Source organism: Aythya ferina (assembly GCF_964211825.1).
Source record: "Aythya ferina genome assembly, chromosome: 4".
In the NCBI taxonomy this organism is placed as follows: domain Eukaryota; kingdom Metazoa; phylum Chordata; class Aves; order Anseriformes; family Anatidae; genus Aythya; species Aythya ferina.
This window is the reverse complement of record NC_140300.1, coordinates 23,767,969-23,976,509: the sequence shown is the minus strand read 5'-3', so window position 1 is coordinate 23,976,509 and position 208,541 is coordinate 23,767,969. Positions and strand designations below refer to the sequence as shown.

The following is a 208,541-nucleotide window of genomic DNA, read 5'->3' as shown; positions in this document are numbered from 1 at the left end:
AGTGGCCATTAGGGGGTGATGTTCCTAAAACAAAATTGCCCCAAATGAATAAAATACTTTTTGTGCATTTTTCTCACATTTTCATCCTGGTACATTAGTTTTATCTTCATTTTATTCATTTGAATGCCAATGTAAGAACAGAAGTTACCTCTCTTCAACTTAACGTAGCATGAAGTGAAAAGAAAAGTCGTATGAGAAAAAGGAAATGGGTAGATGTTATTTTGCATAAAGCCTGCACTAAGTTGAAAGCTAAACCAGGAAGTTACCACCACTATGCTAGATGGGCGCACTTCAGTGGCATGTGCTTGATTTTGAGAAAATCAGAACTCTTCAGATTAGTACTGGGAGTACTTACCATGTTTATTTTATGCTTACCTGAATTTTTCAAAATCCATGAAGGTGAGTGATCAGCTTTTAAAAGAGCCTTTATTTATTCTAAACTCTATAGTTGAAAAGTTGACATGTGCTTTCCTGAAAGTGGTGGTTATGATATGGACTCATATGGACTTATATGGACTTTGTAAAACATAGAGATTGTTTTCTTTAGATTTTTAACCAGAGAGTTAATTATATGTGTTAATTTGGAAGGAGTTTGCCATTCATTTATGTACATAGCAAAAACGTTGTAACTATTTCCATGCAACTGTACTTTTACTATCTTCAGCATGAAGGTAGTATTTAAAATGCTTATGTTCTTCCATAGCAGCTACTCATGTCTTAAAAAATAACTTTTTTGAAATCCCTGTACTTAAATGCCTATAAATCTTTGTACAGTTACTTTCTGGTGTGAGATAGTGTTTATGCAAGAGATATGCAGTTGTAGCATGATAAAAATATTGGAGCCGAATAGGTGAATTTAGTGAAGCAAATCTTTTAACCCAAATCCCAGATACATATTGGTGGCCCTAAAGGTCAATGCTGTATTTAGGATGAATGCAAAATCTACATGTATAAGTAATGCATTCAGTGCTTTCTTAAAAATTCATAAATAAATTAATATTAAAACAGTTTTGTCACAGCTGTTCCTAAGTAAGCTTTTGTATAAGATAAATCTAATAAAAAAAAATAATCTCCTTGCCAAATGGTGTGTTCCTAGACATCACTGAATTATTTATGAAGCATAATTTTCTGCAAACAAATTAGTATCAAAGCATGCCCAGGTTACTTCCATCTACATTTTTATTTTCATTCACCAAAAAATGTAATTGTGACACTAACTAGATAATTTATAGATATTTATAGATTATAAACCAACACACTTGATAAGATGTCATAAGTTTCAAATGTTATAGAAACAATCATACAGTTTAAGATGTTGGAATAACTAATGTTTTACCTCCACTCAGAAGCAACCAAAGTACTTGCTATCACAGACCACACAAATAAGCAATGGCATGAATATTACCAGAAGAAAACATTGATATTACTGTCAAACATGAAAGAGTAATTGCATTTTTCCATTATATTTGCCCCAGATTATCCTTGGAGTTGCTTTATGCTGCAATAACATGATCCTTGCAAGTCTGATGTTGATGTATGGTCTTAATCACATTATGTCTAAAGTAAATTGTATACGAGCAGAACAGAGCACAGAATTATATTTGGAAAATCATGATCATTGTCGTATTTTGGATGTTCTAAAAACTATAGGACTGTATTACAATGTCTGAATTATGTGAGGAAGTAAACATGCTGAGCAATTTAATTTGAAATTCCAAGGAATTGGATTTTCTGGTTCACTGAAAATCTTCTGTTGGGAACTGGTTTTAATTCATATGTTGTAGCAAGCCTAAAATGTACAAAATTCCATTGCTGTAGCTGTTTCAGATTTCTGTCTACCACATGAGGCTGTGGACATTACTTCCCCACACAAATTTGCTGTCAGAAATCATCTCTGAGATGTGAAACATAGCCACTGCACCTTCTGATACAGGTGTTTCCTAAATGAGTGGTTGAGACCTAATCCTATTTTCTAAAATCACATTAAATCTGTGGGTGCTTCAGGTTTTTAATATAACATAAGTGAATCTTAGATTTTTTTATTATTATTATTATTATTATTTTTACAGCAATTTTGGGGAAATTGAATTTGCAGAAAAATAAGACAAAAAAATTATCATAAAGAACACAGTTCAGCATTGCCAAAAGTGAAAAGTTTCTTTTAAATCTGTAAAGCAACCAGCCAGTTTTGGTCTCTGAAACTTTAAACTATGGTGCTTTAGAACAGGAACTTGTTGTCTTGGAGCCTGAGGCTCTCAGTCCCAGTCCTGTACAGTTTGGTAGGCTGTATCTTCTATAATCTCAGTTACGCATTCCCAAAGTTGTATAGAAGGCTTTGTATCTGCCACATTATGGGATTGCTACCATTTCTGTAAGAAAGTGATAAAAAATGTAATTTTAGACACTGCTGAATTGACTCAAAACAGGGCATCACAGATCAAATACAAAAAAAAAAAAAAAAAAAAAAAGTTAAGCTAATCCAAAAGTGAAATACTTATGATTTTCTGAATGGAAACAAGTTATTTGTTTTTCTTTTAAATTCGATTTTTTTTTTTTTTCTGTGAATAATTTCATTTTAATTGAATTGGGTTTTCTATAGAAAACAAACAAACAAACCCAACTTGTAAATAGAGGTTTTGTAAAGGAATTTCATAGTCATAGCACTTAACATTAAGCATGTGAGTTACAGATTTTTGAATATAAAGCAGTTTCCTAGAGATGCTTTGCATGGTTTTGTCTCAGTGATCCTCATAATTCATAAGGTTTTCATTTTTCTCAAAACCCTTTCCACATTTCCAGTGGTGCTTACATTTGGGAAGGGATGTTTCCTAATCCTGTACTGAACAGCAAAACTCTGGTACAGCTGTCTGTCTGCCACGTAATCCACTGGGAAAATCCCACCTATTTACAGCCAGGCTTACTGTTCAGCAATGCATATTCTTCCCTGGAAAGCCCACAGTCCTGTGAGATGAGAGAATGCGAGGTTTAATGGTACTGAATGGCTTTCTCAGTAAAGATCTTTTGAGAGGAGAGTAATACCCTCCCTTACAGGACAGCATTAAAGGTTTTCCATTTGTTTAACATGCCTTTTACATACCTACAACCAACGCTAGGCAGCTCTTGAGCCTGTTTGCTCATGTGGAGCATGTAATGCAAAATGGAGTGACCATTGATAGACCACTGTCACAGCACAATCACTGGATTCACAAGTGCCAGTACAAATTCCTTGGTGAAAGGGGCACAGCAGGGAATTGCCATAAGCTGACCTTGAAAGCTGCAGCAGTGGTTTTAGACTAGTTGCCCAGATGCACCATGCCTTGCCAGGAGGGTAGAGTAAGCAGTTTTCTTCTGATGCTGGCTCATCTCCACAAAGGATCGCTGCCCAAAACACCCCCTTCAGCTGGAAGAATTGGGTCTCAAGAGCCTGCTCTGCTCCAGGTTGTGATGGTCAGATCAAAAACACTTGCGGGAAAATCTTGTGACTTTCTTAAGGGGAAGATCACAGCCTAGCTTTTCTCTTACCTACACATGCTATATTTTACATTTCAATGTATTACGTTTTATGAGTTTATGATATTCTAACGTGGTGTTAATAAAGCAAAAGTAACTGACTGTGGTGCTGGATTTCAGATTTTATTTCCGTATTCTGCCCAAAATCCCCCACTGAACTGTTTCTGAGGCAAGTCCGCTACGATGTGAGCACAGATGGCTGTTGAAACTGTCAGATTGCGGCTGAGTACTGGAGCAATCAAAGGCTGCGTTCCTGCCTCTACATAAGGATTTATGAACATATTATCCCAATTACTCATAATGAGTGGTAGATGCAAAATTTCCTTTTCAGAGATGCAAAGGTAACACCAGAATTGGAAGCTCAGCCAGAAAAATATGGGATAGCGCCACGTCGACACATGAGCCTGATTATTTGTGCTCATAAATACAGATTTCATGTTGGAGCCCCAGAAGTTTTTTACTCTTAAATTACTTTCATGCTGAAAAAATAGTTCAAGGTTAAGTCAAGTAAAAATACATGATTCATACAATAAAGCCTTACTCTAATGTGGAGGACAGCTAAAATAGCACTCGTTAATAATGAATACTATTTGGTTTTTGTCATTTGCTAGAATTGCATTAATGTGCTCCAGCTGCAGTATTTTGATACTGAAACTCAACTAACAGTAAAATTGGTTATAATTAAGTTTCATGATTGAGTATCAGAGAGCAGGAAGGGTGTGGTTGGACAGACCAGCAGCATTTCTCTGTAGTTTCACTGTAAGGTTTCAATGTCACTGACAAGAAAGTTTTCATCCTCATTATAGCTTTTTTTTGCAGCATGATCACCCTGGTGTATGGCAACTGCACAATTCCAGGGCTGTGTTACCCTTTTCAAACATGAGCAGTTTCATCTTCTCTTTAAGTACAATGAAATCTGAACAACTCTGAAACAGGAATGAGACTAGAGATGACCACAAACGCAAGTTGATACTGGAAGATATTCCATGTAGTTCAGCAATAAAATCCAGCATGTAGGCTAGAGGAATATTCTCTGCTTTCTTTCTCTCAGTTCATGATGCATTCACTATGCTGCTGTAATTCTCAAGAAAGAAAGTGCATTTCATTGTATGATGGTTAAAGGATATGTTACATGATACATAAACACTCATACTTGTCTATGTCCTTTGAGATGGTTTTGCTGATATGATACTCTTTGTTTTTCAGCTAACACTATCGTTGTATCGTGCATGGATACCTGTTCATTAAGTAACACCACTTTTCCACTTTGCACTTTTAACAATTCTTGCAAAAGATCACTGAAACAAAGAAGAGAAAACCAGACTATCTTGCTGAAGACCATTGTAAATCATTCCAGTTTCCAAAATAATCCATGTATTTGCCAATCATCTAGTAGGGAACAACAATCACATACTAAATACTTGGAATGTGAATCCAACAGAGATGTGGATGTTGATCATCAAGGATCAGGAGTGATAACTAAAAAAAGTAAGTAGGAAAAGCAAAATACTTCATTTGGAAGTAGTTAATTACAACATGCATGGTGGTTTTTTTTGGTGTTTTTTTTTTTTTTTTTTGGTATTCGAAAGACAATGATAACACGGTGCTGGTTCTCTATGGGCTTTTTAAGTTCTATGAACATTTTTTTTTGTCCTTAATAGCTTTTTTTTTTTTTTTTTTTTTTTTTTTTTTTTTTTTTGCATTGCTACAAAATGCAGAGTTTATGCCAGATTCTCAGCAGAAAAACATAGGTAGCAAAATGCCAATTTGTTCTCTTTGAGGATCTTATGTAAAACCATGTGTGTGAGGGAGGGTTCATTATCTTCAGGGGGATCTGTATTGATCTGCAAGCAGGGTGCTGTGCTGTGAGAAAAGAGTGCCTTATCCAGCAGCCACCTGGAATGTTTCTGTTGCAAATCTGACCTCTGTCATCTGTTTTTTATGAGCACTCTTATATCTCTCTTTGTTCTTTAACTCTTGCTGGGTTTTCCAAAATATTTCATTTATTTATAAAGAGTTGTATTTTTTGATGAGTTTTCTTGAAGAATTTGCTTTTAAAAGTCATTGTGGAACTCTGCTTGTTGATGGCTGATATGATGAAAGCAAGTATCTGAAGAACTAAATCAAAGATGCTAACAGTCTAGGTGGCAGCTACACAAGAAATAAAAGAAATAAGATAACATTTTTTCTGCTTATTGCCTGTGGTATCCGCAACTGTTTAGCATCAAAATGACTTTACCTGTTCTATGGAAGGCAGTACTGAGTAAGGACTGGCCCAGCAATATGAAAAAGAGTTCAGCAACCACCACAGCTTTTCAGAGCAGTAGCAGCATATTCCTTCTGTGCCTTATGCACTTGTCTCTGGAAATCTGGGGGAGAGGATGCTTCTGAATTTTGCTTTCCTAACATTGTCAGCAACAGGGGCAAGAGGCCAAGCCCTGAGCATAAGAAATGCAATTCTTTCCAAACTGCATCACTTTAGTAAAAAGTAGCTGTGTTTCCAAGCGTGGAAAATGCCAAAGCAAAAAGTATGTGGACAATCTCTGTTCTCATTTATACCTATATGACTAACACAACTGACACAGTCTCACCCACATGTATTTGTTAACATTCTGTGAGTCTCACAGCTTGTGGTTTGAAATGGAACAAAACCCTTCTGCAAGTGATAGCACAGAGGCTAGATGTGCACTTCAGATGTCTAGCATCATACAGCTTTTCCTGTTGTTGTTTTTCTTCATAGCACAATTTTTTTCTTTGTTAGCTTTGACAACAGCTGACAATGCAACAAAAATCTTAAAAGCTTTGAAGCTGGTAGTAAAGCAAAAAAAAAAAAAAAAAAAAGGCTATAATTTGCTAAGGAAAAATATTTTGTGTAGATAATCAATACTCCTCAGATCTGTTCAGAATGATTTTACATTTTATCCTTTTGTCCATTTTTATCATAGTCAGTAATGTAAAAAATTACTATTTGTTTTCACAAATGAGACAGAAAAAATATTTATCACTCCTTCTAAGAGTTGTCTTTTTTTGTCTGTCATTATATAACAGTTTTTGTTTTAATTTGTAGTTCCAAAAGAAAAAGGCTCATTGGAAGAACTGTCAAAAGATATTATTTATTTTTACAAATATTTTAATTTCACTATGCTTCATGCAAATGAAGAAGTAGAGGATAGTATCTTCTATATGCTGGAAATCCGCATCACCAACTCTACAGTCAGAGGAAGAAATGCAGCTGAGGAATACCTAAATCACTCCTGTCTAGTGGCCATGATTGACGACCAAAATGACTGCATAAATATTTCACTGCAGCTGGAGTCTTACGTGGAATGTAAGTTACAAAGGAGAGTCAGAAGGGAAATCAAACTCGGAAACAATTTGAATGTTTGAGAAAATCTCCAGTAGGCAGTTCTCTGCTCTCAGAAACCACTTGAAAGTATTTCACAGCAAAACAATGCAATTTTAATCATCCCATCGAAAAAGACCATCTTTAATAGTCATCTGACAGTTATAGTCAACTGTTTTGCTTTGCTTTTATTTTCCCTAGAAGCTAGAAAGCAAAACAAGTGTCTGTACATTTGGTTTTCTTTTTTTTTTTCTTTTTTTTTTTTTTTCCTCCACTTAATAATGACAGACTTACCAAATGCATGTTTGAAAAAATCTAGAATTACTTTTTTTTTTTTTTTCCTCTTCCCTCCCCCCTAATGGCATACCCTGCTATCTTGGAGGTAAATTAAACGATTTCAGTTAACTTCGCAGCTAGAAGGACCAGAAGACAGGTTTGACTTTTCCTAATGTCCAGCTGCAATATCCTATGTTCAGCCTGACTTAAAAGAGAAATATTCAACTGAGCTAGGCTTAGTTTTCCCAGAGGACAAACCGTCAGCTTTTCAAGTTTCACTTTGTGCTGCAGGAGATTGCCTGATCACAATCAGGGCTTCCAGTACGTATATGCAACACTTCCCATCAGGGAATTGGTGAATTACATGTATATTACATTCATTTAGTTTTATATGGCAAATACATTTTATGCTGTAACTTTGATGGAAAAGAATAAGTGGTTTTGAGTTGGCTAAGGCAGTGTAAAATAATTCCAGGGAAAATCCTCTTTAAGAGAGGGCAGATTATGTCTTGGTTTTTGTTTGTTTGTTTATTTGTTTGTTTTTAATAAGTAGGCCTTTCTATGATACTAGTATAGTTTTTAACTTTTTCAGACATGGAGAGACAGATACAAATGAAAATGAAACTAAATTCTGGTTGGAAAACTCAGTTGCAAACAACAAAGAAGGCTGAAAGAGAAAGGCACAACCTTATGTTTTGTTTAAATTTTCATCTGTGGGGATAGGCATAGTTAAAGAAAATATCAAGACAAATTATTCTGATTTTTTTTTTTTTTCTTTTCTGTCAGTGTTTTCCTGCTTTATTTAATCTCTCCTACTTTTTCTGGACAGATCCAATGTGCATGGTGAAGATCATTTGGCTCAGTATGATTCTAGTCATTATTGTGTTTACTATTTCAATTGTCATCTACAAAATTGTTTATGAAAATGGACAAAACTGTAAGTAACAAAAAGTTAATCTACATGAATTTAAATTTCTACACAATGAAATATCTACTATAAGGAAGCTGTTGATTGTTAATGTGGTTCAGACAACAGTATTTTAATTGTAATATGATAGGAGTTTCTTAGAGAGGAACTGGAATACTCAGATGATTGATGCTATCCCCTTTCACCTTGGAATTGTGGATGCAAATCCAGCTTGTTGGTGGTAAATGAAGTATGTTTTTTTTTTTTTGACAGATGCTTGGTGGCCTATGATCTTTAGTCCAATGAACTTCTGGTTTCAGAGTCATTTCAGTAGATAAAGTGATTACAGTTGAGCCTTGATGAAGATCTTAAGCAGAAATGCCAATGACAATAGAAATAGATAGAAATACCCTTTCCTTCCTGAAGATGATTCATCTAGGTCATGGTCAAGCAAAGTCAGGGGTTAGATATGAGAGAGACACTCAGCTGTCTGTCCCAAAAACTGGTCATCTGAATTCACAGTGGGGGTGCAATACCACACAGGTCAACCAAGCAGTGCTTTCTTAGTCCTAGAGCTGAATTAAGCTCAGATAACATTTCTTTTCTGTGCTGTTATTTTAGCAAATAAAATATTGTTGTGATTTCTGAAACAGCACTGTTTGACTACTCCAAGTGATAAAAAAGTAACTTTGCTATGGAAGAACTTGTCCTTACTTCAGAGACTGAAACAATTGTTTGTGCATAATGCATTCACCACCCAAAACAGGCTCTTCCTATGCAATTCACTTGGAATAGAGGCTGAAATCAGGGTTTGCAGTATTTCTTCTAGCAATATTCAATGGGGAAAGCAACAATAAACGTGTAGGAGTACCATAAGCATGAGACTGTTGAGCAACCGAGATAAAGTCCTCCGTGCAAAAACAGTGTAGAAAATTGACCTTGTCAGCTGCTGGTCTTCATTTTTCATCAGAAGTCAGAGGTAGGTGGTACAGGGAGCAAACTCCCTTTCGTCAATGTGAAACGAGTGTTACTTAACCTGCTACCTGGGGTAATAGCTTTCAGATGCTTTTCGCAGCAATTTCCTGAGACTTTCTGCCCGTTTCAGCCCTGAGTGGGTAGAAAGCCTCTGGAGAACCAGCATTTAGTTGCTATTACCAGACAGCTGTCCATTCCCCTTGTAGTCCAGAGCTGCAGAACAAAGACCTTCATCACAGGGGTAATGAAAAAATGATAAGCTACATCCATTCCCGTGATCATCCTAATTGTATCCACAAGTAGTTTAGTAATGAAAGAGCAATAAAAGTTTAGATTTAGTCATGACTGAACAGAAGGCAGAAGGATGCCTACATTCAAGATGTTTCTGTGATTTTTAAAAATGTAAATATTTTATGCATTTATTTTTAATCAATTAAGTGAAACAGTTGCTTAAAATGACATGTCTGTTGCACCCCCTCCAAATAAGAAAAGAAAATCCTTATCAGAGTATCTTGATTGAATAGCATGATCTTTTACTTATTGATAGAACAAAAGTCTGTGTCCTATTTTATGTACATAAGAATCACACAAACTGTAAAATAGGTCTTTATAAGTGGGCCATTAACTACTCTAGTTTGAAGGACTTTCACTTGCAATTTGAAAGCTTCCATAAATGTCACGAGTGAGATTTTCTATGCTTTGAGTCATAACATCTCATTTTAATGCAGAACCATTAGTAGTGATGAGTAATGATTTTACTGCCTTTATCCTTAAACATAGTTTTTCTATTAAATGCAAGCTTTTCAGAATTGTTGTGGACACAAGCAGGGAGGAAAAGATGCCCTTTTTGGGCTTCTGATTTCTGATTTACTTCTAGAATATGTTTACTGTTCATAGAGGAATAGTATTTTCATTACTTAAATTTACTATATATAACATCATATACAACAGCAGTATCTTAGTGGCAAAAAGATAAGCACATTAAAATTAGATTTAAGGGTTTTATTTCTTGTATGTATATATTAATAAAAAGTCTACATTCTGCTTTTTTTTTTTTTTTTTTCCTATGGTGCCTAAAGAATCTGACAGAATATAACGTGCCTAAACTATGTGCCTAAAACAGCTGCTTAGAATTTTTACAGTCATAATTCAGTTAGTAGTTTTCCTCTCTATTTCTGAGCACTAGTGAAAGCTGGTAAGAAATATGGAATTATTCATTTCCTCTTGAGACCTTCCAAGACTTTCTGCTAGGCAGACTCTGAGACTCTCTGAAACATTAATGAAGTTATTTCCAAGAGTGCATAAAATAAAATATCCAAATAAACTTTGAGGAGGTTACAACTGATCCATGTCAAGGGAGCTAAATTAGAAATTAGTCCTTTTGCCTTTACTCTCCCACTCTTGTCTTACAGCCAGTTCTAGAGCTTCTTTTGACATTAACTGTTAGAGCACATACTTAAGGCTTCAGCATATTAGCTCTCACCTGGGTATTCATAAAAACATCATGACCTAAATAATGCTAATTTAATGAATTTTTTAGAGATGATTTTTTTTTCCTGGCATTCTCAAAAGAAAAAAAACTCAGTTCTGTTGTGTAAAAGTGGGGCAAGTCTGCTGTCAGAAGCTGAGTCTTGAGCTGCTGTCACTGTAGCAGAGTGCCATGGAGAGAGCAGCAGGATGATGGAAAGCACTGGGTGCTGAGGGCAGTCAGAGGTGTTCAACCCAGCTCTATCTTCTCTCGGTGGTGTAGAGCTTGTTCTGGTACTGTGCTCCCAAAGATAAACACTACACACTTGCAAAGAAGCTGTCGGCTTCCTAGGGAGCCAGTACACTTCATCTTTGCTATTCCACAGTCAGAAGCATGACTCCAAACATGTACCAGAGCATGCATGTTTGCTTTTTTTATAATCTTCCAAAGTCTGCTTGAGTTACATGCTATAGAGAAGGAAAGAATAATTTGAAAAGGGCAAAAATGGAGCCATAAAATGTCATTTGGGAAAATATAAAACATCTGACCCCAGGTTTTCCTCCTGACCTTACTTCAAAACCTTCCTGTTTCTTCAGGGAAAGTGTTAAACGATTTAGGCATAAGGGCTGTACCAGCTTTCCTTCTAATGAGTGCTGTATGTATTTCTATAGCTGAGGATATCTCATTTTGTTTAAAACAGATTGTAAACACAGAGGAGCAGCAGCAGTTTATACTATTCAAAGCAAAAAAGATTCCAGACATGCAACAACAACCATTTCTCCTACTAAAATTCATCTTTTTCCTGGTAAGTAATATACAAGTGAAATAAAAACCTAACAAATTTGTGAAGCCTGGGGAGTTCAAGAAAGTCCTTTTAAGACTTTCCTGTCAAAGGATGCTTCAGTTTTGTTTCAGCGTTACCTTGATCCTACACAAATTTGATCTGGCTTATGTTATGGATACATATTTCTATCGGAAATAAATATTTCTCACAGTGAAACTCCACAAAGACTTATATAAGTGGGAATGCTTCTCTCAGTCTTCCAAATGTTTTCCATTAAGGACTTTGCTGTTGTTTTCTTTTACCTCCTTTTACTTTTTGGTGACCTTGTGTTCCACATTTGAATTCTGGCAGGTGAGTGCTTTGTGTGTGTAAGAGAAGTGTACAAAGCTGTACATACATTTATGTATGCTCTATGTGTTTTTGACTTGACAAAATCTGCTAGCAAAGAATGGAATGGACAGTTGTAGGAGGACTCAGGGAATGGCTCAGCTGGCATTTAGTAGGATATTGCTAGAAAAAAGTCCCAACAAAGTACAATTTAATAGTTTCAGGTAGATATTAAAATGTGATCTTTTGAGAGTATAATGTGGCTAGCCCAGATAAATTAAGAGGCATGACTAAACTCCAAGTTTTGGTTGCAGAAATTAGAATTTGATCATAAATGTTTGTGTGAGGGGAAATCATCAGATACAGCTCTGAATGTTACTGATATTGCCGGAAAAGTCATTTGCTTCAATAAATGCCATGGGTTCTGGTTTCACAAAGGGAGCTCTGGCTTTTTAAATATTAACATGAACATGAAGAATAATAGCTTTGAATGGAAAAAACAAAAGAAACAAACAAACAAAAACCCACAAAACACCACCAACAAAAATCTCCCTCCAAAACAAGAATATCTACAAAGCCAGCAAATGAAATAAATGGTTTTAAATTTGTCTAGGTTTGGTTACCTTGCTTTTTGTCTTGTCAATTTCTTGAGAATTAGAGGAGGCTTGATAATTTCCATCTACTATTCAATAACTCACAGCATTTCAATTTTACCTAGAAAAGAGTGAGTAGCTAGCTCCCCGTCTGTCTGAACTCTCCTGGGAGTACAATTTATGCTACTCAGTTTTAGAGTGCTGGCTACCTCTAAGATTTTATTTAAGGTCTAAGATATTTATGAGCTCATTATTTTCATCCCCCAGGAAAGGAATTATCTCTCTGCCACCTTTTGTCTTTAGTAGCTTCACTAATACCATAACTATTTTATCAGCATGTTCACAATGACATCTTTAATGTTGTATATCCAAAGGCATTTTTGATGATGAAGTTTTATGGAAATTCAAATCTAGTTTTACTATGCTGAAGAGAACAGGAATCACATATTGGTCTGTTGTTCTTACTTCTGTGTTCCTCCTGCTTCAACCTATCAGTTTAACCCAGAAAGATGCTTAGTTGTAACTGCAATAATGGACCTTATTCTAATCTGATATTCATTGATTTCACACATCATTGGTCCAATCAATCCAGTCAATTTCCTGATTTATACTAATAGAATTAAAAGTAGAATCAAGACCATATGAAAAATGTTTACTTTTTTTTTTTTTTTTTTTTTTTTTCCAGTTCCTAAGTTTAAGATTTGCTACTGTGATAGTAGATTATAAATAGCAACTACTTATTCAACAACCATTGGTAGTATTGTAATTATCATTAGTGTACAGCTTGGAATCTCTGAACACGACATTGAGGTGCACTGAAGACAATACAGCCATTCTGGAAACACTGCAATGAGGATAAATAACTGTATATGTAAGTCAGTGTGACAGTATCTCATATAGATGAAAAGATATACAAGGTATTTCCCAAAGGTTAGTCAAAGTTCAGAAAGTTTGAGGAGAGAAACAGAAGGAAGCCTGCATTTTGAGAATAAGAATGTTTTCCTACATAGGCTCAGTAAATTAGTGGCGCAATATCACTGTGGTCCCACAAATAGATAATTTACAGCATGTATGCTGCTCTTGTGAAACTGTGAGTGTCTCTGCATCCACAAATTACCATCATCCAGTCCAGTGGCCTTTCTTCCAAGGAGGAGAGGAGGAGAAATCTACAGTAAATTCTCTAGGGTAGGATTAAAATTACAACCTTCCAACTTTAGAAATTCACGGTACTATGAATGATTAGGCACATACAGTGGAAATAGAGAAGCTTTAAAGCATTCTGGTCATAAACGTTGACTGTATCATGTCTGTGCAGTTACGCTAAAAAAAAAAAAAGTGTGTGAGAGCATGTACAGAGCTGTACAGTGCATGTTTTCTAGACTTTAGATCTGTTTCTGCCATTACATTTATGTAAAATAGCCCTTTGAGTGGTTTGGATTGACAAAACACAGTTGCCCTTTAGTGCAGCCACAAGAGAAGGGAAAGAGAACAAGATGCTTTTTCATCAGTGCAAGAAATATGTCTTCTTTAAGCAGCTGACCTGTATTTCCAGACACAGAGGATTTTCATATCAAATAGGACTTGCTAGTGTAGTTTGTGGAAAATAAACCAAAGGTGAAAAATCTACTCCTTGCTTTGTGTTCATCACAGAGAATGTCAGGGAGATTTCCACATCAGAGGCTTTTATTGCAAGACTTTCTTTTCTCAAACTGAAGAGCCAGTTGAAGAGATTTTGGAACAACTTAATAAATTAATAATAGCAATTATAAGGACTAGATAGTATTCCCCAAAGTGATTTAAAAGAGCTCTGATAGAAATTGCTAAACTGTCACATAGCTCACTGCTTAAATCGCCTTGGTTCCAGTGAAATGGAAGGTAGCTCTATTTACATTGCTCTTTTCCTTAACCCACTTTCCCTAAACCACTTAAATACCCTTTCCACTACTAGGAACTGATTAAGTATAGCTATTCTTATATGACTGTATCCTAAAAAAAATAACTCCTGGGAACATGGCACATGCTGGGAGCAGGCCAGCGTCTATGAACTATACATTACACTGTTCAAAAAAAAAAGAAAAATGTTGCACAAGAAAAATAAAGTGCATAAATGAGTGCTTTTGGTAGCTATGAGTGAATCTGCCTAGCAGACCTTTTCATACTGGAAGTTTCATTAATGTAAGTATGTGGGTTATAAGATGCAGTGTGAATTTATATCGCTACAAGTTTACCACTATAAATTCCCATCTAGACCTTATTTCTGTAGCATAAAAATGACTTTCCTTATTTATTTTTGTCCTGTTTTGAAAGCAGCATAAGGTCTGTTGGAAAGAAAAACCCTGTTCCCACTCCTATTCTAGAATGGGACTGTGCAGACATGCAATCGTATTGTTAATATCATCATATTACTACTCTATAGTCTATGTGAGCAACCTTAGTTCTGACATAATGCCTTCTATATTGCTGAAATTGTGTATTACTTCTCTTGTTTTCAGTAATACTCCATTGGCTCAAAGTAATCATTTGGTTCATTACATTTTGGGATACAAATACAAGATTCCCTGACTCGTCTGGCTCACAGTAATGCAAAGTTAATTCTGATGTATTTGAGTATGTTTTCTTCTGATTATCTTATGATGCTCTTGGCTTTCAACCGTATCAAATTAATATTCAGATTGCATTTGCTGGAACAGATTTTGAACATATCCTATTCATGGTATCGAGTATTCTGTAGACTGTATTTGTTGAAGCACTAACATATTTAATTAAGATTTCAGTAGACTGTGAATTACAAGATGAATTTTGTATGTTCATATCTATGCTACTTACCTGGAATCTTAGACTTACTTATACCTTTTTTCTAATGAAAATGAATGTAGCCCAGAGTCAGCAAATATGCAGAGCACCTGGCTACTCTGTGGCCTGCTGAGTTCTCTGTTAGCAAAGACCTGAATTGGGGTTTTGGCCTTGACCCCCAGCAGCAATGGTTGTCTTCCCACAGACCAGCAGCCATTCCTGATACAGCAGCAGACACCCATCCCCATGGGTCGGGCTGGGACACATGGTCAGCAGTTGATATGGCTTTTGCTACTGCGAAGGTGTTTTGTGTTTCTCCTAGAGGAAAGGTTAAATTTGAGTATCTGGTTTGACTCAATTGGTTCAGGCTAAGAGAAATGCAGAAGTAGAAAAATAGCTTAGATGCTGGAAGCAAAGGGAAATAGCTACAGTTCTCAGATACAGAAATTTTGGACTTTCCAGTAACATGAAAAGTGGGGTAGCTTGGTTAAAACACATGCTTTAAATTGCTAAAAGACCTGCAGCCACTAAGCAATTGGGTGGTAACTTCATGACTCATCCTGAAAGAAGAATGTTATGGGATCACGGTGACAACCAAGACTCAGAGAATAAAACCTCAGGGTTTCTGGCCTGCTGTTGTTTTCTGGACTGTTTAGACTTTGTGACATCCATAGCATCTGATATAAGTGCGCTTGACAACTATAATTTGCACATAAGAAACAATAAGACAAATTTCCCCTCAGTCATTTGAGTTCCTATATTGTTTTCTATGCTACCCTATTAAAATAATAGTTCCTGACCTAGAAGATTAGAAGTGGGCCAAACTCTGCCATATCTTGATGTACTGCTACAGCTTCAGGTTAGTTGACAGGTTGGAAATAGGCCCAGTCCCTGTCTCAGCAGTGTCAGGGCTGGCATCTCAATGAATGCAGACTCAGTCCTCCTTGTGTTCTGTGGCACCTGCTCTTTTTAGCAAAGAGGACAGGCAGGACGCATCCTCTACAGCACCAAATATGTGCAGAGCCAAGAAAGGAGAAATTTGTTTAATCTTGGCTAAATGAACCATCACATATTTTATTCTGATCCTTCCTAGTTAGTTCTTGACATAGCTGTATAGTTGTCTCTGCCTCTGCAACGTAGATGAATAATGCTGAGAACAGCAAAGCTTGTCACGGTGTTCAGTATTCAACACAGACGTACGTGTTTCTAAGATGCAATGTTTCCAGAGAAAAATGTGAAGCCTAATTACCACTTTGGGTCTTTTGCTGTTTCAGAAGGGAGAATAAAATCTATGGGAGACAGGTAATTTTAAGGAGCTTTTTATAGCCCCTGTATGCTTTCAGTAGAGCACTGATACATGAGGGGCAATTTCTCTGCTCCGTTTGCATGCATGCAGAGCAGCCTTACACATGGGCTCCAAAGGGAATATCAGCCTTCGTTCCCATTCTCTTCAGGTTCAGCCTGAGGGTGGAATATGACCCACTGCTATTTTTAAACCTACCCCAGTTTTGTTTTAACTTTGTCTTTCATACTCAGCTGCTTAATCACCAAGATCCAAACCCCATTTGTTAACTGCATTTGTAAAGGAGAGAAGCCAAGTTGATATCGAAAGTGGGGAAAGGATACGGCTAAATATAAATGGCACGGTTCTTCCTCTTGTTATGAACTCAGGAGAAATCTATCTGTAGGTTAACAGAAGTTATGGATGGTCAGGGACAGGGTGGATCTGGAGTTGAAATGCTGTGTGTTCTACTGTAGTTCTTTGAAAAATGCATTGCATCAAAATGTCATTAGCCTGGCATCTCTACTTCTATGTTTCCTTACGTGTATCTCAGCAGGACACCATGTCTGCGTGTCAGTGTGCTAACGGCATCGCCATATCTCTGCCTGTTTCTGAAGTGCATGCTCTCATCTCTGTTAAGTGCTGTACAACCCCCAGTTACTCTCCCTGTGTGTATGGCAAGTTATCTGAGGCACACCGTCTGGGCCATCCTTATGTGAGAATGAATTGGGAAGTTCACACTCTGAATTTTACTTGGTTCTGCTTAACTGGCCACCTGTAGCTTTTCGTGTTCTGGAGACCCTTAGTTATCCCCATATTTGCATGCTTTTGCATTTTCACTGCTAGTGGACTTTTTGAGAGCAATTTAGTGGCCTACCCTCAAGCTGTTTTCCATGAAGTCTTAGGATCAATGTATTGTAGTCTGGCTAGTGCCAAGAGGAAGTAAAAGACCAGAACGTGGTTAGTACTTGCAGGACTCCCCGATGTGTATCTGCATCTATAGGCACTGAAATCCCATTGAAAACTGGCTGTGCACCTCTGTCTCGCATTCAGATATCTCTCAGTGATCTTCAAACCTGCATATTCAAAGCGTAACCCTCTGCAGATGTATTTGTTTTTTAGCAGTGTGGATAAAAATATTTTACCTTTTCCTAGTGAAGACCAACAAACAACACGTTCCACTTACCACACACGCCAGGAAGATACTGCCCATAATTCCTGAACAAGAACATGGTCATCTGAGTGCATCAGCTGTAGAAGGTAGGTAAATACCTTGCAACTGTCAGATTTTTGTTTGTTTGTTTGTTTGTTTAGCCTCATATTTTCAGAATTAGGGACAAGCAATATCTGCTCAAAATAAATTACGACTTCTTCTAGCCAAACATATGAGATGACAAACTGGAGAATGTGTTTTGTGAGAGCTAGATGGCAAGAAAACAAAATCAATTTTCCTTCTGGTACCAAGAGTGACCTATAAACTAATCTGTTAGCCTTTTACACCCTGTGTGCCCCTGAAGGCAGTCCTGCTAATTCTGACACTATTTTTCTGGTGCAGAACAGCAAGTCCTAGACTTCAGCATTGTGCTGACATTTGTTTCTGACAAGAGCAGAAGAAAGAAGCAATTTTCAGATGATCTCTGAAGAGAATCATGTGTTTGAAATAAATAGTTGACTGGTAAAATTCACAAAATAAAAGAAAATAATTGCTCTGTTATTACACCAGCCAGAATAAGTGACAAGAAGTTGGCTTCAGCTTGGAACTAAAACTAGTACACCACTTCTAGCTTTCTTCAGCCATACTGTACTCCAGTCATTGTTTCAGGAAGTCCAGATGTAATGAAACAAGTTGGAAGAGAAATGTACAGTAAGAGATACCTCTTCCTGGCAATACTTGTAATGCCTTGAAGCAGATTACTCAAATAAGTGAAAAAAACACAATAATTTTTCAGTTGCATACTTGGGGTTATGGCTATTTGCATAGATTCATATTATTGCACATGGTGAGTTTTTTAGGCTGAAAACACAAGAAGTCCTTCTCTACATATATTTAAACTGGATGGAGTTTTATTGAAAATGCAATATCATATCATATTATCCTTTTAATTTGTTAAAAAGTTGATGTATGGTTTGGTTTTTGTGCCTCACATGGACCCATAAACAGTGAGGCTGTGTGTTGACAGCGGAGCTAAAGAAGCAATTTGGAACAGTGTTGTTGGCAAAAGGTGAGGTACTTTCACAATAAATTAATAATTGAGCTAGGCTATTGTTTGGCTTCTGAGAGAGACGAGCTGTGTTACGGGACAGCATATTGTCATAATTAAAAATGCTGACAGCTTTTTAATGGCACCCATTCATAGATCTTACGAGGACTTGCAAAGATGGAAAGTTGGCATTGTTACCATCCTAAAACGAGGCTATCAGGAGGCAGAGAAAGATAACTTGACTTGGGAAGTCAGTGACATAGGCAACAGCAGTTCTCAGATCATCTGTGTTCATCTGTTTGCCGTTTGGGTGTCATGAGCTTTCTCAGAGCCCCATCAACCTTTCTGTAGGACACCTTCCTTTCTTCAGGGGCTTCTCCCATCCACTTCAGTACAAGCCCTCTTCTTTTTCTGATAGGTGTGAAATATCTTGCAGGTAGTATCTTCCTGGCCCCCCCGTCTGCCATGTACCTGCCCACCTTAATTGTTCCCTGTGAAGACAGGCAGCGTTTACTCTTGGGTTAGAAATAGGCATTTCTGAGGTTGCAATGGCATGTATTACTGAGGGGTTGGATACTCAGTAGTGTTCACTGCCTCATTTATCCTGTATAATGGTTGACCAGTAGCAAACTGTGTCTGTCCAGGATATTGGCTTCACCAAAACTCATCTTTTAGAAGCAGGAAGCAAAATGCTGTGGTCCACTCCCATGCAAATTTAACTTCAGTGTTCCTGGAAATGGGAGTAACCATTCAGACTGACCTGCTAGTACTCCTTTGGCTGTTATTGTATTGCATGTTATGTATTAAAGGGTAAAAAGGAGAGATGGAGCAGCTTTGCGGATTTTTTGATTGCTTTGTGAGGTAATATCTGAGATTCAGGACACTTTGGGATGAAGTAATCCATTTGCTTAAACTCTGGGCCTGTCACTGAAAGATGAGGTGTCCTGAGAAACCCCAAATATCTTGTGCCAGTGCTGTGCTGCACTGAAGCAGGCTTGTTTTTCTGGGCATAACACAATCTTCTGTCAGAACCGCTGCTGGCAGTGAGGTGAAATGGATGTGATGCTTGGGATTAATGCTTGATAGTATTTTAATGTTACGTAACATTGTGTGGAAAGATTATTAAAGGGTGGGGCTGGAAAAGGACTAACTTGTGCCTGGAGAGACAAGAACTTAGATCTAGATCTTGCCTTTCGTTGCAACTGGGTTTTGAATAATATTTCTCACAGGAATACTGTCTCAAAGCTAAATACTTTGCAGAACCAACAGAGGCACTTTCTGTTTAGTCTTGCTTCATTTCCTGCAAAGAAACACTTCCCCCTTCCTCCAAAAGGGTCAGATTCAGCTCCTTGCTACCCATGCTTGTGGGTGGCTAAGCAGATGACAGCGCTGCAGGGACAGCCTACAGGACAGCTTGCTGGCTGGAGGACCTTTGGGTTACTTCATCTGTGGAAGGAGGCTGCGATCTACTTGAGCCATGAGTGCTAGGGTCATCTGTATTAAGTCAGCCCAGGCTGTCAGCTGAGTTCTCTTGGCTTGACCAGGACATCTCTTCCTCTTCTTTGTAGAGGAGCACATTTGAAAATGCTTTGGCTGTTGAGGTGGGCTTCAGGCAAGCCACTTGTCTTTGAGTCGTGCTTTTCCTGATTTCCAGGTAGCCACATTTGTGCTCGTTGAAAACATTAACCACAGCCCAGCACAGAATGTTTATCTGATTCTTCTGAGGTTAGCTATGCAGCGGTGCAGTAGGTGTAACAGCAGCTACGAGAGGGAGGAAGAGGAAGGCTCGCTCTTCTCACCGTGAGCTGGAGAACCTGCTGGTGGCCTCAGCAACGTCCCTTAGCCTGGGGCTCATAGGCAACACGTTGCCTGAACGACTCCAAAGCATTGTTTGTAGCCACAGAAAATTAGCAAGTTAAAATCCAGACTAGACAGGAGAGCAAAGCATAAGGCACATTACTCTCTCATTGGCCATTGTGCTATAAAGTATTTGTCTTGCAAATAGATGGAGGCAGATAAAGAGTTGATGACACATTGCTGCTTTCTGCTGAGTTTTTTGTTTTATGTCAGGAAATAGTCTTCATTTTGTTTGTTAAGGATTCAGAAATAAACAATCCTTATTTTTAACAAACAACATTGCATTCTGTAAGTTTTTAAGGTGAGAAATACGAGGGGACTTTTTGTAGTTTCCTGTACCTCAGTATCTCTGAGAGTTCTGAAATGAACTTTTAATATGATTGATTTTTCAATCAGAAGTAGCCTATAGTTAGCCACAAACTAGACTTTACTGCTTTTAAACCTAGTAGGAAAAGACCTAATCCAAAATGTAGTGAAGGCAGGAGTGGGTCTCTCTGTTAGCATCATTAAACTTCGTTCATGACAAGCATATATTAAATAAAGTAACTAAAAATAAGGGTGATCTCCTGAATGCCTAAAAAACAAAATGAAGACTGGCAGTATGATAGTAACCAACGAACAGCAAGTAATGATGCGTGCATTTCTGTGCACACATACACCAACAGGCACACAAATAAAAATTCACCATCTTCTGTACCCATACAGCTTTGGCAAAGGAGAATCTTTTCAGTAGAGGTCACTTGAATATCTCTGTGTATTTTCAGGGAAAATATGATTATTACATGTGAGTGCTAAACTTCAGAATCCCTCTCTGTTTCTGCCATCTTTCATTAAACAGCCACATTAGCAACTGTCCTGGAAAAAATGAATGAGCCAAATCTCTCAGCTGCTTTAAGACAGTTCTCTGTTTATGCACGACAGCTGTAGATGTTTTTCCTTAGTGCTGTCAAGCGGTGACATAAGAATTACTGCAGATTTCAGGGCTGCTTTTATTTGGTTAGAAAGCATGAACATTTTATTCAGGGCAAATATTTGCGTGAGGAGGTAGTGCTGTTCAGGGGACAGCCTGCTAGAATAAAGCTCTGGAGACCCAACTTTTTTTTGTCTCTGCCCATGACTCCTCATTACTAATTGCACCATGGTAATCACAGTTTATCCCAGCTAAAACAAAGAGACTGTGTCGTGCTTTTAACTTATGAAGCACTACTTGCATCAAACGGTACTTTTAACTTATAGAGCTCTACTTACATCAACTATTATTTTTAGCAGCTCTAAAATGCTGTGAGATGTTTATCTGGGTCTGCTGCTTTATTTATTTATTTATATTTCTGAAGCGTCAGCAGTGAATATCCTCCTTGTGATAAATGGAAAGACAGAAACTTGAAGCTGCACTGCTAGCAAGAAATCTGGAAGAGCAGATCAGAAGAATAAATACTGAATTTATGTATGAAAGCTAGGCGACCAGCTCCCTTTCCCTGAAGAAAATAGCATGGCAAACCATAGGAAGGCTAACATTTCTGAATGCACTGGGTTCAATGGCACTTCCCTCAAACAGTGGAGGCAAAGAATTATTGCAGTAAGGAATAAAAGTGGGCAAGTGTCAAATCACTATTCCCATTAAAACAACCCTATGTCTTTATGCCTTTAATGTTGTTTTAAAACAGACTATCCAAAGGGCATTCAGCAAGATGATTTTGCTGATGGTTAGCCCTGAAATCACTGTTAAGTAGGAAAGGTTTTGCTTAAACTTATCCTTTGAGGCTGAAGCAAGCACGTCCCAAGGAGCAACTTCTCTCCAGTTCTGCCCTTGGTGGTGGTCTGTCCTTCCCCTGTGGTGGGGCCGTGTGGAGTCCAGGCAGACTGGTGCAGGACTTGCTGGGCTTTTCTGTACCACAGATGCACTTCAGCCTTACAGTGATCAGGGCAGAGTAATAACCACATGTGTTATGGCATGAAGAGTACCTGTGAGCCCTCCCCTACAGTATTTCTGTCCTCTGTCCTTCCAGGCAGCATTGTGTTCTCCAAATCAAAAGCAGCATTAAGAGATTTCATGGGTGACTAAGGACAGAACAGAGTTCTGCCTTATTGGGGGACCTTAGAGACAGACACAGAACTGACAGCTTTGGGATGAAGTGCTGCCATGTTATAAGGAAATAAAGGAAAGAAAAGAAGGAAGAATAAATAAGAGCAAGAGAGAAAGAAAAAGAAGGAAGAGAAAGAAAAAGGAAAATAAAGAAAGAACAGAGGAATAGGAAGGAAGGAAGGAAGGAAGGAAGGAGGGAAGGAAGGAAGAGAAAGAAAAGAAAGAAAGACAGGAGAAGCAAAAAAAAAAAAAAAAAAAGGAAAAGGGAAAGAAAAAAGAGAAAAGAAAAAAAAAGAAAAAGAAAGGAAGAAAAGGAAAGAAAGAAGGGAGAGGGAAAACTCCATGTCTTACAGCCTACAGTGGTGGACTTGTTGTTGTTGTTGTTGTGGTAGTAAAAACTGTCCAGTGTCACGCTCTGAGCTGCTGTTGGATCAAATTCCCACAAATTGGTCACTGTTACCTCAAACACTTTATTTACTACATCAGTCTTTTTGACAGTCAGTTCCCCAAGGACAAGATGAAATAACCTTAATGTCCTCCCTCCCATTAATTCTCTTAATAAAAGTGGTTGAGGTGTCAAAGGCTGCATAAAAGCTAATGAAAGTTCCACATCAGCAATTGCCAACAATTTTTAGTGCGCTTCCCTTTGCCATCGGCATCTCCATCTCTCTTTGTGAAGAGCTTTCAGATCCTCGAATACATAAGGTGCTTCACGGCTCTGTACTTCTTCCTGAGTGGCAGTGTAGCTGTACAGTTAAACAAGACAAGTTGGCCTCTCAGTGAATGCATAATTTAAGGCACAATCTTATCTTCAGGTGAAATGGATTATAAAATTGGAGCATAAGGTAGATGACAGGTAACTGACAGGGACGATGCACTGGGGAAGAACGTGTATGGCTGAAAGGATGAGAACCTCTTTCGCAGAAAATAGAAGAATTGATGCCTCCCTTTCCTCTCTTGCAGTCTAAAAGCACACGGACACACCACCTCCCGTGTGGGCTGGTCGGCACAAGAGCTCAGTAAGTAACTGTGTGTATGAGCCTGATTCCTATCCAGCTATGTTCAAAGTCTCCTTACTGCTGTCATTTTCTAAGGATGCCCTCCACTTGCAATGTAGAAAGTTAGTAGTACAACGTCTGCTCTAATACCATGCTAATAGCCAATTCAGTGCTGGTCCACCTAGGGAATTACCTGGGTTTGGGCTCAGACTGTCCTGAAGAGGCCTCAAATACCATCAGTACAGGATCTAGTAGCATAAACAGAAAGGGCAACTAAAAATATTTTTGCTTTTCCTTACGTGATTATGGCATTACAAAAATGTTTTCCTATTTCAAAGAACGCCTCTGTGGTGTGTCTTCAAGCGAGACACCCACACAAACAGCAGAAGATAGTAATTATGCAGGGGAAACAGTGGCACCGACAGTTCAAAGCATTCTAGCAAAGGCACACAGCAAGTGTGCGCAGGAGCGAGAGCAAGATTAGTTAGGGTGTTTTTGTAAATCATATGTCTGTAAAGAACAGTAGCTGCAATTTCAGATTTATGGGATCCTCCCAATTATCCTGTTGATGCTTTTTTCTGGAAAACATCACGTTGGTTCTCTGAAGTGATAGATAGATGCGCTGTGGTCAATGTCACAATAACATTGGGTGTGAAGGTGCTGAAGGCAGAAGTTCCAGCCAGCCACATCTGGATTTGCCAGTTGGCCATTTTTATAAGCTGTCATTTTTTATGCTTTCATGAATTTCTGTAGATAACTGTGAATAAAGGGGTTTTGCATGCAGCTTTAAATTCTTTTGAGGACTGCATGCAGTCTCTCAATTATATATTTATTTTTAAAATATCACAAAGGATAATTCCTCCACTGTTCCTGCTTCCATAATAGATTCAAGTCTTAATCACACATTGAATCTAAAACTCCCCTTAGTTGGGAAACAGCTCACAGAATCAGATGGCTGAGTACGTTCCAGGGTACTTGGCACGATTATTGGTCTCTGCTTAAAATGCATACCAGGATTCGTTTCATTCCAAACCAGACACTCAGAGGGTTTTGAAGGGAAGCACTCCCGCCTGCTTGCAGAACTGGACCGTAATGGGTGCTGCACAGGCTGTTTAAAACCTCTGTTCCATTAGCTGGCATCAATTTTTGATGCATTGTATCCTGCCTACACTTGTCATTTTCTAGCTCACTTTAGCAGCTGCTGCCTCCAGTATGATTTCACAGCCAAAGAAACACTTCTTATCCCAGTTCTTATGATGTAAAGGAGAAGGGAAACAGATGTTGTTATTCGGCCCTCAGCTACACGAACTACCAGAATGGGTGAAAGCTGCATTTGCTTTTTCACTCAGTGGGAGAATAAGGACTAAAGAAATGCTGTACTTTTTTCCCCCCAGCATTGTATAGTTCATTATTTCCAAATTTATCCTGCTGTAAATGAGTGTACTACATGAAATGAATGAAATTGGGCACAGGTTTGCAAATTCTTCCTTACAGCTGGTGGTTTGGATTGTTCTATTTTATTTTTTATTTTTAACTTTCATTAAGATAATTTAGCTTATCTTGGTTGAGCTGCAGTAAGACCTTTTAATACCCCAAATTTACTTCTGAACTCTCTGCTGCAGATAGATCAGTTCACAAAGAGACATCCAGGAGCTGACACAGTGTAAGAGTGTGGAAAGGAGGCAGGTGTCACACAAAACTCCTCTCCCCTCATCCAGCTGCTGGGAGGGAAGAAAAGAGACTGAAGCCTGCTCAGTTATTTCAAAGAAAGAGATTGGTCACAGCCTACCTTTACAGGAGAGTTCCTGAGAACTCTGTGGAGATGGAGACACTGCAGAAACCAGCTGGAGACACTTCAGGGACATCCTTCCTGGCTCACTTTAGCTGGGTGCACATGGCCAGTGCTTTAGAGGGGTGCGTGCTGCCAAGCTTCCCCGAAAGCAAGGTGCAATGTTTCTTGCTCAGGTTCCTTTACCACAGTCTTGTGGGGCAGGTACCTACAGCACCACCCTATTGGCAGGTATCATTTGCAGGCCTTTAGCTCCAATCTGGGGTACATCCTGTTTTTTCTACTATTTAATTATTTTTTATTTTTTTTCCTTCCATGGGAGAAGAAAATTAGTTATTGTAAAAGTTAAAAGAAGCATAGACTTGTGAATTACATTGCAATGACATTTAAAGTAAAGTAGAAAATACTGCTGCCTAACCTTCTCTTATTTCTGATAGCCATGTTTTCTCTTGTTTCAGGTGGCACCACACGACGTACAGTTCCAACTGCATGAAAGGAGAAACATAATACACCACAGGAGAAAGCATATCCATTTCCAGTCTGGGGAGCTCTGTTATCCCGTCTTCTCATAAGAATGCCAACTGTGCAGTTTAGTTGAGAAGCTTCATTTTATCTATCAGGACTACCTGGTATTAAGAAAATATGAATAATGGACAAACACATTTTGCTGTAGAATCAACTTCAGTAGGAAATTATAGATTTCCCATCTATTTTCTGTTCATTCAGGATTTAATGCTTAATCATAAGGCTGTGAGATAATCCTCGCAATAATTTATTTTTCCAGCTGGGAAGAAATTTATCTTCTCCATAGGATAAAATCCTGACTGAAGGTAGAAATGAACCTATATTTTCATGAAACGAACACAGTTTTCAGCCTTTTTAATGCTCTAGATGACTAAGATGCTTAAGAGAGAATTTCTGGCTGGTGAGGAAAGTGGCCAAAGGAATAGAGAAGGAGGGAATTCTGCAGTATGTTTTAATTTCTGCAGTAAACCAGAATGACACTCATAAATTCTGCAACATCTTGGTGGATAAAGAAGAAAAATGTGGAAAAAAAATATACATTTGGCTTCAATCCACTAAATCGTTATTGTTATTATTTTTTTTATAACTCATTAAGGCACCAAATGGGTTTTATACTCTTTGATAAACTGAGTTTCCATCTTTTGTATTAGCTTAGGTCATTAGTATTCAGACTCATTATCTCCTGGAACTTTTCCTTACTTTCCATTTATCGCTGCTCCTCTGAGTGTAGTGGAGCTGTTTGGGCTGAGCAGGGTCCCAGACTCATTCGGTGCTAACCCATTATTTGTGGGTACAATCTGACCATAAATTACTAGGCAGAGACAGAAATTGCAGAGCTAGGACTTCAGACTCCCTTGTGCTAAATCCATCAGGATGAACAGATTGTAAACTGCCCATTGCATATATGATATGCAGCAATTTAGCATCATGTTAATACTTCATAACCTCCATCCCTTACATTTATATAGCTTTTCCCTCCTGAAGCTTTCTGAAATTGCTTATCCAGTCATTACACTGCACCAAGCAGTTCAGATGTAATAGGAATAGTTGTGAACATTAGCTTCTGAGTGATTTGAAACCATATGGAATGTTTAAAATTTAGTTGGATAAATTGAAAGCATTTGTTTCTATTGTTTGCTACCATCTTTTATAAAAAAACAAACAAACAGACAAGGAAAATGCTGTCTTTCTTGATTTGGGGGCTTTTGAGGCTTTATTACTTGCCTATGGTAATAACGTAAGGCTTTTCAGAAATGGCTTTTTAATGCATCCTATAAAATAAACCTCTCACACTATTTATTATTATTTTTTTTCATACCTTACTGTAAAACCACACCTTACAGATGGAAGCAAAATACCTATCTCAAACCACTGTAGAATTGCTAAGGCCATCTCAGCCAGTGTGTAAATGCTTCAGATGATGGCACTATCTATCACTCGTTCCCTTCAGTAATCCAGGGATCTCGGTAGCAGGGACAGCCCTGCTCCTTGTGACCCCGATTTAATTTCCTTCCTCCCGTAATTTAATTCTATTTCTCTTGTTGCTTGTAACTCCCCCTTTTATTTTCCTTGGATGGCTGAACTGTAACTATAACCCCCAGTCATCCCCCAGCTTCCCAGGTATTTGGTCTCACTACCTTGGAAATTTGCATCTTCTGAGTTACCTCTGCAAAACACCAACAACAAGTAGAACCAAGAGGCTCTTACAAGCCTTTAATCTCTGTTGAGTAGAGCTTACCATGTCCTGCAAGCAAGATCCAAGCCACAGGGAAGCACGGCCTCTCAGCCTCTCACGGGGCAGCTCCTCCAGCACCAGCCTGGTGCCCCTCTGCTGAGCTCACCCCAGTTCACTGACATGTTTCTTGTACTGGGGAGTCCCAAGACAGATGCAGTGCTGGAGTCGTGGTCTCCTGCATGCCCAGGTGGATAATCGACTCTCTCATCCACCTGGCAGTGCTCCTTTTACTGCAGCTGAGGAGGCTGTCGGCCTGCTTTCTGCCTGGGCATGCTGCTGGCTCATGCCTGAATTGCTCCTCACCATGGCCCTGAGGTCCTTTGTAGCAGAGCTCTCCCTGGTCAGTCAGTCTCATAGTGATAAGACGGTTCCTTCACACCACTGATGAAGAAGCATGATGCTGGGATGTATGTATACAAGTCCCCTTCATTTCCCCTCCCTGTCAGCAAGGTCCTGCTGTTAAGTCTCCTTTTTACAAGGGTTTGTCTTCTCATTACTTTTTAACTCCTGCATTATTGTACTGTCGTGTAAGAAATATTCTTTCACTCCCTGGGTAAAATATCTGAAATGCAGAACAAATGGCAGGTGCTTGCTCCTGAGTCTGCTAGAGCAGACTCAAGAGTCTGTAAGAGAAGCCGTGAAAACGAGATTTAAGTGGGGAGACTTGTAAGTTCTTAGCAGGCCTGTGCTCAGAGACTGTTGGGTACAGGTAATAAAGGGAGAATGAGCTCTGCAGACCTAGTGTGATCAATTTTGCTGTCTCCTTTCCTCTCAGTTTTATCTCTTTGAATGTTCTTATCTTTGCCTCACTTTCTTCAACTTCATGCAGATTTGTCTTTTACTTCAGAAGTGCTGTTATTCCAGTTCTGCTGGAACTAATCAGATGTCATCTCTTGTTTATTTTGAACAATGCTGAAAATTTCTTTGAAAAAGTCTTTTCTTTAATCCAACCTTGAAAATTGTTCCTATTTCCAGAGAGTATGTTGTTGCTGTTTTTTTTTATTCCTTTGAAAAATCATCTTGCCTCTCCTATCTGTTTAAGACAGCTCAACTCTTGACATTTTATTTTCTGTTTTCTTAATTCCAAAGCTGCACGCCATCACCAATGCACTTCTAGAAATACTGTCTGCTGTGAATGCTGGGGCAGGTATCCAAGCCTGGAAAATGCACAGGTTGCACAATAAAAGCAGCTGTTTGTGTCCTCATAGTCTCAGCAACAAAGGTTGACCCAAGCCAGAAAAAAAGGCCAGAGGGCTTTCCAGTCAGACTGCAGGAATCTCAAAGTAGGTCAGGCTGGCTAATGGTGTCACGTTAAGCCTTGCTCTGAGATGGTTTTTAAAAGAACTTGGGAAAGTCATTTTCCACTCTTTACACTCTTTTGAGTCGAACTGAAAGGACAGGGCTGTCATTCGAGATAGAAGTGGAACATCTCAAAGATAATCCTATGAGCAGGGTGACTGCTTGTATGCTAAAAACCACTACTGCGATTCAGAAAAAAAGGTGAAAATCTCTATTTGTCACTCAAAATGCTGTGGGGTTTCAGACTCATTGAAGTTGTTATGCATCCTAACTGGTAGGAGACACTGGAAACATCCTTAAAAAACACCTCATCTTGTGATGGCTGTAATTTTGTATTGTCTGCTTAGGGCACATCTTAGAGAAAGATCTTCATGGCTTCAATGGATGATCCAAGCAACATGAAAGAAACGGGAGAGACAGTTCTTTTGTGTAGCTGTCTGAGGCAGTGGATGCAGGAGTGTAGGAGCAAATCATAGGGAAGAGATGTTTACACATGAATAGACTACACCCTGAAACGCAGCAAACAAATTACAGCTTGCTTTGTTTGGAAAAAAAATAGCAAGTATCTTTAATATATAAATACAGTAAGTGACCTGTCTTATAGTTTACTTCGCTGGTGACGTATGATGGCAGATTATCTGTGAGTCTGTAGGTGTGCAGACACTGCTTTACATTTCACCTTGACACATTTCTCAACTTTCCATCCTCAAAAGCCTGCCTCAGCCAAAGCTCTCTTCTCTGCACACAAAGAGGTACTCAAAAGTGAGAAAAACGTTATGAAAAAGAGATCTGCTCGAGATTACAGGGAATTTCACAATTGAAGTTATTTTTTTAAGATAAGTACCTAAAACCTAGTAGTTTGACAAATGCCAGAGCACACTCAGTGTACTGACCTGGAAAAAGGTGTTGATGAAAGAAGGAACAGTCAGTCTCCCTTAAAAGTTTAAGGCTTGCATCTGTCTTTGCCAGACTCTCAATAAAATCACTCATTCCAAATGTAAATCACAAAATCAGAAAGACTTCACTGAGTGCATCCTCCCATCACATTATTCATAACATTATTTTTTAGCACACAGCCCCAGTTCAATATCTCAAATGATTTATTTGATTGATGGAAAAATACAAACCAGTGTAAACAAAATATTCTGGTTACATCTACACAGTACTTTTCTACTGAAATATTGTTTGCCTAAAACTGATTTAGATTTCGCATTCAGTTTTCCTGGGATAAATCTGAGATCAGATGGAGTATCCCTGTGCTCCCGTTTGTCCCTGTTTCTCTTCCTACACCGTATGGGTGTGAATACTCAATTCTACATGTTATTTTTTTATAACTTCTTTTACTTTAAGGAAGGTACCTTACTCAATACATACATAATTTAAGCAAGACAGACCTCTCCTAAGGAATATGTCAGACAAGCAATCTTTGTCTTAAGAATGTGCCTCAATGATTTCAAACACAATCCCCTGAAGCTTCTAATACTGTATTGTTCAGCCTCTGCTAAAAAGCACCACTGTTAGTTATCACATTTTTTCTGACAGGTTTAACACTATATATTCTGCACCACATTTCAGAGAAAAAAAAATCCATAAGAAAAAAGTTGCTAAAATCATATACGTCAGAAAACATGAACTTGGCATAGAAGCAATACAAAAGAGCTATTGCTATGTTCTTTGGATGATTCCCTGGGCAGTAATACCACACGTACAGGTACCTGATGGATGTAAAGCTCTGTTCCAATGTGGGCAGAAAGGCTTCTTGACAACAAGTTATGATCAAATTAAAGCAAAAATAACTCCAACGTGTAATGATTGATAGTTGAAAGCACTAGACTTTCTTATCAGTCTTTGTTTGAAAAACAAACAAGGTTTTAACCACATATATTATTCTGCTTGCCAGTGTAGAACGACAGAAAGAAAGCTTTAAACAAACAGGACTTTTTACAAGCCACTGAATGTTTAAACTGCTGTCCAGATCCACAGCTGAAAACTGCTCATGGCCAAGTGCATGGAGAAAGCACATACTCTTCTGAAATCCACACTAAGGAGTTCTTCTGGGCCAAGCGTATATAGAGGAATGACTCCTGGTCAAGTAGTACTCATGCATGTGCGCATCTCTTCCAGTAGCCAAAAAGGACTACTACAGAGAAGCACATTTATTTTCCAAGTGTAGAAGCACTGGGTAAGAAAAAAAAATGTTTCATTTGAAAATATGCTTTCAGAAATAAAGCCATTTCAGATGGAAGTGACAAAGATATAATGGCTAGTGGGCTACCTTTCAGCTAGCGAGTCTGCTTGCCAGTTACAATTTTTAGTGTTTTTTTTTTTTTTACCACGTTGTAGTACTGTTAGCTGTTCAATATGACATAAATACCAGTGAATGCCAAGCTTTCTTTGCCTTTTCAGCTGCCAAGGGGCTTGCTTATTTTGGTTCCCAGTACTTTTATTAAACATTCTGTGCAAGTGGATTTGAAGACTGTACCCTTTCTATTTGCCCAGAAAGAATCTCTGATTTCTAAAATTACAGGGTGGAAGAAAATACATTTTGAATAACAAACTGTATTGCAGTGATAGTGAAAATTTCATCTTTAAATACCAAAAGATTGGAAAGTCACAGTGCATGTGACTGCAGAACAGGGATCACAACAGCATGTGATATAGACAGACCTTTCTGTCACTGCTTATGGACCCCCAGAAGTTACCATATGCAAAGCAGATACATGTTTTTTCATTTCTAGCAGACAGGAAAGTATTTCCTCATGTTCTATTCCATTATTTTTACAATGTATGAACTATGCTTCTATGATTAAACATATTCAGATGTCAGCTACAATTAAAAACATTTAAATGCAATTTGTGAGTGTATCAAGAGGAAAAAAAATACAAAAATAGCTGTGAGAAATGTATTAAACAATGAAAATCGAAAACAGGCTACATAAAATACTGGGAGGTTCTTCCTGTCTTCAAGATAAACTAGGCTAAACAGACTCTGAGATTCACAGCTCAGGATTTTAAGATAAGGGTATGGACAAATTATCACGGTTGTTAGTGTTATTCTGAAATGTCATTCCTGCTGCTCTGTTATATTTTGTCTAGCCACTGCCTCAGAGAAAAGGTGATTGTTCTGACATATGACCTCCCCACCCAAAGCAATTGTCTCTTCACGACTTCATTTTTTATGCCCAAAACTGTATTTCTGACTTGCTGGTGTTATTAACTCAATTTTATAAAAAGGTTCAAAATGTTTCAACACCAAGTTAAAACCCAAAGGGGAATTCTAGTTACACATCTGAGATGAGATTATTTTGGGGGTGTTTCATGAACAAACAAAAGAAGAGAAGTTTTCTGTTCCTTGCATATTTGAAAAATTGCTTTGCCTGCAATGTTGTTCAGCCAGTTGGAATTAAGAGATAGACATAAATGAATATGAAATTATGGGTCAGCAAATATAGAGCTTTACCCGTACTCTAACTGGCTCAGACAATTTGTTTTCAGGATAACTCTGTATGCATAGCCTCCAGAATTTTAATTCAGCAAAGTTAATGCCTGTTACCGTACAACTCCTTTAACACAAAGTGTTATGTAAGTGATACTGATTTTTACAAGGTTATTATTTACTGTTGTAAATAATATTTAATGACTGCAACACCGTGATAATTTGTTCTTATTGGCTAAAATTAAATACTGAAACCAACTTTTGAAATATACATTTTTAACTGGCAGTTAGGGAGCAAAGAATAAAAATGGTCATTTGGGCTGAAATGTTTAAAAAAGCTCTACATTCTAATTTGCTTCACCCTGTCTACAACTGAAAGGGTAAACATTTAGAAACTGTTTTTATGTCAATACTAACATCAACTAACTATTGATTCTGTTTAAATTAATGCAAAGGATATACTCTAATGGAAAAGAAATTACTTTTCTAAATACTTCTAAAGTCAAAAAGTCTGAAAGAGTATTAAAAAGTTGCTCAATATTGTATGTGCAAAACCGCGTTTAGTGTCTTCAGAGGACTCTAAGTAGCCAGAAGTCTTTCATACCATCTCTCCTATCTGCATACATTAAAGGGATTAGGTCTGTGGTTTATCTTAAGCCCAGTGGTCACAACTGCTGGGAAACTGTCACTCTTGTGCTTTCAGACAACTGGTCTTGATATGTGAAATTTGCAGAACTGGAAGCAGTAGCTGGAAAGCATCCTGGATATAAGTAGTACTGTTGCAACCCTAACGGGGAGAGAAAACACATGGTTTATCAGTATAGCTATCATGCATTTCAGGAATTGCATTGTACTTTTTTAACAAACACAGCCTTTTTTAGATCTGCATCACGCTATATTAGCATATGTATTCACACAAGATTTTACAATCCATAGATAACAAAATGCATTACAAGAGTTTACAGAGAATAAGCATAGCCTACATAAAAATCTGATTTCCCTTCAGTTTGGCGTCTTGGAGAGTTTTGTTTGTAATGTGAGTAGAATAAAATGCCACTGTGTTCAGAAGTAGGTTTGACTCTTGTAATACAAATCAGCCAGGCTTCCCATCAAGAGAACTAATTTTGAATCTGGTGTAGGAGGAAGTGTCACTGAAATTAACAGTTTGAATTATTCTAAGAGTTTAAAAACATTGTACTATTTATGGAATTTCTAATACTCTGTGAACCTCGGCTGTACATATTTGTTTACAAATCATGAGGTTTAAGAATTACAAAATAGCTTATTCCACAATTATGGACATTCCCAGACATTGCAATTCCATACAAAGATGTGTCAGCTGCAACAGCAAATTTGTGCCGTAACAAAAGGAACTGTACAGAAATCTTTACAGCTCTATTCAACTTTCCATTATTTTCCTTAAAGCTACTGTTAATCCAGTGAAAAAAAATGCTTATTTTAAACCTTTTCTTTATTTTTAAGGGATCATGGCTGCTAAATACATAATTACAATTTGTAGTCACTACTGTATGTATATGTCTATTTAAAGATGTGATCTCATCAGCTAAGTTAAAAGGATTAATGCTGCAGATAGTACACATTTAGTACACGTAGTACTTTATGAACATATTACTTCCTCTTGACCTCTTCTCTCCTCAGTAAAACTGAGGCACGTTTTGCTCATTGTGCTTTTCTGATGAAAAATAGATCGTGATGTTTAATAGAAGAAATCACTCATGAACATTTTGATGTTGATGCATGGTTGTCCATGTGCTGACCAAGCCAGCAGCTAGACTGTGAATCTTTGTTGAAATCTAAATGCCTGTGGACAGGAAACATCGTAGCATTCCCTCAACCCGAACTTTAAAGAAAAACATAGGCAGAAACTATCTGTGAGTAAGAAATACTTGTAGGATTTGAAATAGGTAACAGAATAAGTAAGAATAGACTTAGCCCAGGCAACTTGTGCATAGATTAAAAAAGGTCTAAGCAGCACATTGTTAATTGCCTGTTGTGCTCTGACCAATGCAGCAGCAACACTTAGGAGCTGGCCAGTCTCACTTCAGTCACAGGTGGTAAGAATCCTCTCCAAATGCAGTATCACTGCTACAGTATTTGTGGGAGAGGCTGAACACAAAAAACAAGAGGTTTATGAACTGGCACTGAGCAGCCAGAATGATATCGCCATTACTTTTTATAAAGTTCTTTCTTCAGACATAAATGTGACCATTTCATTTCAAACTCATCTTCCTACAGTATTTCCTAATGTGGAAAAGGTGAAGGCTTACCTCTAACAGCACACTGTTGATGAGGGGATTGAGAACTTCTGCCTTCATACTGCTCTGTAAACCGGAAAATAGAATGAAATGCCAGGAAAAAAGAGACATTTTACAGAAATATATTGGCATCTGAGCAGTGGTTTTATGAATTCTAGACAGGCCTTGTTTCACCTTGGTTCTTATTCAAGCTGTTTATCACAGTATTCCTGATAACTGCGTCCACATTTCATACACACTTCAGTAGACCCCATGTATTTCTATCACCGAGTACAATGAACTAAGGCAGACCCAGGGTTTTACTTTTTCATTAATTCATGTACCACACAGTTTCAAGTGGCTTGGTTTTTTATGGATATGAAATTGATGTGATTACATTGTCTGCCCATTTGTCTGCCTGTGCCCTTTTCAACCCCCTCAAAGTTTTTTAACCCCTGGTTGATTTCCAAGGAAGCAAGGAGAAATACACATTGGAAAGATAATTATGTTCTTAGAAGTTTAAGGAAAAGGCAGATGTAAAAGGCCCAGATTAGTTCCCCTTCAGAAGGAAAAACACGTGAAACAGATCTTCAACTAGAGGCAGTGTATATTGAGCTAGACAACACAGGCTGATCAGTGAAACTATGTGCAACTAGCTCAGCAAGCACAGCATTTTTCTCAACCACCAGACAGGAATAAAAATGGGTACAATGGGTAGTGATGTTACTAGAGGCTACAGAAATCAAAGCCCTGGAAAACAGATTCATCAACTCTTCTGCTTTTTAAAATGGCAAATTTTATTTTTTTTTTCTACTCACTATTCTTTGTATTGTGTTTTTCAGAACAATATTAACCTCAAGCGAGTTGTTTTCTTCTAATACTCAATGGTGGACTTCTTCAGAACAAAGGGAATACAATACCCGTTAATTTAACTGAAGGATGTTCCCTTAGAGCATTGTAGCTTTCACATTACAGATTTAAAGAAACACGATACATCCGGATCTTAGCTCAGAGATGGCAGAACAAAGTGAAGATGGTTAGAAAAAAAAAGTGCAGTTTTCCTGTTAGTTACTAGAAAACTCATTACAGAATGTTTTGTTCATTGTCAATAAAGTCCAGAAACAGACAGAGAGCAGTATCAAATACTATGGACTGTATACATAGTAAGTTTAAGTTTGAAAGAACTCTTGCATAGCTAGCAAAACTGCTATTTCTTACTTCTGCATTACTGCTCACTCTTAGAAACACTGACAATGTTATAGACTATGGGCAGAGCCAGCATTCTAACTAACACCTGAATTACACGGATATAGCTAATAGCTGCAGCAATGTGTTTTAAAAAACACTATTTTCTGTTCTACACTATTTCTGTTTTACACGAGTCAATGCACTTTGCAAGATACTGGAATATGTTTGTGAAACCAAGTGCTGCTGGCAGCTTAAGGTGGAAACTGAACCAGTGGGACATGCAGGAAGAAGCAGCTTTGTGAAAACTTGTGTGTGATTAGTGCTCCTTGCTAACCTGCCTGATCACGATGAGCAGAAGTCCCACATCTTCTTCCAGAAGCTAACAGGGATAGGACAGCACATAAAAGACCACCAGGCAGCCCAACTCAAACTTTCTTCTAGAGAATATATTTGCACTGAGAACAGTATTTATGCTCAGTTTCTACACACAAATGTTCACAAGAGCAGTCTGGTCCTAAAATCTGAGTACAGAGTTTATAAGACCAAAACCTAGTGCGATGCTTATGAAAGCTTTAGTTTTCATTTTCCTGAGTTGTGCCAGCTTAACATTTCATGTGCAATTTACTTTTATGTGTCTGTCCATGTATTTATTGCAAGTGTCACATAAAAATATGCTAAAACACAATCACAAATTGCAAAATAAGCAGATTCTTTCAGAGTAATGGGAAAAAATGTAAATTATTCAGAATAAAAGCAATCCAATAAGGCATCTTCTCTACAAATAACTCTGAAAAAAACTTCTTCAGAGATGTGTTGGAAGAGCTCATGGGAGAACTGAAGAAATTTCCTTTGATGTATATTCACCCTCTACTGGAGTAATCAGGAGAGCCAGAACTCTTTTCTGACATTATGAATAATTTCAGCAACAGCACAATTTTTGCCTCTGGATCCTGCCAGAATATTCAGATGTCAGTCATTTTTGAAACTCCTTCTGCACTACAGGCCCTGAAAAGGCCTTCACTGCTCACCTACATAGTATCTCCCCATTTGTCTTCAGATTAATGTCCTCAGGCTAGTAAAAGGAAAGGGAATAGGAATGGGAAATAAATCACATTTCTGGCAAAGATGTTCACAGATAAGTGGATGTTCCCAAATGGCCCATCTTGGGATATAAATCAGTGTGTTTTTTTTTTTTTTTTAAGAAAGAAGACCGAAGAGATTTTCTAATCTCTTAAACCTTTTGCAAAAACAATGGCCCTGGGCCAGGAAATTTAGCAAAGGCTAAGAAGACAGCTCATGAAACCATCTTAAGGTGCTGGAAGTATTATCCGTTAGTGACTTTTTCATAAATGCATTCAAAAGGGATAGGCTAAGTAGAATAAAATGTCATCAATTGGTGGGACTTCAAATGTGGGGCCCTTTCAATAAGAGTAAATGAATGCTGAGAGGTGATGAGGAAAAATGGGAGAACGGTGTCTAGAAAGACAAATTTCAGAAGGCTGGGGACACACTGCAGTCTATCTATGCAGACTTTCTCTACAGCACGGAATCTGCTGTGAGAATGCTCTGTGTTCATGATCTGAAGGAAGAAATGCCCTTTTTGCTGGTATCTCATATAAAGCCACAGGATTTGGATAATAATTTCTGTTTTAAGAAGTGAACTATGTTAATAAAAGCCCAAATGGTACAGAAAATGCTGTTATCTTACCCCAGCTGCTGTTAAAGAATCAGAAAACTTCTTCGATAAAGATGAAACTTCATTGCACATGGCACTTGTAACACTGGTTTAAAAAAAGAGAGACAAATATAAAATTACATCCTTGTCCTGGCAGTGGATAAAAAGTCAGGCACCAACTTCACCTCAGAAGCCAACAATGTTCTTAAGGCAATTTTGATTCTAGTAATATTAAAAATATCTCGGCGTAAATTTTACTCATGGTAAAAGTTTTATATTCCCCCATGGAAAAATGTCCTGACTACACTACAGGACGATGTCATGTTGACCCAAACACTAGTGGTTTGTTGTTGTTGTTGTTGTTTTTCATGACTTTTTTTTTATTCTAAACCTTTACTTTAATTATTACTTTGCTGATAATTGCAACACAGTTCCTAGAAATGCTGTTGGAAAAAAATCAAACTTTAATGAGAATAGCGAGAAGTTTCTTATCTGAGCACAGAAAACATCTATTCTGTACCAAAAGAGGAAGTATCCTTGTGGTTACAGCACAAGAGAACAAGGAGATCTAGTTCTATTTCTAGGTCTTTCACTGTTTTGCTAGATATTCACAAGTGAATCGTATTGAACCTCATCCTGCAAGGTGCATCAGACTTTTGATCTAATTCTGCAAAACACTCATTCAAGTACTTTGCTTCGGACTGAAGTGTTTCCATGGACTTTGCTAGGGTTACTGCCATTCTTAAAGATAAACATTTGCTTACATGCTTTACTTACTTAGGACTCAATTTCTTACAACATCTTATGGTGAAATCTTTATGAGGTAAGCAAAACCCACTGAAACCAGTAAAATTGCTTACTACAGAGAGCTTTAGATCTGAATTCTGAGTCTCACTGGGTAAACTGGCTTCTTAAATTTATGTATGTTATGTTGTGTATTACTACAAAGTTACTGACAAGAGTGGTCTTACTGTTTAGAACCACAGATTGATTTTTGTTTATTTTTGGCAGATAAGCACCAGATAATGAAACTCTACTGGCAGATAATAAGGCTGCATTATGCACTCTAAAGGCAAATTCTGTATATGCTAGTACAATATATTTTCCAGAGGTGACAGGAAACACATCCCAAATGAGCATATACATTCACTTGCTAGGAAAGCAACAACTTTTAGCATTTGAACAGGTCAAAACAGGTTTTTGTAAACATGCTAGCCACGTTGAAAAGTTATAGGTAGCCTACCTGACTTGATTATATGAGAAAATACAGCACCAGGACCCCTAAAGACAATGTTGTTTGCTAACTCATGAACTTACTGTGACTTCACATGCCAAAAACACAACAGAACTTCCTGAGTTTCAAGCAAATGTCAAATGTTCATATATGAAATATATAACACTCACTTTGTCAGTACTTTTGCTTGATCTTGAGCTGTTTTTTCTACTTCCTGTCCATGTAGAATTAATTCTGCTACTTTATGAAGCTGTTCAATACAACGAGCCGTTACCTCAGCCAGACTTTCAATGGACAGCATGTAGATTTCCTTAAATTAAATTAATAACAGGGAACAATATCATCAATATTAACAACATGCATAAATGTACATATATATATATATAAATATAAACTAATTTGTAAAACAGAATTCTCCCCGCACCGCCCTCAAACAGAAATATGGACCACATGCACCATAAAGTTATCCTCACAAATGATACTGGAAAATGAAATACCCACTGGTAATAAAATACAGATGTTACGCTGAGCCTGGAAAATTAATAAGAAAAAATCTACTATTTATTTGTATGGGAGCTTTGTCAGACCCTCAGATTTTTGAAAATAGAGCTTTTAAGTCTATTCCTAACAAAGATCCCTTAACTGTAGAGTAAGTCATAATTGCTTCCATATGGAGCCAAAAGCACTGAGTCATTCCTCAGATGAATTTCCAGATTAGAAGTGGATAAATCTCCCAATAAAAAAAAAGTGTTTTTTATCAGATATGATAAAAAATTCTACCTAGTACTTTGGCAACACAACTTTCACAAGCTGGTGCCAGTTGGAAATTTACTATCACGTAAAAATCTTTAATATATAAAATGTAACTCCATTTCCTTATTTGGACTTTTTTTGTGCGTAAGGAAACGTGGCAGGTAATTAAAATTAATTCAGAAAAACTTGACAAAGATCCAAACCACATTTAATATTGCTGTAATTTCACATAAAATATTCAATGACAATTAACCGTATCAATAGGAGGGGTTGTCTAAATGGACAAAATACATTTAGCCTTCAGTGCTATCTTCCATCAAGAGAATTAATACTTGTGAATTGCCAAAGTAATATTTGTTTTGTCTGTTTGTGAGTTGAACTATTCAAGAGTTTAAATAAAGTTGCAGAAATTTTCCCATGTATTGTCATCGGGAGAAAGAGATGCTAAGGAATGTTGACATATGACCTTCGAAGTCCTAAAGATACTACACCACAGAATCCATCAGTTCACTGTATGTTGTGTATAAACATGTGTACACACAAAAATGTAGATGGGGAAAAAAAAGGGATAAGCAGAGTTCCTGATGTTTTGATATTTACTCACAGGAAAAGACTAACTAAAAATATTTATGGAAGTTAATTTCCTATTGGGTTTACACTGAGTAGTTTTATATTAATTTTTCTCAATAACTCCATGAGTTTAACAAATAAGCACAACATATAATACCAACACATGAAGATAAAGAAGTAATATTATCTAACAATGTATGAAAATTTGCTTAATTAAACTTATCCTCCAAAAGGTATTTTACCTCCACAGTTTTGTTCTTATGTACTTCTGCTTTATCATTGTCAATTTTATCTTCTCCTTTTTCAGTCTTTTCTTCATCAGGTTCTCCAGGTTTTTCGTTTATCTTCTCTTCTATTTCTACTGAGGTGGAAAAACTGGCTTCATCCAGCCACTCGTGAGCTTTTTTCCTAGCCTGCCAAACAAAGAACCCAACCCCGAAGTACAGTTGAAATGGGGAATATAAAATGATATTCCAAAATGTTAATTAATAGTACATTTAATTACTTGCGCTTTTTTCATTCAGAAGCTTTAAATATATCATGCCTTTGGGTGGCATTTAGTTAAGTGTATATTAAAGAAACTGTAGGGAGAGGTATTTCTGACTGCATAAAGAGGGATCAACCAGGTATAAGTCCGTCCAGGTATGACGTTCTTCAACTAATATACCAAGTTGTTAATACCAAAGTTACAAGGATTTCAGCTGTATGAGGTAGCACTCAAAGGAATGTACATGGAAATAACTTTCCCAAATTAAAAATTAAAAGGGTGGTATACTGGAAAGCAAAAAATATTGGAGAGGTAAGAAAGTTGTCTTAAATGTTTAAAGGAAAACTAATTAGAAAATCACTGTATTTTCACCTGCCTTCCCAGGCAAGAAAGTAGATTAAAGTGGAAAAACCTTTAAATTGTGTACAGCTTCAGAGACATGGTTATGGTTAGTAGGAAATTTATTGTTTCTCTTTTTTAATGTAAAGTTGAATTAAAACATGCTAAAACCTAAGCCTAATCTGGTTATCTGTAGTCTATCTATGCTAGGGAGATAAATATTCATCTGAGCCAAAGATCAACAGGTTAATTACCTTTAAGAGTGCCTGATAATAAAATAAAAATGTGACTAGCAATGTTTTTGCCATCTAACTTTTAAATGATTAAAGCTAGATGAGATAAATTCAAGTCCTCCCTTCTGGCTGAAAAGATCTGGAGAAGTCCCTTGGAAATACGATGCACAAGAAAAAGTAATTCTGAACATGAATGCTGTCACTATTCTTAACACGTAAGACCAGATCTGCTGAGCTCTGTTCTGCTGAGACACCCCGGTTCAAGACTTTCTAATATGGCCAAGTGTAGTAGCTAGACACTGCAACTGGATTGCCTTCCTAATTTCAGCTCTCCTATGACAACTTCTCTATATTTATCCTTTTAGTCCCACCCTCCTGTACTGTGTTTTCTGAACCGTCTGATCTGAGCTAGCTTCTGCTCTGTGTCAGACCAGAACAGGCACTAACCTTGTTGAGTTTGTCAGGAGTAGCAGCCACGTGTAATTCAAATAGCAGCTCAGTAAGCATGCTCACAAACTCTTCTCCCATGTCTGCTGCAAGAGAAAACACAACATTTTTGTTAGGGTGCTAGCGCTACAGAACTCTACACAATCAAATACATCTAGTCACATAGCTTCCAAACCACTCCAGCACTTGAAAACCAGTGATGGTGAAGTAAAAGAGGGGGAGATGTATGCTCAGAGAAGAGAAGAGTAAAGGCAGTATAGATAACTATACAACTAAATGTCCTAGCTTGACACTTTGACCATTCTTTCCACTTCATTCTGAACTCCACTAAGTTTCACTGAGACAAAAAGGTGAGAAGTTGCATGATCCCTAGTTATCTGACAAAAATACATGACCCACTAAATAACCAAAGAAGAGATACTAACCTCTTCTTTCATGACAAAGAATAAAAACTGCAGCAGAGCCAGATCCTCATATAATTTCAGAGGAAACACGTTCTCTATTGTTCTGTCTGCAAACCACATCTAAGAAGCATGTATTCTTTTGATTTGAAGATTGAACTTTGCTTAAATAAAGAATGTTTTCTGTTCTGTTTGGAGTAATAAGCCTTAAATCCGCGCTTTTATTACACAAGGTCAAGGTAAATACCACTAGTATTTGATCTTCACCTTCATTATATACATTCCTTTGAATATCTGCAGATGCCATATTCTAACATGCTCTAAGCTCCTAAAAGTTTCTAATCTGGTTGTTCTGTTCATCTGCATTGAATTAGTTTGGAATCTTCATTAACATTTCCTGATGGAATATGCAAAATCCATTTTTTTTTTAGCTTGCTGATGCTAAAAAGTGAAAGTCCCCATACTGAGCCGAATAAAAGTTTCAAAAATGAATTTCATGTCTTGCTATGTTCTCACTTTGTGCCTTGGATACACTGAACTCACTTGTTCTTAAGACAATGCCAAACTGTTTTTTTAAACTACAGCACACTGAAAACTGTTAGGCAGTTCACTGGATCACTGCAGTGTTAGCAAAATTGTTGATAAATGGCATATTCAATTCAATGCTCAGTTTGGTTACTTTCTCCCTTAACCTCATGTGCTTGCACACAAAATCTTTGATGTTAATGGCTTTCAAAATGTAGGAAAAGCTATTTTTTTTCTGGTATCCTCCTCTCAGTATTTCATAATCAACTGAAAGGAAAAGAAGCTGCACTGAAAATTACATGAAAGAATTGCACAATCAAAGCAAGAGAAAAACACCAGAGAGAAGGCTATGCATTTGGCTTTCTCCTACTTGCATCAGAAAATAGCCTTTCCCTTTCTTTTCATACTGATTTTCCACATATAGGACTGAGCCTAGCAAAGAGACACAAAAACCTCCAACCCCAGTTTCAAAGTTGTCAAAAACAAAGCCTAGCCCCAAACCTTTCCCAAAGCAGTCCTCCAAAGACAACTGCAGTAATATCACCTTGCATAGGACTGAAAGTGTTTACTGTAGAAATGGAAAGCAGCACTAACACCTCTGAACGACATCCTGGGAGCCTAAGGTAAGAATGGAATCTGAGAGTTTACATAAAACAAGCAGCCACCCTTTTCAAATATTTGAATGTAAAGTATTGGTTTTCCTGTCAGCTAGTCTCTTGTTCTGCTCAGTATATACAGCATTGACAAATGTCACCACATAAATAACATGACCTTGATCAAAAGAAACTGGCACCAAATTAGACAACAGGTGGTGATTAACTTCTTTGTTAAATTTTATCTATCCAGTGAACAGTATTTACATCTTCAAACACCATTAATCTCTGGCTTCTGTAAGGGGATGGCTTCATCATACAAAGAAAAAAAAACCATGCACGTTTTATCAACATAAGAAGCACAAATTAAAATCCTATGGAAGGTGAGTTCATTATAGCTCTAAACTAGTTAGCAAGCAGGTCTAAAACTCAAAATTCTTCCATAGGCTTTAACATAGCCTGCTACCTCTTGCTAGATGAGCCAGCTGAAGTGAAATTATACACTCCTATAATAAAAATATGCCATTAAAAGAACATATGGCTTGCTGGCTTGACTTTGTAAGTATAAAACTTATGAATGTACTTAACAGGACCTTAGTTAGCCTGGGCTAAGAACATAACCTAGAATGAAGCCTTCTCTTTAGAACAAGACATGAGCTGCACTTAACCCTGATCAGCCAACCTGTTGTTAAACTGTACTGTCTTTCATCGGTGCTGGATGCCAAATTATATTTAAAATTTCCCCTAACATTAAACACATTTTCTTAGTGTAAATTAAAAGATTGAGTGTGCTCCCTGAAGGATACATATTGACGCACTCCAAAAAGCTAAACTGAATTGTAAAATATGACCAGAACATGAAGTGCAGTCAATAGAGCGTCACTGGAACATAACCTGAATTATGTAAAGGCTGGAAAAGTCCGAACGAAATACGAAACAGTTTACTAAAACTGTGCTCCATCAGAGGAAACAGACATGCAAATTCCATGCAGCATTATATGTAAAGGTGCTGGGTATTGTTTTTATCGGAAAATGGCATACAACTGTCACGTATGGGACTATTACTGGAATTCTGTAAGTTTTATGAGGTTTTATTCATCTGCTCTTCTTACTAAAAACACTGAAGTTCCTGTGCATTAACAATTCAGGAAAAGGTCTGTTTTCCATGACTCAGGAGGTTTTATGAAGCTCCTAAGAAGCCTTCACTCACTCTGACAGATCTTAATGAAGACAACATATTTTTGTGACTAGGACACTGCCTAGAGGAGACGTGTAAAAGCACTACATGGTGTTGAGAGCACTCTCTCTACAGTACAGGCAGTGTTGCATGTACTACGGTCTATGGGAGAGGCTGAAGAAAGGCCACAAGTCCCCACTTAGTAGTCTGACCACATTCTGTCAGCTCCATCCTAACAGAAAGCTACTTTGAAAGGTGATTAACTTTTCTATTATTTTTGTGTCCTCTAGTGGAACTAAAACTTATCCAACTTAGTACTAATATATGAAATTTATCTGTAGTTCAAGTACCAATAAATCTTGAGTTTGACTGCACTAAAGGATGTGAGTCATTTTGAATCGCAGCCTGAAGTAACACCCATTTAACTGTAATGTGGAGAGATCTTGTGCGTGGTTATTATTTCTGTTGTCACACAGAGGAGGATATGTTTCACTGTTGACTGACTTACTTTTGCAGGGGAACACCTGCAGCAAACTCTCACTTTGTCCTTTTTTTTTTTTTTTTAAGGTGCTCATTGTCTTGGTTCCAGCACATTTAGAAGGCCGGTTAATGTTTCAAGAAGTGTTCAGCAGCTGTGCTTCACTGAAAAAAACTGAATTTCTAACTACCAGAGGAAACATCACTTTGTGCAAGAAGCAGAGATTTTTCTGGAGGCTGGTTTCAAAGAAAAGCTATTTTCCATATAAATTAAGGTACAACACACATCTCATGAATCCTCAATCTTTAGCAGGTAAAACACTTTCTCCACTTCTATTTGTCACAAACCCATAGAAAGAAGTGGAGTTTTCAAGAGTAACAAGGGAAAACACAGCACAAAACTCTACCATACTAAGACTTTACACTGAACACTTGCTATTCATTCCCCTGAGAAGCAATAAGCTACCTGTGAGAGACATCAGGCATACTGAGCAAGCACTGCTTGAAAGAACGCAGTCTGATGAGGAAATACTTTCCAGTTGGAATACATGGATGTTAACACAATTTCTCTAACTTTTCCGAAGGTTAGAAAAATCAAACCTCAGCATCTTGCAGAATATAGGCAAAGCACTCCTGAGAAGATCAAAAGGATGTGAAGAAAGATCTTTCAAAGTAAGGTTCTGAATACTATGTTTAATGGCTTGAGACAGTGTTCAGTCGAGTGTTCAGTGTTCAGTCTTCTTTTTATTTGCTAGAAGAGGTTTGGCATGGATCTCACAGGCCCAGATGTATAAATTATGGTAACTTTTCCTGACCCGAGCCCACTCAGGGGAATGCCAAGAGTCGTAATTGCTTTAAGACACCCATTTTCCTGCTAACCAGAGGATCCATGTATTTTGTGAGCTATTTTATGGACTACCACACTGGTCCCACCCTCTTTAATGCTGCGCACTGTGATAGTTAAGGCATGTTCTGCTATATTGACTTCTTTCTAACACTCCATATGCAACACCTTGCCAAGCAATACCTAGAAGGCAGCACTGCCACTATGTTTCAAAGTGCCTTTTGTTCAAAGACTAAAGATTTTTCAAGTCCCTTAGTAACACTCCAATCTTTTCCCTATCTATCAAGAGAAGGTGCAAGTTAGGATGAAATTACTAAACAGAAAAGCATTGTTAAATATTCCTAAATTTTCCAATTATACAACTTTAGAAACAGACCGTAGCAAAACCTCAATCATCCAGAAAGTAATTTTCCCTTTTCATTTTTGTTTTGTTTTCACTGATGACATAGCAAAATAGTGTAACACGTCTTGTATTTTCTCTATCTCATACTTCAATTACAATATAAATCTAAAGTTAAGCATTCTTTCAAGTTACAGAACTTCAAGTGTAAGCATTTTAGTGAGTTTCTTACAAGGAATATTAAGATAACAGAAATTACAGTTTGGATTTTAATTTTTTAAATTGCTATATACAGAAGTAACATAAGTTAAGTCTCTGTATTTCTGATTACCTTTCTGTGCCTGCACAACTTCATCATCTGATTCCTTTGGAACGAAAATCTCTTTTATAGCAATTAAATCATTTTTCACAGTCTCCAACTGCTCTCCATCAAGTGTTTCCAAATATGACTGAATCTGTAAAAGAAGGGACATAAAGCAGTCCAAAATGAAACAGACTTTGTTAAATGGCTAATTTTGAGCCTGATACCAAAACAGGCTAAGAACGGAAACTTCCACTAATTCCATTTCCAAATTACGTAGATTTGTCTTTAGTTCTCATCAACATTTGATTAAGTATCACAAAAATTACACCAGCCTTGTAAGATCACCAGGTCTCTACCTTCTCCAAGAATGTTTATTTTGAATTATAAATCTGCAAACTGTAATAAACAGTTGGGATTGTTTGGATGAAGACAGCATGCAAGAAGAGCAGACACAATTCATGCTTAGCTTAACATTCGTGGGAGCCTGATTTTCCTCCTTCAGAATCCCACCAAAATTTATTGACAGTGTACTGATCTGCCCATTCCAAAGAATGTATCGAGACATCTTTTGAGCTAACTGTGAGTTGCAGATTATCTGCAAGTCCCTGCATATGTAACAGGGTGGCATGCCCAAGAGAGATGGAAACAGCTTATTTGAATCACTGTTTGCACTACAGTTGTTGTGTTAGTCTCATGATCCCACTCTTTACCTATGGAAGCCAAAAGAAATGTCTTCTGTCTCCTTGTTACAAAATTTTACTTAAGGTTTGTTTAAAGGTGTTTATTTATTTTATTTTTTTATCTTGCTTCACAGAAGTGCAGACTGACTCAGTGAGAGACACAAAATGCTTCTCTGGTACTCCACCTTGGCATGTCCAGTTCATATGCTCAGAGTAAATACAAAATAAAGCTGGGAGACCCACCTCAAGATGAGATGGACTACCTAGGGTTTTTGTGTCCCTCTCAATAGCATTGCCCATTTCATATGATAACTGTGATTTTTTAAAATAGAAGTTAATAAATATATATATTTTTAAATCCCTACTGTCAGAAGGACCAAGGACATCAGCAATGCCTTCAGTTTCTGTTGCATTCTTCTTGTGGGCCCATCAGAGTGTGGCTTTTAGGCAGTTATTATGGTCCCAAGCTTATAAGTACTGGGAGCGTGTGGTATGAGTGTGCGTGGTATGGTGTGTACTGTGCAATTTCAATACATTCTCTAAACTTTTTGGAATATATATCAGGTAATTGGACTTGTAGACCCAGACAGTTGCATTCAGTCGTATGTGCTTATATCTTCTAGATAGCTGACAAAGTAGGACTTTCAACAAGTAATCTATGGGTTATCTAAGACATAACATGCAGCACTATCAGAAACCTCAAAGTTACAACTTGCACAAGTCTTACCATGCAGTACTTCACAGTAAAAGAAAAATAGTGTTGACAGACACAGCCTGAACTTGTTCTCTCTGTATTTCTTTTCTGTGTTGTATTTTTTTTTCTTTTTCTTGCAAAAGCAGACTATTGAACCTTATCTGTAGGCTTAGAATGTATAATTTTGCTTTTAGACATAATTACAGAAAACAAAAAAACATAGAGAGTAAGTACCTATCTGCTATTAAAGCGAGCTCCTATTACTATTGAGAGCAAATAAAACCTTAAAAAATTAAGTTGGTTATTTTTTATTAAAAATAACCCAGAGGGCAAGGAGTGTTAATTACCAAAATAAAATGAAAGAAAATGTATTTTAAGAAATTTATTCAGAAAAATGTTTCATTATGAAACCGCTGATGCAAATTTACAAAAGTTCTAGTAATATACTGTTGCTGTTCTACTGTTCTAAAAGCAGTGTCATTAATTCGACAGCTGAAATTAAAAAATGTATGTATCACATAGATATCAGCAGCTTTAGCATGTTCTTTGGAGAGACAGCACTTGTATACTTTCAGTATACTTCCTGGGGTAGTCTTCTGTAAGTTTAGAAACCAGCACAAAAAGAAGACAGGATTTGAATAATTAATCTGGAATTAATTTTAATTCACTAGCTTCCAAGTATAGTAGGTCTGAAATACCTGAGTATAAGTATCAGTGCCTGATACAAACCAAAAGACTTGAACCTCCTTGCAAATTCTGAAAAGACATCTTCACAGTGTTACAAGCTGCAAGATATACACTATACATGATCTTAACAAAAATAACTTTCAGTTGTGAAGTTGTTTCTTTTGACCTAACCTTTGATTTAAATTCTAAATGTACTGAGATGAATTTCCCGAAGCCACAGACTTCCCATGGGACCAATCCAGCTTTCTCTGAAGCTGATGGAACACTATTGTTCATTTTCACATGCAACTTCATAGCAAAATTAATGTAAAGAACAATTTTTTACCAGCCATTGTGACTTATCCAGTCTGCATACTGTACCTGGGTTTCACTTTCATTTGACAAGATTTCCAGAGCTTCAAGATGAGACAAACCCTGGAACTCATCAAAAAGCAGTCCATAATGTGCTGTCCTTTCAACTGTAACTTGCTGGGCCCGTCTCTGTTTCTCTTTTTCTTTAGCTTCTCGTAACAGCTGCAAAAATATACATCATTCCTGTTGTTTTATTGGTGGTGCTGCAGGTATGACATTTTATTCCCTTCTGTTTCTGCTTGTTTAGAAAATAGTAATAAAATTTGGGACAATATAATACCTACAGAGCTGAAATACCTAACTTTTTTTTTTTTTTTTTTTGATAAACTTCTCTACTAAAATATTTAAGTAGTATTCTGAGCATGTTTTTCCCAATGGTAATCACTAACCTTTTTTCTTTCTTTTTTTTTTTTTAAAAACAATAAACAAACAAATAATCTTGCTTATGTTTTCAGAAGTAATATCAGCTATGAATACTATCTCATAAATCTAGCCACCAATTGCAATGGAAGAAAAATAAAAAGGACTGTTTCATACAGAGCATTAAAGCCTCATGCAATCCATTCCACAGGCCACAAAATGGGAAGAATATTATTTTCAGGACCTACCTACCTACCTGCATAAGTAATGCACCTACATAAATATTTCCTACATACATAAAATATTTTTAGTAGATACTGAATTCAGTTTTATGTGACAGCAGGACTGACAAAAGAGATCTGACTAATTAGGTATGTCTTTTCAAAGAGTGAGGCAGAAGTATATGTCATATATTTTGGGATATTTCGGAATAGTTTTCTTATACAGCAGAATTTCCAGGAAGGCCAGGCCGCTTGCATGAATTTGCCACCATAAATTCTGGTAAATTCACCTCAACTGCATCTTAAATCACATACAAACCTTTGAATACAGGCAAACTCACACCACTTACACCATTCCATCATTCAAAAAATTTCTATGATATTGTCTTCAGTTATTCATTTTTTACATATCTCTTATGGTTACAGATTTTTTAAAGTCTCCACCCTCAAAATCACACATAAAGTTTTATGTACAAATCACCTAAAAGGAAGCACTATGTTATGAGACCCCTGAGAACCGATTTATACAACTTTCTGCATCTGATGTTATGGGTGGATTCACACATACTGTTAGGTAGGTATTGTCAGAGGCTCATTTTAACCCTGTGTGCCTGACTATGTGTATAGTTGGAGGAATGGCTCAGACTGCCTACAGGCCAACTCAGAGCCCAAGCCCAGTTTAGTCACCACAGGTAGAGAAAAGCAGCAAATTACAAAGCACTGGGCATGGCTAGGGCACTGGAAGTTGATCATTTTTAATGTTAAATTTTGTTGCTTCTGGAAGATCTATCCTACATCGTATCAGGCTTATTTTAAGCATTCTTTAAGATTGATTTTGAGTAATTTGCGATCCCACTTGTCTCCTTAATTTTGATGTGTATAAAATCATTTTATATGTTGAAACTATAAAAAGAAGTCAAATGCATGCCTCGGTTAAATCAACAACAAAGTTCCATTGTTTTACATGTCTACAGACAGCATTTCATATATGGTATCAAATACGCCTGTATAAACAGCCTTATGTTTAAATACATGAATCCTACAATCTGCACTAATTTTCCCAGATAGATCAAATTTTTCAGTCTCTATAAAAAGCAGGAGCCACTTTCATTACTGCAGATCTAATGCTATTACCCTGTTGAAGTGCTTTGGGATGCCTTCCACGAAACACACTCTACAAGCTTAAGCCTTAGTACAACAGCCAACGTTACTGAATTGGCCACACACTCAGAACCACACTGCGGTGCAGACTTCAGCTACGATGCTGAGACTGCAGTATGCTATGCCTGCATGCATTTCCACTTTATCAACAGCGACTTTTTAAAATAAGAGTGCTGCTGCAACAGACATATGTAATATGTGTAATTCCAATAACATTCTGTACAAGAGTTAGTTGCTTTTGGCCTACCACAACAGCAATAGTCTGCATCAATTTACAAGGACTGATACTAAAGATGAAACATCTCATCAAAGGAGAGATCCTTTACTGCTTTCTACTGGGTGGTAAGTGTAGTAAAATTAAAACTTTTTTTTTTTTTTTTCCCCACGTATATTGATTTCCACAGCTTCCCTCCCCTCAGTGCCTGGAGAACTAAAATAATTTTGTACTGGCAGCACTTATATGTCTGTTCTATTATCACCGTATCTCTGAACGTTTAAAGATACAAGTCCTGACTTGACTCCTCTCCGAGGGTACATTTAGTTTAAAAGGACATAAGATATAACTTTTCTCAGCTTTAACTCCTAATGAAACATATGTCATATTCCTGCATTACCCATTTCCAGGGAAATTAGTATAGGGATGTTTGTGCCGGAGGACATCTATCTACAGCTGTTACAAAACCACTAACAATTTGATTGTTCTCCAGAGTATAATAATTTATTACCACATATATTACCTCATCAAAATCAGCTATTCCTCACATAATTAAGCAGAAAGGATGATTTTACATCATCTTTTGTGGTTCTGTGAAGAAAAAGAAACTGTAGCAAACACAAAGCATAATATTTATTTTTGTAAGCCTAGCCAATATCTACTGCAATAAATAAAGCCTCTCCCTGAGGCACATGAAATTCTGCAAAAAGAATCTGAAACCACACTGACAGAGCCGTATTAAAATAAATCCAACCTGAGAGAGAGAAACTGTTCTTTCCATCAGTGTTTTTGTTCTCTTAAATCCAGGATCACTTTCTGCAAGGACATTCATGGTTGTCTTTCCAATGAATTCCAAAGCATCTAAGCCTCCAGATAATACACTTTTCCCCTGTATAAAATAACGAAACATGGTTATTTCCATTCTAGTTTATGCCAATATGAACCATAAAGAGTATTACTTTTGCTGATACCATCTTTGAACATTCAGCTCCCTAGATTTTCTCTGCTTTAGCTAACATTAAGATTTATATGCTCATAAAATTATGCTACCTTGTTCTGAATACATTTTCAAAATGAAAAAAATTAACCATACAAATATTTGCAGTTAATTGAAAGACTCACGTGAGAAGAAACGTAACACCTGTTGCCAATGAAAATTTTAAGAGCAATACCACTTTTGTTTTATCTTAAGTAGCAGCTAGTCAGTAGAAACATATTTTAGGTAAGAAAAATATGGAGCCAAAGTCTATAATGAAAAGGATGAGGCTGCCTTATCTAACTTGATTTCTAAAATTTTGACATGATAATTCTGTCTATAGAAATGCAGTTGTTTTTCCTGTGTCTTCATACTAGAATTATTCATCACTCAAAATTTTTCAGCTACACTGAAGAATTTTCATTGGCTAATGATTTCACTTTCACTGGAAGAAACCTGAAACAGACTTAAAACAGAACCGTTTGTACAAAGACCTACAACCCAACAAACTCCACTTGTTAAATGTCACCTGCAGTGAATTTACACCTAAAAATGATGAAAAATACCTAGAGGAGAGGCCTGCTAAAATGACTCACTGTGTTCTGTACAGCATTAGTAATAGCTGACAACATCCCACGGGATCCAGATGAAGGAGAAGAAGGAATATTCTCAGAAGAGCTTTGGTCCAGAGAATCCTCTGCTTCTAACAACAACAAAAAAAGAGCAAGCTACAGTTTTCTTTCACCCCTACGAGTCAAAAATTACAGTAAACTGGATCTTGTGATCAAAATATTAAAATTAGTGAATTGTATTAATCTGGCAGTGTCAACTTGAACTTACGTATAATTGATGTTTCAGCTGCAGGATGCTCTGCTGCTTCTGAAGATGCTGAACTTGCATTATGAATTCCCAGGGTAGTTCCTGCTTTTTCCTTTACTGCTGTTATCCCATGACCTGCAGCAAGAACATACTTTAGATTATGTGATTTGAAAACTTATTCCAAACAGTGTGTAGTATCCTTATGTTCCACGAATGATCACCAAAAAACCTGATAATCAGGGTAAGTATTAAACCTACCTCACTTGCTTAACTTATTTTCTAGGTTAATGATTCACTTGTTCTACTACGTCCAGTACATTAGCTGACTTGAAAAAATAAAGTTAAAATATAATACAAATGACACTGGATCAAAAATGTTGTAAAACTTGTTTCAGTGGCACAAATAAGTTTAATTTAGTTCCCTACTTTTCAAAATGCTGAATATTCTATTAGAAAGTTTAAAGAGAACCTGATAATCCTCATAATGCCGTAGGGTTTGGCATTATTTCATTTTCAGAGGTCCAGAACAATTAACCTTATCTGCCTTTTGATGAACTGTGAATGACTGCAGCGTTGAGGTGAGAAATCTGTTCTTCAGTATTCTTCACTAAGTACTTTAGGAATATTGACCCAAGTTCTCAAAGATATTTCATGACTTATGTTTCTCAGTTACTCATTTAAAGTCAAATTTGAAGTTATATCCTCAAAACTGATGTTTAAATACACTTTTTAAAGTCTGTAGGTGTTAGAGGACAAAGAATTATTCTTCCACTGGTGGACAATCTCCTGCAGAGATTGTGCCCTCTGTGCAGATGCACATGTAGTGACTACTTAACTCTGTTCTACTAAAATGGCCTAGTTTTATGTAAAGAACATATGTATGTCATTAGTGTTTTTATCTGAATCATTTTGGCATGCTTTTTTACAAAGAATTTTCTAGAGCAGATTACATGGACTGCTAATATCCCACTATAGGATAGAGTGAGATTGGCTGGTGGTCAGCAAAAGGAGGCAGTAGCTTCCTCATCTGCATCAGCTATAGTTGAAAAATGCTGCCTTAAAAAAAAGACTACCCTGAAATGATCTGCCTATTCTGCTCCTGGATATAACCCTACGCAGTCATGCTCATGATGTGCTTATCTCATCACAAACGATCCAGCTAGCACACCTGCCTTAGCTGGAAGCTTCTGCACATCAGCTGACTGCAGTCAGTAACCAACGAGCCAGGCAAGCCCTCCTGTTTATTCCATAACACAATGAAATGGCTTCAGTGCCCCTATTTTCCCAGGTCTTGCATGGTACACAGCTACTGCATCGCTTGTAAAGTCAATCATTTCCAGCAGTAGGGCAACAGAGTACTTTAGTTACCTGTCCTAACTACTTAGAAGTATTAATGATGATCCAGCACTTCTTTGCCTCTCTACCTTAAACTGAATGGTAACTACATAAATAATTTCAGTAAAGCCGTTAATACAGATGCTTAGGCAGACACTTAGACATCTAAGGAAGGAAGTCAAGTGTAACAATTCATCACATGTTGCCCAAACTTTCTTACAATTGCATGCACTTCCTATTATAAAAGTTCAAAACATCTTTTTGGGCTAATTACAGCAAAACAGCCTATCATTTGCCAGTGGTCAGGCAGCTGGACTGGATCTTTGAATGTCTCTTCCAACTGAACTATTTTATAATCTATATAAATATTCATATATGTATATACACATGTATAGATGTATGTGTATATACAGTCATACAGATATGCTTCTTGAAAATCTGATTAAAAAGATGCATCAAAACTATTTGGAAAGGAGTAGAAAGAAGGAAAGCTTAAATTTATGATTCTGGGATTTCCAGATGGGTTGTGTATCAGGTGCTCTACAGATTCGATAATAAATATACTCCAGAAACCATATGTGAAGCAGCACTACTGAAAGATGACATACAAGAAAATTGGAGTATCTGCAGGAAAACACAAAGTAAAGAACAGATGTTCCCTAAGGAACAGACCAGCAGAAACAAGTGATTTTCCATATGAGAGTATAAATTACATGGAGCCCTGATGTTTTACACTGAAACAGAGAAACAAGGCACATAAATGCTCTTACCTGTCTAAAGAAAATACGGCCTTTGCCTATTTCATCTCATGTCTTACAACCACGTAGAGAATGCTAGGCTATCTGCCACAGCAATATAAATCATTGTTGAATAATGTGCCCCTTGTAAGGTCTGCTTCAGTGCACATACTGGAGAATGGAGTACTACTTTGTCTAATCCCAACCTCCTGCACATTTTAATTGGCTCAGTGAAAATATCTGCATGAATAGATTCTTCAGTCACTTATTTACTCATCAGTTTCCTGAGACTCACTTAAATAATTATTAATTGTGCTTTAAAGATACTTGTAAAGTATCTTTTAAAGATACTTGTAAAGTATCTTTAAATACCAAGTAAAAGATACTTGGTGTCACATTCCTTTCCATTTCCCCTGCTCACATTTTGTTAAATGAGAAAAAGCATTCCATTCTTTCCATTGACATAAACTGCTTAAAGATTTTGACTTGATAACAAAATATTGTCCTTTAATCATATAAAAATTTAGCTATGACTATTAGGCTAAAATTTCCTTTAAAGTGTTTGTGAAAAAGTTAATGATTTTCAGATTAGTTCTTCATTTTTTTTTTCTCTCTATAAATATACATTGGTTTTCTTTTCTTTTTTTTTTTTTTTTTTTTTTTTTTAACATTCTGTGATTTGGCTGTCATGGATTTGCAGATGAGCTTACACCTCCAAGAAGATTTGCATTCACATAGGAGCTGTACTACTATTTACAGTCTTAGGCAGCATTTTCAAGGCTGGGGTTACATGCACAAGAATGACAAGAAAATATTTCAGGTCAGCCGGGAGTGTTTTTGCTGAAGGAAGCTGCATAGCATGTATCTTTCACTGCAACAACAAAACATCAGAATATCGCAAGTGAAACAATGCAGCACTGTTAGACAGACATACTTGCACAAATGCTGCACAGCTACATGCTGCGCTGGAAATGAAAATAATAATTTTTGATTTCCAAAAGCACAGAAATAAAAGTGGTTGTGGGAGATAAGGCCACATTTTAGATAACATCGCACTGTTTTTCTTACACTGGGTGTGGTACCAACTGAACTGATACCGTCAACTTAGGAGCACCTCAGATGCCCCCACTTAGTCATCTGAACAGCAGAGGTGAAAGAGCTATGGGTGCTTGCTTAAGAAGAAAACCACACGCTTCATTAAATTTGTTTTTCTGTGCTGTTGGTTTTGTTTTTCTTGCCTACATGCTGACTGTTTTTTTTTTTTTTTTTTGTTTTGTTTTTTTCTCGTTGTATTGGCTGGTAATTTCAGCAGAATATTGTTGTTTAGCTTCCTGGGTGGAATCTTTCATTTGAAAAGGCAGCTTTTGTGAGCACTGCCTAAAATCATGGCCTACCTTTGAGCTCGCCTGATCTGCCCAAGGCCGAATCGCAGCGATCACAAATGCTTTAGTTAGACACATCCCACCTCACTTCAGACACTCTCATCTTCCGCCTCCCGGCTGAGCAGCTTTGGGTTCCCTGCAGAGCTGCAAGAGGCAGACAAACCTCTCTGGAGGGTGGTTCAGCACATCTGAAACCTCAGCCATTCCTGCAAGAAACTCCATGCCTTGTCAATCTCGCACTCCCAGGCAACTGGACTCCATTCTTCTGTGGTACAGGTAGGGAGGATGAGTTTGCAATTTTGTTTCTGGCTACCTCAGTCTGTAACCTTTATAGTACCACTGGGGGTGTCCCTGATGAACTACTGATAGAAATTTAACCTACTAAAATGAACGAAGCTTCTCCCAGTTCAAGCTGAAGATTAAGGCCTTCAGTTAGCATCTGAAACTGACAGGGAAACTGAGGAACCTGAACACTGTTGGAAGGCATCACCCCACTGTATGCATATAGGTATGTGGAAAAGGCAGCTGGACTCTGCTCATATGCATTAAAGAAGTGGGAGCACACTGTGCTCACTTTCCGGCTTCACAACTGACACTCCATTCACTTCAGGGCTTTAGCAAAATTACTTTCCCTGCAGCTAAAACAAATACACTGCCTAGATTCTTACCATACTTATACCATCCAGTCTGTAAATCAGAAATAATTCCAATTAAGCCCATAAATGAGACTAGTTTCAGATCTCTTTACCTGAATTGATAAAATGCTTTAATAAAGTAGCAATAGGCATAAAGGCTGGTACAACACTTTATTGGTTCTCAACCTCTGGTACATCATAAGCCCACATTAAAAGACAAAGAAAGCAAATGGGACTACAGTCCCCAAAAGCATGTCCACAGTTCCTCCCATTTGTTACTTGCACTCAGGATTCTTAAAAAGGAAGATCTGTAAAAGGGGTTTGCTGCTACTGCAGCTGTAATGTGCCATCTACAAAATAGCTGAGTGACCACCATGTGGTTTCAGGCACAAAAATAGTTTTCCTTGAATCAATTGAAAAATTGAATTATGCAATGAAAAAAAAAAAACGTCTTCGGAAGAGATTAACTGTCCTTTTTTATGACCGCAGAAAAGGAAGGCATAACATTAAGCCTTTGTTTTTTATGTAACTCTTTATTTCATAACAGGGGAATAGAATCTGTAGAGAATGGAAGTGATATTCACATCATTCCAATGCTTCAGTTTGACATTATCTGAAGCGTTTGCATTTCTGTTCAGCACAGACTTAAATTTAAGCTATGCAATGCTGACTAATACACATATCCAAGTTCAGGAACAAAGTGACATTTCCTTCCCTCATACACAAGACAGGAAAACAAAATTTTCAGCATATGGGGAAAACTATGGGTGTCAGGTATTTCTGTGTGTGGTTCTACTTGATGAGCTAGATGAGAAATGTACATAAACACAAAATTACCAAGAAAACAGAATATAATTAAAGCAACGCATGAAAGAGGTGCATTATGCAGCTTTATAATACGAGTTTCAGACCATGTGAATTAACTAGCTGGGCTCTATTTTTATTATTTCTGTTGAATTAGAGGTAATGATACATGACAGCCTAATCAAGGGCACTGGAGTTTCAAAGAACAAAACACGCAAACTTGTGTGGAGTGAAGCGTATGCGTACAACATGACACCGACTCATAGAACAGGCTGATCTACAACAGGCTTTCCTTGGAAATGCAGCCTGTTGAGTGCTCTAACTTCTGCAAATACATGAAAGGCATAATTCATCCACATAAAAGAATCTACCATGTGAAAGACAAGGCTTGTAGGAAGATAACAGCTTTCATTAAACCAGCAGATTCACTTAGTTGGAAAAAACAAACAAACAAACAAACAGGTAAGTTTTCAACGATTCAAGCTGTTCTTAAAAAAAAAAAAAAAAAAGTCACAAGCTTCAAATACAGACTGAGAATACATTTTGCCCCAGTTAAGCCTTGGGGCTCAGGGTTTGATGTCACTGCTAGGCTGACCTAATGGCTTCCTGGTGCTGGTGAGGGAGCTCCTGCTCCTGTCTGTTCTTCTGCTTGCCCCTGGCACTTACCTCATTCCATAGCAAATTGGTTCAAGGAACTAAAGAGGCAGAAAATTGATTTTTCTTTCCTCTGGGGTTATTTGTATGCCGATTTAGCTTCCTGAACCGGATTACCAGGTGCTCAGAAAAGCATGAGTGCTGGCACATGGACAAAGAAGAACGTGCAAGGAGAAGAGAGGTGCAGGACTGCACATTTCAGTGGCTGCCAGCCATCAGATGGGCTTAGCTTGCAGGAGGGACCCCATGGTAGAGTTTTGTCAGCACTGTTACTAAAACACTGGACTGTATAATTGCTGATTTAGGAAACAATTTAATTTAAAAGAAAGAGGGTAAAAAGATGACAATAACTACAAGTTCTATCTCCAGATCACACTGAGCTTACTTCTCCCTTTCTATCATCCCAGCAACTATTTCAGTGGATCTGCTCCACTGTGGTTTCACAAAGGGGAAAGCCAAACTTCTTACATCTTCAAGAAGAAAACAACCCCCTTCACCTCAGTAACAAGGCAGATTCAATAACTTTCTTAGTGTGACACCTAGTGTCAGACACTGAGCATGGTTCAGGCAGTGCTTGCTGCTTCTCCCAAAGGCACTGTGTTATCAGTTGTGTGGAGGAGCATCACATCAGCCTTTCACAGGCAGAAATGCCAGGGAAAGGGGCTTTGATCCAAAAAACGTCAGTCACTTTAAAGACAACAGACATTTTGTCCTGAAGACAAAACTATCACCAAAGCAATCAATAGCGACACATGAAGTTAGTTACCGAGAGATAAGATAAAATTATACAGAAACTATTGCTGGAAACTAAAATCAGCAATGCTAAACATATAGACATGCAATAAAAATGCTAATCTGTTTGGGAGCTCTAAATCAGGGTTTGATGAATAATGCAACTAGGATCCTTGAACAACCGTTTCAGCTTAGACTTAAAGAGAAAGGAAAGTATTTGGTAAAAGCTGAATGTATTTGGTTAGGCCTTTAATATGTTTTCTAGTCCATCACAGATTGTTTCTGCTATTTTTACATTGTATAATTCTGGAAAAAAAAGGAACAGTAAATATTTGTCGTGTTTCACAAGACAAGCAGCTGTGCTATACAGAAACAATGACAGAGACAGAAAAATCACATACTGAAGGTGTTGCTGATAAGTCTAATTCCAGAAAAGCAGCTTTACTTATACCATTATACCATGCACTAAAGCAATAAGCAATATTAAATGGACTGCATCATGGCAAATCCATTTTCTGATGTAGAACAGGAGATGAAGCTGCTCTGATATTAGTTGAATTGCTCAGATATTAAATAGAGTAACTTTGAGGGGAATAATAAATATTTAATAAAAAGAAGGAAGCTTACAGAAATTCCCAATAGCTTTTTTCCTCTGTTTCTTACTGAATCAGATATATGGCATACCCAGCCCAACACCCTGTCTATTACAGTAGCAGGCAGAAAATACTTTACAGGATCAAGCATGAATTTCCATAACATACTACTTGGAAATAAGCCCTCCATATCAGGAATATACACTATTACTTGCTGTATTGATTTCCTAGAGCAAATCTAAGATTATGTATGTAGCGTTTTAAGTTATCTTGGGTTATGTGAACAGTATTAAAATGTTTGATTTAGCAACCCAAGTAATAAATTCAAATGCTATTAATTAAGACTTAGTATCCACATCAGCCTTAGAATATCTTATAAGGAAAACCAGAGAGACCTAGTATATCTGACTATAGGATAGTTGAATGTCAGTTGTTTTCTGCTTCATTCAATGCCTATTTTATTTAATAAATTCATACAGAAAAGCTAGATCCCCAGTTATTAGATCAGAATATGGGAACTCAATCCTACCCTGACTCCAGGGTCAGAAAGTTTCTCTAAGTTGTAAATTCCAGAAAAAACAGCAGAAGTGCTGCTGTACATATAGACATTGGTTTTTACACTCTTTCCCAACTGCAATAATTGACAGCTAAAAATTTTGTTTTTGTTTTGTTTTCTGCTTGTGGATGCTCCTTTGCAACTTGAACTGTTCCAACCGCGCTCATTTTAAAATAACATCAATGCTGCAAATATATACATGGTGATCATACGCCTATTTTAAATAGACGTCACACAGTCTTATCAAGTCAGACTGCCTAGACAGCAAAATTGTTTGCATATTTATACTCACTGAAAATCATTAACAATGCTGATAGAGTCAGGTGGTATTTAATGTCAATGAAGCATGAGATCTAAGTGTATATGAACCAATATTTATACGGCCTATAAAAAAAGACCATATCATAAAATAGCCCATGGAAATTCACAGATACACAATGCTGGCAGCAGCTTTCATAGACAGAAGCAGCAAACAGCTGTAAATAGTATGTCTTGTTTACTTATTAGGCAATAAGAAGGGATGGAAGAGATATAATGCACATTATTGTTTGTCTCCCAACAATACTGTTTTCCAACAGTATTCATCACTTTCAGGCAAGCTTGTGTCAGTTTTGCAAGAAAATATCCATGCTGCTCCACAGAAAAAGTATACGCTTTGTGATATTAACTGATTGCTCTGTGAAGCCGAGACTGCTAAGAAACAGAAGACAGTAAGTGGGATTGCCACTGAAAGCCTGCAAAAACAATGTCTGTTTGGTAGTAAATAGTATTAGAACTTACAAGGAATGTTAGAATTTCCATCTGATATACTACTACTTACTGCAAAACCTGATCAGATTATAAATGGGGCTATCTCATAGGCGAAAGTGAATCACCTAAAAGAGCTGTTTTCCAAGAAACCCGTTACTGCAGCTATAAAAATGAACTGAACTAATCCATCACCATTACAATTTCAACTGATCAACTGCGGAATTACTTTCATGCACATAACTTGACCTCTTTTGTTATTTACACTAGGCCAAATTCTTTTCAGAATGCCGTTGTAGCTATACTGTTATGTTGAGAATGTGTGAGAGGCAAGGCCCATAGAAATCTGTGACAGCAGCATCTTTTATTACACCTACTAATGCTGCTTGGAACAAAATAAGCAAGGTTTTCAACACACAGGCTCTTCTACAAGTCTGAAAGAGAAGCACTGAACTTTATGGTTTAATAGAAACTGCCAACACTTACGCAGTTCCACAGCTAGTTATGCTGTCCTTCTGTCCCATCTGTATGTTCTTGTCATTTCCCTCACACTAGCAGTAGCATTTCGGTGATTAAAATGTGAACCAGATTATGGAATTTACAAATTAATCCAGGTGAAGAACCCACTCTCACTTCATTGGTACTTTCAAAATCAGTCCCAGAATCCAGCTCTATGCACTGCTACACAAAGGCTATCGTTAGCACAGGAGAAGGAAAAATACATTGGTAGTGCAGGGCAGGCCTGCCCCTTTCAGCAGGAGCCTTTATTTACATCAGTTTAAAGACATCTTAGAAACCCATTCTAAGTTTATTAGACATGTTAACTGGCGGACTGTCTGATGGAAAAGATAATTATGAACTCCTGAGTGTGGGTGTTACTGAAAGAAGAGATGATAGGGAAGTTCCCTCCTTCTCTGAGGGATAGACAGAAATAATTTGTTGCCCATTGAACAAAAAAGGATCAGGAGGAGAATTATTTAACCTTATATGGGATCACAAACCCCATAACTCCATTAAATTCATTATTTTTAGTAACTAGCGATCAATTTTAATTCCGAGGTTCATCCTTTGAAGGTATTTTGTGGATCCTTGATGAGAGCTCATTAGCTAACAGCTTAGTAGCTGTTTTGTGAGAAACAATTTCCTGCTGCTAACTATCTATTGCATGCTTCACTTCTTGTCTATGTGAGTTTTTAATGGGTATAATGATTAAGTTTTACCTGAAGTCTTCGTGAGTATATCTTGGGCTGACATACTGTTGGAAATGAGCATATAGGGAGAGGGAATACAGGGTCTATGTTTTGATGTGCTGTTTCACTCCCTGAACTCTGGTGTGATAAGATTACCAGCTTCACTGTGTGTCAGTGAAAGCCAGAGGAATTTATGAGAAATGAATTCATATTGTGCAGTTAGAAGTCATAATGCATATACCACAAACATGCATGTGCGTGATTTGGGGATGGAAGGCTTTGGCTTCAAAACCCACAACTGGTAGTCACTGCATCATACTATGCACCCTTTCTGTGAGGCAGACACAATAATAAGTCACTCACTTTACAAACTAACCTATTACATTGTCCATAATTTGACCTGGAGAAGTATTTACATGACAGTTTAGGAAAGTCCTTCATCCTATTAAAAAAAAAAAAAAAAAAAAAAAATCATGGCACACTATCAGCTTGCCAAGCTTATCACGAGAAAACTGCCTACAAATCTTATTAATCAAGACAAGCAGTTTTGCCTTTAGAAGTTATTTTTAAGATACGACATTAACATGTCTAACAGCATATTAAAATTATTTCCATATCGCTTACTGACTAAGCACTTACCCACTGTGGCAGAAGCTGATGACAGGAGAGACTTGCCCCAGGTACCCCAAGCTCCCCACCTACTTGCTTTAGATGAGGAGTCTGTGGCCTACAAGAACAAATATATTACTTTACTGTTTAAAAGTCATGTTATCACAGTGATACCTTCTGAAGAATGATTCTTTAGATTCAAAATATACAGAGAAATAGCCCTGAATGACTACTGACAAAAACTTTGCTGCTAGCTCCTCTAACAGATGCTCAATTTTTTTTTAGCAAAGTAGTCCATGCATAAAGGTATCATTCTTATTACAGTGCAGGACTGTTTCTATTCCTTCCTCACCTTTTCTTCCCTCCAGGAAGGGACCACAGTCATCAAGCTCACTCCAAATCTGTGACACTGATAATTTGGCTATTTCAATACAAAGTCAGGCTAACTCAGAGTCTTCTGTGGTGGGTTAAACCAACCCCGCAGGCTTTGAGCTGAAAGGTCGTGTAATGGGTTCTGCAGGATCTGCTGTTGTACGGTACCTTCTAGCTAAGGAACTGAAACATTTGACTGGGAATAATTGACTGTGCAGTGAACATGTGTCTACAACTGCAGTAAGAAATAAGAGTGTCTGTACCAAGGATTAGTTAAGAATTTGGTGTCACAGTGAAGTGTCATTCTAGCTTATTTCACATGTACTGTCCCTGGACAGACATGCACTTCTCTAGTTCTATTACAATGACCAATTTATATTGCCTCCATGTTCAGAGTTTGATCACCAGAAGCCAAATTTTAAAGTCTTTTTAATTCCTGAAAGAGCAACAGATTCTTAATGGGATCCTATTCACTTACAGACAGTGCTAGGTTGGGTATTATGCGAAATCTAAATCTCTGTGCACAATAGGAAGCTTAATTCAAAGCACCTATTCCTGAAAGCACACAAAACTCTACAGATGTCTTATGGACGTCCTAATATTTCTTCAGGCACCTAACCTTATAAAGCCATGCAAATGTATTATGGTTATTCTTTGGGACAGGCAGGCATCCATCTCCTTTTTTTTGTTCCATAGGGAGACAGAGCTAGAGGCTTCTCTGCCTTAGTCTCCTCATAGGTGTAAACCAGTAGGTGTGCACAGGGAATTCCTAACAACTGTGTTCAATCAAAACACAGCCAGAAGAGGTACCGCCCACCTTTTTCCATTAATGTATGGAATTGAGCAAGTATCACTACTCCATATTTAAATCATACTAAGAAACTGTTGTCTCAACTGCATGTAACTTATTGCCTCTGCACAGTTAACTCATGAACAAAAGCTGAAGTATCCCAAGCAGCTCTGCACTGTATACATCCCCTGTAACCTCTTGGAGGCAGGGCCCTGTTACTGGTAGAGAGACTAAACAAATGCATTTGAACCTTTTCCAATTTGTGGATACCTGAAAATGTTCCAGCAGGGATATAAATAGAGAAATTCAACTGTTCCTAGTTTCCAAAGGCTTGGTGCTGCAGTCTAACTGATTTTATTCCCATGCAGGTTCTCTGTACGTAACTCCTTAGTTTTTTCTAAAAAGCAGTATACAAATTTTACAAAACTCTGTTCTTACAGAGCAGGGAGGGAAGGAAATTTATGGAAATGAAAATATTACTCACTGGACTGCTTTGTTCAGGTGGTGTTTCTTCAGATTCAGGTTCTGCATCAAGGCTTACAGTCTCAATGCACTCAGTGGGCATATCTTCAGCCAGCTCTCCACTGGAAGGCAGATTTTCAGCTATTTTTTCAGTCAAAGGATTTTCATTAATAAATATGTCTCCTTTCTGTCCATTACTGGCACTCTGAGCAGCCTGTCCATGTTCCTCGTGTGAAGATGTAGGCAAGATCTCAGCCTCCACAAGGTCTGGTACCGACTCGTGAGGCAATACATCATTGCTTGGCATTTCCACTACTTCAGGCTTTTCTTCAGGTGGGATGCCATCACCTAAGTCTTCAGACATTTTCAATTCTGAATACAGAAAACAAGGTAGTCTTTTTAGATGAATAATCATAAAATACGGAGTGTTTCCCAAAAGCTACTGCTGAAAAACAACGTAGCCTTGATGTAAGGTCTCCTGAAGCACGGAGCCCTGTGGTACATACAGCATGTTGACCCTGACACAATTATACCTTGAATACTTGATTCACCTTGCAGGAGTGCACTTTAATACAAAGAGCAGCATTTTTCTTTTGTTTTCCAAAATACTTCTTGTTGAGGGAGAAAGCACGTTCATTTGCCTGGAGAAGTCAACTATAAGAGCTTCCACATGGTTAATTCCTATGTTCCTTATTAGATGTATAGATAGGATACTGGAAAATGTGATAATCTGAGCTGCAATGGCTCTAGAACATAATGGCCAAGCAGCTCTTGCTCTTATTTTCATCACCTCCACTTACACATGTTCCTATCATCTTCTGAATGATAGAGAGGAAGATGCCAAGGAGCTGAAAAAAGCACCAGTAAAAGCTTCAGTAATATTAGTATATTGGAGATGGGTCATAATTTGAAGACACAACAGGCCAGGGTCCCTACAGCAAATTCACAGATAGGAAACATTTGCTGCTCACATAGAGACTGTACTGCTTGTCTCAAAAGCTTACTGTTTGGGGAGCACAACATCTCTCACCTATTCCTATAATGTCAGGCATCAGTTCTGTGTGATTAAACTTCAATTCTGAAGCCAAGGCAAGCTTGCATGACATACAGTTATTGATGGATTTCCAAGCATTTTCCACAACATTGTAGTCATTGCATGAAGGACCCACACAGAGAAAGAAATGGCCATGGAGTAAGCTCTGCAGCTGATTAGGAAGCTTCACTGGCAGAGTCCAAGAGCACTGGACTTTAGTAGCGATTACTACTATTTACTTGTTGACAATAACGGTATGCCTGGCACTGTACTTGAAAGACAAACCTTGACAGAGGGCTGTCATTGTAAGGTCTTGTCTACATGCAAAGCTGAGTGGCAGAAAATAAACTCAAGCAACCTTGTCTGCTGATGCTGTCTTTTCACTGACTCCCATTTGAACTAAAAACAGTCCACAACTTCGTACCCATTGGAATGACTGAGGTTCTAAAAGAGACTGGCAAACAAGAAAGGAGAGTGAAAAGCAGAATATAACTGGGATTAGTAAGACACCTGCCTGTCAAGCATGTACTTATACTAGTACCTTTTATTAAAGTCTATACAACCATGTACATCTGTGGCCTTAGCAGCCTGTTTATCTAATTTGAATTAGAGCAGCTGTTTGAACAGTACCAAGAATAGTGTTTAGGATCAGTGAATGAGAGGCATAAATAAACAAATACTTGATGCCACTTACATTACTTTAGCTTACGCTGTAACTTAATTATCTTTAGCAAACATGCATTTACAAGTCAGAATATTTACATTTGCTGCAAACATTTGAAGTTTCCTATTACAAATACAGCAAATACCATCAAATAACGTAGGCAAATATTGCTAGAACTTTACAGTACTCTGTGTGATGGGTAATATCACCTCAAGAAAATGCTTCTATTTGTGTCAGTTATGAGGATCCTCTACTAAACCCAGTAAAACCTGTAGATACACATATCACGGTTTCGCATTGGGATTGGATCTGGATGATCAAATACCCAACAACACCACAAATTTTAAAGGCTCACATGTGCACACAGATAGTGGGAGGACTGGTTCATCTCTGGGGACTGCCGCGGTCCCTGCAGTCCTCTGCTGAGCCTGCCTTTGGGGACCTCAACACCTAACAGCAAACTCCTAAAATCAGTCAGAAACCAAGAAGTCATCCACTTGTGCTTGACCCTAGGGCATGGCGTCGCTGCGGGCTGTACTGACAGGACATGACCATGACAGCTCTGTCATCTCCCCTTTGGGATCCAGAGGAAGGCATCGAGGCCAGCTCTAGGCGACCACCAGCCTGGCGACCACCAGCACCTCTGAGGTGCGGTGGCCGCCTGTGGAGTTTCATCCCGCCCCAAAAGCGACTGGCACCACCTCACTCAGGAATAACTCGATAACTTCTTTTTTGTCTGTTTTTGCCCCCCAGGGGCAATCCCCACGACGCCACACTCCCCGCCGGGTCGCTTTTCCCCCATGGGCAGGGCGAGGCAGGAGCAGCCGCTCCCTCAAACCCACAGCTTCCCCCTTCTTCTTCCTCTTTTTTTTTTTTTTTTTTTTTTTTCTTCTCCTGGTTTAATCCCCTCCGGGCTTCAGTTGTGAGTGAGGAGCCTGCGGGAAAGTGTCAGGAAACCAAAACAACCCAAGAAATCGCCGTGCTCCTTACCGCTCAGCAGTCCCCTTGCCGGCGCGCCCCCTGCTCCTTCCCCGCCCCGCCACGTCGGCAGCAGCGGGGGGAGGAGGAAGCGATGGCCGGGCGGCCACGGGCCGGCTCTGCTGTGCTGTGCTGTGCCATGCCGGGCCGCTGGGAGGAGGGAGGGCTCTTCCCTCAGTCCTTCTCCCTCATGTCCCTCCAAAGCAGCTGCCTGTTGCGCCCAGGGCTGGAGGCTATGCCGGCAGCACTGCCCCGCCGCAGGCAGAGTCACCCCAGCCACCATTACCAACCCCTTACAGCCCCACTTGTCTCAGGAGGCAGAAAGGGGCTGAAATATGCGGCTGTAGGATTACACTGCTGGGAGTTAGCCTTTCAGGTGACACCCTGAACCTTGGCTGCATATCTAGGAAATGCAGCCGAAAGTAGCTGGGAGGTGCGTACGCAAACTTCCAGTAAGTGCCTGCGGTGCTGCCCGCAGCCCTGTGAGGAGCCGTGGTTCGGCTCTTGGCAAACAGCTTGCGGTTCTGGTCACTGTCGGATCCTTCACGCCTGTTCCTCTTTTTGCTGCTTCGTTTTCAGGCAAAGCATACCCTCTTGCAGTTCCAGGATTTGTTGCCGCATCGTTTCTGTCACCAGACTTCCTTTGTTGAAAAAAAAAAAAAAAAATTGCTGTCGGCACAGGAAGCATAACAAAACTTCTTATGAATCACTGAGGAGAGCTGCTGTAGGAGGTCATGAAGTAAAACCTCAGTTCTCAGAAGTGTGCCTCACAAATGAGGATAAAGCTCCGTGACTTAGCAAAACAATCTGAAGTATCCCATTAAGGTAGGTGATAGCAGAACACATGTTCGTATTTCTAAACAATAAGCTTATTTTTAGGTGTTACAATGAGAATGTAAGTATCAGGGCATGCTGGAAGTTCTGGTGTCTTTTAGGTTGATTAATGTGTAGATGTATTTATTAGGATTCACATGTTCTTTTTAAGGGAGCTTGTGATAGAGTAAAGACATTGTCTTTGTAGGAATCATAATAGATGAAGCTCAATAGTTGGGGGTTTGTTTTTCCTTGTCATGACTGGTAATTTTGACTATAAAATAGATCTTACAGTAATTAATCAGTATTTCAATAGGAAGTTGCTACTCAAGGATGAAAGAACATTGTAAATGTGTGTGTATGTCTGTCTGTGAGGTAGGACATTGTATGAGTTTCACCAGTTCCTAATTGGCTTCACTGAATTTAGCACTTGTGTTTACTAGTTTTCTTTCTCTTTCACTTTTCAGTAATTCATTTTGCTTGTATTTTCTGACTGCAGAAATGTTGCAAATGGTTTTGTAACAGAAAAATTAGTACAGAAAATAAGCAATAAACAGAGATAGAACACTTCTACTCACCTTGGATTTCACTGAAGTCTGTTATCACTCTGAGTGCAATCATCTTCCTAATAGGTGCTTGGTAGGCTTCAGAAGAAAAAAAAATATTGCCTTTTAGTAAATAGTTAAATATATTTTAAAAAATGGAAGGAAACAACTTCATTATATGACTTAATTTGGCTACTTTTATCAAGACATTTGGGGAATATATTCATCTTCAAGTGATTGCACTAGAGTGGTAAGTGAGGACTAGTGGCATGCAATTTATGTTAAAATGCTTCTTCTGCTTTTTAACATATGCTTAATCTTTATAGTATGTACGCAGAACAGGAGGACTCACACTATGCCAGCAGCCAGTATACTGTCATTTAATGAAGGAGATAGAGCCTGTTGTTGGTGACTAATTTATGGCTGTTTTTTACATTAACTAAATGTGCATCTGATTCTGTATTCAACAGAATAATGCCTGTGTTACATTCAGCTGGTTAAATATTCTAAAACAAGAGTGAACATTTGATAGAAGCGAGGGCTTACCACAAGATTTTACCTCTTCAGTCAGGAACAGACAATAGTGTGGCTTGTGTGTAACAATGGTACAAAGTGTCACTTGCAAACTAGATGTGAATTCTCTTGTTTATATTGACAGAAACAAAGTATCGTAGAGTACCACCATAAGGCTTATCAGCACGACAGTAGAGAGTATGAATTGCCCATGTTCTGTTTTGTGCTGTCTCTCCCGTCTTTCCCTTTCTTTTTTGGATAACTTGTTTTCACGTGTAGCTGCGAAATGAAGTATGATGTATAGAATAAGCTTTAAAGTGAAAAAGTAATTTTTAAGATTATTTCCTCTGATTCCAGACTGACTGAAATGTTAATACACGATAGTGTTATAAATGAAGTCTCAACTCAATCTGAATTTAGTAATATTTATAAAAGGCAAGTAAACAGTGCTGGGTGCGTGGGGAGTCTATGCTCTACCAACACACACACACAAACATCGAACTTTCTAAATATACAGAACATTGCTTTTACATACTAAACCTGAGTACGGCTTTACATATGTACAATCAGAAAAGGTAATGTCCATGACTGGGGGAGCATAGTTGGCCTGGCTGAAGTGCTACCATATCTTCCATGACTTATAGCAGTCTTCATTTTCCATTCCTTTTCTTGATTACAAACTCCGGAGAGTTCCATGGCTACTCATGCGAACAATATGTCTTGCTTTAAGTTGTTAAGCAACTCGGCCTTCAGGCCTTATGTATCCTATTCTTCCCAAATCGAAGGGAAACAGATCTGGCTCCATTTCAAGGCCAATATGGCCTGGGTCAAAAGGCACGTCCAGGTCACCAGAGGGCATAGCAGCAAAGGCCTTCAATGGCTGTAGCAGCAGAGAGGCTGATGGCATAGCAGTGGGATCAGTAAAGGAGCCCGCAGCTCCCTCACTGTCTGGCAAACCACACGTTTCTGACTGTGGTCCCACAGGGCTCTTTAAGGCCTCGGAGATTGCTCGCCAGGTGCTGAGCAATCCCACTGCAACCTTGTCGTTTTTAGTAGCAGAGTCCCACACCTTGACCTCAATTTGGTCCCATGTTTCAGGATCATAAACTGTCTGATTGTTAATAAGGAGAATAAGCTGTAAGGTTACCAGGACAGTTTGTTTCTAAGGACATATGGTTCCCCATAATTTGCAGCTGCTTACCAGCGAGGGGCAGCTGTGTGCACAGCTCCGCTTCTCTCAGCTTGAGCTTCTCTCCAGCTCTGGTGTGCCATTTCCAGCGACTTTCTGTGCGAGCTTCTCTGAGCGGTTTGCTGAGTCTGGCCATACCTATCTTCATGAGGCGATCAATGTGCCTGTTCTTGTCCTGGTCCCTGTTCTGCTAGCCTGTTCCTTTTCATTCCTTCTTTCTACTTCCTTATTGATGCCATAACTTCATTATATCGTGCTGCCTTTTCGTCTCGAGGACAGGCTCCCCTCTTCTACCCTTCTCCCCACAGCAGTCCTTTTCAAAAACAACTTTTAATTGGTCAAACAACTTTGCATATAACAACAACAGCAAACACCCAGAAACTTCCATGCCTTAACAGCTGGAGAAGAAGGAACCCGAGACTGCATGGAATCTCCTGAATCACCCTTCTTTGTTCCCTCTAAGCTCTTTTACATTCCTGATGGCCTCATCAATAAGAGTCTGATGTTATCATCAACCACGGGGCTTGCTGACCCCCATGGCCACACTCCCACATCTCCCCCTTCTTTATTAATATCAACCATTTTCTTGACACGAATTATTACTCCATATATCACAATAGTATGCTAATCCAGAAAAATAGATTAGTTCCATTGGAGTTAGTTCCATATTCAGACCTCAGCTAAGATGGACTTTCTGACCAGTGTTGTACAGAAATAAAGAGAGAGTGGTTTATGTCTTTGCCAGGACAATATCCCCAGTGTTTGGCATTCAATACTGAAGGTGCTGTCTGTTTTAATTCAAAAATAAAATAAAAACAAATATCACCTTACCCAGTGTTCTCATTGTGTCTGCTATTTAACCCAATCAAAACACTGCTGTGGAACAGGAGAGAGATATGGTTCCTGTTTTTTTGCCTGCTTATCCTATCATAAAGCATGAAAATACACCATCAAATAATAATTAAATAATGAAGGAATGTCGTAATTAAATAATTATTTAATAAAATTTAATACACTTATTTAAATAATAAAATTAAGTAAACAATTCAGGAACTCCTCTCCTGAATGATAATAGGTTTATAATAATTGCTTTCCGAGTCAAAGGGAGAGGCAGAAAGTATGAACCTTAAAAAAGTTGGTCTTTGATGGCTGTTGGATAGACGCTTAATGATACGATATGTTTTTCTTGTTGTTGTTACAGGATAAGAACGAAGAGGGATGGATAAATATTGAGCATTGGCAAGGAACCATAAACCAATATGACAAAGAAAATGAGATATCTCCAGCACTTTTTTGTTTATGAGTGTCTGTTTGTATTAACTTTTTGGAACAATATCAGCCTGTCTGTGGAAGATGAACTCTTTACACCTGTATCTAATAATTTTCCAGAAGGTGGTTCTGACAAAACCATCATGAGCCTTCCACTGTTGCATGAACATCATCAGCAGTCCAAAGTTGATTACAATTGGGTTGTAATAGAAAACACTACAGAAAGCCTGTCATTGTCACAAATCACAAATGGCAATGTAAAAAAATTAATAACTTTATTGTCTGATTTCAGAAAAGGCTCCAGGCTACAAAATCTGACACTGACGAATGTGTCAGTGGACTGGAATATTTTTCTTGAACTTCTTCAGACTATATGGCAATCATCCATTGAATATTTCAATATCAACAATTTTACGCAATTGTCGGACATTAAAAAATATAACTTCAGGTATTCGGGTACTTCCATGAAAGCACTGGCACTGAAGAACATTTTAGTCACAGACCTGTACTTTTCACAGAATGACCTGTACCAGATATTTGCAGACATGAACATTGAAGCCTTGACAGTAGAAGGATCAGAGATGATACATATGCTATGTCCTTCATTTGACAGTCCCTTTAGATACATAAATTTTATAAACAATGATTTAACCGATCTGCTTTTTCAAAACTGTGATACATTAATTCAACTGGAGACATTTATCTTACAGAAGAATAAATTTGAGAGCCTTTCCAAGGTGAGCTCCATGACCAAGTACATGAAATCACTGAGGTATCTGGACGTGAGCAGCAACTTGCTGCGTAACGATGGAGCCGAGGAGCACTGCCAATGGACCAAGTCTCTGAAGGAGCTGGACCTGTCCTCAAACCAGCTGACAGAGTCCGTGTTCGGGTGCTTGCCGGTCAATGTCAAGAAACTGGACCTACACAACAACCAGATCCCCAGCGTCCCCCAGGGGATTGCTGAACTGAAGTCCTTGAAAGAGCTGAACCTGGCATCGAACAGGCTGGCCGACCTGCCGGGGTGCGGTGGCTTTTCGGCCCTGGAGATCCTGAATATGGAGATGAACTCGATCCTCACCCCTTCCGCCGACTTCTTTGAGAGCTGCCAGAGGGTGCGGGAGCTGGAAGCTGGGCACAATCCGTTCAAGTGCTCCTGTGAACTGCAGGCCTTCATGCGTCTTGAGAGGCAGTCTGGGGGGAAGCTGTCCGGCTGGCCGGAGGCATACGTGTGCGAGTACCCTGAGGAGCTGAAGGGAACGCAGCTGAAGGACTTCCACTTGACGGAGCTGGCTTGCAACACGACCCTGTTGCTTGTGACGGCTCTGCTGCTGACGCTGGTGCTGGTGGGGGTGGTGGCCTTTGTGTGCATCTACCTGGACGTGCCGTGGTACGTGCGCATGCTGTGGCAGTGGACGCAGACGAAGCGCAGAGCTTGGCACGAGTGCCCCGAGGAGCGGGAAAGCGTCCTGCAGTTCCACGCCTTCATTTCCTACAGCGAGCGCGATTCCGTGTGGGTGAAGAACGAGCTGATCCCGAACCTGGAGAAGGGGGAGGGCAGCGTCCAGCTGTGCCAGCACGAGAGAAACTTTGTTCCCGGCAAGAGCATTGTGGAGAATATCATTAACTGCATAGACAAGAGCTACAAGTCAATCTTTGTGTTGTCTCCCAACTTTGTGCAGAGCGAGTGGTGTCACTACGAGCTGTACTTTGCCCATCACAAGTTGTTCAGTGAGAACTGCAACAGCTTGATCCTGATTTTGCTGGAGCCTATCCCTCCGTATATTATCCCTGCGAGGTACCACAAGCTGAAGGCTCTCATGGCAAAGAGAACGTACCTGGAGTGGCCAAAGGAGAGGAGCAAGCGTGCCCTTTTCTGGGCTAACCTGAGGGCAGCTATTAATATTAACCTGCCAGTGGCTGAGGGGCAAAGGTGTGGAGAAGGAGATTAAGAACTTTTCTAATGCAGTTTCTTCTTCTTTTATTTTTTTTTAATGAAACAATAAATATTTTATGATTTCTATTTGTTGTCAGTATATTTCACTTTGTGTTATAGAATACTATTTCTACAGAATTGTCTATGCTGCCTTACTAGAGGAAAAATTTAGCCCAGTTCACTAGAAGTCGCTTGAGATTGACACCAAGATATAACCTGAACGTGTTTTTTGAAACTGTGCTTGAAATATTGTAGTAAATATTTCTCAGAGGAATAAAATCTGGAGCACTTGGTATAGTCCTGTAGAAGAGGGACTGAATTGTTGGTGACTTCAGATAACTACATTAATCATAAGGCTTAGACATGCTGGTCATAGGACCTCTGTGAAAATTAGGTTGCAAGAAAGAAAATTGCATATCCTGAGGTATCTAGAAGTCCAGAGTTTGAGATGGTTCCTGGGTTAAGTTTCAGATTGAAGAACATAAAGCACGGGACCCAGATACAGAACTCTGTGAATATCCCGTGCAAGGAAACAGGCGTGGCTGTGACAGAACAGGACTTACTGGGGAAGGAAGGGGGATTTTATCCTTCAAGAATAAAAAGAAGGATGAGCTACTTTGCCTTTTGGTGTCTGTAGACTGGCACTGCTCTGAATGATGGGATTGAGCACACCCTCTCTGAGCTCCCAGACGACACCAAGTTGGGTGGCAGCGTCGATCTGCCTGAGGATAGGGGGCTCTGCGAGGAACTTGGACAGTGTCGTGGTTTAACCCGGCTGGCAGCTAAACACCACGCAGCCGTTCGCTCACCCTCCCCCCTCCCTCTCTGGGACGGGGGAGAGAAATGGAAAGTGAAGCTCGTGAGTTGAGATGAAGACAGTTTAATAAGACAGGAAAATAATAATAATAATAATAATAATAATAATAATACAATGATGATAATAGTACTACTACTAATAATATGTACAAACAAGTGATGCACAATGCAATTGCTCACCACCCGCTGACCGATGCCCAGCTTAACCCCGAGCAGTCCGGCCCCCTCCCCCCGGCTAGCCACCCCTATATATTGTTTAGCATGACGTCAGATGGTATGGAATACCCCTTTGGCTAGTTTGGGTCACCTGTCCTGGGTCTGTCCCCTCCCAGCTCTTACTGCACCCCCCCAGCCTGCCCGTTGGCAGGACAGAGCAAAGGCTGAGATGTCCTTGGCTTAGTATAAGCACTGCTCTGCAACAATTAAAGCATCGGGGTGTTATCAGCACTCTTCTCATTCTAAGCCAAAACACAGCATTCCACCAGCTACTAGGAAGAAAATTAATTCTGTGCTAACTGAAACCAGGACATCTATCCACCCCTTATTCCATACCATTTATGTCATGCTCAGGTTACACTCTTTTCCATACATTCTAATTAGTCACCTATAGTAATCATGGTAGTGATAACATACAGTATAATATACTATTTAACATGGTGCAATTCAGTTCATGGGCTATTCTCACCCAGTATTAAATCTCCTTGAGGTACACACCGGACCTCTCCGTTCTTTTGCATCACCCACCAAGTATATCCAGGTCCCTGAGCGAAAACAATTCCACGAATAGGTTTGCCTTTTCCTGAGGCAGGAGTAGCCCAGACTGTTTTACCCAGCATATTTTTTACATGCACTACAGGAACTTTATCCCCATCTACAGTACGTAACAGGTTTGATTGGGCAGGTCCAGCTCGGTTGGTAGATCCCCTAGTATTGACTAACCAGGTGGCCTTTGCCAAATGCGTATCCCAGTTTTTGAACGTCCCAGCGCCCATTGCTTTCAAGGTAGTCTTTAACAGGCCATTGTATCGTTCAACTTTCCCGGAGGCTGGTGCATGATAGGGGATGTGATACACCCATTCAATACCATGTTCTTTGGCCCAAGTGTCTATAAGGTTGTTTCGGAAGTGAGTCCCATTGTCTGATTCTATTCTTTCTGGGGTGCCATGTCGCCATAGGACTTGCTTTTCAAGGCCCAGGATGGTGTTCCGGGCGGTAGCATGAGGCACAGGATATGTTTCCAGCCATCCGGTGGTTGCTTCCACCATTGTAAGTACGTGGCGCTTGCCATTGCGAGTTTGAGGGAGTGTGATGTAATCAATCTGCCAGGCCTCTCCATATTTATATTTCAGCCATCGTCCTCCATACCAAAGAGGCTTTGACCGTTTGGCTTGCTTGATTGCAGCACATGTTTCACAGTCATGAATAACCTGTGCTATAGCGTCCATGGTCAAGTCCACCCCTCGATCACGAGCCCATCTGTATGTTGCATCTCTACCTTGATGGCCTGAGGTGTCATGGGCCCATCGGGCTATAAATAATTCACCTTTATGCTGCCAATCCAGGTCCACCTGAGCTACTTCAATCTTAGCAGCCTGATCCACCTGCTGGTTGTTTTGATGTTCTTCAGTAGCCCGATTCTTGGGCACATGAGCATCTACGTGGCGTACTTTCACAGCCAGGTTCTCTACCCGAGCAGCAATATCTTGCCACAATGCAGCAGCCCAGATAGGTTTGCCCCTACGCTGCCAGTTGTTTTGCTTCCATTGCTGTAACCATCCCCACAGGGCATTTGCTACCATCCATGAATCGGTGTAGAGATAGAGAACTGGCCATTTTTCTCGTTCAGCAATGTCTAAAGCCAGCTGAATGGCTTTCACTTCTGCAAACTGACTCGATTCACCTTCTCCCTCAGCAGCTTCTGCAACTCGTCGCGTAGGACTCCATACAGCAGCTTTCCATCTGCGATGCTTCCCCACAATACGACAGGACCCATCAGTGAACAGGGCATATTTCTTTTCATTCTCTGGCAAATGGTTGTACAGTGGGGCTTCTTCAGCACGACCCACCTCCTCCTCTGATGATATCCCAAAGTATTTGCCTTCTGGCCAGTCCATGATCACTTCCAATATTCCTGGGCGACTGGGGTTTCCTATTCGAGCCCGCTGAGTAATCAGTGCAACCCACTTGCTCCATGTAGCATCAGTTGCATGATGCGTAGAGGGGACCCTTCCCTTGAACATCCAGCCTAGTACCGGTAATCGGGGTGCTAGGAGGAGCTGCGCTTCAGTACCGACCACCTCCGAAGCAGATCGAACTCCTTCATATGCTGCCAATATCTCCTTTTCAGTTGGAGTATAGCGGGCCTCAGATCCTCTGTATCCCCGACTCCAAAACCCCAGAGGCCGACCTCGAGTTTCCCCAGGTTCTTTCTGCCAGAGGCTCCAGGTGGGGCCGTTCTCCCCGGCTGCAGTGTAGAGCACATTCTTTACATCTGGTCCTGTTCGAACTGGCCCAAGGGCTACTGCATGGACTATTTCCTGCTTGATTTGTTCAAAGGCTTGTCGTTGTTCAGGGCCCCATTCAAACTCATTCTTCTTACGAGTTACTTGGTAGAGTGGGTTTACAATCAGACTGTAATTTGGGATGTGCATTCTCCAAAACCCCACAACACCTAGGAAAGTCTGTGTTTCTTTTTTGTTAGTTGGTGGAGACATAGCTGTTATTTTGTTGATCACATCCATTGGGATTTGACGACGTCCATCTTGCCATTTTATTCCTAAAAACTGGATCTCCCGTGCAGGTCCTTTGACTTTATTTTGTTTTATGGCAAAACCGGCTTTCAGAAGGATTTGGACTATTTTCTTCCCTTTCTCGAAAACTTCCTCTGCTGTGTCACCCCACACAATAATGTCATCGATGTACTGCAGGTGTTCAGGAGCTTCCCCCTGCTCTAGTGCAGACTGGATCAGCCCATGGCAAATGGTAGGGCTGTGTTTCCACCCCTGGGGCAGCCTATTCCAAGTATATTGGACTCCCCTCCAAGTGAAGGCAAATTGTGGCCTGCACTCTGCTGCTAGAGGGATGGAGAAAAATGCATTAGCGATATCAATTGTGGCGTACCACTTGGCTGCCTTCGATTCAAGTTCATACTGAAGTTCCAGCATGTCCGGCACTGCAGCACTCAGTGGTGGCGTGACTTCGTTCAGGCCGCGATAGTCCACTGTTAGTCTCCACTCGCCATTAGACTTTCGCACTGGCCATATGGGACTATTGAAAGGTGAATGAGTCTTGCTGATCACTCCTTGGCTCTCCAATTGACGAATTAGCTTATGGATGGGAATCAGGGAGTCTCGGTTGGTGCGATATTGCCGCCGGTGCACAGTTGTGGTAGCAATTGGCACTTGCTGTTCTTCGACCCTCAGCAACCCCACAACAGAGGGGTCCTCTGAGAGACCAGGCAAGGTAGATAATTGTTTAATGCCCTCTGTCTCTAAGGCAGCAATACCAAAAGCCCACCGGAACCCTTTTGGGTCCTTGCAGTATCCTCTTCTAAGATAGTCTATGCCAAGGATACATGGAGCATCCGGACCAGTCACAATGCGGTGCTTTTCCCACTCATTCCCAGTCAGACTCACTTCAGCCTCCAATACAGTCAACTGCTGAGATCCCCCTGTCACTCCACAAATATAGATGGGCTCTGGTCCTTTATAGCTCGATGGCATTATAGTACATTGTGCACCGGTGTCTACTAAAGCCTTATACTTCTGTGCGCGTGATGTGCCAGGCCATCGAATCCACACAGTCCAATAAACTCGATTGTCCCTTTCCTCCCCCTGGCTGGAGGCAGGGCCCCCCTAATCCTGGTCAGAATCTTCCTCGTTTCTGTGTTTGAAGGACTGTCTGCTGGAAGTTGGAGCAGCAAACTTTTCGGAGAATCCCTTTTTCCTGATTGTTTTCTTTTGCAACTCACGTACCCGTGCCTCTAGGGTCGCGGTAGATTTTCCATCCCACTTTCTCATGTCCTCTCCATGGTCTCGTAAGTAAAACCACAGGGTGGCACGGGGTGAGTACCCACCATATCGTCTTCCTTGTGTGGGTGAACGCCTACCCCTGACAGCTGAGACACTGCTTTGTACAGGTGCGAAGGAGAATAATCTCTCTTCAAGTTGGTGAACCTTTTCAGAAAGTTTCTCCCAAGTGTTCTCCTTTGGTCGGTGGGCACTGGTTGGTTCAGGTGGGGAGGACAATAGATTCTCTTCAAGTTGGTGAACCTTTTCAGAAAGTTTCTCCACAGCTGAGACGCAGGCCTGTAAGGAAGAGGAGAGACTTTCTTCGTACTGCCGGAGTTGTTTAGCCGCTTCACCCACTGTGGGTTCCTCATCCTCTTTCCAGGCCATTATTGCCAATGAGCTGGCATATGATGATGGTGCACTCCGTACAAACTTCCGCCACATGGGTCGTGTACACTTGACTTCATCTGGATCTGTGGATGTTTGTTTGAGGTCTGGATCCTCATAAATCACTTCCCGTACGGCTAATTCCCTCAGGTACTGGATTCCCTTCTCCATAGTGGTCCACTTGCCTGGTAGACATAAAATATCTTCCTTGAAGGGATACCTTTCCCTCACAGCTGAGAGGAGACGCCTCCAGAGGCTGGTGGGTCGTGCTCCATCTGCAATTGCTTTGTCAATGCCGGCGTCTCGAGCAAGGGATCCCAGCCGCTTGGCTTCCCTGCCGTCTAATTCCACACAATTGGCTCCAGAGTCCCAGCACCGGAGCAGCCAGGTGACAAGCTGCTCACCTATACAGCGACCAAAATCTTTTCGCACATCTCGTAGCTCGCGCTCGTTTAGGCTTCGGGTAGTTACTGTTGCTCTTTCGGCATCCTCATCTTCCTCCTCCTGAATCCTTGACGGCCCAGCGTCGTCATCATCTTCGTCATCTCTATACTTAGTTTTGGCAGAAGCCTTACCTGGATTGGCAGAAGACTCTCTGCGTTCTAAACGACTTGAATTTCTATACCATATTTTCACCTTCTCTACAGGGGCAGCTTGCACTGCTACTGCTCGTTTCTCTGACTTTGTTACAGGGTCTGCCACAGGGGTTGGAATGCCCTCTGCAGGGTCAACTTGCACTGCTACAGCTCGTTTCTCTGACACGGCCACAGGAGCTGGAGCGGCTACAGGAGCTGGAGTTGGAGCTGGAGCAGTTGCAGGAGCTGGGACTGGAGCAGCAGTAGGAGCTGGAGCTGGAGCGGCTTCAGGAGCTGGAGCTGGAGCGGCTTCAGGAGCTGGGACTGGAGCAGTTGCAGGAACTGGGACTGGAGTAGCGGCCGGAGCTGGAACTGGAGCGACTGCAGGAACTGGGACTGGAGCAGCTGCAGGAGCTGGAGCTGGAGCAGCTTCAGGAGCTGGGACTGGAGCAGTTGCAGGAGCTGGGACTGGAGCGGCTGCAGGAGCTGGGACTGGAGCGGCTGCAGGAGCTGGGACTGGAGCGGCTGCAGGAGCTGGGACTGGAGCGGCTGCAGGAGCTGGGACTGGAGCGGCTGCAGGAGCTGGGACTGGAGCGGCTGCAGAATCCACCGTAGGGGTCACAGTGGCCGTTGGATCTGTCACAGGGTTTGGAGTGGCCGCAGGGTCTGTCACTAAGTTGATAGCAGTATCAATGGCAGCTCGATAGGCATGAGCCAGGCCCCAGCACGTTACAATGATTTGTGTTACTTTGGAACTGCCAGAATCATTACACCTTTTTTTCAAGCATTCTGCCAGTTTTTGAGGATTTTGCCATTGTTCAGGGGTGAATTTCCAACACACTGGGGGTGCCAACTGCTGCTCTAGATGCCTGCCCATATCCACCCATACTCCCTGCCACCCACAACTATACTGCCTCCGGGCAGATCTCCGGATGAGCTTCATAAGTAGTTGTTTAACTTTAAGCAGAACCTGAAGTGCATTCAGGAGGCAGAACAACAGGACTATGCTGGTCTGAGTATCCCAAGGATATTCAATATCTTGGAGAGCTATTGTAATAAACTCGGAGGATAAGAGGGTGGTGAAGGAGGAAGGGAGAGTGATCAAGGAGGGTACAGGGGTGGTGAAGGAGAAAGGGAGAGTGATCAAGTAAGAAAAATTATCTTCCCCTTTCCCCTCCACAGATTGACTCCCTAATGAAAAAAGGCAACAGATACAATTGCTAATAGTTTCCAAAATACAGTTTCCAAAGTATAGAATCGAAGATGTTACTGAGTACAAATACCAGGTTAGAGTCATGGCCAGATATTTCATCATCTCATAAGCCACTGATACAACACACAGTACCATAATGGTCTGAAACCAGGGCCCGGAGAGGATAAACAACATGACAGAGAGCACATACGGAAAATAACGTGCTATAATACTCAATTTGGAAAACAGGCGCAGCACAGTTGAGATTAAAGCAATCAGCATTATGACAAGTGACTATTAAGCAGGTCTAATACTTATACCAATTTTAGTTTAACACACTCTGGTCAGATCTGCCGTTATCTCAACCTTTCGAGCCCCACGTTGGGCGCCAAAAAGACTGTCGTGGTTTAACCCGGCTGGCAGCTAAACACCACGCAGCCGTTCGCTCACCCTCCCCCCTCCCTCTCTGGGACGGGGGAGAGAAATGGAAAGTGAAGCTCGTGAGTTGAGATGAAGACAGTTTAATAAGACAGGAAAATAATAATAATAATAATAATAATAATAATAATACAATGATGATAATAGTACTACTACTAATAATATGTACAAACAAGTGATGCACAATGCAATTGCTCACCACCCGCTGACCGATGCCCAGCTTAACCCCGAGCAGTCCGGCCCCCTCCCCCCGGCTAGCCACCCCTATATATTGTTTAGCATGACGTCAGATGGTATGGAATACCCCTTTGGCTAGTTTGGGTCACCTGTCCTGGGTCTGTCCCCTCCCAGCTCTTACTGCACCCCCCCAGCCTGCCCGTTGGCAGGACAGAGCAAAGGCTGAGATGTCCTTGGCTTAGTATAAGCACTGCTCTGCAACAATTAAAGCATCGGGGTGTTATCAGCACTCTTCTCATTCTAAGCCAAAACACAGCATTCCACCAGCTACTAGGAAGAAAATTAATTCTGTGCTAACTGAAACCAGGACAGACAGGCTGGGCCCATGGGACATGTCCAGTTGCGTGAGACTGCATCTCAAGCAGCGTATTTGGTTTTGGGCCCCTCACTACAAGAATTACATGGAGACACTTCAGTCCCCATCCCTGGAGGTACTTAAGAGGTGTGTGGACATGGTGTTTAGGGACATGATGGGACTCCGTGGTCAGGTTGATGATTGGACTTGGTGGTCTTGAAGGTCTTTTCCGACCTAGATGATTCTATGATTTCATGATTCTAAGAAGCTGTCAATTTCAGCTGAAATAGCATCTTTTGCAGTGCAGCTATGGGTTTCTGATCAGAAAGGCAATAACCAGTTAGAGGCTGAAAAGATTTGCCAAGTCTTGCGACAAATGGTCAAGCCTCTATTCATGAAGTCAGAAGGATAAGCTACGTTTACATTATGTGCCAAATAATTGATCAAACAGCTACATGTGCTGTGAATTACTGCATCCAGTTTCTCAGATTCCCTAGCAGAGATTTCTCAAGAGATATATCAGGATATTCAAAATAATTAGTTTAGCCTCTGTCATACTCCGAACACTTTATATAAAACCAGTTTTAGTCCAAGGAGGATTTTTTCCCATACGTGGGGCCATGTGTTAGCCTCACATCCCTTGTCAGCCTCTTTTCTGGCACTTGTGCGTGCGCATTCTGGAAGGTAGCTCCCATGCGTCAAAAAAGGGTGTATGTAAATATATTCTGATGTCAGATACCATATCAGCATATTCCTGGCGTTTGACTAGTCATCTCAGTGACTAGCAGGAATGGTATTTCACATACAGAACAATATCAACATACAAAACTGATAATGTGGGTGTTAACCACCCTCCAAAACCTAGAAAATGTGCAGAATGCAGTGAAAAGCACATGCATATATATCTATATATATATATGTATTTATGTAGTGTGTAGCATAAAGGAAACCAAACTACGACAGAATGGAAGTCACAATGCACACAGGGGTTGCCCTGCTGAGAGCTGTATTTGATTTCCATGCTTCAATCCTGGTGTCTGTCTTTGCCCAAGCAAAATAGGTTTAGGCATTAAATGTGGTAAATCTCTGCTCGGTTTAACTTGTGGTGGCATTTAGCATTCATTTTGCCTGCTTGACCCATGGGAGTAAGTTGTGACAATGACAGAGCTGCCATTGAAGTTAAGGTCCTCTGTATGACCAAATACTGACCTAGCCACTTGCAATTTCTGGTAACTGTTAATTTTTTGTAAGTGCTTGGATGAGTCTAACTGCTCTGGCTGTTTTAACTCAATGTTTTGCACATGTAAGTTCCCTTTAGCAGTTCCTATTGGGGAAATCCTTTGATCCTTCAGGACAGCACTGATCCTAAATAGCTTCTGATATTCAGCTGAGTGTGGTTGCAGTTCCTCCCTAGGTAAGTAAACACAATATAGAGGCAGATGTGTGAGATATACATGGAGGAAGGGCTGTTTGTGAAAGTAAGTGCTCATTGGTAGAATAAGCTACAAAAACCAACCAACAAAAAAAAAAAAAAAAAAAAAAAAAAGGAAAAAAGAAAAAACTTCACCAAAGCCAGAAACGAACCACCCCAAAATACAGCAGTATAATCTTAACAAATGGAACAAGGTATCTGCATGAGTATAGATATGTTCAGGACAGAAAGGATGGTCTTTACCTGCTACATTCAGGATGTGTGAACAGGTACACACTGCTTTTTAGTTTTTGCTATCATGCAAAATGGCTTAATCAGTAAACTGAAACCTCCCTCAAACAAACCTTTGCTGAATGGGTTAGTAAAAATAACATTGTGCAATGCCCCTAATTAATTAATTAATTAACTGATGAATGAATGAATGAATTAATTAAGAAAGGTATTTAGGAGTGTCAGTTTTATTTTCAGTAGTTCCAAATTTTCTTTATGGTACAATTGTACAAAATTGTATTTTACGCAGCACAAAACTGCATTTTGAATGTACTTTAACATCTCCTAAAGAAGGGTGGTAAGGAAATTAAACATATTATAAATAAAGGTGTGGGTACTTTTTCATTTGACAATCCTGTGTGCGCTGGAGTCAGTTCTGAAGAAAGCTGATGGTATATTTGATTTTGTCAACACAGCAAAGATTTTTCCATAGTTATACTGGAAGGAAAACTGCCATTGTTCTGTCAACAAGTGCCTTAGACTATTCATTTTGATGGATTAATGTTCTCAGTGGGAACCTCTCCTTTAACATGAAGGAAAAAACAATATCAGCTGACAATCAGATGGAACCATTCATGATCTCCAGCCTTGTCTATGGTCACAGGTGTCTCAATCTGTAATGAGTTACTCAGATCACTGCATTGAGGAAAGCAGAATGGTTTGCTGTCAGCAGGTTTTAGCAAGACTATCTTACTCATCAATCTCAAATTGAAAGCCAGAAATCTTCTTCCAGCAAAGCAAAAATATTACATTCTTCTTTGCAAAATTGGAAAGGCAAAAGAAAAATTTTAAAGGAATATAATGCAAGGTTCAGATATACCTGGCACAACTAGTTGTCATACTTCATACTGACATAAATTGTCATACTTCTCCTCTTTCTGTAGCTAAATACATTCTTGCCTTCAAGCCTCCTCCAAGGTGCTGTTTCGTGGTGGGGAGTAAGCTTTTGATGGAGTCCAGAGTCATCCAAGATGCCCCAGTTTGCTCATACCCGAGGGATTCATTACATACGTCATGAATTTAATCTTAAAATTTATTAAGATAAAACGAACCTTTGTTCATTTATTTATCTTGGCGTCTTTCTTCCTTTCTGATTAATCTTACTGAAGCATGTTGTGTTAGTTTGGAGGCTCATGGGAATGAGATGTTGGTTTTGGTTATTTACATGTGCCTCTGAAGTGCACTGACTCTCTGCTCTGTTGATTTGTTCACTAGGCTCGTGCTCCTGCTCAAAATTTTAATTGAATGACTGATTTATTGGATTCCTTCATTCCCAGATTGCCCTCTATGGCTTTAGTCTTCATGGCTGCTCTGCAGCTTTCATATAGAAAATACTATCTCTAGATTATTATTTTTTTCCAGTTTTCTGAATTAAAGTACAATGTGAGTTTTCCCTGATTTAACCATCCAAGCCATATCTAGTGTAAAGATGACTGACCTGTAAATGTTTTGAATTGCATCAGTTTGCCCCATTACTAGATTTGGATCTAGTATTAGTTAATTAGATTAATTAATGTGCTACATTAACTAATCTGCTTGTTGGGGAAACTAACTCAGGAGGGTAGATCTCTGCAAGAGATTTTGATACAAAGAGAAGTTGGCTGTGAAAGTTCTGCTTCCTGTTTTCTGTGCGTGCAAAAGAGGAGATGCAGTTGATGAACTTCCAGAACATCTGTGTAACCATCAGAAACAGACGTGAAATTAGAAATGCAGAATTATTTAAATATTCTTGCTTTTGGGGAACATCTTGTACTGCAGATAGGTTCCTAAACCATACAGTTAGGTAAATATTGCAGAAGTAAATGTACTTTGAGTTTGAACTGCTAAAAATTTCCTTTCATTGTGCTGTTAATACCTGCATTGCAGGGAAATGTTATTCTTTATTGGAATTATGTAGTTTACAGATGGAAAACTGTTCTTTCTACTTCCTGGCACAGTAGTTAAGGAATTAACATCTTGTATAAGATTCTCTAGCTTGAAGATTACATGTGCTTGAAAATCTGTCTTGAGGTTGTTAACTGAGTATGCCGAAGCCTTATGCTGGTTCTTCACTTGGAGAAGAATTCAATGCTCAAAAGGTGGGTAATATTTTCTACTTTATTTACATTCAAAATTTTTTGTTATGGCTGTTTTGGAGTCCATCAGATCTCAGGTGTTGTCTTTCTTCACCAGGGGAAGATATTCTTGCATTTTAAAATTTCAGTGGAAATGCTCATTTGTATGTTGAATTTCAACACAGAAGAAAGGAAAAAAAAAAAAAAAAAAGGCAATTTTCATTCTCAACCAACTCTGATTTAATACTGTCATACAATAGTGTTGGATGGGTTACTGCTGATCCTTAATATTGCTTCACCGTATAGATCTACTCTATTCTTTGAGTTTGGCACACTTCACTGCTCTACAGGGTGGATTGTCCCTTGCACTGTACAGCATGGTGTGTATAGTAAACTAAAATTCATCTGGCAATCGAGCATGGACCAGAGAATGTATTATTATTATTATTATTTTATTTTTTTGTTCCATCAGGAAAAAAAGTCTTGTTTTGTTCCTGACTTCCCATCTCCCCAAATTTTATTTGATTCAAGAGGGTTTTCTTGGAATAATGTCTGAAGAACAGGGTCAGCTACTCTTTAAAGTAATCTTGGTTCTTCTTGCGAGTGATACTGTACTTTGACCAACCATCTCAGCTTCATTTAGGATCTGTTCCGTGCTTGGATTGCCTAGTACAACTTTCTGAAAGATAGAATTTGACTTCTCAGTTTGATTCTCCAGAACTAATTTTATACTTTAATTATTCATGCTTTTATTGCTCTTATATGCTAATATAAGCATATAAGATTCATTCTTATACTGCTCTATATGTTAATTACACATATTTTTGTTTTATTTATTTGGAAAAAAAAATTGATCAAGCTTGGCAGAAGATTTAGAAGGGAAAGGAAAGAGTTTTGATATCAGGCAATCAAATCAGTAGGGACTAACATATTATCACCCAGAACTGACAGAAAATAGGCTTTTATTTTTTATTACCAAAAGATTACACAGAGGAAGAATCCCTCCCCCTCCTCCCCTTCCCAAATACCCCAACCTCACAATCAGCAGAGGAAAAAAAATGGGTCTCTTTGTCTTCTAAAAGAATTGGTGAGTCATTCATACATCTGGCTGCCTGTCTGTGGTGTCTATGTTGTCTTGTCTAGATAACACAATAGTACTGCCCAAAGCATGGTTTTTCATGGTAGAGCAGGTGCTGTTCTGAGTCTATGTAGGCTGTTGATAGGCTCAAACATTTAGTCATTCTGCTTTTTGATCTCTGGAACTGGATTCCTCACTCCTCACCATTTCTGGGGAGGTTCTTTGTCAAGTTGGCAACTATGGGATACTTTGGAAAATGCAGGAAATGTCTTAGGACACCTAGAATATCTTGGAGTCTTTGAAGTGTTAAGTATTTTCTTTCAGCTATTGAGTACTGCTACTTCATATGGATTCTCCAGTTATGCTGTGGTTTTCCTGTTAGCATGCTTTTGTACATACTGGCATTACAATAGTAACGAGACAGTAAAATTGGTCCTCAAGCTCCTTGTCTTACTTGAAAAATGGACACCTATGTCTTTGTACTTCCTTGATCTGTGAACTTGGAGGGGTTGCATGGCCATATCCTATCTCATTATGGTGTAAAGAATATCCTTTAGCTCTTGAGGGAAAAGGTTTCTTTTGCACCGGTTCCTGTGAGGGTCCATGGGCCTTTTGGAGTTCTGTCACCAGATGTGTCTGGACATGGGACGTAGGGAAAAAGCAGATGGGAGGTTTGTTGTGTTCTCTTTTACTCCTAAATGCATTGATGTCTGTGTCATTTTTTTAAGATGATTGAGAAATTTGAATTCCTTAACATCTTTGCATTTTTTAAAACATTCCTCTTATTGTATTCTTCCCATTATATACAAATTATTTTCTACATAACTGACAAAATCAATAACTGGAGTTTTGGGCGGGAATTGGTAATAACTTAGAGAAAGTAAGTAAAAATATATATTTATTACATATTTTTTGTATTGAATTTTATTTTAATAATAAACAACAAATTCAACAATTCATCAAATTCAGAAAATTCCATGTGTTTTCTTTTCACAGGGCTGGACTTCTCACTGAGACATATTGAACAAAAAACAAAGATATGCTTCTGTGTTTCTCTAAAGAACCAAGATAATTCTAGAAGGCATAATGGGATCCCTTACAAGTATCTATGTCTTTGCTTGTGTCTTTACACTCACACTTTGGAATAATGTCCAGCCAACTGTGGAAAACAAATTCATTGCAAACTATTCAAGCCTTTTGCTAACTGATGTTCCAAAAAACATTCCACTCCATACTCATGTATTAGATTTATCACATAATAGGATCTCTGAACTTAGTAACTCTGAATTTATTTCTCTTTCTGACCTTCAGGTATTAAATCTTTCTCATAATCTAATTACAGAGCTTGACTTTAATGTCTTCATTTTTAATCAAGATTTAGAATACTTAGATCTATCTCATAATAACATTTGGAAAGTTTATTGTCAAACGCTTGCATGTCTTAGACATTTAGATCTTTCTTTCAATAATTTTACTGTCTTGCCCATCTGTCAGGAATTTGGGACCATGTTTAATTTGGAATATCTAGGATTAAGTGCCATGATGATACGAAGGTCAGACTTCAGATACATCACACATTTACAGCTGAACACTGTCTTCCTTACCTTGGAAAACTTTTCTCTGTACGAGCCTCAAAGTCTAACAGCCTTAAATACAAAGAGCCTTCACATTGTTTTTTCAGCAAACCAAAACTTCAGTTTTTCCCTCTTGTATGATGGGATGAGCACTTCAGAAAACTTAAAAATAGTTAATACAAGATATACCTTGAGCTACAAAGATTTCCCCTCTCCTACTTTAAAGCTTCTGAAGAAAATCAAGACAACAGCTCTGATGCTTGACACTGTGGACTTAGAATGGCCTATCATTTTGCAAATTTTCCTGCTTATTTGGTATTCACCTGTGGAGCATCTGACTGTGAGAAATTTGATTTTTCGGGGACCAATAGGAGGGTTGACTGCATATAAATTTGTACCCTTCTTAAGCTCTCTGGAACAAGTAATGTCTTTGGGTGTCTCCATGAAAGCGCTAACTTTGGAGCATGTTCGTAATAAGGTTTATTATTTCAACCAGGAGATTCTATACAGAGAGTTTTCAGAGATGAATATTGCCAATTTGACAATATGTGATGCATACATGCCACACATGCTTTGTCCGCAGAGAGCAAGCTCATTTCAATATTTAAATTTTTCTCGCAATGCCCTGACAGATGAATTGTTCCAGAATTGTAGTACTCTGGCAGAGTTGAAGTTACTTATTTTGAAGAGGAATAAATTTGAGAGCCTTTCCAAGGTGAGCTCCATGACCAGATACATGAAATCACTGAGGTATCTGGACGTGAGCAGCAACTTGCTGCGTAACGATGGAGCCGAGGAGCACTGCCAATGGACCAAGTCTCTGAAGGAGCTGGACCTGTCCTCAAACCAGCTGACAGAGTCCGTGTTTGGGTGCTTGCCGGTCAATGTCAAGAAACTGGACCTACACAACAACCAGATCCCCAGCGTCCCCCAGGGGATTGCTGAACTGAAGTCCTTGAAAGAGCTGAACCTGGCGTCGAACAGGCTGGCCGACCTGCCGGGGTGCGGTGGCTTTTCAGCCCTGGAGATCCTGAATATGGAGATGAACTCGATCCTCACCCCTTCCGCCGACTTCTTTGAGAGCTGCCAGAGGGTGCGGGAGCTGGAAGCTGGGCACAATCCGTTCAAGTGCTCCTGTGAACTGCAGGCCTTCATGCGTCTTGAGAGGCAGTCTGGGGGGAAGCTGTCCGGCTGGCCGGAGGCATACGTGTGCGAGTACCCTGAGGAGCTGAAGGGAACGCAGCTGAAGGACTTCCACTTGACGGAGCTGGCTTGCAACACGACCCTGTTGCTTGTGACGGCTCTGCTGCTGACGCTGGTGCTGGTGGGGGTGGTGGCCTTTGTGTGCATCTACCTGGACGTGCCGTGGTACGTGCGCATGCTGTGGCAGTGGACGCAGACGAAGCGCAGAGCTTGGCACGAGTGCCCCGAGGAGCGGGAAAGCGTCCTGCAGTTCCACGCCTTCATTTCCTACAGCGAGCGCGATTCCGTGTGGGTGAAGAACGAGCTGATCCCGAACCTGGAGAAGGGGGAGGGCAGCGTCCAGCTGTGCCAGCACGAGAGAAACTTTGTTCCCGGCAAGAGCATTGTGGAGAATATCATTAACTGCATAGACAAGAGCTACAAGTCAATCTTTGTGTTGTCTCCCAACTTTGTGCAGAGCGAGTGGTGTCACTACGAGCTGTACTTTGCCCATCACAAGTTGTTCAGTGAGAACTGCAACAGCTTGATCCTGATTTTGCTGGAGCCTATCCCTCCGTATATTATCCCTGCGAGGTACCACAAGCTGAAGGCTCTCATGGCAAAGAGAACGTACCTGGAGTGGCCAAAGGAGAGGAGCAAGCGTGCCCTTTTCTGGGCTAACCTGAGGGCAGCTATTAATATTAACCTACCAATGTCATTTGAAGCAAATGAGGAGGAAGATGATGTTACTTCTACTGATAGTATAACTCAGCCTCTGATTAAGTGACTTGACTGTCCTGCATTAAGTTGTGTTAAAGAATGTTCCATATTTTGAGTTTGTAGCAAAATGTAGTTGTGAAGCATATGGAAATTACTACTGCTTATTTTAACTGTGAAAGTAGTCAGAAGTTTTCTCTTATTTCCCCATCATCGACTAGAGGAAGAGAAAGGATTTTTCCTAGTAATTTCACTTTTTTTTTTTTTTTTTTTTTTTTCCAAGCTTGTGTTGCCTTTGCTTTGGATGTTTCCCATTGATTCTAGCCATATTTGAAAGTAACAAAAGTTCAATGTCATTGGGATTGTAAAGTCATGTACTTAGTCTTTGTTCTGGCAGGGATGTTTTGGAGTTAAGATGTTAGGGGTCTTCTTCCTTAGGTTTAATTAAATAATACAAACAAGAACAAAACTCTTGTTTAAGTCAATTTCTGTATTCTAGCATAACAGATGCCAAGGGTACAGTATTCCTACACCTTCAGACCTCCCTGCAACTTATTCCAAGCCTGTTTTCACTTCTGGGAAATCTTTCCCTTGATCACAGACAGAGACTGCCCTGGGTAAAAGCTGGAAGTTGGAGCCATTAATCCGTGTTTAATATCCTTCTTACTTTGTTGTACCATACATTGCCGCTTGCATAGATTTACCCATCAAGCAATCATTTCATAAAATTTGCTATTGGTTATTTTCAAAATAATAGCTAATATCTGAATTTATGGGTTTTATTGTGTTATACTATTACTGTTTCTGCTGTGCTCATATCAAGCTGTATTGGGCTGCTTGTTTTCAGAAGTATAGCTATATATAAGTACTTCAGTAATATATTCTCTTATTATGAACTCTTTCAACTGTAAGGGTTAAAAAAAAAAAAAAGATGTCTCAATCTGTGACAATTTCATTAAAAAAATTATCTCAGTTACACCACTGTAATTCTTCTGTTAAATTATAAAATGTATTTTATTACTATCTCTCTGGATCAGCTAGTAAGTAACCTACTTCGCAGAGTAGTTTTGTAGGTATTCAGAATGTGTACCATGTGATAATATTGCAGAAAAGCCCCTCTTACTGAAAATAGGAAGCAGAACTTGCATAACCGTTGTGAAAGAGTTGCATTACCAGGGCTGTCACTGAATTAGGTCATCTATTAAGTATTTAAACTCAGGAGGCTGATGTTTTGAGGTAAATCCCCTTTTATCTCTAGAGTTTCACTGAACTCTGTTATCCTGCCCTTTCATCACCAGGCACTGAGAGTCACCTTTCAGGATAAAAAGTGTGTGCTTCACTGGGAAATAACCTCTCTGCTAAAATCAATCTAATTAAACTAATGATACTTGTTGATAGGAGGCATCTAATTATTTGCTGTACTTGGATTTAATTTGATAAACTAATAGATGTCTCATTCTTTTTTTTTAAATCTGTTATTATACTTCCTTGTGTCGTGTCACTGGTGGCGAGGAGCTGTGTAATTATACACACCACCTGATGGAAATGAGAAGCCTTCTGACCGCAACCGTGAGTGGCATATGAAGTGAGTAAGCCTGTAGGAGGATGTGATCCCTAACACAGGCTGCTAACCACCCAGAACTTTGGTGGGAGCCGGTGGATGTGGCGTGCTTGACAAGCAGGCTATTTACAAGCAGGGGAGATGCTCAAATGGGAGCTTAGGGCTCTGCAGGAGGTCATGTCAGCAAGGCTTCGCCCTGCCCTCTGAGTCACTTGTGCTTCATGGAAACCTCACTCAGCAGCCAGGGAACAGGCACTGGAAACGAATGGCAGAGCTCCTGTGTCAGTCGGCCTGTGATGGCAGGCTGCAGGGCGTTTTCCACAACAGCCCTGATGTTCAGCCTGGAGCTGCAGCCAGAAGGCACAGCTGGAGTTGCTGCATTTCCTTTTTAGCAAGTTTCCCCTGACTGTACAACATCATTCCTTGTGTAGAATATTTGCTTCCTCAATAACACTGCTGTCTGCTATTAAGCAGTTGTCTACCTAAACTTTAGTGTCTGCTTTATAATAGCTATGGCCAAAGTATGCCTATAATTTAAGGTTTGAAATGCTCTACAGCTCTCAGATACTTAAGGAATCATTCAGGAATATAGGCCGATGCATTAAGCTGGTGAGGGGCTTGATAGCTGCTACCTCTCCAGGGCTCCTCTGAGCTTTGCAGCTGAGAACGCTACAAGAAAACTTTCTCCTCCCTAATAGCAGGCTTCTTCCTCTCCCCTCCAAACCTTTAAAGTCTAAGGATATGACTAGCATTCATATTTAGTGGAAATGTTGCAAAGAGCACACATTGCCCTGTCCACACAATGAGAAAAGAAGAAGTAAGATTTCTCAAATCAGACTTTCCAGTCTCCATAAATGTAATGCAGTCAGCAAGCTGTTTTTTTTTTTTTTTTTTTTTTTTTTTTTTTTTTTAACATACTAAATAATGCGTGTGGTATTCTGGGCCTGTGAAGATTGCCTCGTATTTTAGACTGTTCTGAAACTGAAGTTATAAGTAAAAGTGAAAGAAATTATTTGTTTTCTCAGGTTTGCTAAGTATATTGTTTCAAGTTATTAACCCTGTGAGTTCCCTTTATCCTCTGTCCTTCCTACCTCACAAATCTTTCATACCCTTACCAAGAATTTTAGTTATTTGCACACAGTAGCATACCCTGTATCCATGTAAAATAGACTTTGGGGTTTTTTTATTCTTTAATTTAGCATTTGATGGAGTTTCTCATCACTTCTCTGTTGGAACTATTTTCCCCCTTCCCTAAAGCTCTTGTTTCTGTTCAGTGAATTCATAAAGTTTTTTTTTTGTTGTTTTTTTTTTTTGACCAAATGTAGAAAATTAGGTTCTACATAAACCTTCATAGGTTTCATTAAGCAAGGCGTGTTCATAGAGTTGTTTCTTGGAGAGTTTTCAAAACTTACAGGATATGAATAGCTGGTTAAAATCTTGAAATATTGTCACACTAACGTCTGTATTCATTAAGAATTTGAGAACTGCTGTCACTGCAATCACAGGCCTGAAAGCACACAAGAAAGCAACATCATGTATTGACTTTGTTCATGTTTTGCCAAACCAGAATTTTAACTGTAGAGAATACATTAAATGTGTTTCTATGGCTAAAAATCATTGTAAAGACACAAAATCAATCTCGAATTTTTGAGTAGGTTTCTGTGTGATAGGATCAGACTCTGTGATGGAAGGTGAGACAGATGTAGCAGCTTCATTTCTTACATGTGCGTGGAGAAATATTTTCTTAAAGTACAATGTCTTCATCGTAAATTTTGCTATTTTCCTCAGATAAAGAGTGACACCCAGTGGCCGATTAAATTATCACGGACCATTTCCTAAAACAAAGCTCACACTAGAATACGTACAACACATTTTTCCACTTCAAGCTAAAAATACACACAACATTTTTCGCTAGCAAAACTGAAACAAATGATCATGTTGGTCCAGAAAACTCAGGAGCCCCTTGAGATGTGTGTGGAATACATCAGACAAGAGGGTATTTCCCCTGGCCGGGAGATGATCTTCCTGGTTGCAGCTCTCCTGCTGAGTCAGTGGTGGTGATTCAGTCCCGTGCTCCATAGCTTGCTCCTAATAAGTAGGGTGTAGAGAGCATATATTCATGGGGTTTATTCAGAGCAGATCACAAACTCTGCCCGGCCCTCTGATCAAATTGCAGGTGAGGTGTGAAAGCTCCCAAATCATGATTACCTCATACTTCTTTGTGATAACACACTCCTTGAATATCTGATCCTATTGACTCAGGATTTATTTTCCATTGTCTAATTGAAGCAGTTTTGGGGAGCAATAAATACCATCCTTTCTGTACTTTTGGATAACCATTCGCTCTAATCAAATATCATTAGATGTCTCAATTTTTCTTTTTCTGGTGGCAAAATATAAATTATTGAAAGAACAGAGATGAGAAAGTTAACGGACGCAATGACACTTAGAGAAGGACAAAAAAACTAAATAACTTCAGAGAAAATGGAACAGTTATATTAAAAATCCCTAGTTGCTAGGAAAACACATTTTTATAGAGACAGATTCAGCTATACATTTGTTTAGCATCCAGAGACTTGGAGCTGAGATAGGCTCCTATAGCAAAGTACACCAGAAGGTATGAGCCTGGCGTCTCATGGCCTACCGGATCTTTATGAGGATGGGTCAAAACTTCTAGCTGGTGTTTGACATCCACCAGAGTTTCTAAAAAGACACAGACTGCCCTCAGTTTTGTGCCAGAAGTGATCTCACAGCTCACAAGAAGGTTACAATCCACTCCTGGCATCCTCCGGCCTGTAGTCCCATAGCCCCCCTGGGAAAAAAAAGCCTGGTGGCCTAGGCCAGGCCTGCGCTTGGCTCTGCTTTTGCTGAGGTGAAACACATGGGACCAGAAGCAGAAAGCCCCAAGTTTAGTCAGTTTTTCCTTTTTGAACATCTTCAGAGACTTTAAGCTCTGGGATGTTTTATATTTAGTGTTTGTGATTCTGTCAGCTAAATGGCACAAAATCCAAAGCATCTGTCACAGGAGTAATAGAAACTTGTCAGACAAAGTCACATCTGTGCAGAGTAAAGTCTTAATTAGCTTGCTTGAGAGTCACAGTCATTGTTCTGGTCTATACCACTGTATATACTTCCATTGCATTGGTAGGTCAAAGGCTCTCCAGTAGTATAACAGAATCTCTTTATCTCTAGCCAGTAAAACAAATGACACATGGTTTCCATATAAAATAACATACCCTACTGCCCTCTGGTTTTGCCCTGTTTTAGCAACACCAACAAAATGTGTGATGCAAGGAAAATATCAGAGATCTGAGGCATTGTTGGGAAGAAACTGCCTCTTTCTAAAGGAAAAAAAAAAAAAAAAAAAAAAAAAGGTTTTAAAGCTGATTAACATTATATTATGATTTTTTAATGCTGTCACAAAACTGAAAACGTCAATCCCTTTTATTACTTGAGACAACACTGAGAATATTTCATTTTTTGAGTACTCAATTTTGTCATGTGAAAATAGAGTTCACCAATTAACTGGGAAAACAAACAAACAAACAAACACCACAACCAAAACCAAACCAAACCAATGTCAACAAACAAACAAACAAAAAAACATACCTAACTTTGCTGTCCACTGTCACCTAGGAGCTGCTGTGGTGGCCAATAACCCTGTTTTAGTGGTCCACTTCTCAGTTGCCCATCATACACTCATACCCCTGAGGGAGGAAGCCAGTTCTCTTCACACAAAATAGGAGCCCATTCTTCTAGAGCAGGCACATGCATGTCATCACCCCTGTCCTACCCTGGGAAGCCCTTCCAGAGCCATGCTCTTTCATAGTGATGAAAATTCAATTCTGCTCATCGTAAATTTGTCAGACAAAAACCCATATTTCTTTTACATATTTATTTAGAAGCCTCTTATCCAGTGCAGGGCTCCAACTTGGGGTATGTGTGCCTTGATTTCCCTTTCTACCCCCTCCAAGACTACCTGATGGCTGGAAATATTTCCTGAAAGATTTTAACCAAATATGTAACCTGCATGCTTGCTAAAATCATTAGCTGCTGTGTTAGTTTTGACTAGAAGAAGAAAGCATCTGTTTCTGCTTTTAGATTGCTTGGCACACATTAATATCTTGGACAAGTTCCTGGCTTCTTCTCTGTCACCTTTGCACTGTTTCAGCGATGCGTAAACCTCAAAGCAAGCTTAAGAAGCATTCTTAAGTCTCCCCTGAGGCTGGAGATCATGACGTGGCGCTGGTCCAGAGCTGCAGATCCCAGCTGCCCTCTGATCCCCAGACATCTCAGAGAGCCAGGGGGTTTCCTGGGGGCCTGGGCAGCCCCACAGAGAGCAGCTTATGACAAACCTTCCTACTCATGGGCTGAGCAGGCGTGTCTTGAAGCCATTCCTGCAGCCTCTCACAGTGTCTTGCTGGGTGTACCCCACGAGGTAGGCAGTGGTGTTGAAACCAAACGAGCCCTGCAGATAACCTCACTGAGAGGCCCTTGGGGAAGGTGCTCTAAGGCAGTCTGCTACAGCAAGAGCTGTGTCCTTCTTCTTAAAGGCACGTGCATAAGGGATGAGCACTGCTCAGTGCTGCCCATAGAGAATTTATTTATTTTTTCAAATCTTCATCCACAGCTTCCAAAATTTCTCCCTCTCCCTTCAAATGGCTGCTTTAACACCTAGGTTCACAATGTGGGGGCCTTTCGCATGTGCTGAAGAAAACCATCATGCTTTGGTCCTGTCTGCACATTATTTGCAAACATCCGTCCCCTGTGTGCCCCCTTCTGGCACCTTGGCCCATAAAGGGGTCTGCAGGGAAGAAGGGCTGCAGGTGGCCTTTGCAAGGCAGTGACATTGAGCGGGTCCAACCCACCTCAGTGTGGTAATCACCTCATCCTTCTTAATGGCAGGCTCCTTGGATTAGAAATTAATGTGTTTAAACACATTTTACAGACTCTCATAGGGTGGGATTTTCTTGGGGGGAAGGGTAGGTTCTTGTTATTTTTATTCAGTACCGATTTTACACACTTCCTTTGACACATTAATGAACGTTGTGCATGTGTAACTATCTGTTGTGGTATAGTAGATGATGACATGACCAGAAATAATATTCTGATGGCTTTATTAACAAGTATAATACATATGTATTTTATACTAAATATAGTATGAGGACTGTACAGTACAAATTTATGTTCACAGTTTGACATGACAAAATGTCATTACTGAATTCCCATCGGACTACCAAAGTAGAAACAGTGAAAGTACATTAAACATTCACATCTTTAGTAAGAAAGATTACCAAAATGTCTCCATATTTGCAAGTTATAGTAATGTACACTAGAAACCTTTAATTACCCATTCAGTCTTATTAGCTTATAAAATATATTACATTTTATTAAAAAATTCTGCATAGTTTATACACGTATTAAAGTAAATATAACACCCCTGCTATATTTGCAGGTGAGAGATGCTAAGCCGAAAGATTATTTTGACCCTCTAACATTTAAAGTACATAAATAGCAGAAAAGTACTAATATCTGTAAAATACAATGAAAACTGGTGTAGCCCTCTGAAGATATGTAAAATGGATTTGTATCCACCTATATTTTGCTAACCTTGACAGAGACGACAACGTATTTGGACAAAATGTGGCATTAGAAATACCACTGCAGCACGGCAGCGTACATTTAAATAAAACCACACTGTAACACCTGCTTAGCTTTATACGATTGTCATAGAAACTAGTAACCCATTATAATCAAATGGTTTCAACAGGAACTTTTTAGTAGAACAGTATTATTTGTTTCCTACTGCACAGTGCAACACCGCTAGTGAAAGATGTTTTTTGAAATACACACTATCTGTAGGATTATTTTTTTTTTAATCTTTTCTAAACCGGCTTCTCTTTAGGTCATAGATGGAAAGACCGGCTGTTAAAAAGTATTTAGTTGTATATATTAAAAATTTTCATGGTACCCATCAAATCAAAATTTGCTAAAATGAGTCAACGAGTCACTCAAGATGTAAACGCATGTTTTTCAGCAAAAAGACGAAATCCTATTTGCCTGTGACTTTTTTGACATTCCACAAAGACACCATAGACCCAAGTGAAAAATTGTACAAACAAGGCATTTACATGAAAAAATCTCAAATATTTCTATTTAATATTTAATTTTTTGTTGTCCTAAATCACAAGGCACATAGCTAAAGATATTTCAAAGTTCTATTGCATCTCCACTGTATTTGTCCCCACCATTATCATAAATATTTTCTGGAAAAAAGGTACATAGGCTAATGAATGAACATAGTAAATAAAATAGATTAAGTTCTGCAAAGTGACTCTCAGGTAAAAAGAAATTCAGCCTTTAAGGTATCTGATTTTATATTTCTATTTTAAAATAATAAAATAAACCCACAACACATTAAAGAAAACATCTTGCGAAAGCCTTAAAAGAGAAATCAAGCATTGGAAAGAAATATTGCTTAAGCATCCCAAATTTTAGGCATTTGCATTTGTTAAGCTAAAAATGGGATCAGTTGCCATTAACCCACTTACAGATTAATAGGATCTCACCTACTTTTTCCCCCTAAAATCGTTGAGAACTGTTTTTATCCCAGGATAAAAGCTATTAAGTGGCTGTAGACCTGTGCTTGATGCTACAGAAGTTCCAGGCAGCCCCCTCAGTCAGCAACAGGTCTACAATTATCAATTACCATCAAAATCTTCAGCCAAATGAAGGAGGCAATTTCTGACTCCTCACGATGTTGCTACCACTGAAAATAAGGAATGAAAATCCAACGATAACCATCATTCTAAAACAGCTGCTCGAGAGCAGCAAGCTTATCAATGTTAGTAACAAACCAGCCAAGCAAACAGGGACCGATTGATTTTCCAGGTTTTTCAGTTCTGGAGCTAAACCGATCAGGGTGAGTCCAAGTGAAGTCCTGAGGATTTGGGGTGAGGTAACAGAGCGTATGGATCTTCTTCATAAAAGCTGTACACAACCAGCCCCAGCCCAGCACTGTGAACTCCCATTCTGCCCATTCCAGAGCACAGATGAAGGACTCTATTCCTTAAATAAAATTGCTGGTTTTGTATATTCCCGTATGTAAGATTTGTTACACAATTTGAACAGTACTTTGCATTTTACAGCAATCACCATGAGTACGTTTCTCCCCTTTTTCTCTACTGTAACAGGCACGTGTCAGCTGAACACCTGGTAAACCCTGTCAGCAAGGGATGGCTCCTCACACTCAGTCTCACGTGTCTGCAATATTTCAGCTTGGTGTTGGACTCCACAGGATATAGAAGCAGAGTGTTCCTCTCCATTGGTCTTAATGTACCCACCTGCAGATGGACACTCCACCTGTCTCCTCCTGGAGGATTTTATCAACTTCCTCCTCCCCACAACCCTCCATTTCCCAGTGGGTATTTCCAAGAGGAAGGAACATCTGACTTCATCATGTTTACAGTGCAGGGAATGGTGTTTACCTTACACAGGGGAAAGAACAAAAACTCCATGGTGTGCTAGAGTCTAGACAAACACATCCTGTTTCCTTGTAGTGCCATGATCTGCCAGCTAATAAAGACAGAAACCTTCCTTTCAGTGGTGTTTCACATACCAGAACATTCCTAGGGGCAGCTGTAGGTTGTTTGAATTCAGCTTATTCTACTTGTATTCTACCTATGGAGGTGTGTTTGCTAACTGACCTGGGAGTGAGGCGTTGCTGATGTGACATTTTAATGCAATTTAATGACATATCCACAGGGAAGCTTAGTCTACCTAGCATTGAGAGACTACTGGAGTCACAGACCAGAATTGTCAAGTGGATGGTTTGGTATACGTTTTTATCCAAAACAAGATACATGACTCAATTTATCATCAGAAGTGCTTCGTATTTGATGCCATCTTGTCATAAAAATATTGTGAATTAATATTTTAAAATACTGTAGCGTATTAAAGTGGAACTCGCAACAATACAGTTCGGAGCATTTTTGACATGACAATTTCTATTTTCTGAGGTACAGCAGAAAGCAAAAAATATTTAAAGGAAATGTAGGGGAGTGATAACGGAGGGATAGCCTATATCCCTGAAATGAGGTGCGGTAGGTTTCTATGAGTATCTTTTAATGCCATGTTATAGGAGAGTACCGTATGTGTTCCATCCATACAGGTGCACAGAAAACAGACATACAGTGTCACGCAAGGTCTTCATTTAACAAATTTAAAATCCACCAGGGCTTTATGCAGTAAGGACAGGACTGTACACTACACTATAATACAGAGGACAGATGACATTGGTTTAGATACAGAATATTATGTGAAGACCAATTCCTGCTAATTTTTCTTCTTGACTGGGGTGAGTGGTACTACGACTCATTCTTTCTGTCAAGTATATTGCTTAGATTTATTCCTATGGTGTAATTCACTGTTTGGGTAGAGGGGATTTCTAAATCAGGTGTCTTTCTAAAACTGCTGTGTTAACCATACTGCAAAGATCAATAAGGTTGGGAAATCCGTTCATTGCATTGTTGAGCATAAATGAGAGTGTATCCCTTAGAGGGCATATAAATAAAGTCTCTGGCAAGGACTAGCATTTTGGATATTCAGTAACATTTACTACTTTATCAGTATATGCTGGGCTGATTATACGAAGAAACCAACAAAAGCCGTTTGCTTACAAATTCCCTTATTCACAATGGAATACATTAAACATACTCTCTGAAGAAAGGGTTTGCTTAGCATCCCCAGGAGAAAGAAGAGAAAAAGTGTTCACATTCTTTAGGTCTGACCCGTGGCAAGGACATAGAAGGGTTAGATAACATCTATTACTGACCATATGTAAGCTTTTAATGGTATAAACTCAGAGATTCAGACCAGCTGAACCCAAATTAAAATGTATGTGTAAAAAAAAAGAGTTGACAGGAGTCAGGGACAGAAGACACTCAGACTAGCATGTGACGTTTTCTGTGAAGAGCAAGATGGTCCGAACGTGAAAAGCTACGGTCACAGTCTGGGCACTGAAAAGGTTTGATTCCTGTATGCTTGCGGAAATGCCGCGTTAGTTCATCAGAACGAGCAAACTTCCACGTGCATCCCTCCCAAGTGCATTTGTACGGTTTTTCACCTGGAAAAAGAAACACAGAAGTGGGGATTTAAGATACAAACGCATCAGTTATTTGACAGAATTATCCTCTTGCCTTGTCAAATGTCAGTACGTACTTGCATGCTTATTCAAAAAGCCTCCCACCAGCACTGGTCTGCAGAGTATTCTGCGCTGGAAATCGTGCAAAGTTAACAGATCAAAAATTGTTTCCTGCCACAACTTATTTTTGTTACTGTCTCTCTGTTCCTCCCTCTGCCATATCAGCACTTGTTTTGCCTCATCAAGCCCAGAAGTGTGAAAGTTTAAGCATTTGTTCAAGTATTTTCAAAAACAGGACCTCATAGGGTAGATTAGTTGAGGAAAGGATTGGTGCTATCTTTCAATACAGTTGGTAGAAATCTTGTGACCTCTTAAAGTTTCTGTAGTATGCATGACAGGCACCTCTGTCACAAGCAGCTCAACTTAAAATCTTATTTTTTCCCCAATAACTATTTCTAATATGTGATCCTCACTCTCTTTCACACCAATTTGCAGCCAAACAGGTGCAGGAAGGGCTGACTTGTGTTGAGATGTAAGACAGACATAAACTGGGCTCCCTTTCACCTAAAAGCGTCTTGTTTGCAAAGATCTTGGATGTAAATTCAACTTGTCAAGATGAACATTTCTGTGGAGAACAGAGATGGGGACACTGGAGCACTCAGAAAAGAGCACTATTGGAGCAGTGGTTAGCATGTCCCTATGAAGCAGACCTGTTTGTCTTTGGCACACAGTCCAGACTTTTGTAAACCGGCTACTCCCATGGAAGTCTCACTCAAATTTAACAGTGATGTAAGAGGTATGGTAGGGCAATTTGAACTGATTTGGTGTTTACAGGGTGTGCGGAGTGAGTAATCTGCAAGCAACTGGACAGAAAATGAGCAAAGAGCCAGTGAATGTAAAGCATACAGCATGATCCTGCTCTGGCTTACAGTCTCGCGGGTTTTTCCTGCTACATCCTCTCTTTCGCTCAGCCCATAATTATATTCAGAACACTGCCAGATCTAATCTATGTTATTTTGTTGTTTACACCTGTGGTAATCTGGCAATTAGTACAAACTAAAAGCTTAATCTACTCTTTTACCAGAGGCTTGATGAAAGAAAAGCATAGCAGTGCTCAAACCTGTATGGGTTCTTCTGTGAGCTTTCAGGTGGGAGCTTTTAGTGTAGACCTTGTTGCAGCCTTCATAATCACACCGATGTATTCTGCGTTTTCTTTGCGTGTCTGGTGATTCCACAGGTAAAGGTCTCTTTCCAGGCTGAACTATAACTGAAGGGTGATTCCTGTGAAGTTAAGTTCAATGTTAAAAATGAAAAACATTTAGCACAGCAAACCTCAGCTAATATGATTCATAACAGAGTCCTTTATTCACTACCACGCTGTCTCTTGGCAGGAAGAACAACATTACATGCATGTCGAAAAATTCAAGAGGGTTTAGCAAATTTCATGTATTCTAGCAGTAATATTTGTGTATGCTTACTCACTTTTCAGCATGATGTAGCCATCTTTACTACTAACTAGCTTTTCAAAAACTTACAAAGATAAAAACCCTTCAAATTCCTGTTTTTCAGTGAAACACAATTTTTCAAACTATGACTTCATAGTGAACTTCTGTTGTATTTATTTGCAGCTTTTCTTCTGCCTTAAAATGCTGTTAATTTGCTTGTAATTGGAAATGGCTATTCCATACTATTACAGAAATTGTATCTTTAGGCTTTCAAAGCAGAACTCAATCTTTATTGTTCCAGCCACTCCTTTAGAGAGTAATTAAGAATTTCCTGTTTGGTGCTGGCAGGAGGGTGCGGCCTCCCTATACTACTGACGTCAATTCCTAAAAGTAGAGTTTAGCCTGTGCAACACACCCACAGGATGTCTAAAGCTGGCTCTCCACCTTCATAAACATCATTTTTTTGCTTTGAAGCCCACAGGTACAGTGCAGGTAGGACATGTATTAACTGCACACAGACTTCCAGAACAAATAAAAACATAAACATTCGCATCTCTGAAAATACACTGAGCTTCTCAAAAGCTGTCATTCACTACGGGTATTTATGTTTGAACAACAACGTGAGTGCACCATTGGGCAGAACCTTGGTTCTTTCTTCCATGTCACTGTTAGAAGAGGAAGTATGTTTGTCAGAAATGTAGGTGGCGTTATGAATCTTGCAACCTGCATTTTTCAGCTGTTCAGCAGGTCCACATTGGTTCTTTTTTATTTATTTTTAAGCTTGTAACTGAAACTTAGTATATAATGTACAGATATTAGTATTCCTTGTTCTAAGACCAGCCCCTGCATCTGATAGATATAAGCCTTCTGGAACCCCAGTCGTTTCTCAGTGGCTGTATTTCAAGTTTCTTTACAAGCTGATTTACATTTAATTATCACTAGGTTTATATGAAGAGTTACTTTAACCAAGTTCCTTTAGGGCCTAATATTCAGAAATGCTGAATGACTGCTTCTCACAGCAAGACCATGGACATGTGCTAAAGGTCCTTTGGTGAAAAAAAAAAAAGGGAAAAAGAAACAACACTCATGAGGCACAGCAAATAAAAGTTTGCGCATGGTTTAACAAGAAAAATAGTTTCTATTAGCCTCCACAGCAGCAGGATGGAAATTAGTGAAGTGAGAAAAGTTTCACTCTAGTATTCATTCTGTTATTACAGAGTTACCAGCTTGAAACTGGGAGCCACACTCTCTTTCTTGGGTGTTTCTGTGACTGTTGAGTGATGCACTCTTCAAGCACACATTAAATCTAGCTAAAAATACCATAATGGCAGAAAACCCAAGGCAATGATTTTAGATGCAGATGTACATACTCTTAAATAAGAGACAGACTTTTAGCTTCTAGAGAAATGCTTCTCTAAAGTAATGCTCAGTGTTACTGCTGTAGCATACTACTCTTTCTGGAGAAGCTCTGGCTTAGGCCAGCAAGCAAACTTGGTTTAAATATCGATGTGTGGAGGCTACTCTTGGGCACTGTGACAGCTGGAAAAATGGAGAAAGAGGATACTGACTGTATGCCATTTGTGATTGTTCATGATGTTAAGAGTGCATACACAAAATGCTGCATATTTGTCTCATTTTCCATTTGGAGGAAAGGAGGCTGGTAAGGCTACAGAACGTTATCAATATTCAGACAGGGGACAGCAGTTTTAAAAAAATGGTTAAGACGGTGTCAAAAATCAGAGGTAAGTGTCAATAATAAATGCACAGCCTTCTTCCGTCCCTTCTTACACAAGATACAAACTCATGCAAGGCTAACCATGTAGGCATCAATCTGTAATAGTTAAGAGTATCTTCCAAAAATCATGTTGTAATTTCAGCATCTTTTTCTACTTCTTTACTGGCAGACCACACTATATGGCTAGCATGAGTTAGATTTGGACACTTATGCACGCATGAGAATATAATGTTAACAAGGCTTCTTATACGTGTCAGAGATTTTTTACCTGAAGTTTCATTTTAGAAATCACTGCATAGGTACATCAATTATCAGACATTCTAGGAAGTCCAACAATCCCTACAGAAATGCCACCAATATTATATACATAATGCATCTGCCAAAAACTAATTCAAAAACAGCCGTTTAAAAGTGAGACTGAACATACTCCCCTTTAATGTAACTTCCCTGTGTGTCTGAATGTGTGTCAAAACTTCGGGCAGTTGGAACCTATGAAACACAACAAAAAAAAACGTGTAACTAGAGCTCATAATGCTGAGAGAGAGGATGATGAAGCTGTGAGACAACAGGGAGTTTTGTAAAGGTTCAATTCTCTCATCTTGTAACTTTGTGATTTGCCTATTTTTTTAAATGATGAAAGGTAGAAATTGCCATAAACAAACTGCTCGCTGCAGATACAGCAGAATTTGAACTCCAAAGGGCTGGCTTTAGGAATGAACATGAACAGCAGCTCTACAGGACATCTAGGAAGCAATTTAAGGAAGCAACGTGAGGACTGGGTCTCCACGAACACAATGCCTCTGCATGGGCAAATGGATGAGATGCTTTGGGAACAGACCGCTCCCATGTAACAATGCTGCTCGTATCTTACAGCAAATTTTACATTCTTTGCTCGGCGGATGGGTTTCCTGTGGAAACTGGACTCACTGGGAAATAGTTAATGCAAATCACTAATGCAGGTGACAAGCCTACAGAAGTCTCAGCCCTGGAGGAAGGGTGTGGTATCAGCCAGGAACAGCACTTACTGGTCTGCTCTTCTTAAAGACACCTAACAAAGAACAGAAGCGTAGTGTTTGATACCCCTGACCTCGCAGAAGTTGGTTCCAAGTAGATACAGACCTAGCTACTGCGTGTGTTGGGTCCACTGTGGAAGACAAGTCACCACCTAGTAACCACAGAAGTTTCCTATTTCATTGTAATAGAAAACACAAGCTTGCTTTTAAATAAGCAGCATCCTGCTTAGGAAAGCTTGCTGGCAACCAGTTAGCTGTCATTTCACTCAAAAAGGCAGAAATGGTGCAAGTACCAAATTAAATGCCAATCGGAGTTAATTGCAAAGAACCTGCAGCTTGAAACCCACACCTAAGGTGCTGAGAGACTTGAAAATGAGGTGGGGTGCCTGGAAGAAGCTTGTCTGGGGTGCAGCCAGCTCTGGAACAGCAGCATGCCTTCCCTCTGAAGGACATGCAGAAGACTGCCAGTCCCATGCTTTCTCTGGTTGGAATTAGGTGATCTTTAAGGTCCCTTCCAACCCAAACCATTCTCTGATTCACCCGGTGTTCCTGCACTCACACACAGTTTTTGGCAGTCTGGCTCGAAGTCCTTCTTCCCCACTCAGAGGAAGGAAGGGAAGAAATGGATTCAGAGGTCATGTACCACGAAACTAGCTCAGTTCCTGCCAGAGCCACACCACCAGCCTGTGTGTCCACCCAGAGCAGTGACTGCTGAAGGATGAGCTGGACTCTGGACAATTCCTTAGTTTTGGTAAGTTGACTAAATTTTCTGTAGGAAAATAGTAAATGGAAGTGTGGCCGTGGTTCCTCAGGTAATTCCTGATAAATTTTAAACCTTACCCATCAAAAAATTTCTGCCCTAGACCAGCTTCTTCTTTCTAGCCCTTCCTGTGCCTTTTGCAAATAGGACTGCTTTAAACCTGATCAGATCTGTGATCCAGTTCACAGACTGGTCCCAGTAACAGCTCTAACAGCACAAAATGAGTTGGTACTTGGGTGCAAACAAGTGGCTGGAGAGGAGACAGAGCTTCCGGAACTACTTAAGCTGCCAAAAAAACCATTTGTGGAACAATGGCCTCAGGTAAACATGGAACTTCACTGGGTGTACAAAGAATTTGTAGACCTGAGGGGTCTCTTTCCACTGGGTAGCCAATTTTTTTTTAAGACAAAAAGGTACTCCAAAAAAGAAAGTGGAAAGAGTATTTTTAAAGAAAGGTATTTTAGGTCATATAAATACAGAAATCAGTATGGAATGTCTTCAATGTATTTTTCTAACTTGATGCTGGTTTTACTTAAAGATATATCTCTGACTTATTGGCAGTCCTATAAGTCAGTATAATCCAGTAGGATTGGAAGCAGCTTTACTTCAGAAATGCATTATATAAATATGGCAGATCTACATGGTTGCTATGTAGAAACATGTTATCTACTCCTGTCAAAGAAGAAAAAAAAGTTGCATCACATCTCACTGTGGCAGCTGGGGGGGAAGGATGTTTTTCTGTATTTTACCACATGTCAAACACAGTGACTCTCTCTTACTCCTCCAAATGAGCAACTACTGCAGTGAACTGCATTTTGTTCCCCTGCTGATGTTGGGACTACCGTTAGCTACTTACTCTTGAAGCATTACTTGCTGGGGAGACAATGAGGTCATTGGAGGCGACATTCGTTCAGGATAGAAGTCAGTCTTCGATGGTTCGCTTCCTGGTTCTACTTTAATTGTTTTCTTCAGTGTAGGCTTCTCGAAAGACTCAATGACAGGCACTGTATGGGGAAGGGTCAGAGGAGGAAGGCAACATGTCAAAAATATAGGCAGCTACATAAATAAAGGATATACATAAAAATCTATAGTTAAAGCAAAAGAACCCCTTCCCAAGCTTTATATTTAGTGCACCAATTTATACACAAATATAAAATCTCCTGGTTCTAGGCTATCTGCTGATGAACTATGATTCAAAAAATTTCAATTCACATTTTCATCAATTCAAATCTCAGTAGGTCTACTAAGATAAACACCTTTATGCAGGTATAAAATAGAACAGAATGGTAAGTTTGGTAAAATATTTACATAGTAAATTCTTTGCATATTTTAGAAGAACAGAAATTACGTCTCCACTTCCTCAAATGTGAAAAACGCATGAAGAGGTGCCTGGATATACAGTTATTTTCCCAGGATGAGAGGGCATAAAAAGAAACTGACCACACAAACCTTGCATGCTACTTGGACTTTCCATCTCATCTGTAAGAACTGTGGACACCATGATGGGCTGCTGGAGATGGGGAGCATACATAAAAGGAACCGGCTGGACCACAACAGGCTGGATAACTGGGAGAATTCCAGGGCTTCTCAGTCCATGGCGTGAAAGAGCAGCAGCCATTACAGGTGGGATTGTTATGGGCATAGATAAAGGCTGTACTCCCGGGGGAGATGGCGTGAATTTACTGATAGGTGAGCTGGGTGAGGACAGAGTCAATCCAGGGGAAGTTCTCCTGTGCACAGTCTGAAATTTCAAGGGGGAAGGAGAACTTCCAGTGGAAGGCGGTGAGCTTCGCTTGTTCACCGTAAGGTCTACTGGCTCCATCTGGATTCCATTCGATAGTCCGTCAGCGTTTGAGTAGAATTTATTGTGCAACATGCTCGGTGTAGAATAAATGACGCTGTATTTGTTTGGCTTCATTTGGTCCATGTAATTGGACGGGTATGACTGTCAGAAGGAGCAGAAAAAATAAAGAAGATCAAATAATGAATAAATGTGCATAAAACTACAGCTGAAAAGGAATGACAGCTAATAAAACTGAGGCAAAATGAAAAAGATTCAAGAAAACATTTTAATGTTATTTTCTAAACAAAAGTGAAATAAAGCCTAAGACTTCATGCAGAGGAAGTTACTCACGTACTGATTCACTGTTTCAGAAGCAATGCAAGACAGATGGTGAAAAACAAATCCTCAAAGCTTATTCAATGTTTTTTCTCCCTTAAAAACTGCTTTTCATATACTAAGATGCACATTACTTAACTGACTCAGTAGATACATGGTGCTATGCCCAGTACTTAAGTATAAAATGAGGAACACAAAGTCATATGATGGATCCCAATCAACTGCTTAAGTAACTGGAAAACAATACCTCACAAGTGCCACAAGAACAAGGAATCAAGTATTTGCAGCCTGTGAGTGATAAAAAAAATTTACAATTGAGCTATATAAGCTATGGGAGATAAACTCAAGAGTGCAACAGGTAAATTCTAAACCTCTACCTTCTTTTTCTCTTCAGGCTAAAAAAAAAAGCAGCTAACTAGTCAGTCTGATTTTGGAAAACTAGTACAAGGCATAAGTATTTGGAGTGTTGGAAGAAGATTCCTGTTAGTGGGAGACAGCAGTTCTCAATACAGGATCATATAAAACCTGAAGTTAATCTTAACCTACACGATGATGTCCACATTTCAGTAAAAATATTTTTTTGTAAACCACGAGGTATTAATAATCAATTCTGTAACATTTCAGAATGTTTCTTCTAGGACTAAAACTTCTAGCATTGAGTCTTCTTTCAAAATGCCACCTTATGTCTTCCCTGTAAAGGACATTTATCTGATTGTAAATGTTGATGATAGCCAGAAGTATTATTGCAAAATGACACAAACATTATTTTCTTAATTTTTTTTTGAAACAGTGAGTTTAGAAAATGTTATGTTTTCCTGATGTGATGAGAAACAACAAAACTGAGTCTACAAAATACTCTTAACTAATGTTATTTTCAAATAAAGCTGCATATAAAAATTGTGTTTAATATTCAAACAGTAAGTATCACATTAAAAACTCTGAAACGTTATTTAATTAACCTTTTTATGACTTAAAAGGTCAACTTATAAAATGTTCATCTTTTATGGCAACTGGTTCCTCACAACTCTATAAAAATGCCATTATTGCATGCATTGTGGGGTAAAACAAGTTCTGTGGGTACGCCACCATTGCTGAGCCTATCAGTAATTCATTTATTTGAATTCCAAGTGAGGAAGGCCTCTGAATACTGATAGAGTTTAATACTTCATATCAGTTACATGAAAATAACAAACTCCTGTGATCTGTAAAGTTCTCTGTGTACCACAGCACGCATGAATTCATGCATAGCAGAGCCTTACGGATCTTGCACAAGTGCACTGAACCCTACAACTTAGAAAGACTGCAAGAATACTAGAAAGCAAAAAGACCTCACCGTTTATATCTTAGGGAATGCTTTTGGTCATTGAGTCAAAGAATGAAGCATCTCCAAGCTGTACCCAGTTCTGCAAGTAACACTAAGTGTGTGCTGAAAAACTACCAGACCATTAAAATGTTGCACCGAGACCTATAAACTGGAAAAGTTAAGTAACATATATTTACACAAGCAAGAAGTTGCTTCTAAGAGTTGGGGAGAAAAAAAAGTATTTTAAAAACTTGATTATGTTAGGGATTCGGTATTACCTCTCATGACTTGAATTATTTTTCATAAAAGGTTTACATTGTTGTCATTAATCTAGCACAGATTTAGCATCAGCTATTTCTCATGGCAGTTTGGGGAAGCTGGATCATTTTTCTCAACTTTTCTTCAAGACTGTAATTGTCATGTTTTATCCAAACAGCAGATAAAGTTGTGAAAGAAAAATGTGGTGCAACAAATGATTTTCTTTATGACAATAGAGAGAGATTTTTCTGAAGCAGCAGAAAGATGCCTCCTTATGCCTCTCACAGTTCAAAGAGTAGCAGAAAAAAAGAGGGAATTTCTTGAATTTATTTGTGCACCTAAATATTCACAGTATGTGAGGCTTTCCAAATCTGTGTTGGATATAGAAAGGGTGAAAAAGACGAGAAGGATGCTTGAACAACTAAAAGTAGGGTATCTGCTATCAATCAGAGCCCACATGGGATTCATTTTTGTTGAAACCCTGTTAACCTGGAGTAAGTCACACTCGGATCTATCTCACTGGCCTTCACCCTGTAAGAAGACTTCACAGTGTCCTTCTGTAAATTGGGAGCATTAAGAATAGCAAACAAAATAGCCTGACTGGCACTGCTTGGCCTTCAAAATGCCACCAACTGCAGTAACCAGGAGCGTATTTCATAGCCTGCATGAGCAGTCTTTTCTCACCAATCCTAGACCTTCCCCTGGGGACTGCAGCCTGTTCCATCCTGACCAGATCTCTTCCAGATTTGCAGCCATACTAAGGATCTTATGTTGAAAATACTAAATGCTCAGCATGCTGTTGGACCAATGTAAAACTGGATATTATTGCTCTGCCCAAAATATTTAAGCTGATAAGACTTTACTTGGATTTTCGTTGTGGGAATTAAGAGTGCACGTGGGAGTTCAGTCTGATTTGGATAAAAAAAGTAAAAACAAAACACAAAGAACCCACAAATTCTCACTTTCCTTTAAGTTCTGCTTTGATGAAACATCCCTGTGCAGAACAGAACAGTGTAACCCCACAGTAGCTCACTACTAAAATGCAGGGTTGTATTTCAAGTTATATTCCTTTACAGTCTCCATCCAGATCTTTTTTTTATGTTTGATATGATACTATCCCTCTTGGACCTTATTAAGCAATTCATTTCCCTTTCCTTGCTGTTCAAGGAACTTCTGATATTCGAGTTATCATTCGAAAGTACCATATGGTTGATACATTTAAATCAGTAATTCCAAAACGAGGAAGAATCACCATGCTTTTCTTCTGGACAAGCTATCAAAGAAGACCAGCCAAGAGTGTCAAAAGCACCTATCAGCCCCCAGAAGACTGCTGCTTTCACAAGGGGACATTGCGAAGCACTGATCTGATAGAATTTGCTCAACTCGGTTAAACTGCCACAGTGAAATGTACTGCTTGTTGTACAGGATAACACATTTTGAAGAAAGTCATCGAGTCTTTTTCAAACTACATGACCTCATGAATTTAACCATAGTCTAGCCAGACTTTTACAAAACCAGAAACAGATGAAGAACTTGCTTACTGATTTTACAACATGTGTAAGTATATATCATGGAAGAGAATGAACCGGATTTAGTCCAGAATAGCTAATAAATCAAAAGGCATGCTAGTAGACGAGTTAAGACCTCAATCCCTCATGTAGCACATTGCACTTTGCCTTAAAAAGGGATGAAACAATCTTTTTTTTTGGTTTTGTTTTTGTTTTAACTGATGGAGGGGCAGAGAAAATTGTTTATTTCAATTCAAAGAAAGATGGTCACACAAAGAAAAGGAACTTCTTTCACTAAATGGTCACTGGTGTTTGTCCAAATGTTTAAAAGGTCCTCACAGAAAACATTTAGGTAGGATTCAGATGACTCTGACACTAGTTCACTAAGAATTATCATAAAATGTGTTTAATAATTCAATAATTCAATTCAATAAATAGTACAAGTTGTTGGTAGAGTGATGAAATGCCGTGGGTGCGAGCTGCAGTCATCTGAGAAGTATAGTTAATCCTTTCAGCCACACGCCCTGAAATACAGTGGAGTCAAGACTATAATTTGTTTCCCTCTCCCACCCCAACTAATGGGAATTTTTAAAGACAGACTTTATGCCTACAGTGTATGCTTGGGTAAAATAACCAATCATTCTGAAAGGGCTTCATTTAGTCTGATCTCTAATGATACTATTCGAATGACAGATACCATACAAATCCTGATTTTGAAACTGAGTTATGCCAGCCCATGTTAAACTGAATCCTATGCTCAGCACCTCTAAAAAATGACACTAATAGTTTGTCTTTCCTTCTACCTCCTCAGAAGGAAGATCAACAGCACTAATGTACTTGGCTATGGCTGCTAGCCTTTCCTATGTTTTCTCCATGCCATGCCTTTAAATGCTGTTCCTGCTGGGCAGCCTTGGCAGGAGGGCTCCAGGGATGCTACATGACCAAGAAGTGCTCCACATAGCCTCTAGGAGCTAGTCGGAGTGATAGCACTGAGTTAAGAGGATGCCCAAGCTGACTCCAGAGGTCCAACCACTCCTCTGATGTGTAAGCAGCATGCAGCATAGAATACACAACATCTGGAACTACAGTCCTGAAGTGCTTCATGTTGGAAACATGCCCTTGTTCTTCCCACTGCATGTTCTCTCTCACCCACAGTTGTTAAGGGGCGATGGCTCGCTCTCCTGGTCAGCCTTCTGAGGGACTGACTGTGCCCAGGGTGCTGGGACAGGGTCTCCTGCCTCTCACGTGCATCATCCCAAACCACTGCAGAGCCTTTTCTGGGAGATGAAGGCAGATGTGTACAACAGACAGCTCATGGTGTCTCTGTAGTGATTTTCTATTACTCATGTATTAACATTTTTATTGTACAGGTGGCCCACTTTCTGCCTTTGATAGATACCATAAAACATCCTTAGATAATCATGGATAATCACAACTCATCTCAATGAGGACATGCAATAACTGTGATTGAAGTCACAGACAGACTGATCAATACTAAGGTTCTTTCTTGACCCAAATATTGGAATTTGTCAATATGCTTACACCCTTAATAATAGGCCAATTTCTTTTCTATCTTTGCTCAGAAGTAAATATGGAAGTCAAACTTTAATTTTAAAATGCATATAAAGCTTAACACTCAAAAAGTGTCCTTAGTAGCACCAAAGAAATCAGAGTGCTCATGGATGTATTTAATTTAATGCAATTATTCTACATTTTAAATAGAACAGAAAGCAAACTTTTCACTGAGAGATGCCAGTCAGAGCATGAGTTTAATGAGTTTAATGCACCCTAATTTATGCACACTGACTTCATGCTTTTAATTGATCAGCCTTTCTAAGGGTGTGGTTTCATGTCACACTTAATCTGATCTTATTGCAGGCTACTGCTGGAAGGGGAGGTGTCCTGCTCCCTCCTCCTTTCCCCTCCCCTTACTCTAGCATCAAGCAGCTGCAGAGTGAATCAGATTAGTTGCCTGATCTGACAAAAAAAAAGGGTGGGGTATTTTTGGCAGGTTAGCAATTCAGTGGTCTGATCCAAAGAATCCAAGTTATTCTGTGTCAGTAGCCTCATGTCATACAAAGAAGACAGTGGGAGCAAAAAGCTGAAAAAGAGGAATAAAAAAAACAATCTTTCCTTTCAGTGGCAGCAGCCTGAAGTTGAATAGGTGAAGTATAGGGAAACTGCTTCCTAACGTTGTATTTCCCTGGCACCCTAAATCATCACAGCTCAGTGTTCCCTTCCCAGCCACATGTTCCTGTTGCTCTTGCTTATCAAACACTTTGCAGAGGTGACCCTATATACCAAGCTGATGGAAAATTAACCCAATTGAAAAGTCAAGTCTCCATTTCTTTTTCTCCAGTCCTCCTCCACTGTTTCTCATCTGATTACATGGTAAGATAATTAATTCAGCATACCCAGGAAAAAAGCCTTACTTTTTTTGTCAAGATTAATTTTCTGCTGGTTAGAGCACTGAGTTAGCCCTAGGCACATGCGGTTAAGACCAGAATAGAAAGAGAAGAGGGGATGGGGAGAAACTGTTCATTTAGTTCAAAGGTGTAACACTGAAACCACAGGCTCTTGCCAATTCACTGTGAAGTCTAGTGGCTTAATTTCAACCTACTTCCATCATGAAGTCAGCAGCATGACCTAAAGAGACTGTATTTGCAGTGTGTGGGTGTAGAGTTCTTCGATGTTCTCTCCTCTGCTCTGCGGATGGCACACCAGCAGAAGTAATGCCACAGGTCATTCATGGACAACAAATTCATGAAGTACAGAAAGTCTTCCTACACTATGAGTCTTATTGCCCTAATATGAAAATACAGATTCACAACCTTTCCTAGACTAGTCCAAAGCTTAAGAGAAATCTTGGTATAAATTTATAGATGGAACAGTGTCATTACAATGGCTGAAATATTTTAAAAAGTCTTACCACTGAAATAGGGTCCATGGCTTCTTGCTTGATAGGGACTGGGTCAAACATTAGCATCTTTTTTATTCACCTGTTCTGATGCCTGCGATGTCCCGGCCTACACAAGAAAGACAATGTGTTAGAAAGCTGCAGGAAAGCCCCAATTCAACTTTCTGAACTGTAGAGAACTTACTATTTGCCAGGTACATGTCTGTATTTATCCATCTCTAACACAGTTTCTTAAATATTTGACAGAGCTTCATTTAAAAAAAAAAAAAAAAAAAAAAAAAAGCTATCTTAAGTTTATTCTTTCCCATTCGCCACTGAAATAAAGGGACATCTGCTCACTTTAATGAAAGTTGCTGTGAATTTTTATTGTTCATGTCCATGTATCAACTTTCATTAGCTGTCAGTGTGCAAATACAACACAGTCTAGACCATACATTTCTCATCATGATTTTAACTTCAGAATAATCTTGTATAGCTGACCATAAAGTGAACTGATTCTGGAAAGAATCTCTTTCCTATAAGTCCTAATAGAAAAGCCAAAACCTTCATGTGCAATGACACTGAAATCAACGCAGAAGAAAGACGATGAAAAATCTGGACTAATTTAGAGAAGTACACTCAATGTGCTGCAATAACTTAACATGAAAGAATACTTAAGTTATTTTCTGGAGAGAATACGTTTGCTGACAGTTCAACAATAATTTCTGCTAACTATGCAAAGGAAAAGCACTCCAGAAAATCTGGCTGTATTCTGTGCAGCTTCAGTTGTTTTTTCTACAATGTTCAACCTCACTTTTCCAATTTTAGCTTATCTTGAACTGCCTGATAAAAAAAATATTTAGCATAAAGCACGTCATCACTTAACTATTGTATTACACATCTTTGGTCAGTTTGGAAAGATACTGTGCAGGCAAAGAACAGATATCTCTGTTGGAGTGGGCCATAAAGCAAAGTAAAAAAGTAAAACCAAGCGAAGCAAAGTAATGTTGTTCTCAGTGACATTTAGATTTTGATAAGCTTTTATATACTAGTTGAGATGGTATATATTATATGATTGATGTTCAGCGAGGATACTTTGATCATGTACAGTACCTTGCACTGCCCTGCAAGGAAGTGGTCTGACATCTCTAAGATGTTGACAAAAAAATCTTACGTTTACTTTTGACCAGTAGATGGCACTGGAAATAAACGAATACAGCCAGAAGACACCCTCTAGACAATTTCACCCCAAGGAAGTAGGCTAAAGGCTCAACAGATTTGGAGTTCTGGCCAGAAAATTTCCCCAGAAAAAAATTCCCCATAAATTTATACGAAATGTTAAGCTATACCTGTTTCAAGTTAAAGCTAACGAGCCTACGCTAATGAACAATCTTGCAATGAACTGCCACGTGATTGTAAATAAGGAATTGGTAAATGCTTCCAGAGAAAGATGGCATGAGCTGTTACAAGTCAAGTTAATTATTCAGGTATATGAATGCAGTTTCAAGCATTACAGAAAAATATTACAACAGTGTTCCTGTTGAATAACAGAAACAAATTAGGATCACAAGTAAATTAATGCATCTTCATAGCATTTCTTAGAAAAATCACAGGCCTGATAAAAGCAAACTGAAGAAAAAAAGTTAAATAGAACAGCTCAATGCAATTTTGATTTTAAACATAAAATGTAGTTTTAGTTTAGAAGCAGTTTTGTAGAGATGACTCTACTTACTAGAAATAATGATAATTTTGTTAACACTTTAATCATGCTCGCAAGAAGGTTGTCAACCATACTTATTTTCTTTGAATGGTTATCTTCTTCAGGTTTTTAGTGTTTCCCAGAGAGAACTAACATTTCAGAGGACTGTTACCTCAGCAATATATCCACATATCTATGCACTGAGTACACACATGTATCTATGCATCACTTACACATATCCACTGACATATATATGCATTGTGGGAACACAAAAAAAGAGGTATTTTTAAACATAAAGAATATTTACAGAAAAACGTACCATTTCAGACTTCATACATAAGAATTTGGAACAACTTACTTTCAGATTTGCAGAAACTTTCAGTTTTTACTTTGAATGTGCATAGATAGTGACACATCAAGTTGTACTTCAGTGTAGAGAGGAAGGAAGGAAAGGAAGAAAGAAGAGAAGAGAAGAGAAGAGAAGAGAAGAGAAGAGAAGAGAAGAGAAGAGAAGAGAAGAGAAGAGAAGAGAAGAGAAGAGAAGAGAAGAGAAGAGAAGAGAAGAGAAGAGAAGAGAAGAGAAGAGAAGAGAAGAGAAGAGAAGAGAAGAGAAGAGAAGAGGAGATTTGTTCTAAGAAACCAGTCATGTTCCCAGGCTACTCATTTTGTAGTTTTAAAACTGGATTTTCTTCAATTTAAGAATTAGTCCTTCCCTCCTTTTGCTCCAAGTGCACAAAAGACTTTTGTTTCACATTTCACTTCATGCTACACATCTGAGTGTTTCTTGAGAGGACTCGAAATTACTGTGCAGTGCCATTGACAACAGAAAGTGTACTGCACCAAGTAAAAGTGAAAAGTAATTCTCAATCTTTCTCAGATGCAGTCATCTAAGAACAGAAGAAAACATTACGTTTATTGCTGCATCACAGTGCAGAAATTGAGTACTCCTTCATCGTGTGTTACTCAAGAGATAGCTTTTCTTTCCCAGTTTGATAGTAAGTAGAAAAATTTTCAAGACGGGAAAATCAATGAATGTATAACACTTGGTCTTGTTGGTCCAGACTAGAGTGTTTGATGCTTATTTTGTGGAAATTGATAGAGCTGCTAGAGAGTCAGTATAAACCAGCTTTGGGTCTGTCATTTAAAATTTAGCTCAGAGTGACACTTTCCTAAGACTGCAAGCAAACTCATAAAACCATGCTCTTTGTGTCTAGAAATAGTGCTCCAAAGAGATTGCTTGGCCCATATTCACAAGGAAATATGTCTACATACACACTAATAAACACACAAATACACCATGCTACTTTAAGTAAGAAATTACAGTAGTTTTTCTTAGTTTATTTGTAAAATTATGCCTACCAAATCAAAATCTTACTATGTCTTCCCTCTAAACATGTGAGAAGGGGCCAACAGGGAAAGTAAACAATCTTATTTGTTTCTATTACAGAGGAATGAAAAAAACAGTTGGGTTCTACTTTACACACTGATTTCATAATATGCTTGTTTGAAAGCCCACAAATTGTTTAGTAAATAAAACTAATTTCTGGAAAGTTAAAATACTGTTCCTATTTTCTCAGGTACCCTTAAAATAACACTGAAGAAACAACAATATATTTACATTAAACATATTAAAAAGTAAGGGCTTTTAGTGTTTACCTAGTAGATAAATTATTATTTTTTTTTTCACGTGGGCTAAAAGAATTTAAAATGCATGTAATCTGAAACTAAATAATTAACTGCAATCTGGTAGGCAAACGTTCCACCTTTTTTTTTTTTTTTTTTTCTCTCCTTCTCTTTTTCTGCTAACAAGCCACCCAGTTTTACTTTCTTGCCTCCTCCCATTCACTCCACCCTGTGGATCTCTGCCAAGTCAGTCCAACTTGTCCAAACAGGACATGGCTTTTGATAAGATTTTGCTCACGCCCTGTACTTCAGAAAGACAAATGAAGCAATTGGGTTTTGTATGCAAATAAGGACAGGTGCAAGGTAAAGTCCAGACAAAGTTCCTCAGTATTTCCATGTGTGAAGTCCAGTGAAAAGAGCAAATGAGAAAAATCACAAAATCTGCCCTTACAACCCAATTAAGAACCAAAGTATCCCCTCCAGAAGGAAAGTTCATGTCCCTGTCAAGATTGGAGAGTTCTTGAGATTAACTTCTGTATGGGTATGGTTTGTTGTTTCAGAGACATAATTAGTAAATGAGAGCTTAAAGTCACTTAGCCTGCATTCTGGCAGTAAGGATTTGTATAGATTATTTGCAGTGGCCAAAAGGAGCAAAACAGTTGAAGAACACACCCAGCCTGCACATCTGCACCACACACCAGCTGCTGAAAGGCAATCGTGCTCCTGCCATGGCTCTGTACCTCACCTTCAAGGTCCGCCAACCCCACAGCCCTGTTAGGAAAGGGTGGGGTGGACGTCCAGTTCTGGCTCTGCACATCCAACAACTACAGATCCTCTCGGCAGCACAGAGCCTTTGCTCCAGACCTGGGAGCGCAGGCAGTGACCTGAAAGATAGCACAGCTGTGGATAGCAGGGTGGGGGCCATAAATCCTCCCTCTCTTCACTCTGCATAAAACTATGCGCCAGTGTTTGCTTTCTCAATCTTTCTGCCTGGGGAAGCAAGGAATGCTGCCCTGTGGTACAGTGAGGCTTTGTCTAGAAGCATCAAGGTATTATTGTTACTGTTGGTATAATTACAGAATAATGTAATGGTATCTGCTAAATTAGCACTGCCTGAGCGGCCTCCCCAAAGACAGGGCAGCGCTGCTGGTATCTGGCAGCCACCGTGTTTCTTGTGGCTGCAGCTCTTCAGCCCAAGCCCTTTGGGACTTACGCTGTTGCCCCGAAAGTGGTACTTCTTCTGCGAGCCTCAAGTCAAACTTCCCCTATTATTAAGGAGAAGTGATAACATCAGAAGACTCTCCACTGATGAAATCCAAAGGGAGGGGAGGCTTCCTGGGCCGGGCTGAGAAGCCTCCTTCAGTGGAACCTTGGAAGATAGTCTGACAGAGGAAAAAACAGCGTCTGACAGCAGGAGTCCCTGGAAAGGGTTGAGAAAGGGTTTTCCACAGCTCCTAGCAAGATGTGTTTGCACTGACAGTACCGGCTGCTCATCAAGACCTGTGTCAGCAAAAAAAAAGTATTTCTGAAGTTCCATTAACTTTAATGGGAAGTAAGCGAGTGCTGAACTGCGCCGGGCCCCAGAATAGCAGCAGGCAAAGAAACTCCCCAGCTCAGCAGAGCACAGCTCTCAGATCCAGCCCCAGACAGCATGAGCAGGGGAAGGAGCGAAGGCCTCGAGATGGAGCTGGGGGAAGGGAACGGAGCAGCCACCCCACAAAGAACAGCAGGGGGAAAATCATGAAGAAGCAGTACACCAAGAAAACATGCTGCAGGTCAGCAGCCCCCTGCATTTGCTTATTCACTGGATTTCCTCTGGGAAATGGCAGTAAGTGTTCAAAAATTTAGGATACCGTGTAAAAAGAAAGCGGCACCTGGACAAAAACTTTCAGCTGAATGCTTTACTTGTTAGGTGTAAAGGAATATTAAGATAAATGGCAATATTTTGTTTCGATTTCATTAAGTTGTGTCACTTAACAATAAAAGCTCTCCAAAAATGCCATGCACCCTAGTGCAGGGGCGTGACCAGATGGCCTCAAGAGCTCCCCTCCAAACTTCATTACTCTAAGATTAATATGCCTCTTTAACTAGATGCTTCAATGAAATCAAAATAACTAGTTTTTTAAAACCCACTGCAATTAAACATTCTAATTTTTATGTGACAGCACATTTTATTCTTTCCTTTCACATGGCAAAGAATTTCAAACTATTTTGGCTTTTTATTGACACAAACATCTTTTACCTTCCCTCCAGTGCAAGCAGGCTGAAAAATCTGGTATTTTGTGCAGCTTGTACATTCTAACTTTGCTGATATCACTTTGACCTAGAACTGTTTTGTCATAATCATTTATCAGCTGTGTAGCAGACTAATCAGTATTTCAATTAGATTTGATAATTACTGTTGCAGGCTGTTTGAAGCCACATGTCGGGAAATGGACTTCTTGAACATAAAAATTTCGGGAAAAAAAAGTTTTTGCAGTGCTTACTAAAAAAAAATGCCTCTTTTGCCAAAGAAAAATGGAGTCCAGTTCAACCTTCAGTTCTACATCTACTGAACCCAAGGGAAAGAGAAAGAAAAGCTCTTGAGGCACCTCCATTAGACAATATTCTCCCTTATCAGGGCAGACTACTGTCTGGTTTCCTGTCTCAACTCAAGCTACTGCTTCGAAGGAGAAACAGTCTAGTAAGGATAAAAGATCAGACTTCTGAAAACAAGTGAAGTATGTGGAATGGTATGATAATCTTTCCCTTCCAAACTGAACTTTGTTTTCTGTTGTGTTTTTTCTTAATTTTGAAGATAATTTTAAAGGACAAATATTAATCCTGTCTTTTTATATTACTAGGGAAGAATGACAGAAGGTACTGCTGTGTAACATAAAGGACTCTACTATTTCATGAACCTTGAGAGAGATTGAAAATTTTTGATAGTATGGGAGAGAAGAAAGAAATTCTAATCCTAAGGAAAGTGTACATTTATGAACAATAGCTTAAACGACTAATTTGAGCGAGGATTTGAATATAGGGCAAATGTTGATGAACTTCTGTGTATCTACAGCAGTGAAAAAAACAAGAGGGAAAAGAGCTGGATAGCGCAGTGGGTACAAGTGAGACAGTGATCAAAGAAACTCAGACTCTTTAAAAGCGGAAATTCTGTCGTGCCTTCATGGATCAAGTTTGTTGGTAACATACTGACTGCATGATAGGCAGACTTGACCACACACTTGTGTTTTTTTTTTTTTTTTTTTCCATTCTGACTTAGTTTACTACTAAAAAAATACTAGAGCTTTATCATTCAGTATGGCTGATGTACACTTGCACTTCTTTCCCCTGGGAGATATCTACTGTGGCTACAAAGCCCTCAAAGGAGGGCTCAGCATCAAGTCAACACTTAATAGGGAAGGGTTAAATCTCTGCTAAAACCAGCTCTGCCAAACTTCATATTCTGGATTGGAAGCAACTAGCCTTGGAATGAAAACACAAAGCTTCAATGCTGACAGCATAAAGAACTTTAAAAGACCTCCTGTTAGCAGTGCTAATTAATATTAAAAAGTTGGTTTACAAAACTATTATAATTTTAATCTCAGTCTCAGATTTTGTAAGACTTCTGAATACAAAAAGGTGTGAACCACAAAATGTACTGCATTTATTATACGCTAGTTTCCAATATCAAACTACAGTTAAATGCAACATTTTTCCTTTGTCACAGGGAAAAAAAAGATGGTATGTTTGAAATCCTGTGCAAATTGACTAAATTAAGTAAAAATAGTTATGTAAAAATAAGTGGCAGTAACAAATGTGAACAGTAATAATCAGTAAACAACTTACCAAAACTGTGCGGCCAAATACTTCTTGTTATCTGGAATTCTGAATAGACAAGAAACAAGTTCATGTAAGGATGCGCATATTATTTAGTAAGTATTTTTTTCACATACAATTAAACCCTGAAAGAGGAAGTTCATAGCATGTATTTCAGATACTTCTTAAAAGACACAATAGCATTTAAAACATCTGCAGTGATCACAAACAAGTGATCCTTAGCATCCTAAAGAGCAACTGCAGGGATTAAAAGGCTACTTTAAAAAATGAAATAAAAAAAGTAGCAAAATAGAAGAGTTAAAGTATTTCGGTGGGAACAGGAAACATGCATATTCCAGCACAGAAATGACAGAGAGGAATAAACAGTCCATCTTGCATTTTCATCCAGGGGCCTGATTCAAAAGCCCAGTGAAGTTAATGCAAGTCTTTCTCTTGATTTCAATGAGCTTTGGCTTGGGTCCTTTAGCTCTTCATCAGTCAGACCCAAAGCAACAGCAAGATTTATATCTCTTTTTGGACTTCCTCTTGATGTTTCTCCATGTTTGCCTGTAACAGGCTGTGGGAAGAAGACAAATCTTAAAACGGGACTAAAAAGATTACTTTTGCGCCTTCAGAAATGCAAAACATAGGACAGCTACACAAAAGATAGCCAGCAGTCTCATTTTCTGTATTACATCCATGAGACAGAGAATCTTCTAGTTTGGATGATGAGAAAATGTTTATTCCTTTCATGAACTGGAACTACGAGGTGCTTGCGGTGGGCCATCCAGGTTGGGTAAGGGCAGAAGCCAAAGCTCCCTCTGCAAGGTGCATCTGCAAGATGTGGGCTCTCTTCTTGTGCTCTTTTTACACCAGCGTAACTCCGCAGCTTTAATGGAGCTGTTCCAGCCCGGCTGGTGTTGCAAGCCAGAGGAGAAAACTGGATCCCAGTTCTCTGGAGACTTGAGTACCCGTTCTCGGCAAAGGGAGTGAAGCTCTTCAGGTCACCCCCATAAGCACATTGGGAGTCGCGGGCGCGCGTTAAAGGTTAACTTGGAAATCTCATGATGACATAACACAGGCATCTTAAGCAATCGTGAGTGTGTAGAGACATGATAACTCACTGGGTGGGGATTGGGAGTTGAGGGGCAGTGACAAGGGGCCTGGACGAGGCTACCGATCTACCAGAAAACAGCCTGAAACAGGAAAGAGCACCACATATGCCACTTGGAATGTGTGACGCAAACCCCAGCCTTGAAACAAAGAACAGGAAACAGCTCTGCTGGCTGCGCTGGGGAGAAAGCACAGAGAAACATTTAGGCGGCCCTCCCTGACCCTATATTCATGAGCAGCTGGAGTCTTTTAAAACAACAACAGTGGGTGGAGGTGTTTGTTCATTGGGTGTGAAGAAAAACACTGTCCTTATGCTGGGGACCTGCCCTATTTACAAACAGGCACCCTTAACAACACGAGGGAGCACAAGATTTTTTAGACACCACGGGTCATGACGATTAACCGAAGCCTTTCCCTGGGATTGATTGATTTATTACAGGACTGACAGAACGCCAGTAGCTAAACAGAAGCAGAGCTTCATTTCTCCAAGCAGTCACAGCTCCTAGCCCAGAAGCGAGGACCTACACGAGCAGGACCAAGGGAATCAGCCGGCCACAGGAGGAGCTGTAGAGGAAGGGGCTGCTGCAGGCAGCATCTCGCTTGGTTGGGCCAGCATGCTCCATGGCTGAGGACCTGCACAGCTCAGCGCACCTACTGCATCTGTCCAAAGCACCGCACGCGTGGCTGTCGGCATCCCTCAGCCACATGCAGAGACTTTGCCTCGGGACCCGACTTTCTGTGGATAAAACACTTATTTGCAAAGCGCCCAAATACCCAGACAGATAAACGAACTCCTTCCTCAAGGTGGAGGCAGAGGAAAGGTGCATTTTGCCTAGATGTCATATACTAGGGTAACTTCAACACTTGCTTTCCTTCAAAGCTGTGGTTTCATTGCACTCTCTTCCCTTACATGCTTTGCATCGGTTATTTATACACCAGGGGTGGGACAGCTAACGCTATCCAATGTGAGAACATGTTACAGCAAATTATGTGGACTGGCACTACAGCAGCACTAACAACTGCTGCAGGCTCCCCATGGCTGTTTAAGAGTGCGCTGGCCAGCAGAGCATCTGCACAGCGATGTGTGGGTGCAGGCTTTATGCTGATGATATCAGCTCCTTACTGTCTTCATACCCAGCATCTGGAACTAAGCAACTTGGTGGCTGTACAGCTCCTGTCTCTACTACCTTAGAGCCTTTGGCTGATCTCGCTCACGTTTACATCATTTTTTATCTGAAGGCTTTTGCTTTCGGCTGACCAGGTATCGACCGCATGGCTCAAATCCTCGCAGCACATCAGGGCTGTCTCACAGCTCTGTTACCGAGAGCAAATTTTGTCCAGTTTCTCATGGAAGGCACAGACCACTTTATATCTTCTCCCTCCTCACACACACCCCGCCCTTGCCCCCGTCCCTCTTGTGGTCTGTACCACGCTGTGTGCAGGGGAAAAAAAAGGTATTTTGCCTGCTTGTACAGAAATAAAAAAGGCCACTCACACCAGCTTCAAGTTTTTATATTTATACTAGGCAAAAAGCTCTTAAAAATACAAGAGGAAAGTTAGTTTGAAGTAAATCTCTTCTGGGTCAGGCAGGATTATCAAATCCAGATGTAGCTCCTCTCACACAAGAAGTTCCTCATGCAATTACCAAGAGTGTGCATCTTAAAAGTATTATATGGGAAAAAATCATTACTGAGCAGCCATGTAAGCCTTTGTTTTCAATACAGGTAATGAGCATTCAGGGATATTAGTTTAAATAAAGTAAGCCTTCAAAGCTCTCGTATCCGGCACCCAAATTCAGCCTTTCATAACAATAAAGCCTTCAGAGTTCAGCTCTACAAACAGTGGCACTTCCTGCATTTTCAAAGGCTAGGAAGCAAATAAAGCACAGCGGACAATACAGGTACAGTGAGTGAGGTATCAGGGGAGGACACGAGGCAAGTCCCTATTTTTTTTCCCCTCCCTGCCCTCCTGAGCAGCCCCCAGCCCCTCTCCCCGCACCGGGCTGTCCTGTGCCAGGGCTGCCCCCGGCCGTGCGAGAGGCGCATCTGACAAAAGTCCAAAGTAAACGCTCCCGTCCGCGTTTAGCCTTAAAGAATTAATTATTATTATTATTATTATTATTATTAACAAACGAACGGCGTCCAGAAAAAGGGAAGCAAATTGCGGTCGTTGCTCCTACCGCCGTACCCAGCTGCGGCGCGGCTGAACTTCACCTCGACCCCTGCCAGCTCGGAGGGGGGGGGGGGGGGGGGGGGGGCGGATAATATGGTTTTGGGGGGCACGACCACCCCCTGGCTTAATCTGGAGCTCGGCCGGACCCTTCCCAAAACCCGAACCCACCCGGGAACATCTCCCCGGGCCGCTGCCCGTCCCCCCGTCCCCCAAAAGCCCCCGCACCCCGCACCGGGATGGTGGCGGCGGGGGCGTCCCAGCGGGGTCGGGGCAGGTGCGCGGAGCCCCCCGGATCCCCCCCATCCCCACAGCAGCTCGGGGAAACTTTCCGGGGGGCTGCCGCACACACACACACACCCACACACACTTACGCTGGGCAGGAGGTGCGGAGGGCGCCGTGGGGGCGCTGGGCGGCGAGGCTGGAGGCTGGAGGCGCCGTGGCTCCGGCTCTGTGTGTGTGTGCGGGGTGTGTGTGCGAGGAGGGGCGGCCCCGCTGCCTGCCTCCCTCCCTCCCTCCCTCCCTGCCTGCCTCCCGCCTTCCCCCCGGGCTGCTGGCACCGGGCCGCGCTGTCACATGACGCCGCCGCCTCTCTCGCCCTGCCCGGCTCCCCGGGAGGGTCACGGAGGGGAGCGCGGCCGGGCGGGGACGGAGGGAGGGAGGCGGGAGGGCGGCTCCCCGCCCGCGGGGTGGAGGCTCCGCCGAGGGGCCGGGGCGAGCGGCGGCGCACACAAACAGGCGGGCACGCCGTGACTCCCCGCCGCCCAGCCCTGCCTCCCGGGGGCAGCCGGCCTCGCGCAGACACTCATTACCCGCCAGCAGCCCCGGGAGGGGAGGGCAGGGGCGGGGAGCGGGACAACCACCGCCGACAAACCTGCCCGGCCGGCCGCTCCTCCCCTCCCCTCCCCTCCCCGGCAGCGCGCCCCTTCCCCTCCCTCCCTCCCTCCGCGCCCACCCCGGCCGACCTGTGGCGGCACGGCCCGGGGGGAAGGAAGGGAGGAGGGAGGGAGGGAGGGAGGTGCTCGCTCGCTCGCTCTGGGGCGCTGCCGCCGCCGAGTTGGCTTGGCCGGCGGGGGCTGGGAGAAGGGAGCGGGGCGAGGCGAGGCCGGGCGGCCGGCGTGGGGCAGAGGTGTGGGGCCGCCTCCGCCCCGGCTTGGCGGCTCGCCCGCTGCCGGCCGCCTGAGGCCCGGGCCGGGGAGCGCCGCGTGGCCTCCCGCGGGGAGCGGCGCCTCACGCCCCGCGCACAGGGGGCCGGGGCCCGCCGGGGGGCAGCGGCCTGAGGCGGCCCCGGCTCGGCCCCCCGCCGGAGGCAGGAGGCGGCCCCGGGCGGCGCTCGCTGCTGGAGGCTGGGGTTTTGCACGGACGGTCCGCGGAACAGGAGCCGCTTGTCTCCCTGTGGACCGAGGGGTTTCACTCGGAGCGGTGTTTGCTGGAATAAAGTGAAGTAAAATCCCGGCCTGCCGTCTCGGCTCTGTTGCTCAGGCAAAGGTTCTGCCCCTAACACTCTGCATGTTGTACATAAGGTGTTATATACTCATTGCGCCACGTAAAATCTTACCCTCTTCTGACTGATAAATGGTACCTGACACGTCAACCAAAAGGCAACCGCTGCGCTTGGCAAGGCTCCGTCCCGCAGTGCGAACCGTGGACGGATGAGAAGCTTTTTAAGGGTGGAGAAGTCGCCCTGTGGGACCCGTGATTACACGTTTGGTCCTGTGGGTTAAACCAGTGGTGGGTGCTGGGCATCTCCAGCCCCCCCCTGCGATCAGCCTGTATTCAAGTCCCTGACTGGGACCCCAACCTAACTCACCTCTGGTGGTTGTTATTTCTGTTCTCTTTGATTATTACCGAGTCAATAAAGCTGTAAAAGCAAAACACAGAAGGAAGGGAGGACAGGGAGAAATGCTTTCAAGATGCACGCTCCGCTGTGCACAGCCACATGTTCAGTTTACATCTTTGGTTCTAGGATGTTTTAATGTGTCCCCTGACATAGCCCGATAGGCTTTATAAAGCACACTAAGACACCAGTCTGAAACCCCGAAGGGTATGACTCAATGACACAACAATAAATTGTAGTATCTCCTGGATAATTACACTGTATCATGTCACAACAAGGTATTGTTGAAATATTATCATGTAGCTCATAAAGTGTGATTTTTTTATTATAAGCCTATAAAATAAACAGAATTGTTTTGTTAGAACATACAGACAGACACAAAACATTTTGTTAGGGCTGTGAAAAGGAGCTGCTGTAATTTTCTTGCACAAACATGCTCAAGATAAAGTAGTTACGTCCCAGCTTTGCACTCTCTTATTCTGGGAGCTAGCACAGGTTACACAGCTAGCTAGAGCTCTGAACTCAGGGGGCAGAGTTGTTTTGGTGTCCAATTCTGAAACAGGCAAAAATATTTCGTAGTAGCAAGCATGCTCCTCCTGGTAAAATCACTGGATTTTCCTGTTAACTATTACCTTGTTCTGGCCTCAGATGAACCAAGTTTAATCCAGTGCAATTTTACTGTGTTCTGTGAAGTCGCTCTGGATTTGTATTAACAAACAAGAGAGAGGGGGTTGTGAGCGATGCTTTTGTGGTGCAAAACAGGACTGTGCACCTGTCAGCATTTCGTTATCTTCCTGTGTTTGGTTTTTGTACCTAAGCAATTCAAAAATTTGAAGAGATGTTCCAGTTCTGAAAGGAGCAGAATCTCATTGATTTTAATAGGAATTGAAAAGCCAGGAGGGGGAAGCTGGGTGTGTGGAGAGTCCTTGCCATCTGGTTAGCAGACCCAGCAGTTTTAACCAGGTCTGGAAGTGTTTCTGGATCAAAGGACTGGCGGATGGCAGCCCTTAACATCTTCCAGCACAACACCTCCTCCATCTCTGCTTTGCCCATCATCCCAGCAGCATTTCAGATGTTGCCGTGCTGAATGACTTCTCTCTCAGGAGGAAGACCAGTGGCATGCAAGTCCCTCGTATGACAGGAATAAAGGATATTGCTTGGGTCTTCTTTGCTTTGCTTTGTAGCACATGGCACAAACCCTTGTCACGAGATGGAAGATTCACTCTCAGAAGTGTGGCGGAGAGCGTGGCACATTCAGGTTTCTGGTATAAGCAGACAGGAGGTGGTACTTAGAGTGGGCGGAGGTGAAGGTGTGCATCATTGACATGAAGAAATCAGTATTAAAATGTTAAATTAAAAGGTATAAGATGTCCAGATGTCTATAAGAGGACCAAATCCAGCCATGCACACTTGAGCACAGAACACTTGCTACTATCAGCTACATTACCTCTGTGAGAAATGTGACTTAAACTGTAAACAAATTTACATCTTTTAAGGGTAAATCTTTTTATTCTGCTTCCCCTGAAACAGTTTAAAATAAAAGAAGTGTACTTTATTTGATGTACTTTTTGTGTACTTTTTCAATCCTTAATTCATCTTTGGGTTATGGGATGAACTTGGGGTGGATTGCTGGTCCCAAGCAATGCAAGTGTTACTCTGGCATTTATTCTGAGTCGGTCTGTGTTACAAAATGTGCTATCTAGTCAATGAGTGGTATTTATGCAGATAAATTGTCCTTAGCCCACAGATACAGGACAAGGCCTATACACATTTGATGTATTCAGGTACATTTGTATAAACCTACCGTGTTCTGCAGTTTCAGGTCAGATATTCACCTCTACATCTGGTACTCACTAAACTAGCTCTGGGTGGAATGAGAGAGAGGTCATCATATATCCAGCAAAATTCATTGTTTTTCTTAAATGCAGTTCACTTCTTAGAAGAACCATAAATTTCACACTTAAAATGGTATACTAATATTTCTTGTACACTGAATGTTTAACCTCAGCAGCACAGCACTGATATGGCTCTGTGTTGTAATTCCAAGTTTTCAGAAATGTGGAAGTTGAGACAGTAGGAGTTTAAATGATTTAGAAGCTTAGGTATGTCTACACTGCAGTCACAGACATACCTGAGCTGGTTTTAAACAAGCCAGCTTGGGAGCTGGGTGCAATCCAGCTGCGGCAGCGTGGAACTCAGAGCTGGCTGGAAAACGTGCCCAAAAAGCTGGGTAAATACCTGAGTGGTTAGGCTGGCCTGAGCTCCACGGCTAGACTACTACCGGTGCCCAAGCTAGCTAATTTAGAGCTTGCCCGGCTGTGTTTATACCATACCGCCATCACATCAGTTGTGACTGCAGAACAGCCATACCCTCCTGTGAATTGTGTGACTCAGCCCTGTCTCTTGGCTGACGATGCTCGTGCAGTTCTGGGAGCTGTGTGGGTAGTGTCAACCCGCTGGTCCCCACAAAAGGCTTTTGTAGATACTCAGAGCTTCACAGTGCAAGGCAAGGCACACTTTCACTGTGTGGAAGCTTCTCGTGTTGGCGTGGAAGCCCCTCATCTTGTAGCCACTTGGCCACGTGAGTAGCATGTGAGTCAACCCGTGCGTTTGCATAATTGGGACCTTACTGTTTGCTTAAAGGAAGGGCAAGATGGTGGCGAGCAGCCAGGCTCCCTGGGTCTGTCGTGCAGGTGCGTGAGGGAGGAAACCACCGGAGGAGCTTGGTCAGAGCTGGTGGTAAGGCGGATGGGGCCTAGGGAGGAGGCAGACGCCTGAGCCCCTCCCAGCCTTCCTCCTCCTGGTGCTGATGGCTGGTGCTGCTGCCTGCTCCATCCGAGGTTCCTCCTCCCTGCCTGCCCCTTCCCATCGCCTGAGGACCAAGGCAATTGCTGTTGTTGCTCACCCCTAAAATGAATTCTCACCTTGTGCAGAAACAAATTTTAGCCACCACAACACAGGGTTCTTTTGTGTTCGCTGCCTCACACAAGGAAGGGATGGACGGCTGCTCCTTCTTGTTAAAGCCACCCAGTCACACATGGCTGCCTTTAATAAAAAAACTGCCCTGTAAGGGTCAGCCCTCAAGTCCAGGCAGCAATCAAAATTACAGAGACGAGGTTTGGGGGTGGGGAGAGAAGGGGGATTTAATTTCTTTATACATGTTGATATTTTTGAGAACAAGCATGGTTTTGTTGCAGTTGTAACTTTTACTGAAGGCTGCTGGGGTTGCATTTCATTATTTGATGTGTAGAAAGATTGTCGTAGCAAGTATTGATGTCCAAGATGTAGATGAGGGAGACTTGAGATTTCCATAGCAGAAAGAATTGTGACAATTATGGTAGTAATAGTAGATATATATGTGTAAAAATGGTTGGGTCTGGAGACCAAATTCTCATCAAATTTATTCCTAATGTGAGCTCAGAGGAGCGTGAATATTGATGTAATTGAGATCACAGTCTTACCATCTGTGTAGATCCTCTGTCTCTTACTTCTTACTTAGATTTTCCTGAAGACTGTGTCTGGAATTTCTCCTCAGTGTATAAAACAGGAAACGGGGAGATGATGTGATTTGCTCACACAAAATATATGCAGTCAGAGGTTTGGTCATAAAAGTTCTGTTCTGTTGCTTATCAGACTCTGTCCACTATTCTTTCTCAACAGAAAGCAATGGAAAACACGTGGACAGAAGTGAGTTGCTCTGTTCAGCTTAATTCACTGTACATATAATGTAAACCAGTCTGTGTGTGTAGTACTCTGCATTCTGTAATATGCTGTGAATGTCTTGAATCAATGGGAAGCCCAGAGAAGTAATGCTTCTTGTTGCTACTCTCAAAAAATCTTTTTGTGTTCCAGTTAGACAGAAAGTCGAATCATTGATGAATGTTGGCTTTGCTTGGACAGAAAGTAATTCAGAGCTACCAGTTTATGTCTGTTGAAGGTCCTTAACACGTAAAAGTCATTTTGACTTTGCTCAGTCGAGCAACTCAGGATGCAATGCCAGATCAGGATAATCTGATCGAGTGAGATGTCGCTGCTCGTATAAGGGGGTTGGGCGAGATGATCTTTATAGGTCCCTTCCAACCCAAACCATTCTATGATTCTGTTTTCCTAACAGAACAATATATCTTGGATCTTCCTGGAGAGAGAGAGTTAAGGCTATCTAACTGTAGTAGCCTATAGTTAAAGCTGATATACCTATAGTCACTAGTTATTATCTATTTGCTTGACTGATGGGAAAACAGATAAATTCTAAGATGTTCTGTTATTTTTTTTGTTTGACTAAAACATTTCTTTTCCTATGTTGCCATTATTATTATTATTACTATTATTATTATTATTATTATTATTATTATTATTATTATTATTATGGCTTCAGCTTTACATAACTTGAGTAGGACACAAGTTGACCTTTGGAGGTCTCACATCCAGAGATCATAGTTTTTAGGTGTCCTTTTGCCAGACTGAAGGAATTGGGTCTAATTTGGGTGTTTGAAACATGTCTTTAAAAAAAAAAAAAAAGGAAAAAGCTAACATTCATTTTTGCATTTTTGCTCTCCTTTCACATTTGGGGAGTTTGTTTACTTGTTTAGTTTAGGACATACAGTCAGAAATTAAGAGTCAAATTCAGGTCTGACATAACTCCATCGACTTACTGGAATTTCCACAGTCATGAATGACTCATAATGCCCAATATTCAAAAACAGCCTCCAAAAGCATGCAATTTTGGGAAACAATTTTTTTTTTTTTCTTCAAAAGCTGGTGTTGCATGAAAACTATATGCTGGCAGAATTTGAAAAGTTAATGTAGGACTGAAAAATGTTGTCTCTCTTTTACTCTAGTATTGTTAAATATTTACTGAAAAAATTGCGCTTTTCCCTGCAGATCTGTGAGGTTCTGAAGTGTCTTACTAGACACAGCATGGAATTTAATTCCTTTGTCAGAAGAAATGTACTAAAGTTAGCATGATATTGGTTCATTCCCTTGCTGTTTGAAAAAAACTTTGCAGAATCTGTCCAGTCTGGACTAGTTTAACCCCTGGAATACTCTAGCTGCCATCTTCAGCTAATTTTTTTTATGCCTTATATGTTGGTATATTAAAAAAAAAAAAAATCAGTAAAGGCTGTAACTTATGAATGTACAGAGGCAAACCAATCTGCCTCACTCATATACCTGGTGAGGAAAGGCTGATGGAATGGAACTTTTTCCCTCTGGTGAGGAGATGGCTTCAGGGAGACCTAGCAGCAGCCCCCCAACTACTCTGAGGAGGTTACTGAGAAGCTGAAACTGAAGCTGAGGAGCAGTGTGAGAACAAGAGACAGTGGTCATAAGAACACTGAATGTTTCCAGCTGAAATAAGAAAAAAGCCTTTCACTGCGAGGCTTTGGAACAGGTTGTCCAGAGAGTCTCTTGAATCTTTTCAAGAGGTTTTTAGGCCACGACTGGACAAACCCTAGACAAATCTGTTCTGTATTCAGAGCTGAGACTGCTCTGTGCAGCAGACCAGACTAAACAACCTCCTGAGGTCCCTTCCAACCTGACTGATACTGTGATTCTGTGATTCTACGCTGAGTAACACTTTTAGGGGAAGATAAAGATCATTGGGTACTTCGAAGTCAGGCTGTGCATGGCAGCCGGTACCTTTAAAATGTACTTGTTAAAGCTGAATGAAAATGAATTGCAAGTTAAAATTACTGTACTGCAGACATTAAGAACAAAGTAAAGAAATAGCCAGTGGCTACCGTATTTCATACCTGTATACTCCATACACACATAATATATACTCCAGCAAGAATGGTATGTTGAAAACGGTATGTATGAAAAGCAAAAAAGTGTTAGGGAAAATACAGCAGCACATGCTTTCAAAAATTTTTTTTTTTTTTTTTTTTTTTTTTTTTTTTTTTTGTCTCATCTTAACATTGTCTAAAGTTTTGAACATCATTGCTATTTTCCTTTTCTACTTCCAAGTTACCTTTGTAAGCAATGTTATTTAGAATTTCATTGTATAAACAAAAAGTAATATTCGGGGTGGTATCAGCTGTAGTGTGAAATACACTAATCATTTGCCTACTACACAGACACCTAGTAATATCATTATTGATCTACCTTAATGAAAAGTGATTTGACAGAAAATTTAAATTACATACTCAGCACTACAGTTTCTGTAGTGAGGAATGTGTATTTTTCTATCTGCAGAACAAAATTCTAAGCTCAGATATATATGAGAGAACACTCATGTATGACTACTGCTTTGACCACAAGTGCCTTACATTTCGTCCTGCAGTACGAAGCATAGATGAAATTTCACTATTATAATATGGGCAAATACTTTGAGACAGTACAGGCAGCAGAAACTTGAGATGAGGATTATCTTGTAGGTCTGGTTTTTCATCCTGTCTAGGGTGTGTTACCTTAATAAGTAAGCCAAATAATTACTTATTTACAGATTCAGCAAATGGTAAGGTCACACTGGCATTTCTGAGCAAGGAACCACACTAGAGACAACTAGTTGGTTAAAGTAGACTGAATTTCTTTGAAATACTCTGAAAGTAGTTAGAATTCAAGCCCAGTCTGTGGGACTGTTAAAGAAAAGGTACTGAGATAGCAAGGGACACGGCATTCAGAACATCACAAGGCATGGGGTACTGTATGAGTAGCTTGCCTGCAGTTGATTTTATTGTACAGGATTTCACTGGGAAATATTGAGTGATATTAAAATGACGTGAAAGCAAAGAAGCTATTTCACAATATGTGCAAGTCTTCCAGTTGTGCTCATAGTTTTTTTCAATACAATAAGAAAAACATTTGTACAGTGTGTTTCGCCAAACAACTTCATCATTTTTCATGAATCAGATAACACAGGCATTTTAATATCACTCAGCATTCCTCAATGAAATCCTGAAAACTAACATAATTACTAGCAGGTAAACCTTTCCCAGCCTAAACTTTAAGGGAAGACTAAATGTTTCTGTTCCTTCTTGTGCCTCCCTATCTACCTATAACAGTTAATGTCAGTGTTATATTTTCAAAAATGGCCAGGTCCTTTTTAAATCCTCAGCTTTTCAATGAGCATCTTGAGACACTTTTGAAGGAATCACATTGTCAAAAAGGGAGGGTGAGGGGGTGTCAGTACATTCTAGATAATGTTTTCTCAGACTGTTGGTATTTCTCAGATGCGGTAAACTGGCCTTTTTGATTTTAATTTTGCTGCTGATGACTGAAGAAGGAAATAGAAATGAAATGTCTGTGTATTTATCTACCTACTGTGAGCAGTGGAGTCATGGCCACCTACTTGCCTTATCAGCACTGGATCATGTAATATCCCTCATTATATTTACATAAACCCAGTGTTTTTAAAATGCAAATTCAATTTCTCTGACCTGATTTACATAATTTGGGAAAACTACTAACTAAAGTGGGCTAACAGTACACTAACTTCAAATGTACTAAATAATATTAGAGGCTCAATTTCAACTACAGTACTGCACACATAGCTTGCAAATATTTCAATCATTAAAGAATATCTAAATAGCCTTTTTTTTTTTTTTTTGATTAAACACTGTGCATGTTAAAAGCTCCAATATCAGTATACTTGGTATGCAAGGAGCTTTGAGACATAAAACTGGGGTGGCAGGTATGGGCAAATAAACAGGAATGGTGAAACAGGGCTTCTGTTCACAATATCTGCCTACCTATGTTGCCATGTTATGTTAATTAATTCTTAGACATTTCCAGTCCTAAATGACTATACCCTGTGTCTCTCTTGTTGAGCACTCTCCAGCAGCAGCTGTACTACTTGTAAAAGGAGCATTTGTAATAGTTGTCAAAAAAGATGAGATTACTGCTGACACTAGTTTAAATAAAAAACAGGTGGGCATTTTACATACCTGCAAAGCAGTTAATCTCTAATTCTTCTGTCTTTTCCTTCAAACTGTGATGAAAACCATTGCATACTTGGCTAAGAGAATTTTTCTTCACTGCACTTTTGTGAAATAGGGAATCGTCATCACCATTTAACTCAGGGAAAACTGAGGCAGTACTAGCAAGAGAGGGAGAAAACTATAGTGTCTACATCAGAAAGTTCTCTGTGGACTTTCAAATGCCTATCTTGGTTTTGAAATACAGACTTAGACTTTTATGTTTCAGTGGGTCAAGAGTTGAAGCTGGCTTTCTTGAAGTACTGGGAAACTGCACATAAATCAGTGAACCATCCTTTCCCTTCTTACATGAAGGTGTTTATTTGGAATCCAGTTATATTTGCTGAAGCAATAGGGAATTGTTAGGTTTTGAGGCTAATGAACTTTTTGTAAGTCATTTACAGAATTATGAAGATGGTGGTGGCCAAAACAAATGTATTTTGGTGTTGACAAGTTGGTTTAGAAACTTCTTTTCCCCTGCCACGTGATAGAGAAATATTCATGAGTAATAGAAAAATGCCTGAGGACACAGAGCATACCACCATGGTTAGGTAATTTTGCTCAGAGTTTGCTCTGAGCGAGCTGGTGACTTTTGAACCTCAGGTCTCAGGCACGGGGAGCTGTACCAGCAGACTGCTGCCACAAATGCTGACTAGCTGGTACCTGGGGTGCCTGAGCACACTGGCACTGCTTCAGGCCTGGTACCTGGGGTGCCTGAGCACACTGGCACTCTGCTTTTCTGTGCTGGGTCTAGGCTGGGATGGAGTTAACCTTCCCTGCAGTGCCCCACACAGTGTTGTGCTAGGCTCTTGTAGCTAGACCAGCACTGGTATCACACCAGTGTTGTGACTATTGCTGAGCAGTGCTGGCACAGCACCAAGACTCCCTCCAAACCACCCAGAGCCAGCAGGCTGGGGGTGGGCAAGAGGTGGGAAGGGGAAACCACCAGGACAGCTGATCTAAACCGACCAAAGGGGTATTCCACGCCATGTGGTGTCACACTCAGCAACAAAAGGTGGAGAAGGGGAAGGAGAGGAGTGGCTTTCATTATGTAGACATCTGTCCTCCCAAACAACCGCTACGCGTATTGAGGCCCTGCTTCCTGGGACACAGCCAAACATCGCTCGTTGATGGGAAGTAGACAATAATTGTATTTCCTCTCTGTGCTTCTGCATGGCTTTTGCTTGTTTTTCCCTCTTCCTTTTCCTTTCAATTAAATTATCCTTAACTCAACCCAGGAGCCTTTTTTTCTTTCCATCACACTTTCTTCTGCCCCTCTTCCTCTGAGGAAGGGGGAGTGAGAGAGCAGTTGTGGTGGAGTTAGCTGCCCAGCTGGATCAACCCACCACATTCTGGGCCTGGAGTTAGCTTCTTATAAGCTGGGTCAGTTTCTCATCACATCCCTGTCCTGAACAGTCCAGAAAAATAAGGACTGAAATCATGAAAGCCGATGGGACACAAATACCTAAGTTACTTCAGCAGTTTTTAAACCCTATTTCAGCTTCTATTCCTGCTATCTCAGATGTGCCACTGGCCTTCCCAAAACTGTGGAATGCCTGCCTGAATGCATTGCCACCTCCTGACATCTGAACAAAATGTGCTGTTATCCTTTCAGTACTTTTTAACGAGTGTCCGATGACTAGTTTCACACAATCATTCCCACATGCGTCAGACATGTTCAGTCCTTATGGGTCTGAGGAAGACACACAGGCTCCCAGATCTGGAGAGAGGTACGGAGGGTGCCCTTCTCTCTGAGTGTTCTCACCAAATGCTCTCTTCTGCCTATGGTCCATAGAGGAGGATGTGACTGTCCCTCCTGACATCCTTGCCCTTGCCTCTGCAAAGCTCAGTTATATAACTTCATGAGGCTGAATTCCAGTATCTATAGTAACGTTTAAACAGAAATAAAACAGTTACCAAAACAGGAAAAAGTTACTGAAAATTGTCCAGAAATGAGATCTTACCTCTCCTGGGTCACACGTACAGCACAAAAAAAGGGGTTTCTGTATTCATATAAACTGTAGATGAGATCCTTACCCGTATTGTCTCCTTTCACAGTATGCAAGAGAGATGGAAAAGAGGAAAAGGTCTTCAGAGAGGAGCGAACTGAGTTGGAACAGGAGCTGAGGAGGACAGCAGAGTGGCTGCTTTCCAAAGATGCTTTCAGAAACTTGGTAAGAGGGTTTTACTAGGAAATGGAGTAGAAAGAGCCATGGGCATGTTAATGACTGCAATTTAAAGTGCATTGGCACTGGAGGCACTGCTCCTCATGTGCTAGGTGAAGAGATTGCAATATCTGGATTACATAGGATGGAGAAGACCAAGATTAGGAGAATGTGAAGGTTGCTTTACAGTCAAAATTACTCTCCTCTGTCTACACTGAAGGTGTGCTCTCTTCAGGCTCCTTTGAATCCCTTTACGAAGAGCAAAGCTACTCCTATTGCAATCAGTTCTCAACAGAGCTCCCTCAGCAAAACTTCTGTTGAGACATGGTCTAAGTAGATTCCAGTCAGTAGAGAAGTTCGTGAACAATTGGTTCATGAATTTGGTGAACAGTTATTTAGAGATACCATCACAGAAATTCAGTGAGACACAGCACCACAGAACAGCTGTAGGTATTCTGAAGCTTGATTTAAAGTCCATTGTGTCTGTTGCCATCTCTCTTCTTTTTTAAGCATTTGCAGGGAACACCAGGAGAGGATATCACATTGTGCAGGCTTCTAATAAAAGGCCTGAACAAACTGCTGCTGGTCAGCCAGGTATTCCATCAATAGTTGGAAATGGAGAGTTTTGGGTTTGTGGATCCTCTGATATTTCATAGGAAATACATATTGCTCTTGGATAACCCCAATGGTTTTCACTCATAATGCCATTTGCAACATTTTGTTTTATTCTGCCATGTCTGAATGCTTGATTTTTGAAAAGGAAATATATAATTGTAGAATCATATTCTGATTAAAAATGATATCTCTTTTTGGAATGTGCTTATTGCAGGTAAGGAGTATAAGTTCAGAAGACGGAAATCTCAAATCAGATTTTTTTACTTTTTGGGTCTCACAGATGATAATAAAAAGTGTCAGTTATACAATGAAAATAGAAAAGATGATAAGAGATTTATTTTTAAAGTTATGACAGGGAAAATAACATTCAAATTCAAAAGCCGTTGAATTTTATTGCTTTGGGGAAAATAATTATGTAATAAAGAATGCAAATGAACATTTTTTCTCAAAAAGGGCTGTATGCTTCCTGCAAAATTTGCCACTAAATCTGAAGTCTTTAAACTCTTAATTTTCTCCTGAAGAGATTTGTTGCAAACAGCAGTCCTTTGGAGTCGAAAGTTCTAGAAAAAAAACCACCACCAACAACCACAACAAAACCAACCAACCAAACAAACAAACAAAAAAAAAAAAAACACTTGAGAAAGTTAGAGTTTCTTATATTTATGCAGACTCCATCAACATAGAGAAGTCCTCAGTGACACACTTTTTTCCACAGTACTCCAGAAACTAAAACTTTGTTAACAAGCTAGCATTTAGTTACAAGAGCAATTAATAAAGTGATCAGTTTAAACTCTTTTAGCAGTTATGATCAGGGCTGGGGACAAGAGTAAGAGGTGAACGGAAAAAGGATCAGATGTGGAATATTTCAAGCACAAAGGTCATAAATCTGACTTCGAGTGTACAAAAACCCAAAACTAACAACAGTGTTTTTGGCAGGTAGTAGTAAAGAATTGGGAGGATCCAAAATTCTAGAGTGGAAAGTAAACATACACACCCACTGGACAAAATTCACCCGTGTGTAAACAGCCAACAAAAGTCCATTTCCCATGTAAATCCCACTTACACCCTAAGTTGGACTAATGTTTAGGAGTTATTTTGAAGGCATACTGCATACAGAAGAATATCACTCTTCGTTAATTAATAAGCATCTTGCATTCTGCCAAGACTTATGTATGCACCTAACTTAATATACTGCAGATTCTCTGCTGTTAATGACTGATAATGTGTAAACTTGAAATGCTTGCTGTAAAGGTTAGGTAAAATTGGGACCTAAGCAAAGAAATGTAGGACATGAACAATAAATCATAAGATCTATTCTTTGAGTATGCATCAATAGTAATGGAGTAGTTAGCATACACATAGGGCTTTATATATTAAAAGCACAGTATGAGCAATGGTCCAGACACAAGAAGCCAATATTCATGTCAATAGTTCCAAGGAAACGCAAGGGGCTGCTTTGGTAGGGCTGCAGAATAGATCCCACTCACCAGATTTCACATCTCACAGAATCGCTTCTGTTATTATTCCCTTTAGTTTTACACATGAAATAGAATGATGGTGTAAGAGCCAGATATTTGCTTTTTTATTGTTAATAAACATTTTAACAAAGCTAAGAGAAAACACCTTAAGCAGTCAAACAAGTCTTTATTGTGTAGCTACGTAGTCAGGTATTAGTAAGGTAAGCTGGTGTTATAGCTTTCTCACTTAAAAATTCATGCTAAACAGTGATACAGTATACAGCTGGGGAGCCTAATAAAGAGGGAAATGCCTACCAGATCTCTTTTTGTTCGTTAAAGATCCCATTAAAGGAAACCATGAGCCAGTAAGTTCACCGGAAGGCTATTGAGCCTCCAGTGGAATGCGTTATGCAGAATGGATCTCTCTTGGGTGGCTGCCATTGTTTTAAGCTTTGTGGTAGGCATCGCTTGAGCATTGCCCTGTAGCCAAGAAAGGATCATTTGCTTTAAGAAGATGCTACATCATCTTTGTATATTCTTCGTGATAGCTTCTCCGCCTAAATAGTGGACTACTAATTGGGCTGCTTTGCAGAAATAAGGAGAAATCAAGATTTGAAAGCATGGTAAAGTCTGTCCACCCCATCAGCACCCAGATTTTTCAGGCTGAGCTGATTTCTTTGCAAGTACCTCCCACCCCAGCATGTCTTTGTTGTTGTTTCTTTATAATTTGATTTATTGCTTGAATTTCGATCAGTTTTGCAGACTAGAGCTCTATAGGTAGGTAAGAAAACAACACCAAAACAGTATTTCAGTTTTAAAGATGATTTACATATCCCAGTGGGTAAGGTAACACAAAGTACACAAAAGATGAGTGGGAGAAAAGCGGAAAGTGAAAGGAATGGAAATACTGATAGTCTGCCTCCTTGCTTTCAGCAAAATCTTCAGTTATTAATTCTAAAATAATTAGACACAAATCTTGAAAAAGCATTGATTTGGTGAGTACAGACAAAACACCCTGCAAACTTCAGTTAAATTGCAGCAATAAGTTATTTGCCCCCACATATACTTGGGTGTGCCTGGTGGTAACTTTAATTGTGAGAAAGCAAAGCAAAGCAAAGAAGGTCCCTTTTCATGCCAGTGATTCACACACTGAAGATCCTTGAAAACTCTTGTTTCTCAAACAGGGTATGTGTGGAATTCCTGCCATCTATGTGCAACTAATTCAGATGGAGATCTTAAAATTGGCTTCCTTCAATCGAGTTTTGTTATGCACTTGGCATGCTTTCGCACCCAAACCTCCCATCTGCAGCCTGCACCTGCATTGCTCAATATTTAACTCAAAGAACTCTGAACTTCCTGGACCACTAAGGTGTCTTTTGGTTTGTGGCTTGTTGGCCAGAGCTGTTGCTTACCATAAGAAAGAGATTTAGATGCAGTAAATAACGTAGGTTTCCAGTTTCCTCAGTTTTGTTTCTGTATTTTGAAAAAGAGCTCCTTTCTGGCATGCTGCAGCTTTTCCACAGCGTGAGGCACAGGACGCACAGAGCGGGGTATAACCTTTACAATCTGAGCTTAAAATGCAATCGTTTTGCATTCGAATGCTTTCTTTTTCTGCACAGTAGCAGAGCGCAGGATATACTGCCACCTCCACCACAAACAAACCCACTATTTTCTGCTCTTAGTTACGAAATTGTTTGGAAACGAGCAAAGCTTTCCCTTTGTCTTATGACTCTTTCTGATAAGCTGGCAGCAGGAATTCAGACTCCCATGCGGCCTCTGGTCCGACACAGCTGAGCTGCTCGGCGGCATGCCCCCCCGGCGGCCAGGGAGTTCAGCAGCTCGATGGACTGGAGTCGTGGCAGGTATTTGTCCAGCGATTTTACAGCTACATTGCACCACTAATTATTTACTCTAGTTTTATAGCCATACCTCTCCCTTCCTGGTCTTGTGGGTCTCCTCTGTGCTGCGAAGGATCCATAAAATGGGAAATCAATAAAGAAATGAAATCCCTCCAGGGTTCTGCTCGATGTGCACGCAGATTTCTGGTGAGCCATGCACATTATTAGTAACACCAGATGCTTAATTATCAAGAATTAGTTTCTAGAAATTATAAAATTGTGCGAGTGAATGTGCAAACACTCACAGATACATGCGTGCATGTATAAATATATACACACAGATATATGTTCACAGTGGCCTGGGTAATCTATGAACTTGAAGGGTCATTGGCCTGACTTCTATGGACGGGCGATGATACCTGTGAAAGCTGTAAGTCTGCTCTACTCTATAAAATGTTTCTGGAGCTGGCAAGTCTTCCACAATTGTGACCAGAGGAAAGATTGCTTTTGTTCATATCCCTTCTTCCTGGGGAAAAACAAACCAACAAACAAAAAACACAGCAACAACTGATGAACCAACCAAAAAAATCCCATCCTTTCCTGGTACAGCTGTGTCCACTGGAGTTTTACTGCCTGCAGAGCAGTGAACGATCACTCTCAACCACTCTGGATGCTGCACTTGGCTCATTTCTTCCAGCAGGCTTGAAGGGGGTAAGGGAAACAAACAGGCAACCCAGTTCTGGAGAATTCTTTCTGTGTGACCACTTTTTATTGCTAGTCAAAGGCAAGGCCCTGCAAACAATTAACAACCCATGTAAAACTGTTATTGAGATGTTTGCTGGCAACAAGTAGGAGGACATTTGTTGAAAGAGGCATAGTTTAATGGTCTCAGCAAAGGACTGTGATTGATGATCCCCCATGTTCTTCCTGTGACTTTGACAGTGATGGCCAGTACCTCTTTTGTCAGGTCATGGGTATATTCTTTATGAGCTTCTATTTGCCTTCTCTGAAATGGGCTAGAAACAGTTTTACTTCACTTATAAGAGCCAGAAATAATTACTTGCTATTCTCAATATACTGTCAAGGCATTAAAACATCAATGAAGGTCTCATGTACTTTTAGTTTTCTGAGCGTTGGTCTTAGGTAGTTTCCTAGAAGTGCTCTGCATTCAGTAGAGAGACATCTCCAGATGGTGAGACCTCTCCCTGCATTAGAAGGAGAAAAATTTTCCTTCTGGAAAGAATTTCCCCTTTCCAGTCATTATAGAGGGAATCTGGATGATTCAGTGAGGCTAACTTTTAGATGGCTGAGGTGAGGTGAGATGAATGCCATCCTGGTTGCTGCATTTAGGGCTGTTTATGCTCCTTGCGAAGAAGACAGAGTTTGTGTTTCACATCTCTAATCTCTGAAATGAAAAGATTTGCATGAATGAGAGGGATGAGTATTTCACAAGGGAACAACCGGAAAAGCGAGACTCTAGCCCAAATGTGAAATGGTTTAGGTAAAATCTTCCAGCAAAGTGGAGGCATCACCGTGAGTTACAATGACAGGGCCACAGGGCTACTTGGAGCTTTAGGAACAGAACACAGGCTCACCAAGTGTTTCAACAACTCAGGTGGCTGGCTAGTGAAGACAAGATACGAGGCAAGAAAAATAATAATTATAGATATTATCATCAGTATGGAGCAAGGCCAGTGCAATAGCTCAATGGCAAATACACTGTGTGATTGGGAAGCTGAACCGAGGGAGAGAGTTTTAGGCTGTCTGTCCAAGTGGACCAGCAGAGAGTCAGTACTCAAAAGTGATCTCAACTGCAGGAGGCAAAATGCCAGCCACATTACTAATGCAGTCTCCTTCGCCAGCTGATCTCTTTGGCAGCGTTGGTGTCAGCAAAGCAAAACAAAGCTTAATGAGATTGCAGAAGGAACGGCAAGCGACGTTGGCAAGCTGCAGGTGGGCAAGGTTTCTTTTCCGTATGCAATAGCCACAGTTTTCCAGATCATGTGTGCTCACGGGGATGCAGATGAACCAGAAAGCAGGCACTGGGTGGGATCATCAGAGAAGATGGTCTTTGACAAAAACAGGCCAAAGTCAAAAAGCCAGGCTTGGAAAGCTCCAGGATCCACAGCTCATGTTAACAAACTGTCCTCTTGCTGGGAGCCAGGATTTCCAAATCCTGGCTGCTTGAAGGCTGTCCTCTGAGCTTGCAGATCTCTGAGCGCTTGTGCTAGGTGCATGACAGCTTGCAGCGGGGCTGCATCCCTGGGTACTGCCTGGGGAAGAGGATGAAACCACATGAGCTTCCCTGTGCTTTTTGACCCCAGGTGCTTTTGGCAGTGACTACCATTGGCCATTCATATGTAGCCATAGAGACCCAGCATGTTATTTTTTGGGAAAAAAGTAAACCTGAGTAGGCACTGCCTCAGAGCTCCTGATTTAAATCAAAGTGTGATATTGGGGATGGGATACTTCCCATCATCTGTTGCAATCCTTGAAACATTGGTTATGCCTGATCTTCTGTGGGTGGCTGATCCCCAGAAAGCCTATGGGGTATATACCATCCAAAGAGGATGAATATCTGTCAGGTAGGACTATACAGCTCAGATGGACCTTCTGGATCATCAAGTCTGTGTCTCTCCTGTTGCAGACAGTTGTGTCATACAGTCCCTTCCACAACTGAGTTCCATGGTAAAACCAGTTAGGTTTCTATTCCCACTTATCCTACTGTCTGTTTCAGAACCCTGTTTCTTTGCTGATTAAACATGTAAATTATGGCATAAATGTATTCATTCCAGCATGACAGCATTTTCAGCGTAGCTGAAAGTTATTTTAGCTTTCTGGTGTTTATCCCTATTTGGCCTTTATTTCACTAGGTTAAACAAATAAGGCTATTGTACTCTTATGTATGGTAGCCTATCCATTCTTTGGATGATCCAAGTCATTTGCACTGTCTTTGCATCCTGAATTCACCCCTCTTGAACAATGGGTGATCAGAATTGTATATAAAATATTTCAGATGAAGGCGCAGCAGTGCTTTGTACATTGCCATAAATATTGTTCTATTGCTAATGGAAACATTTTGGCTGAAATATCTCAGGACCACATTATTTAACTCACAATTACATTTGCATCTAAAAGGCATCCTATGATCCTGGTATCCGCAGTCTTCTCTTCTGTGTTTCCAGTTGATAACTTCTGCCACACTACAGAAATTCTTGTTGCCAGTCCCTAGATGCAGAACTTAATGTTATTTCATTTCATGTAATTTTTAACCTATAGTGACACTTTGTTCATAGTGAGTTTGTAAAGCATTTCAGGAAATGTCTGTGCTTGATATCAATACAAAGAATTAATTAATTCATTATTATTATTTCACATAAAACAAAGAGAAAATTGGATGTAGCAGAATTTATGATGCCTAAGTTATGAGAGCATTAGCATTCAGGTGGGCAAAAAAATATTACTAACAATGTTGTTTACTTAAGGGAGATCTTTAGTTTGGATTTCTAAATCCTTGTCTCAGGTGTGCAAAACTTTGTTAGATTTAATTGCACTTCATTGTTTGTCTCATTGCAGCAAGCATTAACTGCATTTTCATTCTGAATGCATTAAATAACTTTTTCCCAGATAATACTGCACATTTTTGTGCAAGCATAGTTCAGCAATAGGGCAGTTTAAGCAAAGCTAGTTTAATTAATAGACCTTCACAATTCAAGTACAACAAAGTTGCAGAAAATTGGCTGAAGTTCTCCAGCCTGTAGATCTGGAAGGGCCAAACATTGCTTTTAGTAAAGGATATTGTGCTGAGCTGTGCAAAAAGTGGTTTTATGTTGTTTGTGCTGTTGGAATCACTACCATTTCTCCTATTCTTTTCTATGACAAAACCCCTATCTGAGAATAAATACAGGAGGGCAAAGTTCAGTGAGAACATTTTATTTTAAGGCTGGGTTTTCTGACTTTGAAATGCTGGATTTCTCATCTCTGTGGTTGCATTAATGACAATCTTTTTTTTCTAGACATCTGTGTGTATTTGTGTGCATGTGTACTTTGTATATATAACATTCATGAAGATTCAAAAATATCATATATAATGCGAGAAAGGCTTATTCATTGTCTTTCTGTTCCTGGCAGTTCTCAAGAAACGGAAAACAATGCTTACTTTTTTTTTTCTTTTCTTTTTCTTTTTTTTTTTCCTCTCTCTTTTTCCTCTATTACAGGCCTACAGAGATGGCGCCTCTGGGAACTTCAAAATTGTTTTTACTACTTTGACGAAAATGTAATGTGATTCAGCAGCACCTTATCTGTTGTATTTTCTCTGCTTGAAGCAAAATGTTATAGAAGTACTTTTTTGTAAGTGTAGCTGAACTTTGGTACCACATGCCATCTGGCTTTAAAAATTATTCCTAGGAATCTGACCAATCCTACTTCTTTAAAAATAAAAGGTAGCAGGTCATTTTGGTTCTAACACTATTTGGAAAACATCATAAAAATTGATGGCATGAAATGTTAACCAGATCAAAACAATGCCACAGTCTCCAGAAACATTTCAGGCTCTGAGTGAGTTTGATTTTTGCAAGGGAAGGACAGAGTGTGAGTAAATAGGGAACTTTTTTTTTTTTTTTTCCCAGCTCTTAGTGTGGGGAATGACAAGTGAAGACAATGACTGAAGCCTTGGTCCTGAAGTCCCTGGTGTCAGCATATGTCTTTCCTTTGATTACAGTGGGCTTCAGCTGGTATTTTTATCTTCTTGGGATCTTGGGATCTGTTATATGCAAAAATTAGAAAGTTTGAGGTCTGAACCTGCTCATAAAACATTAAATGTCTGATATAGAGGTTGCTATAAAAACTGTCAAATAATAATAATAATGGTTTGGATTTTCAAAGGCAGGGAAGGGTGGTAGCTGTCCACAGGGAGCTGTGTCCACTAAAAGCCAGAAGAAAAAGAAGAAAAGTAACTTTTTTTTTTTTTTTTTTTTTCTGGCAATCCTTTTCGCTGTGAGCAGAGCACATATATAAATTAAGATATATCATGTGTAGCATGCTAACAGTTAAAGTCATAAACATCAGCTGGTTCAGCTCACAGGAGAATAAGGAAACTGGGGGTAAAATATGATTATGTAATTTGATAAAAGTTGAAATCCTATCAGGTTAAGAAGGAGGACGTATGAGTACATATAGCTGAAGTATATTTCCTTCCAGAAATTCTTATCTTCTTCTCAAAGGCAAGATGTGAGTTAATAGAAACTGTATCTCTTGCCTCTAAGCCTTTTTGGTTGGTGAGTATCTGATGTGTGATGCTGAAGAGGATTATGAAGTTTTTAAAAAGAGGAAATGGGATCAGAAGGCAGAGTAAAGCAGGGGCTGGCTTGACATGCCAACTCACACACCACTGCTCTAAAAGTGTGCAGTTTTAAATTAAAAATTAGAAATAGGATCCTTATAGTTGAAAATTATACTGTAGTTTGAAAAGAAATCATGAGAAATGTTTTTCTTTTTTTTTACTGCAGTAGTGGCACATCCAGCTTCTCCTACCTTGAGCTAACCTGTACTGCTTCAGCAGGAAAGCTTTGGTGACCGTATCTGAAAACCATCATTCCACACCCTCAGATAAGCAATAAGCAATCCCCAATCCTGCAAGCTAATCCATATGGATGAACTCTGGTGTCCTTGTGGAGCCTCAAGGTCAAAGTCTAAGGAAAAGAGCAGTAAGGGAAGTGCCTCCAGGATAAGGACAGCAGGTTGCCCAAAGTAGCAAAAGAAACTATAATGTTTAAACCAAAAATGAAATTTGCATGTTAGACATTTTTATTGAGCGATTTTATTGAGTTCAAAACAAAGTCATCTCTGCATTTACCCTCCTCTTTTTATGATATTCTTTGAAGTTTATTTTCTGTTTAAACACACTTGCTTACTTCCCAGAAATCTTTCCTCTTTCTATAAGTAGATTCATGAAGCAGAAATTATGTCTACATATTGCACAAACTCCACACCCTTTGTGTTTTATTGCACTGCCGGTAGTTTGGTCTCGTTCAGATGTTTGCTTTCAAGGAGATATAGGGCTCTGATTGTGATAGTAATTTATTACCTGTTTTATTGTTGCCATTTGTCCTATAATTTTAAAGGTAACCTGAAATGATTCTCTAAGGAAAGTCAGTCCTTAGACCTGTGCCCCCACCCCTCAGAGATACTCAGTAATCTCAAGCTGTCTATACCCAAAAGATAGAATCAGTAAGGTTGGAAGAGACCTCCAGGATCATCCAACCATCCCCTTACTACCAATGTCACCCACTAAACCATGTCCCTAAGCGCCAGGTCCAACCTTTCACAGAATCACAGAATCAGTAAGGTTGGAAGAGACCTCCAAGTACATATAATATAATATTGGATCTGAGCTGAGTGCTGAATGTGAACAGTGGACTGAAAAAAAAAAAAAAGAAAAAAAAAAAAAAGAGTTTCACCTTAATTTTTTTCCAAGCCTGTCGAAGAATTTGATTAATGTTTTAACTGAGAAGACACTTCCCAGTGTTTGTGGTGTGGGTAACGTCAAGTCACTGTGCAGTTCAACATGAGCAATCATGCATGTATCCACAAATGGCTGGACCATGGAAGACAAAATGTGCTGTAGATGCCAGTGTAATGCCCTGGAGATCAACTTTCACTTCCCAGGACTATCCCATCAATTTCCTATGTGACTTTGGAATAAATGCTTGAAAAAATGAAAGTGTGTTTGGAGCACAGGCCTGGGCCTGCTCTCATGCCTGAGGTCTGTCTGTGCCAATGCTCAGGTTTGTCATTACATCTCCTTAGCCTGCTGCAGCGAGGCCATGGAGGTAGAGCTGGCTAGCCAACAGGTCCTAAAAGCACATCCCAGGGTAGTTAGTGAGATATTAACTTAGAGTTAATGAGATATTAATTAAGAGTTAATGTGGTCAAGTAGCAGCCAAGCTGCTATCAAGACAGCATGGTCGTGCTATACAAGCTGCAGGCTGGTAGTAGGGGTGCATGAAGCAAGCAGCAGGGAATATAGCCCCAATTGAGTATGATCTCTGGCTGAACCCCTCCTGTGTCTACTCTACTTTCTTCTTTAATTTCCTTTTTCTCTGCCATTTTTTACCCCACAATACAAGCAAGCTTTAGTTTCTCCCACCTTAAAAAAAATCTCCGCCTTTGATCTCAAACACTTCTGTAAATACCACTCCTGCTTCTCTTTTTTCATCTCTAAGCTCAGCAAATGTATAATTTTTAAGCACTGCTAGGATTTCTTATATGTGGAAAGAGGAATGTGAGAGAACCCATTTGGTCCAGTTTTATGCTCATTGCATAAATGCAATCTCTGATGAATTTCAGATCCAGCCTGCAGTTTTCAAGCTCTTTACCCTGTCAGGCATCCCTGACACATAGCCTGGGTTCCCTTTCCTCTCATGGCCCTGCCCTTGCCCCAGACAGTTCTGCAGCATAACCATCAGCTCTCTGTGTGGATCTCACTGGAATCTGTTCTTGGCATGTGTGTTGAAGCTTTGCCGATTCTGTTGTGGCATTTCTAAGACCTGACCTTTCTCACCCACCCACAGGACTAAAATGCTCATTCTGGCTTCTGTTATCACATGCAGAGTTGCAAGCAACACAATTTAGCAACCACTGCACCTGTGACTCTGTGTGCAGTTTTCACACATGCACATGATAAGTAGGTTATTAAATACATATCGATAGTAAAAAAAAAAACCACAAAACTCCACTGGTTTAGGCATGATAATTTTGCAGAATTTCTGCAATGCCCTTAGAAGGGCAGTGCCAAGGTGGTTTTTGCATGTTTTGTTTTATTTTTTTAGTGCACTTCCATTTTTTTAATATCTTTATGGATCCATGCAGCACCTAAGGGAGTTACTTTAAGTGGTAAGTACATGAGAAATGAGAGAGAGAGGGGTAACAGGGAGCAGTTTTTGTTAACAGCCCATGTGGATCTTGCTCATCAAGAAGACGTTGTGCACGAAGAAGTTTGTGTTTGGTCTCACTAAGAATGAACAGAGTTCTTTCAGGTTTGTTTCTTACCAGCTTTTGCATTCTTCTCAGGCGCTGCTTGTACAGCAGGTGGTCACTTAGCATTGCCACTTGTTTTTCTTTCTGTCTTTCTGTAGTACAGAACAAGCAAGGATGTGTGGTTTCCTTCTTTATCAAGAATAGCAAAGTTGGAAGAATAATATTCCACATGGAGCTCCATTTGTGGAGGGCTGGAGTAAGGATGCTACAGTTTTGGTTTAGAAGGAGTACAGCATTTACACACACATATATATATATATTTATAGGAGGGTCTTTAAAATATTAAGAGATGTCATGGGTACTGGTTTAAGTCAGTTCCACTTGGGCCTGTTACCCCAGGCTTGTGTCATGTATACACAGACATGTCAATGTGTCAGCTATCTGAAGTACCAGATACCTGCTCACAGGTGGAAGCAATCATGCTGCTGTTTCAGAAAGAAGTGCAAGTCAGCTCTATTCCCAGAGCTCCATAGCTGATTAGGATGGGAGTGTTCCCATTCCAGTAAGTCTACTTGAAAAACAAGATTTATTAGGACAGATGCATTGCACAGTAACATATCTCCATGGCTTTCATACTAGAACTGTCTTTTTATCTCCTACCTGCCAGAAGTGTTGAACAGAGCTATGCAACAATGTCAGTGTCTTTCCCTTTTCTTAACACTTCTTTCCTCTCTTGTCAGTCAGCTGATCCTCCCACTATTTTGCTTCCGATTTCCATCCTTGTGTTTTCCTCTCACTCCAGGTACCCTATTTCCCCAGACTTTGCAGACATCTGGATCTCAATTTCACCATAGAACTTCAGAATCATCTTGGCTGAGGTTGAACCTCCTCGGAAGCTGGAGAAGTTGGGATCTGAATGTTGTGAATTGGATAACTCATTTTCAATGGAGTTGAGCTGGAACTGAGATGTTGGGCCTGGATCTGAATTTATAATCAAATCTGAACACCGTTTTGAAAAGATGGAAACATTGGATCCAGATCCAAAGTCCTAATCCCTGGATTTAACTGCAGTAGTATCAGAAATTATAGATCCCCACAGCAGAGAAACGTGAAACTCAGGCCTACTGTTTTGGCTGTGGCCTATTTCACAGTTTTATTGAGGAAGGAATGAATGTTTCACAGTTTGAATTTATATTCCTTTCTAATACATATTAATAATGCTTTACCTCTCTGTCCTTCTGCCAGTGTTCTGCAAACGTATCAGATTAGGTTTCAGTTTTCTGCAGGCTTGCTCTTTAAACATTGATACTAGGCGTGCTGCATTGCTATATAAGTCGTCGTGCTTGTCATGCCCACTGCACAAGTAATTGGATTGCATACTCAGTGTTGAGCTCCTTGGTACCACAGCTTCAGGTCTGATTTTTCATGTGCCTCATTCCTGAACAGCCAGCATTAGATGTGGGTTTTCCTGTACGCATCTTCCAAGTAATTTAGGATCTGGTTTGATTCTCACTGAAGTCAAGGGAAAAAGCTCCTATGATTTATGTAGGATCAGAGTCACTGCATCACAGAATCATGGAATGGCTGAATTGGCAGGGCCCTCTGGAGGCCCCTGCTCCAGCAGGAACACCCACAGCAGGGTGCCCAGCACCACATCCACATGGCTTCTGGAGATCTCCAAAGATCGGACCCTAACTATAATTACAGTGGTCTCCCTAGAAGAGTTGCTCACTAAATGATTTTCCAATTACAATAAGGAGCAAAACGCTCCATTTATTTCTCTGTAAATGAGCAAGTCATACTTTGGGGAAAATACACGTATGTTACCTAGAATGGGAAAACATGACAGAAAAGTGTGTAAGGCTTTTTCATGTCCCAGATATCTTTTGAAAACAATGTTTAACAGGCAAATCTCTACCATGGAGCACATGGTTGGGTCTCTGGTGGGAAGATATGCTAGGCTGGGGTCATGGCCTGTCTGTGGCACGGGAGTGACAGCAGTGATCTCTGAATGGAAAAGAAAGGAAATCAGGTCCTGGAAAGACTAGAAAGAGGGAAAACATGAACAGCTGAAGCTCAAAAATGTCCAGATATCCTTGAGCCTGAGCTCAACTATGTGAATAAAAATCAAATCCTGACTGAATTTTTGACCTTATCCAGAAAAATCTCTGGGGACCACCAGACACTGATGAAGAACATTTTAGCCTTGCTGCATGCATAGCAGCCCCTGCTGAAATTGAAATCCTGGAGCTCTTTATATATACATATATATATGTATTTGAAGATTGAAACTACACTGTGGATTAATTAACCTTTCTGCTTTCCAGAAAGCTACCTGGAATTTAGCCACCCTGTTCTCATTTGACATTTATCTAAAGAAATGTGAGAATTATGAGGCTGCATTTTGTTTAAAAGTGCCGATTTATCATGGCACAGTTCAATTTAACAATCAAGAAACTCCTTGGAATGACTGACGTCCTATTTTGTAAGGATTTCCTGATGTAAGACTTGACTAGCTTGACTTCATTTGAGTGTTAGGGAAACAGGTTGCTCCTTAGCTAAAACTAAGCATGCTAGATTTCACTCTTGATTTGGCAGGGAAAGCCAAGATATAGACAATATTATTTATAATGAAAGAACTTAGCTAGCCAGCACTGCTTTCTCAAAGGCTTTGTGAAAATTTATGTGAACTACCATGCAAACAGCAGTAAGAGAAATGACGGTGGATCTGTTTGCATAATTGGAATTATAATCAAGTAAATGAGATGACTTTCCATTCCGTTTGCCCACTAAGCCCTCCCTCATCAGGAGCAGTCACCACAGATATCTGCGAGGCAGTTGGTTAAGGCACATTATGCAAAGAGCTTTTGGTGGTCAGGTGCCAACAGAAATCACCAATTTTGGGAGAAATGCTGATTAGGGAGGCTTAAAATTAGGAAGGAAGTGAAAGTGAAATTAAAAGTGTTGAGAGACAGTAGCAAAAGATGATGAAGTAATCATTTTAATTTGTCACATATTTAGAACTTATGTGATAATATTTCACCATTAAAGGGATTCACAGTTTTCCTATGGAAAAGACCTGTCTTTTCCTGGCTGTAGGTATTTTGTGCAGGATCCTTTCACAACAATGCCACTTTACAAATGCCTTGAGTGCTCTAAGACCAAAGCTGTCCCTGGTCCTCCCAGTACTGTAAGCACAATATGGAGAGGCCCTCCTGTCCAATTCACCTCGAAATGTCCTCCCCAGTTTCCTCATCAGCTGAACTACTCCAAGTACAATGTGGAGCTAAACCAAACGAGAAATGTTTTTGTGCATTTTCCTGCATCTCTGCCACCTTGCCACTCTGGGAAGTTACTTTGACTGATTAGAACTCCTCTCAACTTAGGTTTATTCCTGAAAGTATGATATACACAGTCCTGCAATCACCTTTGTGTTTTTGCTGTTGTTGTCTTTTCTAGGTTTCTAACAGTGCTTAGTAACACTCATGTTGTGGGTATTGTATTTTACGGCATTTGAATTCTCCTTTAAGGTGAACTTTTCATTAACCTCACCAGACAACAAAGGTACTCTTTCACGTGTGCACATCCAACTTACCTACAGACACAAAAATCTCTCTCAGCAGTACTTCTCCCTAAATCCAAAAGCCTTTGCTATTTAAGAGTGTTGTTGATTTGTTGGGAAGTCCTGTTACTATATCTGTTGCCATTGTGTAGTTCATAAAACAGAGTTGCCTTGACTCTGGTATTTGACTGCACTAAGTTGCAGAGAGAGACAGACTAGAAAAGGAGTTCCTGTGTGTGTTGTGCATGGGAGAATGGGCAGAATAAATGCTTGAAAGTGGCATATCCAATGGATAAGCACAGCACTGAAATTAGGTGGTTTGAAAAGCTGTGTGGGTGGCTGTCGGCTATGCCTCCTTTGCAGGAGTAGGAGCGATCCAGCTGCACAAATAGTTTGTCTGTTCAGAGCCTGGGGATTTTGTTCCTCTGCTTTGCCTAATTTTTTTTTTATGTGTTCAAAACAAAGCAATTATATGAGATTGTATTGCTTGAAAAAGAAGAAAATGCTATAGCAGACCCTTCTTTGCTATAACAGCTTACAGCTCCAGTTTCATGTGTATAGATATAAGCTAAATGCCCATCTGCATGCACATGCAACCAAGACCGAAAGTCAGAGATTCAGAAACTTCACGGAAATTCCTAGAAAATTTGACCTGCTCATAAGAATGTTTTATTCTGCATCAAGTTGCAATGAACAAAATTTTGTTTACCTGCTAGCTTGCTCTCCTAATAGAGCTTATTTAGATTCTTAGGTAGGTTTTGATATAAATCAGAATATATGTTAAAAGATTCTATAACTGTGTGAAAATATGAAACTTTGACTAGACGTGCAGTAATGTATAAATTTTTGACTACCTTGATGTCACAGAGCTGAAGAGTATGAACTGAATTAGAACATCTATGGAGAAATAGTCCTGATAATGAGAAGATTTCTAGTACATGAAAATTTATACATCCTTGTTCTCATGGATGAGTATTCAGAGAAGGATACGGGGGTTAGTTAAGACATTTAACAATGATGGTTGATCTCCTACTAGTTTTGATATACAGTTAATTCTTTTTACATGATTAAAAAAAGTAAATAGGGAGAGTATAAAAGAAACCTTCAGTCCTGGAGACAGGGTGAAGGGGGAAAACAAAAACAAAACAAAACAAAAAACCTACCAGCTGCAGTTCCTGAAATCTGTTGAGGTTAATGACATTTAAAGAAGATCCCAGTAAAGCAAATGAAGATTATCACAGAAAAACGAGAAGATCTGAAAAAGGAGGTGGTAGTATGTAGATCTGACACTGAATCACCAGGAGAATGGGTTTAGCTTGAAGACATCAAGATGAAAAAAACCTTCAGGCCAATAGCTTTAAGAGTTCAGAGGTGTGAATGAGTCAGGTTTTATAGGGAGAGGTAGCGTCTCTTGAACAGTGTGTGATATTGCAAACTTGGGATGGAGTCATAAAGGCAATAGAGAAAAGTAGGAATGATATCAGGGGAAAGAGGGATGTAACATATGCTGTAAGAGTACGGTAACTAGGGCTGGGAAACAACAGCAAACAGCCAACATAATCTTTTCTGAGAACCAAAGGGAACTGAAGGATGCACTGAACTGGCAGTGGACCAACAGCTGAGGAAGTGGTGGAAGAAGGAAGGGTTGAATTCGTGGAAAATTAGTTTTCTTTCTCTGGGAAAGAGGTTGTTTTGATTTTGACAGTCTCATTTGAAGAGAAAGAGGAATTTGCCATCTGTGGAGACACCACTTCCAGAAAATCTTAACCTTTTCATGACTGACTGTGTAGGGCTGCAGCTGCCTCATGCAGTAACTATGTGGTGGCCCCAAAGGGTCTAATTTTTCACTGCCATCAGTTTGAAACATCAAAGTTCTTTACAAATTTATAATACAGTTTTGTTTGTTCTTCTAATAGGACATTTAGAGGTATTATACCACTAGAAGTACAAACATCCTTTCTTGGTCATAACTTAACCTCCATAAATTTTATATGCTTGCACCCAAGAACATAATGCATGATGTCACAGTTTTACATAGTCATTGAGTACTGATTGCTGGAAAACAAATCTTATTACTTCTTCTTTGCACATTAAAGTAAGAAACCTATTTATGTTTTTCTGTTCATCAGTATTTGGGGTACTCACATAATCTAGTGATGAAGGACTTGAAGTACCTGTCTAGAGAGTATGGGTTGGTATTATTTGTGCCATGTTGTCAGGTGTATGGTACAGCAAACTGATAGTTAAATCTGAATTACAGTAAATCATCTTAGAGCTGCACAGGAAAATATAAGCCATCAAGAAGGGCTAATTCTAAAAACAAAGCAGAAGTTGTTTGTAAGGGTGGTCTGGAAAGAAACAGGGCAATAAAATTTGTGGATGTCTTTTTATTAAAAAACAACCAAACAACCAAACAACAACAACAACAACAAACTAAAGGAATGTGTAAAAAATGAAGAATTTCCTTTATTGTAATGAAAGGAAAAACTTGGCTTAGGAAAAATGAAGGCGTATCAATGAAGAAAAAACATAATTCTCAAAGATACTAATTCATGGAATAACAGCTGAGCTAATCATGAGGGAACTGATACAAAACTTTGAAATGGAAATTTCCCTCTGGAAAATGATGCTCCACTGGGCGCAAAATGTATTTCGTGAATTTGAATGCTGAAAACAATTGGCTTTTTAGTGGGAATGTTTCAAGAAAATTCAAAATTGAAATGGGAGATTCCATTTTGATAATCTCATCTTGTTTACTTTTGGTTCTTCTCTATCACTTTTCCTGAATGGTATTCTTTGTCCAGTTAGCTTTTTCAATTTGTGTGTGTATGTATGTGCACATGTATATCAATGTCATAATCTTTTACCAGTATAAACATTTTTTTATTAATCTAGATACTTTGGATATCTTCTGCAAAATGTATTATCTACATTTTTCATCTCAAATTGGGTTGAAAACTGACTCCGGAGTATTGGAATTTCCTGTGACCTAAACAACCTCCATTTCCTGAGGAGCTGTGCTTCCAGCTGATGATTTGGCTGGGTGATACCTCACCAAGCTCTTTTTTTTTTTTTTAGATAATAGTTGCTTTATTTTCTCAAAATTTTCTTTAATTCTTTATTGCAACTTTCCCTTGAGAGTTACAACAATATGAAAGTCCCCATCATGTGTTAACCGCTGCTCCCTCAACTGAAGTATGACAAGTGGCCATGAACTCACAGGATCACAGAATAATTTGTGTTGGGCCTCTGGAGACTGTGTGGTCCAAAGCCTCTGCTCCGAGTACGTCGGCTGGAGCAGCTCGCTAAGGCTGCGAACTGTCGGGTGTCAAATATCTACAAGGCTGGAGTGGAGACTCCACAGCCTCTCTGGGCTTTGGAGCTTGGTCACCCACATAGCAAAAATACTTTCCTTGAATCCAGTTGAAATTTCCCATGTTCCAGATGGTGCCTGTTGCTTCTTGTCCTGTCTCTGTCCCTTCCCATGATACCATGACATAACTGCAGTGAGCACTTACCATGTGATGCATCTACTAGATGCATCTATGTATTATTTATGTTTATATTATATATTTATATATTATATAAGACATATTTATGTGTATATTTATATTTATGTTTAAAGCGATATGTAGATATATAAGCTATAACTTTATATTTATTATGCATTTATATTTTTATGCATGATTATATTTAGATGCATCTATTTCTATTAAGCCAACAGCATACATATTGTAAGTTACTGCATTGCAGCCTGCACAGTAGCTACAGTTCAGAGATGTGCTGACAGGTGTGGAACAGCAGTTTATGAAATGCAATAATATGATCACAAACACTTGTCTGGTCAAATCATCACCCCTGCTGTTATCTCTTACAAGATGATCAAAGGTAAACATTTATCGGTGGTTCAAATCCATTGATTTTTACCCAGTATAGATGAAAGATTTTAGGGGGTGCCATGTGATTTGCAAACACCATATATCTGCCCCTACCCAAATAGCACAGTGTTTTAGTGTTTGGAGTCTGGGCTTTTGCAAGCAGCTGTAAACTTAAGCAAAAAATATTTTTAAATGGTCAGTGGTTTTTACTGGTATTCTTCATATTTTTCATCTCAGGGGGTTGGCTTGGTATCTCAAGAACAGTGCATATGACCTGAGAAAAACTTGCATGCACTGTAGAGATTCTCACAAGTTATTCCTGCCCTAATAAAATGGCGTACTGTCAGAACTGGGTCATCTTGTGATTTGTTAGATTATGAAGCACTGGGATTAGAAAAGGAGTGTGGCAATTTTGTGCTGACCAGCAGAAGGCTTTGGCAGGCCTGGGAGGTGGTTGTGGAGCCCCCCAGAAGAGCGGTGGTGTGATGGCAATGTAGACAGGTGCCAGTGAGCAAGGCCTGGGGCAGGTGGGAGGCGCTGTCCCTAGCGAGCTGAGTCAGCGCCCAGGAGCTAATTGTGCAAGAGGAATGGCACTTTTAAGGTGTTTACACTCTCTTATCACACCAGCCAGTGTAAATAACACATTTGTCAGCAATATGGCTGCAACCAAAAAGCTTTGCAAATGCAGCCTAAGGCTTGCCTGGACCTCCTCTAGTGAGGTAAATCATGCTCTTTGGGTCCCTGGAAGTCCTTTGGAAAACGACAGAAGAGCTCTCACTATTCAGCTGTGGCCATGCAGTTGCTTCACTGTGTTTCAGCTCATTTAGATCAGCATGACTCCGCTAGCTTCAGGGAGCCTGTGTGGATTTACATCTAGTTCAAAGTACCTGAATGCTCTGTGATAAGGAGTGCAGTAGCTATGCAATACACACTTTTATATAGGCTATAATATGTTATAATCAGTTTTATAGAGCAGAAAGCTTTTCTTACTGTATGACCATTCAGATTACATACTTATATTTACGTAATATAGTTTTTTTAAGATTCTGTTTCTGGCCAATAACAGCAACAGGTCATATCTTTAGCTACCAGGAGCAAACAGAAAAATAACAGTAGGAAAAGAGAGGTGAGGAGGAGATTTGTGATTTGCAGTGTTTTAACTTTTAATATGAGATATTTTAACTTCCCACTCCATTCCCCCACAGGAATCTGGAAAATAAAAGAAAAATGTATGTATGTATGTATGTATGTATGTATGTATGTATGTATGTATTTATTTATTTCCAACCAGAGAGGAGTTAGCAAGATGAATATAGACACCTAGGTTTACAGCATCATAATTATATACAGAATTATGTACAGAGTTATATACCAAAGTAATGCAATTAGATTCCTCAAATCAGTAAATTAGAGTTCAGAAACTTAAGCTTGAATATAAAGTCATAGAATTCATGTGAGGTCACTGAAGTTACAAAGAGCTTTACATTTACTTTTTGTCATTATTTTGCATGTTTTAAAAAAATAATTGAAATAGCAATTGAAGATACTAAATTGCCTGTAACAGTAAAACTATCCCACTACATAAATCTACAATACACCCATTTTCTGAATGCAGTGTGCTGTTCTCAGAAAGGATTTAGTAACATTATGCAAGATATAGTGAAGGTCCACAAATACCACATAGATTTTATATCAGGAGTTCTTAGACCAAGATCCCTGAACCTTGGGACAGACACCTGAGGGAGTAAAAAATGGCAATGAATAAAGGCAATGGGAGGGAGAAGGTATGCGGTTGCTTACTGTTTCTTGCAGTACATGAATTTGGGGACATTAAATGAAATCACTCAGGGGGAAGATCAAGGAAATAACCAGAGATGATACTTCAAGCAACATGTTAAAACAGAATTCATTGGCACTGGGTACTGTGGATACTATAAGCTTCTATGGTTTCAAAAAGAAATTAATTTGAGAAAGATGTTTAAGCATCGAGCACAGTGAGAGCTCTGAAAGGATGGAGTAAGCCAAAGCAAAACTTAAACAATTAAATATATTCAATAGAGAACATTGACATCTTTTTCAATAGAGTGCTTTTTTTTTTTTTTAACTTGAGTTCCTTGGAGCTGTGTCTATCCTGCATATCTGTTCAACACTTTTGAGTTTATACTCTGTAAAGTGACATTTATTTTTGTGGTGCTTTCTAAATGGTAAGTACTATTGATTAATCTCCCCACTTGTGCCTGACTGGTACAACCTGTCTGCTTTTCCTGAGGAAAATGCCTCAAGTAAATAGGTATCTGCAGCAGAATTAATAGCAGATCTGAAGGGGCTGTTACCACTGCTGTGCTTGTTAACCTTGCATGTCGTGCTGACATCCCAGCACACAGAGCTGACTTAAAGTAAGACGTGTTACTGTGGCTTGTTGAAACAGATGAACCATTATGCCAAATGCAAATATCTTTTCAAATTTTTCTCTAATGAAAGTATGAGGGTGGAGCTACAAACCTTATCACACAAATGTAACTTTCAACAGAAAGTATCAGTTTTATACAAATTAAGCTTCCACCCATGCCACAGAAGCATTTTGAATGCTGGGTGCAGACTGGCTGCTGAGGTGCCTGTGGTGGTTTGGGTGGAAGACACGGCAGCATCTCTTGGGACGCGCTGACACAGATAAGTAAAGCTGTAACATAACAAGCACACAAGCCCTCTCCTGTAGATCAGAAAGAGTAGGGAAATACTGTTTTAATGTCAGGAACCTCCAGCCGCTGTAACTGCCATGAGCAAGCTGAGGCATAGGGGTCCAGCTGCATCTTCTGCAGCAGAAGAGGTCTTCACCAGTGTTTTTAGAGGATGCCTGCCAAAATAATGGAGTTCAAATTAAAACCTGCTTGTGCTGGTGTTACCTTAACATACTGATGCTGTATCTAGCTTGTTAATACTCTAAAAAACAACAGAAATTCTCTCCCTAAGCAGACAAATACCCTTCTATTTCATTTTAAAGTGGCAGCTAATAACTTGTGGCTGTCAATAAAGAGATGCATCACTGGGAGATGGTGTGTTGCATCCTTGAAGGTAAATAATTTACTGAAATATTGGCTTTAGGCAGATAACTTTATAAATTGCTGTCGTTATTTCTTCAGTACAGTATATGGAAATCAACTGTGGTTCATAATGTGCGATGGCATTATTGTTTGCATTACCCACATAAATCTTCCAGCATCTGTGTATTTCATAAGGGAACAAACATTTCTGTCTATTACATGAATGTGACTATTGTAATAAACTCATGTTATGACAGACTGTAATTACTTGAAGCAGTCTCCCCAAAGCCTACAGCCAGGGCGTTGCCCTCAGACAAGAGCTCTCTAAACAGGCCAGAAAGGACTGGCAGATCAGGCTGCAGGGTAACATCTATTTTCTGTAGCTCCTGCCTTGCTGCCGTGGCCAGAGACTAGCAGCCGAACACCCCAGGGCTAAACACACAGGGTTGTGCCGCTGCCTGTGGAGAGGGCCAGGGAGGAGCCGCCGGGCCCTGGGGCCAGCCTGGAGGCCTGGGCGAGGTGCAACGCCCTTGGGTGGCTGCGGCACACGCCCAGCCCTGCCCTTGGCGGGCAGGGTCATTGCTCCCCACAGCCCGGAGAACACCGAGCAGAAGCTATGGAAGTCAAACGTTTCTAAAATCTCTCCCTGGAGCATTGCTGAAGTTGGCTGAGGGGCTCTCTGAACCACCAGCGTTGAAGCTCAGTGCACAAAAACGCTTTGTGGAGGCCAGCATAAGTCTGTGTGTGATAGCACTTCAAAATTTGAGCAAATCGAACAGGGAAGGCACTTCAGTCTCAGATAAAACCTTAGAGGGGCTACTGTGGCATGCAAATGCTGATCATAAAGGATAGCTGCATAATTAAAGCCCAGCAGTGTAGTTTTATGGTAGCTAGATTTCAATCTGATAGCAGTTTCTCCCCCCGCTTCCAGATTATAAATGGGACCAGGAATACTTCTGCTCCTACCTGCTAGGCTCCTGAAAAACATCTGCCCCTGTGACACTGTCTGCAAAAGCACCTGACAGAAAAGCAGTACAGTGCCACAGAATTAAGTGAATTTAAAAATGCTTAATCGATAGCTCTCAAAGAACATGATTTTACAGGTTTTGTCATGCAAAGAAGCAATTTGCAATCATGGCAAGCATTTCTTTTGCCTTCAAATTCTGTGAATTTCTGCCTAGTTCCTGGCCCTGCAGTTTATCCATCTGGAAACTTCTCCAGCTGTGATGGCATGGTTATTAGTGCTGGATCTGTGTGTGACTGGATCTCCCAGAAGTACACGTTTGATTCAGATCGGGTGTGGTGTGTGATCACATTTCTTTGTAATCACCCACAGCAAACTTCTGTTGCCTCTGTGTGCTGGTGCAAACCTGCGGGGTGTCAGGCAGCTGGGGTGATGGGTCAGGCATAAAGCCTGCAGGTAGTGGTTAGAGTTAAGCCACCAGAGCTGTTTTGTACAATCTGAATTGGCAAAGTGACTTTATATTAGATGGGTGTTTTGCACAAATGGCTCTGGTATTTTTGCTTGGGAAGCTTCAAATCATGATTTACATAGCTTTTACCATAGCAGGCATAAGGGCAGAGGCTGTATTTCTTAGATCCCTGCTTTCAGGACCAGAGCAGACGCATTGCCTGGTCCTGCTGTGGCAATGCCATAGGGGAGCAGGCCACCCGCCAGCCCAGCCCAGTGTGGGAAATACTCCAGCAGCAACACAGTCGCTGGATGCTGTGAGTGAAGCATCACAGAGAATGGAGAAAGAAGAAAATTTCTTCTTTGCTTATTCTTATTGTCTTTAGTCCGTTTTTATTTAGTGGAACCTCATCTTCTGAATATCATTTTGTCAACTCCTTCCCCCATACCACTCCCAGCATAACAAAGAAGAAAAATAAAACAACCTCCCCCTGAGGCTGTTGATTCTCTAACTGAAGAAAAGAGGCCCTACATCTTATATGTGTTTCATGTAAATTACATTCTGCTGGTGTTTAGCCAAGTGACACTGACACAGGAACAAGGAACGGGAATGGGTCTAGCAGGAAGATGAGGGAAGAAGAAAGGGGATGCATGATGAACAAAAGTGAGCCTGTCCCTGGTGAAAGCTGGGGACTGGATTTTGTGGAACAGTTTGAGCAGGAGCTGCTTTAGCCCCTGGACTTCATTTTTTATTTGTCGTGAAGCCACACCTGTGACACCCTCCCTCAGGTGGCTGGGGAGGCTCCTGGGGTTCAGAGCTTCGTTGGGTCTTGAAGAAACCCTGCCACTGGCATGTGCAGGCAAGCCCAAGGAAAGCACCCTATGCAGACTACATAGCTGTATGGTACATGCTGCCCTCCCATAAAGAAAAAACACTTCTAAGGTTGCAGAGGGGCCTGGAACTTTGAGGTGTGTCAGCTAAAAAGCCAGGCTTCGAGGTGCTCCGTCTGGCGTGCAGGGGCTGGGAGGAGCAGCCTGGCTCAGAGGGGTTGGGAGCGCGGGCGGGCGGGCATGCAGCCACCAGACCTGCCGCAGGTGGGGTGCTGCTTCAGCAGGGAGCAGGGCTGAGCAAATCCACCCTCTTTTTCTCCTATCTGCTTATTCCTCTTCATTATCCTAATGTACCACTTACTCCATTGGTATGTGCAATACCAGCTCCTCCTTTCCACTTTTTGCTCTAAGGTGCTTTTTAAGGTCTATCGTCAAATTGCAATTAAAAAAAAAAAAAAAAAAAAAAAAAACAATCCCATCAAAAGAAGAAACTTTGTAAAAGCGCTGAGGGGGGGTGCTATGTTTTTGAACTAATAGGATGGAACATCGTTACTCTATTTCTGTCTCAGCCAAGGGGACAGTGATATTGCTCAGATATGAGTCTTTAAGCAATACTTTATAGAAAATATATATGAGATATAAAGAACATTATTAAATATGTAACAAAATGAAGACTATCACATTTTTTTATTGTTTTTTTTTATTTTTCATTTTTTCTGAGAGACATTTGACAGGAGAGTTCAGATTTGCAAGCATATTTGCTTTCTTTTGAGGTTGTCATGGATCTGCTAAATAAGGATTACTGAGTTTTACTGTCAATGTATATGTATGAGAGACACTCTGGATATCGACATATACTTATGTGCCAATACACATATGTATACGCAAGACATTCATTATGTAGTTTCATTATGAAATTCAGATATTAATTGTACAATTCATTATGCAACTGTACAATGACATGTATTCAGTATACATGCGTATATACATATGGAAGAGAAATTTTTGATATTGCCAAAATGAACATTTCAGACAAAAAGGAACAATTTTTTTTCTAAGTCAGACCTAGCCACGATCAGTGATATTAAAGAATGCTCTGCCTGTTTAAAGCTGGCTTTTTGAGGTCAGAAGAGACATAAAAAACATAACTGAAATTCTCTTGCAGCTGAAATATAATTAAATCCACAATTGCTACTGGCGTCACATCTTCTAAACAAAGTGAAATCTGTGTTCTGTCATAGCACACCAAAGTGGAACTGTAAAGAGAACCAAATTTCTTCTGTTTCAAAGGAAAAGCTGAGTCATGTGTGTGTTCACTCAGGAAGGGCCCTAGCTGGGAATGAGCTGAGGCAAATGCAAGCCAGAGAGGTTCCCTACTGCTGAAAGGCTTCTCAGAGACAGAGGCGTGAGTGTTAGGAAGTGCAGTTGAGCTGGGTTGAATATAGATGAGCTTCTAGACATTTGCTTTGCTGGTCTGACTGATGACACCATCCACATGTCACCTCCAAGCAGAGACCGTCCCTCGGGTGAGGATGCTGCAAGAAACGTGTTCTCCAAACTTGTAGCACTTTCAGATGTTTAAGTTCCTCATGGGGAACAGAGCTGTGGAGGAGAAGAGGCACCAGATGCATTGGAGGGCAGTTAGGGTGAGGGGCTGTTACTCCTCTGTGGGTGTGAGCTCTGCCTTGCTCCAGGCTGAGCAGAGCTAAGGGAGAGGCTTGTAGGAGACATGGGGACAAAGAAAGGAGAGATCCCTGTTGTGAGGAAGGTTGTGGGATCACGAGCACCATGGACTACTGGTCCCACTCCAGCTCCACACATAGACATCTGCATTTCCCTATGAAAGACAGTGTGGGCATGGTAAGACAGCAGCATGCTTTCAGCTTTAGTGTAATCTACAACAAGCACAGAGGTTTTGTGCACTTTATTCATGGAAATATCTTTATTAGCATTCTCACCCTCTCCAGTCTCCCCAGGGGAACTGCTGCAGAAGACTTGGAGCAACACTTTAAAGTAAAATTCCTACCTCCTGGAGAGGCTAGCTATTTTGATATGTTTAAAGGAATAAAAACATTTCCCTGCACACTCCTCTAATTTAGGAAGTCCCAAAGATTTTACCTGTAGATACAACTGAGACTTTTATGTTTCCTTGGGGCTCTTGTAGTATGTTTGTATTGGATACCATACAAAAAGAAAGAAAGGTTTGGATCTGAATGAACAACCTTGGTTAAAATGGAGGGACCTGAACTGACGTTTAATTAATTAATTATTAGAGATCTGTGGTTTTAATGTTACATTTTTTATTTTATTTTATTTTTATTTTTAACTGGATTAAAATCCTGATGCTTTTCTATTGCTGTGAAACTGGATTGGCAAACTGATAAATCAAATCATTGAGAAACATCAAGTTTCATAATGGGAACAAAGACTTCATATCAAAGAAGGACAAGTTAGGAAAAAGACTGTTCACAGTACAATAAGACGTTGATTTACTGTGGTGTGATTTATTACCTGGATGTATTTAACACCTGATATTAAAGTCGCCTATTAGCAACACTGCAAACACGGACACAAAACCCTCTTTATTTTGCTTCCTGTAAGCCGTCAACTCCGTTTTGATTGCCCATGTTCGTAAAAATTCTCAGCTCTGTACTGCAGCAACACAGTCTGCAGGGCCTTCTTCCAGACAATAGCAGAGAGCTTGAACGTGCAGGGGCAGAGAAAGGATGTGGGCGTAGCAGATGTAGTTGGGAAGACAAGGTGAAGGTCCCATTACATTTTCCCATATCCTCATCTGTGTGCATCATGCATTGGCAAGCTTTAAAAACCTCAGTGAACTCATTCGAATAAATTTCTTCTCTTAATAGCACCCTGACTGATAAAAGAAGTAATGCAGTGTTTGCAAACATTCAAATGTTTCTTGTGCTATTCCATTCAGACTTGCAATCTAAACAAAAAGGAAACATCTTATGTTTCGCAGCAGGAGAACAGATTGTGGAAGTCACCAATTAGCCATGCCACTGATTATCCATACCATACATCTGAGCTTTATGTTCCGTAGCTAACATTCAGCAGTTGAGTTGCTTATCTAAACACAACATTTTCTGCAGTGTCTTTAGGGTGGAAGGCAAACTGAGAAGAATTTTATTTTCTCCCAAGAGATATGACTATTATCATTTTCCCTAATTTATATCCCATCTTCCAGTGTCTTACTGCCTTAAGGAAGGGTTTAAAGAGGTGTGCATAGCCTTTTCTTCTTCCACATCCAGCTCTCTGCTGCTTGTTGCTTAAAGTTTTCTTTTCTCCAGTGCTCTGGTTAATATGCTTGTCAGCTCTGCTGGTTTCATTGAGAGCTTGTCTCTCTGTGGTGTATTTGTTACAACTGCATATTCTGGACTGAAGTGATGAGGGCAAAACCTCATCTTAATTTTTCTAATGGGAAAGTTTGCGTATGAGCCCCAGGGACTCAAAAATCAGGTGGTGACTAGAAAGAACAAAAATGTCATTTTGCTTTGAAATCTTATGATTCTTTGAGGCCTGCCTCGTGACTCTGGTGTGCTGGGATTTGCCAGTGATGTTATCATTAGGTTTTCTTCTTTCCTGTTCTCTATACTATGCTATGCTCCTCAGGAGTACTTCTAGGAATGAGCTTCCACCTTTCCACTTTCTCTTTGTCAGATTAGCTTTCCCTTCTCTTCTGAAATAGCCCTGTCTTTGGTGATTGCAGTGGTGATTGTAAAGGTCATAGCATATGACTGCAAGGGCAAATGGGCTAGACAGAGGCATTACACAGAGTCTCAGGGCCTGTTTTCTCTACATGTAGGTAAACGTGTCCTTGAGAGCACTGTAATACATGGGGTGCACTTGGAGTTCACCCCCGTGAGTACCAGCTGGGCTGCCCCGCAGCCAGCCCTGAAGGTGCTTCTACAAGTGAGTAAAATGGATGGGAAGTGAGTCTGGCCTCGAGCTTCATCTTTTGTGAAGCTGCCACACCACAGCATAGATGCAGCCTAGAGATTAAAGGCTGGATTACCGTTTGGGATGGTATCTGGCTAACCTGATGTTTGTGGGATACTGAGATCACCTGAACCCCCTGTGCCTGGTCTGCTCAGCCTGGGAGGCACCTGGTGTCCTTGGGGTTGATGATGACAGAAGTCAAGGCCATAATGCACCTGTATTTTTGCAGTGGGCTTGCACACAATCTTCCCTCCCCTGCTAATGTCTCTGAGCTGCTGATACCTGCTTCCTGCTGGCATTCACAGCTCCAAGTCTCTCTACCTTGCCTGAAATGTGCAATCTGTTAGAGCACACTTTCTGCATTGCACCTGTCCTGAAGCATGAGAAGCAAGTGTCCCTGCTTCTGTGTGCTCCAAAACCTAGTGATTATTGCATGGAGGTAGTAGAAATTCAGGTCCTGATCCTTCTTTTGCTGTCTAAACCCTGTTGTCCTGTAGAAAGTACCCAACTCAGTAGGCTGGAGGATATTCTGCAGTGGCTCTCTGCTGTTTCAGTTTGTAAAAGTACTGCAGTGTTTCCTGGATGAGGAGCTCACCTCAGCTCGCTGTGCTAACACCAGGACATGAGAGCATGTTTTTTCTCCCTGACTAAAGGAGTATTTAAAAGTAATATCCAAACTATTAGTTGACACTGAGGAACCCAAGTGGCTGATGGCTTGTGCTTAAAGCACTAATTAAGGAGATAGAAAGCCTAAGTTTCACTCCCTGCTCTAAATCAGGCAGAAGAGAAGTCATCCAAACCTGAATCTTCTCCCTTCCAAGTGTGTTCCCTTCCCCCTGGGCTACTGGGCGGCATCTTTGCTGCCACATCCTCCTCCTCCTCTTTTGGCTGACCTGGATTAGCTTGCTCAGGATTGGAGGAAGGCATCTCCCTGCAGCCCGGACTCAGGCATCAGCTCTTCGGGAGAAGCCTGCTTTAGGAGAAGCCTAGCTTAATACACATTCCTCTCGAGGCATTTCCTAGCTCATGTTCAGCTTCTTTGCACTCTTGTTGTATGAGCATCTCCTTCCCCTCATGGGACAAATGAATAGCTTGGGGAGTGTGATAGGCGATGTGGGCCTATGTGCCAAAGGATGAGGATGAAACCTTTTACATATTTATACCTTAGTGATTTGCCTAAGCCACGCAGGATGTCTCTGAAAGTGGAGGGAACTGCCAGGAGTTCTCACGGGTCCCACGCTCATGTCTGAACCAGGACCATCTGTCTCTCTCTCCTCTCTGGAGATCCATTTCTATCTGTGATGCTTTCTGTGTGTGTGTGCTGATATATGCAGATCTGCATGCCTGGATTGTGACTGTGTTTCAATTTGTCTTTGTAAACCTCTTTGTAGGGTTTGTGTCTTCCTTTGTGCTCCACATTTACAGTGATATCAACATAACCTGATTTCAACAGGACCTGATGGACTCTTCTGGGATATGCTGAAGTTCCTGCAGGATAGAGCCTTGGATAATAAGTATATGTGGCCACTTAGTCACTCGAAGCTGGCTGATTACCAGGCCTGTCCTGTAATCTCTTGATCGTTCCACATTCATTTTTCACAAGCAGAGATACTGCTGAACTGTGAATATTGCTCCCCACAATGGGATAAAAATGAGATTTTTCATGAAACTTCAGCATTTCTGCTCCTGAAGACAATCCTTCACAAATGAAAGGGCTACATTTTAGTCCCAAGATTTCTACCACGGCAGAGAAACGTAATGTGATGGGAGATAAGGTGTAGAGGGTAGGGCGTCTCTCTGTCTCTCAGGGAGGGTAGGATTAATGTCCCAGGGCCCAAAGCAATGATTTATTAAGTGTGCCATAGCTGCTGGGTCTGTGAACGGTGCTCATCTCCCTCATATTCATCATTCACTTTTAAATATTGTTTGTGAAGGACATCTTGGGCAAAAGGAACTTGCAATTAAAGGCCCCTAACTTGGTGGTATATAGAACAGCGAGGACGGAAAACTCCCCATGGCTTCCTCCTTAGGCATTAATTGTGACCTCTGCCAGCTAAGGAGAACCCAAGAGTGGTGTTTTGGAGGACAGCTTTGTACTCCAAACACTGACAAAAATTAGAGTGGAAAGATTGGTTCAGGTAGATTTACTTTCTCAGGAAGTGACAGATGATGAGTGCAGATGCCTGCTGATATGAAAAATCCCTTTATTTTGCTCTGTGGAATAATTACTAACTGGGATTCAAAACACACATAGACTGGGTGGAGACCAGACCAAAAGGCAGAACACAGTTTGCCTCAGAAAAGCCCATAGGGTTGACAGGGAGAAAAATTAAAGCAGATTTTGCAACTGGTAGTGAGATGCACTTACAAGCTTTCTCACAAGTTTGAAATGGGAATGATGAGTGTCATTTTTAATGTCAGTCACCAAAATGTCATGCTGGCTACTAAACTCTCTTTCAAAACTAACCAGCATTTTGGCAGGAAAAAAAATGATGAAAAGGGTTTATTTTCTCTTTACTGCTACACTCCGTACAGAAATATCAGTTGTTCTTTTTCAGTAGCAGTATTCAATTTGTCAGTTTGTGATATTTTGGGATTGTTAGTCCACTGTCTATACTGGCAGATGATGTAAGTGGAAAGAGGGGTGTTGGCGTTTGGCTTTGGATGTGACACAGGTACTGACAAATATAAATTGTGCTCAAGTATATGGAGACAGCAAAAAATTGCCAACGCCTTACTTACTCACAAATGGAGTAGGCAGGCAAAAGTGAGAATCTCCTGGAATTAATTGTGAAATTTATTGTGGAATTTATATATTTTGCCCAGCAAAATATATAGGATTTGGGCTATGTGTAATAAATGGAACTTTTTGATATGCACCTTAATACCAAATAGTGGCTGTTCTGAGTTGCGTGCAATTAATAACTTCTTTTAGTTGCATGACAAGCAAAAAGCATCCTGGTTATGCTGTTGCTCCCTTGTGGAGCTCTTCAGAAGAGGAAGCTAAAATGCATTTATTCTCCATGTAGAAGAGGTTGAGCTGTGCCAAGGGCTGGGCTGCTTCGGCCCTGGGGATGGCAGTGGCAAGGGAAGGGAGGAGCAGGGACAGGCAGCCCCAGGGAGGACTGGAGAGCAGGGCGGCTGCTCCCCGAGGAGCAGCAGGAGGAGGCCGGGAAGGGCGAGGGCAGTGACTCCCGCGGCTGGGTGGCTCCCACCAGCCTGAGCCAGCAACCTCAATGCTGTGCTCCACCCTGGCCCTTCCCACAGTGGCAGCAGAAGGCGGCATTTAGGCTGGCTTTCCAGGCAGGCGGGAGGGCTGCTACGCCATGGCTAGCCCTGAAAGCTGCCAGTAGCACCGAGCAGAGCAGACAGTGGGCTTTGGTGAACATTTTATTTGGAAAGAAGTCAAGAGTGGCATTCGTGTCTCTGGTTGGGGGTGAGACACCTTCCCTTCCTTTAGAAACTTAAGGAGAAGGTAAACGTTAAAATCAGATCACAGAGATAACTTGCATAATGTTTTAGCGGAGTCATCTGGACAGCGTCGGAGCCACTTCTGCTGATGTTCAGTAACTCTTGAAACTCTCTGGAGGAACTGAGAGTCCAGGATAACCTAAAGTAGATACAGTAATGCCTATTATGAATCCTGGGCAGAGGAGTAAACAGCTGATGTAGATCTAGATTAAAGGAAAATGAAAGGAGAAAAAAATAATTAATATCAGTCAACATTACTGTATGTGAAATCTATACTGTAAAACTTATTTGTCACCTTTTTTTTTGATAAGATGGCAATTTAGTTTGATAAGGACAATGGAAATTACAAAAAACATTTGACCCAACATCACAAGACTGCAGTTGAGAAAGCCGATCAATATAAAATTAACATGGCACGTGTTACATTGATTGAAAGCTCGCCAACTGGCAGGTCTTGGAATACACATGGAGAGTCACCACAGAATCATTTAGTTGAAAGGCAGCTAAATGCAGATCGTGTAATACAGCCCCTTGCTCAAAGCCATGGCAACTTCAGAGATGGATAAAGTTGCTCAGGGTCATGTCAGGTTGATTTTGGGACACCACCACAGGTGAGGGTTGCACAATCTCTTGTTTGGGGTGCAAGTTCCTCTTCCTTAAAAAGATTTGTTTTAGCAAGGTTCTTTGAGAAATGTTTTTTCAGGTCTTTTTCCAAATATACTGGAGGAAGCACATAACCAGGGTGAGTGAAGTTTGCAGAGGACATTAATGCTGAAAAAACTAGCAATGTCAAAGGGGAACATCACTATTGTAATTCAAGTGACCTTGGCATGCTTGTTTTAACATGGGCTAATATAAAGCCATTGGAGTGAGAACAAAAATCTTAGGTCATACAGATGGAATTGACAAATCTGTGCTGGGGAAGAGTGATGTTCAGAGGGACGTGGTAAGCAGGATGAATAATTGTCTGAGCATGAGTTGCTAATGTGGGTCACTGAAAAATAAACTTTTGTGACCCTTGAAGTTAAAAATATGGGGAAATTAGTTAGAGAAGCTTACAGAGGCTGTCAGGTTCAGTTCTCTACCTGTGATGGATAGCACAGCTTGCCTCCCTACACCTAGACTTCCCCCGAACATGGATGCCGCATCCATACTGCTTGTTTAAGCAGTCTTGTCCCACGCTATCCCTCAAACTATGCTCGAGTATAGTCTGGCAGAAGGCCAGTTCGTATATTCCCCAAATGTGCTATGGAACTAAACATTATGTATCCTGAGCAAATGTGTGTCTATACTTGCGCTTATGTTTAGTTTTCTCATGCAGACAGTGCTGTAAGTCATGTGTTCAGCACTGGTTTAGCAATTACTGGCATTCAGTATCCAGTCTGAGTATTCACAGGACAAGAATAACGTTATCATGATAGCAAGGGTGCAAAGGAAGACCTGAATGTGCAAAATGTGCCTCATAATGTTCATACTTTACTGGGAGGAAGGTAAAAGAGGGACCTGGTTGTACCCTGTAAACAGTGCTATCAAGAGTATTCTTCTGTAATGAATTCATCAGTGTTGCAGAAAGGTAGGAAGACCCAAAGACTAGACGTTGAATCAAAACAAGCTTTGGCAAGAAGGAAGCTCCCGGTTTCATGGTTCTGGTCCTAAGAGTGGGTGTTTTCCTAGGAGACTTTCTGTAGTTTAAGGGATTCATGCCAGTCCAATGTCCTGTGCTATGTAGGAGGGCAGGTTAGTAGGAGGGCAAGTTAGATGATCACAACAGATTCATAATCTTTGAATCTTAGAATTAATTCATGAGATTTTGAGATGTAAATGAGAGTTTGGCACTTGGATTTTTTTTAAATTTTATTTTTATTTTTTTTTTCCTGAACAGAAGGACTGATAGAGCTTCAGAGCTTCACCTGTCATCACCACCTTATACGACTGGGATTATTCCCAGCAACAGTATAGAAAGATGTAGTTAACACTTCTGCCTTTCGTGTATTTTTATTGATAAATTTACCATTCTCATCACATTATATGTTATAGAGGAATTGTAAAATCTATTTGTTATAGATTTTTCTTTTTCATAACATGTTTTAAAAACCTGTTGTCTTTTTTTTCCCTGTCACTGTGCTTCCATTTCTCTGTCAGTCCCTATCTTCTGGTTAGTAATAATTATTATCCCTTTCCTTTCTCCTTCAGAGGAGTTCATTTAATAGCTTTCCTCACATTCCCTTCCTAAGAGAAGGGATGGTTGCCCTTGGCATTTTGAAACTGTGGCTCTTTGAATGTCTACTAGAGTTTCTCAGGAATTCACAGTTATCATTCACATTTTAATTTTTTTTTATCTTATTTGATATACCTCATTACTATTTTCTACTTAGTAACGTTTGTCCTTTAAAATTACCATCTGAATATATCATGGGCTTGAACTTCATTGTCTTGCAGTGCAATGCATGGCATACAATCCCTTGTGCAAAAAATATAGTTCTATTATCAAACTCTCTTCAGTCAAGTCCTTGTGGAATTGCACCTTATATTGGATGCATTTCATTTTCAAATTAGGAAATGATTATGTATACTTTTGCATTTTTTTGTGGCAACAAAAGATATTCACCATGCTTCATTCAGATTGTAGTTCTGCATGATGCAGTTTTCTGCTCTGGCATGACAAATAGCTGATTGTGGATCTGGACACCTAGCTAATTGTTTTGATTTGATAGTCTGCAAAACTGACCACCTGCTCACTCATCTTGAACTTCATATGTGACAATGTTAATTCATAAGCTTTCAAGATACTTTTCTTTACTGATGGCAACTCAGATATTAGTTGTAGGTGATACACCTCTAACAGATCTGCAAAGAGAACATTTGGGTTGCAAAGAGCCTGTGGTGGCTGTGTTGAACACATAAACCAAATGAGCAGGTCTTTGCCAAGCTTTTGAGCTGTGAGTGATTTCTGAACTGCACACATGTAATGATGGATCTTATATGACACACAACACCATCTCCCCTGTTCCCTGTGCCCATGCAGATCCAAGCCACTCACTCTAACATCCTCATTGTTCTGGGCTCTGTGAGACTGTCACGTTGCTCATAGTTGTGTAACTCCAGTCCCTCTCATCTCTTATCCAGCTCTTGATGCTGATGATTAGGCAATTATGTTTTTCTTCATTTTGCGTCTTTTGGCTTCACAACTAATTTTGTTTCCAACATCTTGATTTTGATGGGTATTCTATGAGTTTCCCTTTTCACTCATTCCAGTTTTATTAGTTTACCACCTTCCTAGCTCATCCAGTCTTGTCTCCTAAAAATATGAGTTTCTCTGCAAGTGTGGAGGCCAGCTGAATGCACAGCCCTTTCTACCTCTGTTTCACAATTTCAAGTCCATGTATTATTTGTCTCTGCAACAATTAGGGTACTATTTGCCATCTTATTCTCCTTTGAGTGTGAGACAAAGGATTTCTGAAAATGTAGCCTCCACTGATTTATCTGTCTTTTGTACAACCTCCTGAATTAACAGCAGGTCAGTCCCTTTAGGATGGGATAATGAGAATTGCTGGTAATTACTGCTTGAAAGTATAAACAATCATGTCCATGTGCTGAAGGGACTTAACTAATGCCAGTCAATTAAAAGCAATGAGAGGAAGATCATAGTTCCTTGGCTGGTGCAAACACTGGTAGCCAGTAAACACAACTCTGCCTGGAAGAAATGAGCTGACTAACTCTGCTTTTCTAATGTTACATGACCTCTTTTGAACCCTTTCAGATCTTCAAAGGAGTCTTAGTCCATGCTTTGAGAAATATTACTGCAGAATGATGAACTTCATTGGAGACTTGTCATTAGTAGGAGGAAACAAATCAAAGATGTGTCTCAGTCCTTGTTAAGGGAATGATATTTCTGAAGTCTGTGTGGATCGTAAATCATCAAAAGTCTCCTTGCAACAGACCCACTTGCTTCTTCACACAAAGAAATGACAGTGATGTCCCATATATGCTGATAGAGCTGTCTCCTTTCCTGGAACAGTACTAAAAATCATCTGCACTGCACTAATGAAGTCCAAATCTGCTTCCTATTAAAGTCGATGGCAGCTCTTCCATTAGGTTGAGCTATGAGGCAGCTTATCATTTTTGAAGCATTAGGATCCAACAGAAGGAGGTGCGCTTTATAGGCTAAACTTTCTGCACGTAAAGCACATGAAACGGTGCAGAAGGCTTTCCTTAGTCCTGCAGGAGGAAATGACACTTGGGGCAAACCCTAAGTTGTTCTACCCTCTTGGTGGCACTAATAGTTTCTGAGGATGCTGTACTTAAAAGAGGGATCCTCAAGTGAAGCTGCACATGATCATTTTCAGCAAAGCTTTTCAGATGAGTCCTGCATCACTGTAATCAATGGGACATTCACTGGACAGGACAGAGCTTTAGTGGTTTGCTGGTTGCAATTCATGGTTGACATTTTCTGGGGTCACCTGAAGTCAGTGCAATAACTAAGATGAAAGAGTAGCAAACTTCAACTCCCTAAATAGCAAACAAGAAAAGTTTTTCTTCAGAACTTTTTCATATTGAAAATTTAGAAAACTTGTGCCCTTAGTGCAAGCGAAGTTTTTTGTTCAACATATTCATTCTTGAACTGTTGCCAGGTGTGGCTTCCAAACAGTTCTAATTCCACCAATATATCGTCTTAAATGACAATAAAACATGACTCTTCAAAGATTTAGAAATGTGTTTCAACAATGACCCTTCTGCTGGCATAGCTCTGTTGGTTTGTTATGGTTCTTGTTAGTACTGTACATAGATACAAGGCAAATACCCTCCCTACATAAAAATACTGCCTCCTATCAGAAAAGCCATTTAATAAAAACCATATCAAAACTCTCCACTGCGTTCTGTCAATCCTTAGTGATTTATAAAATGTCCATCATCTTCTATGTGCAAGCTTACAAGCCACAGCCTGTATGTCTGTGCTTAGCAACAAGTTATTCCACTGAACTGGTGAGACTATTTACAGTTAGGAATTGCAAATCACCTGTGGACAGAGTCCTAAATGATATGTTCTCATTAATTTAGCTATGTAAGTCTAGAACTTCTATGCTACTCAAACAGAGGATAAACTGTAATCTTTGGCCTAGATAATAAGTCCAAAGAGGGACTATTAGAAATTAATTGTTTGCTTTTACGAAACCAACAAGTGAATATTTTATAGAAAAGTTGTTTGGCAAACAGTTTTGTATTAACATTAGCGAAGTGCAGAGAAATAAATGTAACTAAATTTTCAGTAGTTTATTTTTATTCAATTGATTATGAATCTTTGCTACCGGAAAGTTTCAATTTGATCTAATTAATTAATCTTAGAGATTATGGATGCAGGTCAGGGAGCATTTCAGCACATATTATTCTGTAAGGTGATACCGACCACCCTGTGCTTTCTGGATCACAGATTCATAATTTGAGGTCATCAATGAAAACAGTGTGAGATAAGATCAGATGGAGCCCTTCCTATACCTGGAATACCAAAAATCAGAACTATTTAAAAATGAAGAGAATTGTCTTGCAGCACAGTAGGCACGTCCCAAATTTCCATGGAGCAACAAAGGATTAATATTCTTTCCCTCCAGGCAGAATGCAATTTGCCTCCCTCCCCACTATACCTGCCAATGCAACCTAGATGGGAAAGAAGGGAGGGTATTTGGATGGGTGAAATAAAGAAGAGAGAAATCAGGGCCAGACCTGTGTTGTTGCTGTGGAGGGATAATGGTTTGAGGGCAGAAATAACGTAAGAGATGGCCCCAGGTTATGATCAGAGTTGTTGAAAAGAGACATGAAGTGTGTACTTAAACTCTTTATTTTTCTGGCAACAGCTGGAGGAGATTTAACATCATCTTCATTTATTTTTGAGGTTGTTGATTTTGACCATATCTGTGTAATTTAACAGGTGTGCCCATCACTCTTGGGAATTGTTTTAGGTCTCCTTTTTGTGTACAGTCAATTTGTTCCAAAATATTTTTATTATTTTTTTTAATCTTGTTACTTGCTATTTCCCCAGGGGTGTTGGATTGTGTGTGTTGTGTGTCTTGGTTTGGATTCTCACTGTACTTTTTATGAATTCAAACTGAAATAAAATATTTATTTTATTCCTTGTACAGCTTAGCTGTAAAAAATGATGGCATGTTTGAGATGTCTCAAGGAATCTCTTGGACATTTTGGATGTCATTCTAGTTTCCTGACTATAACTCAGATGAAATGTACATCACTGAAGGGACACGTCTCACAAGCGTCATCTGTGGCAATCTCCAGAGAAGAGCTCTTCCCTCGTTATCTAGTTTTTCCTGTCTTCAGAAGGTTTCACAATGAGCATTAAATATGAACAAAAGTGATGTAATCAGGTGAATTGAGCTGCACCAGGTCTAGGATTACAAGAATGTGATTGCCTGGCTACATGGCAGTGTGCACATCTGGCCAGCTCCATCACTCCTGTTTCAGCAAGGCTGGTTCTGGAGATGGGCACAGGTCAGCTCTCTGTGACCATGGAGTAAAGAGGGGAGAAGCTGTCAGGGCTGTGCTTGGGGTGAGGAGGAGTGTATGGGTGCAGATGAGTGTATAGCAAAACAACCAAGCACCTGAACTGAAGTTCTAAGCCTCATACCCCAAAAGCCATCTGAAGGTTTCTTTATTCTGGACTTTTTCTGGGTTCCATGAGGTTTTCCCTTGGAAGCTTTGTTATCCCCAGCACTTTATCTGTACCCAGGGCTGCAGGAGGAGAAAGAACCACAGACCCTCCCTTGACAGTTGGTTTGGAGCTGGCTGGACGGGAGCTGAGATTTTGGGCACCATTTCAGTACAGCCATTTTTCTCCCACACTTCTGATAGTGTGGTAGTAAGTTTTGATACATCTCAAAATTGTTTTCCACCAGCATCATGTCCCATCCATACTTTTCCCAAAACATTTGATTCTGTGGCCATTAATTTTGGCTAGATAAGGCAAAACATGAGTAGGAACACTTAAAATGGATTTTTTTTCCATATGAAAATGTTTAAAACAGGTTTACACTATGTTTTCAGACATCGTCAACAGGTTATACTCTGTTATGTTCTTCTGAGGTTGGCTTCAAATTTTAGTCTGCCTGGAGTTCCTCATTGTTTTCACCACTCTCTGGTGACAGCAACACCTTAGCATCAGAGAGAGAGGAAGTGTGTAAAACATCAGAGCGACCGCCTGCAAACCCCAAGATAGGTGGTGGAACAAGTTTTCTCTATGGCCACTGTATATGAAGTCCCTTTGATTTAACCACTCTCGTTGGTGCTTAGAGTATGTCTTGTGGAGATGTGCATTCACACCTGCCCCTTTTGACAGACTCTCCAACTTAATTTTTTATCTTATAGAGATGTCCACTGAGCACATGGTGTATCCAGCAAAACAACATGAACAAAATTGAAAGAACCGTTCAATAACAAAATGCATTACAAAGTAAATCAGATGAGAAACCATATTAGCCAATTTTCTTGGAGTCGATCTGACCTACTTTTAGGGGTGCTTCAACTCGGGCACTGCTTTTCTACATATTGAACTTCTTTATCATGTTTGCACTCTGCGTGCATTCATAGCCATGCCCTGGGGTGTTTGCAGAGCTGATGTTTTAGACATGTAAATGTGACTAATCACACACCCACCCATGGCTGGCAACCCAGCTCTGCAGCCTACACAGAGGGATGATCTAATCCCTGGAGGTATCTCTGGCCTGGAGGAAAGGAGGGAGGGAAGGGTGGTTCTCCCGTGGGCGAGCCACGCTCTGCAACCCTCAGCATAGGCCTTGCTCATCTACTGAAGCAACTGAAGATGGCATAGAGCGAATTGTGGGCCTTTCAGTAGCTGTGTCTGGTTTGGAAATGTCTCCTCTACCATTCCTGCCTGTATTGGTAACACACAGTGAATATGACTCCTCCTTCTGATGCTGCTCTTTCTGGATTTCTGTGAGATCTGTTCCTTTTACATTCATTCAGCTTTATGGAGGGACCAGCTTAGAAGCTGAAATTTTATCTTTCCCAAAGATGGATTTCTTTGGAATGCTCTGCTAATTTGTTCACTGCTGATCTGGAATGACCACCTGAAGGGGGAACAGGTAATTCATTCTAGGGGGAACTTACCCCATGGCTGGAATTGCTTTCAGCATCACCAGCTGCTGCCAGCTGTGGCATGGTGGTGTCTGTGGCTAGAAAACTTTGCCAAGAGGTGACCAAGGACATTGCATTTGCAAATCAAGAATAGCTTCATGGAAGTCAGAAAAGTTAGGTACATATATATATATATAAATAAAAATAAAAATAAATATATGAATTATATATAGTAGACACTTAAGTAAATGGAATCAAAATCAGACCTCTGTTTGTTGAGCCATGTCATTTTGTGCGTCCCCCCTCCCAGATTATCATCAGAATTAGTAAAGAAGAAACATAATTTCTGGTCCAGTTTCTTCCTTTCAGATGTGACTAATATAAATGTAGAAATATGGGAGAATCTGGAAGAGGGCACTCAAGAAAAAAACAGCCTCTGAAAAAAGTCTGTCCTTGTCTCTGTCAGCAACTTGTTGTCTTGTATTTGTAAGGCGAGAGTCTACAGCCTTCCCGTCTTTTAAAAAAGCCTTTATCTAATGCCATTCCGAATTCCACATTGTTAAAGACAGGTTCAGGTCTTAAAAATCCTGCCAAGTTTTTGCCCTCAATGATCGTCATAGCTGAAGTTGGACTGCAGTAGATAAATGAGCACCACCGCCTGTTTATTTATGTGTTCACAGTCTGATGTTGTGGTATGATGTGGGATACCCCTTAGGAAATCTCACTGCTCCAGGTGATAGGTGAAGTGAGCTTTACTTCCCTGGCCATTTCCCTCACTCTCTCAGTTCCCCCTTCATATGCTTCCTTTCCAGATAATTCCCCGCCAGGGCTTGTGCTTGCCTGGGGCTGCCAGGAGGCACCAGCACTGGGCAGGGAGCTGGCCCCGGGGATTTGGGAGGGGAAGGCTTGGGTGCAGCTGCCACGGGTGCTGCCCTGGGTGCAGCACTGATCCTGCCTGGGCTGGGCTGCACCCAGCTGCTGGCGGCAGCGCTGGGCCCTGGGGCGCGCAGTGCCTCTGGCTGCACTAATGAGACACTGAGACACCGCCGCCTCCTCAGCAGGCAGCGCCTGCCTCATGATGCACCCGAGAAAAGGGCTCCCTGGTTACTTGCCTCTCCTGTGTCCTTTCTGGATGCTGCAGCACTATGCCGGACCTTGTGTGTAGGTAACTTGCTGCGCTTGTCCCTTAAAATTATAAAGACACACAACTGTCTATAAAATGGCTTAATACTTAGCATATAATTAGCATCGCATGGGCTCCTCATCTGGTTGTTGATGAGCTACAGCAAACAAGCACAACCTTCTGAATAATAGCACCAGGCACGGGTTCTGTAAGAAAAAGCAAGCATTTGTCTGTTGGAGGCGAAGCAGACAGAAGCAAACCCTTGTTGTTGGCATCGCCGTTAACACAGAGCCCTCAGACATCTGGGTTCCCCGGGGGATGCCCTTGCAGACGTGCTGTTTTACACTGGTCCAGGGTTGGGGGCCATTGGGCAGGCCTACGGAGTGACTGCCTGGCAGAGCCCTGACTGAGCTGCCACAGATCGGGAAATCCAGAATGTTTCCAGTGTGTGGAAGAAGACCTCCTTGGAGATCTTCAAAAGCCTCCTGGACCTGGTCCTGGGCACCCTGCTGTGGGTGTCCCTGCTTCAACAGGGGTTGGAGCAGATGGCCTCCAGAGGTCCCTGCCAGCCTCACCATCCTGTGATTCTGTGATTATGTCTGCACAAAGTACCCAGCAGATGCACAGCCACCCTGAAAGTCCTGGGGATTTCAGACAGCATTGTTCTGCTCATGTGAATTAGCAGTATGGTCTGAGTGAAGCATCCAGAATTCTGGATGTGCCATGCTCACATTATTCAATGGAGTCATGCAGGCACAGTGAGCCAGACATGTTCCCAAGCTCTCAGATTTTCTGAACATCCACAGATCTTTTGTGCAGAGGATATGCAGTCAGTCTGGATGCTTCCTGAAATGTGGGGTTGATAACACATGGTCTGTGGAACTCATTCACACATACTTCCATCTGGGAAATCCCAGAGAAAGAGTTATGGCAACCTGGCTGTTAAATTAATTTAATTTTCTATACTTAAGGGCATCTCAGCTTGCCAGCAGTCATGGTTTTATCCTCTGAGAAGAAATTCTGAAGTTATACTTGGATAACCCTTATTATTTGGCTATTTAAAGTTTGCATCCTCTTGTGATCTGTCTTCAGAGCAACTCTTACGAGTCTGCTCTCGGGGCTCAGGAGAAACACCAAGCACCCACAGGTAAATGCTTTCAGCCTGGTTCTGTTTCTCGTTCACTTCATTTCTACCACTAAAGTTTCTCTTTTTTTGAATTTACTGACTTATCATTTACTGGCCAGGCTGTCTGCTACTCTGGTAGAGGCCAGACTGAGGTGGGATGCAGCCAGCCCTCTTGGTCCTGCCCTGAACGGTTGAGGAAGGATGTGAGGGGAGTCACTTGTGAGGCCAAGCTCGAGAGGTGACTTCAGGTGGTGTGGTGCCATGAGGAGGAACCAGGCAGGGAAGTTCACCACCTCTAGTGACACATGTGGGCCTGAGGAAACTGGACTGTTTCCAGTGTTAAGTACAACACGGGTGAGTTCAAGGGTGTGTGACACATCACGCAATGCAGAGCGTGAGCCACGTCATGTATAAGTGGGATGAAATGTCCCTGTGGGTGCCCTTATGAAGCAGCTCCTGGGGAAGCTTGGTGTGGATGGGGTAGCACTGCACCTTCATCTCCTCCATGTGCCCCAGGCTGGCCATGCTCAGGTTAGGGGCGTTTGTGGCCCCACAACGCTGCATCATAGGCAGGACGGGGAGGAGGTGGCAGGAGGGGAGGTAGCACCTTCTCCCACCTGCCAAGTGGGGATGGGAGCTCAGCCTCCATTTGCTCTCTCTGTTTAGATTTCAGGCCTGACAAGCATGCACTGTCCCCTATTGTTTGTACAATCTTTGGCCCGTAAAGTCCTGATGTTTGCCAGGGCACCTAGGCCCTCTGCAGTACTATCAGCTAATGAGCAATAACAGACTCTGAGATATTAACTCTTCCTGTGCTTGCCACAGCACCCCTGGCTCCATGGCCAGGCAGGCTCATGGAAGAAGAAGGCTGGCACTTCTGCTAGGGTGTGAAGGAAGGGATGCGAGTGCCCACTGCTCTCTCACTGCTCATGGGAATGATGGCAGAAGTGTGTCTCCCAGATGCATCTGAATGACTCCCAGAGGCATCTGAATGAGTTTTGATCAGTGACAGCTCTGCTACTGCAGCACAGTATGGAGATGTTTGAAAGGGGGGCACCTGCCAATTATTTGCTAAGGGTCCCTGTAAGAGAACAGTTTCTAAAACAGTAGAGGGTTTAGACCTGGACGTGTCAGAGGGAGTGACTACTGAGTGGAAAGTGGAAGTGAGGAGGTTTAGGAGTCCATTCACCTCGACACAACCTGGGTAGCATTCTTGTCTGAGCAGCAGCTCTGTAGAGACTGGTGACACAAGGGTGATAAAAGTTCAATTACATTCACTGGAAGGGAGCTTGAACTTTTGACAATAGCAACTCCTAGCCCTTGCCTGCAATGGCCTTCAAGGGCAGGTAATTACACTTCCTTCAGTTTACTTGCTGTTAATTCACAGAATTAATGAGATATCTCTCTACTGAGTGTATAGGTACTCTGCCCTTTAAGATTAGCTCAGGGCAGGACTGATTGCCTCTCCTTACAACAGTTCAAGTTCCCCTGTATTATCAGAGGGTCTTTGTTTCTCTTTCAGCTGAGATAGAGCATATAAATCCAGCAAATTACAATAAACGAGACACTCCCTGTTGCTATTTTCAGTTGGTTTTCAGATTAGATCGAGTTGCTCCTTTGAAAAAAGTACATTTTACATGTTTGTTGCATTCTCCGTGTTACATTTCTAACATGAGAAGATCAATACCAGGGTAGTCAATTCCTTTCAAATCATTTCAGTGTTATGCTTATTATGGCTAATTCACTATATACTCTTCCTGAGAGAGTTTGAAAATGTGGATTCTTGAAATGCTGATGATAGAAGCTTCCTGAGATAAAAAGTGAAAAGCAGAGAAGCAGAAAGGAGAGAAAATAGTTAAAGTCAGGTGTTGGCATTACTTAAAGCATTTCCTAAAAGTAATTTTTGTATCAAGCAGAGAATTTGAGCGCTGCTGATTGCATGCACTCTATCCTGTTGTTCATATGAACACACACAGATACATCTTAAATACCATTCTGAATCTGTATGTACATGCTTTTTTGATCTGTTGTTATGTTGAAGAGGTATTTTTTTAAAAAAAAGCTGAAAACACACATGACAATCCATGAAGGACAACCAATATCTTTAGTCTGCTGGAACCATCTGGAATTAGATACCCCATTCTGGCATTGCTGAGAAAGTTTTTCAGATGTTCTGTCGCCCTAGATTTTAGCAATTTTATTACGTGACAAGTCATTGTCTTACTGGCTTTTCATCTAGATGTTGAATGTTCCATATCTTGGCCCTTTTCCTTTCATTCTCACACTGTGGATGTGGGACGTTAGCCCTTTTTAACCACTGCAGGAGAAAAGGAGGCAGAGAGTGCCTGAAATATCACCCTACACATGGGGTGAGTCTCAGCTTGGCCTACAGGACTGCCCACTTGTGTTCTTTTATGAAAAAAATCTTTTTACATTTGTCGACATTATCTGCTCTCTGTAAATGATAATATTTTGGGGTGCTACAACATGATGCATGACATGGACTATTCCAGTTAACTTCACTGCATAGGAAACTTCACTGTAAAGGAAAACAACAGCAAAATACATCTGAATTCAGGGTTCCTTGCATGGAGTAGTAGCCTGCAATTCCAGATCCAGGTGAAAGCAATAAAGACTCCACCATGCCATCATCACATCTCTCCTATCAATCAATTCTCTCTCTTCCTTATTCCTTTTCATACACCCATTGGGCAATCTGATGATTTTCTCTTGTTATCTGGTGTTCTTTGAATGAAAGGCACAGTTCAGCTTTTAGCTGAAGATGCCAGGCCCTGTTTCTGTCTTTCTCTCTCTCTTTTTTTTTTTTTTCTCTTTTTTTTTTCTTTTCCTATAAAAGTCTCTGGTGGTTGCCATTCCTTAATTTTCTTCCTTTTTGTTTGTCTTCTGGGATATGTGTTTCCTTTTGATGCAGCTCAGAGTATGCACCAAAGTGGTTGGTTTTAGATACTTAACGTAAATCACTTAATATAGGCACAGGAATAGGTAATGTTTTTCAGAGGTATATTTCTTTTTCACTGAGACAAAAAACTTCTGAAAATCAGCATTCTTGCTTTCACGAGAACACGGTTGGGTCTCTGCCTTGTGGTCTTGCAACAAGGAAGGAGATGTATGTGAGAAAAGAGGGAGATAAAGTAACCCCTTTATATATATATATATATATATATTTATATATATATGTATCTTTGACAGGAGTCAGCTGGTGATACTTTTCAAGTAGCACTGCTGGATACTTAGCTGACCTTTCTTATCACTGCTCAGGAATGTTCCAGGTCTTACTGTAAGAACCAGAACCTGGCCACAGGAGTCATCACTGTCTTTTGGGGCTTGGACCAGGGTGTGAACTGCAGTCTGGTCCCTTGCTGGATCAGACTACCCATGCTGTATAATGGCAGCCCAACCTAAATGTCTCCAGGCTTTTACCTTTGGCCTAGAGAGTGTTGGGATGCTGCCAGGTAGCACCAAAGGCCAGGGAGGGCTGCATGAGCTCCCTGGAAGAGCAGGTGGGAGACATGGAGATGGCCACACAGAGAAAAGAGTGCACCCCTTGCCCGTCATAACTCCACCCTGTTCCTGAACTCCAGCTTGTGTCCACCCTGTGAGGATTTTTGCGAGTTTGAGTGTGAGTGAGGCCTGTTTTGAGGCTGTATGTACCAAATGAAGTAGTGGAGTGCAGTGGTAGTGGGCACTGAGCCCCACGGAAATCATGCCGAGGAGGTCAGTGGGGCAATTTGTTCTCATATGCTTGTGTCATATTAGAGACAGGAGCAATGAGATGAGATGGGGCAAGAGGATACCAGGTCAGGAGAAGATCAGCATGACAGATGGTACAGGAATGGGTTGTTGCCAACCAGTAGGTATGAAGTGATGGGGCATGATGAGTATGATTAATGGCCCACCACGGCAAAGTAGAGGAAGAAAGGCAAGGGACTGCAATCATAAGGCTGTGAGATCTTGTAGCTTGGGTGAGTATACTTGGTTTTGGCTCAGTGAGAATTCCTTTTGAAGCTCTTGTTGCTTGTTGGTGTACTTCTCTGCTAGAAGAGCAAAACCTCATGAAGAAGTTTGGAGAAAACAAAACAAAACAAAACAAACAATAATTGCCATGACCGACCTATAGCAGAGGGTTGTTCCACAAGTAACAGGTGAAATGGAAAGGTAAAGGCTGGCTTTCTTCAACCTGTGGTATATTCACAGGCTGAAACTACTGCTCCACACAGCTGTACCAGGAAGTTCGAAAAAAATAAAGTTACCAGTACACTGGTAACTTTTTTTCTGCTTTATAGAAGAAAAAAAATAGTACAATTCAATTCCCAACTCGGATTAAAGCAGATGGCCCAGGTTTGAACTGATATATTACTTAAAAAAAAAAATCACAGTCACAGAAGTTTGTTTCTTCTTTCAGGAGTCTGGAAGGTGGGTATGAATTCCAGGGAAAGGGTTAACCATATCAGGAGATTGTCAACCATTGGTCTGACTTTAAAACAGGGTGCTGGAGGGCATATCTTAACCTGACATGTTGCATTGTTAATTTACAGTTTGGGTGTGGAGGGACCTGCCTTCCCTTCTTTGTAATCTATGCAGGTGTGCACAGGACTTCAAAGCCAGTTGCAATGGAGCTATGTCTGTGAGAAAGCCCCAGCTAAACAAAAATGTGCTGGGAGATGCAAACTCCAGGTCCCTTGTGCAACTGCTCTCCAGTCGGTTTGTAAATGTAGGCTTCCACTGAATGCTGTTTTTGCAGTGGTGTTTCACCCCTTCTCTGTAGGTCCTGCTGCAAATTTTAGGCTTTATGCTACAGTGAAATTTTAAAACGATTTTTTAAAAAATATGCTTAAAATCACAAAAGCACACTAATCAGTCATTCTAAGGGGTGTTGTTTTTTTTCCCCTCTGCTTCCAGATCACTTGTGAAATACTCTGGATTCCTACCCGTGCCTTAATTAGCAGTACTTAAGGCATCTTAGAGGAGTGAGTTTTAGCCCAAAAACTGGTCATGGGCTTTTCACACTGAAACTCACTTTTACTTGTCATGTAAGCTTGGGCAGTAAAAGGTTTCCTGTTGGTCTGTACTGGTTGGCTGAAGCTCTTCAAACCCAGAATAATGTAAATGCACAAAAATAGTCCTTAGTGGGTGGTGAAGCACAAATGCTCTTGCTCTTCCTGCCTGTCTGTGGAACTATTATTTGTACAAAGTGCGTCACAGTGCACTCCATGAAGGCTTGCTGAGGAAGGACAAGAACAGTGCAATGCCATACCCAGTGCTTGTACCTCTCCTAATCACTCCCTCCAAATCATCTGCAGATCTGTGCAGATTCCCATGACCATCCATAGCCTAGCGAGTGAAAAGGAGCTGAAAATGGCTGAAGCAGAGAAGTGGTAGAAGAAATTCAACAAAGTGGTAGCAACCCCTGAGTAAGAAGTACTTGATTTTTGGAGACTTATCCCTCACGTATGCTTTAGCCCCTTGCCAGCAGAGGCAGCTCTTTGCTTGTCTTCTGCTGAGGTCTGTGGGGCTCTTGGGAGGTTCAGCAGCTCTCCATGAGTTCTGCTGCAGGGCAGGGCCACAGCTTTGCCTTTCCTCTGGAACAGGCATTTATCCGCAGGTACCTAATCATTAATGTTCTGCAGCCAAGCAGAACAGAGAATAGTCTATTCCATTTTTTCTCCTGCAAGCGGGAGGGAAATGGCCAGCTTCTAACCTCAGCACTGTATGCAGAATTATTAAGCTATTAAGCTTTTTTTTTTTTTTTTTTTTTTTTTTTTTTTTTTTCCTTTGGCATTAGTATAGAAAAGTTGCAAGGAAATTAAATATGTCAGTAAGATTGGACCTCACAAATTTTGCTGATTTATTTAATGGCTCCAGTACTTCATTGTTGCTTATTATTGTGATCTCAATTATGGAATGAATAATAGTGATTGATTCCTTATGGCTCTGCTTTGTTCAGCGGTTTCTGTTACAGCTTTCCCTGTCTATTTTATGTTTTCACTTATCAATATTTTTGGACCTCCCTGAATGAAATTCAGCAGTGCTATGTAGGACAGGGTACTGCAGCTACGGCTGTACAGCAGGCAACACCATGGTTTGTCAGCATTTTGGGGGAGAGGTTGATATTTACCGTTGGTCTGATACAGAGCAAGACTTGCGCATTTCAGACACTTTTGGGAAACCACAGGGGTAAGTGTGTGATGGCCAGGTACACTGTCCTGCTCCGTGGGTGACTGTCGAGGCACAGGGTATTTCAAAATGGCCTGCAAAACACTCCCTGGCTCCAGCTCTTGCTAATGCCTGCCTGCAGACATAGCCGGGAGCTGGCAGGAATTACCAGTATTTTTAATTAAAACATTTGTAGCTATAACAGTAAAATCATGAGTCTGTAAAACAATTGTTTTATATAACTTTTTATTTATATCCTCTTTCTGCAATTTCCCTCATCTCCTAACCACCAGAGCCTAATGGAACACAGAACAGCCTGTGGATTTTTGCCTTGCTTGTTTTGCAAATGTCCTGAAGGCTTTTGATTGTAAAAGCTATGCTAATGTTTGGAGTCTTCTTCTGGGGCAGAAGAGGTCCAGACTGAAGTTCTGGTTTTGCAGTGTTCAGGTGTGTTGGCTCTTCCTAGGTCAGGAAGGGAACTAAAATCCACAACATACATACCTCAGGTGAATATTCAGTGTACCAGGCTATTAAGTCTCTTCCGTAGTGCTGTTACATTTTGAATTAAATATTCATTAGGTCAGAAATAATGAGGAGTTACTCTTTTACCAGCAATCAACCATAAAACGTCCCTGAAGCCTCTGCTGTTAACATTCCCCCATTACTTGTGAATGGGACTGATAAACAGGCTCCTTGATTTACCCAGTTTGCCCCATTCTCATAAAATTGATGTTCTTGATGTCTTTGAATCTTTGGAGAGGTACAGGTGCTGCGTCAGGCTAACCAGACTTTTAAAATGTTTTCCTGTGAGTGGGAGCTTGAACCACTGGCCAGGTTTTTGCAGAGCTTTATTGAAGCCTTGGAGATGCTCAGGAGAGGAGTTTTAGTGAAAACTCAGCGTGGAAACCAAGGCCTATGCAGCTGCACTGGTAGCCCTAGGGAATGCAGATGATTTCCCTGAACTCATCTGGGACAAGAAAAGACTGACTAGAAGGATGGGTCAAATAAAAATGAGCTGTGGCTTAATAGCTCGGTCTTTTGAGGGACTTCAGTTTATCACAAACCTCTCCATTAAACGGCACAGATGTCCTAGGCGGGAGAGATCTGCAGCTTGTGGCCAAGGATGGGTGTGCACAGCCCGTTTGGGAGGGTGCCCAGGCTCCAGTTATGCGTGTTCTTATCTGTTACTTTCTGCTGCTAGTGTCGAATGAACACAAGTTGTCTCTTTTTAAAGGGGCAGTCAGATGTGAACGGCTGTGGCCTTTACGAAGGAAATTGCAGGTCTCTGATATTTCTCAGCATCAAAAAATTAATCTAGAAAAATGAAAACGTGAGAAGGGAAATTAAGAGGAAGGTGCAGATGGAAATAAATGTGGAGAGAGAAACAGAGAGAAAAGAGCAAAAAAGGAAATGAATTTCAATAAAGAAGGTCATTTACTTCCAAAACGTTACCCATTCATGCCAGAGCTGTAAAGTTAACAGCGTTTTTGTTAATACAGGTTGGATATTCTCCTGTCCAGAGGTTGCTAACTGGCTTCTAAATATGAGGACAAGGCAGAATATTGAGCTACATGTACATCTAAAAATAAAAATAAATCTAAGCTTGCCAATTACAACACTGAATATCCCCGTGGCAAACAGAAGCATTAACATTTTGTCTTGTGTCAGCAGCTGAGATGAAGAAAAAGTATCTATCTTCTTTTCTATTCCTGCACTCAGAAATGGCCAGGAAAGAAAGGGTCCTAGCAGAGGCAGCAGAGAGCAAGCAGAGAAAAAAGCAAAGCCTGTGAGGTAAGGTAATGAGGAAGTTTGTGGAGTGAGACAAACAAGAAGCCCTTTTTGAATGGGATCCTGGGCTGAATAGAGAGGCAATATGCCTAGAAATGCATGTGGCAGCAGAACTTTTCCATGCATGTGAAGAGGAGCATTCATACGTATACCTAAGCACATTGACTTTTTTTTTTTTTTTTTTTTGATTTATAAAGGGAATTTCAGTAGAAAAGCAGAGCAGAGATGAAGAGGCAGATGGAGAGTGCTGGCAGAGGTGAAGTTAAGTGACAGCGTATGGGGGACACACTACAGAGGTGGCAGAGTGGTCCTGGGTGATCTGTGCTGCAGGTCATTTCTGCCCTTTTTCAGGGCATGCCCAGAAATTTGACAGGCCCAGCTGGCCTGAGGAGCTCCAAGGACACAGGGCACATGTGGCCGTGGCTGATTAGGGTATCTCAGAAGATGAGCGCCTTGCCCAGGGTGCATTGTTTGTTCCTCCGGTCACCAGAACACACAGACCAGAGGGGGTGAAGGCATATCTCCCCATGGGGAAGGCCCAGCCCTTCTTTGTGCTTTGGGGTTACCTGGGTGTGAGGGCTGGGGGCTGATATTTTGCAGATGTTGTTCACACCCCACAAGATTTTCTGAAGAGGCTAGCAGGCAAGAGCTGGCAGCAGTAGTTTCTGGCACAGGGAATAATATGGAAGTTATAGACACAGTTTTCCACTGGGAAGATGGTATGTTTTTAAAACATTTTACAAGACACTGTCCTTTACACTGTGCCCAGCCTAGCTGTGGGACTGGTTTCCACAAGGTGTATCACTAGTGCAGAGCCACGTTAGAAAGGAAAATTATTTTAATACTTAGTTTTCTTTGTGTGACCCCTTTGACCATTTGGGATTCAGCCACATGAGAAGATAGGAAATGCAAAATGAAGTGCAATAGTGGAACAGCCTGCAGCTTGGGATCTTTTTTTCTCCAGGCTTCTCCTGTGGGTTGTGCAACTCCTGGGGGCTGGGAGCTGCAAGGCTCAGCTTTGCTTTGGTTTGTGGTGGCAGAATGTGGAATATTTTGGTTCTGAGTGAGAAGGTCTCAGTGGAGAAACAACATCTACCATCCAAAGCAACAAGTTTTGAAAAAAGCTATATTTTTTTTGTCCAAAGCTAACCAGTAGGAACAAACAAAAAATTTTTTTATTTTTTTTTCTGAGCAACTTTGAACACCAGGAGTCAGAATGAACAGAATATTTAGGCTTATAGTTTCTAGGAAATAGGGATAAATTAGGAGCTTAAGACCAGAATTAGGGACCTCATTATTTTGTATGATTTGGGTCTATAAACATCAGACCATACATGGACAATTGCAAGGATCATCCTGACTCTGAGCTAGAGAGACTTATTTTCCTCTTTATCTCTGCTGGCCTCACTGGTCTTAATGGGCTTCAAAAGTTTTGCATAAATGAAGCAAACTGCAGCACTTCCAGAGGGCACGTGGATTCTTTCCTCATTAACTTGTTATAGCAAGTTAATTAACAAGGATCTTGGTTGAGAGTGAATTTTAGGGTTGCCACCTTCTAAAAAGCTGAAACAAAGTAAATTTCAGTCTGTTTGTCTCATTCATTCTCAATGAGTGCAGATGCTTATCTCTTATGGAGTTTGTCACGACAGAAAATTCTCCTCTTCATTTTTTAAACCTCTCAAGTATTTGGAAGATCCAGTTTTTGGAGGCAGGACCTTTTTTTCACTTTTTAAAATAATAAGTATTGAGTTCTGAATGCTGCTTTATGACTTAACACGCACCATCTCACCACAGCCCTGTTACCACCATCCTGTTGAAGTGAATCTAACTCTCAGTCTTGTTTAATAATAACTTTTGATTTCTTGTGTTTGATTTCCATGGGCCTGACATCTCTGTTGGCTTGCATACCGCATGGTCCTCCCTGCGTGCATGCACTATGCACCCAGCTGTAGCTGGCAGCACAGTTACAGAGCTAGGAGGAATTGTACCTTCACAATTTCACCTCCTTCTCCTCGGAAGGATAATGTGATTAGTTAACTGGCACTGAAGTAAATCTTATAATCAAACTGAAGGGGATTCTTGACCCTAAAACCAAATCCTGCCCTAATTCCTGCTTCACAGTCTCATGTAATTCCCTCTCCTGAAAACATCAATGGGCTCTAAGTGCCTGCCAAATCTCAGCCAGCCAAAACCCACTTTCTGAAGAAATTTGTCCTATGGAGCTCTGTACCCTGGAAACAGTAACATATGCAATATAAGTATTGAAAAGTTCACACTACAACAGCAACTGCATAAAGCTCATTTGAATAAAATGAAGAATGAAAACAATGCAGAATGAGTATTAAAAAGTATAGCAGATAGAGAAGCGTATATATATATATATAAATATATATATATGTGTGTGTGTGTGTAATGCTTCATCAAATAAATAAAAAATCTGCATGATACCATTGCCTGGTTGTATTCCCCTTCTGCGATATCAGGACCTGATATTTTTGCAAGGCTTTAATTGGTGAAAAATACTTCATGTTTTCTGTTGTAGGAAGCAGCTCCTTTCCAGACAAAGACCATGGCGTCCAGGAGGATGGAAGTCCCAGGCATGCACGAGCTCCACAGATTGATGATGAGTGTTTGTTCATCTGGGAAACTGCCTGAACTCTAAGCTCTGAGTGTCAGGCATTTTGTTGTTGTTGTTTTGTTTCAGTCAAAATTCCACTTCTGTGTTTTTATTTTATTTTATTTTATTTTATTTTATTTTATTTTATTTTATTTTATTTTATTTTATTTTATTTTATTTTATTTTATTTTATTTTATTTTATTTTATTTTATTTTATTTTATTTTAATGAGGAAGTGAAACTTTAGTCAAGAAAAAGCCTCAAGAAAATTTAAGAGGAGGCAGAAATGCAGCTAAGATACACGTACTGCAGTCCACAATGCATCACTTACACTGGAAATATGTCCCACTGATAGCAGGGCCATGGCTCCTTTACCTGCAAGTGACAAACTGCATCAGCTGTGTTACAGAAATAACACAGAAAGAGGAAGCAGACCCGAGGTATTTTACTATGATGCCTCCTTCCAGCACAACTCCAGTTACTGCCGAGAATGGGTGATGAATTGAACCGAGTGCTAGCGGCTTGTATGGGCAGCAGCAGCGCTCCGACAGTCCCGAGGGCAGGCTCCCAGAGTCCCAGAAGGCTATTCAGGGGGAAAAAAAATGACTTTGCCCTTTTGCTCCTGGAATCCGGATGTCTGGCAGGGGGGCAGGGGCGGAAGGGAGTTGCAGCTCTGTATTGTCCCCCCATCGCTCGCATTTCTGACACACCCCGATATCCTTCTGCTGCGCAGATCCCGGTCAGCTGCCCGGTCTTAGCACCTTCTGTTGTAGGAAATGCTGAGCATTTTCCCACAGAGCACCCCAGCAACCCCCTCCCTGCTATTGCAGCTGAAGTAATCACATGTTCACAGCACTTTCCAAAACATATGAGCTTGATGTTAATTTTGATTTTGAGGATTTTCCTGATTTACTCTTTTTCCTAATGTGCTTTACCTGGGCACTCTCACCTTTGCATATCCACGTCGCACAGAGCCTCTGGAGTGGTTTTGCTGAGCAGGGGCTGGAGAGCCATTTGCTCACCACCAGCTCCTTCTTTCCCCCTCCATTTTCAGCCACCTGCAGAGGGCCCAGCCTGTGCCCTGCACCGTCCTGACTGCCCTCAGCATCTGCTCTTCTTTGCAGTCCTCCCTGCTCTGCCAGGTTGCTCACCAGCATCACTCCAGCCCTGTTCCAATTCCTGATGTTCATTAAGAAATTCACTTCTGTGTAAATTATTTCTGAGCACTCAGGAGCTTCTGGGCAGGGGTTGCAAACTGGGGAAGCCCTGAAAGATATTTCAGTTCTCTGTACACCTCAGGGCAAGGAGAGACCCTCCACACCCATGCATACATGAGAAGACATCTGGCTGTCCCTCCAGTGGCCGGATCTCACGGCTGATAAGCTTGATGCACTATTTCATATGCATCATGAGAGTGTATAGAAATGCTGATGGAAATGAGCTGACGTAGGTTTAGTCTTAGTTGTTAATCATTGGCCATATTTTGATCAGGGTTTCTAAGGAGTGCTTGTAAATAAAAATAATTGCCCTTGACTGTGGCAGGGCTTATGAATTGCACTAGCCACTGCTCACAGTCACATTTTTCCCTTGCTGAGCAAGGGTGCAGGGGGTGTTTCCCAAAGAGGCACCGTCAAAGTGAAAATACCATCACTTGTTTACAATCAAAATTAAAACATTGCTGCCAGTGGTCCCTCGAAGGTGGGCTGTGGTCCTGCAGCCGGCTGTTGCTGGTCCAGGTGGGTATCCCAAAACAGGCTGATGCAGGTATACCCAAATATTTTGGGGACAGACTCCAGTTAGACATACCAAATCGCCTGTGCTGAGCATGGGATTTTTATCTTTTGATCCCATCTCATGCCCCATCCCCCTGTTCCCTTGCAGTTCACACATTTGGGTGCTGTGACAGCACCACTGCCCTGCCTGGCGGTCAGCTGGGACCTGTGGGGACATCAGGGCCAGAGGGGCAGCAGGCGTGGGCTCAGTCCTGGTGCAGTGCCACAGGGGGGACCTGCAGCAGAGCTGTTCTGAGCCCAGTTTTCTTTTTGTTTGTCTCACCACTACATTTCACATCTCTCTTCATATTCTCACCTTTTTTGGCCATGCATAACATTGGGGGTTATGCCTGAGGTTTTAAAGTCTCTGTGTGGTAAATGTAAATGCCATATTTTTTCAGTCTGTAATCAGGAGTGCCATTAGGTTATTTCTATATGGTGTAGTTTCAATGGCCAACTCTCTTTAATAGCCATTATTTTTAGAAGTCCTGCCTTGACAGACACTCTTCTACTCCTACTTTTTACATTTCCTTCCCTATTTTGTTTTCTTTTGTTTTTTAATATGTTGTCAGGACACCCTTTTCCAACAAACCAAACAGATCCAGTCCATAAATGAAAGGTGACCTTTATGCACAAGGAAAGACTCCTCATGAATTGCAGGAAGCAATAGACTATATGGGAAAAGTGCCTCCTGCTCTCTTTTTTTTATATACCACATTTCCCCGAAGTCCACGACTGTAAAACAGAGACTTAAGTACCAGCCAGAAGCAGACTCCTGAGTATTTTGTAGTGCTCAGCTTTACACAGTTCCCTGCCTTTGTCCTTTGACAAAAGGCTGCAGTCTATTAAATTCTTCTGCTCAATTTGAAATGAAGACCATATTACATAGACTTCAGCATGAATTTCTATAGATAGAAAATGCTTTGGGGGTTATTGGAATGCCTGCTGCAGTCATCCACTGCTATTTAGTGTAAGCAAATGCCTATTTAGTGAAGGTTTGAAATGCAATATGATTGACAGAGATCCACACCCATGTTCCTATTATTTTCTCTTTATTGCAACTATTCGCTGTGTTTTTCTAATGGCATTAAAATCCCGACTAAGGCTTCCAAGGCCTTCCCTTTTCCCTCACACTGACACCTTCCTAAGTTCCTTCACTCACACCCTCCCATGACCCCAGACCCGGTCTCTTCCCTTATGGCTGCTTTGCAGTAGAAGCGTTGATTTGCTTCCAGTTGTGCCATTTTCCCTCATCCTGTCATTGTCGCCCTGGTGTCTGGCTGAATTACCAGCCCAGCTCCACCTGCCAGCACGCCATGCCAAGCACATCCTCTCCTTCCAGATAAAACCACAAAAGCACTCTCCCCCTCCCAGGCAGGCAGGAAGGGGCTCTAATCTATTCCTCCCTGCTAACGTTGTCTACTAGGGATCGGCTGCTTGGTGCCTCTCCCTCCCTGCTGCTGGTAAAATGTATTTCATCTCCTTTTCCGCTCTCCTAAGCGCCAAATAACATTTGAAGAAAGCCTTATCTTTCCCTTGTCCCCATATCTGTATTGTCATGGACGGAGCTTGCTGAAAGACTGCCTCTGGGAAACTAGTAGCTTTGTGCCTTTTAACCTTTTCTCTGACCTAGTCCTCCCATTTGTTATTTGTGATGTAGACACACAGAGGGACAGAGGTGAGGACAGGCTTCACAGGAGGGGATGTTTGCCATATAGTCTTTGTACTGGTTCTTTATCAGAAGCATTTATTGTTCGTGTTTGATACTCGCTAGGATGCTGTGCTTTCTAATGAGAATGAAATATTCAGCCAAGCATCATCATGTTCACAAAAAAGCTCCAGCTCCAAGGGTAGAATAGTGGAAAACAAGGAACAAACAACATGCTTCTAGTATGAAAAGTGGAGGCCTGCTTTTGTTCTCTCCAACTGACTGACGCTTAAATGGAAGCAACAGCAAGGACAAAAGCGGTGAGGCACATTTGTGGAAATATCACAAGCAAGAACTCCAGGCAGCCAGCCTGAACTGCAGCTTGCTCACTGCTCCCTGCAGCTGCTGGCAGACCTGTGGCTGGCATCTTTCAGAGGCTTTCTGCCATTATGATGGGGTGTAACACTTCCAAAATTTTTCCTCCTTGACTCTAAGTGACATGCCCAGGTCTGTGAGAGCTACACACACCACCAAGAGGGACACTGAGAAAAAGGGATGCCCAGACACAGAGGGAGCTTACCAGGACACTTCCACCTGCATTTCAAGTTTCTTCTTTTATTTCCACCAGCTTTTGAACTCTTCTGGGAGCACAGGAGCATAAGCTGTAAGCTCAGAGTGTATTTTGGCAGTTGTCATCTCCATGTATTTATCAGACTTTATCTTGGATTTGGATAGGATTTTTCCTCCCGTTGCTCTTAATGACAGTTTGTTCTAGTATTTCACTTGCATGACATAAAAACTTCCAAATTCTGGCCCAGAATAACTGTTTGTTTTTGGGTCAGCATTGTTCACTAGTTTAAGTATTCATTCTTAGTGTTTACTTGATTGATGTACTAACATGAAGCAAATGAGAGAAAGCAGTAGTTGGTCTTGGTTTTCTAAAACATTCTGAAATCTTTTTCTCAAATCTTGTTCTCACCTTACACATATAATAACTGTGCTTTCCTGGGCTCATATTTCATAGCTGCATACTCAAAAACTATAATTTCTGTATGCAAACTGCTCAGTGGCATAAATCTGCACAGAACCAAGGTCAGTGGGACATTATGAAATCCAGATCAGATTCATGCCTTTCATTGTGAAATACTCACATTGGGAAAAAGAAAAAGAAAGAGAAAAAAATAAGAGAGAAAGAGAAATGAAAAGAAAAAGGAAGAGAAAAAATAAAAGGAAAAAAAATGAAAAGGGAAAGGGAAAGGAAGAAAAGGAGAAGGAGAAGGAGAAGGAGAAGGAGAAGGAGAAGGAGAAGGAGAAGGAGAAGGAGAAGGAGAAGGAGAAGGAGAAGGAGAAGGAGAAGGAGAAGGAGCAGGAGAAGGAGAAGGAGAAGGAGAAGCAAACCACAAAATTTTGGGGCATACTAAACAATTTCTAAAAGAATGTAAATGGTATTAGACTTTTAAAAATACATACTTCATTATTATGTATAAATTTGATTTGGGGAAACATTGATGGAAAAGATAGAAAGTTGGAAATTTTCTACAGGATTGATTTCTTCTACGTTTTGCTAGCACTCCGATTAACTCAACTGAAGATTATTTTCAAGTGTGGTGATTCCTATTTGACTTACTTGATGAAGGGGTGCAAAACAGTCATCCTGATTCAGCTGAGGGACTGCTTCCTAGAAGACTAGAAATATTGGCATGTGGCCCAGTAGATGGAATATTTTTGCATATACTTTGCAAAACTGGTGCATTTATCAAGGTACACTTTCTTATTTATTTATTTATTTATTTATTTTTAATTATTTTTAACCTTTCTCCCTCCATTTGAAGGTTAAGGTTTCTTCTTTACTGACATAGCGTTGTAGCTCAGAATGGCTCTCTCAGTTTTGACATGATGTGGACAGAGTAATATGCTTGCTTTCTTTTTTCTCCTGTTCAAATTTAAATCTTATTTTTCTTCAACTCCTGAACCATTGCTATACACTTTTTCCTATTTGTTTTATATTTTGTTTGTATTTACAGTTGGGACAATTAGGTACCAAACAGCATCTTCTAGAAAGACAGGTCACAAAAGGTACAAGAACAACTATAATATGCGAGTTCCTGGACTTTGTAAAAAATCTTGTTGTCTATAAAGCAAGATGACTACTTTCAATATAATACTTTTATCTGAATACAATTCTTAATATGCTTGTTTATTACTATTATTATTTGAAAAAGTAGGATATAGCCCTTCTTTCACTTACAGTAGTTTAATGCTGACATATCCCCAATGTTTTTCTGTGAAATCAGCATCAAGTCCATGGGGACTGATTCAGCCCTTTAAGGTGCTGCCTATTTCCATTATGTCTGTGAAAGAGAGCTTCAGTTTAATGAAAGGTTGACATTATTATGAGTCACATAACTTCATCCCCAAATTCAGTGTTATGAGAATCAGTTTGAGTTATTCAATTCAGACTAGAATAACAAGACAGAAATCTTAATGCTCAGGAGCTGAAGACACAAACAATCACTGAACTCCCCCAAACTAGAACATCTAAGATGTTTGTTGCTCTCACAAAAATCTTTTCCATGGAGCAAAACTGAAGAAGAGAAAGAAAAAACAAGGTCATCCAAAACTATTTTTTCAATGCTTATTTCCTCAAACTTTCCTGCTTCACTCTATGTAGTTTCCACTCTGTGTGACTGAATGAGATAAGGCAGGGCTTCATGAAACCTAAGAAAGAAACTTTATTTAAATGGGGACAGCTGCTGTAACAACACTGGGACAGTTCACAAATCCGTGGAAATTTTGTGGAATTGTTGCATAACGCAGCAATGTTTGGTGGTTTGTTAAATACTAAATTGACACTGACTTTCTTTCAATACTTTTGACTCATCACTTTTTTTAATTTCCTAGTTTCCTAGTTTCCTAGTGATAAAACTTTCAAAATATTTGAGGTAGTCAAACTCTAGCTAAAATATTTTCATTAGCCAAAATACTTTTGTCAAAACAAAGCATCCTGACTCACTTTCAGAGGTTGATTGTATTTTTGTTTCACTAGAATTAAAACAAAAACAAACAAAAAAACTTTTTCCTATCTTGCACGATCTTTTAGACATGACAAATGACAGAAAAAAAAAAAAAAAAAAAAGCTTTGCTTGATTTGGTTCTGCAGAGAAATGTTTATAACGTGGCAATTAAAAGTTACATGAGCCAATGGGGCTTTTGGGAATAGCTTTGGTATCAGATGCCTGTGGTTATGGGACTTGCAAAATTTACTGTTCAAGCTGATGCTTGACCTCACCGAATTTCCTAAAGCCTGAGGAGGAATCCTCTGGTCCCTGCTGGTGAAGGGGTAGCAGTGTTGATGGAAGGGTTGCCTTCCTGCTGTCAGCTCCAAGACCAGACAAAGGCATCCTGGATGGTGGGGACCAGAACCATGACTTTTGGCAGTGCTCCTGCCTCCAGCCTCTCCTGTGCTGTGCTGCCTGCCAGCTTATTTCTTCAAGTCATACATACACTGAACCTTGGAATAAGGGACCTGTCGCCCCTACCCATTGCTGTGCAAGAATTAAACATGCTTTTAACATTCTGCTCCTGCCCCATAACCTCTGGCTACATCTGGCACATCTGTGTCACTTGGCCAGGATGCTTCTCATATGCCTGTTCCCCCTGGCTGCTTGGTTTCCACCCAAGATGTCAGCACTGCAGCCTTCAGGATGCATAAAATATATGGTATGGAAATCACAGGTTTGTAGCTGCAGATAGTGAAACAAAATCAATAGGAAAGGTAGAGTGGCTCACTGCGGTGTTAACATCCTTCATTTAAAGCACCGCTGATCTTTCATATGGTAAATGATCCAGATCCAGCTGCAGAGACATTTCAAAACATGTGGAGTTTATGGCACTTTGGGATGCTTACCCTTAGAACAAGCAAATATTTTTCTGTGTGCATTTTGCAGTGCATCTCAGAGCTGCAGAGGAGAACTGCAAGCAAAAACTGTGCTCAATTTCAGTCCGTGCATTGCAGGGCAAAGCAAGTCTTTGGGGAGAGGCTGCCTGGAGGTCCAGTGTTTCATTTCTGCACCACAAGGTCTCAAAAAGGGCAGGGTCACTTCATACTGACTCCCCTCTTTCAACAGGAATGGAATGAGGCTCTGACCTTGGTTATTTTTTGACTACTTGGGACTATTTTGTGGAAACCCCCATCTCTTATTCCCATCTCATGTCTGGCCTTTCTCCTTTTCTGTCACAACTGAGGTGCAAACCTCAAAAAAAAGGCAAAATGCCCACCTTTTTGGAAAGCACCACCATGTCACCCCCAGAGTTTCATAAGCACTCTCATGCTGATGCTTTGCATTCCTTTCTCTTCTCTAAATATCCCACTAAGTGCTTGTAAGCTTGGGGAGCAAAGGGTGAGCTGTGCATGAGGACATGGCTGTCCAAAACAATTCCTTTGAACAAGGGCAGGGCCACGTGGACGCTGTGATTAATGAGGAGCATATCTTAGCACGACAAAACGGTGTGGAAGCCCCTCTATTAGCTAAAATGCCTCAAAGAACACAGTTTTAATTTACTGTAGGTTTTACGTTGATGAATTGTGGTTCCTTTGCGCAGGGTCTTCCCTCTTAAATTCCTATTTATCTTTTCTGATGAAAAATATGACTAGAGTTTGACTCAATAAAGACAGGAAATTCTTCGGTATAGTAAGATGTCCAATGTCACTTGGTACTAGCTGATAGAAAAGATGACAATTCTTCTGAATATAATTAAATTCATCTTTTAACCAGCTCTTAATTTGTATCCCATAAAGGACATTTTAAATACATTTTAATGTTTTGTTTCCAAGAGAGCAGAGTAAACTCCTCATGTGTCCAGATTCTGTGTTTCATGAATAAAACTCGCAACACAAAGTCACAAGAAGGTTGACAAGTCTCGTATGCCTTTTCTTTTTCTCCATGACTTTTTGGGTGGTCTCAGAGTTTTTGTACCCACAGCAGATGGGACAGGGTGTTGAATCTTTAGGAAACAATTGTTTCCCTTAAAAATGTTTGCTGAGTATTGAGTCGAACAAGCAGTCTAAGAAACAAACAATTGATTAAAAGGCAAAACATGTTCAGTTGCTTTTGTTAAAAATTGCCAGTAATTTCATTGTCACAACTTTGAGAAATGGTCCAAAATCACCCAAAGGTGACTGAGGGTTGCATTTGTACAGTGGACAGCAAATTAGGACATAGAAGGTCTACAAAAAGGGATTTTTTTTTCTTTTCTTTTCAGATTAATATTTTCTGTTCAGATTAATATTTGCTGTAGTGAAATACAGTCCTAATTTGACTGAAAATATTGGAACCATGCTGAATTCAGTGAACAGCCTTAAGAAATCTTTATGAAATGGTTAAAATAGCTCTTATTTTTTCAGCATTATATATTTTGGGCCTTTTTAAAGGAAGCCGTTGAAGGTTGTATTGTTACATTTATTTTTTAAACTATTAATGAAATGAAACAAAATCTCCTGAGTATCTTCACCTCAAATGATTTTTAACTTTTTAGTCCCCTCATATTTTCCTTTTATGGTTTTGAACATCAGCTCCTGATTAATCACGCAACTCTAGCCACATCTGGGATTCTCTGCTCCCTACTTAAGAGAAAATCATTTTCTTCTGGGAGTGGGAAGATGAAGGAACGTAAACTCCTCTCCTGAAACCAACAGTGTCATCTCATACTTATTTTAGTATAAAGGAAAGCAGGATTTATCCTGTGCTATTGTTTTATTCATATTAGAGTGGTATAAAAAGAAGCTTTCTTGTGTACACAAGAAAGCTTTTCTTGTGGAAAGGCAATTTCAGTGTGACCCAGCATGTCACCACTGCATGTCGTAGCTCTGTGTAGGTGGTGGGACAAGAGAGCTCCTTAATGTCCACAGGGATCTGCTGCGCCCCCCGTGGGTTCCCTCTGGCCCCTGCATCCACTCCAGCCAGCACTCACCCCACGCACATCCTTCCTGTGGTGGACACATACCCATGTGTCCTCTGCTGCTTGCTGCAAGGATGGGAGGGTTACTAAATGCTTCTCTGCACAACTCCAGAAGCTTATCTGTCTGACATTTATAGGTTAAACCCAGAGAAGGAGCAAATTGGCAAACATTCCCTCAAAGATTTGAGGGCAAGTTGACTTTAGCCAGGAGAAGATTCAGTCCATAGCTACTTAATCAATAAGACATGATATAAAAAGATAGTTAATCTTTTAGCTATTACTTAGCTATTACGAGGCTGAGCTCATTCTGAGGTTTAGGATTTCAGCCAAATCAGTCCTCCTCCTGTGAAATGAAGGTAGGAGCTTTTCTCACTTTTCTGCTCAGAGGAGGTCATGAAGAGGCATGCCTTACAGATCGCAAAGTGCTCACATACCTGAGCGACGACGGCAGCTATACCTGTATCAAAGGCAGAAGGAATTTGCATGCTTAGTGAAACAGGGTTCAGCTATAGTTGGGGGGTGGAGGTGGGGTGGGGGCAAAGTCATTTTCTTTCCATTCTCAAAACACTTCCACAGATTATATGGCCAAAAATATGAAACTTCCTTCTTCCTTCTCAGGGTATAAGCCAATCTCCAGGCACTGCCTTTCCCTGATGTCCTGCTTCTTCTGTAACGGTCTGCAGATGGGACAAATGTGAGTTCCTGAACATTTTTCACATTTTCTGAGGCCAGGTGGGAGTATAGTGCACCAAATGTACCCGATTGGGCCTGAACAGTTCAACACTTAGAATTAATACTGTTTTCTTTATGCTTATGCACAGTGAGTGGTTGGGTGAGGATGATTTTGACTGTTCAAAAGTCTGTGTTGACTAGCCTGTAAAACACAAAATATAACTGGATAAATGGAATGATAGACTCACACATGCATGTTGTTTTTTTTGCTACAGGAAGTGCTGTTACTATGCAAAGAGAGACAGCTTAAGTAAGACACCATGTAGAGCAAAGCTATTGCACTTTCCCTGGAGCTCACAAGTTTTTAGTGAGAAGAGGAAGAAAAAAAAAAAAAGTTAGTTCTACGGTGTTTTGTCTCAAGTTTGCACAATGCTAATGCAAATTCCGACCTACGCTAAGGCAAGGAAGTACATGACCTTGCCCAAGCAGGGAAGAGAGCATAGGATCACATCTCAAATCCTTGCTGGCCAAACACAAGGTGAGTCCTATGGCTGATGGAGTGCAAAGACTACAGATCCTTGGGGGAGCATACAGCAGGTGGTTGGAAAGGGGATGGATGGATCATTATGCCTCCAAGGACAATCCAGTTTTGGTACCCTCTCTGAATTTATCACACCTTCCTGTGCCTATGCCAGGTCTGTACACAGCTGCACAACCCCAAGAAAGAGTCTGTGTGTCACCCCCAGAGGTCCCTTCCGGCCTTAACCATTCTGTGATACTGTGATACACCTTCCTTTTGCAGAGCTCGGCAGTTTGTGTAGGAAAGCTCTTGCATGCTTTCCAGTCCTTCCTGCTTGCTGTTGGTTTTCCATTACTCTGCTTCTGGATGGCCCTGAAAAACCACATGAACTTCCTTTCTTGTAGCGTTTCATCACTTTGGCCTCAAAATGAAACTAACCAAAATGAAAAACAGACAGATCAAAAACAAATCTAATAAACAAATAAACAAACAAAAACAAATCTTCAGAAATCCAGTTGATTTTAATTTTGTATCTGTTTTTAGCCAAACTGTGTGTTCATTTTTAGGTCCTTTCTTCCTTGTCGGTTTGTATATTCTTTGCAAGAAGAGTCACACTTGCTTTCAGCCCCCTACCAGTCTCTGATCTTTACTTCTGTTGTGCTGCCATTCAGCAATTATTTTGCTGCTATACTACTGCTTATGGTGGGAGGCCACAGGTCTGGTGATTTATGACTGAAACTCCAGGGGTTTTTGGTCAGCGCCTAGTAAAAAAAATATTATTTGTTTCTTTTCATTTAGGCTCCGAAATATTTTTGCCACTTAGGCTGATGTTAACATGAAGAGTTTTTCTAAAATCACTGAAAGGCTTTGCAGAACCACTGCCCCACTAATTGCAGTTTATATTTTAAGGCCAAGTAAAAGATCAGTCCTAAAAACTTCACTTGAAGGGAAGTGAATACAATCAATCAATAATTAACACTGTTCGCTTCTACTGAGTCCAAATTCCTGCATGTAGACTAGCTCTGCTTCTCTTAGTGCAACAGGTTTGTCAGCTTCATTTTCAGTTTAACCTGCCCAGGAAGTGGTAGCAGCACACTTACAGGTGAGGCTTTGCAGTTTTTGTGTCATGGGTACCCTTTGCTTGTGGTGCTAATTTCTACAGCAAGCACACAGCTGGAAGTTACTCAGAGAAAGCAGGAGTTTCAGAGCAGGACTGTTAGGATGAGCCTCTGGATAATTTATTTTAATATAGATTATTGAAGAATAAACTGTTCTGTGCAAAGGAAATGTGTCTGGGGGCATGATGGAGGAGATAAATGACCGTTTGCATGTAAAGGACAAGTGACTGGAGGCTGGGGAATCAAAGTGGATTTATCCAAAGGAAAAAAACCTGACAGGTTTCACTACAAATTCTTCCCACACTGCTCCCCTCCATGAACTCCAGCCTCACATGAATGAACCACCAAACCTAGGGCTGGGAGGCAGCCAGATCTCCTCCGAGCTGGGCCTCCCCTGGCAGGACGAGCGAGACCCATAGGAGCTGGGCCCTGTGCGGTGGACGGCTGCCAGCAGAGGTCTGAGCTGGGCCTTCCAAGCCCAGCTCAGGCAGGCCCTCCAGAGGGACTTCAATCCCAGCCCCACCATGAAAGGAGAGCACTCCGGGCCGCACAGCTCCTAATCTCTCTCTGTTTTATGTTTTTAGCCTCTTTGTTTTTCTTGTCCTGCTGCCAGCGGGTCAGACAGTGTGCACAGTCAAGAAGCAGCTGCCTGCTGAAGCTCTGAAGTTCACGTCATGCAGGCAGGGCTGCTGGGGGAGAGCGAGCGAGGGGGTGAGATTAGGTGAAACATTAGCCACGTCCTCTTGGCTTCCCTCCAGAGCCTTTCAATTATTTCTTTATGTGCTTTTGGTGCTGTGCTTGTTTGGCATTTAAAAGGTATGCTCAGAGAGGATTTCACAACGAGCTGCCATTTTACAGTTCAAAACAGATGCAAGCTTATCACCCCCTGGAAATTATGTCTCCACAAACCCCTTCCTCTCCCGTTCCTCAGGGCTTACAGCAAAGCCACCTCCAGCAGATCAGTCATGAGGATGGTGTAACAGGCTAAAAATAATGCTAGTTATAAAAGTCTGGAAGCTGTTGTTCATTTTGGGATTTGAAGATCCAAATGTCCATCAATACCAAGGACTCTAGTAGGTGGACAATAGTAGATAGCCTTCTAAGATGATTAATGTGACTTGCTATCCACCTGCCTCAATGCCAGTTGCCAAACTGTGCCTTCTTAACTTCCCAGGATGCAGGGAAGAGGCAAATCATCATAACAGTTCTTCAGAAGCACAATTTCATCCTAGATCTAGAAAAATAGGGTTGGAAGGCAAAATGAACTGCACCTATATTGCTCTTGACAGATGCTTGTCTAACCAGTTCTTAAGGACTTGATAGAGACTCCACCAGTGCCCGAGGCAGCCTGTTCCAGTGCTTCATTTTCCTTCCTATCAGGGAGCTTTTCTTTATTCAGATGGGAGCATGGGCTAGATTCCTTATCTACCTGTCCAGCCACAGGTAGGTGGAGCTGCGTGTTGCACCACTATCCGTGACTTGTGCAGTGTCCTAAAGACAGTATTCCCTTCAGGCCAGGGTGGGGATGATGAGAGGAATATTGTGATAAAGCCTGGAGTGCAAATTCAGATGGCTGAAATACATCTTCTACTCAGGATAAACAACAGAGAAGTCAGAGAAGTAAATACTGGCCTGAGCTTTCACAGTTTGTGTAAGCATCATAGGATTGTATCTTAATTTTGTGATGGGATTTACAAAATCATTGTCAAGGGAGGCTAATGCACTTAAGATGACTCTTACTGAGTGCTGTTCTTTAAAGGAGCATGAGATTTGAGTATTCAGGGATCAAATATTTTATGTTGAATCTGGTCTGGCTCTGTGACAAATTTTGTTGGCTGAACTGTTATGCTGGTAATATGTTAACACTATAAAAGTGGGTAGACAATTTTTATTTTATTTTATTTTATTTTATTTTATTTTATTTTATTTTATTTTATTTTATTTTATTTTATTTTATTTTATTTTTATGATAGGCAACATTCTGCCTTTAACTTTCAGGCAATTAGCACTGTACTTTTTGTTTTTATTTCTGTTTTGGGCTGATTTTTCTTTCGGTCTCCTAGCAGACATCACACAAAGAGTAGCTTGAGAAGAAAGACATACCTGCAATTTGACACAAGCATAGCTTGCCAAGAGAGGTCACTGCGGCATCCTCAGTGAATACGTTCACAAAGGGATGAGATAACATGCTCAGGAAAGTAGTCTGAGGGAGCATTGCCTGCCTTGTGGCTTTGGATCTTGCTCAGCACTAATAACCGCAGAAATGAAGAAAACTCAGAGCTCAACTAACTATGGGAATAACCTTAATATCATGAGGTGTTTCAAAAAAAGCTATGTTTCTTTCTTTTTCAATATTAATTTTTTATTCTTTTTCCTTGTGTATGTAAGAGAGAATGGCACACAATAAGTTTTGATATTTTTTTTTTTAACGTGGACAAAGAGCGATACCCTCTTCTGTAAGAGTTCTCTCTTGCCTCCTGAGACTACAAAGTTTCCAGCTGGCCATGAGACTCTTCATCTCTAATGAATTTATCCTACATCCTACCAGCCCACATCTGCTCTCTTCTCTTGCTCAATAATTAGTTATGCAACCCAGAGAAATATGCTATTAATTCCTGAATTTCCACGCTCAGTTCCTGTACTTAAGAGTTTTTTGCCCATTTCTTTCTCCCTCTCCTGTAGTTCCAGTGTTTCTTCATCCCAGGGTGGAGGAAGACAATGCTGGAGATGCTTCATTTCTCTCCCACTGCTCACAGATGAGAGATGGAGAGTGAAGGGGAATCTGGTCATAGGCTGACAACTTTTCATTGGCTGATGGCCAGAATGAACCATCTTGTGTGACCTCCTCTATAACCCAGACCAAAGGGCTTCCCTGCAGTCATTCTTGTTTGAATTACTGTTTTTCTTTGAATAAAACAACTAAACTTGATTTAACCACTCCCAGTGATGAAGAATCTACCCTCCCCTCCATATAAATTGTTCCAGCAGTTAATTTCCCCTCTCTGCTGAAACCACTCACCTTATTTCCAAGGCAGATTGTCTAGATAGAGGTGTGTGAGAGCCTGTTTCAAAAGTTGTGCTGCAAATTCAGATAGTCCTATATTATAGCTGTCTGAACCCTTCCCCTTGCTCTAGTGAAGTTCTTTGGCTTTTGGAAACTCTTGCTGTGAGACATATTTTCCAATCCTCTGTCATTCATTGGACTTGTTTCTGAAATGTCTTAATCTATTAACATTCTTCTTGAATTGTACACATGAGGCCAGGACACTTTTAAACCATGACCAGTTACAGTCTTTGCCCGTAGCATCCAGAGTTCCCAGGTTCATACACACAAAGATTCCTCCAGCCCTGTTGCTAAAGCAAAGATTTCCTTCTGTTGGGTTATCTGCTTTGGCCACCCCACAGAGTCATTGCCTCTAACAGCTCCTTTAGCCTGTGTGGATGCTTTGCATAATGTGCCCTCTGCTGAACGACTTGACTTTTAGCTGTGCTGAAGTTCATATTAAAAAATTGGCTCCTTGTGTGCAGCTTTGCCAAGCATGTCACATTGCTCCTTATCAGGGACCTGATTTCTTCATTATTGACCACTCCATCAGTTCATGTGACATTGGTTCTGTCTGTGCTTGCAGGGCTTATTCATGCATTTCACATCAGATAAAATACATAAGAGGAATAAGAACAAAGACCCTCCTGTCCCACCTGAGGTCCTGAACCACAAACTAAAACACATTTCCTAGACTTACTTTAATTTTGTCTGTCTAGTGGAGATAACAGGGCTGTGGAAGAAGCCTCTAGCTCATGTAACCTTGTTAATGAGCAAGTGCCAAATTTGGCAAGTCTGCTCAGCTGTGCCAGTGGCCTCCACCTGCATCTTCCCAGCACCTCACCTCAGCAGTGCAGAAACATTGTCTGGTGGCTAACGATGGTTGAGGGTAGTGATGGCTCTTTGCTTTGGGTGATGCTGCCTGCTCCTGTAGGCTGTGCCACCAGTATTGGGTCCCAAAGGCTGATGAAAGTGAACTAGTGGTTATTTTAGAAAATACTGGGCACTCTCACGAGGCATAGGACTGTACCTGTGGTGCTTTGTGTGAAGTCTGATGCCGAGGTGCATTCAGAGTGCACTTACTGGACTGAATCCTTCAGGAGACCATGGTGCCAGGATGCCACATGGCCATGAGGTAGGCATTGAGGGCTCAGCACATGTGAGATAATGGTAAGTCTCAGCTGTGCAGAAGCTCAGGAATGCTGAGGTCCAACAGTGAGGCACTACATGAGTATGGGAAATGGCAGGCTTGGTTATAAGAGTCTCAAATAGCTCAAACCACCCTGCCCTTTCTCCCCCTCCACCCTTTAAAAAAAATAATTATGCATTTATTTCTTTATTTATTAATCCCTAGGCACCACACCTGTATCCTTTCCTGGATTTAGCAGTGGAGATTTTGACTGCAACCCCCATGTGTTTTTTCCATCCACACCTTGGCTCTCTTTGCCCAGTTATTCCGCTGTCCATTCCTCTTCAGCCACATCCCATCACTGCAACTTTTTCTCTCAGAGCAATCCTCCTATTTGAGGTCTTTGCCAACATTTAACACAATTGTCCATTAACACAATGAGCCAGGTTCTGATCTCATTTACTTCTGCAAACTTAATAGAGTTCCCCTGGACTTGTATTGATGCACATGAGAACAGATCCTGTCCCATTTAATTTGCCCTACTGCATATTTACTCAGAGCTAACTGCATAGTTGGCTTTGTACAGAGGACAAAAAGACTTGTCCATAATAGGGAGCTGTTACTCTCCAGATGCCGCTGCATTGGCTGTTTGCACAGAGCACTCTACTCATGACAGTGACATTACTCCTGCTCTAGACCCCAAATTACTGAGACTATTTTTTCTTTAAACACCTTGTAAAACTCTAGGCGTCTTACTGACTTGTGTGCAATCAGATTTAAATGTCAATGTGATGTTAATATTTAGCAATTAACACCAGGATATTCTCATACACTTTCCTTAGCAGATACAAAAAAACCCACCCAACACTTACCTGTTCCTTAAGTCCTATTGTCAGTTCAAAGCAGATTCAGGTGGTGTGTTGGGCCTTTATCAGTTATCACCTGCAGTAGCCCCTGGCACAGGATTGCCCTGAAATATGCTTTCTCTGGACACCTTCCAAATTTCTCCATTTGCAATCTCCTCATAAGCCAGAGAAAGCTTGCATTGTGGAAAACAAGAAATAGAATAACAAAAACTGAGGGGATTAAAAAAAAGAAGCCTGAATGATTTAATTTGTGTTTTAATTCCAAATATGCATGAGGCTCCTGATGTTTCCCACACACAGCTCCTTTCTCTGCAGCGCAAAGAGGATATATTTTAAACGGTAATGTTAATGGAATTATATGTTGCTACTGGATAATGGTCTCTGCTGTGGAGAGATAATTGTTGAGGCAAAGCTGAGGTATTTATTGAAGATAAACACTGAGGCAAAGCCAAGATGTTTATTTTCTAAGCACCAGACCGTAATGCAGGCAAAACATAATATCATTAGTATCATTACTAATACATTGGAAGCCTGAACGTGCCCTACCACAAGCCCCTGTGAACTCAGTGGGAGTAGAAATGGGCCCCAAATGAGAATTGCACCCAAGCTGATGCCACAGGGCAGGCCTGTTGGCGCTATCATGGGCAATACTCAAGTTCTGTCCATCTATGCTGGTGTTCTGTAGCTCGGGGAAGTGGCAGAAATGCTATGTGGGGACCTGGCTGCTCCCAGATGAAGCATCAGGAAGGATAGATTTCTTAACCAAGTTGGCTCAACAAGAAACAAAAACAAAACATTTGCTGATTCTTCAGCTTTGTTTGAGGTAAATTAACCATGGAAGATGCAACCGGCCTGTTGTCAGGCCATTATTGTACAGTTTTCAAAACTAATTTTACGGATACCTGTGAATAATTCATGTACATATTATCTCTGAGCACTTGTGAAGTACAGGTTTGTACAAGCACGTGGGCAGCCTCAAGCAGCAGCAGGGCCTGGAACCATGTGGTAAGGGAAAAAGATGGGCCCTGAGCTCCATCCTGGGCGGCGTTCACAGCTGTTCCTGCATGTTTGGGAATGGCGGGGCTCCTCTGGGCACATGCTGCTGCAGGTTTTCTTTTGTGCATGTCCTGAGGAGCCTGACAGCTCTGGCTGCGTTTGCCTGTAGAAGACAATCCCAGCTGATGTTAGGTGCCCTCTCATCCTATCCTATCCTGCCCACCCCATACCTTGCAGCAGTCCTGAGCAGGGTCCCACATCACATTTCACAGTTTTCAGCGCTGGCCTTGATAGATGAAAAAATCGGAGCTGGCTCTTTTTCACTGTTATGCCTTTCTGTCCAGGGAGGGATACAGGTCCTGAGTGTGTGAAGATACTTAAACACCTAGCTCCTATTGATTACACTTGTCATTAGCACCTAAATGCAACCATGGGCCTGGGCATAACTCCCTAAACCCAAGGAGAACAGCAATGTCCTTGAGTGTTGTATGCAGTTGAACACATTGGTTTCAGATTGGCCGTAGGGTGAGTATGTGCACCTATGGAAAACACCACGTCAAATGAAAGACAGTCCAAACTTCTTACTATTGTTCTACTTCTGAAGATTATAACCTATATTCATTTTTAAAAAGATAACTGAAAATTAGGTCCTAACAAACTTATCATATGTATACGACCTGATTTACAAAGGTACTGAGAATTAAAGGTTGTGTATCTGCAGCAGCTGAAGGAATAAAATATTCTGGGGGGTCTCCAGAACATTCTGGGGGGTTTCTTTAAAGAAATTAGGCTATTTATGAAAAGTTTGTGTTTTCCGTATACATACTGATGTATACCAACAAAACAGACAAATAAAGCACAGTTGTCCTTTATTTAGGATGGATTCTTCCATTATATCTCTGTCACCATCACTTTCCCTCCTAAACCCAAAGCCCATCATTGCCCTGAGAACTGCTGATTTGGCTAGTCCTGCTCCTGAGGGAATAACTGCTGTGCAGCTGCATGCAGCCCACTACAGGCTGGCTGTGCTCTGCAGTATTTCCCTTTCTGACTGCTCTGTGGGCTTCCCCCAGGCAGGAGATGGTGGTCCCCAGGTCTTGCCCTAAAGCACTGTCAGGACGCAGCCAGGTGCCCCTGCAGGACTAATGCAGAGGAGTTTGCCATGGCACAGAGCTGCCCTGGGGGTACGGCCACTCTTACTGGGAGCTAGGGATTCATCCTCATTGTTTGCAAGGTTTTTTATAATGTTTGAATATAAAAAAGTGGCAACCACAGAAATGCCAAGGGAACATATTGTAATTCATGTTTTTACAGCAAGTGCTATGAGGTAAGTTGACCTGATTACAGAATAGTGCATTTCTAGATTTCCCTTCAGTTTTGGCGTACTCCCGCAAGAGTTGTAATTTTGATTTTAGTTCTTCACTGGAGAGGCCATATCTGACATATAGATATTAATTATTATTACTTGTATTTTGATAATCTTACAGGTCTCCAACAAGAGCAACAACGGTCAGCATATACTCATATACATGCAATCATGTGTATGGCCCAAACTGTACCTGTTCTGGGCTAGCTATGGTAGTTAAAGAAGTCTGGGTAAAGGTATGTACAAAAAAACAAACAAACAAACAAAAAAATCAACAAAAAACAATGAGAGTTTAAGAGTGTCAGGTTATTGTCAGGATTTTGTTATTTTTTTATTACGTCCATGCTCCTGGGGATTTATTAAATGGTAGGTAAATGAAAAGGGATAAGGAGGGAAACAAGGAGAACAAGGAAGGATGAAAAGAGACACTGTCTGTATGCATACATCTATATACAAATGCTCTCACACAAAGGACACAGGCTGATCCTTTGGATTTGTTTAGATGTATGCATACGTACAAGTGCTTATAGGTAGGTAGTCACATACAGACAAAACAGAAACTGTTCAGAAAGGCGCAGCAGCGAGGCTACAAAACAGTCATGACTTGACTTTACGGCTGCTCTGGGGGTCAGGCAGCTCACCTGTGACCAACCTGGCTATGGGGCCCAAGTGGAAGTCTGCAAATGTCTCTCAGAAATACTATACTTTCCCTGGATTTTCCTGCTTGGTGCTCTTCTTACAGTCTGAGTGCTGCTTAACTTCTACAAAGTAAATCAGCTCCAAAATGACCATTTTTAATGTGTGTAATCTGGCTACAGGGAGCCTGCAAATACAAACTTCCTATGCCTTTTTCTATTCCTTCCTATTCCTTTAATTTCAATTTGCCCCAAGCCTAGAGTATGTGACAGCCTGGAGAGCTTGGCCCTGGGGTACAAATGGCAGGACATTTCTTAGCCATGCCACTCCTTCTCATGTTCTTACCGTGACATTTTAGCAATCAAGGAACTAACTCTGTAACAAATGTATTGAAAGAATAAATTCACAAGAAATATAGCATAAAAATAAGGTTTTCATGGGTGTTTCTAGTAGTCACCTGAATTGCAGACTGTGTGACTGCTTGTTATCTTGTGAATCATCTGTCATATATTTGACAATACATGTTTTGTCAAGTCAGACAGGCTTCCTTAGAAAGAAAGAGATGATATTACTATGACCCAGGCAGGATTCTGTGTGTTTAATGGTGAAGCACTCAAATGTCTTTCAGGTTTGACACAATACAATTCACATGGTGTTTTTCAGAAATTAGCTCTAAGCTGTTTATATGAATGTGCATTTGCACATAAAGACATTTAGCAAACATTGTTTTGCTTTTGGGAAATCTCTGGATTGTTTTAATGGCATCTGCTCCAAAGAACTCCAGTAGATTTGAAAAGGAAAACTGTAATTACTGG

The 208,541-nt window shown here is 40.6% G+C and overlaps 4 protein-coding genes, 2 long non-coding RNA genes and 1 pseudogene across 11 annotated transcripts; 5 read left to right on the top strand and 2 right to left on the bottom strand.

Annotated features, from left to right (window-relative positions):
- Window positions 1–269: 269 nt before the first annotated feature.
- On the top strand, window positions 270–26,881 carry TMEM156 (transmembrane protein 156). The gene is made up of 8 exons (XM_084517525.1): window positions 270–399; window positions 4,717–4,998; window positions 6,578–6,838; window positions 7,959–8,066; window positions 11,180–11,284; window positions 17,414–17,518; window positions 23,363–23,418; window positions 25,645–26,881. The coding sequence occupies exons 1-7, from the start codon at window positions 300–302 to the stop codon at window positions 23,365–23,367; spliced, it is 966 nt and encodes a 321-aa protein (XP_084373651.1). The 5' UTR covers window positions 270–299; the 3' UTR covers window positions 23,368–23,418; window positions 25,645–26,881.
- A 4,172-nt stretch (window positions 26,882–31,053) lies between these two features.
- FAM114A1 (family with sequence similarity 114 member A1) lies at window positions 31,054–66,742 on the bottom strand (the record flags this gene model as incomplete). Of its 2 annotated transcripts, none has more annotated exons than XM_084517523.1 (14): window positions 31,054–32,968; window positions 34,470–34,523; window positions 37,333–37,405; window positions 38,704–38,843; window positions 40,099–40,269; window positions 41,363–41,448; window positions 46,051–46,174; window positions 48,445–48,597; window positions 51,146–51,280; window positions 51,964–52,070; window positions 52,208–52,321; window positions 62,191–62,278; window positions 63,807–64,156; window positions 66,472–66,742. In XM_084517523.1, 14 exons carry the CDS (start codon window positions 66,740–66,742, stop codon window positions 32,867–32,869), a joined length of 1,968 nt encoding a protein of 655 aa, XP_084373649.1. In that variant the 3' UTR covers window positions 31,054–32,866. The 2 variants fall into 2 exon arrangements, with proteins under 2 accessions (XP_084373649.1, XP_084373650.1); XM_084517524.1 differs by having other exon boundaries at window positions 41,363–41,445.
- Window positions 66,743–67,144: 402 nt separating this feature from the next.
- Window positions 67,145–72,811, top strand: LOC311435949 (toll-like receptor 1 pseudogene; annotated as a pseudogene). The gene is made up of 2 exons (XR_014698909.1): window positions 67,145–67,284; window positions 70,721–72,811. The product of XR_014698909.1 is annotated as a toll-like receptor 1 pseudogene (transcript).
- Window positions 72,812–83,973: 11,162 nt separating this feature from the next.
- On the top strand, window positions 83,974–89,957 carry LOC311436245 (toll-like receptor 1). 2 transcript variants are annotated; one of them, XM_084518249.1, is made up of 3 exons: window positions 83,979–84,454; window positions 86,505–86,610; window positions 87,003–89,957. In XM_084518249.1, exon 3 carries the CDS (start codon window positions 87,015–87,017, stop codon window positions 89,049–89,051), a length of 2,037 nt encoding a protein of 678 aa, XP_084374375.1. In that variant the 5' UTR covers window positions 83,979–84,454; window positions 86,505–86,610; window positions 87,003–87,014; the 3' UTR covers window positions 89,052–89,957. The 2 variants fall into 2 exon arrangements, with proteins under 2 accessions (XP_084374374.1, XP_084374375.1); XM_084518248.1 differs by having other exon boundaries at window positions 83,974–84,454; window positions 86,505–89,957.
- Window positions 89,958–99,135: 9,178 nt separating this feature from the next.
- Window positions 99,136–123,637, bottom strand: KLF3 (KLF transcription factor 3). 3 transcript variants are annotated; one of them, XM_084517521.1, is made up of 8 exons: window positions 123,495–123,631; window positions 119,869–119,907; window positions 116,789–116,927; window positions 112,755–112,851; window positions 106,087–106,582; window positions 105,494–105,641; window positions 100,805–100,965; window positions 99,136–99,666 (listed from the first exon to the last, which is right to left on the bottom strand). In XM_084517521.1, exons 4-8 carry the CDS (start codon window positions 112,809–112,811, stop codon window positions 99,485–99,487), a joined length of 1,044 nt encoding a protein of 347 aa, XP_084373647.1. In that variant the 5' UTR covers window positions 112,812–112,851; window positions 116,789–116,927; window positions 119,869–119,907; window positions 123,495–123,631; the 3' UTR covers window positions 99,136–99,484. The 3 variants fall into 3 exon arrangements, with proteins under 3 accessions (XP_084373647.1, XP_084373646.1, XP_084373648.1); XM_084517520.1 differs by lacking the exon at window positions 116,789–116,927 and having other exon boundaries at window positions 123,495–123,637; XM_084517522.1 differs by lacking the exons at window positions 116,789–116,927; window positions 119,869–119,907 and having other exon boundaries at window positions 112,755–112,880; window positions 123,495–123,622.
- On the top strand, window positions 118,557–119,931 carry LOC311435947. The gene is made up of 2 exons (XR_014692503.1): window positions 118,557–118,775; window positions 118,887–119,931. It is a non-coding gene; the product is annotated as an uncharacterized lncRNA (long non-coding RNA).
- A 15,278-nt stretch (window positions 123,638–138,915) lies between the features above and the next one.
- LOC311436025 lies at window positions 138,916–145,386 on the top strand. Its single transcript, XR_014692550.1, has 3 exons — window positions 138,916–138,970; window positions 143,164–143,222; window positions 144,454–145,386. It is a non-coding gene; the product is annotated as an uncharacterized lncRNA (long non-coding RNA).
- Window positions 145,387–208,541: the final 63,155 nt, after the last annotated feature.

Bases quoted from the DNA above. Each gene is read 5' to 3' on its own strand.
- TMEM156 (XM_084517525.1), top strand. From the start codon at position 300: ATGTGCTTGATTTTGAGAAAATCAGAACTCTTCAGATTAGTACTGGGA. The intron at 400-4,716 runs GTGAGTGATCAG...TTTGTTTTTCAG, and splicing joins ATTTTTCAAAATCCATGAAG to CTAACACTATCGTTGTATCG. The intron at 6,839-7,958 runs GTAAGTTACAAA...TTTTCTGGACAG, and splicing joins GCTGGAGTCTTACGTGGAAT to ATCCAATGTGCATGGTGAAG.
- KLF3 (XM_084517520.1), bottom strand. From the start codon at position 112,811: ATGCTAATGTTTGACCCAGTCCCTATCAAGCAAGAAGCCATGGACCCT. The intron at 105,642-106,086 runs GTTTGTGTGGTC...TTCCCCATACAG, and splicing joins AAGTCCAAGTAGCATGCAAG to TGCCTGTCATTGAGTCTTTC. The intron at 99,667-100,804 runs GTTTGAGCACTG...TTCTTTTTCCAG, and splicing joins TCACAGAAGAACCCATACAG to GTGAAAAACCGTACAAATGC.
- LOC311436245 (XM_084518248.1), top strand. From the start codon at position 86,595: ATGGGATCCCTTACAAGTATCTATGTCTTTGCTTGTGTCTTTACACTC.